At 44.8% G+C, this 235,272-nt stretch overlaps 1 protein-coding gene across 8 annotated transcripts; it reads right to left on the bottom strand.

Annotated features, from left to right (window-relative positions):
• Positions 1–27,126: 27,126 nt before the first annotated feature.
• MOB2 (MOB kinase activator 2) lies at positions 27,127–200,028 on the bottom strand. Of its 8 annotated transcripts, none has more exons than XM_075928198.1 (6): positions 199,725–200,028; positions 50,234–50,323; positions 39,762–39,922; positions 38,733–38,826; positions 29,993–30,117; positions 27,127–28,374 (listed from the first exon to the last, which is right to left on the bottom strand). In XM_075928198.1, the coding sequence occupies exons 1-6, from the start codon at positions 199,739–199,741 to the stop codon at positions 28,067–28,069; spliced, it is 795 nt and encodes a 264-aa protein (XP_075784313.1). In that variant the 5' UTR covers positions 199,742–200,028; the 3' UTR covers positions 27,127–28,066. The 8 variants fall into 8 exon arrangements, with proteins under 8 accessions (XP_075784313.1, XP_075784314.1, XP_075784317.1 ...); XM_075928199.1 differs by having other exon boundaries at positions 50,234–50,320; XM_075928202.1 differs by lacking the exon at positions 50,234–50,323 and having other exon boundaries at positions 199,725–200,025.
• Positions 200,029–235,272: the final 35,244 nt, after the last annotated feature.

Below are 235,272 nucleotides of genomic sequence, written 5' to 3'. Positions count from 1 at the left end.
CTGGGACCTGCTGTGGCTAGGGGGGCAGGCACAGACTTGGCAAGCAAAGCAGGAGTGTGGGGCTGAGCTGTTGAAGAGACTGGAGGTGCAGGGGGCAAAAATGGGATGTACGCTTGGCCTGTGACTGCACAGCCGAGGGTCTGGAGAGAGGGGCACCAACTCCCCACTGACCTGGTGAACCCAGCCCACTGGGGATGGGGCAGCAAACCGCTGGTCAGGTGGGATGAGCCCCTGAAACAACATTGGGAACAGGTCATGTGTTCAGGTGGCTGGTTCTTGCTCATCTGGTTCATGCTCGGGGTCTCACTCGCCTGCATGGGCTCAGGAAGAAAATTGCCCAAGGTCAGATGTCCAGTGACCGGAGGGATCACCTGCCTTTGTAGGTGGGTACAGGCCTCCGTCCAGGATTATCTGGGTTTATCTGAGGATTGTCATCCTCACAATATTTAGCAGGCAAATGACTAAGGGGCCCCTGGCACTGGTGTGCCTCAGTCCCTCCTAGTCTTTGCCTGTGGCACAAAATATTCTACTGTGGGCTGGAATACTTTGGCCTGATGGTGGCTGTTAGGTTCAGTGTGTGTATGCGGTGGGGGGAGGGGCTGGTGACCTGTGAGATACAGGACACAAGAGTAGATCCTTTCTCTATGGGTGTGTCTAGACTACCGAGTTTTGTCGACAAAACTATACCAGCGTCTACACTACCGTTGAGTTCTGTCGACATAACGTCGACAGAACTCAGCAGTTTTGTCGACGCTGGTATACCTCATTTTACGAGGCATAACGCCTTCTGTCGACAGAAGGTGTTATTGCCTGTAGGGTTGTGTCTAGACTACAGGGTTTTGTCGACAAAGCAGCTTGCTTTGTCGACAGAACTGAATGTGTCTAGACGCTCTATGTCGACAGAAGTTTTGTCGACAGATACTGTCGACAAAACTTCTGTCGACAAAAGCCTGTAGTCTAGACGTACCCTATGAGTCTGAGGGCATGAAAGGATGCAACGGGGAAAGGACCTTTTACATCACCCTGTATTTCCCAAGGTAACTATTGTGTCCGATAGCTAGAAAACCCCATAGAGCTGAAAACCAGTGATGTGTGTTAAACTAGGACTGACATGAGAAATCGGCAACAAATTAGTTTACAGCGAGTATGTCTTAAAAAAGACAAATGTCAGCACTCACCTCCAGAAGGTGCTGGGGAAGGTAAAAATAGTGAGGCATGTGTGTCTGTCTGCACAGCCCTTTTTGTGCTAAAGGTGCCAATTCTACAGGATTGTGTATCAGGCAGGAGCTACATGTGCAGGGACAAACAAACTAGTCTTATTGCTGACCCCATCTCACAGAACCCCTCCCTCACAAAACCGTCTTGGGGCACTCACAGTTGTTGCTTATTTGGAGAAGTGAGATGAGAAAAGTATTGAGCTAATTGGAGCTGTTCTGCTGTCGGCTCCAGTCCAGGGGGCAAACTTTTGCTTTCTCTCCCATAGATCCAACAGCCAAACCGGCATCTTTTCCATCTCGCCTACTGCTTTAATACAGATTTGGGTTCTTCATTGCAATGAAAAGGTGCCTGCATACCTGTCAAAGCAGCTGGAAGTGGGGAGTTGGAGACAGCACCATGTGACCTGCCCATCTTTGCAGACTAACAGAAAATATTCTGTAGGCTCACAGCGGTCCATGGACCATGGTTTGAGAACCACCGCCACTGAACAGTGATGGCCACAGTGGATGGGATGGAGAATTACGCCCATATTGGTAGCAAAAGATATTTCTCAGAATCGGAGAGGGTTAGGTTACTACAGCAGATACCCTCTCCTGAGGTTGCCTTGATAAATTTGTAGCATGTGGTATTTTCCAAGGAAGAGGTTCACATTGAGGGCACGTCTAAACTATGTTTTTGTCCCAAAAGAGGATATGCAAATTCCATGTTAATTTTCATATCTTCTTCTGATCTCACTTTCGAAAGAGGATCTTTCAAAAGTGAAAGTAGTCTGGATGTGGGTTTTTTGGGGGGAAAACGCTTTTCTCGAAAAAAAAACCCCACATAAACCTCCTTTTGTAAGGAAGAGCAGTTTTTCAGAAAAGGGGGGGGGCGCTGAAAAAACCGCATCCAGATTACTTTCACTTTTGAAAGACCCATCTTCGAAAGTGAGATCGGAAGAAGATATGCAAATTCCGCAAATTCTCTTTCGAAAATAAAACATAGTTTAGACATAGCCTGAGTCTCTGGACGTGGATCGCATCATGGTTGGGGGTGATGCTAACACTACAGCTGGTCCCCAAGTTACGAATGGTCCATTTACGACCATTCGCATTTATGACCAAACCTCCCATTAAGCGGTCGTAAAGGCGGTCCCAGAGTTAGGAACGCGACCCGCGCTTACGAACAGCGCAGTTGCACTGTAATTCAATGGGGTCCGACTTACGAACATTGAGAGTTACGGCCAAGTGTTCAGTCCATAACGCATCGTAACTTGGGGACTGGCTGTAGTAAGATAGTCAAGCTTAGAGGGCAGGGCAAGACAGAGACACTGTTTAGCAGGAGGCACTTTCAGAGGGTCCAAGCAACCTCAGTGGCGGAAGGTGTTTTTAGAATGTCGTGTTAAAGTCAATAGCAGGTGCAGTTTCCTAGGATGTCATGTTTGTGGCCTCAGCATTTCTTCTGGGGAAGTCTTTTGGGTGAACGTCTAGTGCAGATGGTGGAGCGTGTGGCCGCCTGCTTCAGACAACATTCCCTGTGCAGGTGACATTGTACAGCATCTCCTGGGATTAGGGGCCATCCCGAGGTCATCACGCTTGGTGTTTACGATGAAATCAGATTCCTCTGTTCATACAAAAATATAAACTCAGGAAATGTCATAATTGTACTATAAGGCTGTGTCTAGACTGGCCAGTTTTTCCAGAAAATCAGCCGCTTTTCCGGAAAAACTTGCCAGCTGTCTACACTGGCTGCTTGAATTGCCACAAAAGCACTGACTTCCTACTGTAAGAAATCAGTGCTTCTTGCGGAAATACTATTCTGCTCCCGTTCAGGCAAAAGTCCCTTTTGCGCAAAGCTTTTGCACAAAGGGGCCAGTGTAGACAGCTCAGATTTGTTTTTGCGGAAAAGCGTCCGTGCCAATCTAGACGCTCTGTTCCGAAAATGCTTTTAATGGAAAACTTTTCCGTTAAAAGCATTTCCGGAAAATCATGCCAATCTAGACGTAGCCTAGAAGTCTTGGCAAATCATTTAAACTGTCAGTGCCCAAGGTGGGGTGGTGTGTGTAGGAAAAGACCCAAAACGAGGGTCCCAAAACAATCATTCATGCAGAGAACTTGAAATGTGGACTTGTATCTCTTCGCATTAAGGATGCTTTCTATAACGTCAGTTCATGGGTCTGCCTTTCTGATATAAATTATTTGCATCTCTAAAAGTGACAGATGCCGCCAGATTGGCCCGGATTGCAGGTAACTCTTACCATGACGGTCAGTTGAGAGATTTCGATCACATACTGTTAAAAAAAGTTTCATTTCTCTCCTCTCTCTCCCCACAACAGCTGTTTGGAAGTTCTTCCAAGTGGTTTCTTTATCCTCCCAATACGGGTTTATACATAATTACATGCCAAAGTGCTACATTAAAAGAAAATTAAAATTGTCAAGTCAAGCACTCTACATTTAGGATATGTCTGAAAGTGCAATCTTACTCAGCCTCCTGGTGGTCATGCATGTATTTAATTACGTAAGCATAAGTAATTTATTTCGATAGCACCCCTACCTCATTCAGCACACAGTATGGATGGTGCTCATTAAAAGAGTGGCTATTTAATATTTCTTCTCATCCTCCTCATTTAGTCTGTGAGCCCCCCGCATATTGTTTACTGCACACTATTCAAACCCTGCTCAGTAAAGAGTCACTTCAAAATGAAACCCAGTAACTGTTAAAATCCTAGTGGTTACATAGTTACACACTGCGGGCTCTGCAGTGTAAAGCGTAAGTAAGTAAGTAAGTGAAGCCTCCCTCTGCAGTAGGGATGTTAGATAGTGTTCAGAAAGCCTTAAAACATTAAGAGATTTATTTTCACAATACCCATATGAGGTGATATTATTGTGCCTGTTTTACACCTGGGGACCCGAAGCTCCGCTGTGTAGGCGTAGTCTAAGAGATAGAATAAGCCATGTGCATTCCACAAATGGGTTGTTTGAGCAACAGGCATGGTCTGGTATAACTATTTACTAGTCATTAGTACTCAAGAAGGAAGAATTTGGATGAAAAAGAATCAGCTGTAGCTCACTAGAATGCACATTGCTTCAGGTTTTGCAAGTGACCGTGGTAATTTCCTCCATAATCAGGATGACTGTAATGACATTGATCCAGTAAAATGGACTGCAATTATCTGTAACAGCCCAGACAATCAGAATGTGTCCATAGGCAAGGAATAGCAGCAACAAGTATTTGTAAGGCTGCCAGGCAGTGCTAATTCTGACTATTCATGTATTATGGACCGAATCCTACACCTCTGGACTCAAAGTAGTAATGGGATCAGAGCCAATAGGCCTTGGAGTGGATTCTGCAAACTGAGCAGAAAACCTGCCATCTATGGTGAGCAGGCAGGTTTGGGCCCAGCGTGTGTGTCAGCAACCCTGTACACCATTGCAGCCCAACACAATACAGGCAGTCCCCGGGTTACGTACAAGATAGGGACTATAGGTTTGTTCTTAAGTTGAATTTGTATGTAAGTCGGAACTGGTTCCAGATTCAGCCGCTGCTGCTGAAACTGACCAGGGGCTGACTACAGGAAGCTGGAGGCAGAATTGCTCTGCCCCCAGCTTCCTGGAATCAGCCACTGATCAGTTTCAACAGCGGCTGAATCTCGAGCCTGGGACAGAACAGCTGGGCTGCCAGGTAGGTCCCTGCAGGACCAACCCGGCAGCACCCCAGCTGCTCTACCCCAGGGTCCACAACAAAAGCCTGGTCTGCTGGGGGTGGGGGCGCACTAGCTGCGCCCCCCCCCCAGCAGACCAGGGACACAGGGAGCAAAGCCGCAGCGGCGGCAGGGTCCCGCGCCTCTGAGGCTTTGCTCTGGCAAAGCCTCAGAGGCGCGGGACCCCACCGCCGCTGCGGCTTTGCTCCCCATGTCCCTAGTCTGCTGGAGACGGTCCCCAGCAGACCAGGGACACCCGGAGCAAAGCCCGGGAGGCGGAGGGGTCCCGCGCCTCTGAGGCTTTGCTGTGGCAAAGCTGGGAGGCGCGGGACCCCTCCACATCTCCGGCTTTGCTCCAGGTGTCCCTGGTCTTCTGGAGACGGTCCCCAGCAGACCAGGGGCACCAGGAGCACCAGGAGCAGCTTTTCTCGCGCCGGAGGTCGAGGTGGCGGGACCGCTGCGCTCTGGGCGGTCCCACTGCCTGCGAGCTCCGGGGCGAGAAAGCCCCGTTCGTAAGTGCGGATCCGACATAAGTCGGATCCACGTAACTTGGGGACTGCCTGTATGTGCCTAGGAGCTCATAATGACAGGGAAGCAGATTTCACTTCCAAGGGCTTATTATAGAAACCATAAGTAACAACCACTTTGTTTAAAAATTGGAAAGTAACTCCCCCTCTGGCTGCACCCTTTAATCTTCCTAGTTCATTAAATAAAACCCTCAGCAGATGCGGTTCTAGTTTAATTCAGAGAACAAAACCCAGCAGCTGCACTGGCTGGGGACATTTGAGGCCATCCACGGAGGGGAAACTGGACCAAGGGTAAGTCCTTTTCTTCGGCCTAACGTGCACCTTATTGTGCGGGTTATTTTTAGCACCATGATCTTACTGAGTGCCCATTCCACAGAGGAGTGAGTGCCTGGCAGGCTTTGAACAGGGCTTGAGAAATGGGATTTCCTGTGCCACCAGCTCAGAGCAACTCTTGCCATTGTCAGGAGTTATTATCGTGCGCACCCAGCCAAAGCAGATAATGCGATTTCAAGGGCAGGGAAGACACGCGCTCTCGTCAGCTGAGAGAGAGGAACGTGTTTATTTGCAGACAGAACCATTGCATGTCAGCCACCTTTAGTCTAGAGCAGTGGTTCCCAACCTTTCCGAGCATACGGACCTCTTTTCAATCTATTCAGATTTCACAGACTTCCCACCTCCCTCGGGGAGGAAAAGAAAGAAAGAAAAAGAAAAGTAAGGAGCCTTAGGGTGTGTCTAGACTACTGAGTTTTGTCGACAAAAGTGAACTTTTGTCGACAAAACTATACCAGCGTCTACACTACCGCTGAGTTCTGTCGACATAACGTCGACAGAACTCAGCAGTTTTGTCGACGCTGGTAAACCTCATTTTACGAGGCATAACACCTTCTGTCAACAGAGTTCTGTCGACAGAAGGTGTTATTGCCTGTAGGGTTGCGTCTAGACTACGGGGTTCTGTCGACAAAGCAGCTTGCTTTGTCGACAGAACTCAATGTGTCTGGACGCTCTTTGTCGACAGAAGTTTTGTCGACAGATACTGTCGACAAAACTTCTGTCGACAAAACCCGGTAGTCTAGACGTACCCTTATTTTTAAATTTTCCATTGCCCCCCTGCAGTACTGTCATGGACCACCAGGGGTCTGCAGACCACAGGCTGGGAACCACTGGTGTAGGCCTCTTCCTCAGCAGTGAGAACTACTCATAAGTGCAGCTGCTGGGGAGTATAAAGGAAACGTGTCCTCCTACAACAATTTTTCACTCTCCTTTTTATAGCCCTTGCAGGCTGGCTGCAGGACTTGGGTGTGCTCATCCCTTGCAGTTTGCCCAGATGGCAGTAGCACTGCAGCACCAACAGAGAAATGAAAAGAGAGCAGGGCGATGTAGGGAAACACTGCAGGAGCAGGAAGTACTTTCATTTACTGAACCGAGCAGAAGAATCAACTGTGTAAATTTTGCCAGGGTGCCCTGTCCACTATCCACTTGTACGGCCATGCAGGAGGGATTCAGCTGTTGCCCAGCTGATTAACAGAGTGCCCACAACTAGGCTTTTTTGTTTCTATTGATGGTGCACATCTGCACCCGCCTCAGTGCACACAAAATTTATTCTGCACATGGATGGAAACAATTAGGGAGAACATTGCATTCTGCTATCCCGGCATTGGGCCAGGACCCCTGCTGTTATTCCAGCAAAGTGTTCCATAGCACTGGTTTTCAAACTTCTTTTCTCATGACCCAGTTGAAGAAAATTGTTGATGCTTGTGACCCAACATGCTTTGACCAGAGTGTGGGCTCTGGGGTGTGGCTGAGGTTGAGAGCTTCGCTTTGGGGTGTGGGTCAGGGCTGGGGCTTACCTCATACAGCTCCTAATCAATGGTGCAGCAGGGGTGCTAAGGCAGCTTCCTGCTTGTCCTGGCACCGCAGATCCTGCTGCACCCCAGAAGCAGCCAACAGCAGGTTCCCAACCAGTGCGAGTGCAGAGCTAGTGCTCAGGGCAGGGGCAGTGTACAGAGCTCTGTGTGCTCTTCCCCCCACCTCCTAGGAGCTGGGCCTGCTGCTGGCCACATCTGGGGCTCAACGCAGTCTATAATGCCAGGCCAGGCAGGAGGCTGCCTTAGCACCCCCACTGGTCACCCTGCAGCATCAAGACCCAGTGTCTGACAGTCCAAGAGCCCGTACTGGGTCATGACCGGCCGTTTGAAAACCACTGTCCTATAGGTGTCTGTCCCATTTTTTACACAAAGCACATAGCTTCTGTGGCAAAGGTTTTTGAACCATCGTTTTGATGACTGTAAAGCATCAGCAACATGCAACTCACGGATTTATTTGTAAAAATTCAGAAAGGTTTGGCAAATGGCATTGGGTAATGCACCAGCTTCAGAATTATACTGTACACAAACAGCCCGATTCAAACCTCACACAGATGTAACTTCCATTGACAGTTTGAATTATGGGAATGCTTAGCAGCCCCAACTCTGTCCAAATATGTGATAAACCATCCTTACCCCCCACAGAGCTCAGTCCCAATTTTGTAAAGGCATTTAGGCATTGCTGCACTCAGTGTCCCAATGCCCAATGGATTTAGGAGCCCATGCTATTTGTAAGTGGACCAAAATCAGAGGCACAGAGAAGTGGTGTGACTTGTCCAGTGTCACACAGCTGGTCAGTGCCACATCTGCAGTAGAACTTGTCCAGGACGGTGGAATGTTCTAGTCATTAGCCACACTGCCTCTGTCTGTAAAGTGCCCTTTGAGCACTTGGCAATCTGCTGATCAGAAGCACTGTATGAAAGCAAGGCATTGTTATTACTACTCCTGATTCTCACCTGTCCCACAGAAAGGGCAAGCAGGTCTAGGAAATCTCACATAATTTACTTTAAAACGTATCTGTTTTTGTCTTGAGGCCCCTGCGGTAGCTGGCGTGAGACACCTAGGCATGTGTGACTCTGGTGCTTTTATTCCCAATACGATGCTCAGATACCTCACTGGACATGGGCCTTGTCTCTCTAATGCTGGTGTGACTCAGAGGTAACTCTGGAGTCACACTGGTGTAAAACCAGTAGTGGAAGGAGACTCAAACCCCTTCCGTGCTGTTTGTAGCACAGTGTCTGGCTGGGCCGAGTTTTGCCCTGCCTTAATAGTTCCTTGCATGGCAGACTTCGAGAAAAGAAAAATACAGATGAGTTTTAAAATCTCCAAACCAGTCTCAGGAGTGACTCTTACGGGACCACAGTAGCACCCGACAGAGAGTGCAGTGGGGGCCTGTGGCCACCAGATAGCAGTAGAGTTCTATGTAAACGCAGATCAACCCCCTGTAGGCTTAGATTAACCCAATTGTGTCTAGACCTCTGAAACTGGCCCTTCCATGAAGTTTCCTTCACATTTAACCAGTTAACCAACCGGGGGGGGGGGGGGGGGGAACTCCACTCCCATTGTGGCCAGGCTGAAGCAACCCCTGCCCACCCCCGCCACCCCCACCCGCTGTAGACAGGGACTCCTCTGGATGCCCGGAAAACCTGTCCGCAGTGAGCCAGAAACAGCCCCCGAGGGGGAGCTGTTCCAGCCCCTACTGGTTAACCCAGGGGTGAGCAATAATTTTGTTGGAGGGAGGGAAGAGGCACATTTTACAAATGTTGGAAGGGCAGGGCCAGATGACTTTGGTGCTCCCTCACCCACAGACCCTGATTGGCCAGGGAGGAAGGAGCATGTGAAGTCTTTGACTTCTGCTCCTGTCCTGCCGAAGCCATCAGGGCACTGAGAGAACCACCAGCTGTTTTGAACAGCTGGCAGTGCCCTCTGGTGTTGCACTCCCCCAGTAGGGGGAGGAGACTTTGTGCGCTTCCCTGTCCATTGGTCTTGATTGGCCTGGGGGCATCAGGGCGGCTGCAGCCTAGATCCGGCCTGCAGATACCATCTTGCCCACCCCTGGGTGAACTGGTTCACTTTTCATATCCCTACTGTGTACCCTTCTGGTATGAAATAACATGGTGCGGGGGGTATATTTTATCATAGTCCTCTGTTTGAAGATCACATTCCTTGCAGCCTAGAAGGGCATGTGGGAAGGAGAAAAAATGATAAGTTCACTGTGACGCCTAAACATTATTTTGGGATGACAAATGTGCCTGAGGAGTCAACATCCTGTGGCAACAGCAGTTGTTTTGTCTCTTGCAGAGCGCTCATCTGGAACAAGGGTTGAGGCCGGTGTAAATTTAACATAAAAATGGAAACACATCATAATGAGTGTATTGTGTGTGTGGAAGGGGTGTGGGGGGTGTTAGTAAGTAGTTTTAAACAGGGCTTTGGTTGCCTAGGAGAAGAGCGGGGTAATGAGTAAGTAGTGGGGCTGAGATTTTTTTCAAGTGTGGGCCCACCTCTGCTCCCACTGAAGTCATTAAAAAAGACTCCTCAAGTCATCAGCGGAAGCTGAGGTAGGTCAGTACTGAACCCTCCTGAAAGTCCTATGGCAGGTGCAGGCCGCGTCACAAAGCCCAAACCAGCACCAAGCCCCAGCACGTCGTCTCCCTTACAAGGGTGCAAAAGGATGGGGGTGGAGTGAGGTGAGCTTAAAAGCAGTCAGCTCTCCCTATGCTAATGAGGCCCTTTGCGCCGCGCCGGCCTAGGTTCTGCTAGGGCAGGAGGAACATGATGTCAGAACTGCAGCTCTCTCATTAATGCAGAGTCAGGTTCACCTTACTCCCCCTGCCTATCTCGCCGCCTTTTTTACCTTGTGCTTCTTCATGCAGTGCTCAGCACGTGCACTGTGCAGCATTCAGCCATTGATCAGGGTCATCTTGGTACAAAAAGCTCTCCTGAGCCTTGGGGCAGGACATGCTTGGCTCAGGACACACCATGTCAAGAAGGAATCATGAAGAGCCTGCCTTATACCCATTGCCCAGCTAGTGAGGTAACCGAGCCCTTCAGACAGTGAAAACACAAACCGAGGTAATAAGTCTTCTGTTAGGTTCTCTGAATGAATTTCATTTCAGTGACACTTCTTAATATTTAGAAAAAGACAAATCCACTGAGTATAGATTAGAAGTCAGTGTAGCATAGGCCGTAGCAAACACACATTATAATATAAAGCAGAGGCCTTAACTCTAATTACTGGTGGAGCAGCGCTCCAGCAATTGATTTTCCAGGGTTTGATTTAGGGGGTCTAGTAAAGATCACCTCAGTCAAATGTAGAAGGTGCTTCCATCAACCAAGGTCCCTGCTGTCACAAAGAGTAAGGGAAGTTGACAGGAGAGTTTTTCTCCACCAAAAGACTTTTTCATATTGATCTCCTGAGGGACCATCCAGAATATCGATGCAAGGTACGTCGACTCCAGCTGTGCAATTCACGTAGCTGGAGTCGTGTATCTGACATCGGTTTTATAGGCCTGGCCAGCATGGAGATATTGAACTCAGTAGAATTATACTGATTGCAGCACCAGATCTGGCACTGAATGAGGAACAGTTCTGGTTTGGGTTTCTGTTACATTTATGCAATTATCTCAGTGAATTCTACCTCATGACACAGTTCCAGTGAAAAACTGTTCACTTTCTGCTTAACTGGCTGCTCCAAAATTCAGAGAGGATGAGAGGCTGTCTCTTTAAAAGAGATGCTGTAGCTCCAGCACAAGTGATTAGGTTTGATGCAGGAATTACTTTGTGCAGTTCTATGGCTTGTGCTATGCCAGCCCCACTCCTGGGCAGGCTGCGCTGCAGACTCTGCAGCCAGCTCCCGGGGAGCCAGCGTGTAACCATTGGCAGGGGAGGAGGGGTGGCCAGGCCCGCCATGGGCAACAACTGCTCTGACAGGCCCCATGGGGCTGGAGCAGCCCCCTGCTCAGGGCAGGCAGCCCCCACCAGTTAACCTTTTACATCCCTATCCCATACCCCCCAGCCTATTGCAATAGGTGTTCGTGATAGACTTGCAAACCATAGGCGATCAAGAGCTGGCTGGTCACATAACAGAGAAACAAGGTGGAGAATCAGCACTATGGGAAATATGAAACATTTTCCTATTGTTTCTTTTCCAGCTATGCTTTTGATGTGGGAGTGTTGCATAGTCACAAATGGGATGGGGACATGACTATAGCACAGAAGGGAGTGTTTTAAGTTGAATTTAGTAAGACTTATCGTTTAGAGGAAATATGGTAGACCAAACTTTAATCATTCTTTTTTAATGGAAATTCAAGGATGCAACACTCATAATTTTAGTCACAGGGGTTTCTTTGTTATCTTAAAAACCAGCAAAACTATCCCAATTATTAACACTGTCCTTTTGAAAAAGTGGAAAAGAGAGAAGAAAAAAATTGTCTTTTAAACAATGATTGCTTCTGTTCTCTCTCATGTACGCCTCTCTCATGGAGAGCTTAGAGATCAACCTTTTTAGAGTGTCTGTTTCTGGTGGAGATACTCTTCTCTTGGTAAATTGAGACCCATGCTATAATGCTGCAGACTTTAGTAGAGGGTCCTGTTTTAGCATATCAAACAGTTCTGTAGGTGGACCAAGGAATTGTGTTTAAGGCAAGGTGAGTCCTCTTTGACTTATGGATAACAGAAACAGTCTATAAATGAGCAGATGAGTGATTTTAAACTAACTTTTATGAAACTAAAGAGTATTTAAATTCAGTTACTTACAAGGAGCTCTCTTGAGACAGGCAACCTAATGAATATTAAAAACAGTCTTGTTTTTTGTTTCAGCTGCACCAGACTAACACGGCTGGCTACATTTCTACCACTATTCCACATGTAATGAATATTAAAAATTTAATATTCAATTGAAAGGCATTTTCTGTAGACCAAGGTTAGCATACGTCACCTCACTGGGAACACACAGCCTAGAACACAATTGTTATCCTCTCTGTAGTAGTTCTTCACAATTTTGCAGCCTGTTACTGCGTGTGTCTGTCCCCCCTCCATCTTTTCTCGAGATTAAACATTCCCAGATATTTTAACCTTTCTCCATAGGTCACATTTTCTAAACCTTTTGTGCTCTCTGCATTCTCTCCAGTTTGTCTGAGTCTTTCTTGAAGTGTGGTGGCCAGAATGGCCACAGAACTTCAGGCACAGCTGAAGTGGGACAAGTACCTCTCATGTAATACATATACCACCACCCCGAGTGATATGAGCCTTTTCTAAACAGAATCACTTTGTTGGCTCATTCAGTTTGTGGGCCACTATAACCCCTCCCTCCACTGCATTTCAGTGATCCTCCTCCTTAACCAGTTATTCCCCGTTTTGCAGTTGTGCATTTGATTTTTTTCATAAGGGAAGCACTTTGCACTTGTCTTTATTGAACTTCATCTTGTTGATTCCAGACCAGTCCTCCATCTTGAATTCTAATCCTGTCGTAAGAACATAAGAACGGTCATACTGGGTCAGAGAAACGTTCCCTCTAGCCCAGTGTCCTGTCTGCCAACAGTAGCCAATGCCAGATGCCCCAGAGGGAGGGAACACAACAGGGAATTCTCACGTGATCCCTCCCCCGTCATCCATTTCGAGACAGAGGCTAGGGATACCATTACTACCCATTAGCCATTGGTGGACCTAACCTCCATGAATCTAGCTCAAAGTCCTCCAAAGTGCTAGCAACTCCTCCTCGCTTCATCTCCTACAACAGATTTTATAAGCATACTCTCTACTTCATTGTCCAAGTCATTAAGGAAAGTATTGAATAGCATTAGGCTCAGGGAAGATCCTTTCAGTATCCCATTAGATCTGCCTTCCAGTTTGATAGCCAGCCATCGCTAATTGCGTTTGGAAGATTCCAGCATGTTTAGAAAAGGAATCAGAATTCTCTGTGTATGTTTAAAGCTGAAGTTTTGCTTTATGCTCACCCAGCTTTTTGTGGCCCTGACAAACAGGTGCTGCACATCCCAGCTTTCTGTGATCCTAGAAAAGTATAGCTTCACATTCCTTAACGAGGGGGAGGCATCTGGCTCTGAGCATGCATTCCAGTTGGGTGTTTGCCTTTTGAACCAAACGCTTCCCAAGATTACAATCTCCAGTAACTTTCCCCCACAATTTAAAACTGCTCCCAAACACTCTATCTACTATAAACAAAGATCACAACTAACATTTAAATCTTCAAAATATCACATACAATACCCTACATTGAATATTACAACAACATAGAAGCTCTAAAACTATATTCTAGCAGCTGCGGCTGGAGCTCGGAGTGATAAGTACAGATTTATAGGAGAGGAGGAGGGATTCTAGCTGATGTTTCTCATGCCTGTCAGTTATTAGTAGAAAGTAGTTTATTTAATTAGCTTAAATACGTCTCTTAATAAAACAATGAAAAGTAAAGCTATTTTTTCTCGTAAGCACCACGCATATGAAGGCACTTAAGTATTTCTTCCATTCTATTAAGGATGCAGGCAAGTTTTTAACAAACATGAATCAATAGCTTTATTAATGACAATTTGTGCATTAACATTGAGATTATTGCCTACATGCCCATGTGACAGTCTACATACAGCTACCAGCCGTCCTTACTGTAAGTCCAAGATACGTGCTGAAAAACTTGGACTTATAGCAAAACAACTTTAAGTGAGGAATTTTTTCCCCACAGCTGACTTCCAGTTGTGCATTTTTTTTGCACGACTTAAGAGCAGGGAATGGGAGGACTTCTAACACATCAGTTCCTACAAACATCATTGACTTTAGCATGGAACTGATGTATATTGGAGAGACATAGTGGGGATGCCCTGTATTCCATGTGCTGCTAAAGTCTGGGCACAGCTGGTCTGGAATGCCAACAAATTAAACTTAACTCCACTATAGCCATGTAACTTTAACGTAGCAGATTTCAGGTAGCCTTTGAGAATGGCACAGTAAGGTGCGTGATAGGCATCCAGCTCAAACACGAGAGGAAAGGATGCAAAACTTCCTAATTAATCACAGATGGAGAAAAGCAACCACTGTCCTGAGAATCCTGGAACAAACCATTTGCAAGGTCCCCTAGATTAACTGCTTTATTACATAAAAAGCACAACTGAGCTCACCCACTGTGTTAGTGCTGTACAGACACAAAGTAAGGACTGTCCTGGCCCTCAAGAGCTTACAGTCTAAAATTAAGACAGACAAGGACTGGGGGAAAGAGAGCGGTGTTAGTCTCTCTCTGCCTCAGTTCCCCACCACAAAAAATGAGGATAAGTGACTTGGCCAAGGTCACACAGGAGTTCTGTTGCAGAACAAGTTTGAATCCAGATTGTTGGAGTCCCTGTCCAGTGCCTGATTCAAATTCCAAGGCCAGAAGGACCATGGTGATGACATCTAACCCTGCACAAAGAACTTTCCCAGAACAATTCCTTTTGCATTTAGAAACATCTTAATCTCAAGAACAGGCTTTCTCCCTCCTGCATTGCAATTGTCCTACCAGTAGCTGTCTCGTTCCCAACCAAGTAGAGTAGCACATGCCGTGACCTCACACAAGAGACAAGTGGACAAACCCCCTTGAGACAGGTGGGCATAGACACTTTCATAGATTGACCTCCCCGCTCACTGCATTGCCTTAGAGCCCACACTGAATAAGCCAAATAAATACAATGAGATCCTGTGCCAAGAATCAGCTGTGATCTCTCTTCTCCCTTCTGTTATGCAGCATTTGAACAAGAAACAGTGTCACTGAAGCAAGCAAATAGGGAGGAAGTGCGAGTTCCTACCAGCTGCAAAGCAGCCTCCTTGTGGGACAAGTAACCAAATAAAAAAAAAACAAGCGGAGGCACTTAGAAAATGGGGTCAATTGTGTTGAAAAAACAACATGGGGAACAATCAAAATAAAAACTCCTGACAAACTACCCAAGCCATTTACCCCAGTAGCACCTGGATCAGAAATGAATATTAATCCAATAGTTACAGACAATTAAACAGTTATAATGGATTTTCTAATCTTCCGTCTCCAGCTGTAATTCAGCATCTGCCTTCATCGGGGAGATTATAATAAAGCAAATGAGGGTTGCTAATCCAATCAAAATCCTGTAACTAGCTGGAATGTTCCTTTCTTATTTTGAGCAGTAAGACCCATACAATTACCCTCATTCATATGGCCACAATCTTCTTATTAAATCCACGGAGTACTATGAAGGGACAATGAGAAGGGAGTTCGGATTCACACCAACCCATGAACGTACACAGTCTGAGGCTTGACTACACTACAGCTCAAGTCAACATTAGTCATGTCACTCCAGCCAAGTGTCCACTTATGGGAGGATTGATGCTCCGTCAATTGATCTTCTGGGGTTCGATTTAGTGGGTCTAGTAAAGACCTACTAAATTGAATGCTGAGGGTGCCCTCATCAACCATGGTACTCCTCACTATCACAAGGAGTAAGAGAAGTCAACGGGAGAGTTTCTCCTGTTGACCTCCCGCTTTTGGGGCTGTTCCAGGAAAAAAAAATTGACGCAAGGTATGTCAACTCCAGCTATGTAAGTGACATAGCTGGAGTTGCGCATCTTGCATTGATTCTTTCCACCCGTGTAGACCTGGCCCCAGTTAGCCACCCCCAAGTGACATAACTTATGCTGACTTAAGCGCTAGTGTAAGTAGAGTTATAAGTAGAGCTTCTCCTACCAACATAGCTATTGCTGCTTGCAGAGGCTGGAATAATTAAGAGAAAAGGAGGGTGGTCTCCTGTCCCTTCTGAACAACTATACCTGGGGTGGGCAAAATCCAGGCTGCGGGCCAAATTTGTCTCATTAGACCACTGGATCCAGCCCTGCCTGCCCCACCCCTGCATACTGCTCAGAAAAGCACTGAACGCTGCAAGCCTGGGGAAAGGGATGAGTGGCTTTGCACACTGCCCCTGCCTCCAACACAATCTCGCAGGTCCTGTTGGCCACTTTCCGGCCAATGGGAGCTGCCTGTTTAAAGGACACAAAGTTCCCCTCCCCTTCCAGATCTGCAGCATTCAAAGCAGCCCACATGGACCCAAAACTGCTTTGAGCAGCATGCAGGGGACATGCAAGGCAGGGTGCCTGGCTGATGAACCTCCTAGGCAGGACTGCTGGCTGGGTGCCATCCAAGTAAGCATTTCCCAGTCAGAACCTGATGCTGGAACACTAGCCCCACCCTCCCTCCCCAACCCTCTACCCCTCCTCCTGCATCCCAACCCCCTTCCAGACCCTGCACCCTGATCCCCATGGTCATAACCCCCCAGACCTTGCAATCCAATCCCTTACCCCTTGGTAACAACCCAGGTCCCTCACCCCCTCCTGTACCCCTCCTCCAGGTCAGAATTCCCTCCTGCACCAATACCCTGTCACAGACCCTGCGTCCCCTTCTGCACCCCAGTCTCCTGCCCCAAGTCACATCCCCCTCCTTTCCCCAAACTCCCTCCCAGACCCCACAGCCCCTTCTGTAACCCAGTCCCTTACACCCAACCTCCATCATAGACTCCACACCTCCTCCATTAATATCATGGAAGAGCGCTGCCCTGGACCACTTACCAAATTCTTGTAACGGACCCCCATCAGAAATTATTGTCCATCCCTGGTATAGAGGCTCTTATGAAAACTTCCCTGAAAATTTCAATTCTTTGAATAAGAATGTCCACAGATGTATTAGAATGGGTACTTCAGCCAGTTTTCAGGCAGAACTAGACTTGGCAGGCACCGGCATCTGGGGAATTCGTTGCCCCTGCCATCTCTCCTTCTGCAGTCAGTTCCCTTCTGGTTGGAGGCAGCTTCCACATCCAGAGAATTCAAATTTACTTTCCCAACATTCCAATTGTGAAATATACGTTGAGAAAAAGCACGTCAATCTCTCACATCGTAGACCTTGGCAAATTCCATCTAACAACAACAAACTCAAATCCTTGGAAGCCAATTTCCATCTCTCTTCTAGCTGATCCTGTTATCTCCAGGAAATTTTCAGATAAACAAGGGAGGGAAAACCATATGGGAGTTTATCAGGCCAAAATCGACAAATCCATTATAATCAGCTTTTCATAGCTCTGTACCTGTGGGGGGGAAATCAGGATCATTCTTTAAATAGGGGCACCAAAATGTGAGGCGTAGTCTTTATCCACCATCTTCTCCTGAGCACTAAAGCACAAAGATTTCTACCCAAAACATAAATAAAATAGCATGGGCTAAGGATAAGGTGACATGTAGAACTAGCAAATTTACCTGGTGTTGCTCAGGTCTATAACTCATTTAAGCTTTTTTAAACTTCAAGGTTTAGAAATGAACCATATGTACCATTATTCTTGAACCGACAGTGATTACAAAACTTTTTCTGCATTTCTCTTTTCTGTCTACTCTATGTATGTACAGGCAGTCCCCGAGTTACGCGGATCCGACTTATGTTGGATCCGCACTTACGAACGGGGCTTTCTCGCCCCGGAGCTCGCAGGCAGCGGGACCGCCCAGAGCGCAGCGGTCCCGCCACTTCGACCTTTAGGGTGAGAAAAGCTGCTCCGGGTGCCCCTGGTCTGCTGGGGACTGTCTCCAGCAGACCAGGGACACCTGGAGCAAAGCCGGGGAGGCGGAGGGAAGGCCGGGGAGGCAAAGCCTCAGAGGCGCGGCACCCCGCTGCCACTGCCGCTTTGCTCCCGGTGCCTCTGGTCTGCTGGGGACCATCTCCAGCAGACCAGGGACACCCGGAGCAAAGCCGCAGCGGCGGCGGGGTGCCGCGCCTCTGAGGCTTTGCCAGAGCAAAGCCTCAGAGGCACGGCACCCCGCCGCCGCTGCGGCTTTGCTCCCCGTGTCCCTGGTCTGCTGGGGGGGGGGGAGGTGCAGCTAGTGCGCCCCCACCCCCAGCAGACCAGGCTTTTGTTGTGGACCCTGGGGTAGAGCAGCTGGGGTGCTGCCGGGTTGGTCCTGCAGGGACCTACCTGGCAGCCCAGCTGTTCTGTCCCAGGCTCGAGATTCAGCCGCTGTTGAAACTGATCAGTGGCTGATTCCAGGAAGCTGGGGGCAGAGCAATTCTGCCTCCAGCTTCCTGTAGTCAGCCCCTGGTCAGTTTCAGCAGCAGCGACTGAATCTGGAGCCAGTTCCGACTTACATACAAATTCAACTTAAGAACAAACCTATAGTCCCTATCTTGTACGTAACCCGGGTACTGCCTGTATGTATTTTGAGGTTTTTTTTTTAATCTGCTTTCAACTATTTTAGAGTGTTTGTCTGTTTGATCTAGAACTCCTCCTAATCAGTAAGAGCTAGAACCACTGAACCAGTCCCATTCCAGGCACATCCCATTTTCCTGGTACAACCAAATCCTGACCTTGTTTTAAGTTAGGATAAGAGGAAGCTGTATACAGATTTGGTGACCCTAGCTCTTACTGTTTCAGAGGAATTCTTTATCAAAGACAGACAAGCGCTCGCAAATATATAAACATGCGTTCGGTGAATGCATGCTTTGATGGCCATGTAGCAGCCAAACAGAACTAAGAACAGGAGACATGAGTTCTCTGCCTTGAGTTGTCCATGCTCCAAAGGACTGGACTTTGAGGCTTAACCGCAGAAGAATTTTTCTTGACTTAGGGAATGACTGCAATGCCAGTTGTGAGGACTACCCATCTCAATTCAAAGTACAGTACTGGATATCATCCAAGATGACTCCCAGCTTCATAAACTCATCTGGAGATCAAGGGTTACCAGAAGGTCTGCTGTAATGCGAGGGGAGGAGGATAGAATAACCCATCCTGCTGAAGTTCCATTTAGGTCCTGTCGTAAGGAGCAGAATGAGGTTCCAGGTGCTTTTGTGGATGGAATAAGATTTGTAGCCCTATGTAAGCCTGGAATGTTGGCCTTTGTATAAAACTTCGTCCAATATGTGGATAACAGTAGACTATAGAGACATGGCCTTTTTGCTTGGATGCCTATATTCAGGTGCCCCAAGGGAACTTAATGCCACATTTCAACTTACTCAACATCATCAATAAAGTATGGACTTTGCACTGGGGAGCAGACTATGTTCTTTTTAGGGTCCACAACAGCGACAGTCACTTCATCCTACTATCCATTTTAAACTTGTGTGGTCCCAGATGGATGATTGGTTTTGGAGTCACAGCCCTGCCCTGTGTGCTAGAAGGTCAAATGCTAAGCAAAGCAGCCTTCACAGCTGCTGCAGTCAGGAAGTCCTAAGGAGTAGCATACAAAACCTCTTGTTCGGATATTGTACATCGTGCAGTGGGAAAGGTGGAAAGAGAAATCTCTACTTCGGGAGAGGTCCTAGCACAGGGTGAGGCTACAGCGCACGTTGTTGCTGGGTCCAGAGGCAGAGAGGTCAATCACCAGCCTGTCAAATTAACTTAGCGTATCAGGGTATTTCTGGGTGCCAGGTACACTCTTTAATCCAATGTAAGTAGCTGATGGAGGGTTTCATTCATGTCGTGGCATTTCTGTGGGCTGTTTGCTACTGGAAACAGGCCCAGCCCTGGTGAGCAAGGCAAATGCCTTGGGCCCTGAGCTTTCCAGGCCCCGTGCTGCTGAATATTCACCAACCGCTGGCCAGGCCCGGGGCCCCACTCCCAGAGTCCTGCCTTGGGCCCTGCAAACCTTTTGGCTGGGCCTGACTGGGAAGGAGACAAAGCTGTTCCTGGGGGTCTTACCCAGCTAGGTATTCTCTGCGGACAATGTAGACACATTTGCTCCTGAATTGAAAGCTGTTGGGTCCTTTCTCGAGCTAACTCCAGCTTGAAGTGGCTGGGAGTCATGCAGGTAGCTGTGAGGACTGGAGAGCAGCCGCTGCTCTTGCCTCGGCACCCTGCCTGCATTTGTTTGCAGAGACCCATTTGGGACTTTTACTTCAGGGACTAAACTCACCTTGCCATGTGATCTCTGTTTACAGTGTCCTGTGAGGATTGAAAGTGGACACAGACAACTCAGGAATAGCCTCACTTTCCATTACATCACTAATATAATTGAGTCTGGATCGGCCTAAGCCTGTGATCTGAGGGAGCGAACCCCCATGAGAAACAGTTTTATAACCCATGATCATTTTCAGAAAGACCTTCGGCCATGGGACACTTGGGTTGAGCGTGCCCATGCTTGCATTCTCCCCACCCTCGTAAGTAATGCTTGTGGTAGTCTGGGGAGGTACATAGGGTGTAGACTGCCAGGGGACTGTGTCTCTGTTTTCCTATAATGCCCTGAAAGAGAGGGTCTGAGGCAGGTGGGGGAACCTTGTTTTGGTCAAGGGTCACACAAGCAAAACAACCATCAACCCCAACACACCACCTCACTTCTTACCTGCTCCCAAGTGAAGCCAAAACAGAACCCTCACTTACCTTTAACTCTGCACCCCCTGTGCTCCAGTCCCACAGGGGAAACCAAAGCTTGGGGCTTCCAGTCCAAGGTACAGCGACTTGCCATGGGCTGGATCCGATTAAGCCAGGGGCCAGATCCAGCCTATGGGACATGGGTTCCCCACCCCGCTCTCAGGTGATGGCTGTCTGGACTTGCCTGCCTGTAAAGGGCTCGTCTAGTAAGGTAGCCTCTCTTCCAGGTGAAAACAGAGTCCCTGAGCACCACAGAGCTGTGGTAACGTCACCAAGTTGTGTTAGGATTGGTGCACAAAGAGAAACCTTCTGGCTTTAGAGATGGAAGGTGGTCATGGTGGGAAGAGAGTTAGGAAGAAATAGGGATGTAAAAGGTTAACTTATCTGGTAAGCAAGCCAATAAAGCTAGTGCTTATCGGGTAACTGGTTAACCAGAGGGACAGGCCCTGGGGGAAATAACACCCCCCCGCCTGCGGTGCAGTGGGATACCAGCTGGTCATCTGGAGCAGCCCTCTGTCCACAGCCGAGAGGGGATGGACCCAGGTCTGCCTGAGCAGCCCTTTCCATAGAAGGCTGGGCTGCATGAGCCCTCCTGCCTGCAATGGGCTGGCCAGACCCCGGCCAGGGGCTCCTGCCTGGAGCAGCCCCTGCTGCCCTCCATGGTTAAACAATTAAAATTATATTATTTAACCAATCAACTTAAATAGGTATTTAAATGGTTATACTATCACAGCCCTAGGAAACAGTTAACCAATAAGTCTGAGCATATTGGTTACTGTTAATGGTTATATGCAGGCTCCCAGCCCTGGTCCCAGGGAGCTGGCTGCCACCCCACACTGCTGGCTTTGTATCAGAGCCCTCAGCGTGGGGCAGAAGCCAGTTCCCTGGGAGTGGGGCTAGGAGCTGGCTTAAAAGCCAGTTTCCAGTGCGCACTGGCTCCTGAGTAGCTGGCTGCTGCCCCATGCTGCTGCCTCTGGATAAGAGGCAGCAACACGGGGCAGTAGCTGGCCCTTCTGGGCAAGGCTGTGGGTGGAAGCCAGTGAGTGTCAGGAGCCCCTTTACAAGGCTGCTTCTAACGAGCAGTAGCACCTGGGGAACCAGCTACCACCAGCAGGCTCTGCAGTATAAATTTTATAGCAGGAATTGGCAATGATTTTTGATGGTGGAAGGGAGCACTCCAAAATGTTTGTCCATGGTCAAGGGCTACACACTCTTCTGTGTCATTAATGGAGATGCAGGGTCTGCAATGGAGGTTGGGTGCAGAAGGGGAGCTTAGGGTAAGGGACTGGGGTATAGGAGGGGCTTGTGGGGTCTGGGAGGAAGTTTGGGGAAAGGAGGGGGCTGTGACTTGGGGCAGGAGACTGGGGTGTTGAAGGGGGTGCAGGGGCTGGGAGGGAATATGGCTGCAGGAAAGGATTCTGACCTGGAGGAGGGGCACAGGAGGGTTGTGGGGACCAGGGCTGTGACCAAGGGGTAAGGGATTGGATTGCAAGGTCTGGGGAGATTGGGACCTGTGGCAGGAGTGCAGGGAATTGGGATGCAGGAGGAGGGGCAGAGGGTTTCAGCGTCAGGCTCTGGCTGGGAGGTGCTTACTTGGGTGGCTCCCAGCCAGCAGTCCTGCTTAGCAGGTTCCTCAGCCAGAGTCCCTGCCTTCCATGTCCCTGCATGCTGCTCAAAGCAGCTGTGTGTCCATGTGGGCTGCTCTGTACACTGTGAGCCTGAAAGGGGAGGGGCACCATGTGTGCTGCCAGTTCTGCAAACAGGCAGCTCCCATTGGCCAGAAACAGGCCAAAGGGAACTGCAAGATTGTGCTGGAGGTAAGGGCAGTGTGCAAAGCTGCTCCCTCCCGCCCCCACACTTTGCAGCAATCAGAGCTTCTCTGATTAGTGTGCCCGGCTGGATCCAGTAGCTCGGTGGGCCAGATTTGGCCCATGGACCAGATTCTGCCTGCCCCCACTTTATACCGCAGAGCCTGCGCCACGGTTACGTGGTTAAACTAGCCACTGTTTAACACCCCTAGAAAGAAATGGGGAGGGAGGAAAAGCCGCCCCATTCTCTGTTCTTTCATAGCTGGACTGCTCCCCGTCTTAGCTCACCCTGGCCAGGTGGAATGGAGCATGGCTTCTGCAACGGAAGCTGAGGGTATTAACCTGCATACCCAGGAACAGTGACTCCCTGCAGCAGGGAAGCACAGCTCCCCACGTTCCCTGCCACTTAGGTGCAGTAGAAAATTCTTTTCTTCCTTCTTCACAGTGAGCAGAAAGAGTGTCTTGTGCTCTAGCGTGGCTTGTCTGGCTGCAGATCTGCCAAGTGTGGTTTCACAGTCCTTTGCCTGGTGGGGTTAAAAACCTGTGTGTGGCGTGGTGGTGGGAAGAGGACATAGAATTTGTTTTAATGTATATATTATTCAATCCCCCTAACTCGAGTTTGGGCCCACCTGCCTTCTTTCCTAAGGAGTCCCGTTTTTCAGGTGTGCGCATTAGGGATGTGACAGTGTAAACGTGTACATGGTTCATCGATGAGCCTGGGCTCATCGGTTAATGTGCACGGTTACAAGCAGCACCCCCCTCAATCCCTCCTGCTGCTGCCTAGGATACAGCGGCAGCAGCATGGTGGGCAGGGGCAAGTAGGAGCAAGCTTTTAGATCAGCTCTCCATGAACACCGGCTCCTGGGTAACTGCCTGCCCCACCCCCTGTGCCACTGCCTCTGTATGTGTGGGAGCTGGCTTAAAAGCTGGCTACCCGCATGCACCAGCTCTCAGGGAGCCACCTCCTCTCATTCCACATGTAAATATGTAACCATGGACATTTTCAGCCAAGTTTACCTGAATATATGCACTAACATCCCTAGCGTGCATGCCGAGCGGAATCAGTACCTAGCCCTGGCGTGGGTGTTTTCTCCAGCCATGCGGTACTCTATGAAGTTGAGGAGGGGAGCTGGACACCAAATACTGATTTTATTCATTGTTAGCTCCTCTTTGGGAGCATCTCCCTGAAGAATGGTCTAAAAAGTATTTCAAATCATAGAAACAGAATTGGAAGAGACCTCAGGAGGTCTTAGAGTGCAACCCCCTGCTAACAGCAGGACCAACCCCTGACTAGCCATTATCCTGTCCTCAAAGAGCCTAATCTCCCCTCCCCCTCTGTGCATGGGCTTCTCAATGATTTACTGGCTGGAGTCATCAGGGTCTACTTACAATCCCTCTGCCTTCTCTTGTGCATGGAATCCACTTGGGCTGTTGAGGTCCCAGCCCTGGCATCTCACTAGGGATCAGCTGGAAGCACAAAAGAGGTGACAGCAGGCACAGAGTGAGCTGTTTGAGAAAGCTCCTTATGAGCTCACTGCTACCTCTGGCCATGGCCTTAGGCTAGAACTTCCATCTGACACGGAAATGGTCTGCACATGCCTAGGGACAGTTTTTCCTGTCTTGTCTGGCTACTTTCCTGGGAAGAGCAGCCTGATCCCGGAGCTGGTTGGGCTCCCCTCAGAGAGACAGGTCTGTCTTTTGACTCTGGCTTTTCTTCTTTAGCTCTCTCCCTGAAGCAGCACATGCCCCAGAAAAGGGCAGCTGGAACTGAGGACAAAGTCATCAAAAGGCAGAGACCAAAATATTGCTAGGGAGAACTTTGAAAGTCTCCTCCGTAAACCACTACAGGCAGGAGGTGTGGCTGACTTGCTGGGGAGATAGATAAAATGAACAGGCACTTCAGAAGTGAGATGCTTACCGGCAGTGCCTGACTGGTCTGATTCGGCCCCAACCTACAGCTGAAAGGGCATGTCTCAGTCCAAAAGGGCTGTGGGCCTTAGCACACAGAAGAGTTTTGTTTAATTATGCTTTAAGGTGGTAAAGAATTGACTTACCACAGAAGGTGCTTTTAAATTAAGGTAAACGTCTGCATGAGCTTGCACTGGTGTCTTACAAGCACTGTAGGGTAAGAGAAATTCAGTCCCATGCGAGATGCAGATAAATACAAGCAGAATGGTTAAAGTCCAGTACCCATGAAGTCAACAGAAACTTTGCCCTGCCTTTCATGAATGCAGAACTGGGCTCTAGCACCAACATATTCAAAACCCACTAGGCTGTAGGGTGCCCAACTCAACACTTTCATGGGCTCCGATTGTCAGAAGCTGGATGTGCATGTTCTAAAAACCAGTCCCTTATAAGGAGTGTCTCATGTTGAACTCTCAAAAATGGCAGCACCCAAAATTACGATTTACTTATGGGAAGTTGGCCCTAGCTATCTTGCCTAGAGGTTACGGTGCAGCCAGGATGAAAATTCATGAATTCTTAGCTCTCACTTACGTACTTAGTACTGCTCCTCTCCTTCCAGAGACAGCAACTGAAGAATGTGTTACATTTAACACTGTTTAGTCACCTGTTTCAATGGGAAGAATTTTTTGGGGGGCGGGTTTAAGTGGGGCTAGGTGACATCAGAGGCATATGCATAGATACTTAGTGACTTTACAAAAGTTAGGCTATGTTAGGAATTTATTTATTTAGTAGCTTTGTGTCCTACTAAACCAGCGTACAGGCTGGAAGTAACTGTCCAATGCTAATATGATTCATAGCAGAGGTCTCCCCTTGACTTACCATAGGCAGGGTACTGTGCAATGAAATTTCCATCAGGGAAGAGGTTTCCCCTTTAAATTAAGAACAGTCACAAGTCTTCTGTCTCTGAACTTGAGCAGGCATTGTGGGAAATATAGCAGTGGTATTTCTGAATATAGAGCTGTCCAGTATACTGGATGATAAAAACTTTATGCTCAAGGAAATAAGATAGCACAAATAGATCAGCCCCCCCAGAGTTAACTTACCTTCACTTCAAAGTCTCAAAATGGCCACTGCTTTGACAAGGCACCCAATCAGAGCCTGAATGTCCCTTGAGGTAAGCAATTATTGGACAAATATCTGCTCTGGTGTTGTACAATAGGGTCCAAATAAGAGAGTATATACAAAACAACAGCTTACTACAGCCTTGTTAGGGTACAGACTTGTGTACATCTTAAGCGGACATCTTCCCTGCACTGATCAATAAGGTCTCAAGTCTTCTGCCACAGTGCCAGCAAGAAATAAGCCAAGCAACAGGTGAGAAATCATGTATGTAATTAGAAAGAAACAATGTGCAAACTGGGGATGAAAGTGCAAAGGTGCATGGAAAGCTTACACAACGGTGTGCATCTCTTTCCCCCGTCCTCCTTGTTACGTCTGACATTATAAGTGGTTAGGGATGTTAGCGTACAGTCATATAAACCATTAACCAATAAGGCGGGGCTTATCAGTTCATCCTAATGACTACACGCACTCCCCCCACCTTGCTGCCTCTGTTTTAGAGGCAGCAGGGAGTGAGAGGGTGGGAGCCAGTTTTCATGGGCAGCCAGCTTTTAAGCCAGCTCCCCACAAGTATTGGCTCCCACAGAGCTCTCTGCCTCCCACCCTTGCTTCCTTCCCACACAGGCAGCAGGGAGGGGGAAGGGAAGGCAGGAGTTTTGCAGTGCCACCTCAGCCCCTGTCCACAGGGAGCTCAGGCCCCTTGTGGACAGAGGCTGCTGCTGCCACCATGTACTGCTGCCTCTGATACAGAGGCAGCAGAGCAGGATGGTAGGGGGTTCCCTGGTAGTGAGGCCAGGAGTGCACTGGCTGCTGCCTCCGCCCCGGGGACTATCAAATACTTGTGTAACCAATAAGATTTGGTGCAGTTAAACGATTATTCAGTTCAACGATAGCTAACATCCCTATAAGCTGTTCCACACAAGAACTGCACAAACCTGTTTGTATAGGGCCTAGCAACCTGTGGTAGGGACGTAAAAAGTCCACTAACTAGGTAACCATGTAATCACTGAAAATCTCAGTGGTTACACCGATACCTGCAGCAAAAACTCCCTTTGAGCAGGGCCCCCAACCCCTGCTGGCACTACATCTGGGGAGGAGGCTTTGCTGCCACAGCAAAGCCCCTTCCAAGGTTGCGGAGCTGGCAAGAGCTGTCAGCCCCGCTCCTGGAGAGGCAGCTTCACTGCATGCTCTGTAGCTGGCTCCCCAGGAGCGAGGCCTGCAGCTCCTGCCAGCTCTGCTTCCAGGGAGCCAACATGTAACCTCTGGCTGGAGGATTGGGGTGGGGCTGGGCCCTCCATGGATTGGCCGGCCAGAGCAACTCCTGCAGTTAACCAGAACCAGTGAGCATTACTCCTTTAGGAGGGTGCTTACCAGTTAGCTGGTTAACCTTTCACATCCCTAGCCTGCGGCCCCCTCTGTATGCACTTATTTCTATTACGAGAGCAATGCATAATGTGAACAAAATGCAGTTTATGGTTTGGAAAATAAAAACAGGTTCTTTAAAAAAAAAAAAAAAAAAAGTTGGTTGACATCCTTTCAAACTCAGACGACCGAGAGTCACCCAGGCTAACCATTCTCCCTGTGATCACCCGGTAAACAACCTCTGCACCCTTGAAGGAAACCTGTCGTGAGGGGTGTCGCTCCAGACAAAGATAAGACTCGTGCTGGATAGAAATTATTTTATTATTATTGAACAGATGAACTAAAAATAAGCCAACAATATAATTTTATGCCAACAGCCATCTCTCTATCACAGCCAGTGACTGACTCTGTGCACCCTTCACCCCCCGGCCCCGTTTTCCACGGAAAGGAAATAAATGGTGGTGGCTTTTACACGCAGATTTCAGACCCTCGGGAATCTCACTGCGATTATTCTCAGATGGGTGCTGGGAGGGAAAGGGCAGAGAAACGAGTACGTATGTTTTGTCGGAGCAACAAGCAGAAAGGCTTATGGATCCCCTGGAAGGTTCATAGACAGATGAAGAACCACATCCTCTACATTTGCAGCAAGCCTCTACTGATACTGCACTCAAGCCAGGCCTCTCATCTTCCTGTTCCAAGCCAGCGAAGGGCAAGATGTAATTGACTGGGGACTCTATGTGAAATTGGGAGGGGAGTCTATGTAAAAACCAACCAAAAAAATAATCAAACCCCAAAACAATCTGCATTTAAGCCACTTCAAAGTAAAAGTCACTTTTTATAACATAATATATATATTTTAAAATGGCAATACCACCATCCTAGAAAGACAGAAGGGCTTGCACTCAACACAACCCCAAAAAACAAAACAAAACAAAAAAACCAGCAGCCCAACTCGAAAACATGGTTCTTCTCTAAAAACAGCACTTGTCAGCCATCTGACGGGGAAAAGAAAGAAGGAGCAGGAGGAAAACAATAAAATAGGATTGGTGCAACTTCCCACCAGATGGTGCATTAACAAAAGCTCCGTACAGTCCCATACACGTCCTGCGGTGGCAGCATAATTTCTTAAACTTTCAGCTGTGTGTGTCTGTATACATATATACATATGCACATATACATACACACACTCAGAATATAGAATATTGTTTTTTTTGTTAATGTTAGTTTTGCTCCATAGGAAGGCTCATCTCTCCTTCACATGGTTCTGTGCTCCTGCGCTGCTGTTGCCACTCCCATTACTACTGCTCCCACTGCCGCTGCTGCTACAGAGGATCTCTGTGAGGTCATCCATGATGGTGGTTTCTTTAGGGTCCACCAGGTTGAACTCCCTGATGAATAGGATGAAGTGTATGTAGAGTGTATTCAAGTGTCCATGCAGCTCCAGTGCCAAAGTCTCCTTAAAGTGTGAGGAGTAGATGTGGGCCAGCACATGGAAAAGGTACTTGCAAATCTTCTTCACTAAGGACTCAAAGGAGTTGGGGAATTCTTTGCCTGTGAAGAGGAGAGAAGGGAAACCTCAGACACACCTCAAATCCATTCTTTCAGCCTAAGGAAAGCATTTGTCCCCGCCAAAATGCAGACAGGTGCAACTTCTTTTTAGGACAGGATCTTAGAAGCAGTAATGGAGATGCAGGATTTAACTGGGTGGAGATCCATCAGTCAAAAGTGCCATTCCTGATTCCTCTTCCAAATTAAAAAGGGCTGCCAACTCTTGCAAGTTTATCAAGAAGCGACTAACCCCCCACATTCATTACTTTGAGGGTCTGAAACCTGGCAGACAACTCCTTATCTGCCTTCCCACCCTCCTGCTTCGCTCCACCTCCCCAATTTTTCAGTCCACACATCCGGGCACAGATATGGCAGCGAGAACACCCATGCTGGGGAGCTGAAAAAAGTTCCATACCTGTCACCAAATATCACAAGTCTAAGCCCAGGTGTGTGCACAGTACATAGAGCATCCTCTAGAGAGCTGTGCATTGCACGTTTTAGTGTGCAGTACATAACCTAAAGGCATGGATTTAGACTCACGATATTAGGATTCCTTAGTCTAGGTTGCTGGACAAAAGGATTTTTAATGGCCTGATGCCACCCTGCAGTAGGGTATGCCCTGCTACAAAACATGTCTCAACAAACTCAACTTCGGTTGCATACTGCCCCATGGATATGCACCCGAGTGCCATGGCCAAACTTATGTACATAGCCCAAAATGGAAAAATCTTTTCCCTTTAACAGACTTCTCTGTTATTAATAGCATCAAACCAAGATTTGCCTGCTCAGGTTGCTATAGTCCTCGGCTGGCTCTGCTCAGCCTGTTGGACTCCATGATGCACATGCAGAACTAGAAGTGTGCACACACACCAAGCACAATACAGGGCACAACTGCTATTTGATGGCACAAATATTGGGATGATTTTTTATTTCCACCCCAGCTCCTAACATGAACCCAGTATTTAGGTGCAGCCCAGACCAGATGTCTGGCTTTCATTATTATGAAAGCTGTCAGATGACATTAGGTGGCTTTAGATCAAATGCAAAATTTCAGCCCAGAAAGAAAAAATGAGCAAATTCCGAGTAATCAACTCAGAATAAGGATGTAAAGAAGCGGGTAACTGACTAATCGTATAGTCGATACAAATTGTATCAAGTACACGACTAGTTGCTAAGGGGCCCCGCTGTGGCTCTGCAGTTTAAATGTAGTAGCAGCCTGGCTCCTTACTATATTTAAACTGCAGAGCCGCAGCAGGAGTAGGTCCAAGACCCGGTATGAGCCACCAGGTTCCGGACTACTGCACCTCTGCTTCCCCTGCCTCCTCCCCCGCACTGCAGAGACGGTGCTTGGGGGGGTAGGGAGTGTGAACAGGCTTTTAATCCAGACCCTGGAAGCACTGGCTCCTGCTAATAGAGGCAGAAAGGCGGAGGGGGGAGAGGAGTAAGTTGTCGAGTAGTGACTTGACTATTCGCTTACATCCCTAATTCAGAAGAGACAGCATGGACACAGTGCACTTCACCACTAGGGCCCCATTTTTAACTTCTGGATGATGGAACAGTCCAACCCTAGCCCCTTTCACCGATGTAGACCGGGCGACCTTCCCCCCAGGAGTAAACATACCGTATTTGGTAGGAAAGACGTCCTCATCTGTCACTAGCTTCTGCACTGAACTCATGACAAAGTCGACATACTGGGGAGCTGTGCACTTTATCTTCTTTCCCCGCTCATCATACCAGTAGTACTGTCTGTGGAAAGAATTGCCAGTGTTGCGTGTTACATGGAAGACCCTCAGTTCAATTTACAGCACACAAGTACAGGTCACACAAGCACAGGCTTGGGGCCAAGCAGCTGGAAGTTCTAACTGAACTGTAAGCACAGCAGCAGCAGCAGCAATCTGTTTTTTCCTTTAAAAAGGACGCTTATCGGATACATCTTGATCACAAACTTACTCCAAGACCCAGTGCCTGGCATGAGACAAAACACATTTTTTCCAGCTGTTTTGGCTTTTAAGTGAGCCAATAACACTACGGAAGTACAGGCCATGGATTCCTATTAGCCACTCCTTCCACGATATTTTCCTAGATAGGAAATCTTGACGCTGTCTCCCTTGTGAAAACAGAACAGCAGCATTTACCATTCAGAGTCTCACTCAGTGCTATCAGCGATACCAGCAACACGGACAACTAGCGAAGGCAAGTTTTCTCTAAGTCAAGCACAGAATGAAGATCTGCCTCACTCAAGTGGTCCCCCACCACCACCAAACAGGAAAAATCTACAGACAAGGGCTAGCAATAGTGGTGGGAAGCAGCACGGTTAAAACAGGCTCTCAGTTCTGCTCCCAACCTTGACAGTGACACATTCGGAGGCCTTGAGTACATCACTTACCCTCCATGTTCAGAAAAGGACTGTAGTGCAGGCAGCTCAAGATCCCAGGCTAAGGGGGCCCCTGGGCGGGGGGGGGGGGGGGGGAAATCTTTGGGCTGCCAAAAGTCCAGATCTTTTTGCTTTAGGCAGCCTGGAGTCCTTTTTGCAGGGGCTTCCTTCACTTGGGGCCCTGGGCTGCATGCACTACAGCCCCTGTGTGTTATCGGGCCCTATATGGGGTGGGTGGTGGGGGCGGGGGAAGCAGCTGAACACTTTGGGAATGGAGGCTGTTCATAACTCGGAACAAAACGTCATTGATCTTTCAAAAGTTTAACACTACACAGAGTTAATATAGCTTTGAAATTTTATTATGCAGAAGAAAAATGCTACTTCCCTTTTTTTGGTACAGATTGAACCTCTCTAGTCCTGCAAAATCCGTGGCCCAGCATGATTTTAGTTAGCCAGATGTCCACTTATCATGGGTGTGACCAAGTTTATCCACAGTCCAATAACATTTGTTTATTCAGTGGCCAGTCCTGGCTCTCAGTGTTCTGTGCTGTTATTTAGCTCTAGTTTACCCCTAAATATCTTCCAAGAGCCCAGTAAGCAGTGGAAGTGTTGGCAATGCTGCTAGACAAGATTGACCTCCCCGGTCTGGCAAATTCTCTGGTCTGGCACCAGACTAGAGAGGTTCAACTTGTAATTTACATTTAACACAGCGTATCCTGTATTAGCTTCATCTGTATGTCTGCTACTGCCAGTTTCAAATGAGGCGTGTGGTTGACAGATCAGTTTGTAACTGAGGTACCAGCTCCCTCCCACCAACAGAATGAGTAGAACCATTGTAGTGTAGGGCTGGCAGAGACCTCGAAGGATTGTGTAGTTCAGTTCCCTGCACCAGGCAGGATAAAATATACCTAGACCACCCCAGACAGGTGTTTGTCTAACTTTTTCTTAACCTGAAGAGACAGGGATTCCACAAGCTCCCTTGGAAGCCCATTCCAGTGTTAACTCCCCTCATAACTAGTGAAGATCTTACCTAAAACTCTCTCCTATGGTAGATTAAGCCCATTCTTTCCTGTACTGTCCTTTGGGGACAAAGAGGACAATTGATCACCAATCTCTGTGGCAACCAGGGATGTTAGATTGTAAGTGATTAACCATTTCACCGAGTGGTTTTCAAACTACGGGTTGGGACCCCGTACTGGGTGGCAGAATGTCAGGTCCGGGTTGCCGCAGGGTGACTAGTGGTGGGGGGGTGGGGTGTAAGGCAGCTACCTGCCTGTCTTGGCACTGCGGATTGCGCTGTGTCACAGAAGTGGCCTGTAGTAGGCCTGGCTCCTAGATTTGAGGGCGGGAGAGAAGCAGAGAGAGCACACAGGGCTCTGTGCACTACCCCTGCCCTGAGCACTAGCTCCACACTCCCACTGGCCAGGAACCTGCTGCTGGCTGCTTCTGAGGTGCAGCACTGTCTGCAGTGCCAGGAGAGGCAGGAAACTGCCTTAGCACTCCCACTGCACCGCTGGCCAGGAGCCACTCAAAGTTAAGTCCCTTCTGCCCCAGCCCTGATATCCCAAAAGCCAGAACCCAAAATGCTCATCCTCAGTCCCAACAGGAGCCCACACTCTAGTCAAACTACGTTGGGTCGTGGGCACCAACAATTTCCTTCAACTGGGTTATGAGAAAAAAAAGAGTTTGAAAACCTCTGGTTTAGCTGGTAATCTGATGCTCATCGGTTACACTCAGCCTGCACCTGGGGAAGTAACTTCCCTGCAGCAGGGCCGACAGAGGCTGGCGTTCCTGCTCCCAGGGTGGCTTTGCTGCAGGCTCTCCAAGATAAAGATAAGCTTTGAACTGCAGAGCCTGCAGCGTTTGTAACCACTAAGATATTTAGTGGACACGCAGTTACTGTATTAAACATTTTTTAGCATCCCTACTAGCAACCCCTAACATATTGGGGAAACAATACCATCTCCCCAGTTTTCTCAAGACTAAACACTGCTGTTTTTTTTTTTAAACCTTTCCTGATAGGTCACATTTTCTAACCCCTTTATCGCTGTTTGCTGCTCTCCTTGGCACTCCTTCCAATTTGTTCATATCTTCAGGAGAGTGTTGCCTAGAACTGGACACCGCACTGCAGCTGAGACCTCACCGTGCAGAGGACAATTACCTCCTGGGTCTCACATACAATGCAGCTGTTAATACACCCCAGGAATGATATCGGCCTTTCTTGCAACTGCCTCACATTGATGACTTGTATTTAATTTGTGATCCACTAACCCTGGTCAGCAATACTACCACCTAATCAGTTGTGCCCCATTTTTGTAGTTGTGCAATTGGGGGTTACAATTATAATCATTAAAAGGTGAAGTGTTTATTACTGATTTATATTATGGCAATACCTAAGGCTCCAACCAAAATCAGGGATCCACCATTCTAAGTGCTTGGGTATGTCTCTTCAGATACATGTATAAGAACTACACCCTAAACAAAGGGATGATAGAGGAAGTACAGTGAAAGCTTTGCTATCCCACACTCGAGGGGTATGGTAGGAGAGAGGGGTAGATAATGTGCCAGATAAAGCAGCCCTTGCTGGCTCCACTCTGGGGGAAGAGGAAGCTTTCACCTCAGAAGCAGAGACAGCAGCTGATCCAGCATTCTTTCAAATTCAAGCTTTTGTTAATCAGCTGGGGGCAACTCCAGGTAACAGAGTTTTCTGGTTAACACTGCGCCAGATGATAAAGCTTTTACTGTATCTTCATTTTTACAAATGGGAAACATAGAAATTAAGCATTTTGACCAAGGTCACATTGAGAAACTCGGATTCATATTCCTTAGTCATTCTCTAGGTTTGTTCTATTAAGTGAGTTTGTTTTCACTGTCCTCAATGCTTTTCTAGAAACACTAATGATGCTGTTCATGTCCCCAATGCTAAACAGAAGAAGAAAACCTCAAGAGATTCTCTTAGTGGCTATTGTGTTCTGCTCTGCAATTAGGGTGGCCAGCTTTGGTTGGATGATTTCTGGAGATTTCATCACATGACAGTCTTTAAATAAAGACTCGTCTTTAATTCCTGGAAACTCCAGGATAATCCTGGAGGGTTGGCAGCCCTTTCTGCAATACTTCCCCTTCAACCTTCACTACTCCTGTTTTCCACAACAGAACTGCAGTTTCAACGTAAGCTCACAGTGTCATTCAGCGATCAGAGAAGAGAAAACTAGAAAAAAAACGGTAGGATTTTCGTGAATTCGCAAGAAGTTCTCAAGACTTGTGCAGATAGCTTTTTAGTTTATTGAGCTTATTCACTGTATGGTGCTAAAGTAATCATATCTTGTTCCGAATCCCCTAAAGCAGCATTCATTATTGACACGTTCAAACAGAAAAGCAGCAGTAACAAGTCTCTGCAAAGCCATACTAGGTGTCTAAGGCCCACATTTTATGTGCCCTCAATCTTGTACTCTAGAAGGACCTGTATTCCCCACCACCACTTTTATTCCCTGAAAAACTGCCAGCACACTTCTCTTCAACAATGGGTTGGATCCTCAGCTTCACTGAGCACAAGTCACCGGCTAGAGAGCAAATCAGCTCCTGGCTCAAGTTACGGCAGCCACAAGGTCGGTGCTAACTTATGCTGGTTTGCAGTTCCAGCAATTGTGGGCCAGCGGAACACATTGTGCTTTAGCTTCACTTTTCTGCCTGGGAAGACCCACGTGCCAAAACGGAGGAGTGGCTGTGGAGAGCTGGCAATGCCAGCTTTACAGCAGCAGAGGGTTTGCCTATTCTGCAGAAATCCTCCACAGCCATGGAGAGCAACTCCAAGTACTCTTCACAGCACAAAGGATTCTGAGGGATCAGGCCTGATTTTAAAATCAGAGTTTGAACCCTCCAGAGGGGAATAATGTTGAAGTGTGAAGATTCTCTTGATGCTGCTCTGATTTGTGTAGGACGTGGACAGGGTTAAAGAGACTGTATGTATCGTGGGGACCAGGTGAGGAGGACACACAAACCTTTGGGGTCATGCTACAGATTTCACTTGGTAAGTGAGTGATCAAGGTTTGTTTGTGCTTTCAAAAGCAGCTGTGCAATTCTTCACCACCACAGCCACAGAGAGACTAAAATTCAAAGGAGGAATTCCAAAGAGTGAGTTAGTCACAAAGAACCCAGCTCAGGCAGGGAGAGAGCAAAGTCCTGCTTTGGACAGTGCACAGAAAGAGCCCATCTGACAAAAAGGACGCAGGGAAAGCGCTTGAAGCCAATGTAAAAATTTACTTGGAAGCCTAAGTCCTGTTCTCAAAAGTCAGTGAAAGTTATGGTCCTAAGTCAATTCTGAAAAGGGAACTGAGGCTTGTAAGTCACTTGCACACATCTGAAACATCCACCTAGTGGGTCAAAATTTGGCTGCCCCTGTGCATATACACCTGATTGAATTCAGTACCAGACTATGATAAGGTCTGTCCTATTCCAAATTCTGTTCCCTTCTAAAGCCAGGGAGAGATGATTTTGTAGGGCATATATGACAGAACCTTCTGACAGGGTACACTGGGGCAAAGCCCTGTGGCCCCTCTTACACGCATGCACCCTTTGATCTGGCAATGAGAGATTGGACAGAGGGCGAGACTTGAGCCTGGATGGAAGGGGAGTTGAGTCACAGCAAGGTGATATGCACCATGGGAGTAAGTGATGGAAAGTGGGCAGAAGACAAGAAAAGGAGGGTACTAAAGACAGAAGTCTAAGGAGCACTCACAGTGGCAGGGAGGAAGAAGAAAAGACAGGTAATGCCAAAGGAGTAATCAAAAAGGAAAGGGAGAACCAGCAAAGACAGGCAGCCCTGAAACCCAAGGAAGAAGGTCTGAAGAAGAGAAAGGAAGCCGATGCTATCACATACGATAGAGGATAATGGTTATGAAGCAGGAGACACAAATAAATGGTCAGGGCCATTAATGACTTATGATGGCAATTCCAGTAGAGTAGACGAGGCAAAAAAGTCAGGTGTGTGTGTCAGAGAGAGAGAGAGAGAGAGAGAGGGAGAATATGAATGAATGAATGCTGGGAGAAAAAAAAAAAAATCAAAACCCCAAACCTAAGCAGATCACTAAGAGGGCTTGTTAAAAAAGAGAGACTTTAAGAAGAGAAGGGAATATCATGATTATCTAGTCTGCACATCGCATGCCATAGAAACTCACCCACCCAGTCCCACAACAGGCCTGTAACCTCTGGCTGAGTTACTCGTATCCTTAAATTTTGATTTAAAGATTTCAAGTTACAGAAAATCTACTACGAGTTACTTCATGTCAAGGCTTCTTTAGGATAAAGGAAATAGCAGCATGCCTGAATGCAAACGGAAAACAGCCTGAGGCGAGAGAGTACCTGGGATTTCATGTGGACAGAACTAGGAGATTTAAACTAGCAGGCAGAATGCAAGGAAACAAAGGATAGAATTGTTAAAACAGCCTAAATGATTGTAGATGAATTCCCACTGGAAGTCAATTGGGTTTAGGCCTTGCCTACATGGGGAAATTGACCAGTATAGCTCTAGTAAAATCAGCTATTCCAGAATAGCTGCCTGTTTGGACACTAGTCCAGCATAAAGGTGGCTTTTAGGCACTTAGACACTTAGGGACCTTTTAAAAATTTGTCCAAAGTCAGCAGCAGGACCAATTTACATAGTCAGGGACAGTTTTGTTGCAGAGAGAGAATTTTTTTTTTTAAATGAAAACTTAGAATTTGCAGGAATACAGTATAATTATGGAACACTCCTAAAAATCAAGGTAATGGTTCAGTTCAGATATTACACAAGGATGTGGTTCCTTTGGAGCCCAGGGACACCGTCTATACTAAAATTCCCACAAAACATAAGCAGTAAGCACCCTGCCCCACCCATAGAGTTCCCTCTTAGCCAGAAGTCAGGAAACTTTCAGTCAGGGGCCGCACACAAGTGAGAAGCAAAAAATCCCCAAACCAACCCTCACTGTCATGGCTCCCACTGAGAAGACACTCTCCACGTTCCCCTGGAACACCAGAGACTGGGGGGGCAGCCTAGTAGATTTTGTGTGCTTCAGCCCTGTGGTGGGGCCATAAGGGGGGCTATAGTGCCAGTACAGTCTCACAGATGCTGGGGGGAACCCTGAGCCACAGAGGCCAAATCTGAATCCAGACAAGCCAGGGACCGCATCTGTTTCCTGGGTCTGAGGTTCCCACCCCTGCCCTAAGCTATGCAGCTACTCCCCCCTGTCTGTTTCCCTCAGCAATGAAGGAGAAGTGAGAACATCAGGCATGCTAATATCAGTCCTTAGCCCTGCAATAATCAACTATAGCACCCTACCAATAACTTCCTCTTGATCTGCATTCACTTCCTTTTGCCACTTTCTATCAGCTGTGGAGTGCTTTCTGGCTAGTAGCTTTGAGGGACCAGATGCAGTAGATCTCTCTCTTCATCAGTTTGGAATCTCATCTATCAATACTCAGAAGTTACAGGCTCCACTGACATGCCGCTTCCCTCACTGAGAGTGTGCTATCAAGCTTTTAGTGCTAAAAAAATCCATTAAAAGTCAGTCAGAGGTGTGACAGGGATGGAGGGTTTTTAAATTTTCTCCTCTCATTTCTTCTCACAGCTCATACACAAGCAACTCCCTCTCCCACTTTGGGGGGGGGGAGGGGAAAAAGGGGAGGGGGTAAGTTGCAGCTTAGGGAGAAATCATTTCAAACGCACTGCATCAGACTAACACATCCACACCAAAATTTGTATGCCCTATTTCTTCATTTGTGTCATAGTGGCTTTAGCTACTACACTCCCTCTGCCATCAAGCAGAGCTCTTGAGACCTGCTCCTCTGATGGCCAGGACCACTGCAAGAATAAAGAGACTAGAAGAGTAGTTCTCAACTGGGGGCCTGGGGGACCTCCTGCACCTGTTTCAGGGGATCTGCCAAAATAACTCAGCAAGCAGGGCTGGCATTAGACTCACCAGGGTCCAAGTCAAATGCAGAAGCCAGAAGGACTCTGCTAGAGCTCTCAGATTCTGTCTAGGGAGGCTAGATAGTGATTAATCGAATAGTTGTATAACCGCATCCAATATTAGTGGTTACACGACTATTTGATAGTCCCTCCCTGCTCCCCACTCTTCTCCAGATAAGAGGCCAGCCTGGCCGGGGCTCAGTGTGGCTGATTTTGCCCGGCAGTAGTGCGGGGCTGAGGCAGTGGAGCAGGAGACGTTTCCCCCTTCCCACCCAGGTAACATGGCAGTCTGGTTGGGGCTCCACACTCCCAACCCCCAGTGGGGGCAGCCTTGCTCTGGGGAGTGTGGGGGTGGGGTGGGGACAAGTGGGTGTTGGGTGTAGTCACGGGGCAAGAGGGTGTTAGCATGGGCTGTAGGGGTCAGATGTTAAAGGGTCAAAAGTCATGGGGCATAGTGGTGGAGGTCCAAGGGTGTTAGGCACTGGGGAACAAAAGGCTGGGCTGGGGCTAAGTGTACCGGCAACATTTTATTTGCATATTCATTATCTGAATAATATATATGTGAATAAAATGTTGCCGGTATGCCAAAAGTTTGTGAATGAGTTTGCTGGTTCGCGATATAAAAAAGGTCATATGGCTTCGGGGGGAAAGGGTGCAATGAGGTTAGGAAGTGGTGAAGCAGGGATAGGACTCATCAGAGTGGGGCAGGGACTGAAACAGCTAGAATGGGGAGGGAGTCCCTGCTTCCTGGACTCCCATCAGCTTTCCCATTTTGTAGAGTTTTGCTTTCCACTCCTCTTCTACAAAGCCACAAAGTTGCTTTCCCAAGAGGTCATCTCTCCTTTCCTGAATCAGCAGGGTTCTCCCCCCCACCCTCGCCGTTCCTAGGAAGAGTTTGAATTTATTGTGTCCTGAGCAGATCATAAGGAAACCCTCCCTTAGTTCCCTATCTAGCCCCCTCAAAAACCCACACATCCATCCCCACCAATTCTAGAGGCTCTTTGGAGCAGGCTAAGCAGTGAGCACATGATGGCTGTCACTTACGTATTGCACACTGCCATGGTCTGACACGACTCTCCTGTACAAAATTCTGAGATTGTACTATACTGTAAATTGATATGGTGGAAGAAGGTCGTTGCTGGAAAGAAAAAAAAAGAAAAGAAAAGAAAAATTCAATTTCAAGATGTAAATCATGTAATAGAACACAGACAGGTAATTCACAAATGAACAGGTAAAGTGGCCTAAATGTATGTAGGTCTATGAATGCAGAGAACTATTACATACTCATTATAAAGGTCTTAATACAGGTTGAACCTCTAAAATCCAGGACTCCCTGGTCCGGCAACATCTGTGGTCTGGCAGGACCATGGAAACTGCTGGACGAGAAAGCCCTGGCTGGCCAGGTTCAGGGGCTGGGTCGGTAGCAGGGAGGCATAGCCCTGGCCAGAGTGGAGGCAGCATGGGCGCCTGGTATTCTAGGCAGGGGAAGGCTCTGCCTTCCCAACGGCTAGGCATGGCCCCACGTATACTCCGCCCCCAGATCGCCTGCTGTAGGCATACTAGGAGCAGAGTGTTACTGCCCCAAAGCGCCCACCCTCCCAAGTGCTCTGGGCTAGGAAAGCTGGGGTGCGTGTGCATACTCGCCCTCTCTGTTCCCCTCCCTGTGGGGGGAGGGGCAGCACTGCCCTGCCTCCTCCTCTCTGTGGCAGTGGTGGGAGCGGGGTGAGCTCCCAGCAGGCATCTATTTTGAAATAACGTCAAAATACAATCAAGCTGGAGAACTTTTTACTCCGACTCCTGTAACCATCACTGTATGAGGAATAAGGGAAGTCGGAGTAAGAGTGCTCTATTTCAAAACAAGTGCTGTGTAGACGCTCCCAATTTTGAAATAAACTATTTGGAAATAAGCTACGCAACTGACAGAGGTCAATTTGCATAGCTTATGTCGAGTTAAGGCCTGCTGTGTAGATGTACCCTTAGTGTTGAAACCAGTAAAAAAAAAAAAGGAACATGTAAACAAATGCCCTTTTGGGATGTGGGCATCAGGCTGTTAGCTGTGTTCATACTACTTACTATTGCTGGCTAGCCACTCGTTGAGGTCTATTTCTCGTGGCAACATCACTAGCTCCTTGAATTCAAAGTCAGTAATTCTCAACTTTGTGTATTCTGGCTCTAGATAGAGTTTCTTCTCTTCTGGTGCTGGCTTTTTACCATTTGGTTTTCCCTTGGATTTCCTGCAATGGATCAGAAAAAGAAAGAAATGTTACCATTATTTCTGGTAACAAGCCACAGAACACTGATAGGGTCTGGTTTATTCAAACTCCGCCCCCACCCCCCCATGTGAACAGCCTGTGTTCTCTTTTGTAGCGCATAGTCTAATTTATTTTAATATTAGCAAACAGAGAATGAGTCTATGCTGTCTGTATGCTCCAGGAAAGCCTTCTCCCAGCACTAGCAAAGAAAAGATATGCCACCCTACAGCAACTAAAACACCAAGCAAACAACTTTAAGTGTTTTGCTTTTTTCCTCCAATTTCCTTATTAAGGCACAATAATAAAGCTCACCTAATTAAAAAACCCCACATATCTAGTGACTATGTGTTTTTATATCATTATAAAACCTTTTGGATGCTTCATGAATTTCATGATGTTTTAATTTATACATCTTTTGCACTATTTATCTTGAGCACCAAGAGCTAGTCTACACTATTAGGGGAGATTGATCCAAATTATGCAATTTCAGCTATGTGATTAGCATACCTGAAGTTGACATACTTGAATCTACTTACTGCAGTGTCTTCACTGAGGTGCGTTGACAGATCCTTGCCCATTGACTCCTACTCACTGAGGTGGAGTACCGGAGTCAATGTGGAGAGTGATCAGCAATTGATTTATCACATCTTTATTACACTTGATAAATCACTCCTCACTGGACTGATTACTGCCCGTTATCTGGCCAGTAGCGTAGACAAACCTATAGGTTGGTTGGGGCCTCCAGAAGCTACCACAAGGCAAACTACTACAGTCTTTGCTGTATATAAACTTGTGAGGGGGCATGGGCAGGGGATAAGATGCTAGGTGCAAGCAATAAAAAGATTCAGAGGAAAGGAAGGAATGGCACAAGAAAATGCTTTGCAAGCTTCTCTCCAACCCTGCTCTATCAGTGTATTGCAGCTCTTTCCTCAGTTGCAAATCTCCTTTCTACTCCAGTTCTGCGCCTCTCCTGAGTGGGGACTACCAGGTGTTCTGAACTGAGCATTTACTATGCAGGCAAATATGCACTAAAGCATGTTTTAACTGGCTGGAATGGCCTAAGAAAGTAAACTAAAAAACCAGCTATACAAAGGCTGGCAGATTTATTATACTACTTCTCACGTCACTCATCTCCTGCCTTCCTGTAATTCCAGGAATCATGGGCAAAATATGGCCCATGAGCCAGATCTGGCCTGCCAAGCCACCTCATCATCTTTTCTACCCATTACAACACCTTGTGGCTTTATGGAGAGACAGAAAGACTAAAGGACTTGCCCAAAAGCATGCAGGAAATCTAGGGCAGAGCAGGGATTTTCACTCAGGTCTATGGTTAGCCCCCTAACTCCTCTCCTTCCACTCCAGTTGAACAGTGCTGGCCTTCCATAGGCTGTAGCTTCAGGCAGACTCCCCTGCTTGCCCCTCAGCCTGCTCAGAAAAGCAGCTGCCAGGCCATTTCTCTTTCAAAACTGTGATCCTTGAGGGGAAGGCTTCAGATATTGCTCCTGCCCCCAGTACAATCCCATTGGCCGGTTTCTGTCCAGAAACTGGCCAATGGGAGCTGCCTGTTTGAACAGGTAGCACACAAAGCACCACATCACCCTCCTTTCCCACTCAGTTATTCACACAAGCACATGTCTCTGCAACCTATGCAGGCACAGGGCAGGCAGGCAGGCTAGCTGGTTGTGTTGCTGGCTGGTAAGTCTCCTGGCCAGAGCCTGCCTCTGGCACCCCAGCCCCTCCCTTCCCCAACCCTCTGCCCCTCCATTCAACATACCCAAACTCTCTGCCCCCTTTTTGCACCCACACCCAACACCCCATCCTCTGCCCCAGATCACACTCCCCTTCTACCCTAGGTCACAAACCAACTCCCTGCATCCCAGTCCCTGCCCTAGGTCACAACTGCCTCATTCACCAAAACTCCTTTCCAGTCCCCAGTCTCCCTCCCGCACCCCTTTTCCCTAAGCTCCCTTCTGCAGCCAACCTCCATCCCAGACTCTGCAGCTCCTTCATTAATATCATGGAAGAGTGCGGCCTCGACCACTTTCCAGAATCTTGGAGTGTGCCCACGTCAAAATTTATTGCCCATCCCTGTGTTATTCAGAACACCGAATTCAAACTAAATAGAAAAAAAAAATCTACAAGCTTTCTCTATTGAATCTAACAAACAGAACCTGGCCTAAAAACTAATTCTTTAGACTGGGACATTTTGGGTCAACTCGGATATATTTTCTCTGTTGAAATCCTATGTTTTACAGTGGAAAGAGGTACAACACTGGAGGCCTGCAAAGTCAGAACCACACCATTCTAGGTTTGATAAGATAAATGTAACTATTGCCTTCATCTCTTCAGTTGCCGTGAAGCTAAAAATATGTCAAGCTACAGGCAAGAAAAAGGTTCAGGAAAGATGTATTTGCAGCTTTAAGAAACAAAGCTATATATACACACTCACACACAAGATATACTTGGATGCTTTGTCTCTAGTTCTACTTGAATTGTCACAGAACTTGAAGTGTTCATCTTTGATTAATTATAGTAACACCCCAAAAGTCTTTCAGGAGTCACTGTTTTTAATCAAAGTATCTTGACTGTAAACAAATGAAGCAGCCTGTTTGACCTCTTTCTTTTGCAGGAATGCCATACTCAGTCTTGGAACCAGTTTATGCTGGCAGTAGACAGCATAAATCCAGGTGAAACTATATACTTAGCCCCTAGCTAACCCAAAGCACGGAAGGCCACAAATGCTTCATTCCAAGCAGAGACCTACATCACGCTACCGCTGCTCAAAACAACCTGGGCAGGTTCTGAGAGGCACCTTTACACCAGTCCAGGGTCTCAGTGGAAATTACCGTAGATGCAAAATAAAAGCTTGTTTGGGGATAGGTAGGGCATTTAGACAACAGATGTGGTGTTTTCAAAACTGAAACCAGTTTAAAACTGGAGCAAAAGGAAGACGGATGGATTCAATGTCCTCTTCCCTCTGACAGTGGCATGGAGGGTGGGGGGGTGTCACAAGGGAAAGAGATGTGCAGAGGTTGGAGACAGCTTCTCAGTGAGTACATGATTTGTTCCTCCCTCATTCCCATCCAAAATAATACTATTTAAATACAGAGCAATTTACTTTTACTGAGTCTGTAAGTTTCAAAACTTTCTCCACACAAACGGCTATGCACCATCTTAAAATGCTTACCTCTGCATACAAATAGCAGTTTTATGCTGCTAATAGGGTTGCCAGACAGTTGAACCAAAAATACCAAACATCACTCTTGAGTAACCACACAAATGTTGATACTACATTTCAAATAAACTGGTCAAGCTGAGGCCCATACATTAATTTAATGTTGACAAATATAGTTATCTGCAAACACAGATTTAAAAGCGGTCACCTCCTTTCCTCCCCAATCCTTCCATCAAGTTTAGAATAATAATAGAGATGTAGCCGTGTTAGTCTGGTCTTGCTGAAACAAAGGACAGGACTATGCAGTACTTTAAAGACTAACAAGATGGTTTATTAGGTGATGAGCTTTCCTGGGCCAGACCCACTTCCTCAGATCAAATTGTGGAAGAAAATTGGCATGACCATATATACCATAGGGATACAATGAAAAAAAGTGAACACATAAAATTGACAAATCAGATAGCTTCCCCAATTATCACCCCTAATATCATTATCTCATAGACACTAATCTCCCTCCCTCCCTCCCCACGTTCTAAAATCTGATTTGTCAATTTTGTGTGTGTTCACTTTTTTTCATTGTATCTCTTTGGTATATACGGTCATGCCAATTTTCTTCCACAATTTGATCTGAGGAAGTGGGTCTGGCCCACAAAAGCTCATCACCTACTAAACCATCTTGTTAGTCTTTAAAGTACTGCATAGTCCTGTCTTTTGTTTCAGCAAGTTTAGAGTTACTTCAGCCAGGAGGCTGCTTCTAGGAAAACACCCACTACGAAACATATCCAAATGCTCTTGATGAAATATTTGTCATGGTTTTTATAAATTATAAAAAGCACATGTCCAGAAGCCCTTTCCATGTCCTTGATTTAATATAAAAAGCCACATAAATAAGAAAAATGATTTATACAGTCTTAAGATATCCCAGAGCATATTCTCAGGTGAAGACACTGATAGAGGTGTCTATCCAGAAGTATGAGCAGCAGTAGCTCTTGGGGCTTTCAAAATTAGAAGCTAATTAAAATGAAAGGATGATTACCAGGGCATTGGAGTGCCATAGTAAAGTTCAAGGAACATCAGACTCCAGCATCTACCTGGGTAATCGCTAAAGAGCTTGATCCAATGTCTCAAAGTCCCTTAAAAAGATTGACCATATCAAAAAGCAGCACTCACAGTATTGTGCTGCAGTGTCAACACTAAGTAAATTAAATCTGGAGTCAAATTCTGTATCTATACCCTTCTACACAAAGAGCAGAGAGAACTCTGCTAATTACGCTTTTCTGCAGTCTAAATGTATCAAACCTTAGCTGTACCTGCAGAGTCTGCACATGCATTTGTTTTTTTTATGGTTAGCTGCTTGATAGGTATTTAGGTACAGTGAAGGAGGCTTGCTGAAAATTTGTCCCATCAGTGCTTAAATGTCAGTAGAAAAGGTCCTTCTTGGGTAGTCCAAGCATTTTTCTCTTCATCGTCTGTTGTGATGAGAGATCAGCTTGCATTTCCCCTGCTCTCTCTGAGGAAACATAGCTCAGTTGTGTTTGTTCACAGGTAAAGCAAGACTGCAAACTAATTGCGCACACTTTTCTCAGTAAAGGTTGTATCAGAAAAGAGCTCTGTTGAAGAAAATGCCCACAGGCACAAATCATACTGGGAAGGAGCACACAGGAGAGGGGGAGGCAGAAAGAGAGAGGGTGACAGGAGGGAGGTCACTATGTAAAATGTTTTAGAAGGAGGTTAAGCAGACTAGCTTGAGCCAGACAAGATGCTCATTACAGCCATGCTTCTTCTCATAGGGTTTCCATACTCTCTGCTTTGTATTCATCTGAGAAAACATTTTAATTGTAGGCCTGCCCAGTATGTCTCTTGAAAAACAGGAGATAGAGGACAACCACAACGAGTGGTAAGTCATCTGGGTCACTGATTTTACTAAATCTCTTTAAGAAAAATAAAATGTGGCTTGTTAAAGGAAGTAAAAAAGGCTTTTCCCCAGGCATCTGTCATATCTGTTAATCAGCATCTAAAACCCCATCTCTCTCTTCCACTTCTTTCATATCCTTAACCAGAAGCCAAATAACTTCTTTGGCCTAAATACCACTTTGGAGCTTTGCATGGACAAAGCATTGAACAACTGCTTAGCCTCAACACCATGTTAAGTAAGCATTATCCCTATTTTACAGGTGGAAACTGGCTTGTCTATGTTAAAAAGTTGCATCAATTTAACTCAGATTTTAAAACTGATCTAGTGAAACTAGTACAACCACCCTACCACCCCACCCAACATAGATGCAGTTTAACCTCGTTTAAATCAATTTAACTTGCACCAGAAACTTATTGTGTTAAACTGATGTTATTTAAATAGGATGACGTGCATCTTCAATTGGGGTTTTCACAAATTTAAGTCCCATAAACTGGGCCTAAATGGCTTCCCAATCAAATTCAGCAGTTTACACTGAGGTCTAGAAGTTGAGGATCATGCTATTCCATTGTTCCAACATGTAACCTGCAGACGTCCTTCTAGGAATGTTTTATCCAGCAAACTGATTGTACCTATTGCTAGGATGCTGTAGACCACAATTCACAGAATATATCTAACACTTGGATGTACTTAATAAAGGCAAACTCTGCTCCATTGCTCCCAATTCACCTTAATTAGTTTTGCAGACACCAATGGCCAGGATAAACATCTTTTTTAACACCCAGATTTTTATTTACAACTCATTTCATTTTGTTAAAATAAATAAATTACTAAATTCCTCGTTTAAGATTTCATTGTAACTTATTTTAATCACAAACATCATACCCCATACCCGTAGTAAATTAATGGCTCTAGTCTGTCTAGCCTAACTACCAAATCTTGCTTCTTGGAAGTTCTGGATCTTCCATTTCTGATTTTGACGTGAACAAACACAAGCTGGATAGGGTTGTTTTTGTTTTGTGCTTACGTGGTAGTGGCCCTGGGCCAAGCATGGCAGAGGAGTTAGTTAAGACATTATCTCAAGACAGAGGACAGCATACAAGAAAGGACGGAGGCAGCACAGAAAGGAACAATGGAGTAGACTGGAAAGAAAAAAAGGGAAGGCATTATTCTCCCCCACCCCCCACACACCCCTACCTTCCTATATTCCTCTACATTTTTGCCATAGAAAAACTGTCATGGCTTCTGAATATAAAAAAAGACCCTTTCTGGGAATATTTTGAAGAAATTTTTAAAGGAAAATGTGTTAAGTGTAAGCAACGTAAGAAGATGCACAGCCTGGCTGTAAGACTTAAACATCATAAGGAAAACTGCTTATTGGGAGAAAATAAATATGGCTGAAAATGTGGATATGGCTGAAGAACGTGGATCAACTTTGCAATGCATCACTCTTCAAGACTTTCTCTTAGTCTTTTAGTATAAGTGTGATTTGACAAGGTAATTCCCAAGCTGTTTGTTATGTTGGATATTACTAGAAATTTTTTTATCTTAGCTAATCCTTATGATTTGTTTAATCAGTTAGCTAGGTTTAAAAATCTATCACCCAAGTATACAGTACAGAAAGCTGCAGTAAGAGAAATACAGAGTTGCCAGTTGCCACTGAGTGTATTCTCTTATTTTATACCACATAATAATACATGCTCTTTATTTTGGAACTTCATGGCCACAGACCATAATGGTGATGCCATAAAATAAAATAGAGAATAGATTTATCATAACTCGGCTATTAAAGGGAACCCCATTCTATACTTGCTTTCTGTGGGGCTTACTCCAAATTAAGTGCACTCTAAGCACAGTCTGTCTTAGCTTTCTTTGGTAACTTGGAATCAGATGAAAGTGGGGCTGTGGAAAATGAGAGATAGTTGTAGAAGTTTTAAAGGACACTAAACATTTAGTGTTCTGAGGACTTGTCTGATAAAGTTAATAATTTGAAAATTTACAAAAAAAAGAGTTTAATGACAATCGTCTGCCAGCAACTGAGAAGACTGCTGCAATTGCAAGTGTGCAACATTTATATAATATTTAATATTTAGTTTAATAAAATAGTGTTACTGTATGTGTATGATTTAGTTCTTACCTTTCCTAATGTACTGCTTCTGCAGCATCTGCAGCTTGACACAGGTAATGAGAATTATGTACTATTTCCTAATTAATAACATCAAATTATTTAAAAAAATTACCCAAAGTATATCCTCTTAGATGTTGTAAAAAGCTGTCCTGTGGAGTAAGTTAACATATTGCAGTGATCAGATTTACACCATTGTTTAAAGAAATATGTAACGTGTCCGTGGGAAACCTGATTTTAAATCAATGTTTTTTTATTGAGGATTTAAATCTGGGATTTAAATCAATCAACCCTACCAATATCTGAGGTGTTTTTACTAGCATCATTCATCACTAGCCTTGAAAAATCTAAGGTGATAGTGATAACAGAAAGGAGCAGAAAGGAACAGTGAAAAGGAGCAGAGAACTGCAGGCAAGGCTCAACTCCCTCGGCTCCCCAGAATGTAATCCAATGTCAAAATTCCAAGCCAAGAATCCAAAGAGTTTGACACTTCAGTGGAAATTGACACAGCAACTGTGATAGACATTTTATGCCAGGTTTCCTGTCTCTCCATTAGCCAAGCCTCAAAATTCATAACTCATTCCAAACCCCAGGAAAAGGAGATTATGGATTAAGAATCTGGAGTTGAGACCAATGAAATACTGATTTGTTGCTAGTAATTTAAAAAGGCATTTTAAAATGGCTAAATCATGATAAATCCCCTGGTTCAGAAAAATCCCTCATCCGGGACCAATCAGGTCTGGAGGGTGCTGGACCAGGAAGGTCCAACCTATAGTACAAAATACTAATGTCTGAAATGTGCACATTTTCAAAATGTTAACGGTTTCAAAAACTATTAAAGAAATGTACATGTGGATTGAAATGCTGAGTTTTAAACTGAAACAGTTTAAGTGATTTACAAACTCAGCAACCCAGAAATGCTGTAATTCGTTACACACCTGCACACATTTACTGCCATACTACTATACATCTTGACATCATAATCCAAGACACTGCCAAAACATGTCTGGATTTTAGGTTTAAGATTAAAAAAAAAGGAATTAATACTCATCTAGATTTTTTAAAATATCAACTGATAAAATTATTGCATGAAACATTCTTATCAGATGCTACCTTTTCAGTAGTCACCAAAGACACAAGCTAACCTCTTAAAACATGAGCTAATGTGGAGTTATACAGGCACTGCGCCAATATTTTAAGCATGTCTTTCAGGTCTTGATTTCCTTGATATTTTGCAGGGATGAGAGCTCAAAAAGGATGCAATTCAAAAAGTTTATTATCTTACATATTTTAATTTCAGTTCCTCTTGCCACCTCCCTTGTGTAATAAATCAAATGAGAGGTAGGTGAAAGGCAAAAAGTAAGCATAAGCAACTTAAAAGATGCAAAAGATTTTTCTTCATGTGTTCTCTTCACAGAAGACAATACCAAAGATTCCAGCCATCCAGGAAAATGTCCATGGCTTTATGGTGAAATGTAAGTTAACCATTAACAGATTTCTTTACTACCATTATCCCTTCCCCCATAATCAGCATAATCTATAGGAGGGATTAATTTTTAAAAATGGAAAACTGCAGCATCCTCTACTGGAAACCACATTGACCAATTAATTTCAGCATAGAGTTAGTCTGCCTAAGTGTCAGAGATTTGAATCTATTCAGAGAAGGAAACAGTTTATGACCTAACATTTAGATTCTACACAAGGAACTCCCATCAAGAACAATAAAGCAGCAAACATTGATGTTTTTACAGGAGAGAGGGCCGCTAGTCCGCTCTCAGCTCTTCCTCTCCTGTACCCTCCTCTTCCCGCCAAACCACAGTCCCCATTTACTCCTTTTTTCCCCTCCTCCTCCCTCCACTTAAAAACAACGCTTCTTGCTTTAGTTAAACATCAAGGCAGCAAGAAAAAATTCTGGCACTTCAGAACAGGTCCTTATCATCAAAGGCTTAAAACAACAATAATTTATTTCTATGGTAGACATGGCAACGTAAATACTGGGTTGCATTTGAAGATGCAAGTATACCCACTAACTCTGACCTCTCCGACAACAGTCTGAGACACTTCTCATGTTTCCTCTCCCTACACAACTATTAACTATCCATAATGAAAACGTACAATATTGCTTCTCCCTTCCTTTTCTTTCCGCAGGATAGCAGATGAGAGCATGGACATTCGCTACGGTACTATTGTGGTTTCATGATCTGCCAGAATGCCAAAGTGGCAGCCACAACCTCCCTTTGCTTTGGACTCTGCTATATTGTATAGCAGAGCTTTAGACCTCTCCCAGTTACTAATATTTGGCCTTGCATTTCAGGTATAGACTTTAGAAGGATACATTTTTTCACCAGCAGCAGTCTGTATTACCCAAGTCAGTGCCTCTCTATCAGGAAAGATGCCATCTGGTGCTAAACCCAACATATCAACAGAAGTTTGAAAATGTGCGCACATTTTCAGGAGTGGAAAGGAAAAAAAGTATCAATATAGAAGGGCTGTATAAAGTATCATTACAAAGGAAGCCCCACTTCCATTACTCTTGTTCATAGACTGTTGTGGCCAGATTATTTCCAAAGGGCATGGGGAAGGGAAAGAGACAGTCTTTTTGCATCTATTATATTTCCCACCCTTTCTAGCCCTCTGACAGACCCCAAAACCTCAAAGTTTCATTCTTCTCTTCTCCCATCCTGAGTCATTTCCAGAACCCAGTCACTGAATAGCTCTAAGGGGGCTGTTCAAAATAAAATGTCTTTGGCAGCATCCCTGGCCTTGCTTTTTCATTTTTGTTCTGTTTTTAAAAGTTACTAATAGTTTATTTAAGAGGAGGAGGAAGGAAGAATGTTCCCTGCATGCCAGGGAAACTTTTTCTCTCTCATATTCTCATAGCGGCTCTTTACCTTAAAAGGCAATCTTTGCTTAGTCTCCGGATGCTGTGCTGTAAACAGCGGGTGCCAAGGCATGGCAAGCATGTTAAGGATGACAAGTGCCATAACATTATTTCATAATGCTGCTTTTAAAAAAAGCAACCCTTACATTCTATAGACAGATGTTGAGTTTGAGGCCAAATTAAGCTTCAGCTGGCCTCACCTGGGAAGCAAGAGGAACAGGGTGCAGCTGGTACAAAATGAATATATTGGTACAGCAGAACTTCCCAGTCCTGTCTGCTCTTTCCTCCTGCTTTTAACAAAACAAAAATAAAAACAAAAAACAGAGAAGGAGGTAAGAGGACATGTACTTACTACATTGCTGGAATATAGTGGTTACATTCATGGCAAGCCACATATAACTGCCTATCAGAACAGTTGTCTATTGGCAGAAGAGACTCAATTATAAGTCTTTCCTATTGCCCAGGTTCTGGAACTAATCTTCCTTCCAGGTAATTCCAGCTTTCCCCTTTGGTTTACCCCTGGGAAGAATGACTACAGAAGCAAGTCTGAGCTAGCAGGAAGCTCAGTTAATTCTAGAAAAATACACAGAAAACATTCTTGTGGTAAAAGATGTACTGAACTAGAGCTCTCTTTTTAATTCCTGAGGGCCTAGTATCCGCCAGCACCCCTCCTCCCAAAACTAGAGAATGCACCTTTTAGTTATTGTTGATTACTCTTTTTGACTGTATAATCAACATGTCATTCCTTCGTGTTCCCCCTTTAATCAACTCTTTTGATGGAGTGGGGGAGAGGGAGTTGTGTGCATGGGTGAGGAAAGGAAGGTCACCGGGGAGAACAAAATATTTTTGAGCCTATGTTTCCAGGAGGCAGTGCTGAAATACAGATGCGGCCACTTTCAACTGGGGGATGTTAAAAAGCAGGTAATTGGGTAAACCTGTAGCTGCTGAAAAATGCACCTGCAGTGCGGGGCAGCAACTGGCTCCCTGGGAGCTGGTTTGTGCTGGGAGCTGGCTTTTAAACTGGCTACTGGCATGCACCAGCTGCCAGTGCACACCTGCACCCCTGCTCCCAGGGAGTTGGCTACCATCTCTGTGCTGCTGCCTCCAATACAGAGGCAGCAGCACAGGGTGGCAGACCACTCCCTAGGCGCCTGTGTGCAATTGTGAATGTTAACAGATAAGCCCCATTAACTGTCTATAGGGTTAAACTTTCACACTGATACTTTGAACAACTCAAAAAAATGCAGGAAACCACCCAAACAAACAAAAGCATTCTGCATGGCCCCAATGACAGTTCTGCTTTAGTAATTTTAAATGCTCCTTTCCAACGTCTATCCACAAACTATAGTTAGCCTCCTCAATGAGCCAGTAAGCCTTCATATGTTGGAACCATAAGCATAAACATGGAGGGTTCAGGTTTCTTATCCTGAAGGAGATTTTGCAGTGCAATCTGTTTAACTAAAACCCAGATAACCTACTACAATAAAACCTTAAACTAATTCAAAATGCAGGACAATGTAGCACTTTAAAGACTAACAAGATGGTTTATTAGATGATGAGCTTTCGTGGGCCAGACCCACTTCCTCAGATCAAATAGTGGAAGAAAATAGTCACAACCATATATACCAAAGGATACAATTAAAAAAATGAACACATATGAAAAGGACAAATCACATTTCAGAACAGGAGGAGGATGCGGGGGGGGGGGGGGGGAGGAGGGAAGGAAGGAAGGTAAGTGTCTGTGAATTGATATTAGGGTGGGGAGAGTGGGATGTCTGTGAGTTAATGGTTAAACTAATTCAAGCATTGGGGAAGTAAGAGGGCTATTGCTCTTCCAAATACTTGGACATTCTCAAGAGGTCTCCGCACAGACCAGAGATTACCTGTTTGTGTATAAGGTAAATTCAATAGTTCAAATGGAATAGTGTTATAAATACTTATCAGAATTAGCTTCCCTAAAGAAGAATTAAAAAGGATAAAAAAATCCAAAATAGTGTCAGTTCCTGACCACCACAAAACCCCCACAAGAATGTCTTTTCCCAAACTTCAGTTGAATGCAGCTTGCCAGAAATGCAAGATTTGTGTTTCTTCTCACTCTGGATAATTTTTTAAAAGCTTCTATTGAGTAAAATATTTTTCTTTAAAACATACAGAACTAAGTCAGCTGAAGTGTAACAGTGTCAGGATACTTGGCCTTTCCATGCAGAAGAGCTCAGCCCATTAGTTTGAGCAGCATCATAACTACAAAAGGGGTTTAAAGCCTCTTGCATCACCTCCTGTGTACCCTGCTGAACCCATCTGAAAGGGCACAAGGTTTAGTGAAGTCCTGACCACATGAGCTATATTTATGATTTGTACTGTGCATGTGTCGCGTGACTTGAACCTTACCCTCCCCGCTTCACCTGCCCTACACTAGAATGACAGCCTACTATGGGGCTATCACTTTGCATCAGTAGTGTAGTATCAAGTAGGCACAGTGGAGAATTTTGTCCTAGGTACCTCTTCACAGCAACTTCTCAACAGCATCACTGTCTTTACCTCTCAAAATCCCATCAGTTTAGAACACAAATGCTGGGAAACTCCTAAGTGCCTGCAACTTGTCAACAGGACACTAATCAAAGTAGTGCATCTCCGTAAGAAATCTACTGGACATGTACCCCTGCCTAACACATTCAAGCCATTTAAAAAACAAGAAGATAAGAATTTTACTGTATTAGTTTCCCATGTAGAAGAATGGCTCAGTAATATCAAATACAGACCTGCTGCTTTTTAGTCTCCAAAATGTGAACTAAAATTTCCCCAGCTTGCAACTAGACAGAAGAGTTTGCCTGGTAAAGAAAGATCTTGTAGGTAGAGTTTCTTGGGGGTGGGGAGGGGAGAGATAAAGGGAGGCAGGGGTCACCTTGCATCTAGTAATGTTCTATAATGGGGTATGTAACAGGAGTACTGACCACTTACAAGTCTACTTGAACAAAATGTCAGTGAATGTATCTTCACTGGCAATTTTTGCTCCAGTGTAGTTACATAGGTGCACAGCCCTAATGTAGATGTGCTGCACTTGTGTGAGCCAATGACTGGTACCCATGCACCTTTACCACAGGTTAACCAGTGAAAAACTACACAAACAGCTCCGTCCCTTAAGTTACTCTGTGGGAGAAATGAGAAAAATTGGACAAAAAATAATTATCTTTGGAGGCACCACAGAAAAACTTCACTGCAAGAAGAAGAGAGACTCACTGCTGAGAGAATATGCACTGTGTTATGGAAACAAAATATGAGCATACTTTTATTATGTATAGTGTCTTTCATAGCTACTCCAAAATGCTTTACAAAGTTAATACAATTACCAAGTTAAATGAGACTAGGAGAGAAGAGAGGTTCAGGCAATGGTAAAGAGAGGTTTTCAACGGACAGCGTGAATGACAGATGCACAAACTGGTTGGGTTACAGACTGCAGATAGGAAGCATCCCACAACTGGAGTACTTGAACTTTCAAAGCAGAGACTAGCTTGGGCAAAAGACCTATATGAAGACTGTGGGCTAGGAAAGAGATGTTTCAGCTCCCCCCCGCTCCCCCCCAAAGCTTGTGGTAATGAAATCTCTTTAGATTGCAGCAATCCTTTAACATTGATGGAGAATTGTGTAATTTTACAAGAATCTGTTACCTGTGTACATTTATTCAGCCATATCTGATGACTAACACAGTTTTGTTGTTTTTCCACCCCCTATTGTCTTGCAGAGCCAACATATATGGCAGAATGAGAAGGATTTATTTTAGTTCATGTATCACTTGAATTCTAATTACAAGACCAAATTCTGCTTTGTTACTCATGTGTAGCCCTATTTTCTTTCAAGGCAGAATTTGAAGACAATTGCGATGCATGGGTGTAACCCCGGAGAGACTGTGGCATGTAGAACGTATTGCTACAGACACGGTGCACACCAGAAAGGATTCAATTTGACTCCCAGAACCCCAGATGACTTTACAGGGCTGGCAGTTAGCAAAGCTACTTTTTCCACTTGTACACTGAGCAAATTTCATCAGGAAATCTTTGAGACATCGTAAATGTGGAATTTCACATTGCCATTCCGACAGAGTTGAGTAGAACCATGCTTTTAATAGCAGGGAATAATTTCACCATGGCAACCTAGATTTAGCAGTGAGACTTTTTTGCTCTATAACTCAAGACAAATGCCCTCTGCAAACAGCTATCAGGGTTTAGACCAGTTTGTCTTTGTGATGCAGCTGTTTTTCTTTGGAATTTTCTGTTACCTTGTTCCCCCTACAAGCAATGATCATACATCACAAATTTTGAACATTATACTAGCCTGCAAAAAAAAAAAAAAAAAAAAAAAAAAAAATCAATCTATTGCAAGTCAAAAACATTAGTGATGCAGACAAAGCCAGCAACAGTCATTTCTACTTACCAACAACTTGGTTGGTGGATGCGTGTGTGCATAATTCTATATACTTGTAATTGGATTTTAAAAACAGTTTCCCAATTTAAAAAGTCTGTAAATCTACTTTCACAAAGATAATTTAGTACTTGTGCCTTACTCATGAGGAAGGACGATACAGCTCCTGTGATACTGTCCAAAGGAGTTAATGTTAACATTCATTTCAAGGAGCTGAGCAATTCCAAAATATTGCCTCCCTTCTCCCCTCCTCTCTCCCCCCCCCCCCCCCCCCAGCAGTGCAACATAAGCTCTCAGCTGAGCTCAGTCATAGTTTTTGTTTCTCTCTGGGGCTCTCCAGAGAGGAGGAACAGTAAAGGGCTGTCTTTAGCCCTTCTGGCAGCACTGGGCAAGTTCCCATCTATTCAGGTATGAAACGTCTTGAAATAAAGGGGTTTGGTCACCTATCACATTTGGACTGTAAGAACCCTTTACACACAAAGGGTATTTTGTATCTGAAGAAGTTGCTACAGAGCTTAAACCACAGTTAGTACACATTAAGTAACAAGATACTCTTAAATTGTAGCAGTCTCAGTTAAGGAAAATAGGCAAAGTAAAATTCTGCCACTAGCTTTGCTGGATTACAGATGAAAAAACGTTACCCAGGCTCTCAGAATTACAGAAGCCTGGGCCACTTTGAGTTTAGAGGGCCTAGCCCCAGATGTATCTAACTTCTTATCCACAGGGTCACACTAAAGGCAAAAGAATATATGAAAATGAACTAGAGACATTTATTTATTAACAATTAAGTCATTATACCAAAAGCATGTATAATAAAAATGTAATTTTAATTGTGAGTTTCCACTGCACGCAAAACTCTTTATTTTAGAAATGCTTTTAATTGAAGAAAAAACTAATTATGTGCAACATCACTGTTAATGTTAAGTATTGAGCCAATTCAAACGCTCTTGTCTCACTGCAGAATGATACGGTAAAACTCTGATGGTCCGGCATGTGATGGTCCGGCATTCGCGATGGTCTGGCACCATCAGGAACCTGGAAGTGCTCCGGGCAGCCGGACCATTGGAGTGCTCTGCCCCCAGCTTCCCCAATTCAGCCGCTGCTAAAACTGACCAGCGGCTGAATCAGGGAAGCCGGGGGCAGAGCAGCTGGGGTGCTGCAAGGTAGGTCCCATAGTGTTGTCCCTCGGGGCTGTGGAACAAACCCGGCAGCACCCCAGCTGTCCCCGATTCAGCCACTGCTGAAACTGACCAGCAGCTGACTCCAGGAAGCCCGGGGCAGAGCTGTGCTGCCCCTGGCTTCCTGGAGTCAGCCGCTGGTCAGTTTCAGCAGCGGCTGAACCAGGACGCCTGGGACAGAGCAGCTAGGGGGCTGCTGAGTTGGTCCCACAGCGCCGAGGAGTGGCGCTACTGGACCAACCCGGCAGCACCCGAGCTACTCTACCCCAGGTGTCCCCAAGTCAGCCACTGCTGATACTGATCAGCGGCTGACTCCAGGAAGCCGGAGGCAGAGCTGCTTTGCCCCGGCTTCCTGGAATCAGCCCCTGATCAGTTTCAGCAGCAGCTGACTTGGGGACACCTGGGACAGAGCAGCTGGGGTGCTGCTGGGTTGGTTTCGCAGTGCCAAGGGTCGGCGCTACCGGACCAACCCGGCAGCACTCCAGCTGCTCTGTTGCAGGCGTCCCTGATTCAGCTACTGCTGAAACTGACCAGCAGCGGATGAATCAGGGATGCCTGGGGCAGAGCGGAACTATCGGAAGGGGGGGGCTATGAGGGGCCTGAGGTGGCATCTCCCCCACCCCACACCAGACCCTTCATAGCCCCCTCCCTTCCGATAGTCCAGCATATCTGATAATCTGGCACCCCCGGGTCCTAAAGGTGCCAGATTATCGTTCGTTTACTGTAGTTCTTTACTTGTTTTAACATGTTAAAGGTGCATTCACCTGAAGCCACTGATGTAGGGAGACTGACAAAAATACGTAATGGAATTGTGATATTAGGAAATACAATCGACTGCCCGAGATCAAATATTTCTTGAAGCAGTTCCTTTGGCTTGTAGTCAGATTTAAAGTTGGTGGAATGTATGTGTTTCAGGAAGACGATCTCAGAGATCTTTGAATTTCATTGTTGAAACTGTTTAGCCGCTGAATATGGAACCTCATCACTTAGTTTTCTGAACTCCTAAAGGAATTAAAAAAAAAAAAAAAGTACAAATTGGTTGCAGTGACTCTAATTGATATGTAAGACCAGATTTGACCAATACCCTGTGCTTCTGATTTGGACTCAAAGGATTGTGTCCCATTGACCATGAATCTTTTGAATATCTTTAAGAAGTCATTCAATGTTATCCCACTCAGCATGTAACTAAAGCACACAAAGCTACATTCTAAGACTAATTTCAAGCAGCCTTAGCCACATGGACGACATGAAAATTCATTCAAATTTGCAGGTATATTTTTGAATTGACTTAAGCTCAGTGCAAGCCTGTGCTGTGAGTATAAGCGATTCAAGCTCACTTAAAGTCTCTCTCAGAGTCCAAATGCTGTGCAACTGGTTTAACTCCTTCAATTCCTGCTGACCATCTCATTGATGACATGCCGTGAAGGGAAACAGGTAGATGCTGCTTCAGAATTTGCCACTTTTGAGGACTGCTACTGAAGAGGTGGATTGTTCCAAAGTATTTGATTGCTTCCTTGCATGATTCAGCGTAAGCAACGCCTATGAGACTTAGTGTGTGGTGGCCACAACTGGAGAAAATACAGTTTGGATTTTGCTCAAGAAGGATTGCTTGTACTCCATTGTATTTTCCAGCCATACTGGATCCATTGTCATAAGATTGGCCAATGCAGACTTGAAAATTTAATTTGAAACCTTTCAGAATTTCTAATATACGAGCAGTGATTTCTTTTCCATTTTTTTCATGAAATTAACACAATGAATCATTCTTCAATTTGAACTTCCTGCAATTTTAACATATCGAACAACCAAGGTCATCTGTTCTTTATGAAAAAAGTTTGGAGTTGCATCAAGAGTTGAAAAGTATGCCACATGTCTTATCTCTTCAAGAATTGTTTGCACAAATGTCCCACAGCTCAATAAATGTGTTTTGTATTCTGGTAGACAGATAATGGACTTGCATGCATTTTCTGCTCTCTTGTGATTCACAAACATGCCTAACATGGCCTGATAAAAGTGGGTTATATTTGCTAAGAAGCTCAAGTATACCAAGAAAGTTTCCATTTGGTTCCAGTCAACGTATTGGTGACCCTACAAAGCCAATCCCTGTTCAGAAAGAAAAAGAATGACGTTCAATATGCGCTCAAGTTTTTTCCAGTTATCAGTTTCTGAGTTTATTTTACTTTGGAGTAAGTTTTCAATTGAACTGTCAGCTAGTACTGCTCTACTAGCTGATTTCCACGTAACAGTTATCTTTATGCAATACTGAAGTTTCATGTGCAGGTATTCAGTCTTTCAACTTCCTCCAACCTCTACTGATGCTCCAACTGGATGGATCAGACAGTACTGATGCATTTGAAATATTACTGTTAAAAATGAAACAGAGTACATAATACAGACCCTGCTTTTCCATGCTCCAGCAGAACCAGTCTTTTGTGTAGATCTCTCCATTTGGAAGAGTTTCTGTGAGAAGGCGAGTGGGAAAAGCATGATTTTCAACATCTTTTGGTATATTACTTGGAATCTCAAAACAATTAACTTTGATAAACTGCACTTGAGCAACATTGTTCTTAATCAAGAAGTCCAATATCAGGTTCTGATGGCACTCTGTTGTTTTCACCCTCTTACTTGCACCACGTTCAAATCTTTACTTCATTTTTATAAAGGGGTTCTTTTAAAACACAGTAAGATACAAATTAATTCACTAAAGGCTATTGATTATAAAGAATGTTAATTGCATATACTTCACAATGAATGTTATATAATAACTGTTTGGGGGTGTTATTTAGTACAGCCCCTACAGCCTTGAAATTTCATCTGCTAACATGTTCCCATTATTAAATTCCTCTAATAACTGGTGCGTTAATATGAACACAAATTATTGACAGATTAAAGTTTATTAAACAAGTAGAATTAAAAGTTTATGACCACAAAAAAGCCTTTAAAGATTAATCTAAAACTCGATGAAGAGGTAACTTACAGCTGAGCCTGACATGGTTATTGTATATGAAGACAAGAAAAAACAGGAACATGAAAGTCTCCTATGCAGAGATAAACATCTAATTTAAAAGTTATTCATCTTCAGAGCAAGGAAAAATCACTTTACGGTAACAGAATTAATTGCAACTTTAAAAATCTCTAAACTATGCAAAGACTGTAAACAGCATTTCATAACACAGAATCACTAATCACAGAAGTGTCTCCAGTTATGAAATCTTGGATGTGACCAAAAAATTGGGGAAGGACTCATGTCCCACAATGATTTAAATCACTTTTTTGCAGGTATATATAGCTTCTTTTGTTGCATCTCTGATAATTGGAAGGTGTATAATAAATGGAAATGACATCGTAGAAAAATGTCAAAATTTGAGGCCTCTGCTTCCTGAGGCATGGGCCAAATGGACCGTCTATCCCCCGCTTAATCCCAATAGGGCCTGACCTTACCTACAGAATCAGGGTTAAAAACAAAAGATATCCAAATATATGAACAGAGGATATTTTTCTTCACCCAGCGCACAGTCAACCTCTGGAACTCCTTGCCAGAGGATGTGGTGAAGACTAGGACTTTAACAGAGTTCAAAAAGAGCTAGATAGATTCATGGAGGTTAGGTCCATCAATGGCTATTAGCCAGGATGGGTAGGAATGGTATCCTTAGCCTCTGTTTGTCTGGAAATGGCTGACAAGAGAGGGATCAGGTGAGGATTATCTGTTGTGTTCTCTCTCTCTGGGGCATCTGGTATTGGCCACTGTCAGCAGACAGGATACTGGGCTAGATAGACCTTTGGTCTGACACAGTATGGCCATTCTTATGAATGGTTGATAACTTTCTAATAGAACTGTTATAACACTGTAGCACTCCATACTTCAAAGTAGCACCTGAGATCCCAATATTCACCACTACCATATGATTATGTTTTGTACAATGTATGTCATATAAGGTATAATTTAAAAGTCTTGACCTGCTGCACATTAATATCCTGTTGAATTGACTATACTATCATTGTATCTGAACTATTGCTGTGTGTCACAGGTTTTCAAACTCTGGGTTGTGGTTTGTAAGGGCAAGAAGCCACTAGCTGCTTTGTTTACCAGTGCCTCCACAGGTACTTGGATACAACTTCTTGTAATTCCTATTGGCTGGGAACAGCAAACCGCAGTCAGCAGGAGCTGCAATTACTTATACAATTTTTTTTTAAATTGTATCCTTTGGTATATATGGTTGTGACTACTTTCTTCCACTATTTGATCTGAGGAAGTGGGTCTGGCCCACGAAAGCTCATCATCTAATAAACCATCTTGTTAGTCTTTAAAGTGCTACATTGTCCTGCATTTTGCTTCAACTACCCCAGACTAACACGGCTACATTTCTATCACTTATACCCACAGAGACACAAGTCAACTAAGCATCTCACAGCCAGCTAGCGGTCTGCCCCTTACAAACCCCGACCCAGAGTTTGAAAACCTGTTATATGTGTTATGTTAGTCTTTAAAGTGCGACATAGTTTTTCCTTTTGTTTTAGCAAGATCAGACTAACTCGGCTACCTCTCTATTACCCCTCTGAGACTTTTTAAAATATGCTGTGAGATTGGGAAATGCCAATAGTCAGCCTTTCAGTTGCAAGAAAGGAACAACTGTCACTGGTGTTGATAGCCCAAACAGGTGTTAATGGCCCATCCAGTAGAATCCTCTCCTCCAGAGGCTTCTTAGGAAATGGCACTTAGGCAATGGGGACAGTCTGAACTCCAAGTCAGGGCAAAGATTTTTCTGGCATCTACAAGAAAATATAAACAAGGGACAAAGTAACAGGGTCACTTGGCCTCTTCCCTCTCCCCCTGAAAATCGTCAAAGATTATCTGGAAGACAAAAGACTTTGAATTGTTCCCGACTGGAAGGGAGTACACAGTGAGAGAAATGGTATTGAGAACTGTGAGCTGCCGATAACATCTATTACAGTGACAGACTATTTGATTTAAATCTAGCTTGGTCTGCAGAATTTAAGCTGCCAATTTATTTTTATATCATAAGTAATCAATTCTGATCTCTATGCCTGCTACTTATACTCACTTAAAAATCTTTCTATAATTAATTTTATTTTATATTTAAATTAAAACGTTTTTTGGTTGAAGTGTTTGGAGAATACTAGCTCAGATTACAAAGGCTGGTGTATGTCTACTTTCCTTTAAAGAAGTGGCAAACTAACTAAAAAGCTTGCACTATCCAAGGGAGTCTTAAGGCATGTAAGATGGTGTATTTCTAGGGTACAAGGCTAGGGGCTAGAGTGATGGGTTGGGGCAGCTTCTTTCTGTATGATTTATGAGAGGCTCTGGGAGCATTCATGCAATTTAACTGGGTGTGGGGCTCCACAAGCTGATGGCTGAGAGATCACAATGGCTGGAAGAGTTTGCTGCTTACTGGAATAGTTGTGACTGAGGACCCAGGCTGGAGAGTTATGGAGGCACAGTGACAGTGGTTCCAAGGGGAATCCTGCAGATCCAGTCACAACACTCACCAACTGATATGTAAATTGGGTAAGGAGGGATTTATTTAAATGGAGAGAGGGTAGGGATTTATTATCCCAAATTAGAAGTGATCCCTAGAGTACTGTGTAAAGTTACAAACTATAGGAGAATTAAAAGAATAATTAAGAGCAATTTATAGCTATTTCTCAAACTGTTAGCAATAAAAAAATTAGCTTCCCAAGGTTAAAGGTATCTCAAAGAGCTCACTCATTTAATCAAATGTCAAGAACATGATTGTATTAAAAAGACACACAGATAAGACAAGCTACCTTAAGAATCCGATTAAAAAAAAATCAACCAATCAAAATCAGGCATCCAACTCTTCATCTAATTTATGTGTTCAATAATGACTGCACATGCGACAGGGTAGTTATGTATGCATCTACTGTTCCTTTGTTTTGTCATTAGACAGTCTGCATATACAAATACTGCAGCTTGTGCATATGCTGGCTGAAATTGAGGTAAGTAGTTAGGCACTATTATACAGCTAGCTTTTCTGAAAGCCATAGTTCAAAAATAGGGCTAATTAACCAACTAATATGTTGTGAACATACATTTCCCTTACCTGCCCCATGTGTATAGTCCTCTTTAGAATCAAAGATCATCTAAAACCTATTTGCTGACATTTATAAAACCACTCTTCATCATGCAAACAGGGCCATCCAAAAGCACAGTGCCTCCAACTGGCCTGGGGGCAGGGGAGCGGCAGGACCTCCGTGGGCTTGATCCACCCACTTGGCGAGCGGGATCCAGACCGCAGAGGCGCTTTTGCCCACTCTGGTCCAGAGTTTGGGATGGGGCTCATGTCTAGGGCAAAGGTTTCAGGAGCAGGTGAGAGAAAGCGAGCTCTGGTTGGGACGCAGACTGGGTTGGGGGTGAGGGCTTTGGGATACAGGCTACCCTGGGCAGAGAGGACTACCTGCAGCCCTTTCTTACCACAGCAGCTCAGCATTAGGTGAGAGGCACCTCTCCATAGGTGCAGCAGGTCCAGGCCATGGGAGGAGCACCACTCCACAGCTGGTCCACGCTAGGCTGGGTGTGGGTTGGGAGAGAGGTGCCTTTCTCTGAGCTGTGTGAGGTCTGTTCTGCAGCAGGTCTGCTGTGGCCTTCATCCTGTGTGAGTTGTAATAGGTAACTGCATGGTTGTGCAGCTTGGAGGGAACTTAAACTGGGTCCTTCAATGTTGATAATTGAAAAGTACATTCTGATGCAGTGACACAAAATGATGGGGTCTAAATTTGCTGATACCACTCAAAGATCTTGGCGTCATTGTGGATAGTTCTCTGAAAACAGCCACTCAATGTGCAGCAGCAATCAAAAGAGAGAATAGAATGTTGGGAATCATTAAGAAAGGGATGAATAGTAAGAAAAATTATATTGTCTCTATATAAATCGATGGTACACCGACATCTTGAATAGTGCATGCAGATGTGGTCTCGCCATCTCAAAAAAGATATACAGGCAGTCCCCGGGTTACGTACAAGATAGGGACTGTAGGTTTGTTCTTAAGTTGAATCTTTATGTAAGTCGGAACTGGCGTCCAGATCCAGCCGCTGCTGAAACTGACCAGAGGCTGACTACAGGAAGCCCAGGGCAGAGTTGCTCTGCCCCTGGGTTCCTGGAATCAGCCGCTGATCAGTTTCAACAGGCTGAATCTGGACACCAGTTCCGACTTGGTTCTTAAGTTGAATCTGTATGTAAGTCGGAACTGGTGTCCAGATTCAGCCTGTTGAAACTGATCAGCGGCTGATTCCAGGAACCCAGGGGCAGAGCAACTCTGCCTCGGGCTTCCTGTAGTCCGCACTGGTCAGTTTCAGCAGCGGCTGACTTGGGGAAGCCTGGGGCAGAGCAGCTGGGGTGCTGCTGGGTTGCTCCAGTAGCGCCGCTCCTTGGCGCTACTGGACCAACCCAACAGCACCCCAGCTGCTCTGCCCCAGGCGTCCTCATTCAACTGCTGCTGAAACTGACCAGCAGCGGCTGAATCAGGACGCCTGGGGCAGAGCAGCTGGGGTGCTGCCGGGTTGGTCCAGTAGTGCCCAGAGCGGCGTTGCGGGACCAACTGGCAGCACCCCAGCTGCTCTACCACAGGTGTCCGGAGAAAAGCCTGGTCTGCTGGGGGGAGGGGTGTACTAGCTCCCCCCCCCCCCCCCAGCAGACCAGGGAGACGCTGCCCGGGTCCTCTGCGGCTTTGCTCCCCGTCTCCCTGGTCTGCTGGTCTCCAGCAGACCAGGGAGACGCGGAGCAAAGCCGCGGAGCACGCGAGCAGCGGGACAGCCCAGATGTGCCGCGGCTGTCCCGCTGCCGGCGTCCTCAGAGGCTTTGCTCCCCATCTCCCTGGTCTGCTGGTCTCCAGCAGACCAGGGAGACGCGGAGCACTCCCCGTTCACAACTGCGGATCCGACATAAGTCAGATCAGCGTAACTCGGGGACTGCCTGTACTGGAATTGGAAAAAGTTCAGAAAAGGGCAGCCAAAATAATTAGGATTGTGGAACACCTTCCATATGAGGAGAGATTACTAAGACTGGGACATTTCCACTTGGAAAAGAGATGAATGGGGAGGGAGAGGGAGGATGTGAGATATTGATAAAACCATGACTGATGTGTGGAAAGTAAATACCGTTCCTTTATTTACTCCTCCTTATAAACATGAGAATTGGAGTCACCAAATGGCATTAATAGGTAGCAGGTTCTATACAAACAGAACGAAGTAGTTATTCACACAACACACAACCAGTGGAACTCCTTGCCAGAGGATGTTGTGAAGGCCTTGACTAACAGGGTTCAAAAAAGAACTAGAACTAGATCAATTCACAGAGTATAGATCCATCAATGGCTATTAATCAGGCATGGTGTCAGTGTGGACTCACTTAAATCACCAAACAAATTTATTGTTTTAAATCAAGTAATAAAATAGCTAAGAGTGTTCTTCGAGTGCAGTTAATTTTGGAGTAAGCCCCAGTGAACTCACATGCACTTCTGTTTTTTGAGAAAGCAGGTATAGAAAGGGGTTCTCTTGTATAGCTTAGTTATGGTAAAGTAACAAGGGAATAGACTTATAGTATCGCCATTCTGGTCTGTTGCCATGACATTCCAAAACAAGGGGTACATATTATGTAATATAAAATAAGAAAATACACTCAGAGGCCAACTGGCAACTCTGTATTTCTCTTACTGCGGCTTTCCGTACTGTATACCTGAGTAGTAACCTAGCTAACGAAACAAGCCATAACGATTAGCTAAGCTAAACTTTTTCTCTAGCAATATTCAACACAGTAAACAGCTTGGGAATTTACTTGGTCAAATCACACTTATCCTAAAAGGCATAGAGAGTGAGAGACACTTGAAGAATGATGCATTGCGAAGCAAATTTTTTAAGTAACCAACCAGTTGACCCACTTAGCCACATCTACATCTTCATCTACATTATTTTCTCCCAATGAGCAGTTTTCCTTATGATGTTTGATTGTTGTAAGTTGGCCCTGCATCTCCTCCTTGCACAACGGACACTTGACACATTTTCTTTTTATCCGGGGGGGGGGAGGGGGGGGAAATCTTCAAAATATTTCCAGATGGCTTCTTGATGCAAGAAAGACCCTCTGACAGTTTTTCTGTGGCAAAAGTGTACGCGAATATAGGAAGCTGTGCTTGCTGAATAATGTCTTCCCTTTTTCTTACCAGTTCGCTCCACTGTTCCCTTCTCTGCTGCCTCAGTACTTTTCTATATACTGTACTGTGTCTATTTTGGGGTATATCTACACTGCACGCTTATTTCAAAATAAGCAATTCTGGAGGAAATAGTCCGAAATAGCTTACTTCAAAATAGCATGTCTACACTACAGGGAAACCTCAAAATTAGTCAGAGGCAGGCTTCCCTAATGTGGACATGCTACCTCGATATGGAGCCCCAGGAGGCCCTGGGAAGAAGCTATTTTGAAATAGCAGCAGGGAAGCATTCACACTACTGCTATTCCAAAATAGCTATTTCGGAATGGGTGTTATTCCTCATGGAATGAGGTTTACAGAAGTTGGAATAAGCTGTCCATTATTTTGAATTTATTTCAACATAATGGAATTGTTCTGTAGGCACTCATTGTTATTTTGGAATAATGGCCACTATTGCAAAATAGTGCTGCTGTATAGACGTACCCTTTAAGACAATGTCTTAACTAACTCCTCTGCCATGCTTGCTCAAAGTACACCACAGAAGCACAGAACAAAAAACATCCTAACCAGCCGGAGTCTTTCTTTACTCTCGCTCTTTTTTAAATCTGCTGAGAAACAGAAATTGGAAGACCAGAACTTACAAGAAGCAAGAGCTGGTAGTGAGGCTGGACAAACTAAAGCTATTAATTCATTTTTATGAGACTAAGTATATGTGTAGCATGTTTGTGATGAGATTTGACTGCAAATCATTTTTAAAATGAGAAATTTAGTATTTCATTGATTTAAAAAAATCATAATCTGATTTAAATAAAATCCAATTATTATTTTTTTAAATAATCAATTTTAACCCCCCTCCCCCCCCCCCGGGTGGCATCCCTAGCCTCTGTATGGCAGAAGCTATAAATGGATGACAGGGGATGCATCACTTGATGATTAACTGTTCTGTTTATTCCCTCTGGGGCACCTGGAATTGGTCATTGTCCGTAGACAGGATTCTGGGCTAGATGGACCTTTGGTCTGAGTCAGTATGGCCATTCTTATGTTTTGAGTCAATCTAGAGAACTAGCTACCCTCTCCCCTAAAATAATGGTCTCATCCACAGTGTGCAGAAGCCTGCACTACTTCTGCCTAACCATATCCATTCTGGGATACATGGAACATCATTACAGACTCCAGGATTAATCTAAAATTGCTCATTTTTGCTAGTACTTGATTCACACACCAAATTAAGAAAGAGACAGAGTCCCTTATAAACTACTTCCTCCTCAAGCAATGGCAAATAAAATAAATCTTGCCTACTCTGTAATGTCAGAGAAGGTTCAGTCCCACATCACTTCTCTCTTTGCAATGATGTACTCAGGAAGCCAATAGTGATTTTCATTAAAATGCAATCATGTTTCACTTTGAAAGGTAAGACGTTGAACTACAACTGCAGACAATACGTCATGCACTGCTCTTTAAACTCTTTTAGCACAAAAAAAGTTAGGAAAAAACTAGACAAAAACCTAGACAGTCCTAACTGCTTTTAGCTTACATGTCTCTGGCCCCAATCTACATTTAACCATACTAGGGAACACAATTAAAACACATTTATAGTTAACATTGTAGTCGAGCCCAAATAGTTAAAATAGTGTTTTAACCCAGGCTAGTGTTTTAACCCAGGCTAGAATTTTTTTTAAAGACCCTGTTTGGCCCTGTCTGCACTGCACACTTCAAACCTCATTAAAAACCAGTTAGAACAGCTTTTAAATAAAGCTTGTTAACATGATTAAAAGGCCAACACAGATAACATTTTGCTTCCCCCAGCACTTAACCTGAAAACTAACTGAGCAAACTGAAAAGGTGGGGAAAGGAGAGGAAGCAAAGAGATCATTCAACTATAAGAAAGCAGTGCAGTAGGAGATCATAGTATGGATACCATCAAAAACAGACTGCAATGTCAGCTGTAAATTTTTTTGTTTGCTTTTTAAACTCCTTAACACCATTTGGGAGAGAGAAAGCTAAAGGAGTGTGAGTTTTTTCCCCCCTAAATTCTACAATATTTTTTACTGTGCTTCACACTATCAGAATCTGAAACTAAAAGACAAATCAATTTATGAAAAAATGCAGTCATTTATCAAGCATCAAGGCAAGTTATGGTGATTTGATGATACCCCAGACAGACATTTATAATTTTCTTTTTCTGTTTGCAAGTGGCCTTACAAAACGGACCACAAAGAAAGGGGCAGCACTAGCAAAAAAGAAGAGTCTGAAGTAAACTATTTTTACAAAGTCTCCGGGAGGTGAACCATGTAGGTAGATATAAAGTATAACAGAGGTCATTAGATGACATAATTCAGGACAGACCCAATTTACGTAATAATATATCTGTGACAAGGCTACTGCCCAGGATGACTAGATTTCAGCAAAGACTTAAAAGGAAATGCAGAGGCATGGGAAGAGATACTACATGATAAATGAAGTAAGTCATCTGTGAACATTGTCTGTACAAGATCTACGCTGTCAGAGGAAAAGCAGACATACCACAGACCAGGTTCTGAATCACATTTGGGTGTCTATTCACATGCAAAGATATTTACACTGGCAGAAAAAACTGTCTTAAAATTATTAAGAAACACCTCTGAGCAAGAATTAAGAGTTCAGATAGTCCAAGTCAATGACTAACGGGAGCAGAATAAAAAAAGTGTGCTGGATAGATTACTGCTACTTTTTCTCATCTTTTAATTATTCAAGGTGACTAAAAGCAGGTGTTGATGAACAGGCTATACTAACTTCCTGCTTTCTTGTGCACGTAGTTTTACAAATATTTGAAGAGTATATACATATATGATATGATATGGGTAAGAAGAGTTCAGTGTGCTTACAATGTTTCTGCATAATTATTTTTGCCTTTCCCTTCCCTACTCACCCAGCCCTAATATCTTCATCTTATCTAGAAGAGAAGAAACGGTACACAATTATATCTGTTTATTTTTTTCCAACAATGGCATAAAAATACATGTCTAAATTTCATCTATATTTGGGGGAAAAAGTAAAATTAACGTATTTCAAAAAGGTTGTTGCTATGTAGAGATAAGTTATGGTATTCTTAATGTGCAGTGTCTTCAGCAAAAATTACCAAGCTTTGCACTGGGGCTAGTAAGTTTTGGGTAAAGTCTGCAGGCTCTAAATGTAGACAGGATGAAAATGAGGCACTATGCACAGCTCTCCAAAGACAAGGCCCTCATAGGAATATTAAAACATAACAGTAGGTCTCATTTAAAAAAATGCAAGTAGTCTGACATTTGCAACTTTTGTTGCACTTATGTTTCTTTCCTGGCTTCACTGGGTTTTCCCGTTTTCTTTCCAATAAGGGATTAATATTCGTATTTTCTTGTATTATTTGTTGTTTCTTCTTTTTCCTCTATTCAACCATTTGACATCCCATTCTCTCTTCACCTACTTTGCTATCTAACACATTTTCCCCCTCTGTCCCAAAAATCTCTCCTATTACTCTTTAAAAAAAATTACACATTAATCTTTCTCTGCTCATCACACGCTCATGTTTTGGAGACATTACCTGACACCTCACAACAAAGAGGAATTAAATTTATATTACTGCCTAAGAGAAGGTAAAAACAGAGTGGGGAGGGGGCACTGCAGTGCAGAGAAAAACTTAATTGTAAAACATGACATCAAACAAGCAAGCATTTTGTTGTGGTTGAAGCATAATGCAGGCTCTAAGTAGCACTAGAAAAACTATCCCTTGTAATTCTCAACCTGCGCAGCTCCTTAAAAGGTAGGAATGGCATAGTCAGGGGCTGGTAACATATAGCCCGCAAGATGATTTTCAGTGGCACGCGCAAATGCAATGAACACAACAGCGAGTTCGTGCTAGTGATCCAGCATTGCGCCCCCAGCAAGATTGGAGCCAGTGCCAGCTTTCTCTGTGTGGGGGGGGGGGGGGAGGAGGAAGTGGAGGGGGAGATACGTTGAAGCCCTGAGGCTCCACACTGGATCCTGCTTGCAGGGAAGTGCTACTCCTCCCCTCCCCTCCCCATAGCAACATGCATGCTGCCTTATCCACCCTGCCTTCCGCTGTGCTCCAGAGAGGCGGGACATAGGAGCTGTGTGGCTTCCCCCTGCCTGGTAACCCAGGGCAGCTGGTGGAAAGAGCCCCTCTCAGGAGAGTGGCATGGCCCAGGGCAGGAGAGTATGCTGGGGCACGCCACTTCTGAAAGGAGCCCCCTTTTCATCAAAGCTTCCAACAGTGGAGTTGCAGCAGTGTGAAATGTAAGGCTCTCATTTTGCCAGAGAAAAACCTTTAAAGGTCAGCAAACTGTTGACACACTCAATACCGACATGCACAAAATTCAAATTCTCCACCCAGCTAAGTTCAGTCTCTTTGATGCTCACCGTAAGTAGTTTCAAGGCTCAATCTACACACGAAAAGTTACCTGTCACCGATCATGGGTGTCTTTCATAAGTTCACATCAACTTTGGCATCGATCACAATGAACAGACCTTGGCACTGTTTAAGAAATTCACATTTATAACCATGCTGAATACATTCCGTCCTACATTTGCAGTCTGCCAAGTACCAAACCAATGACATCAATCATCAAGAAGAAATATTTCTACAACCAAGCCTATGTCTCTCTTTCACCAAGAGCATCATTGGTCTCATGTTGCTATGAAGTGCTAGTACAGGAGACCCCAGCGATTACAGAATTGCTATTTGTGGTTCCACATATTTGCGGGGTCCTGGCCTAGGGGTGGGGAAGCAGTAATGAGTTCCCTGTGGCTCTCTTCCCCCTCCCCCCCATTCCCTACCCCAAGCAGTGAGTTCAGGAGCCACAGGGAGTTTACTGTGAGGACTGGGAGCTGTGGCTCCCAGTATTCACAGATTTTGCCATTTGCAGTGGATATGTTCCTGCATCCACCACAAATGGTGAGGATTTCCTGTACACAATTTTTGTAACAAACCTGCACATTTCACTCCTTATTAATTTTTTATTTCGTAGTAATGATATGGTAAGTAGAAGACTTACTCGACATTGCCTGGGTCCTTCAGGGAAGGCACTGGCAGTGTGAAGGCTGCAACAGTTAGGGCAAGGCCTTTGGGATGTGGGGGGGGGGGGGGCAGCTGAGCAGGAGAGTGGGGGCATGGGTGTGGTACAAGAGTGAAGGTTGGAGGTCACATCCGGTGGGCCTTCTGTCTCCTATCCCCTTTCTGCCCACCAGGGTGTGGGTGGGTTTGTCTCTCCCTCTCCTCCTCCTCCACTCTTTTGGTGGTGCTGCTGCTTTGAGTGGCCGCTCAGCAGTATAGCTCTCCTTTGTGCTCACTGCCCCCAGTGGCCACTCTCAGTATCACATCTCTCTCCTCTCTGGGCCTTTCTCTTTCCATGTTATGGGAAAATAGTCCAATTTCCTGCACTTTCAATTTTCCTGGAACAACCAAACCCTGATATTGCCTTATGTTAGGAAAAGAGGTAGCTACATGCCAAATTTGGTAATCCTAGCTCTTAACCTTCTTAAACAGATTCACAGACAGATGCATATTTTAAAAATACATAGACAAGTAAATAAAAAAATCCATGGTCTATTCAAAAGCCTCTCAGTGCTTGGCCTGTGGTCCGCCTATTGACTATCTCTACCTTAGACCAATCTCAAACTCATGTTCTTATATATTACCCATTATTCTGGAATCTGAACTCTTAATAGGGGGACAAATGTATTGTCACTCTTATGAGGTAGGGAAATATTATTCAATTTCACATAATGAAGCAGAGTGAGATTAAGTGACTCATAGGAGGTCACATGAGGAGTCTGCAGCAGATCCAGGAAGTGAGCCCAAATCTGAGCCTCAGTCCAAAATCCAAAATAGGCTGACCTGGACTGCTCTCTGGCAGGGACTGAGGCAAGTTCAATTTTTTTTCCCCTTTTTGCATACAGAAGTTGATGACCCAGAACAGACATGCAAAAAACCCCAAAACAAAACAAAAGCCACAATAGTGACACACAAGAAAAATAATTTATGGGAAGTATTAAGCAGGTGAAAGTTGCATTATGACATCAAATATAGTAATTTATCCATATGTTATGAACAAACACTTAACCAATCAAGTAGCCTTGGCAAGATAAAATCCACCTCATTTCTACATCATTCAGGCCCAAATATTACATATACAAGGGCAGCTTTTTCCTTCTTTCACATTAGAATTCTGGTATATAATTTGGAAAAAAAGACAAGCCATGGACGGCACAAGTAGCTCAAAATTATTACACTGTGGCTACCAAAAATAAAATTATGCAGAAATATAATAAACATTCTCAAAATAGGAAAAAATAATCAGCAAGACAAAGTTCATTATGACTGGTCAAAATGATTCAGCTCCCAAACAAAAATGTACACGTTTCACTGTTCGTCCTGGGATGTTACCTATATTTAAAGCCAGCTATTACAGACCCTGAACAATGGCTCTGGCAATACTTTCCTTCAGAGGCACCAATCTAGCCATATCTGGGAGTACGGCCAATAAAACAGCTACTAAAACTTCAAAAAGATTCACAACACAAACAGCCAGCCACTGGCTAAAGTGTTTTAAGATAGGACTTACTGCATACCACCACACTGAATTACAGACTCTAAAAAAAAAAAAAAAAAAAAACTTTCAAACAAAGAACAGAACCTGAAAAAGTTCCGTAAACTAAACTTGTTGAAGAGGTGGGAAAGGAACTTTCTATTCCTCAAAACCCTACCCTTAGAAAGTATCAATGAGACAAAAAGCATGAAAAGGGGAATGCCAGAGCAAGCAAAATAGAAAGCGGGAAGGGGGAAACACCTATTCTTTAACATAAACAATTAAAAATGCATCCCATCTAACTTAAGCACAGTTTTTAGCAGAGGTGAAAGTCAGATCTTTAGTCCAGCTTTTCCCATATTTACTTAGTTGTCACAACATTCAATGAACATCTTCACAGCACAGATTGTGGTGTGAAAGGACCCATAAGTCAAGGAAGGAAGACGTGGGATAATGTTTCTGTTGACAAACATTTTTAACAATTCGCCATCAATAAGAGGAAACAGCCGCAAGCACAGGCTTGCCAAATACAGTTAACTGCATACAACAATGCCCCTCTTTGGGGTTGTGTGCTGATTCTTCACAATTTAGAAATATTTGGGCTCATGTTCACTGAAATAAAAGCTACATTTCTCCCCCCAGCATCAAACCTGTTACTCCAAATATTTTTTAAATTTACAGACAAAAAAGCCACGTGCATGATGTAGTTTCTTAAATTTCTTACTCATGTAACATTACCAATGGAAAGAAAAAAAAAACCCCAAGTAGCCATGCACCAATCATTCCCATGAAACTCTGCACTCTTGGATGCCTTTAAATTCTTTCACCACAGCATTACATCGGACAGTTTTAAACACTGATAGATTCAAGACACCTAATAGTCATATAAATGTGGATTTTCTATCAAATTTTAGAGGCAAATCACAGCTTTTGATTCATATTCCTTAAAAATGTTGCATAAGACCAATAGTTACTTCGCCAGTTGTCCGCCTCACAACATTGTTTAAAGTGCCCCCTCACAATGTACCTTCACTTTACAACATAATCTTTACAGTCTTCCCCACTACACACTTATTCGTGTATGAAATCAAACGAAAAAGTATGCCCCGCAGTAAAAAGTCTTCCCATTTTACTGTGCATCCCAACTCTGTCTTGCACCTTTTCCATAATTTCTAAAATGACAACTTGATTGTTACCTTAACACTTTACCCACCGCCTGCAGAACCATTTTGCAGCTTAATCCAGTTTTGGGATTCTGGGAGAGTACAGGTCTGTCTCCAGAGAGGTTACAATGATCCCCAACCATGATAGAGAGAGAAAATGAGGGATGAGAGAGAAAAACTGAGGGGAATGGCTAGTATAGCCTCACCTCTCAGTCTCTCTCCCTGTAAAAACTAGTCCAACCAGATTCACAGAGTATACACAGCTTACTTCACCCAATCCTCCCTCCCTCCCTCTTTTCCTCAGCCAATTAGCAAGCAGCACGAGAAAAGAGGGGAAAAAAGCTCAGCTGGAAAAGACAAACAGCTGCTTTTTTTTCTTGTTAATACATATTCTGAGTTAGAGCCAAGTCCTGAGGAGCCAGGGCTAATAAGGGAGTATCTGAATTGGCCTTTTCAAACAGGCGCCAGCCATGCAGCAAGACAAGAGTAGCAGTGTGGGGGATAAGCAAGACTTTTTCAGCCAAACTCTTTGCAGTACTGTGTTGGGAGATATATTTCATTAACTAATCCCTGTAGAGGAAAGGAAGCAGCACTTTTACACCCAACTTTATATTTTATCACTTCTTCCCAGTGCAAAAGGCTAGACAAAGATGCATTGGGGTACACAGCAAAACCCATGTCTAACAATATCAGCTTATGAAGTCCTCCACCCCAGCCTGCAAGACACTACACAATCATTTTTAATTAGTTCAACAAGCTGAAAAACCCAGGGAGGGGGAGAAAAATCTATATAAAGAAAAGAGAAATTGTTCCAAATACAACATAAGAAAACTTCGTCTACAAATAGTTAGTGTTAGGTATTTTTAAGTGGAGCAGGAAGAAGCTAAGGTGGATGTGAAGGAGTTGGAACAGCCCAAGAATATCCACAGCAAAGACACAATTACCTAATAACCAAAGTCCTGATAGTGAAATCCCTAAAGATAGGTGCTACCCCCAGAGTCAGGATAAAGTCTAAAACCAGGAGCATTAAGTCAAATCTGCCTCTTCACAGGCAGTCAATAGTAAACAAGACCAAGTAGGCGTTATAGGATCATAGTTGTTCAAGACAGTAACCAAGCATACTATTGTTTGCAGCTTGTGCAAAGTCTAACGAAGTAACATGTTGAAAGCCCTGCAAGATGTGGGAATAATTATGCTTCATTATCACTAAGGTATTGTGGTATCATGCTGCTCTTTAGACCTAAGCATGACATAAGGGCACGGCCAATTTAAATGATAAAAGTGTCCAGGCCAGTCACACTAAATATAGTTTAACATGATAAACTTAAAAAAAAATCCCTTAAGAGGCAGAAAGAGTATGCAAAGGAAGGGAAAATGGGGGGGGGGGGGGGAGGGGGGAGGTGATTTCACAACTATAATCTTTACAGCAATCTTTATGATTTAGATATTGGCATAGAGAGTACACTCAGTTTAGAAAAGAGGAGACTGAGGGGGGATATGATAGAGGTATATAAAATCATGAGTGGTGTGGAGAGGGCCGATAAAGAAAAGTTATTTATTAGTTCCCTAAATAGAAGAACTAGAGGATATCAAATGAAATTAATGGGTAGCAGGTTTAAAACTAATAAAAGAAAGTTCTTCACACAGCGTGTAGTCAACCTGTGGAACTCCTTGCCAGAGGAAGCTGTGAAGGCTAGGACTATAATAGTGTTTAAAGAGAAGCTAGATAATTTCATGGAGGTTAGGTCCATAAAAGGCTATTAGCCAGGGGATAAAATGGTGTCCTTGGCCTCTGTTTGTCAGAGGCTGGAGAGGGATGGCACGAGACAAATCGCTTGATCATTGTCTTCGGTCTACCTTCTCTGGGGCACCTGGTGTTGGCAACTGTAGGCAGACAGGATACTGGGCTAGATGGACCTTTGGTCTGACCCAGTACAGCCGTTCTTATGTATTAAGTTTGCAGATGATACCAAGCTGGGAGGGGTTGCAACTGCTTTAGAGGACAGGGTCATAATTCAAAATGATCTGGACAAACTGGAGAAATGGTTTCACACATACAGAATGGGACGCGATTGTCCAGGCAGGAGTACTGCAGAAAGGGATCGAGGGATGTGTCTAGACTACATGGCTCCATTGACGGAGCCATGTAAAGTAGTTTACCCGACACAGTCAATTAAGCGGGGATTTACATTATCCCCGCTTCATTAAAATAAAAGTGGCCGCCGCGCTGTTCCGACAATCAGCTGATCCGGCACAGCAGTCTATACGCGGATCGGTCGACAAGTGAAGCCTTTGTCAACCGCTCCCTCATGCCTCGTGAAACATTGACTATGTCGGGTAAACTACTTTACATGGCTCCGTTGACAGAGCCATGTAGTCTAGACACAGCCTAGGGGTCATAGTGGACCACAAGCTAAATAGGAGTCAACAGTGTGACGCTGTTGAAAAAAAAACAAACAAACCACCAAACATGATTCTGGGATGCATTAACAGGAGTGTTGTGACCAAGACACACGAGGTCATTCTTCTGCTCTACTCTCCACTGATTAGGCCTCAACTGGAGTATTGTGTCCAGTTCTGGGCACCACATTTAAAGAAAGATGTGGAGAAACTGGAGAAGGTCCAGAGAAGAGCAACAATAATGATTAAAGTCAAGAGAACATGAGCTATGAGGGAAGACTGAAAAAATTGGGCTTTAGTTTAGAAAAGAGAAGACTGAGAGGGGACATAATAGAGGTTTTCAAGTATCTAAAAGAGTGTTACAAGGAGGAGGGAGAAAAATTGTTCTCCTTGGTCTCTGAAGATAAGACTAGAAGCAATGGGCTTAAACTGCAGCAAGGGAGATTTAGGGTGGACACTAGGAAAACCTTCCTAACTGTCAGGGTGGTTAAACACTGGAATAAATTGCTTAGGGAGGTTGTAGAATCTCTCACTCGAGATATTTAAGAGCACGTTAGCTAGACATTATGAGGGATTGTCTAGATGGTACTTGGTTCTGCTGTGAGAGAAGGGGACTGGACTCTATGACCTCTCGAGGTCCCTTCCAGTTCTAGTGTTCTAGGATTCTAAGCCTAGTCTTCTCAGGTTGAGGACAAGTATGCCAATAGTTTAACTGGCATTATATTCTGGCAAGACAGAGAACGATTTAACAGGGATCCAAGGGAAAAAATACATTGTGAAAAAAATTAGCTTATTGAATTTAGAAAAAAAATCTTGCCAAGAGTTTTCATTTGTATACATGCACACACTTTGATAAGTCCTCTAAGATTTGCTATCTATCTGTGCCCTTAAAGGCAAATAACCAGTTATCTTACTTTTAACAATCGAGAGTGTGATTCAAAACTGTCCCACATAACAGTAACCTACTGGTGGACAATTTTTGATGGGGGAGGGGGCACTCCAAGAATTTGCTAAGTAGTCTAGGGCTGCACTCTTCCATGATATTAACTGGAGGAGGTGCTTGATGTAGAAGGGAGCTTGGGGTAGGGGATTGGGTGCAGTAGATAGCGTGAGGTCTGTGAGGGAGTCAGGGCCAACACTTTGGCACCTGAGGCAGGGAGCTCAAATGACACCTCCATGCCCCCTTGCTTGGGCCAAAACTTTGAAAGGTCTCAATTCTGCCTCATTCCTGTTCTATTCCTCTCATGACACTCCATCTCTGTGCATCTAGAGAAGAGAGAATACATATGCACCAGCAACAGACAATTTTCTATACTCTGGGTCCTAGCAGCACTCCCCCCCCCCCCCCCCCCACACACACACATTCTGGCACCTGAGGCAGCTGCCTCAGTTCATCTCATGGAAAGGCCAGCCCTGGAGGGAGTTTAGATGAAGGAGGTTGTGATCTAGGGCAGCGGCAGATATAGGGCAGGGTGAGTGGGGCGGCTGCTCTGGGCCCAGTGCTGCAATAGGTCCCGCGCAGGGCTGCCAAAGTTGGTACGTTCGTACAAAATTGGTACTATTTACTTTCTGTTGTATGTTTGGTACGACGCCCGATATTTTTGGTACGTTTTAGGAATTTTGTGTTATTATAAATTTTTGCTCAGAAGCCTCTAAGTTATAATTTTATGTTCCATGCTCATTTTTAAAACGTTAAAATTTCTTACATCTGATACATGTTCATTAATATCTCTTCGGTTTATTATGCAAATGAAGACTAGGGAGAGGAGACTGTGTATTGTGTAATGTGATGCAATCATGTGATGTATTCCTCCCCGCTTCACATGGCCGCGTCACTGGCTCTGCCGCCCTGGCGTCAGTTTGAGTTGCAGTGACACAGTTAGCGCTGTGTTCCGGTTACTTGGCGTTGTTTGCTTACTTTTACAAGTTCTCTGTGAACATTTTGTGTTTTCACGTTTTTTGTGAACCCATTATGAGTGAAGAGAAAAATATGGATATTCGTTCAGATAGTGATGAAAATGATAAGGATAACACTCCTAAGAAAAAGAAACAAAAGTGTACACCTTATGAGAGAAAATTGCCGTCGAAACTGTTGACACATGAAAAATTTTCTGGCTGGCTAGTAGTTAGTAAATACAGCTCAGGTAAAGATTTCTGCAAATTATGCAATTGCGAAACTGCTGGTAGTTTAAGTCAAATTGAAAGAAATGAAAACACAGAAAAGCATCAAAAAAACCTAAAATCTACAAAACAAACTTCAAAAGTAACTGACTTTATGAAACCTGGTCCATCCTCTATTCACTCAGCACAGATAGCAGCTGCTGAGCTTAAACTGTGTGGATTTATTGTAGAACACAATTTACCTATAGCCCTTTTGGATCATTTGCCTGGCCTCGTTGCAAATGTTTGTCCAGATTCAAAAATAGCAAAGGATATCAAGTGTGCTAGAACCAAAGGAACATACATTTTTTCTAATGTGATCGGTGAATATGACTTCAGTAACCTAGTATCTAAGTTGAAGGTGACAAAATTTTCTCTTATTATTGATGAAACAACAGACATTTCTACTATCAAACAACTTGTTCTAGTAGCTAGACATTATGATACTGAAGTTCAGAAAACAGTGGACAAATGTCTAACACTTTTAGAAATTAAAGACACAACTGCTCTTGGAATTTATAATTGCGTAGAGGCTTTTTTTTAACAGTAAAGAAATCCTCTTTGACAACCTAATAGGATTTGCCAGCAATAATGCTAGTGTTATGATGGGAAGCAAAGGAGGAGTCCAGCATCTCTTAAAACAGAAAAATCCTCATATCTTCATACAACCTTGTGTTTGCCATTCATTGCACTCATGTGCTTCTAAAGCCTGAACTGCACTGCCACATTATTTCTGGCTAACTCTTTTAAATATTTTTTCATATTTGAGCAATAGTCCTAAGCGCCTAAATGAATATAAAGAATTTCAAACATTTACAAATACCAATCCTCAAAAAATTCTCCATATTAGCTGCACAAGATGGCTTTCCCTTGAGCAAGTGGTGAAAAGAATTTTGGAACAATGGCCTGCAATTGTATTGTTCTTTACATCTGCTGCATTAGAAGATGGCATTCCTATGGCTTCAAGAATTCTAGAGGGATTACAAAATCCCATTACAAAAATGTATTATGCTTTCTTAGCTCACATTTTGCCTGACATCAATAGGCTCAATTTGGAGTATCAAGCAGAAACATTTAGAATTCATAAGTTAAGGAATTCTATTAATACTAGTGTTAAAGGGATTCTCAGTCATTTCATCAAGCGAGAAATTTTGAAACCTAATGATGTAAGTAAAATCAATATTAATGATCCTTCAACACCTCAGAATAGATGACATTTATTGTGGTGCCACTGTAGAAAGCATTTACCTGGATAATTCAACAAAAATTTCCCAGAAAGAATTGCAAGAATTTCGAGTAAAAATTTTAAATTTCTATGTTTGCCTTACAAAGCAGATGTTTCAGCGCTTTTTATCTTGTGAATTGTTTGCAAAATTGGAGTTGCTTGAGGCGTTGGACCTAGCTAATGTTATTGAGGGAAGGCCTAAATCAATTATCCCACTAGATATGAAATTTTCTAACCTAGTCGATGAAGAACATTATGAACAAATAAATAAAGAATGGAGGGAGCTGACAATGCAAGATCAACCTCCTAATGCTGAAAAAATGCCTGAAAAATTTTGGTTTAACATATCTCAAGAAAAATGCGGTGATGAATATCGCTTCTCTCTGTTGTCAAAATGTATGATCAATCTTCTTTCATTGCCTCACTCTTCAGCAGCTGCTGAAAGAGTTTTCTCCTTACTCAACAACATTAAAGTTAAAAATTGCTCATCTCTAAAAATGTCCACCTTAAATGCATTAATTTAAGACATCTTTACTTCAAGTCATTAACTGCATGATGTGGAATCCACCAAAAGAGCTTTGTGATAGAATGCAACAAAAAAGAGGTATAGTAATGAAGCAGTTGACGAAAAAGTTCTTTTAACAAAATATAAGGTAAGTTGAATGTATTTCCTCCATTTTGATGTTTTAGTAAGATGTAATGTAAGTTAAATGTATTTTTTCCTGTTTAAGATGTTTTATAGGATTTATATATTGATGTTTAAAATTTGGTAGGTTTGTGTGTGTTTTGGTACCTTTTCATGAAAAGTTTGGTACTATTACAAAATAAATTTTGGCAGCCCTGGTCCTGTGCCGAGCCCAAACGGCCACTTGCTCCCATGCAGCAGCCCTGCTGAGCGGCGCAGAACTTAGCCGAGCGTCACAGCGGGAGGCAAAGAGGGGTGGAGCGGAGATGTACATGGCCAGGAGACACGAAGCGACGGGCGTAACAGAGGCTCCAGGTCCCGCCCCCGGCCATGTACATCACTGCTCCTCCCCCCTTCACCCTCCGCCGTGGCGCTCTGCTGATTTCTGTGCCGCTCAGCTGGGGCTCCGTTTGGGCTCTGCGAGTAAGAGGCAGGAGGAGACGGAGAAGAGAAAGAGAGAGAGGCAGGCAGGAGGGGAAGAAGACAAATACAAATGAAAATTTTTAATTATTAATGCAGAATTTTGTTTAAGAATGACTGACAATGCAATTAAAATAAAAATTAAGTTTCTATCCAATTTACCCAATTCACATTTAATATGGAAACAGTCTTCAATTTGCGCATTTGACGCCTTTTTTCTATTTTTTCCTCCAAACGGGGCCCCTTGAAATTGTGCTGCCCTGGGCCCCGCAAAAATCTCATCCACCCCAATCTAGGGCATGGGATTAGGGTGGAGGAGAGGTTATATGGTCTGGGAAGGAGCTGTGATGAGGGACAAAGGAGTTCTGATCAGGAGGCGGTTCGGAGGGTTTGGGTTGTGACCAGGGGCATGGGTATAGGAGGGGGTTCAGAGAGACTGACCCGAGGCAAGGAGTAGAGGTACATGAGGGGGTGGGATGCTAGGTGCAGGCTCAAATCAGAAAGTATTTAGCCTAGTGGTATTCAGGCAGGCTCCCTGCCTGCAGCTCACGGAGGCCAGCTGCTGAGGCCATGTGCATCTCTGCACTGCACACCCTGTGAGAGAGGAAGAGGAGTTTTGTATGCTCTAAGGACTGAGTTGGGGGTGGGGGCAGTATATGGAGGCCCCTCCCTTTGGGGTGTGTGACGCAGAGATGCACATGGACTCATCACTGGTCATTTTGAGTAATGTGTGGGGTTGCAGCAGGCAGGGAACCTGAACTGGTGGCGCAGAATATCATGGCAGGCCGGATCTGAAGATTTGGTGGGCTGGATCTGATTTTGCCTGCCCCCGTACTAAGGTATCATCTTATGGTGAAATCACTAAAAAGGAAGAGGGTCAAAATGGCTTCAAATATTCAAGTGCACATAATCTAAAAAATTCTGAGTAAAGACTGTGACCCTGAAAAGCACAATCAACTTCTAAACAAGGCTAGAACATTGGGAGGTAATAGTCTAGTCAATTAACCGATTAGCAAAAGCTTATAGGTTAATGCTATAGACTACATGCATTTCCTACCTCCCCACACGAGTACAATTTTTAGCAGGCTGACCAGCAGCCTCTCTCAGTCCTGGCTTGTGCTGGGTCCGGGACCTATGTCTACTGTGACTCTGCATTTAAAGCATATTAAGAGCCAGCCAGGCCTGGCTCAGTTCCAGCTTGCACTGGGTCTGGGAGCTCAGAAGCCTCATTTTCCCCCCAGATGGGGTCAGCAGCCACCCTGTGTTGCTGCCTCCGTATCAGAGGCAGCAGTGTGGGGCGACATGTCGGCAGCTGGTTTTCAAACTGGGACCCCTCGCGGACCAGCTCCCGCCTGGCACCCCACGCTGCTGCCTCTGATAAAGACGCAGCAGCGCAGGGCGGCAGGGGTCTCCCCGGGACTGGGGCCAGAGCGCACTGGCTGCCAGCCCCACCCTTGGGGACTACAGAATAGTCGACTAACTGATCAGAATTCATGAGGTGAATTGACTATTCAATAAACTAATATTTAACATCTCTACTAGAACACAGACTGAAACCTCTCCAGGGTATCGAAGAATACTCATAGAATACTAGGACTGGAAGGGACCTCGAGAGGTCATAGGAGTACAGTCCCCTGCCCTCATGGCAGGACCAAATACTGTCTAGACCATCCCTGAGAGACATTTATCATGTCCAGACATGGGAATTCCACAACCTCCCTGAACAATTTATTCCAGTGTTTGACTACCCTGACATTTAGGAACTTTTTCCTAATGTCCAACCTAAACCTCCCTTGCTGCAGTTTAAGTCCATTGCTTCTTGTTCTATCCTCAGAGGCCAGGATGAACAAGTTTTCTCCCTCCTTCTTATGACACCCTTTTAGATACCTGAAAACTGCTATCATGTCCCCCCTCAATCTTCTCTTTTTCCAAACTGAACAAACCCAATTCTTTCAGCCTGTCTTCATAGGTCATGTTCTTTAGACCTTTAATCATTCTTGTTGCTCTTCTCTGGACCCTCTCCAATTTCTCCACATCTTTATTGAAATGCGGTGCCCAGTGTCACGAGAATCACAGGTCCGATAATGAATACCCAAGGGGGGGGGGGGGGGGGGGAGGACAGAACCAGGTAGACAGTTTTATCAAATAAAAAATATTTATTTATGACAGTGGTGAATTTATAGTATTTATTCTAAGATTTTTAATAGACCGTGTTAATAATGAATTTACAGTATTTATTATATTTATTCTATGGTTTCTAGTAAAACATGTCAGAGTTATAGGGATGGGAATGGCAAGGGGAATAGTCTCTAATCTTAAAATATCCAGCTACAGTAATAAAATAACAGTGATAACTATAAACTCTTATGTACTACCCACAAACAACTACAACATTAAGCTTATACAACAAGAAAAAAATCAAATCATACATACCAACTTACACAGCACACGGAACATTTCACAGATATCGGTTCGGTTGCGAAGGCCTTGGTTACGCCCGAGAGTCGGGGGAGGTGGCTGGTCGGTTGATCAGGCCGGCAGCACTTTGAAGTATACGAGAAGGCACACGCACGGTGGTACGTGTTGCGAAGACCTCCTAGAGCGAACTGTGCCATGGGTATTTATCCCCAAATCTGCACATCGCTTTCCTGCGCTTGCATATTACCATATATGGCCCAATGGTCACCAAGTGGGGGGTCTGTGTCCCAGGGGTTGGGCAGAAACTGTGCAGGTTTCATGCGACCAGGTAAGACCCGCAGTTCTCACGCCAAGATGATGGGTGGGAGAGTCTGAGGCTATTTTCCCCTTTTCACACCTTTCCTTTTTCTAAAGGCAATGGTATGCAGGAAGGGTGCAGCCGGTTTCTCTCAAGGAGTACTGCAGAACAAGAGCAGCCTGGCCAAACTTTTTTACTGGGGGGGGGGGGGGGGGGGGCAGTTTCTTTTCTCTAACACCCAGAACTGGATATAATACTCCAACTGAAGCCTAACGAGAGCAGAGTAGAGTGGAAGAATGACTTCTCGTGTCTTCCTCACAACACACCTGTTAATGCATCCCAGAATCATGTTTGCTTTTTTTGCAACAGCATCACACTGCTGACTCATATTCAGCTTGTGGTCCACTATAACCTCTAGATCTCTTTCTGCCATACTCCTTCCTAGACAGTCGCTTCCCATTCTGTATGTGTGAAACGGATTGCTTCTTCCTAAGTGGAGCACTTTACATTTGTATTTATTAAACTTCATCCTGTTTACCTTAGACTATTTCTCCAATTTGTCCAGATCATTTTGAATTATGACCCTATCCTCCAGAGCAGTCGCAACCCACAAGTGGCAATCTGAGACAGGATAACTCCTCTGAAGCTGTAAGAGCTGGTTTTCTAAGCAGTCTTACTACTGCATGCACCTGTAGGAGTATTATGTCCAGTTCTGGGCACCTTGCCTTGGCCAAGCACAGCACTGACAATGCCACTGATAATGGCCATGCATGCACCACTTTAAGGAATCAGAATGGATAAGAGTATGACTAGTTAATGTGCATCAGGAGACTGTGGACAACTAATTGCACCAGCCAGCCATTGGCTCAATCAGAAAGCCCAGGGAGAAAGAATACAGTTCTGCTTTTATGCAGCACCTTCTAGCCATACATCTAAAAAGGGTTTGTAATGCATTAGCTTTAGCATCAACATCCATATTAAGTAGAGGAATATTAGAGCAGGAGGTATTTTTATCCTTGTTCTTCCAAGTGAACAGCTGAGACAGAGGACAAGTGACTTCTCTAATGTCACATAGGTAGTCTGTGAAATAGATGGAAACAAAATTCATCTCTTCAACTTCTAGTCCTGTGCCATAACCACAAAATCCTCCTCTCTTGAAATAGTATGATACTGCCTAAACTTTCCCCCATAATAGAACAAGCTTGCATTCTTTAAGTCAAATCACACTAATGGAGTGAGGTAGACTAACCACAGAAGGAACTAACAGGAGCAAGGGAAACCCCCACACTTTATTCACCAAATAAAATCCACACTGACAGTTAGCCCTTGCAAAACAGTAAGCTTTTAAAAAAATTTGCAGTGCACTGACAAAACGTTAAGGAAAAACCTTGTTTTCTCTGGGAACCTTCAAGAAGAATTCATGGATCAAAACAAAGATAAATATGAAACGCTGTGACACCACCATCATGGTTTTAATGAAAAAACTGGCCTCTCCTTGCCTCATTAATAAGCTGAAAGATTCACACTGTGATAGAAGACCTCAACCTCCTCACACAGAGCACTGAATTTGGGAATTTGTGATCTCTCTTAAGAAAGATGTCAAACAAGAGACGAAGATGTGAACAATCTGAAAAGATATGATCTTTTCACTTTGACACACACAATCTGTAATCCATTTGTACATGGTTAACCTCTATACCACACTTCTTTCAGTGTTCTTTTTGAAACAGTGCCTCCCGCCCCTGAGCAACCTTCCTTTCCTTTACTTCTCCAGCTTTCGGTTTTCTACTTGGCAAGCTGCATCTCTTCTTTGGGGCGGCAGTACTGTACCATTGTACATAATACCTTTTTAGTTAAGGATGCTGTGCCTCAGCTCTTATTTAAAATACCTTAAAATCATTCAACTGAAAATAAACCGTTTAGGAAGCACATCTCAGCCACCTGGGTTTCATTATGCATGGTGGCAGAGTGTAACCGGCTAACTCATAAATAGATGCTTATTAGGTAATGTTATTGGTTAACTGCAGAGATGTGATTTTATAAACTTCAGCAACACACTAGCAAAATATTTTAAAAGCAAATTTTAACACTTAGGTTCTGTTGTAGACTAATATGATATTGACATATATCCCTGGGGCTAGCAAATGCCTATTAAATGGCATCATTACCACCTGAACAGCTCTTTCACAGGTTCAAGGTTCTACTAGGTCTGGCAGACTTTCATTTTTAAGTTAACTAAACAGGGATAGGAAGAGGACTCCAGAGGAGCAGGGAGCAGTCGTGCAGCCAGTGGCTGGAGAGAAGCGGTACTTTTAAGGGGAAACCAATACTGCTCTCCAGCCACTAGCTAGATCAGGGGTTCCCAACCTTTTTCGGTCCCCATGTCCCCTTGGCTTTTAGTAAACCTTCCCGAACCCGCTATTCAATATGAAAGGAAATAAATTCTAGACTCTAGAATCCACAACTTTTTTCACTAACACTACTACTTTTGGAATATTTCAATTAGGATAATCTAGTTCTTTACCAAATATTCCCCGTACCCTCTTGACAAGCTTCTCATACCCCCTGGGGGTATGCGTACCCCAGGTTGGAAACCCCTGAGCTAGATGATCAGCCCCTGTGCTCCTCTGCAGTCGTTTGGTCCGCACTCACGCTGCTTGCCACCTCTTGGTGAGCGAGGGCCGGGTGCTGCAGGCAAGGGATGAGGCAAGTAGGGGACGGGACTGGCCGCAGAAGCCATCACAGAGCCCTTGTGGGGAGGGGTGGCACCAGGGGATGTCCAGAATTCCTCCTCAGAATCTCCAGCTACCTTTTCATCCTCCCCTAAACCTGCTTTTCCTTAAGCACCAACATTCAAGATTAAATTAAAAAAAAAATTCTATTTTTCATTGCAAATATACAGTATTTCAGCTACATTTTGTGGTAAATAGGCTTTTGTATGCCAGCCTGGGAAACTACCTACCATTTATAAACATTATTGCTATGGGAAAATGGATTTGGCCTTCCAAACAACCAACTTACAAAACAAACTTTTTAAACACAACCCATTTGTAAGATGGGAACTTCCTCAATATCCCTTACCTACAACTCAGGGATGAGGTTTTTTTGGGAAGGTGAAACGAGAGACTAAAAATTATCAGCTATCAACAGTCTGTGTGAGAGTGGCAGGGTGGTTATGTATGCTAAAAGTGTGTTTTGTTATGATAGCAGAATCAGACACCTGAGCATAAATTGCCCCAGTACATAAGATAAATTATTAAGGTTAATCTCACAAGTGATGACATAAGGTATCTAGCAGACAGTGGCAAAGACAGAGCACCCCTGACATCTGTTCCAAAATACATGCATACTTTGTGTACTGAAGGCACACTTTTCATATTAACTCCAGCTACTGCCAGACCAAAGACAAAGAGCTTTGTGGTTGATACCATGTACACTCAGACCTCACCCTGATGGGAATGTTGATCCATCAAGCCAAGGAGTGATATTTAGCCATCTAATGAATAATTCTTTGTGTATTTATAACCATTTTATAAGTAACTCTTTCTCAATTAGCTATTTATTTGCCTCTTTCACGGTTCCATAAAAGCAATGTGAGGCAGGTACCACAGGGAAGTATAGGAGTATCAAGAGGCTTGGAAAAGAGTAAGTCAAAACCAATCAGACACGCAAATAAAGTAAGAAACAAAAATAGAGGCCATTATTTTGATTAAAGTGAAACTCAGCATTTATATGAAAAGTGAGGCCTTGTAATGTCAGATTGCAAAGTTCTGTTTTAAATTAAATTGCAGTCGATTGTGTATCCCTGCCTGCCATATAATATTTCAATTCAGCTAGATAATTGCCCCTTTTGTTTGATTTTAATGTGCTTGTGCTATTACCTTGCCAAGTACCCTTTCTAATTACCTCAGAACGTGTCCCTAGCACTCTGGGACCACTTAGGAATTAGCAGCAACAATGTTTGCATCATTTAGTTTACCTTTGAGTTATATTTTCATTGGAAAGTAATTTCAGTCTTCATTCTGCGATCATCCCAACAGCAGCAAGAGAGGAAAAGGACTTTGTGTTTTACCCAAATCCAAAATCTCAGCTCCTGGTAGACACTGAGGGCTTGTCCACACAGAGCTGCAGCACACTGTACAGGCTTTATATGCAAAGTGATCCAACATGCTGTGCATTAAAAGTTCCCTAGTGTGCTTTAACACAGTTCTATTTTAAAGTGCACTATGGAACTTTTTGTTGGTACTAGCTGGGTGCAGTACCTGGGCGCGCTTAAAAAAACAAGCACACAAAAAAACACCACCATACACTTGTAGAACACATTGCCTTTCTGTGTAGACAACTTAGGGTCACCACCTTGCCTATTTTTAACTGATGTGGCCAGTTTTTGTGCTGTTTTGCCCATTACCCATCAGAGATGTGGCATGTTGCTTTTTCTTTTTGCTGCCTGTGCAGCAGCCTTGGTTCCTGGGAAAGTCCTAGTCTGGACCATGCCCAGGCCCTGTTCTGCATGCATGCCGTGTGCTTGGCCCTTGCCTGCTGTGGTCACAGCAGCTCTTCTCAGTGCTGGGGCTGAATGAGGGATCAGTCCCAGCACACAGGTACAGGTCTCACCAGCAACCAGAGTGGGATGGGGCCCACAGCCAGTGGCCCATTTTTCTGCGCCTTGGAGAGGACAACCCTAACATCGGCCTTAAGACTGAAATCAACCCAAAGGCCCAAAAGGTTAGTGTTGGGGTAGGGACCCTATAAGGAGAAAAGACTTCGGAAATGTACTTTCAACTCCAACCCTGCAACTCCAGGAAGGGAAAATACCTTCTTGACCACAAAGTGTGCTGAGAAAAAAGCCTCATAATTCAATTGATGCAAAGATTTTAGAATGTTAATCAAATTTAATAAATACTTCCAAAGCTAACATCGTATCTAAATCAATCAATCTTTTACTGTATTCTTAAAGCTTGGGGGCAATGGTTAAGAGTCAGTACTTGGAGCAGCAACTACGTTCCTTAGCTTCAGCTATTGCTTTGCTCTGCAATAGGCAGAGAGGAGGGATGTTAAATAGCAGTTAGTAAGCTAATCAAGCAGTCAACGCAACTTCCATTGACTACTTGATTAGTCGATAAGGGGGTTCACTGCAGCTCTGCTTTTTAAATGTACTAAGAGCCTGGTGGTTTTTACCACAATTAAAAAAACAGATGCGCAGCATCTGGGACCCAGCGTGAGCTCCCTCACTGTGCCTCTGCCTCCCTTACCTATCACCTGTGGAGACAGTGCTTTTAAGCCAGTTCCCAGCACCAGCTCCTGGCTCCCCACCTTAATTGCCTCTGATGCAGAGGTAGCAAAGGGGGGAGGGGGCAGAAGCAACTAAGCCTAGACTTATTGGGTAGTCGACTAGTCGCTTACACCCCTAGCAGAGAAGAGACTGGTACATCATGTCTTCATTAAATCTGAAACACTAGAAACAAATTTCTATTCTGTTGAGGGCAAGAGCAGCAAGTTGGAGTGTAGAAGTCAGAAGAAGCTCAACATGAACCTGCAAAAAAGTCACAAAATATTGTTCAAAAATTATTAAAATGTTTGCACTGCAGTCAAGACCCACAAAAGAGTTCAGCTTAATAAAGCCAGCTCGTCAGAAACAATGCGAGTGCTATTGCAAGTACTAAGCAAAAAATAAATCACGAGTATTTGATCAGAAAACTTCTAGCACATATGAAAGGCCTGTGCCTATATAACTTTGTGCTGAGATCACGTCAGATCTCAAGCTAAGTGGAGTTAGATTTGTATTTGGATTAAGGATGTTAAATTGCAATTAGCTAGCTAATTGAGTAGCGGGATGGAATTTCCATCTACTTGATTAGTCGATAAAGGGAGAGTGCTCGCTATCCCACCTGCTGCTCTGCAGTTTAAACATATCAAGAGCTGAGTGCGCAGGCAGCCCAGCTCCTACTACATTTAAACTGCAGAGCTGCAGTGGGGTTAGCTCCTAGGGGCGGCGCGAGCTGGGACTGATCAGTCCCGAATTGCACTGGCTCTAGGAATGCTGAAGCTCTACTTCCCTACCTCTCTCCCCCTCTTCCCAGCAATGGGCTCCTGTTTACTACCCCTTGCTGCCTCTGATGTGACTGGGGGAGAAGGGGCTGTGGGTGGGTGTGTCCAACCTGACTACACATTAAGCATAAGCTTATCCGGTAGTTGAGTACTCCCTTCCATCCCAAATTTGGATAGGAGACTTCTAAAAAACATGCAGGGTGTTTGAGAGTGGAGATAATGCATCACCAGATGGCACAAGCCTAAGAGTTGTTAAGGGCTGCTATGCTATTGGAGGACCAGTCTTCTGAATTAGAGTATGTCTCAATACAGTCAACAGAAGTTACCTATATCCTACAAATTCTAGTGAAAACCTTGCACTGGCTCAATGCCAAATCAAACATTAGTGCCTGGTAGGGATGTAATAGTGTAGTCAATTGCTTATAGGTTAATGCTAGAGAGGACACACATTCCCTCCACTCCCACCCCAGTAAATTTTTTAGCAGGCTGGCCAGCAGCCCTGCTTAGTCCTGGCTCACGCTGGGTCCCGTTGCAGCATTTAAAGTATATTAGGGAGTCAATCACGCAGCCCAATTCAGTTCTGGCTCATGCCAGGGCCGGGAGGTAGGCCTCCACCTCCCACTGGCAGCCACTCTGTGAGGGGAGCTGTTTTTTAAACCAGCTCCCACCTGGCAGGCAGCAGCATGGAGTGGCAGGGGCTCCTCAGGAGTGGAGCTAGAGCACACTGGCTGCTGGCCCCACCCCTGGAGACTATAGAATAGTTGAGTAACCAATAAGAATTCATGAGGTTAATTGACTACAGCTGCTCCCCGAGTTACGACCGTTCGCACTTATGAACGAAGCTCCCATGGAGCGGTCGTAAAGGCGGTCCCCGAGTTACGAATGCGACCCGTGCTTACGAACAGCGCGGTCGCGTGTAACTCAATGGGGTCAGAGTTACGAACAGTTCGTGTTACGGACCAAGTGTTGGCCCGGAACTTGTTCGTAACTCGGAGAGTGGCTGTATTCAATTAACTGATATTTAACATCCCTAGTACCTGGCTGGAAGGCAAAATTCTCTATAGACAAGATAAAAATGCATTTTTCTAAATTCTCTCCTCTTCGAAGAAAGACAGCCATGTTTTCTCCCTCAACAGAAAAGAAAATCCACAAGTAAGACTTAGTTTCTACTAAAAAAGTAGAAGTACACTGATGATCTAATACACATGTCCTTCTGAAAGCATTAATACAGGTCTAGCTTAATACTAGGAGAAGTCAAAGGAAGCAATCTTACTGAAAAAAATTATTTGCCTCAGTGCAGCATGGGTGAGTCGGTCCTTTCAGACAGTAAGAAATACGGTGCTGGGTTTATGTCATTCCTAACTAAAGATAGCCATGCAGTGTAGACCTATTTCAGAATAAGCTGTTCCGGAATAGTTATTCCAAAATTGCTTATTTTGAAATAGAACATCTACACTGCAAGGAAGCCTCAAAATTAGTCTGAGGCAGGCTTCCCTAATGTAGACATGCTATCTCGATTTAGAGCCGCAGGAGGAATAACTTAGAACGGCACTGGTGAGGGGCTATGCCGAAATAGCAGAAGTGAAGCATCTACACGTGCCTTATTTCGAAATAGATGTTATTCCTTGCAGAATGAGGTTCACAGAAGTCAGAATAAGCCGTCGGTTATTTCAAAATTATTTCAAAACAGATTTGCTGTGTAGACACTCACATAGTTATTTCAGAATAACTTTGCTGTGTAGACACACCTTAAGGGTGCTGGATCAATGTCTACAGCATGGATGCTGGAAGTCAATGAACAAAACTGCAAGCTCTGGATATAATGGAAATCACTTCAAATCAGAGGTGCTGCAGCACCCCTGCACCCTTAGCTCCAGCACATGTCCTAGCTACTGTTCTTTTTTCCATAACTTATTTTGTAGAAGGAAATTTCATCTCAGACTTAACTGTTTCTTTAATTTTCTTGCTGTAATTCTGAAGCTTAAATGGGTTGCTCAATGAGGTATTTTAATTCTGAAGAGCTAAAGTGAAATACTCCTTGCTCTTTTCCTTCCATCCCACAAACTCACAGGCCCCCTAACTTCATATAAAGAGGCTGAGCTTCTAAAACTTGGCAAAGAAATTCTCCCCAGAGTCGTTTAACATTCTGAACTACTTACTACACATACATTAAACCTCCTCCCTGTAAGGTGTACAACACAACTACTGTTTTCAATTTTACATAGATATGGCATAGCAAACGAAGCCAAATTGCAAGCTGCGTGAAATTCTAGGCTAAGGGTTAACAAGGTGTAATCAGCAAAGAGGGGGAGAGTCCCAGAGTCAGCAGTTCTCATTGGACAAACCTATCCCTGCTTTGGGTGGGAAAGGAGCGGAAGGAAATAAGGGCAGACTGCTTAAGCGAGCTTGGAGTTTTCCCAGACACAGAGCACCATTGAAGAAGCACAGGGAAAACAAGGATTCATAAACGTAACTGTTAATATGCTTGAGGAGAATTCTCTCTAGGCATGCTATATTAAATACATGTGGAAACACAGCTTACATTATGTAAGATTAAACAGTAGAAGCTATCAGTGCAACTCATAGCACCTAACAAATTTCTTAACAGTAGTCATTAAAAGCAAGGCCACAGAACTCTGAAGACACAGAATTAGCTTGGTTCATCCCAAACCTAGGACTTGTTTGCCTCCCTAACAATTAGGCTCGTTACAGGATTAGTTTAATCTAGAACAGGATGCTGAACCTTTGCCTATTTTCAAAACACCTAGAATTTCCAGCCTAAAGCCATGCTGAGAGGTGCACACCAGGCTCCTACGCTGTAAAATATATATAAGCACTCTAGTTAAGACCAAAAATTGTAGGCACTTCTGAAACCAGGCTTCCAGTTGCAGCTGGGCTTTGAACTGTTTTGCTTTTTATACTGAAGAAAACCAGTTTAGGGGAGAAAGGACTGCTTTTACAACCCCAATGTAAAACCTGTTTGGACAGTGGGCATGTAATGGCACGAGAGAGAGGCAGACACATAGCTGCAGAAAGAATTTAAGTACCTCATTCCAGTGACCTACTTACTGCGAAATGCAAGTCAGAAAGGACTGGGTAGAAATACAATCCCAAGTACAAATTCTGAAGTTTGTTACTTTGAGGGTTCTTACTGTATGACTAGGAAGTACTTTTGGTAACTTACAAATGTATTTTTAAGTGATAGGGAAGTTAAACTTTTGAAATAAAAAAATAATCTTTAAAATGAGTATTTACAGAAAATACAAAAACGCCATCTCTATGCCCTGTGTCATAATTGAGCGGAACATACAAAAGTAGTAATGACATGGCTCCCATAGCAATTGCAAGTTGGGTCCATGGTATGTTCTACTTTCTGCACTTGTAAACTTATCACATGCAGATTGTGTGCACACACAAACCCTTCGCCCACGTCATCATACGCGTAAGCCACCATTTCCCATCTTCTCACATGTCTGAAATCTTAATTACAAAAATGAATTTAGTTTTCACTTTGATGTTAAAGAGGCCGGTGTTGGTACACTGGACTGTACACAATTATCCATTTAATTCAAATCTTAAATGCTTGGAAATGGCACAACTCATTGTACAGCACTTTCTAGGGAACAAAACATTTTAACTCAATGTGCAAGCTAATACTCATATGTTCCAAGGAATATGGTACAATGGATTCAGATTAAAGAATGACTGGCCAGTATCCAGAGTATTCAAGTTTTGGATTATGCTGTACTTAGTACTTCATTCTCCAGACATTGATGGAGCACATGTACATGGACCACAGCAGTTTGGTGTATTAAGGAATTAAAACAGAATCCTATGCTCCAGGATGGGGCCAAAAATGAGGGGTTCAGAGTGCAGGAGACTATCGGCTGAGGCAGGAGGGTGCATGGGGGAGGGGGTGAAGGTCCAACTGAAGCTCAGGAGGAGGCTTTTAGGGTGGGGCTCAAAACAGGAGGTTGAAGTGAGGATGTGGGGTCTGGGTAGGAGTTACAGTAGGTTCATAGTTTAGGCCAGATGCCAACCCTGAACCCCTCCCAGCCCACCTAGGAGGGAGTTAGGATTTTGGGGGGCTCAAGGCTGGGACAAAGGTATGGGGAATTTACCTGGGGCAGCTCCCCCTTTGTCATGCATGGAGGGGAAGCAGGTGGCTCAGCACAGCCCACATTGCCCTGTGCTTGCCTGCAGCCATTGCCCATGTAGCTCCCATTGGTTCCAATTCCTAGCCAATGGGAGCTGTAGAGGGTGGAGCCTGCAAGTGAGGGCAGTACAGGGACAGAGCTTCCCCTAGTACAGTAATGCAGCTCCACACTAGTGAGGGGAGTGGCAGCATGCAAAGCCATCATCCCCAGAACCCTGGACTAAGGGGGCCTTGCAAAAAGATCTGGACTTTTGGTACATGTTTTTGCAGGGTCAGCCTCGTTACCCTGGAGACTTGGGGTGCAGCCCCTAAAGCATCTTTCTTAATAAGGCCCAGCCACAGTGAGGTATGGGCTAAAGCCTGAAAAAACAGAACTCATCAGCTCTTAACATGAACACTCTGTAGTATGGACAAAGGTTAGTGCCGCTCTTCACCAATATCTTCCCACAATTCCACCTGGGTATCCAGAAAACACAAACAGTTCTCCCATAACTCACTGAGAATTAATTCAAAGCAGTTCACCTTATCTCAGCAGGAGCACCACATGTAAGTACAGGCAGTCCCTGACTTACGCGGATCCAACTTACGTCGGATCCGCACTTACGAACGGGGCTCTCTCGCCCTGAAGGTCAAGGTAGCGGATTGCTACCTGCAAGCTCCGGGGCGAGAAAGCCCCGTTCGTAAGCTGCTCCGGTGCCCCTGGTCTGCTGGATACTGTCTCCAGCAGACCAGAGGCACCGGGCAGGTTCCCGCGCTTCTGAGGCTTTGCCAGAGCAAAGCCTCAGAAGCGCGCGAACCCGCCCGCTGCTGCGGCTTGAGTCCTGGTGCCTGTGGTCTGCTGGGGACCGTCCCCAGCAGACCACAGGCACCGGGACTCAAGCCGCAGCCGCGGGGGTCCCGCGCCTCTGAGACTTTGCCAGAGCAAAGCCTCAGAGGCGCGGCACCCCGCTGCCGCTGCGGCTCTGCTCCCCGTGTCCCTGGTCTGCTTGGCGGGGGGGGGGGGAGCGCGGCTAGTGTGCCCCCCCCCCCCCCCCCCAGCAGACCAGGCTTTTGTTTTGGACCCTGGAGCAGAGCAGCTGGGACGCTGCAGATTGACCAGCAGTGGCTGAATCAGGACGCCTGGGGCAGAGCAGCTGGGGTGCTGCTGGGTTGGTTCAGTAGCGCCGAGGAGCGGTGCTACTGGAGCAACCCAGCAGCACCCCAGCTGCTCTGCCCCAGGCGTCCCCAAGTCAGCCGCTGCTGAAACTGACCAGCGCTGACTACAGGAAGCCCGAGGCAGAGTTGCTCTGCCCCAGGCTTCCTGGAATCAGCGCTGATCAGTTTCAGCAGCAGCTGACTTGGGGAAGCTTGGGGTTCTTAAGTTGAATCTGTATGTAAGTCAGAACTGGCGGTCAGTTTCAGCAGCGGCTGGATCTAGACGCCAGTTCCGACTTACATAAAGATTCAACTTAAGAACAAACCTACAGTCCCTATCTTGTACGTAACCCGGGGACTGCCTGTATAGCACCAGCACGTTGCATTGCAGTGTGGCTCTCACTCAGATTATGTTAACTTGAGAGGAGTACTTTGAGTGTATACAGTATAAGAAATTAATTTTCCAGTGAAGCTATAGTGTTAGTCAAACACATTCAAAAGCCTCATGCCTACTTTAGTCTAATTTTTTGGTGAAGGAGATTTGGGGGAAATCACTAGAAGAGACAATGAATAGGTTGCTCCTGACAGGATTAGTAAAACTAGCAGTGGGTAGGTATAATGCATTCTGACCTGCACTATCCAACTACAGGCAGTCCCCGGGTTACATACAAGATAGGGACTGTAGGTTTGTTCTTAAGTTGAATTTGTATGTAAGTCGGAACTGGTACATATTGTAGGGGAAACTCTAGCCAAACATTTCTCCAGAGCTCAGTTTTATTCCCCCACACCTCACTTCCCTCAGTCCTTTATTCTCAAGCTGAGGTGTCTGCTGAGAAAAGCCGTTCCGCGTCTCCCTGGTCTGCTGGAGGGGGGCGCTAGCTTCGCGTCTCCTTGGTCTGCTGGGGGGAAGCAGCTAGTGTGGGGTTGCCTCACCCCGTTTGTAAGTAGGGATCCGATGTAAGTCGGATCCATGTAACCCGGGGACTGCCTGTATTCTAGTATTAAGTTTTTCTTGGGCAGAAAGGATGCAATTGTAAAGAACTACCAAATTGCATGGTGAAGCAAATAAGCTTACACTTGAAACAAAAGAGATACTAAAACTCACCCTAATTGTGAGTACAGGATGTGAACTGTGTACTGGAAAAATACATTAATTCAACCACAAAAAAATAGAAATGAAAGCTTCAGCAACCCACCCTTCTGAAAACACACACACACACACACACACACACACCACCCCCCCCCCCCCCATATTCTCCAAGAACTGCTGAACTCTGACTGGAGGATGAAACATGACTATACACTAAACCTTTATTTAACAGGTAAATCAAAGCTTGTTTATGTAATCTTCTACCTTCAAAGTATTGTATTACTAATACCCGAGTGCAAACTGAGGTTAACACTTCTTTGGTGCTTCGTTTATTGGCTCATTTCCATTAAGGTCAATCAACATGAGCTTGAAAGCCATTGTATCCTCATGTGACAGGAAATATGCCCTACTGTATACTGGCACATCTGCTTTGATACCACATCTCCTATTTTGTCAGACTATTTTCAAAGAAGCACAGCCCTGCCTCATACCCTCTAGGACCTTATGTCACTGGCCTTGCAGCCATGTAAGGAGCCCTCTGCAGCCCCAATGAAATGGTTGTGCTCACACTCAGCCAGGGGAGTGCAGCGGACCCTCAGGCAAGAGCCATTCAAAATTGGGGTGGCCCCTCCCATGCCCATGGGCTTGTCCTTCTTACCTCCTCCTTGTGGCCCTTGCTGGAGGTCTCTGCTCTGCTGAGCCAGGACCACAGCCTCCCCAATCCCCAAAAGGCTCAGGCCCCCTTCAGCATGGCTGTTAGAACTGTTCTAACCCTAACCCCTCCCCTTATCTTACTGCACCTGTAAACTTTAAGATAGCTAATAAAAATGATTAAAAATAAAAAACTCAACATTAATCACCAGAATTATAAAAATAAAAATCCAGTTGTGCTGAACCTATTACCAATGTAAAATTTCAATTAATTGGCTAATCGAATAGTCGATGCCATTTGCATTGACTATTCGATTAGTCAATAAGGGCACCTCCACCTCTGAAGTATGGCAACAGCCCCAGGGCTGTGCCACACTTCAAAGGCGAAAGTGCTGCAGAGAGCACGGGCTCAGTGGGGGATTCAAGCAGTCCCCCACTGGAACTGCGCTCCATGTGGCACTGATGCTTTGAAATGCCTCGTGTAGCCCAAGGCCAGCTGGGGACTCCCAGCTGACCCCAGGCTGCATACAGCATTTCAAAGCAGCAGCGACACACCAAGGGTAAGGTCTGGCCCTGGGCTCCACGCAGCGCTGCCGCTTCAAAGCACCCCTTCTCTTTCTCCCCCACCTTGCTGCCTCTTTCTGATAGAGGCAGTGGGGGGGAGGGGAGGGAAGAGAGCCACAAGTAGTCTAGCGTGTTGACTATCCAATAAGCGTATGCTTATTGGATAGTCAACTAGTCATTCACATCCCTAGAACCTACCTATATTTAAAGTATCAGAGGGGTAGCCAAGTTAGTCTGTAATAGGAAACACTTAACAACCAATAGTCTTGTAGCACCTTAGAGACTAACAAAACATGCAGATGGTATCATGAGCATTTGTGGGTACAACCCACTTCTAAAGTAGCCAGACAGTTCCCATTATAAAGATCTTCTTTTGAGCAGCTTATATTTTGCTAAATTTCAGCCACTGGGGTTGAAATTTCCCATGCTGAATGTATACCTCAAGGCTGAATATTTTAAGGAAAGTGTCAGCTGAAATGGTTGAACCTTTTCAGAGAATGAGGTTAGGGGGAAGATACATTATGCCCATGTTTGAAAACAACTCTGAAATCCCTTTTTTGGGGATTTCACAGCAGCCTCCCCTATCCCTCTCCAGCTGCCTCTGACAGAGGCAGTGGGGAGGACGGGGTATACAGCCGGTCCCTGAGTTGCGAACGGTCGACTTACGACCACTCGCAATTACGACCAAAAGTGTCGTAAATGGCGGACCCCAAGTTAAGAATGCGATCCGTGCTTGCGAACAGCGCAGTCGTGTGTAACTCAATGGGGTCCGACTTACGAACAAACCGAGTTATGACCAATTGCTTGGTCCGTAACTGGTTCGTAAGTCAGAGACAGGCTGTAGTCAACTACTTGCTAACACCCCTAATTAAACTACATCAAAAGTAACTATACCCATACAAAGTATGAAACTATCATTTTGATTTGTTAGTGTTTTACATCATAGTGCACAAAGTGCATGATGGTAGAGAATATGGGTGAGAAAGTTTAAAGTGGACTCAGCAGGTTGCTGCGCAGTAACTAAGCTTGCTAGGCTAGTTATATTTATTCATTTAAATATTTGTTTATTTAATGGTTGAATGGCAATAATGCCACAGCTAAGTTTTTCCACAGAATATACGTGTAGCGTGTACAAGTTGAAGCTCTCTAGTACGGCACTCTTGGATCACAATGGTTCTGAACCAGAGAATTTTCCAAATCACAGGAGGTCGATATCGTCTAGCAGCATTACCCAACTTTTTCACTGCTTATGGGTTCTTAGAAGACATTTAGGGGCAAATTAGAACTAAACACAGTCTGAGAGCCAGGACTGGTAGCTGTAAAAAAACATTATGGGGCTGCAGAAAACTTGGCCACAGTACATGGTAAGTGGACATCCACCTAACTCAAATCATGTTGGACAACTTGATGTTGCTGGACCAGAGAGTTCTGGACTAGAGAGGTTGAACCTGTACTGGGTTTGGGGATTAAAGTAAATTTGATTATGCTACAACAAAAAACAAAACAAAAGGAAGGAAGGCATAAGAGAAAAATGATTGATCAGTGAGGGAGATGGGAAGGGCTCAGAAAAAGGAAGCTTGAGGGTGACGCTTCCAACCTAAACATGCATTTCAATATCACTTTACAAGACGAGTAGTTTTGTGGCACCTTAAAGACTGAAGGATACTTGGGCTTGTGTGGGTCAAAATTACTTTGTCAGATGCATGGAATGGAAATCAGAGTTATCTATCTATCTATATTACATATAGCCATAAGCTAGATATAGGGTTATATATCCCTCTCTCTGATTTCCACTCCATGCATCAGACAAAGTAATTTTGATCCAAAAAAAGCTTATGCCCAAATATATCTGTTAGTCTTTAAAGGTGCCACAGGACTACTCGTCATTTTTACAGGGGACCTACTCAGACTTTACAAGACAGTTTTAGTTAAAGATATTATTCTTTGCTTGTTATTCAAATGGTTGTGTACAGTTACTATTGGAAACAGCCTCTGTGGTACACCCTAGAAGAAACTACATTTCAATGAAGAGCATGTGAGGTGTCCCTCTCCCTTTACCCCCTTCCCCCTCCCTCTCTCTCATTCATTCATTCCCCTAAAACAATCTTAGATGTATAGTGAGTGGTACGTGAAAAAGAAGGGCAATGTATTTTTGGAAGACATGCGGCAAAAGCCTGCCAGGTAAGGTTTTCCCAGTTTTGATGGGAAATTATTTTAGGTCTAACTGACAGTCTTCTGTTTCAACCTTATTTTTTTCAATTTATAAGGTTTTCAAAAAGTGCCTCTAGTAAGACTGATTATAATAATACTCATTTTAGCTAAATGCCAAAATATTCTAGTCTTCTACAGTTTGTGCATTCAACACAAGCTTATTTTAGCAGGAGCTGAAATGTATGTATAGCCATTGCCTTCTGTTTTCTTCTTTGTTTCTTGCTTTCTCAAAAGGAGGAAATGCATCCAGATTTTCCCCTCCCTTGTCTGGGAAACAGGAAATAGCAGTGAGATCTAAAAGTCTCTCCCACACAAACTTTGCAGGGAAAAGGTGGAGTTTGGGCACCATTAAGGTTTGTTGTTAAATGAAGGCTATTAATTATTTTAAGATAAGCAACAGGATGGCTGGATTTACTGATGTTTACCTCTTGCTCTGCTATAGTTCTTAAATTGTTTATATTTCACGTAATCCTATTTAATATTTAAAGCTCATTTAATCTGAAAAAAATATTTTTACTAGACTTTTCAGTGTTTCTCTCCATCACGCACCATCTAAAAGGGACAAAAAGCTGTCTAGTTTTTGAGTTGTAATCCACCTCACTGTCTAGCATGTCAAAATGTCATATGCCCAACAGAACGTCACAGGCCTAGTTTGGACCAACACCATATAGCACTGACACAGCAATCTGCATTTTTAAACCACTGTACAAACAATTAGCACTCCTTTGAGGAAAGTGACAAGACATTATCATCCCAATTTTGCAAATGAGTCCATGCTGTTTCAATTATAGGATTTAGTGCCAGAGAACACACCATATACCAAATGAACACTACATTTCTTTCTAGAGACTACTTCTGATCCAAAAAACAAAGACCTATCTTAAAGGATGGTGAACTTCAAAAATGCTATTAGAACAGTCTGTGATATGTTCTAAGGATAACAATAACTTAAGAGGATGGAGAGAGGCTGTTCTCAGGGGTGACAGATGGCAGAACAAGGAGCAATGGTCTTAAGTTACAGTAGGGGAGGTCGAAGTTAGATATTAGAAAAACTGGTGAAGCACTGGAATGGGTTACCTAGGGAAGTGGTGAAATCTCCATCCCAAGAGGCTTTTAAGTTCTGGCTTGACAAAGCTCTGATTGGGATGATTGAGTTAGGGTTGGTCCTGCTTTGGGCAGGGGATTGGACTACATGACCTCCTAAGGTCTCTTCCAACCCTAGAATTCTATGATTACTACAAGTAATATATTTTAAAAGTAATATTATCTCTTCTTTAAAGAACAGAGTTAACAGATGAGTCTTCTCAATGCCAACTTGCAGAAGATAAACCATGCCACAACAGGCCTGACACACTGTCATAATCTACATCTAAAAGGAAACATGTAATTATATGCAGGATGGTGACATGCTGCTCATTAATTATACTGTGTGATGTATACAGGGACAGTATATGAAGAATTATAGATGTGTGCAGGAAGTTGTTTCACAAGCGGAGCCGAAGCCCAAACTCGCATAAACAAAGGAATATTTCGCCTGTTTTTCTGTGTCAATGTAAACTGAGCCAGAAAATACCAGACACTAATACATATACATATAAAAGTGAACAAAGCAATCAAGCTAAACGGGGGGGAACTGCTACTGGATCATGATAGGGGATGGAGCCTGCATTCTCAGGAAGCTGTCCTGGCCCTTAAAACAGAGACATCATGTTTTGGGAAATATTGGGAAGTATAACCACAAAGAGGGTGCATCTATACTGCACCCATAGCTCAAAATAAGCTACACAATTTGAGCTATGCAAATTGCGTACCTTATTTTGAGTTAAGTTCAAAATAGCTTATTTTGAAATTTGGTGCTGTCTACATAGCACTTATTTTGAAATCAGTTGCTATTCTGAAATGTCCCTTCCTTCTCGTGCAGTGAGGTTTATAGGGATGTTAGAAGAGCAAGCCTGTTATACTGCAAAATAACAGGCATGCTCAAAAGACGCAGAATAGCTATTTCGGGATGTCCCCGCTATCCCGAAATAGCACTGCACTGTAGACATAGCCAGAGAAAAGCTAGGTGATAAAAGAGGAGCAGTGCCCTTCAAACTCATGAAAGTAGAGTCTCTTGTCCCAAAAACCAGGCATATCTGGAACTGACTAGAGATAAGAACACTGCTTAGACAAAGATCGTAACTTATTAAAATTTAAGTTTAAACCACCATCTCAGTGTTGTGCACTAAAGGGCAAGGTCCTCAGCTAAACTAAAAGGCTGATGTGTGCTCTGTCTCTTTGGAGGCAGCAAACTGAACTTCAGAGGAGGATTGAGAAGTATAAGAGAAATCATTAAGAGATTTGCATCTGTATTTTCCTTTTTTGCCTTTCCTAGAAGAGCCTCGATAGTCAGATCACAACAAACCTCAATCTTGTAATATAGCAGGAGGCAAAGACACTGCAACTTACATTTATGCTAAATGTAGACATCGGGTCTAGTGTGAGAAGAGGTGAAGCAAGTTATTGTATTGTTTCATTAAATACCCAAATCCTTGAAAACATTAAAGCATATCATTTGAAGAGAAGTAAGAAATTGCCCTAGAAGTAAGAAATTGCTCACATTCTTAGTATTCATGGTCACTGGCGAAGGAGAGAAGATAGTAATCTAGTAATGTTAATTTGCTGCCCCTGTTTTCCTTAGGTAATTTATTTAAGGACTTTGGTGATTCTGGTGTACACCAATATGTACATTTCTGGGTTTTAATGGGTACTCTTCCACCTTTGGATATGCCTTACCCTGCTATAAGCCTTTCCCACAATGCTCTCCACTGTGCAGAATGTGGTGTGATCCCTACAGCTGTAGATGCCAAGACTTGAACTTGGTGATAATTTCTCTCTCCCATCCTATCCTGAGCCAACCTTGAAATGCTAAGTGCCTATTTAAAAATAAAACCCCAGCCCTAATCAGAGCGTTTTAACTGGTTTAGATTCTGTATTAAATGTAGATGACCACTTTCTAGAGGTTGCACTATTAACATACAAAAGAGTGAAAGATTTCCAGGCCCAACAAGTACTTGTAGGGGGGAGCAGCAGCAGTGTGATAAAAGGGACAGCACATAACACACACTTGAGGATTCCTGAAGTATCAGGTGCTGCTGCTGTGAGCCCAATTTCTACTTCTGGAAACTTTTTAAATTAAGTCTATATTAGAATTATTAGTAGGCTGTGTACAGTTCATAATAGTGGAAAAATAATCCATGGAGAATATGATCACAGATTTATAATACTCCCAAATGATGGGGGTGGGACCTGCGGAGGGTGACAAAAGCCCCAAGAGATTCAGAGGTCTATTAAGGATGCACATCTTTCACTTGTGTCCTGATCTTTTTGCTTTTGAGAAGACTGTACAGTTTGCCTTTAAAACAAGTTTTCCATTTAAGTCAAAAACCTTGGCATTGTTTCAGCAAAGTCTAGCACTAAGGGATTACCATTCCAGACTTATGTTAGTTACAGTAGCAGTCTGTATTACATGCTCTGCTGATCTGAGTAACTGGCTTATCAAAAGGGTGTCAGAAAACATTTGATCATTCAAAAATGTACAGTTCAAATCATGAAGGCCCAATTTCAAGTCCACATTGTCAAGCAGTTTTGTTAATACCATATTACAATTTGCAGAGCAAATCCTAGTGAAATCTCACCTTAGGGCGTGAAGATTATCGGTCACATTACAACCACATCTGCTCTACTCCCACTGACAGACTAGAAACTTCAAGATCTCTACTAAGCATTTGTAAATCAATTGCCCACCGGGGGAAATAAAAAAAACAAATCGAAAGAGCCAGACTAATGCCCAGAAACTATCTACTTCAAGTTAGGCCCAAGAAAACCAACAACAGAACACCCCTAGTCATCATCTATAGCCCCCAACACATTATCAATAACCTACAGCCTATACTGGAACAGGATACTACACTGAGAGGCTCTGGGGGACAGACCCATCGTCTCCTATAGACAACCACCTAACCTCAAGAAGATTCTTACCAACAACCACAGAATATATACCACATAAATACCAACCCTGGAACTTTCCCTTGCAACAACCCCATTGCCAACTTTGTCCACATATTTACTCTGGTGACACTATCACTGGACCTAACCATGTCAATTATATGATCAGGTACACATATTCCTGTTCATCCAGAATTATAATTTATGCCATCATGTGCCAACAGTGTCCTTCTGCTATGTATATTGGACAGACTTCTCAGACACTTTGCCAAAGAATTAATGCCCACAAGTCAGACATCTGACATCTTCACAAGGAAAAACCAGTTACTTTTCATTTCAACCTACCTGGACATAATCTTAATGACCTTACTACATGCATCCTGCTTCAAAGAGACTTTAACACCAGATTTCAGAGGGAAACTTCAGAACTCTCTTTCAGGATTCAACTTGACACTTTACAAATGGGGCTTAACAAAGATGCTAATTACCTTACCCATTACAAAGATAGCTTCCCCACTTACCACCCCAGATTAGCCATTCATTGACTTCTAAATAGCTATTCCCTCCCTCCCCCTCGCTCACCCCACCTTCTGTACTAAATCTGATTTGTCAGTTCAATAATGTGTTCACTTTTTTCATGGTATTCCTTTGCACCTTCGCTTAGGTCTTTTTGCTGTTAAACTAATTTTGAAAGAAAGTCTTCAAAAAGGTTTCCTCAGTGGGAAACCTGTACACACACCATGTTCATTGTTGCCCATAGTTCTGACCTAAGTAAGCAAGGTCTTGAAGAAATTAATTGCAACAGGAGTCAGTTAATCACCAGTTACCGGTAACCATTCCCTCTTTTTTACCCCATCTACAAAAGTCAGTGCATTACCTGTAAATTTTTTATTGTAACTAAAGGCTATTGTTTGTGAAAGCTCAACTCTTAGCCCTTTGCAATCATTAGCAAGCAAGGGAGGCTGGGAAGAAAAAACCCTAAAAGGGAAAAAAAACAAACAAACATACTATTAGTTGTTGGGCTAACTAGATTGGAAACAAGACATCACAGCAGAGAATGTCATTTCCAGAGAAACAGCAACAGACTCTCAATGCACTTACTCTTGAGAATGATTTCTAGATAGTTAAAATGTTCTTCAGGGAGAAAAAAAGTTTAGATCAAACAAACTCAACAAGACACAAGACAAGTAAAGAAGTGACAACATGGCTGTATACCATACAATGGAATCATACATAAGTAGAGTCATTGATTTGTTGAGCTGTTTGTGCCTCATACTGGCTTGTGTACACTTCTGAAAGCAGCCACCAACGATCAGAGACCACCAGCCACACATTAAAAGGCACAAACAAGCATTTCCAAACAAAAGAATCAAAGTCTTGTAGAATATAGCACTGGAGAGGGAAACACACCGCTTTAGTGTCTCAGCATTTGAAATTTACAATAAAGCCTGTTGACACAGCAGGCTGAATAAAGAGATTTTTCCAAGAGAGAAAAATGAATGTTAATTGTCAACTAAAGGTACTAATTGACTGGTTAAAAGCAAACACTTCATTTTCAAGGCTTCATCTTGCCAGCTCTCTCAATGCAGCATCACTCTTCATTTTTTTCCTCTTTCCATCAGCTCGTACAAACCAACCATCATAAACTTAGCAGCAACAAGTCAAACTCGGGAACTACTGAAAAGAAAACAGTTGTAACTAAATTAACTGATCCCTTTAGTGCAATTCTCCAATTACACAAGACAGATTAGAAATTCAGCACTTCTGCAACAGAGAGCAAGTACACAAGCTCTTGCACACCCACTACAGAATAATGGAAAGTTCCCTTCTGTAATAGGCTATTTCCCAGAAATGGGTGAGTGAACGGAAAAAGAGAAGCACTTCACCCTGTACCATGTATGTACTATATGATGTGCTGAAGTATTTTACTGAGTTTGGGAAGACCACCATACATACACTGCAGAAGCCCTAAAAGACTGCAGCATTTGTAACACTATCAATTTAGTTCACAACCACACTACAATCTTTTCTCTGATTAGTTATGTTGGTTAGGGATGTAATGAGACAGAATCTGTGACAAAACATAGCTGTGCCAGCAAAAGCCCTTAGCACAAACACAGCTTAAGCCAGCAAAACTACGTTTTTGCTGATACAGCTTTTTGCACTGCGGAGGGAAGGGAAGGTATGCCTAGAATATGCTATACCAGCAAAAGCACAGTTTTGCTGGCAAAACTGGAACCTCTTTGCTGGGACAGTATTGTAGAACTCTCTCAGTAAAGTCTTTCATGTGTAGAATAGTTAAAATGGTACTACCCCACAGTGTGGACTAGGGATATGATAAAATCAAACAGTTACATGTAGCTCCCCCATCCCCGCACTGCTGCATCTGATATAGAGGCAGCAGTGGGTGGGAGGGGGGCACAGGTAGGAACCGGTGTTTGCAGGGAGCCAGCTTTTGAGCAGGCTACTTGCAAGCACTGGCTCCTGGGGAGCCGCCTGCCCCTTCCTACATTTAAAAGGAAAAAGTGCAGGAAGAGGAAGACCTCAAGAGGGCTCTTCCTATATTTAAAAGGCAGAGGCACAGCAATTGGGACCCGGTGTAAGCAGGGACTGCTTCAGTCTGTCTCTCTTCCCCCCCCCCCCCCCCCCCCCGAGACAGTGCTAGGGGGACTGGCTTTTAAGCCAGCTCCCCCTAGCACCAGCTCCTGCTCCCTCCTCTTGCTGCCTTTGACAGAGGCAGCAAGAGTGGGGGAAAGCAACTAGTTGAGTCATGACTAGTTACTTACATCCCTATTTTGTATCACTGTGTATAAAAGTGAGCAGACCAGATTGCAAGGATTTTAGGACACCAGTGATTAAGTGAGCCCAGCACACCATTATTTTCAGAGTATATGCTTACTCTAGGTGGGTCAGGAGTTATTTTTCCCAGCATCCATGCTGGTCTTACATCCTGCTATAATTAAACCAGCAGAAGAATGATACACCTGGAGGAAGGAGAGGCAGGTGAGATTTCCCAAGTCTCGTGTACAAGAAAGCTGCTGACCAGCATGAGACGGTATCAGGGGAAAGAAGTACTGAAAAAACACAGAACTTGCAAACATTAAGTTAATGCAGTGGTGCATTTTTCATTGCCAATAAGTACAACAGTAAGCAAACAAAATGAGCCGAGTTAGGATAACCTCAAAACTTACAATTTGTAACAGGAAAATATGCAATGCAAAGAAATACGGGCAACATATTGCAGACCAGCATTTCAGTGGCAAAGCTGACATCACAGAAGTGATAAAATGATGCTGGCACCTATGGCTCAGCTTCATTATTAGCAGAATGAAGGCAATCATCCTCAAGACAGATTCTTTGAAAAATATACTGAACTAGATTTCATTGTTTTATAAAGATCTTCCTTGCTGTAGCCATAGCCCCATTTTTTTTTAAAACATACCACACACACAAATCGACAACTCCTCCTATATCAGTTCAGTGAAAACCCTAGCCATGTAGTATATGAAATCTTATGGTTATTCATGAGTGATTCCTGTTCACAGCTATGGCTCTGCCCTCAATTAACAACAAACAGCTATCATTCTGCCCTTAATTAACAACAAAGTGCAGTAGAATAGGAGAGAAGTCTGGAGGGAGCAAGTGTGATTGTTTAATTACATTATGTTTAATACAATTCAAATTTCTTATTTCAGGCACTTCAAATAATTCTTCCATGAATTTAGCTACTGCCTCCTGAATGGATGGATTAACTAGAGCAACAGAAAACCCCTGTAGCAGCTGTACTGAACACCAAGGTTCTATTCTACTTCACCTCCACAGGTTTAGACATCTTAGGATGGTTTGTATGAAATACCTGAAGAGGTATTAAGAAACCTTTGACCTTTAATAAGAGGCAGCAAAGGACAGAGTAAATGGGACAAGCTGTATTTTAACTTCTGTTAGCTGGCTGATTTGAGCCAGCACCTAACCATCCTGTAGCATGAGACAAGTTGATTCACACCTGGGTTTGAAGTTTCAGCACAAAAAGATACCAAGTCAAGACAACGGTACCTAGATTTCTAGAATGATACAAGCTCACACAGTAGCAAAAAGATATAATACTTAATACAGTGTCCCTACCTAAAGTAATATCTCTATTGCTCATGCCTCAGACCAATTCAGAGACATTAAACAAATAACATCAAGGCATGGAAAATCTAGTTCAGCTGCTGGAGAAGAGGGAATAGGGTTCTGATGAAACAACAACATAGGTCTTTCGATGTTTGTTAAGATTCATTAACTAGAACTTTAACATACTGCACTAACATCAACTTATTCATTCATAATTTTAAAAAAATGCTAAAATGAAAAGAACTATTATGTTAGGCACAAGAAAAATCCTGCCTTGTAACTTGAAGACAGAAATGGGTTGAATAAGTATCTGTTTACCGTCTTGTTACCAAATAAGTAGCTCTGGAACTTGGTTAACCAATCATATCACAATTCTATCCTAAGCAACTGTAGTAGAGTTTAATACAATTTATTATTTACCTCTGACAAACAAGTTGGCATATGTGAATACATGCCTGGGGAATCAGTAATACAACTAAACGTGCAGAAAACTATTTGCCAATTGGCATGCTGTATTTTATTAAATGTGATGCATTTTTGAAGTTTATAATTATACATGGAATGATTTGTGGGTATTTTTGATTAAAACAGAATGTATGTGACTTGGCATAATGATCAAATCTGAACACTAAACTCCACTGAAGTCAGTATCTGCTCACTAAATTCAGAAACTGTTGCAAATTATGCTAATTTAGAAAAATATAATAGTCAGTTCAAAATATTTAGGGGCACAGTGTATACAAGAAACGACAAACAAAAACTGTGTTTTTGTTTTAAGGTTAATGTTTCAAAGTTTGAATCCCACTTTCAGTAAATAATATACATAATTTATTTAACCCACAGCTATTAAGCTATTTATTAGGAAAGTTAAGTATCTATTTAAGCAGCTAGATTCAAAGAGGTCAACTGACTTTACATCAAAAGTTAATTCACGTTACATCAGTTATACTGACAGCCAAACTAATATTTTATTCATTCAGTTTAACGTCATCCTGGGTACTCCACTCATTCAGGATATTTTGAATGGGGTTATTAAACTGCAGATTGCATGTGCGTGGGGGGGGTGCAGTTCTCGCTGAATGTACTGAGTACTTTTGGATACTCTCATCTAGCTGTTAAAATCCCCCTTTCAACCTTCTGTGCACCAACTTGAAAACAGATACCTCAGTAGTCATTTGACAGGAGTAGCCTCAATCAATTTTTTAAAGTGATTTTTCAGAAAGTCCTCATTTACCATATCAAATTCCAGCATGTTGACCTTTACAGCTTGCCTTCCAAAGCAGCCTAAACCACAGGTCTGTCAATGCAACTGACAAACAGAAAAATGGCCTTCCAAATTAAAGTGTGCAGACATCAGGAGCAAATCTTTCTGCTAACATGCTAGAAGAACACAAAAACAATATTTCCTTTAAAGCCGTGTTTTCTTTACATGGTGTTATTTCCCAAGAGGAGCTCTGTGCAGCCAGAAAGCGAGTCTCTCTCATTAACAGAAGTTGGTCTGAGATTTTAACCGAGAGAACATTGCATCTTAATATCCCTTGTTTTTATGAGAGAATTGTTTTGTGTGAAATAACAAAACAGACTTTTTAAAAACAGATTTGGCAGGATGACTCTAGGAGTTTGAACGGTCCAAAGCTCTTATTTTGCTCATTAGCAAACAACAATTGTTTGCTACAAAACAAAGGTTAAACAAAGAGGAAAAAAATTAAACTTCATCCTTCTCCCAGAGAGACTTCCTAAAGCTTTGTATGTTCAACTGGGCCGGTTTCTTCAACCAATCACTCCCCCTCTTTGCTTCTAGATGAGCACACTTTAAAAAATAATTTAAAAAAAGGCTAACATAAAACACCAAATATAATTTAACCATGCACTATGATAAATATTCTGACATACACCTTTGGTTTTTAAGACAAAACACTGATTTTTGTTGCAGTTTTACATGTCCTATCATTGGAAAAAAGGTTTTGAATTTTTGTGCAGATTCCATCTCAATGAGTGAAAGAAGTAAATATGCATGTAGTCTACTTCTTACCTGCTCAGTGTGTATGACCCATTCCTTTTAAGCCTCATGCTTGCGGGTAGGAATCTTAGGAAAAAATCCAGAATGATGGTTTGTCCTCTGTTTAGTCAGAACAGAGGCACCTGTTTGTTGGTAGAGCTCTCTTTTGTTAATCAAGGGTTCTCTTTCCTGTTTCTCTGAGTCATCAATTAGGAACAATGAGAAATAGCCAACAGAGCCAATTAGCAGGAAGCAGAGGAAGTCAGCCCAGGCAAACAAGAGCCTTGAAGTGTAAAATACCTCACCCTTCCCTGAAAACTCATAAAGCCTCCCTTTCAAAAGAGAAGCAGAAATTTGACAACTGGATAATAAGATTAAGGAGTTGTGTGATGTCCTACCAGACCCAGATTTCCAGGGAAAAATCTTGTGCAATAATCTAGTTTATTGATGGGGGTTTCTCTTCTTCGAGTTAGCCTGAAAATCTTCAGATATTTCCTCTTCCACTTATTTATCACTCAAATATTCACCACCGCTTCAAAAATACAAGGGAATTCAGCACAAAGCCAGAGTAATAGTATCCACATTCCTTTCAAGTCATTTAAAAAAAATATCAAGCTAAAGACAGCCATATGGAGGGTGACATATATAATTACAAAATAAACCTTTTAAAGATTTTGTAGGAAGCTAGTTTGAAACAAGCAGCTCTGTAGTCAAACTTGCTCACTGCAGAGAAAATTATCTTCCAGCAAACCAGTCCTGGGCAATCTGCCCTGAATACATCACAGGATCACACTGTGTCTGATTAGGCTGTTTTGCTTCCTTTCCCACTTAGCCCACCCTTCTGTGATATATACACAGCTGCCCAATGCGATTCCTGGAATAGTATTTATTATGTAAATTGAAAATACATTTCTCTAGGTATTTATTATTTTACCACCTGTGAACAAATCAAGATGTTGACAGGAATGACGAAAAGTTACACGCTTTCCCCACAAACACTGTAAGCTTGGGGAAAAAATTGTATTAAAGTGAAGAACAAACTACGGAACCCTTTTAATTTCTTCATTAAAAGCTACAAAACTGCACAACCTATGTTGGAATATTTATCCTCTTTGGGGATATTTTTGCCACTGATATATTTTTAATGTAATGACACTTTCAAGTGTATCTAAAAAATGACTTTAGATCTGCTGTACTAGTAACTAGCAAACTCTTCCAGCTACTTCTCCAGCAGTAAATAAATGACCAGTTTTCAAATTATTATTTTAACTGACACTAGTACAAAGAGCTCTGTGGAGCTCAAAAGCTTCTCTTTTGCCAAGAGAACTTGGTCCAGTAAAAGACATTAACCCTCTTCTCATCTCTCTCAGTATTACAAAAAAAATTGCATTTCATAATGCACTTAATGAGCATCACCAGAAAGGGTGTAAATGTGTGGGAGGGTGTGTATACGTGTGTGTGCCCAGACATAGGCGAGGACCTCACCACAGACACAAATAACCACATGCCTTAAAATGTGCAGGGGTACCACTATCTTGCCACGTAAGCCTGAAGTTAGTAGAACTCGAGTTCACAGACCCTGTGTTTGTTCACTTCAGGCTGAGCGTCTACATTCATTTGTAATCTCACATTAGGACTTGTTGAATCCTGTGTCCCAACCGGGGGCTCCAATATCTACAATTCATTATATAAGCCCAAGTACAACCACCTATGTCCCAGACTTCCTACTCCTACCAAAAATGTGGCTGCTCCTCTAGCCCTTGTGTGTGTTGCACTCCAGGAATGCTTGACAAAAATCAATCCATGGAATTATAGAATATTTTTGGCACAAGTCCAGTAAGACTGTATCTACACTGCAAAGCAATAAGACTAGAGCCCAGGGTCCTGGTTTGACTTCAGTTTGGACTCTCCACCCCCGTGGGTTAGCACAATGCACGTGCATACAGAAGAGGAGTTAGGCATGAGCCTGAGTTCAAACACTGTAGTGTAGACACACAGAGGAATGGGAAGACTATAACAAGCTCAATGGTGATTGCCATTTATACAAGAGGAAATTCCTTGTGCAATGTTAGTGCAAAACTTCCAATTAAAAACTCACACGCAAGTTATGGTGGCAAATAAGACATACATGGGCATTAGCTGTTTTAGTTTACAGATACTCTTTTCCTTTCTCTCATTGCCTCGACATACTAATTGTTCTGTTGTGCTCCATGTCGAAGTTGTTATGAGGTTCATTATTCAATAGCCACCTGTTTTAAATAATAAAAACTTGTGATGGTGATGAAAGTATGCTTGGAACTATGGTAAGAGAATGACAATAGTTTGCACTTAAAATTGGAATCAATTCTAAAAGATTTGAAAGCAAATGAAAAGTAATAGATGGAACCATTTTACTGTTAATAAGCATAAATTAGTTCCATCTCACTCTACTGCATTAGTCATAAAAAGGTACAGTAAATTTTTACAGTAGCGTATTAAATGCTGTATGCCAATATCTCAGTCACGCTGTGGCTGACAGCCGTATTCCCAACACCTGTAGAAGTGCATTTACTGAACTAAACTATTATTACATTTCAGTTATTTCACTGCAGGAAATTACCCAGTGCTTTTTTTGTGATGGTACTGCCCAGTACACAGTACCGGCACCTTCAGTCAGAGCTCAACAACTTTTCCCCTGGAGTACCAGCACTTTTTTTTTTAATAGACACAAAAAAAGCACTGAAATTACCTAACAATGGAAATAATCAGGTACTATAAACATCACGATCTAGTTAAAAGAGCAGTTATAAAAATTAAAAGGTCAGTGCTATGGGGTACAGATTTCACCTCAATCTCTCAGACACGATCAGTAAGCATCTTTTGAAACAAGGACAGTCGAGGGTAATAATGGATGCTGGAGTTTTTGAGGAATGCAATAGTCCCTCCACTTGTGCACTCAAAACCATGTTTCCGAAGGTGTTTAATGATGTCAGGCCCACTGGCAAGGGGGCAAAGAGGTAACTAACTGTCTGGCACCCGGCAATTCAAAAGGGCTCTGGGCTCTTGGTCATCACCGCTACTGAGGCAGTGGCAGCAGTGACTGGAGTCCCAGACCATTAAAATCACCACTGGAGCCCTGCACAGCATGCTCCAGAGCCCTAGGCAGTGCACTTCAGGCAGTACTGAGAGCAGACTGGGGAAAGCTAGCGCCAGACACACCCCTTCTGTCAGAGGCCCTGCCTCATCCTGAGGTACTAAGGCCCAGTCTTGCCCAGGGGCCCTGCAAGCTTGTCAGCCCCTCTGAAGGAGGTTGATCAGCATGATTTGTTTTCAGATTATTGGGGGTGGTGTGCAGGCTTTGGCATTTCATTTTCTGAAGACACTGAAGATCTATGAAGTCAGACACACTTCTGCTTAATTCTGGGAAGTTTAGTTGAGAATCTGAGGAAACGGGCCCTTAGCTCAAGTTTTAGAGATTTCTCCTTTTTAGCGGAGAGATTCTTATCAGTTTTAAGAACGTGTATTGTTCCTTAACAGCTGATTGTGAACAATATCCTTCACTGGTCCCTGGTCCAAATCCCTGAAGGGCGTGGGGGTGAGGGAGGTGATCGGAAGTATATTACCAGAGAGACTGAAAGGACATCCTAGCAGTGTGAATCTTGTTGGGCTCCCTAAGTAAAAGGGTGGCCACTTTCTGACCTACTGTGGGACCCTCCCCCCCTAGAAACTGGAAGTGGGAAGCAAGAAGATCTTCCTCCCAGGGAAGGGAATGTTAACTTTACTCCATGTCCTCTACTCCTGGGTCCACCGTGAGAGGGGACTGAATGCACAGGCTGATGAGCGAGCTGCAGCCACTGGAGACAAAGAGAATCACTTCCATTAGAAAAATCACAGGACCTGGCACTTTTCATGATTGCTAGGGACCTATAATAAATTATTAATTATTATTATTATTATTATTAATAGCTTGCAGAAAGAGGGATGTTTTGTGGTAGTCTGAACAATCTTAGCCTGGATCTGCTAGCTAGGAACAGGAATTTCTTTCTTTGGATTGCTACAAGGAAACTTTGTTGGCTTCCAAAATTCAGCGAATGGAGCTTTCACGTGGCCTGCATCTCAGCATAGGCCTCCGCCACACACTCTATGGCAGGCAATTTTGCTATGGTCTACTTAACTGTCTTGGCACAGACCTTTGCCCACACCCAAAGCTGAAAGCTGGTTTCCCGAAGTCTGCTGACTGCCAGCCATTTGAGGGGGAAGAAGAGTTAATGATGTCCTTCAGACCTGCCTCAAACCCACAGGGTATTTTTTCCCCCTTTTAGTTCTGCTTCACAGTTTTTCTCCTTGGATTGCTAAAGAAGAGACTGAGACAATTCAGTTAATCTTTCAAAAATGCTGTAAAAAGGAGTTTGAACTCCTATAAAGGAAGTTTGCTGTGTGGACCACTTGGAGGCAGAGAAAGTTAGGAAGTCCTTCCTAATGGTGCAGTCCTAAACCCAGGATCAGAACAAATATCTGGTCTTTCCCCAGCTATCATGATGGGAAACAAGCCACTGAGCAGAATGACATGGAGGGGATTGAGAAACAACTGAACACTGAAAATAGAATCCATCAGACATAACAAAAAGACTGAAAGAAGTTGAGTGTATAATAATTAGCACCAGCAGTAATAATAAATGGAGTTGGAGACAACATTAGTTCTGATGACAATTCAGGGCCATTGCAGAAGCCCATACTGTAAGTTGATAGGAGTCAGCTTAGCTAAAAAATATCCATTTTGGGGTGTTCTTTAATTCCTCTAGAAGAGATGCACATTATGGTAAGCCACCCACCAATTTTAGGAGCCTTTTGTTTTTACTAACTATCTCACTACTTTAAAAATATGTTTCTGTATTCAGCTGCAGCAACCAGCTGCCAGCCTTCCAAACTCTACTCCTGCTGCAACCTATCAATGCTCTTTTCCATTTCACATCCTCCCCTCCACTTGCCCGTGCTTTTTTGGGGATTACAGAAACACAAGGGTATGCATTCTTTAATATCATTATCTAAAGCTATTATAGCAGACCAGCATCTAAATATAAAATGCTCAGTCAGAACCAGAGCTCACCACAATGATGTTTAGATCCCCGAGTGCTATCAAGGTCCAATTATCTGAAAAAAACAATCCTAGTGGTCTGTATAAAATGGTTTTTTTAAAATTAGCAGGCTCCTCTAGTTCACAATTCGCACATAAAGGAAGTGTTGCTTCAGTTTTCAGACTGGAGTTTTCTTTCCCAGATTAGTGAAGAAATACCACCCTGTAGATAGACTCATAGACTTTAAGGTCAGAAGGGACCATTATGATCATCTAGTCTGACCCCCTGCACAGTGCAGGCCACAGAATCTCACCCACCCCTCCCAGAATAATCCTCTCACTTATATCTCAGATATTGAAGCCTTCAAATACTTTAAAGATCCCAAGATGCAGAGAATCCTCTAGCTGTGATCTGTACCCCATGCTACAGAGGAAGGCGAAAAGCCTCCAGGGCCTCTGCCAATCTACCCTGGAGGAAAATTCCTTCCTGACCCCAAATATGGCAATCAGCTAAACCCTGAGCATGTGGGCAAGACTCATCAGCCAGACACCCAGAAAGTTCTCTATAGTAACTCCTATCATCCCTCCATTGACCTATTCCCACTGATAATGAATGGTCAATTAGTTACCAAGATCATGTTATCTCATCAAACCATCCCCTTCATAAACCCATCTAGTTTAATCCTGAAACCAGATAGATCTTTTGCCCCCACTACTTCCCTTGGAAGACCGTTCCAGAACCTCACTCCTCTAATGGTTAGAAACCTTCGTCTAATCTCAAGTCTAAACTTCCTACTAGCCAGCTTATATCCATTTGTCTTGTTCCACATTGGTGGTATTAAGCTTAAATAATTCCTCTCCCTCCCTGGTATTTATCCCTCTAATATATTTTAAAAGTGCAATCATGTCCCCCCTCAGCCTTCTTTTGGTTAAGGTAAACAAGCCAAGCTCCTTGAGTCTCCTTTCGTAAGACAGGTTTTCCATTCCTCGGATCATCCTAGTGGCCCTTCTTTGTACCTGTTCCATGTTTAAGAAGGATGAATTCAAACTGGGAGACCAGAACTGCACACAGTATTCCAAATGGGGTCTCACCAATGCCTTGTATAATGGCACTAACACCTCCTTATCCCTACTGGAAATACCTCGCCTAATACATCCCAAGATCGTATTAGCCTTTTTCACAGCCATGTCACAATGGCGGCTCAGTCATTTTATAATCAACTAGGACTCCGAGGTCCCTCTCCTCCTCCATTACTTCCAACTGATGTGCCCCCATCTGGGGTCTGGACGGGTATAGAAGATAAAAGAAAAGTTTCCATGGTCCATCTATGGTCCGGCAGAACTATGGATATTGCTGGACCAGACAGCCCCAGCTGGCCAGGTTTAGGCTGGCAGTAGGGAGCACAGCCCCAAGCAGCAGTGAGACCAGTGTGGTGGGGAGCACAGCCCCAGCTAGGGCTGACAGTGGGGAGTGCAGCCCCATTCAGGAGCACACCTACGCCCGGGACAAAGACAGTAGGGCTGGTGCTCAGGAGCGCACCAGCCGGCAGGCGCCAGGAGCACAGCCTCAGCCAGGCAGGCACAGCCCAGCGTAGGCTGAAAGCAGTGGGGCCTGCACCTGGGAGCGCAGCCCCACGGAGGCCAGCACAAAGTGAAGTGAAGTCCCAGTCCAGCTGGAGACAGCAGGCTCTGGAGGCTGGGAGAGCAGCCAGACTGGTCCCCGCCCAGTGGTGAGGAGCACTGCTTGGGCAGGAGTGGGGCCAGTGGCAGGGAGCAGGACTGGAGGGGAGCCATGACCTCTCCTGGTCCAGCAAAAACCAGTTCAGGACCACTCAGGTCCCGGACCAGGGAAGTCCCACCTGTAGTTACATGCCCTATACAAAATAGGCCACACAGAGTAGTATCTTATTTATCCACACTACTTTTAAGGGACTATATACAATGGGTTTGCCTAGTTGAAAGTAAAGATGCCATCAATACTGAAAAGCTTACTACATGCAAGTGCTTCAGAATAAGCAAGGACACTGTCCAAAAATTATGTCCTCTCCAGGTCCCTTCCAGTCCTATGAGTCTATGGTAAAGGAAAGGAACTGAAAAAAAAGTGTGCACTCTGCCTGAAAATAGAAGAGGGTGGGTCCAGACAATACAGGACAAAAGCCAACATTTTTATAAGTTTGGGGAGGGGAGACACATAAAACATCTAGTTTCAGAGCTAAAGGCAAACAAAACTCGATTTAAGAGCTTAATTATCATTTGTCTTATAATTCTTAACGGGTATCCCATGCATAGGAAATAACTAGTTTTCAACATGGATCCAACAGTACAAAAACATTCTGCTTTGATCCCACGCTTTTTGCTGTATTCTGGCGATAGGTCTGAGAGTGAATGAATATAGGCAGGTCTCTTTTGGAGGGAATGTCATGACGAGTTCTAGTAATGCTAAATTTAATGTCAGAGCTAAAGCATACTTATCATTGCTTGGAATGAGGTTGACCTTCATTATAGCTTTATATCTAAAAGCACACAAATAAGCAAGGTGCACCTGAAGAGTTAGAAAACAGGTTTTACCCTGCTGAAAGGAGGCTACATAGAGTTAAGACAAGACCCTAATGAGAAACTCTCACATATTTGGGCTACACATGAAAAAAGTGTTTAAGAAGAATAGCGATATAATTGGCCATGTTAACAGTAGTTTTATACAAGTATCTAGAATAAGCAGCTGAAAATTAAATACATGAACACACCTATTAGATACTTCCCCTTCCCCCCCCCCATATCCCAACTAACAAAACAAGTTCATAGAATGTTATAAAAAGAAAAAAAAATGGAAGAATTGGTTTTTGTACTTTATTTTGTGCAAAACCAGCAAGCAGGTAATTTAGAGCAGGCACTGCCCCTTCAGACCAACAGGAAGCAACCGTCTGACAAGCCAAATTGCTCCACCCTAGTTTTCCCAGTTGGTATAAGAGTCTTTGCTGCAAAATTTAGCTAATGATACAATCCAGGAGGAGGGAAGTCTGGAAGAACTGCAGAGGCAGAGTGGGAGACAGATTTCTGAGAATGAGAGTTTAGCTAAAAAAAGCCAGACTGAGACTATTACTTATGACGCTCTACAGAATATAAACCCAGTGGAAAAAACACTAGCAAGTTTTGGATTACACATTATAACTCAACCTTTCTGATTATTGCATTAGCTAAGTACTCATTACTAAGTTGGTAAAATCCACCCAACTATACTTCAACAAAAAAAGTTTGCAACTAATATTATACAGCCAGTCCCCAAGTTACGAATGGGTTACGGACCAAACACTTGGCTATAACTCAAAATGTTCGTAAGTCGGACCCCACTGAGTTACATTGCGACCACGCTGTTCGTAAGCGCGGGTCACGTTCGTAACTCGGGACCGCCTTTACGACCGCTTAATGGGAGGTTTGGTCGTAAATCAACTGTTCATAACTTGGGGACCGGCTGTATATGCTTTGGGCAGGGGACTGGACTCGATGACCTCCTGAGGTCTCCTCTAGCCATAGGATTCTGTGATTTTTTTAAAAAAAAATCCTGAATATGCAGTAGAAACAGTATACAGATTCTCAACCCAGAAAGAAGATGTGTCTTCATGTGTGTCTAGGTGTTAGTTAAACACACACACACACACACACACACACACAGCAGTGACCCATTAGAGGGAAAGGGGGAGAAAGATTCTAATTTCAAGTGTCAGAGGCTGATCAAAATAAAGCTAAAATCTGAAAAAATTAGTCAAATGAATACAGATAATAAGTGTCTTTAATAATACATTTAATGCAATGCAGCATTTTAGCAGAACAATCTAGAACGGGGGATCCCAAACTGTGGATTGGCACCCCAAAGTAGGTCGCAATCCAATTTTAATGTAGTTATCAGGGCTGAGGTTAGATTTCCTGGGGCCCAGGGTAGAAGCTGAAGCCTGAGCCCCACCACCTAGCGCCAAAACCTAAGCCATTTAGCCAAAACAGACAGCTGGCTGTAGTGTTATTTGTGACTTTCCATACAGCTTTTCAAAAATCAGACGTGAAAATCTAAAATCAAGTTTATAGAAACTAATCCCTTGCAATTGTGCTGGAGTGGGAGGGGGAGGAAGTGAGTGCAGGATTGTACTTCCTAGTTCTTTGAAGCACACTAATACACGATTCCTTTTCACGTCACTAGATCAAAAGTGTTATAGTTCTTCCCGGACCAGCTGTGTACAGTGCCCAGACAGACATCTTAAAAAACGAAAGTGTTTTAACAGCAGAAAAATCATTTAGTGAAGGACTTTTAAAAGACATCCTATACATATCTAACTTACCTAAAATTCTACAGTCATGGGATGATGGTCTAAGCATGACTAGCTTTTTCAGATTCCCCAGTGTGCACCTGTGTCAGGCTTGTTTCTCCAAACAGCTACACAACAACTATTTTTTCTTTCGACTGAGCAACTTGAAATTCAAGCGTTTGGTCTTATTAGTTGTCACGCTTTTACCCGGCTTCTCAAAAACTAGTCCAGGAAACTCTGGATGTCAAGCCAGGCTACTCCGAGCCAATGGCTCTGCCACTGTCTCTTAAACTTTCTGGAGTGTTTGATAAGAAGTAGATCTTTTACATTCCTGCTCATTTTTTCCTTATAGCCTGCTGTTCATATACTCGTTTAGTTTAATACAGTAAACAGATAAATAACCAAGTCAACAAACTGTATTCCTAAATTACAGCTCCATGTCCATCACAAAGGGCAATGTCCAACCCACTGAGAATAGATACAAAAATAACCCTGGCTAGACAAGCAGAATGTTTGTCTGTACCAATCCTGAATGCAAGACAAAAACCTTTCCACAGAAACACTCAACTGAGTGCAAACTTGGCAGACCCTGGTTCTTTCAAGTAAATACAGAAAAAGTATTTCAAGATGCTATAAATTTACCTTCCTCCAGAATTTTCTGACAATGTGCTTCTATTGCTCTAGAAATTCCCTGTCCTTGATCATGAAATAAAGCCTACAGTTTATTTAGCAGTAAGCCTAGGATCCAGAAAAAATAATGAAGACATTAAAACTAATAAAAAACATTAAATAGCCCAATACACAAATCAAAGCAATAGTTTATGTAAAAAACAAAGTTCACATCATAAATAAAGCTATAAGGGAATATAATGAATCAAGCTGGCCCTCAGCCTCTCTCCTGTTCCCGCAGCATTGCCAGTTGCTCTGAAAGACGATGGCCCATCACCAAAAAGGGCATTCTTTTGTTCTAGTGTGTCTGTCTGGGCACTGTACACAGCTGGTCTCCTTGTGCCTTGACCCCCTCCCCCCAAAAAAGTGTACCATTATGATCTGTTTCAGCAGCAGCTGAATCGGAGACCCCTGGGGCAGAGCAGCTGGGGTCCTGCCGGGTTGGTCCCGCAGCCCCGAGGGGCAGTGCTACGGGACCAACCGGGCAGTACCCCAGCTGCTCTGTCCCAGGCGTCCCCAAGAGCAGCTGGGGTGCTGCTGGGTTGGTGCTGTAGCGCCGCCCTTCGGCGCTGCGGGACCAACCTGGCAGCACCCCAGCTGTTCTATTGCAGGCATCCCCGATTCAGCTGCTGCTGAAAGTGACCAGCAGCAGCTGAATCAGGGACACCTGGGGCAGAGCCGGACTATCGTGGGGGGGGGGGCTATGAGGGGTCTGGGGTGGCATCCCCTCCCACCCCACTCCAGACCCCTCATAGCCCTCCCTTCTGATAGTCCGGCATATTTGATAATCCGGCACCCCCTGGGTCCTAAAGGTGCTGGATTATCGGAAGTTTACTGTACTATGCCCACATATACAAGACAGCCTTTCTGAAAGTTTGTGACCGCTGAGTGAGCAATATATGATGTGTTGATGACATAAGCAACAGCCTGAATCTCCCAAATGAGCAACACTAGCCTTTTTATAAAACTTACACTAACAGACCCATGACTGAGTTGGACTTAGGCCGCTATTATTTATATTTTCACAAGCACTGAAGTTTCCATTGCCAGATGAGGTTTTTGCAGACCTATCTAAAAACATAACCCAGATCATCCAGCCTTCAAGGAAAGGAAAAAAAATGCTTCACACAAGTCAGTCTAGGCCTCACACAAAGAAATAACATTAGAATACAGAATTCTACATTCTCAATTTACAGTTGGGGAAATTGAGGCAGGGAACAGCTATTGTTCAGCAGAAAAGGCAGAGGGAAAGGAGTTCCCATCTCTGCCAGACTCATTGAGTAGCCTCAGACAAGCCACACAGGCCTTATTTTTATTAAAGTGTAAGCACACTTTCTAGAGAAGAGAACATCTCAACCTTTATGACTTAGTTTCTCCAACTGTGAAATGGGATAATTATACTTCCCACTTCTGTGAAGCACTCTGATATCTATGGATGAAAAGGGACTGTACCAGTGCTAAATTTTTATTATTAGTGACTTGTGTAAAGCCACACAGCAAGTGAAAGACTCAAGAATAGATTTTAGAAGTGCTTCCAGCTCAATTTTCATTATTCTAAACCATGGTAACTTTCAATGAGCCTCTAAGGGCATGTCTACATAGCAGCGTTATTTTGAAAAACTGAGCATCTACACAGCAAGCCCATTATTTTGAAATAATTTCAGAATAACGGGCTTCTTATTCTGCATTCTGTAACCCTCATTTTACAAGGAAAAATGGCTATTTCGAAACAGTTATTTTGAAATAGGGTGTGTGTATAGACAGGGCAGCTGAAGTTGTTTCAAAGTAACTAGCCTCCAGAGCTTCCCAGAGATACCCTGGTAGCCACTCTGTCCACACTCATCAGAACTCTATAGTTCCAATTCCCCTATTGCCCTTAAAGCTACAACCACAGGGGAAAAGGCTTGTGGCATACAGCAGGCCCAGCGCCACACAGCTGAGCCCTAACATTACCACACATTATCAACCAACGAAGGTGATAATGATTCTTGATGCCTGTGTAGAATCTGGTGTTGATCATCTTCCTTTCCAAGTGCAAACTACTGGTTCTTATCAGTCTCTTTGAACTATTTAGTCTTTAAGGTGCTACTAGACTTTTTGCTATTTAAGTTATCACTGTTGTCATGACAGATCCCCTGCTCTCTCCGAGCCCCCACGGCTGTAAGGGGAACAGGCAACCACCTCCCAAACCCTTGCCTAGGCACTGAAAGAGGAAGGCGCCCTCAAGTACTGACACAGAGATCCTGGATCTCACTGAGATATGGAGGGAACACTCCAACATCCAGGATCTCTGCCTCAGACGGCGAAATGCCGATGTCTACAGCTGGATGGCTGACAGCCTGGTCCAGAGAGGGCATGGCCACACTCTCGACCAGGTTAGAATGAAAATAAAGGACCTGTGCCAGGCCTATGCAAAGGCCAGGGAAAGAAGTTCCCGATCGGGAATGGCACCCCAGAGCTGCCAGTTTTTCACCCAGCTTGATGGCATCCTGGGAGAGTCACCTCCCCTCCCCTCATCGTCAACTCCAGCCTGGATGTTCCTGTCATCAGCCACCTGGATGGTGTGGCTGTGGAGGAGGACGAGGAGGAGGTGGCCAGCACAGACACCATTCCCGCTAGCCAGGCGGTCAGCCTGTCCCTGGAGCCGGTGCCGCCCCCTCCCAGGATGTCACCCATGGCTTGGACACAGCTGGGGAAGGCCCATCAGGTGAGTGGCATTACTTCCCTGGACACACGTGGGAGGAGGCAGTGGGTGACACCGGGTTGTGCACTCCTCAGCCAGCCTTCTCAGCCTGGGGATCACACAGCAGCCTGTGCATGGGTGCACATGGAGCCCCAAACCGTAGTGCACAGCCACAACGAGGCAGCCATTCAGGAACCTTGCACTCCTGCTCACAGAGGTTCTGGAGAGGCCTGCCTGACTCCCCACCCTGTGGTGAGACACCTTCCCACTACAAGCCAGCCTTAAGGAGGATGAGGTCACAGACACACACACAGCAGTGCCGCACACAGGCATGCCTGCACTCTTCAGGCAGCATGTGCTCCCGGGCAAGCATGGTGAGGAAAAGGAACCAGTCCCCTTCCAGGGGAGCCTGCTGAAAGGGCGAGGGGGAAGAAATGGAGGGAACCACAGCACCTCCTCTCAAGCAGCATCTGCCAATCACATGCACTTTCCTGAATGCCCTCCCCCCGCTTTCCTCCAGAGGACTGGGGTACGAGTCCTCTCCCTGTGGGATGCTCTCTCCTGTTAGCTTACAACAGATACATTAGAACGCTTAAAGCCAGGCAGCTGCACGGCTATAAACGTAGTGTAGCCATGCCCTTAGGTCATGAAGTGTCATACCACAGGCTGGAGTTACCACAGTGATTGTTATATTCAGAAAGGCCTTGGGTGTTGCTGGGAAGGTTTAAACATAAAATCTTATATGCTTGGCTCAGCCCTGACTTTGCTTGCCCCCCCCCTCTCCCCTCCTTTTTGCTTTTATATTCTTTCAGCTCTCATTTCTAAAACATTTTATCTAAGCTTTCCAGTAACACAATGCGTGCCTTGTGTGACAGGCAGTGGGTCCAGCCATTCCCCAACACAGAAAATTCTTACCTGCCACCTTGTCACACAACTTTAGATTGAATTGTGTGTTTTTCCTCTGCCCTTCTCCATTTAGTTGGATCTTCTCTCAATGGAAGTTCTAAGCAGTCACTTGTCGACTTCTAGCCTACTTGGGCTAGGGGAAGGGCATAGCCTAATGCCTTTTTGTTACAAGTCTAACGTACAAAACCATTAGCTGCTGTGGGTGGACCATAGACCTGAATGAGGTAGGGAACTCAGCTCCAAGGTGACGGTATTACGTGGGCATGTGGCAAGGTCTCCCCCGATGCCTACAGAGCTGGAGTTAAGGGATGGGGAAACAGGGTACCCTAAATCTTTCTGTTGATTGATGGGGAAATAGCATATTGCCATGGCAGAAAGCAAAGCTATTGAGATTTAACTAACTTAGATCTCTTCATAATTTAGACAAGTCATGTTGGGTGTAAGCACCCTTCATTAAACTACTCAGATGAAAAGATTTTAAGGTGGCTCTTTGATGGCCTTTCTGTTACCGTTCAGGACCACTGCACCAGTATTCCTACTCTAGGCTCTACGCTTCTTGTTTATTAGGTCTCTTGGGTGGAAATACGCATCTCTCCCCCTTCTAACCAGTGTATTTCCAAGCTGCACAGTACCCTGGCTATACTAGGATATCTTCCAGCAATAGACAGATAGCCCAAGCAGTCCTGCTTCATGTCTCTACTTTGCAAAGGTAAACATTTTAATTGCCACAGTTACTTACCACGCAGCCCTTTATAAGCAAGCACATGTATATTTAAAGTGAAAGCATTACAGACAAAAACGTGTTAAGAACAATAAAAACCTATCCCCATGCTTATAAACTGACCAGAGATAACCCACGGCTCCAACAAGGGCTCTGGTTGGGGACTAATTCTTTAAATGTCGCACACGGGTGTTTTATGTGGTCACAAGTTTATCGCAGCTTCAGCTAAGAGCAAGCACCCAAGTCTTGTGGCACCTCAGCCAGACAAAGACCATCAAATCCTACCCTAAGCATTGAGACCCCCCGTTTGTTGGTTCCTGAAGAATGCAATAGTTTACGTGAACTTCTCCAGGTACTGAGAATGTTACAACCTCATCCTGCAACCTTTTAAGACTTCACTTGAAAGAGAATACTCTGAACTGTCATTCATGCTTAAATTCGACACTTTACACTCAAGTTTGAATAAAGACGCTAATTATCGTACCCATTACAAAGATAGCTTCCCCAAATATCACCTCTAATATCATTAGCTCACAGACATTTACCTCCCTCGCCCCATCCCCCTTCTGTTCTGAAATTTGATTTGTCCTTTTCATATGTGTTCATTTTTTTAATTGTATCCTTTGGTATATATGGTTGTGACTATTTTCTTCCACTATTTGATCTGAGGAAGTGGGTCTGGCCCACGAAAGCTCATCACCTATTAAACCATCTTGTTAGTCTTTAAAGTGCTACATAGTCCTGTTTTTTGTTTCAAGTAAGAGAAACACTGCCAGCAGAGAAAGTGATTTTCAAAGCTCTTTGCACATCATTAACCAACAGTTGGTATTCATGGTTGCAAGGCAGGTGAAATATTTCCTTCTTTACAGAAAGAAAAGTGATGCAGAGAATGAATTAAATTGCTTAGGATGGCATTAGTGAATACAGCGAAGTTAACAACTATAGGGTGCAGGGGAGGCCCTAGACAAGCTGCCAGCAACTGGCATCCTAGGCAAACCATGCAATCGACACCCGCACCTCCAAACCCCTCAATGATATTGCGCCACCATTTGGCACCCCATTTAACTTGGCACCCTAGGCGATTGCCTCGTTCACCTATATGGATGGGCCGCCCCTGATAGGGCGACTGTCCCCAGACCACACAGTCCTATAAACACTGTACCTTTGTCCCTCACTGTAGGTCTCCATCATACCTGAGAGAGTATGATCATTTACTGGAAGAATGACAAACTGGGGCAGCAAGAAATATCCTGCTTTGAGGATGTATAAACACAAATTTACTTATGTATGATAAAGCCTCATCTGTGTTAGCTAGAAAAAAAAAAATAGAGAAAACTAGAAAGTGTCTCACATTGCCTCCTTGCAGTCAGACATCTCATAAATACAAGCTAGTTTCTTTCAACATCCTCCAACCCTGAATAATCGTTGTCTGTAAACCTCAAGACTAAAAAAAGTTACGTGTGTGTGTGTGTGTGTGTGTGTGTGTGTGTATATATATATATATATATATATCCCTGCCCCAGATCCAGGAATGAAACAGTAAAAGTCTGTGACTCAAAAATGATGGGTTATAGGAAAAAGTCAGAGAACCTCAGGTGAGCTCTTTCAGATTCTGGGCAGGCACAAACCTCATATCAAATGTATGAGGGCAGGATTCAACGAAAGACATACAGCATTGGGTGTCCTAGGACTGCCCAATAGTGCTTCTCACTCAGCTGTCAGATAGCAACTCTGCAACATGCACCTCCTCAGTTTATTAAGATTCCCAATGTTTCTCCAGGCATTTAATTTTTGGCTTTCTGGCTTATAATGTATTACATCCAAAAGTTACAGTAAAAGAATATTAAGGTTACAAAGTAAAGCACTGACAAGTTAGGAAATGCTGGAACTGAGGTTTCATAGCACACACTCAGTAAGTTTCACAGTAATCTGTTGGTGGCAATAGTGTGCAGAGACGGGGGAGAGTACTGTAGTGATTGGCAACCCTGTGCTCCTCCCTTATTCAATAGCTTTTCTACAGTGTCTCACGACATCATACACACTCTTCCAGTCCCTCAAGCCCCGGCTCCCCCACCCTCACCCCCATCCCGCTTCTCAGCTCCCTCCTTCTCCAGGATCCTGCAACCCTTTCTTCCTCTTTTCTCCTCCCCTCCCATATTCGAAAGAGATGGTTTCTCCCTTTACTGTGGTGCCTGGATGCCCAAGACCGAGCGTGGAGAGCACAGGAAAGTTTTTTCTCCTTTGCAGTGCCCAATGCCACAGTGGCCCCGGCCAGTAAGAGAAGCAATTACAGGGAGAGACCTACTCTGCACCAGGCTGCAGCACACTCAGATTGTCTGAACTGGAGAATTCAGCTGCCAAATTCTAAACAAGTCGGGGCACATTCAAACAGTTTGCTATGGTTCATAGATTGGCAATATTTGAGTAGCTTTTAATGCAACAGCAAAAGGCACATCCCTAATAAATTCGGAGTCCCTGAACCAGTACTAGGGTGACCAAAAGTCTCCTTTTAAAGGGACAGTCCCATATTTAAGCCCTCCTGCAAATGTCCCAACTTCCTTAAAAACGTAGTCTCGTACTTTTATATTTTTCCATTACCATCAATACTGGTGGGTCCTGCTGCTGGCCTCATCCTTGCTCGCCAGCCACCCACCCATCACTGGTGAGTAGTGGGATCCTGTAAAATAAATCACATATGCCCCCACCCAATCCCCTTTATCAACCTCTTAAATTTCTTTAAGATAATCTTAGAGCTTTTCAAGAGGAAATTCCCCATTTTATGTTAAGTTCAGACCGGAATTGGCTCCAGAATAGATAACCAACTGTTACGTTCCTTGAATGACAATTTATGATCACATTGCCAAGACATGAACATCAAGCGTTTTCAGCCAACATGTTACACACAAATCCAGTGTATTGCATTTCACTCAGATAACGAATATCCCATCTTTCACTTGAAAATGTCCTAATCACTATTCAGCAAACTATTTCTATTACACTTTACTTTCTTCCTACTAACACTGTTATGCTAATAAGTTATTGAACATACTCCTCTACTCCAATAATGCGTTATGAACTGCCAGTCTGACTGGGCTCAAAGCATGAAGTTATAATTCCGCATTGCCAATGTCCTTGCCTAATTCTTTTAACTGCTCTGCCAGTCTCGCAAGCCATAAAATGGAGGCATTTTAATTAAGCAAAAACTGCCTACTGTGTAGGTTGGGGAAGGCAATATATGGCTCACAAGCTTAATCTGGCTGCTGCAGGCCACTCCACCACGACCCCCAAGCACAGAGCAGCCAACCACTTCAGAGCAGCTCCTGACTGCTTTAAATGGCTGGTTGCTCCCTATGGCTCTCTGCTCCAGGCACTGAGGGAAGGGGGATGCTTCATGCTCTGCTTCCACCTCCTAGCAAAATCAGCTTCTATTGGCTGCACCCCCCTCATCAGCGCCAAGAGCAGATCCACAGAGCTGGCCAATTTGAGCAGCTGGAGACTGTGATAGGCAGGAAGCCTGCCTCAGGGTCCTGCAGGGCTGCTGGTCAGGAGCCGCTTAGGTAAGTACCTCCTAGTTAGAGCCTGCCTCTGGCACCCCACACCTTCTCCCTGCCCCACATCATCACCCAAACTCTCCTCTCTCTCTTTTCCCCCAAGTCACAACTCCCACCCGGAGCCTCCCCTACTACACACTTCCCCTAAACTAGAATCCTGCACCCATACCTCCTCCTCCTGGACCTTGCCCCTCAAATCCCTACCCCAGGTCATAACCCCCTTCTTCACCCAAACACCCTCTCAGATCCTACAGCCTCTCCTGCACCCCAGTTCCCTACCTACCCCAACCTCCCTCTCAGACTCTGCACCTCTTCCATAGAAAAGTGTGGCCCATGACCACTTAATGACCACCATCAAAAATTACTGTCCACCCTTGCTGTAGATAATGTTTGAAAGGCAGTTTACAAACATAGAACTATATTTTTTGTATTACACACCTAAATTACTTTGAGATAACTCTGCATGGTTTTCAGACCAGTAAACAAGTCCAGTTTGAAGGTCACCTTCTCCTGCTCTCTCCCTGCTCACAGAACACTTGGCACAGTCCCAAAGTGATGGCAAATTCTCATCTCTGGGCAACCTCACTATTGCAGAGAATTCATCAAGGGAACGAAGCCACTCAAACAAAAGGCTGAACATAAAATCATGACGTTACACTAGAAACAGATGCATCTTTTTACACATACCATACATGACCATTACAACTTTCATCTGCAAAAATCCCACAGATCCACTGACACAGTAGCCTCAGACCGGAAAGCAGCAATCCAGTGGAAGCTGTGTTTGTGGGAAATGTCTGCTAGTGGAAAGACAGTAACCTTTAAACACTACACAGGGCAAAAGAGAATTCATTTTCAAATCCCTTTCATAAAAAAAATCCCTGGTGCTCGGTTACTGTCACAAAGGTGAGGACAGAACCATGAATAAGCATCTGGACCTTGGAAATCTTTTTGTTGTTGAAGCTTCTTGTAGTGACTACTAAGCTACATTGGCCTTTTCTGGTAGTTGAAGACATTTTTGACCAGTCCAGCTGTCAGAGCACCGCACTAAAGCACAACTGCATACATCACAATCTGAGAAAGGTTACAAAACTTCTTAAATCTACAAGATAGATGTGATGACCTGACAGTGTCACAGACCCACAGGGATTGGTGCTCTGGCCCCATCCTTGGAGCAGTCTCTGGGAGAACTCTGTCAGTGGGCCAGACCCCCTTGGGAATCTGATTCCTCCTCCACGGTAAGCCCCTCTGTTTCACCACCTACACGGGCTGAGCCTCAGAACCTCCAGCACCCCTACCCTGCTTCATGTCGTAAGCTCTGATCACGGAGTTCTACCGGGATAGTCACCAGTGACTTTTACATCCGTAGGGAGCAAATCAGCTCCTCAGGCATTCACAGTGATTCAGCCAGCAGGATGGCTTTATTAGTCAACTGGAACCCAGCATAGAAAGTCCTTGATTAGCATGGAAAAAGAAAGTTACAGCATGGTTCATTCTGGATAATCCAGAGCCCCAGCTAAGTGGTGTGACCCACTCTGCCCCTCCTGTCTCCACTCTGCCCCAATTCAGGTGTGCCCTGACTGCTTCCCCATAGATACTTAACTTCCACCATACCCCACCTGAATTCTTTGTCCTCCACCTGCGCAAACACTGCTTGGCTTCCTGCAAAGGGATGGACCATCAAATTGGATGAATCTTAACTCATTTCAGCTTTTACCTCCTAGAATATAAAACAATACACAAAACAAACATTTCCCAGATTATAGTAGAATCCCTTTAAGAGGGGATTGTTTGTGTGTAGCAAGGAAGAAATAGCCATTAGAATATTTCATTGAGAGTGGAAAGAGTTTTTAAAGGACTAAGTGAAAATTATGCTCCAGCGAGTTATACTTACTAACACACCCTCTAGACATTGTTCTCACAAGCAAAGAAGTATTGTTAAACCCACACTTACTATGCCTTAATATAATAGACATTTGTTCATTCGACTTACTATGGAGTAGGGAGAGGGAGACAGAGCAAGAAAAAAAAAAAGACGTTAGAACGTCTGCTGCATATGAAAACATCAGGCCACATTCCAGCATATCAGGCCTGATGCCTTTTCTAGACATAAATTCAGTGAAACTTATTTTTAAATGGCAGGAGCAAGGAAAAATTAGGGTAGCGAGAAAAATGATTTATGCTATGACGAGCATAAAAAATTCCCTCAAACTACTGGTTTGCTAGCAGCTAACAACGTAAGAGCTTTAAAAAGCTTGTTTGTTTTAGACAGATAAAGGAGGTTTTTCTATACAAGAAAACAACAACATTTAGAAGTATTTTGGTAACAAACAAGGTAGATAAAACAGTTCTGTGAATTAAAAACCTTAATGCACAAGCACTAAATGGATTATATTTAGGCCTGAAAAGAAAGGCTGTGTGCCTGCTGGTGCAACACAGTGATTTTCCTCATCAGCCTCTCCTCTCATCCTTGCTGCTATACTGACCTACAGTACAGTAATGCTAAGAAGCTACCCTTTGCCATCCTGCCACGTCTCAGACACTTCCTGTCTCCACTGGACACAGTGCATTTATTTTCAGCCCTCAAGATTCCTTTCTATACGTTCCAGGAATCCTTTAGCCATCCTCTGTCCAGATGGCAACCTTCAGCTTAGAAGGAACAAGGTCTTGGAGAGTCTTTTCTTGGCTGGCTTCTCCACAGCCTATTGGAACAGTTGGAGGCAGGCTGAGTATCACACAGACAAGGCTCTGTTGCACTGCAGAAGCCCTCTTAATTTCTCTCTAAACTTTCCTCAATACTCTCTTTGTCTTCCAGCAGTGTTATTTTAAACCTTCTAATGGCCTCTGCTTTCCAGGGACACACACTGTACAACAAACTCCCGACACAAAGCCCTGTAGACACCTGATCTGATTCTCTCGCAAAATCCAACAAGGGAGCAAAGGAGCTCAGATACCAGTGTGAGGCATCCAGAGCTTGAGCTTCTTCACAGCATAGTGAGCGGTTTCTCCCAAAACTCTGACCATTTGTTCAGTAGCATTCTTGATTCCAGATTTAGTGAAATGCCCTTGTTTCTGGTCTCCATCGGAGAAAAAAAATCCTCCTGGAAAAAACACTTCATGAACTATAGACTAAAATGTACTCACTGGAGTAATAGTATTCTGACCATCCTCTTCATCTTTAGCATGGGACAATTGCACCAAATAGCAACACCTTAACAGACCGACAAGATTTTTCACCATCCACGGCATCACGGAATGACTTTATGTAAGTTTCATTGCACCATTTCAAAAGGTGTGGCAGCAAAGGCGGGAGAAAACATGCTAGTACTTTATGTCTGACTGGGATGTCTTAAGAGATTAAAAACAATGCTACAGTGCTTGGGGCTGGGATTGTATTTTCCCTTGGAAGACAAGATACCAGCACATTTTTGGCACTATCTTCTAACATTACAATATTCTCTTCAGTTATTTTACAGCTGGAGTATTATGCTGAAGTTTGGTGTACAAGTTTCATGCACTTACTGTAGTATGTACAAAGTCACATACTATTTCAAGAACATCTTGGAGTACTAGTCATGACTACCATTTAGCCAGTATTCTAGTACCACTCATCAAGCAGGCATCTATGCACCTTGGCTGGTGCTTAATAATTCACTATTCAACAGCTAAATCACTCATCTCCCATTAATGAGCAGGCAAATTATCCCCAGCCAAGTCACGTGTTACTTGTGTCATTTTGGTCTTTATCATGAACAAACTATTCATCTACCTTGCAGCCCCAATACAACTGTATTACAATACTGCTTTTAAGAATGGCAGAGTTAGCAACTCTACCCAGGAAAGATCAGTCAAGTCACCAGCACCACTCTAAAAACCAGGCCAACTTGGACTTCCCGAATAAAAAGAGGAATGTCTAAATCATGGTTCCAGAAAGCCACTCATGTTTTAACTGGTAACATGTGGTAGAAAAGGAACGTTCCTATGGAGACACTCAAATCCGTACATTGTTAAATTCTAACCTCTCTAAGCCTATCCAAATGGTCTACCACAGTGGTGGGCAACCTGTGGCCTGTAGGCCCATTTTCTGTGTGTGGTGCATGAGACACTGTTTGTGCGACAACATTCAAATACTTTAGCAAACAGGGTTTCACGCATTTTCTTCGTTTGAATGTCAAACATTACATAGGGAATCATTATAAAAAATATGCCAACTTTAGAGTTGATGGAATCCTATTAATGCCAATGCAGTGCAGCTACTATTCAAGTGCAACAACAGCAGGAGACTACTGTTACATAAAATAATACACGAATGTCCATCAATATACTCTTTCCTTCCCACCTCCACCTCATATTTAGCTTTTTACTATGTCTTGTCCTTACTCAATATTTAGCTGTTAAAGTGCAATATCCCTTAAAAGCAGGTTTGACAGGTTCCATCCCCCAAGGGGCCTTACAGGGCTTGCAAGTGGGCAGAAAAACTCCAGTACTCAGCTCTCCAGTTCCAGCTCTGCCCTTGCTACTTTTTCGATGACCTCCTTCCTGCTGAGTGGACACAAGACCAGAAATGGAACTTGTTTCCTGCCAGCTCAGGAGATTCCCTGCATCTGCAACTGCAGAGAGCAGCAGAGAGAATAGCCAGAGTGGGCCAAGAAGTGCTCAAGCCAGCAAAGAGGAAACTGAGCTCCTGGTCCAAGGACAGAAAAGTCTGAGGGACATTCTTCAAGTGTATTTCTTTAAATGGTTATGCACATACCTGTAACAAAACAAGAGAGCTAGTAATTGTGAATAGAACAGTTAAATACAGGCATGTTTAATGTAGGAATTAGTTTGTGTTTCTCCCTTCAATCTGCTAAACAGAGTATGTTCAAACTACGAAAAACCTACCAAATATGCTATGCTATGTTTGCTTCAATTGTTTAAATTGGACAACTTTTGAAAGGTGTTGGATTGACAGCCTTGTAAAGCTGGACTTCTCTGCTTATTCACCCAATGGTTGCAGCCATAGTACAAACTTCCCGAGGATGTCTGGCTCATGTACTTAAACCCTAACTTGGAGGAACAATCTCCAAGATCCTCTCCTTGCAGACTCTTAACAGTACTATTCAAGGTCTCATCCTACTGAGGAAGACCATATTTACACTAACAAATTTACACCAGCACAGATTAAGCATATTAAAATGCGGTTAATTGACTAGTCAATATGCACTTCTGCATTCTTCCTTTGAAATGTATGAAAGAGAATTTCGAAGCCATGGAGTCTGGGGTCAGCAGGGGACTCCCCAGCTGATCCTGCTCGGAGAGGCACTTCCCCGGAATGTGTCCCAGGTTCCATGGAAGTGCCACACGGAGCCCAGAATCAGCTGAGGCGACCCCAACTGACCCCCGGCTCTGCTGCTGCCTCTTAGTATGTTTCAAAGTCTGAGTTTTAAAGGGGCAGCCGCCACACAGCTGACCTGCTGATCAGCTGTGCAGCAGCATGCCACCTTGGGGTTTCAAAGCGGTAGCATTGCACAGCTGGGCGGCGCTGCCACTTTGAAGTACCCCTTTCCCGCCTCTCAGAGACAGCAAGGGGGGGATGGGGGAAATCAACTAGTCGACTAGTCAAGACTATCCGATAAAGAAATGCTTATAGGATAGTCATCTAGTCTTTAACATCCCTAGCACAGATCTACCGATGCAGCGGTGACACTTATAAAGCTGCTTGTGTAGCCACTTGGAAGAGCTCTCCTGTGTACATAATAAAACTACCTCTACGAGTGGCAGTAGCTATGCTGGTGGGAGAAAGTCTCCTGCCAACACACTGCTACCCACACTAGCCCTTATATCGGTGTAACTTGTGTCTCTCTGCAGGGTGTTTTTCCTCCCTCACACCTCTGAGTGACAAAGTTATACAGACAAAAGCGGTAGTATAGACATGGCCTAAGCCTTCACTAGTAAACTGAATTTAGCTTGTGACCTGGAGGTTTTCTCCTTCTCCTCCACCCCTATCAATTCATATCAGCCTTTGCATAGTAGGTTTAGTTTTCAGCCATTAGGTGTCTGGGGAAAAATCCAACACCTATGTGAAAGCAAATGGTGGGAAGAGGTACCATTTAAAAAAAATTAATTGCATTAGACATTTGAGGAGGGAGAGAAAGAAGAATGGTGGTTCTGATATTAACACTCAGAACTACTCTTCCACCAGAGATAACAGTAACGAGAAAAGTCACTTTCGTTTAAAGGGATAGCACGGAACAAGTCGTCAGCAATGTTCCCACTAAAGGTGCGCGCCTGCACACAAAAAAATTCTTTCCCCGCCCATCTTCTCTGGAGAGCTGCGTGGCAGGGGCTGCTCTAGCAGGTGGAACTGGCTGAGACAGAGTGGTGAGGGAGCTGCTGGGTCAGGAGGCTGGGACCTGCCACTGCCATGTGGTGGGGCAGGGAGGCCTACTCTGGTGGCCAGGACTGCCACGTGGTGGGGGGCTGGGGCCTGTTCTGGGGCAGGGACCTGCCACATTAGAGGGCATCTACTCCAGTGGCTGGGAACCAACCTGATGCGCGGCAGGGCCCTGCCCAGCCAGGAATACGTGTGTTAATAAATTGGGTGCCATTGTGGCACACATCCAAACCAGCGCACGTGACCTCAATATTGGTGCATAAGCCAAAACTCACTCTGCTCATGCCTGGAAAAATCTTAGAGGGAATGCTATTCGTCAGCACCTTGACAGGGGTGGCCCATCAGCTTTGCTAAAACTAGGAAAACAGGACCCTGCACCTGTACTAAAATCCAGATGGTAACCAAGCAGTCTCGGTCTGCTCTCAAAGATATTTTCCTTTGAAATAAAGATCAGAATTGTAATAGCAACAGCAACACTGCACTGGTTCGAGATAGGGATGTGAAGGAGTAGTCGACTACCCTATAAGCAGGAGCTTATCGGGTAGCACTATCGACTACTCAATCACGGCCTCTTCCCCCCCACTCTTAAAGGGACAGAGAGGAGCAGGCGTGCAAAGACACTGGCTCGTTCTCAGATCTTCCACTGGTCTCAGGACAACCCTCATGCTGCCACTCTGCATTTTTAAAAGGGACACAGAAGCAACAGCTGTCCTCCCCCTCCTCTCCTTTCCCTCACATTACCATTCTGCATTTTTAAAGCGGCAGCCTATCCGCTAGTCTGTCTCAGCACAACCTGGCTGCCGCTGCAGTGTCCCTTTAAAAATGCAGGGTGACAGTGTGAGGGTTGTCGTCAGATCCAGTAGCCAGGAGTTGTGCTCTGACACAGCCTGAGCTGGCAGTCAGTGCTTAAAGCGCCCTTCCTTAACGACTAGTCAGGTAGTCGATGGAAATTCCATCAACTACTTGACTGGTAAATGAATCAATACTTAACATCCTTAGTTTAAGATAGATGGAGCAGGAATGCCAAGAGAAAGTTTGCATTGTATGTCTGGTTTACTCTTTTAGTTTCATGAAAGTCTAAAGGCATCAATAACACAAAGCAAAAAAAAAAAAAAGAGAGAGAAGCACCTGCAGTATGAGGCAGTAAATCAATAAGGCAGAAGAAGTGGGGAAAAAAATTAAAAGTTGCAGTGACAAACAGCTTTGTATGGACAGTGCCCACAATCCATGCCATGACCCCTTCCACTGTTATTTTAAACAAAATGCTATCACCTCTCTTGTGCCTGTAAATGCAATGGGATTATCACATTTATCTGCAGCTAGGAAACTATCCAGCTGCACTGCTGTTAAATTCTATTTTGAGAACAGGAAGTCTATGAAACGAACAGAAAGAAAATGAAGGAGCCCATCACTTACTAACTGAACAAACCATTTAAAGTCAATTCTCAAAAGGAGGTTGTGGCTGCAGGTATTGACTCGCATTGTATCAATCCCTCTGGAAAAAATCGGAAAGATCCTGTTTTACGGTTGCTATTTTGATGCTTTCATACCAAAATCTAAAGTAAATTAACTATCATCTGCTGGCTATTATGCCCCAAGAAAACCTATGCTCCTCGACAACTGCACTCTAGAACTCTCAAGGGAGCCATAACAGTTAGCCTGATCCCGACATTCTTGCCATATCTACTTGTCACTTATGAATGGGTCTGAACAACAACTATGCAATGCTTCATACAAATTCATTCCTTTTAAATATGTTCAGTTCCCTTACTTCCACCACTCATTCTCCTTCTACCCTTGAATTCCCCTACAGACACATATGCCATCTCTAGTCCCTTTATATTCACACGGGTATTAGATAGGACTCTTTGGCCATGTCTCCACTTGCCATGATGTTCTAGTGTTCAATTTAGCAGGTCTAGTTAAGAACCACTAAATCAAATGCTGAGGGCTGCTCTGGTCAGCACCAATACTTGGACTCCTTGCGAGGACTAAGAGATAGGGATGTGATAGTGCCAAAGTGCAGAAGCTTTCTACAGTGATGGATGGGTTTTTTTTGTCAGCATAAGTAAACCACCTCCCCAAGTGGTAGCTAGGTCAATGGAAGTATTCCTTTGTTGACCTTGCCAAATCTACAAGTGGGTTGGGTTAGCACTCGGGGAGCAAATTTGTTACAGCCTTGAATGATGTTGATAAATGCACAGTAATGCACACTAGAAACCATAATCCCAACGATACATATAAAATTATGGTATCTAAATGAACTGCAACCACTCAAGAAAAATCTCAGTCACTGTGCATAGCTCTCTAAGAAACACCCACTCAATGTGCAGCGGAAATCAAGCATACGAACAGAACACTGGGAATCATTAAGGACAGATAAGAAGAAAATATACTGCTTTTCCATTAACTCATGGTGCCCCCACATCTTGAATACTGCATACAGATGTGGTTGTCCTATCCCCAAAAAAAGATATATTGGAATTCAAAAAGATTCAGAAAAGGGAAAATATAATAAAGAGGTTTAGAACAGCTTCCATATGCGGAGAGAATAATAAGATGAGACTTTTCAGCTTCTTTACACAATTCACCACCTGTGGAAATCATTATCAGATGATGATGCCAAGACTATAACATGATTCAAACAAGAACTAGATAAGTTTATGGAGGATAGTGTCCATCAATGGCTAGTAGCCAAGATTGGCAGGGATGGTGTTCTTAATCTGTGTGTCAGAATCTGGAATGGGTAACAGGAGATGGATCACTGGATGATCACTGTTCTGTTAATTCCCTAAGACACCTGGCATTGACCAATGTCAGAAGACAGGACACTGGGCTAGGTGGACCTTGAGTCTGACCCATTATGGCCGTTCTTATTACATCACTATTGTTGATCAAAATTTGAAGCATAGCCCAGTCCTTGGATTACCCTAGCCAGTTAGTAAATGACAAGACAGATTCCAAAGGAAATGCTATTTAATTTTCTCTTTCACAAAGGACCTCACCAGTGGGTTACAAAAGACGTGAAGGAGTAGGTTTTGTAAGAGCTTTATGCAATATCAGAACATTTAAGAGATGTGAATTACTATTTCATACAGATGGCAACATTATTATAATGGCACCAGCACTTACTGACACAAGAAAAAAAGCTACTTTCAGGCAGGAAACTTAGATATGAAACACTAGTTAAGCATTCTGATTATTGTTTTTTCCCCTTCTTCTGTTACAGCATCACCATACTAGGGTTGCCATCCCTACCGATTTTGCCTGGAGTCTCTTGTAATAGGGTTCTCTCTCACAGAAGTGACTGCAGCCAATCCAGGAGATTTTCAACTACTAAAAGTCAGGTGGTGCAGCAGAGCTAAGGCAGGCTCCCTGTCTGCCCGGACCCTGTGCCAATCCTAGAAGTAGCCAGCATGTCCTTGTGGTCATCAGGCAAGGGGTAAGGAGTGGGTCTCTGCACACTGCCCTGCCACCAGCACTTATTCTACAGCTCCCATTGGTTAATGGGAACTACAGGGGTAATGCCTGTAGGCAGGGTCAGCACACAGAACCACCAGCCCCCCCTCTCCACATGGGGCTACAGGGGCATGCTAGCTGCTTCCAGGAGCAGCATGGGCCCAAGCCATGCAGGGAATCTGCTTTAGCCCTAAAGCAGTGCTGACTGGGAGACACACAAAGAAAAAGCCTCAGCAGAAACTTGCATCCCAAAGCTCCTTGCACACCCAATCACCAGGCCCACTTCTGAGTCCCCTCCCAGAGGGTATACTCCTTACCCCCTCCCACATCCCAATCTGCTACCCCATCCCTAAGCTCCCCCAGCACTCCAACTCCGTGCTTCAGCTCTGAGCCCCATGGCTGGCCATAGGGCTGGGCAATCCGGGCTCAGGCCCAGGACGCTGCAGGGGCACCGCAAATGGGGTCTGACCCCACCTCCCCTCAGCTCTTTTTTCCCTGCTGGCCAGCTTTTCTCTTCCCCCTCCCCTCAGCTTCCGTTTCCTTGCTAGCCAGCAGGCTTTTCTCTGCCCCTCCCATCCAGCCCCCTCCCCTCCAGTCACTTCTTCCATCCTGCCCCTCTAGCCAGTTGAGGGTCCCAGTTCCACCCAGCCTCAGCTACGACAGTGTCACTCTCTGACAGGAGCAAAAGTCTGCAGCATGTGAGTGAGCAGGTGGGGGCCGGGCAAGGCTGGGTTGAGGGGAAACTGAGCTCAGGGAACAGAGTCAGGCAGGGGACTGCAGGGAACTGTGTGTGTAGGGGGGAAGGGGAGGGGACCACGTTGGGGATGGCTGCCACAGGAGAGGGGCTGGCAAGGGAAGAGGGGGCATTGCCTGGCTCAGTGAGCTAGAAGTGAATGGGCTAAGGGCATCTGGGGAGCACTCTGATGCCCCTGGGGGTGCCTGGGAGTAAGGGGTTGGGTGATGGCAGGCAGGGAGTCCATGTGGTAGGCGCACTGGCAATGCAGGGCTGGAGCTGGGGGTGCAGGTAGGAGGGAAGTTCAGCGGTTGGGGTGAAGATGACAAAATGCTGGGGTAGGGACACAGTGTAGGAGTTAGGGGCAGGAGTTAATGGCAAAGGGGGCACAGGATGGGGGTACAGGGTAGGGGAGTCCATGGCAGCCAAGGAAAATGGGGGCACCCTGACCAGAGTAGAGGGGGCAGGGAGGCCAACACACAAGTTCACCCAGGGCACTGTTTTCCTTAAGGCCGGCCCTGCTGAGCCCTTTCCAGCTCCCTCCAGAGCTTGTGCCCTGCACCGCCCTCTGCACCCAGTGCACAGAGCCCACCCCCACACAAACTGAACCCCTAGCCCAGCCCAGTGAGTGAGGGTGAGCAACAGAGGGGAGGATGGAGTGAGGGAAGCAGGGCTTCAGGGAACGTGCAGGGCAAGGGGATACATAGGGTGTTTGGGTTCATGTGATTAGACAATTGGCAACCCTACGCCACACAGTTTTGAGCTAACTCCCTTCCCAGTTTTTGCCTGCATAGAGTATCAATACATGCCCATTCATGTCTGCAGTATCGCGTGAATATAAAAGAATCCTCTTACCAACCACGGCAGGATGAGCAGATGATGAATTCCATTCCAACAAATTTAACAGCAGGGATTTTCCAATATGATAGAGGCAGGGATTAAAAAAACCTCAGGCTAATATTTCAGACTGTACTGTGCTAAAGCCTCAGGGAAAGGTGCAGGAGCTTTTCAATCCTCAAGATCTGGTAAATGGAATAGGGCTTGAAAGATCACTTTTCCAGGTTTCAGCAAAACAGGACTTTAGCAGGAGTGGGGAACTGGGAGAAGGATTCTCTCTTCCCCAGTAAAAGATACCTGCCCTGATTTCTTCCATACAAGAGAGCTGCTCAAGAAAAATGAAGGTGCAGCTTCTCTCTCTTTTTTTCTTTCAGAGTAGCTGTTATCAGTAAGTTTCCTAATGGGCACTAAAATTACAAGCTCATATTTCAGGACAGTCTGTTCCAAGAAAGCACACTGCTTCCATCAGAAAAAATATTTAGCAAACTCCCCTCCACACCTCCTTGTCCTCTCCTTCCTAAAAAGCATTTGAGTCTCTCAAGAGTGGGCAAAGAAATAAACAGTTAGTTCCAATGCCCAAGGCTAAGGTGGCAATGCAGTGCCTAGAATAATAAGCACATTGTCTATTTTACACTTTTCCAAACCCTAAGGCTATGTCTGATACAGTAAATATTTTGAATTTCAATATTGTATCCTTTTGAGATTTTTCTAAACCCCATTCCTTTACATTTAGAAAGTGCTCAAGTAGTCACCCCAAACCCGCTTTTGCTTTTAGAGAATTGCCAGTCACCCCTCTCAGCTTGTTTTCAATTTAGGAAGATCTTTGGTTGAAGATCTATATGGTGCCACCTTGTGGAAGATACTAATGGCAAAGAAAAATCATTTAAAAAAAAGATTGCAGGCACAGCTTTCTTGCTAAACAGTCAGGAAAAATTCTTCATGCAATCTACCAGGTGCCCAAATGTCTGTCTGCTGTTTCAATGGCATATTCACTAGTGTCAACATTAGAACCTGCTCACCCATAGCTACAAATACATTATAGGCTCCTAGAGTCAATATTTGTGTTTACTCTAGCAGCAAGCAGCTGTGATTATGCTCATGCTTCCTGGACATAGCATGTAGCAAGTAGAGAGCTTCCAGAATGTTGCTGCACAGCATTAAGCAGATAACTACGGGGCTCACTATTCAGAGATGAAAGATGTGGGACCGAAGACAGACATTTCTAAACTGCTTCTGCGCATGGCTGAAAATATGGCAGCCCAAACTTTAAAGGGCTAAGAAGGGCAGGAAAATAGTCAAATAGACTTCATTAATTTTGTAACAAGACCAATCTTGATCTTACCTGAGCATTCTGGCAGCCTTCATAACCTCTCCCCAGGCCACTTATTAAGACAAAAATCTTAAAGTCCCATTTAAATGAAAACATGCACAAAGTTTATTCTGTTCTTGCTAGACTGTGTAAAACTCAACAGCCCCCCAACAAGCTTTCTTTCATACACTCCACTTCTAGCTAGAAATGACACCTGCGTTTCACACACATACAAAACCAACTAAATAAAAAAGCACAAGTCACTCCGCAGCTGTGACTGTCCTGTGGGACCGGACCCAGCTTCCTACTTTGGGTGTTACAACCTGGCACACAGAACCACAATACCATTCATTCAAATTTGGCCCAGCTATCTCTGTCATCATAACAGAGTGGCAAGCCAGACCAAATCACAGTAAAAACCCTGGAGCAGGGAGCCAGGCCCAGGCCCAGCCCCAGCCCCACTGGACAGAAGTCACTGGCTGCCTCAGGATGAACAGGGAGCAGGCTTGCTCAACACCCTCCCTCCCCCCAGCCTTCAACCCCACCACCAGCACCCCAAGCAACATAGATAAAATGTAAACTGGATTTCCAATAAGTAAAATGAAATTAGAAAATGAAAAGAATTACAGGGATTCTACTTAGAACTTTTTCCTCTCTCCCTATTTGAAAGATAGTTGGGCCAGTGCTGCCCTCTAGTGAACAAAGTATTAATGTAACAACTAAAGCAGTGACATCCACACCTTTCTCTATGTAGAAAAATTAAATGTGACTGGCACCTCCTCTTTTTGCTGTAATTCCATGTGTTTAGTAAGATTTAGCGGATAACATTCCCTGTGGGAATGTTGAAGTTTAGAGGGTAGAAAAGATACACACTTCCATACTGTAGTTTCAGACGAGTAGCTGTGTTAGTTATTTAAGTTTTTTCTGTTACAGACTAAGTCTTGCAGCACCTGAGAGACTAACAAAATTTGTAGATAGTATCATGAGCTTTCATGGGCAAAACCCACTTCTTCAGATGAACGTGGGCTGTGCCTACAAAACCTCATACCACCATCTACACATTTTGTTAGTCTGTAAAGTGCTGTAAGACTATTCGTAATTTTAAGTTTTTCCATATTGTAGTAACTGCATCAGAAGTTTTGTCTAGAACTTTATAGCATGCTGGGTGCCTAGATGCCTCAAAGATCAAAGACCCACAGTGGTAGGCATAAAAAGATGGTTCCTGTCCACCCTTTGTAATCTAAATATATGATGTGGGAACAGGTGGATACAGACAAAGGAAGCACAAAGAACAGGTGTACAAACAAACTAAAAAGGGCACATACAAGTCATCTAAGATCATGGTTACTAAGCCTTCAGCAGTTCTTTTGGACAGGAATAAATGAAATATCTAAAGGAACAATGTCATAAAGCAACACCATCAATTTGGTATTATTAATTTTGTTTTGAGATTAATGTAGTTTCAGATAATAAACCTGTGCATTCTCATTACTAACGGGTGGCAAACCACAAAACCATATCTGCCGATTTATCTATTTGAAATTTCTCTCTCCTCTTGTTGCTTTGTTAAAGATGATCCCAAACAGAGGAGCAGTCTATATGGGAAACACTGCCAGATGCACAAAGTGAACAAACTGACAAGCTCCCCCACTTCACATTCAGTTATAGTAATTCTGGCTGGTTAAAAGTGTTATTTTTTAAAACTGATATCAATTTAAATGCTATGAATTAAAGTTAATACAGTACCAAGATTAAGAGACCAAGTACTGTACACACACACACACACACACACACACACACACACACACACACAAACCCAAAAAAACCCAAGAAATTCCAATAGTTAAGACTGAATTGTCCAGGACCAAATGATCACAAATTGGGGGAGAAGCATTCCCCCTCCAACCCATATCAAAATCATAGTTCAAACAGAAGAATTAAAGAAAATGACAACCTTTGGAATTAGAGCTAGCAATGCAAATTTGCATTCCAAGAGGAATTTCCCCAAAATAAATTATGAATAACTAAAAGGACTTGGGATAGAAGTTGGGACTCAACCTTCTTGCACTAGAAGCTATTTGCAATGTTTATCCCAAGATATTTGATAAAGTGGATGAGAATATTTTATTGGCTCAATTTCAGTCAGTAAAAGAGACAAGTTTGAGCTACGCAGAGCAATTCTTTAGGTGCTATTTGAGATTTGTGCCAACAGCAACAGTTCTTTGTATGCACAGATCAGTTTATTATCCATTCTTAAAAAAAAATACATCTGCAAACATCTCTTAAGCACTGGATCAAAGGTCACTACCCAGGTTTGATCAACAACCTTCTTTTAAAAAATTATAAGCTATCCAAATACATGTTTTATAAAAAGGGTTTCACAATGAATTTAGAGCCTTCCTTCTGCCTTGGTAGTTATTAGGCACCACGGGGTGGGGGGAGGGGAGTAAACATTTCCCATGCTCGCTCTCTCACTAACTGAAAATACACTGCTCAAGTCTCACTCAATACAGGCAGTCCCCAGGTTGCATGGATCCGACTTACATCGGATCCCTACTTACAAATGGGATGAGGCAACCCTGCACTAGCTGCTTCCCCCCAGCAGACCAGGGAGATGCGAAGCTAGCGCCCCCCTCCCCAGCAGACCAGGGAGACGCGGAGCTGCTTTTCTCAGCAGACACCTCAGCTTGAGAATAAAGGACTGAGGGAAGTGAGGTGTGGGGGAATAAAACTGAGCTCTGGAGAAATGTTTGGCTAGAGTTTCCCCTACAATATGTACCAGTTCCGACTTACATACAAATTCAACTTAAGAACAAACCTACAGTCCCTATCTTGTACGTAACCCGGGGACTGCCTGTACTGTACTCTAAACATTCATATGAGTATCAATGAAAACTTGACTCCATGGTAAAAATAAAATTAATGCCACTTTCATTTCACAATATCAGGACTAGAGCTCTTATCTTCCCACTTACTTAACAAATCAATAAGATGATTCCACAATGGCTATAACTATTAAGCAGTAAAAAGTACTATGCTCCTAGAATACCAGAAACAATTGAAAATGCAACAACTTTATACACACACCTTACCAATGCAAATATAAACCTCCATTCTCCATGCTCACAGAAAACTTTCCATCATGTAAGCTCCCTGGGGCAACTAATCTCTTGAACAGAATGGAATTGAACTAATTTTTTTATAGGTTTTATAGGAAGTAATGAGATTGCATTAGAGAGGTTTCTTCATTAAAGTCCTTACCTCACTTTTAGGTACTTTACAGTATCTATTATCATGGCATCCTAGCAGTGAACTTTCTAAGATAAATCCTAATGTAACCCCTAATGTAACCTTGGGAAGTCACATAGTATGTCCCTGATTTTTATGAGCAAATAAAGCAAAGTCTATAAATATTAGGGATGTAAAATCCCAGTTAATCAATGAACCGGTTAACCAGTTAACAGATTAAGCAGGATCACGCATGCATGGGGGAGAGGGGCCTAGCAGCGGGAGCCAGCAGTCTCAAGGTGGACAGACCTTGTTCCCGCCCTGCCGCTCCTCCCCAACACGCAGGGAAACCAGCTACCCAGTTATCTGTTCATGTGCCTAATAAATATTCATAAAAAGTACTTTAAAGATATAAAGGCACTATGGAAGTGCTAAGCAAGAACCTCATTGGTATGTATTGATAAATCAAATAAGATCCAGTTACTTAATATTATCTTACATCCAAGTAGGAGACCTTGATTCAGTGTTATGCTACACTATCTTCCTATAAAAGAGACTCCCCTTAGCAAAAGAAAAACCCCTCAACCCACAGCACCCACACCTCACAGCAGAATTTACCTAAATGCACACAATTTTTCAAAAAGCTGAAAGTTATTCATTTTCTCTCACCCCAGAGATAGAGTTTTAACCACCACAGAAGTATCTTATAGTTGGGGGCTGTGACATGGTAGCCTGACTCCGAAGGGCAGTACTGCCTATTGGTCAGTGCTCCCTGTCACATAGCATGCCCCGGTAAAAGTTTGGGGTGCTCTGATACATAAAGCCTGAGGAGATACAAGAGGAGGAGAGGGGTCCCAGGAAGAAGCAGCATTTAAAAGCAATCCATTATTATATCTTTAAGGGCCTGGAACCTGGAGACTTTCAAAGAAGGTGGAGTTTCTAGAGCTGCCCTCTCACCTTGCCAAACGGGTATGGACCAAGAGAAGGAGATAGCATAAATGCTGCATCCTTCAGCAAACGGAACAGATGCCCATTAGGGATGTGAACAGGTAATCTGTTAGCCGGTAAGCACCACCCTTAAAGGTGATGTGTAACTTAACAGGGAGCAGCCCTGCTCACTACCTCACTCAGGGCCAGCCATAGGTGAAGGGCTGTTCCAGACCCACTGGGACCCCACATAAGCCAGCAGTGGGTGGGGAGGGCTGCTCCTGTCCAGTCAGCTGTAGCTCCCTCCCCTGCGTTAATTGGTTAACCAGTTAAAGCTACATTTAACTGGTGAAACAAACAGGATTTTCACCCTGATTGCCTACTGACACTGCAGGAAATCCTGTTTGGATTTTCAGAGGGCCCTGAGCAATGAAAGGAAAAAGCAGCAGAAGGTGGTTTGCCAAATGAATTCTCCCCACCTGAGTGTGGAAGGGCCAGTAGGGAAGAGGGGCCCTCTGGAGAAGAAGCTGCCTGAGACAACAGCTGCTCTCAAGTACAACTCCAGCTTCAAACCCTGTGATGGACCCTCCGCCCCCCGGCCCTCCCCGGTATGCTTTATGAAATGGACTTATGGACACAAATATACAAAACTCTAAGACGGTTGGGACAAATTGCCTCATGTAACCCATCAATGCTAAGGTCTCATTCTGCTTTATCTGGGTATGTATCATTATTGGTATTATTTTGGTGCATGCATGATTCTGTGGGTAAAGTTAGAGATATGGAGTGTGGAATGGTTTATAGTTTTGAATGTGCAAAGGAAAGCCATGAAGGGTATTTCCAATGCTGGGATGCCTCAATGTCTGGGCAAATCATATGTAAGTTCTCCTTAAGTCTTAGCAGTGGTTGGTCTTGCGAAGTCACATGACCTCCCTAACTGGTAGGGACTGGTAACCAACTGGTAACTTCTCCTGCAATGGTGGAAATCTTTAAAACAATAGGAAACAAGCAGGTCTTTGTCTTTGGCAGGCTGGCATGGCACAGCACACCCAAGAGGAATAAACCAAAGACCTCAGGGAGAGGGAGACCCTGGTTGGAAGGCTTAGCTGGAAAAGGAACCGTTTTAGGGTGAGTTTGTACTAAGTTTGTACTGAGGTTTTAGTGTCAGAGTTAGCTAAGCGTTTTCTGTTATTTTAAGTTTATAATCTACTTTGCTCTGCCTGATCACACTTATCACCACTTAAATCCTACTGCTTGTATTTAATAAAAATCACTTTTTTTTACTATGAAGCCCAGTTTAAATTGTTTCCTGGGAGAGCAACCAGAGCGTACATTCCCCCTTTCACTGTTAAAGGGGCTTACCTACCGAATTCATTTGGGAGTTCTGATCCCATTTGGGGAGTGGTATCCCGGGAAGCTGAGCCCAAAACTGCATTCTCCTTGGACCTGAATGGTTTAAGTGTCTGTACTGCTTCTCTGGGGCCAGTGATCTCAGCTCTGGGCCTTGGCTGGGGGAGACCAGGCAGCTGGTCCAGCAGGACACAGAGGTGAGAAGCCCTAGAGAGCAGGAAGGCAAGTATCAGTGGCCTTGTCAGCACTCCCAGGAAGCACCCCCAAAGAGTCTTCTTTTTAGGGATGTAAAATTTTGATATGACTAATCGAATACTCGATAAGGGTGCTTCTGCCTTGCAAGTGTAGCTACAGCCCAGGGGACTCAAGCAATCCCCCACTGGCTCCATGCTCCTGGCGGCATTTCAAAGTGGCAGTGCAATGCTGCCGCTTTTAAGTACCCACTCCTCTTCCCCCCTCTTGCTACCTCTTTCTGATAGAGGCAGCTGGGGGGGGGGGGGGGGAAGCGACTAGTGGACTAGCCTGTCAACTACCCAATAAGCATTTGGGAGGGGGGTGGAAGAGAAGGGGAACTGGTTTTTAAGCTGGCTCCCCTAGCACTGTCTGGGGAAGCAACTAGTCAAGTCATTAGTCATCGACTGTCTGATAAACATGTGCTTATTGGCAGGGGCGGCAGGTTTGTATAATTTTTGGTGGTGCCCCATTAGCCACACCCCTTAGCCCCTGTTAACCACAATCCCTGGCCCCCATTAACCACGTCCCTGACCCTCATTAACCAGGCCTCTGGAGGTAACGCGCTCGGGGCAAGATGGACACATGACCAGAAGTAAAAGGTGTCATGTCACCCCTCTCGAAGGACATTTCCCACCATCCTCCTACCAACAGGGATTAGTTTGGCCCCCACCAAACCCCCCTCATGCAACTACCCTGCAATTGAATTAAACCAATGTGTGACACATTAACTCAGGGGCAGAGAGGCTGGGGGAAGTGTTCCCTCTAAGACTATGTCTACACTTGCGGCTTCTTGCGCAAGTACAGCCGTTCTTGTGCAAGAACCCAGAGTATCCACACTGCCTGCCTGCTCTTGCGCAAGGAAATTTACAGTACGGCGTGGTAAGAGAAGGCGTCTTGCACAAGAGCTACACTCTTTAACAGGTGTAAGCTCTCAAGCAAGAGGGCAGTGTGGATGCTAGGCAGGGATTTCTTGCACAAGAAACCCCTATGGCTAAAATGGCCATTGGAGCTTTCTTGCGCAAGAGAGCGTCCAGAGTGCCACGGATGCTCTTGCGCAAAAGCACAGCTCGCACGTGGCAGTGTGGATGTGTTCTTGCGCAAGAAGCCGTCAGTGTAGACATAGCCTAAGACTTTCCTCCCATGAGCAGAATGAATTTTGTGTTGTGCACCAGTACTGAGTTCATGTGGCTTGTTTGGATGTGCCACTGTGGCACCCAAGTTATTAATAAATATCTTATAAACCTCTACCTTTCCCGTCTGCTGCCATGTCTCCTCCCTTTGCTCCATCAGCTCCCCTGGTGCCTGCTGCCCCCCAACTCCTCAGCCTGCTCTGCTGTCCTGACTCCTGCGACCTGCCCCCCTCCACCAGCCCTTCTCTCCCCCTGTGCCCACTCCTCCAGTCCCACTCTGATCATGTGAGCTACCCCTCCTTATTCCCTCTTCTAACACCTCTCTCTACACACCTGCCCCGCCTCTCACCTCTGGTGCTGGTCCCTCCCCTGCAGGTGTCTGCCCTTCTGCTTCACCCCCAGAATTTCCTGGCACCTGCACCTTCCCTTAGCCCTGCACCCTCCTAGTGCCTCCCCTTCTCTTACTGCTCCTGCCCCCTTTTTCCTGATGCCCACCCCCTCACCACTCTCTGCCCCATTCTCCTCATGCCCCTTTGTGCCCTCACACATTACTTGCTCCATCCTCACCTTTCTCATGCCCACCCCTTCTTTCAAGCCTTCTCCCAGCACCTCCTGCTCCCCTGTCTAGCCCCCAATGCCCTTACTCTCTCCTCTCCCCGTATCACCCTGTCTCCCCTCCCACTGACACTTCCCCTCCTGCCCTTTTCCTCATTGTTTGCACTTGGCCCCCTGGCATTTGTCTCTCCTCCACTCTGTTCCTTGGTGCCTTCCCCTTTCTTCCCCCTCCCCCTCCGCACAAGCCCCTTCCTCTCCTAACCCTTTCCCTATTTTCCCCTCCCCCTCTGCACAAGCCCCTTACCTTACCTTCTGCCTTCCACTTTGCGGGGCCAGAGTCTGCACTCAGGCCCCATAAGTCCCCGGACTCCGAACCTGGAGCTAGGCCGCGTGGTGCAACGCCGCGCCGAGCAGTTTTAAAGTTCCGGACCGTGACGTCACGTCACATCACACCTGGACATCTCCCCGCTCACCTGTAAACACCGCGCATGGCGGCAGCAGCCGGACTCAAAAGCTGCACAAGGCAGGGACGGGACCGGACCGGGGGGGGGGGACGTTGCGGGGGCCGGGGTGAGAGGACGCGCAAGAGAGCCGGCAGGTGGGGGCCAGAGCCTGCTCCAGGCAGGGCCGGGAAGAGACCCAGCTCCAAATATTGGTGGAGCTGGGCCCCTGGCTCTGAATACTGCTGGAGCATGGGCACCATGAGCCCATATACCTCGCCGCCCATGCTTATTGGATAGTTGACTAGTCATTTACATCCCTAGCTGGAACGCAGGCCCTTTAATATCATGTCCAGAGTCCCCAGCAGAGTGTTCCCTGTGTCTCTGGCAGCACTGAAGGGTAGGCTCTGAGAGATTAGCTCTAGACAAGACTCGCTCCTTCCAACAGACCAGAGCCAAGCAAAGTCTCTCATCGGCTCTGGTTCATAATATTCTGAAATATTAGCTACCTGAAATACTGAACCACCTTAGAGTGATGAAAAGTAGAACACTCCACTCTCAACTGCATAAAATGACGTTTACTGAACGACAGATCTGCTGGGAATGGTAGGGAGTACAAGGTTTGGGTTTGTTGAATGTGAGGTCTTTAAAGACGTAAGCACAACATTTTCCAAACAAAGCTAAGCAATGATATTTGGGAGTGTATTTGGCTTCTGCTAGCCAGGAGCTTGAAAAGCCTGAATCTCAGTTCAAGTCCTCAGTTCAAGATCCCCAGCTGACAATAAATAAATAAATAAATAAATAAATAAATAAATAAATAATATATATCTTGAAATTCAAAGTTAGAACATTTTGTGCACTTCAGCAAGCTTCCATAGCTTCAGGCTGATTCCATTCCTGAGAAATTATCCAAAACACTCCAAGCTCATCATACTGAGCTGATCCCATAGAAGCACTGGCAACTAGCTTGCTGCAGGGGGAGCGGTTTGCCTGTTCTCTCTCTCTCTCTCTCTCTCTCTCTGCTGCATTGTGGGCAATGAAGTCAGTTTCCTGGAAAGAACAGGTTGTGTGATGCTAGCTAGAGCGATAGCTCTATTTAGAATCAATTGCTTAGTTTCAGTCTTTGACAATGAACATACAAGAGTTCGTTGGAACAGAGCCTGTGGCTGGTTATAGAGAAAATAAGGGCTGATTCTCTCCAGTGCTATGCACCCTCAGCATCTACTGTGTCAAGGAGAGTCAGAAGTGCTCAGCACCAGATGGGACTGGTCCCTAAAACACTTCTACTGCTTTAGTATCCTCCCACTATTTTTGAGGTGTACTCACTCTTGGGCCCAAGGAAATTTCATTGCATGCAAGGCTTCTCAGAGGTAGGAATCCTTCCTTCTGACAAAGAATTGTATTTTGTGGCTTTGTGAGTTCATCATAAAAACCACACCCCAGAATGTTCAAGATAATTAGAACAGTTCACCTGCTGAACATTCTGACATCTGCTGCAGAAAGCATTTGGTTAGTTTGTATGGACACAAACAGACCTCTCAGTATCTTACTGTGAAAGATTTTAAAATATGCTAAAGAGCTGCAACTTTACCCATGTTAAAAAAATAAAACACATACACGGAACTTCAAAAAACAATTTTTTCCCCGCAACCCCTACCAGCCCTCTACACTTCCCCAAAACCAAAGAAAACAACCCTTCTCCCCAAAATACCACAACCTCGCCCAAGCAGAATTTTGGCCCTCAAACAGTTGAGGTACTAGAGACTCCTTTAAGTTCCCTGGGGAACTTCACAATTGCTATCGATTTTTATATGGAATGTGCCCAGGTATTAAGGTGATGGACAACATCATAAATACCTAAAATGCACAGAAAATGTAAGGGGATAGGTACATTCTGTACAAACCTAGACACTAACTTTTTTTTCCATTGTATCTGTTTCTTTAAAAAGAATATTGTCTCTAAGGAAAGAGTATTTTATCATCCAAACAAGCTTTTATCTTAAAAAAAAAAAAAAAAACCCTCATCCTCAGGCCTTATTTGCTAAGGAAAAATAGGATCCAAATTACTGATTCCAGCAAGCAGACCTATGTAAAGTTGAGCAGAACTTTCATCCCAGTACTAGAGAATCTCCCTTAAATATAAAACTTCACCTGGTGAAGCCACACAGAAGAGGACTTCATCTTCTCTGTTCAATCTACACAATACGGCATATATATGACATATGGTTTCAAAGTCACATTTTCACTGTAAGCCCACGTAAGTGTATCAGCACAGTAACTAGTCTGATTAAAACTGCATTTTATAATTGCATGAATTCCTTTTGTTCTCTCCTTAAATTAGTACCACCAGTCATGCCTGTATTACCATTTTGGACAAGTCTCAAAGGGGTAGTCACGTTAGTCTGTAGGGTGCCACAGGACTGCTCCTTGTTTTTACAGTTACAGACTAACAAATGGATTAGGTCATGAGCTTTGTGGGTAAAACATCTGATGAAGTGGGTTTTTACACATGAAGGCTCATGAGCTAATCCATTTGTTAATTTAAGGCCTGCTCTACACTAGGGATGTTAAGTAGCAGTTAACTGAATAGTTGAGTAACCTCGTGAATTTTTATTGGTTACTCGATTATTCTCTAGTCAAGTGGGGCTGCCAGTCAGGGCACCCCAGCCTCACTCCCAAGGAGCCCCCTGCCACCCCATGCTGCTGCATTTGTATTAGAGGCAGCAGCCTGGGGTGCCAGGTGGGAGATGGCCTGCAAGGGGAGCCAGTTTAAAAGCCAGCTCCCCTCACAGACCAGCTTCTTGTCACCCTGCGCTGCTGCCTCCGATACCTGTCCCGGGGATGGGTGAACTCCTGGATCCAGCACGAGTCAGAACTGATGGTTTTCTAAGGCTTTGTCTACAGTACACTATGCAGCTTTTTATTCGTGTCACTACAGCTACATTGCTACAAGTTGAGCAGTGTAACTGCTGTCTGTCGTCTCTTTTTTTACTGACAAATATTTCCACCTCTGACAGTCAGTGTTAGCTTTCTCAGCAGGAGAGCACGTCTGCCAAAGGAGTGCTGTTCACACAGGCGCTTGTCAGCAAAACTTTTGTTTTTCCTGTGAGGGTGTCATTTTTAACACCTCAGAACCACAAATGTTTTGTCATTCAGTTACCAGTGTAGACTGAGCCTGAGACTGCTAAATCCAGGCCTGAACCGGAGTAGCTGCTACTCCTTATTCTTGCTTCCACATCCTGCTAATCTCAGAACTAGTTCTATAAAAATTACTTTAAAAATTGCTATTTGTGTCTTCTGTCTGCCAGTCTTCCCATGCCTGAAGTGCTCATGTTGTATGTACTCAGCCATGAGCACGAATATATGGACACCAAGTCATGGACTACTGCATTAAGCAACCGAACTTTACTTTTTGGATCTTATGTCCCTTGTATGAGCTGGGAAACTGTCGCACAGCATTTTACAATATCCATGAAGTAATAACAGGCAAACATTTGGAGGCTGAATAGCGATATGAACCCTAATGTGAAAAGAGATATTTTTCTTTGCACAAGCAACAGATGTGAACATGACTGCAAATGTTCACTCAGTTTCAGGAGCTTACTGCTAGAAACAGCTCCTCAATCAAAATCAATACATGCGCCTCAGATAAGCTGTCCTATGCAGTTTGCACTTTGGCTCAGAGCACACAAAATCCTGTTTGTCACCTTCCCTATGACGGCTGGAGGAATGAATACTTCCTAAGGACATCGTTCCACTGAATTATCACCACTGACTGAAAACAACAGGAGGCACATTTATAGAACCAAAGCAACAAAATCCAACAGTGAAATCCAAATTTATAACAATGGGGTAGACAAATGAGACTGTTACCTGAGTGCATAACCACAGATAGAGCTCAGCTATTCAAAATCTATAAATAGCACAAAGCCAGTCTGGTCTCGCATACCATGAGATAGTGAAATAACACATGGCAGCCCCACACGAATGTTGTAGGGGGTGGGGGGGGGGGGGAGGTGATTGCTGTAAAAAGGTATTAAAATACCATTTTTAAACATTGCAAATGCTTAAACAGCTTTTAAAGAGATAGAAATCTGATAATTAGGAGTTTATTGCAGACAACATGGTTTTCCAACTTTTGTTCTCAACAATTTTACATGGATTCAGGACACAGATTTCCTTCTCTTGAAAAGGCTTACTTAGGAATTAATTCCTACCGCAGAATGTCGACAGATGATTGAGAGTGTGTGTATGTACACACTATGTTCCAAAATAAGGGACATGTATTATGTAAGATTAAATAAGAAAGTGATACTGAATGGCAACTCTAGATTTCTCTTACTGCGGCTTCCTGTACTGTATACTTCAGTGATAGATTCTAAACCTGGTTAGCTAATTAAACAAGCCATAAGGATTCGCTAAGCTAAACTCCGCCCCTCCCCCCAGCAACATCCAACACTGCAAATAGCTTGAACTTACTTGTCAAATCATACTTATACTAAACGAGATAGTAACTTAATTCACTTTGCAACACATTCTTCAAGACTAACCAGTTGATCCACTCTGCCATATCCACATCTTCATCTATATCATTTTCTCCCAACAAGCCTTCTGTTTCATTCTTGCAAGTAGGCCCAGCATCTTCTTGCACTGCTTACACTTGACATGTTTTCCTTTTTTACCCAGGGAATAATTTCTTCAAAATATTCCCAGATAGGGTCTCTTACTTTCATCATTTGTGTGTAGTTCAGTGGCAAAAGCAAGGGGGAAATATAGGAAGCTGTGTGTATGTACTGAAAAACATCCGCCCCTCTCCCGCTTTTTTTTTTCCCCTTCTCTTTTTTCAGTCCACTCACTCTTCCTTTCTATGCTGCCTGTCGGGCCTTTCCAATATATTGTCTGTCTTTAAAACAATGTCTTAACTAGCTCCGCTGCCATGGTTGCCCAAGGTCCACCACATAATAAGCACAGAACAGAAACAATCCTGTCCAGTTTGTGTCTGTCTTTGCACTAGGGATGTTACACAGAAGGTAATAGAATAGTTGACTAACCACACGAATTTTTAGTGGTGAGTTGACTATTCAATAGTTTCCAGTGCTGGGGCTGACAACCCATGTGCTCTGGCCCCACTTCTGGGGAGCCCCCTGCCAGCCCACATTGCTTCCTCTATCAGAAGCAGCAGCGCAGGGTGATAGGCGGGAGACAACCCAGGAGGGAAGCCAGTTTAAAAAACAGAGGCTGCTAGAGGAGGGGCGGGATGAGGGGAGGCGGTTCTGCTCCAAAGCAGCCTCTGTCCACGGCAGCCCAAGCTGGCTGCAGACAGAGGCTCTGACAGCAACCCCTGCTTGCGGGGAGTTCGGACTCCCTGTGAGCAGGGGCTGCTACCTTGAAGCAGCCTCTTCTGCGGCAGGCCCAGGCTCACCACGGACAGAGGCTGTGGGGAGTGCAGATCTCCTCCCCTCCTGCTCCCGCCCCCGGCAGGGGCTGCTGTCACAATACAGAAGCAGCAAGGGGGGATGGGAAATGTGAGTAGCCAACTAGATTATCCGATAAGCCTACTAGCAACTACTCGTTCACATCCCTACTTTGCACTTATTGGTCTACTGAAAAACAGAAATGGAAAGTCCAGAACTTTCAAGAAGCAACAGCTGGTAGTGAGGCTGGACAGACTAGAATCTAGAGCCATGACTTATATTTATGAAACTAAGTAAGAGACAGAGACAGAGACAGAGACAGAAGCATTTGTGTTGAGGTTTAATTGTAACTTATTTTTAAATGAAAAATGAAGTATTTTAATGATAATTTTTTAAAAATTAACACAAATCCAGTTTCACTTTTTTTTTCCTTTTAATCCACCCTGACACCAATCCAGACATTGGATTATAGCTCCTTCACCCTTGCAAGTGAAAATGGAACTAGGGATGTAATAGCGTTTTCAATTAACTGATAAGCAAAAGCTTATAGGTTAATGCTATAGACTACATCCATTTTCCTCCACCCTTCCCTCTGCCACTACATTTTTTAGCAGGCTGGCCAGCAGCCCGGTTCTGTCCTGGCTTGTGACAGGTTCAGAACCTACCCCTCCTGCAGCTGTGCATTTAAAGTGTTTTAGGATCCGGGCAGGTAGGCTGGGTCTGGGAGCTCAGACACCCTCCCCTCCCCCTCTTAGACAGCGGCTACTGCCACTCCACGCTTCTGCCTCTTTATCAGAGATAGCAGCAAGGCAAGGCAACAGGAAGCTGCAGGCCCCGCCCCTGGGGACCATAGAATAGTTGACTAACCGATAAGAATTCATGAGGTTACTTGATTATTCCATTAACCGATATTTAACATCCCTAGTGTATAGGCATTCTGTCTGGAGCCCAGGCTCTGAAACCCAGCGAAGAGGGAGAGAGTGTAACTGAACACATTTATACTGCTAAATGTTAGCCTGTGAACCTGTGACATTTGACCCACACGCAGACTTGTGCCACAGGTTCCTCTCCCCTTCCCTCCCTCCATATAGACGCACTCTGCAGCTGTGCGAGTGGAGTACCATGTGCACCCCCACACACATTCTTCATCCTCAGCGCTAAAATTTAAAAAAAAAAAAAAAAAAAAAAAAAAAAACCAATGGCGGTGGTGGGTTTTGTTCTACAGAGTGATAACACACAATAGTTATCTTGCTGTAAAATCTGAAATTGAGGCAAGATACTTCTAGAGTTCACTGAAAGACAGCTAAGCAAGATCAGCAATATTGCCTTTGTTGAACTTGTCTAGTGTATCTCACAGGAAAAAGTGCCTTGTCTCCACTATATTTTTACAGCAGGATAGTTAATTAATGTTCGTTATATGCAAGTAAAGACAAGCCCTTAGCATTCTAATTTGCATGATTCACAAGGGGTTATTCACAGCTACAACAGGTTTCACTTATGGAAGGAAAAGACTAGCCAGACTTCTAGCGGTAATATTTTTCTGCACAAGTTAAATAGGAGCATAAGTCATTGTGAAAGTGACTGTAGCAATCATCTTTCGTATTGAAACAAACAGCTCAAGTATACCATTGATCTTAGTGATCACCCCCAAAATATCAGGGTTAGACATTAAGACCCTAATCATTCAAATCAGCAATAAATTACAAGATAAAAAAGGCTTTGTGAATGAACCACATTGCAGGTTTGACCAACAGAAACACAGGTTTTTCAATCCACAGACTTACAACCAATTTACAAAAGGTACCCCTTTTTACAGATAGGGCAACAGAAAGAGATAAAGTGACTTGCCCAAGGTCACACAAGCTAAGGAATACACCTCTCCTTTCTCCTTGGCTGGTGCCTTATTCACTGGACCCAAGATCACATTTCAGCCAACTGGATCCTGCAAGCATAAGGTTCAGCTAGTTCAATCTGAATTTTTTTAAAAATGTAGACAAGGAACTATTCATAGATTTGTAAGCTATGCCTCACTTCAGTCCTTGGACACATTTACAGTAAATCACAAGTCAGAAATAACAGAGGGACAAGAGCACATGTTAGAAATTCTTCTTCCATATGAAGTTTCGGGATGACGTAACTCAGCAAATAGGGTGCAGCTTAAGAAGTTAAACTGCTTTTGATTACCAAGTTTTGTGGTGTCCCAGAACTAAATAAAGCCATGCTACTGACTGAAAGGAACCAGGTGTGGAGGGGGAAGGCATTAAGTTACTGCTGTTGATCAGGGAACTGCAGACACAAATGAGCTTCAACTATTAGATGGCTTTAAAAGTTGTGAAGAGTACAGGACACTGAATGAAGAGTCAACATGACTTCTATTAACAGTTGTGACAGCACTCTTATCACCAGCCAAAGGCCAGAGACTGTATCACAATTTCATTGGATTCAGTTTACAAATTCTGGTACCACAGTTATAACAAATGCCTCCTAGTAGATGTCCATAATCTGACTAAGGACAGCAATGAGCACAATTCAGCAACAATCAAAGCTATTTGTCTACAGATGCTTTAATGTGGTCCCACCTACACTTAGATCTTTCCCTTTTATTAATATTTTTAATCACTGTGGTGTTCAAAGACTCCAATGAGTGATTGGGGCCTTTATGTTAGATGCTTATGCAAACATACACCCTCATACCTTAAATACGTACACAAGTATTTAAATTCCCATTTGATGCTCTTCCCATAAGGGGGCAACAGATTCACAGATGCAGTTCTTATAGCAAGGGTGGGGAAGTTTTTTTTGGGTTGGGGCTACTGAGCCTCAGAAAAAGCAGTTGGGGGCCACACGAGAAAAGACAGACACCCCTCACTGACGTGGCCTTGACTGAGAAGGAGACACACACTCCCACGTTCCCCGTGCACATGAGAGCATGGGGGCCCAGCCTAGAAGATTTTGTGAGCACTAGCCCCACAGGAGGGAGGAGGGGGCTGGAGCACCAGCATGGGCTCTCCAATACTTGTGGGGAGGCTGAGCCGCAGGGCTGGATCCAGGCAAGCCAGGGGCTGCATCCAGCCCTGGGCCTAAGGTTCCCCACCTCTGCCTTATAGGGTGCTTTTAAGCAATAGTACATTATTGTTTAGGCCTCCCTAATCCCACCTTCGGAGACCAAAGCAAAGAGATAAGCAGCTGTAAGATACTGTATTGGTCTAGCAAGCCATCATAATTGTATAATTCTGACTTCTTGACTAACAGGACATCCTAAATGTGGCAGACAGACAAAACATGCTGCTTCACACTCAAGACATCCCCTGGCCATTCTCGGGACTTCTGATGCCCTATGCAGTCCGAGCACCTATACCTCCATCCCCTGTCAGGGAGAGGGCAGCAGCTCCGCAGGAATGGCTGTGTTCAAGGCAGTGGGGACAAGAGTTATGAGGGCAGAAACAGCAGGGAGGCTGGTGGGGGAACAGACAGAAGGGGGAACGGTACAGCTCACCAGAGCCTGTTGGGCTGGAAGGAGGAGGAAGGGTTAGGAGTTTGGGACCAGAATTGCAGGTAGGTGAAGTAGGGGGCCAGGGGATGGGAGGAGGTGAGGATTTGGGCCACCTGGGCCAAGAGGTGGAGCAGGGGTTGGGAGAGGTGGGGGATTGGGGCTGTTTGAGCAGGCACTGCTCTCAGCTGACACGAGGCGCAAACATAGGGCACTATGTACAATTGTGCCCCACACAACTGTGTATGCCTAAGAACGGCCCTGATAGATCCTCAGTCTAACAATTTCTACTGAAGGGGAGATTATCCAAATTGTTACACAGCCACAAGAACTAATGCAGGCAGTCCTCCACTTGCTTCCATTCACACGACCCTCCAGGGGTATGCTATTACTCTAGTGATAAGAGTAGTATCAGCAGCATCCTCTGTTCAGTGCTGCTGTTCTTGACTCATTTGAGGCAGTGCACTTCTGGATAGATGTAACAGATGCTAGGAATCTGGGTTACAACTACAGAACTGACATGGACTTCCTCTGTGGCCAGCAGGCAGGCTCAGGCTCTGGCTCTGGCTCTGGCTCTGGCTCTGGCTCTCTCTCCCCCCCCCCCCCCCCATTTGTTACAATGGGGTAACATTTACATTGCAAGGGTGTTGCGAGAAGTACTGTTTAGTTCTCGTAAAGCATTCTGAATCTATGAAGTGCTGTGTAAGTAACAACATGTGAAGGAATGCTTAAAAGGCAATAATACAAGCAATAGAGAAGAGAATAACAGAGTTTCCTGTTTGGTAAATGCCTCAGTTCCTTTACTGAAGTGTTATGCTTCTCATCAATTTAGATGCTATTAATATATTGTGAGAAAGGAATTTGGTTTTAAATAAAAAAAAAATCCCACACACCACCACTCATATTTTATAACTACGGCACTTAGTAGCAAAGTCTCCCCCTCAAAAAGAAGGAAAGGAAAAAAATCGCAGCCTTGAATCACTTCAGTTCTTTCATTCTTGCAGAGGAGGTAAGCCTAAACTTAAGTGAAGGCGCTTCTCATGAATGGTTAAGCAAAAAGAGTGTTTGCTTGTGGGCATGCAAACAACTTACTTGGACCTCGCTGGTCCCGCACTCTCCAGACCGGACTGGTCCCAAAAAAAGGGGGTTTGCCAGACCAGGGGAGGCGCCCCTCGTCTCCTTCCCCACTCCTGGCCTGAACTGCCACTGGGTTAGGGATCCAACTAAGGCACAGCTCTGCAGCTGCCTGACTCTGTAGCCAGGGCCAGAGCTCCGCAGCTGCCTGGCTCCACGGCTGAGGCTGGAGCTGTGCAGTGAAGGGCCAGAGCTCTGTGGCCTGGCTGCTATTGAGGCTGGAGCTCCCTGGCCACTGGAACCAGAACGGGGCTAGGGTAGAGCTCCATGGCCACCACTGGAGCCAAAGCTCCCCTCCATGCTGCCCATTCTCTCACTCCCCTTTCCCCCGACACTGGGCTCCCATCCGAATTGCTAGTGCCCCTTACAGCGCTCCTGCCCCAACACCAACCCTCCCTGTTCCTGGGCTTTGTGGCCCAGGAAGTCCCAGCTAAGGGAGGTACAACCTGTACAAGTTTCCTATGAACAACAAATGGCATTGTTTGTTATGTTCTTTGGGCTATTGTTATGATAAGGGGTTCCCAATAACAGACAAGATGCCAGTCAGTGAAAGCCTTTTCACTGATACAATGTTCAAAAATTAATTGTGGCCCAGGATTCTGTTAAAATTATCACTGGCTTACTGCCATTATAACAACAATTAAAAATCATTTTAACCTTTTATCAAAACGTACAGAAAATGGAAAACCTGTAGTACACTTGGAACTTAAGGAATGAAGGCAGGTCTTTTTTTAAAAATACACCAATTTCTCTTGTGCTTTTTTCTTCTAGGAAAGAAACCCCATTTCACTATATTTTTAGGTGGTTTTGAGTCTCCTTTCTGGAAGAAAAGGGAAAGTTAGTTCAGACACATCTTATTTGTTGAAGTCAGACCCTGTAGCCTTAAACACAAAACACAACTACCATAAAAAATATTATATATATAGTAATGCACATTCAGTCTCTGATGCTTACTCCTGCTTCCAACCTAGTTAGTAGGAAAATTACAGTCATGCATGTGGTCTCTCAGTCCACTCACAGAACCAGTGCTGGACTGCAAGACATTGCTTGCGGGGGTCATAAGAGCACAACATTGCTGCAAACATGAAGTTGTCTCAGCCACCTAACCCAGACAGAAGACAGATATAAAGGAGAAATAATGTGAAGAAGGAAAATGGGAGAGAATGTCAGGAGGAACCTCAGATTCACATTCAGTGGTAGTTCAAACTATAGCGGCAGCCAAGGAAGCTGGTGATGTCATCTGTTTCTCTCTGGCTAAGGCCAAAAGACTCTGGTGGCAGCAGCAGTTATAATAGGGAAGCCACACACTGCAAGATATCTTAACTTATATGATCCAATATTTGTGTGTCTTGTTTACTTCTATAAACAACTTCCCAAGATGAGCCAAGTTGGACCACTAACCTTTGACAATTTAGAATGTGTCTTTGCATGTATTTATTTCCACTTGGCTGCTACTTATTTCAAAGTACATAACTAAAGTCAAAGCGGAAGCAGCACTGACCACCTGACTTTAAAAATCCACTTCTCCGATTTTAGGGAAATGATTCATGTTGTATATTCTTGATATTCTGGAAGCCCAAATAGAGAGATCTGTAAACAAAAATTTCAGCTTACTTCTTTTAAACTATTTGTTCCTTAATCCTTCCATTTAGCTTACTTTAAAAACATTTGATGTGGCCACTGCAAGACGCGTTCAGGTCTAGCACTAGCCAGTTCATACTGTAACAGCAAATATGAGACAGTAAGAGTGCCTGGTTCATTTTACTTGAAGTATTGTTTCTCTTAAATTAGTAGCAATTCTTATGCAGAGGGGCACAGCCTTAAACTGAACAGTATATAAGCTGTTCATAGGACCCCTTTTAAATTACACCTATTTAAATTTACAAGATTCCCTTATAGAGGCTGACAACTGAATTTCTAATCACAAAAAATCTTTATTTGGGCTTCCAAAACAGTGAATTCGGGTTGTTATAAGACATCCTGGAGGTGAATGCCTGGCTGCGAGGATGGTGTCGCCAGGAGGGCTTTGGCTTCCTCGACCACAGGATGCTATTCCAGGAAGGGCTTCTAGGCAGAGATGGCGTTCACCTTTTGAGGAGGGGGAAGACCCTATTTGGACACAGACTGGCTAACCCAGTGAGGAAGGCTTTAAACTAAGTTCGACAGGGACAGGTGAGCAAAGCCCACGGGGGAAATGGGAGGGAGCGTGGGCTATAATGGCAGAGAGAAAGGAGGGTGAGGACAAAACTGGGAGGCAAGGTCAAATCAGTATCTTAGGTGCCTATATACAAATGCAAGAAGTATGGGTAATAAGCAGGAAGAACAGGAAGTGCTAATAAATAAAGTACAATTATGACACTGTTGGCATCACAGAAACTTGGTGGGATAATACACATGATTGTATGGAAGGGTACAGCTTGCTCAGGAAGGACAGACAGGGAAAAAAGGGAGGAGGTGTTGCCTTATATTAAAAATGAACACACTTGGAGTGAGGTGGAGGTGGGCATAGGAGATGGAGGTGTTGAGAGTCTCTGGGTTAGGCTAAAAGGGATTAAAAACAAGGGTGATGTCATGCTAGGAGTCTACTACAGGCCACCTACCCAGGTGGAAGAAGTGGATGAGGCTTTTTTTAAACAACTAAAAAAGTCATCCAAAGCCCAAGATTTGGTGGTGATGGGGGACTTCAACTATCCAGATATATGTTGGGAAAACAACACTGCGGGGCACAGACTATGCAATAAGTTCTTGGACTGCATTTGAGATAACTTTTTATTTCAGAAGGTTGAAAAAGCTACCGGGGAAAGCTGTTCTAGATTTGATCCTAACAAATAAGGAGCAACTGGTTGAGAATTTGAAAGTGGAAGGCAGGTTGGGTGAAAGTGATCATGAAATCATAGAGTTCACAATTCTAAGGAAGGGTAGAAGGGAGAACAGCAAAATAGAGACAATGGATTTTGGGAAGGTGGATTTTGGTAAGCTCAGAGAGCTGATAGGTCAGGTCCCATTGGAATCAAAACTCAGGGGTCTGTTTTGGGACCGGCTCTGTTCAATATCATCAACGATTTAGATATTGGCATAGAAAGTACGCTTATAAATTTTGTGAATGATACCAAGCTGGGAGGGGTTGCGACTGCTCTGGAGGATAGGGTCATAATTATCTGAGGTAAACAGGATGAAGTTTAATAAATACAAATGCAAAGTGCTCCACTTAGGAAGGAACAATCAGTTTCACACATACAGAATGGGAAGCAACTCTCTAGGAAGTAGTATGGCAGAAAGGGATCTAGAGATTATAGTGGACCACAAGCTGAATACGAGTCAGGAGTGTGATGCTGTGGCAAAAAAAGCAAACATGATTCTGGGATGCATTAACAGGTGTGCTGTGAGCAAGTCATGAGAAGTCATTCTTCCGCTCTACTCTGCGTGGTTAGGCCTCAGTTGGAGTATTGTGTCCAGTTCTGGGCACCCCATTTCAAGAAAGATGTGGAGAAATTGGAGAGGGTCCAGAAGAGAGCAACAAGAATGATTCAAGGTCTAGAGAACATGACCTATGAAGGAAGGCTGAAAGAACTGGGTTTGTTCAGCTTAGAAAAGAGAAGACAGGGGGGACATGATAGCCGTTTTCAGGTATCTAAAACGGTGTCATAAGGAGGAGGGAGAAAACTTGGTCATCCTGGCCTCTGAGGATAGAACAAGAAGCAATGGGCTTAAACTGCAGCAAGGGAGATTTAGGTTGGACATTAGGAAAAAGTTCCTAACTGGAATAAATTGCCCGGGGAGGTCGTGGAATCTCCATCTGTGGAGATATTTAAGAGCAGGTTAGATAAATGTCTAGCAAGGATGGTCTAGAGTAGACAGTATTTGGTCCTGCCATGAGGGCAGGGGACTAGACTCCATGACCTCTCGAGGTCCCTTCCAGTCCTAGTATTCTAGGATTCTATGACTCCCTTGGCTCATTCTCTCACATTCCACTGATCTTTCCCTTTAAAAATAAATGTTGTTCCCTATTTAAGCTGGGAAAAGATTACTGCTACATTAAATTTTTTTTTTTTTTTGGTGCAGAAATGTGCTTCACTCCTCCGGTCTGCTCTTTCTTCGAATACCACATTGAATTAATTCCTGTGACATTCTTCAAGGGCTAATCCCATCTTCTTAATGAAAGGGACCCTGGTCCTGATCCTACTCTTTCACAAGCTAAGTGAATAAAACTACTGACGTGCAGTGTGTGCTATAGTATTTCTAAAAAGTACTGACAGCACCTGAAAACTAAGTTGGTAAACGAGCATCAGATGCTTCATAGGCATCAGTAAGACAAGCTTCCACACACATTTTTAGGATAGTCATTCCTAGAAAGAATCCCACTCCTGAACAAAGGTCAGATGATTAGATCAGTCTTCCAGATCACTCTGTTCTTTCCCAAAGCTTCCCAATAAAAGCATCAAATATAGCATGAATTGGTGCAACTTTGCTATGTTAAATTTTGGTTTAATCTGTTCAGTGCTATTTCACTGCTGAAGGGCAATGTATTAGGGATGTGAAAGGTTAACCAGTAAACATCACGCCTCAGTCCGCGAGGAATCCAGGTCCATTGCAGGCAGGGGCTGATCCAGCAGAGGCTGATCCCAGCCTGGAGCTGGGAGCCAGTGGCAGCCCTAACCCTAATGGAGGACTGGGTCCTGGCAGTCTGGACCCCGCTTAGTCAACTGGTTAAATGTTAGGTCAACCTAATGTTTAACCACTGAACTTATTTACTGGGATTTTATATCCCTATGATGTATAAATTGACAATGTCTCTGATCATGTGGGTGGTGCATCGTTCTGATGATCTTTATGTCCCTGATGTCTCTTTGCAATATGATGATACAGGTGCCAGTGCTTTGATCTCAGATGCTTGCAATCTTGCCTGAAGATTGTGGATAGTAATGTGCCCTTGGTCAGCACACTTTGAGTCAAAAGAAACTGCTGCTGTTCATTTTTCTGACTCTACTGTTCTTTATTATACCTTTCCACTCCTCAGTCTTTTCCAGTTCAGCCATTAAAGTCTACTGGAAGTATGAGCTTTTTTCCATAGGGTATAGATTTGATTATCTCATCCAAATCAGAACAGAACAGTTTATTTCTTCTGTATTGTTCATGGTTGGAGCATAAGCAATTAAAAGAGCTGCAAACCTAAACTTTTCTAATGGGAAGCTGCAGAATCATTAAGCATTCCTTTTCACCCGCAGGTAAGTCTCTCAGCAGTTTCATGAGGCTGTTTTTAATAACAAAACCAATGCCATGAAATCTGTCTCTGCTGTTGTCCCTTTTGAATAGAAAAAAATGTGTAGCCACCTCTTCATTCCTCTATGAAGCCTTCAGCTACAAGTCTGGTTTCACTGACAGCAGCTAGGTCAATACTCTGAGTTCCCTTGCATACAATGCCATATGTCTCGAGGTGTTATTGCTGTACATTAAGGGCCATATGTTCCATGCTACCGGTGAAATCTTGTTTTTTTTTCCTTTTAGAACGACTGTATAATGATCCACTAGTTGCAGTTAACTATCTAGATTAAAGCTAGGCAGGCAACATTTAGGTACCTTTTCTAGTCACTTCTCTTACTAATATGCACAGGACCGTCCACGAAAAGGGCTGCTCAGTCATCGGATTACTGCCAAATATCTCTGCTGCAGGATTCAAGGCAGAGCAACCAGAATCCCAGTTTGTCACATGTAACTTCATGACTTTAGGTTCAACCTCTAGTCTGGCATTCTGGTCCAGCAACATCTGTGGTCTGGCAAGATTTTAGTTAGCTAGATGTCCACTTATGGGTGCGGCCAAGTTTCCCACAGTCCCATAGTTTGATTACAGCCACTAGACCTGGCTTTCAGTGTTCTGAGCGGATATGAAGCTCTAATTTACCCCAAATGTCTTCTAAGAGCCCAGTAAGTTGTAGAAATGGTGGCAATGCTGCTAAATAATATTGACCTCCAGTGGTTCAGCACCCGTCAGGTTCCAAGGGAGCCGAATTAGAGACATTCAACCTCTATTACTCCTAGTGTTCATCTATACCAGTCACTTCTTCACCACTATAGGACTCTTTCTTGATTATGCATGAAAGCCTGTGTGAGACACATTTTAAGTGAGAAGACTGCCTTCTCATGCAACAACCTGAGTCTCTTGGCTGCTGAACTTGAAGACCATTGGCATGAATAGTTTAATGCCAGGGGCCTTCATCAGCTGCACTGAACAACCGCTGAAGCCTTTTGCGATTGTCAAGCCTTAGGTATCCCACACTGGTGCTGTGCCTTTCCAGCTGTTTGTCCAAAGCAGGCCTACGGTATGTTTACACTTAGAGATAAGGGTGTGATTTCCAGTTTGGGCATGGACTCAGACTAGCTGCACACTAAAAATTGTAGTGTAGCCATGGGAGCATGCACAATGGCAAGCACTGATGGCAGGGACTAGCTACCCAATGCACATACACATAAGGTTCAAGCAGATTTGTATTTGGGTCAGCTAGCCCATTCCATCACTGCTGGTTGCTGGCCATACTACTATGGCTACTCTGTTTTTAGTACGCTAGCTAATGCTTGTGTGCCTACTTCAGCTGGGAATCACAGTCCGAGCTCCAAGCGTAGAGGAGCCTTAGCTTGCTGGGAATAGGCATTTACCTTTCAGAGTTATTCTACCTGGTTTAGAGAGGTAATGAAAACAGTATTGCAGTGTGCAGCCACACAAGAAGAGCTACTTGGAGCCAGAGGTAAGAGTGGACACAAAGTAAGTCCAACGAAAGAATTATTCACAGTACATCTACACTGCAATTAAAAGCGTGGAACTGGCCCCAGCCAGCTGAGTCAGTCTGGTTGGACTAGGGGACTGTTTAACTGCAAGTGTGGCCTTGCAGGCCCATGCTGCAGCCTGAGCCCCAAAGTCTACACTGTAAACAGACCCACAGCATCAACTCAAGCCAGTCAGCATGGGCCAACCGCAATGTTTACCTGAAGCGTAGGCATACCCTCAGGGTGAAACTATCCTTATTTTCAGAGATGCCACCTCTCCTGCTATACACCATATGCATGTGTAGATTAAAACAACCAACAAGAGAAGATAAGTCGATGCCACTCAACAGATGAAGGCAATTTCAAGGTCTCAGTAAGTTACTGACAAAGAATCATGGTTAGCAGTACCCAGCAGGCAAATAAGAGAAGAGAGAAAGATTCTGCCAAAAGAGCTTATCTAAATTAGCTTCAACATAAAAAAATTAGGTATGTCAAATGATTAAAAAAAAAAATCACAATTTATCACATTTAACCACCATTAGTTTATGGGAGATAGTATAGTGAGCTTCTTGTCACCTGAAAGTGACATTGTAAACAAACTTGTTTGTCTTAGCAACTGGCTGAAGAAGTGGGACAGAGTGATTTGTAATTTCCTAAATTTGACATTTGTTTTTACATAACTACACTGAAACAAAACAAAGAACTATATTTATAGGTTGCACTTTCACACACAAAAAAGATTCCATTACAGTACTTGTATGAGCTGAATTGAAAAATCTTTTTACAGTGCAAAATAAAAATGTGAGTACTGTACACTTTGTATTATGTTTTAATTGCAATCAATCCATTTGAAAATGTAGAAAAACCACCTAAGATATGGATACATTTAAATTGGCATTATATTAGGAATGTGATTAATCGCAATTGTCTTAAATTGTGTTAGTTTGTTTTGAGTTAATTGCAGTTCACTCAAGCAATTAAGTGGCAGCCCTAAAAATAAAGTAAATGATTTCATACTTCAAAAACAAAACCTGTAAGTTACACAGGTTGATTTCCTTAATCCAGGGTGGGCAGTAATTTTTAAAAGGGGTCACTTGACAAATTTCTGAAGTGGCCCAGGCTGCCCCAAAAGGGACATGGCCCCACCCACAGACACTAGGAGTGGGGGAGCATGTGAAGTCTTTGACACCCCCCCCCCTTAGAGAGAATCACCAGCTGTTTAAAACAGCTGGCAATTTCCTCTAGGTGCTGCAGTGGGAGGAGACATCACCCACTCTCCCCAACTCCAGGCCAATCAGGGCATAGGGGCGGGGGAGTGCACAAAGTCTCTCACTCCCTTCCCCTGCCCTGCCAGGGCACAGGGTGGCAAGAGAGAACTGCCAGCTGTTCTAAAACAACAGCCAGTGGTTCCCTCTGATGCCTCGCACCCCTAGCAGGGTGAGAAGATTTTGTGCGCTCCCCCCTCTCCAGGTCTCAATAAGCCTCGGGGCGGAGAAGCGCCAGCGTAACAACGGGCTGGATCAACCAGCTTGGCAGGCCGAATCCAGACTGTGGAGGCTCCTTTACCCATCCCTGACTTAATCCCTTCTCTCCAAAGAACATGAGCAATACAGGAGCTGGTTAGTTTATCACCCTGCAGCCTTTATGGACTTGCAGGTCTGTGCATGTACATGTAAGCATATTTCATGAAACAAACCAAAAAACCTTCTAACTGCTCTGTAACATTAATATGATAAACTGTTGTGTCTAGGCCAGGATGAATAGAAGGAAAGTAATCAAGTCAACCTATTAACTGAGATTCTGAGAGTCAGAGAGAGACAGAAGCAAAATTTCTTCAAGAACACTGGACAGAGTTTGAGGCTTAAAAGGTTTGCAGACTGCAGTTCAGCTTCAGTGAATCAGTCTTAAATTGAAGGATCTCTTTGCCATCACCAGATCACTCTTTCCAAAGCTGGATGAAAGTCATGTGTAGAGACCTGTGCAGATAATTTTGTAGCTGAAAAAGTGATCTGTGGATATCCACATCCATGGATATGGAGACCCAAAGATATAAAGTTTGCAGGGTTCTAGATACAAAATGTGTATCCGCTTCTGTATCCACAGCTCATTTTTGCAGACAGATGCATCCACATCTGACGATAAAGATACCTGCAGATATAAAGCAGACATCCATGAATTTGCAGTGCTCTACTTTTGTGATGCACAAATATTGCTCTTGCTAAGCATGAGTGACGGGTTGCTGCAAAGGACTCATTTAGATGTTAGTCCTTGCTGTGTCTTCCAGCCATTGATTTTCATCCTGTTGGTGTTGTGTGTCTTCCTTCTGCACTTGTGGTATCATTTCTTTAGGTCTGTGATGTGCTGCACCCTGCAGTAGCGTCTGTTTTTTTAGAGTACAGCAATGTAAGTTACCTTCTGAAAAAAGTTGGCTGCTTTATCCATTCCCGAGTTGAGCTATTTCTCAGCAACTCTCAAAGGGTATGTCTACACTAGCCCCGTAGCTCGAACTAGGGAGGCTAATGTAGGGATTCGAAGTTGCAAATCAAGACTGGGATTTAAATATCCTGTGCTTGATTTGCATCTTCCCGGCCGGTCACCTTTTTTTTTTTTGAAATTTACAAGTCCGGACTAACTGCCCGCATCTACACGCGGCAGGGACCCAGTAGTTCAAATTAAAGCCCCAGTTCGAACTACCTGTTATTCCTCCAGCAAGGAGGTTTAAATATCCCATGCTTGATTTGCAGGTGGAACAACAGGTAGTTCGAACTAGGGCTTTAATTTGAACTACCAGGTCCCTGCTGTGTGTAGACACGGGCAGTTAGTCCAGACTTGTAAATTTCAAAAAATGACAACCGGCCGGGAAGATGCAAATCAAGCGCGGGATATTTAAATCCCGGGCTTGATTTGCAACTTCGAATGTCTACATTAGCCTCCCTAGTTCGAACTAGGGGGCTAGTGTATACATACCCAAAGAGTCTTACAAAGCAGACTGCCCATTTTACCAAAAGGTGAAGTAACTGCCAAAGTTCACCCAAAAGGTCAGTGACCGAGCCAAAAATAGAACCCAAATCTCAAGTCTCTGTCTAGTGCTTTAATTGTTCTACCTGTTGTGTATTCCATCACTTCTTTTGCTCCATAAACCACAAATGTAATTACCAGGGTAAAACCACAGTTTAATAACTACACAAATGGTATTGCCTGGGGTCCACTATTTTAATATTACCTTCCTCTTCACCTCATTTAAAAATATTCACATTATTCACCACAATAGGGCTAGGGCAGCAGCCCTTGTTCTAACAAGCCATGCAGCTCTCTCCATCACTACTTCAGCGTCCCTTTGCCTGCCAAGTAAAGAGAAAGGGGAGATGAGCTGCAGCTATCATGTGTATTTGCTCATAAAAATGGGTGCCTTCTCACTAGCCAAGGTTTCCCTAACTGAACACTCCTAACAAGTGAAAGCTAAGACACTGTAAGCTCCTGGTCGACAGTTAAGTGTTACTCTACCTTCTGGTGGAACTTAAGGTGATGAAACAGAGAAAATACATTCTCAGTAAAAACAAACTAATTAGTGCATACGGCTGAATACTTCTGAGAGTATCCTTATGATTGCTACATGGCTCTTAAAAGCCCTTATTTTTACCACTTTTTTATTCTTAACTATATATAGGATACGATACTTTGATAAAGAGTCCTCACGTGGCCTGTATAGGTGTATACACGTAGAAACCTGTGACAAACTCAGACTTGCATAGTAATATTAGATTTAAATTTTTCTAGGCTGCAACCACTACATGGGAACACGTGAGTATGTCTGGCATTCCATTCTGCTCATTGTCTCTGTGCATGCTTGTGCACAAGTAGTACAGAGATGGTTTCAGAATGGGTATTCAGGAGGGTGGTTATGTCCAATATTTAACATGCCTTTTAAACTTTGTTTACTCCAAAGGATACCAAATTATTCCTCCTTCCCTGCTCCCAAGAAATGGGTCTCTATTCTTAAACAAAAACACCTGTGAGAGTGAAGGAAGAAACATTAGAATGCACCACTTGCATCAAGGGTTTTTTATTATAAACTGGTTAAATTTAAGGACTTAGTCATGGGAGGTGTCTGTGGACTTATTTTGAATAGGGATGTTAAATATTAACTAATAGACTAGTCAATGGGATTTCCATCTACTATTCGATTAGCCAATAAGAATTTCCACGTTCCACTTTAACTTATAAGATAGTCAACTAGTCAATTACAAACAGTCCCCGGGTTACGTACAAGATAGGGACTGTAGGTTTGTTCTTAAGTTGAATTTGTATGTAAGTCGGAACTGGTACATATTGTAGGGGAAACTCTAGCCAAACATTTCTCCAGAGCTCAGTTTTATTCTCACACACCTCACTTCCCTCAGTCCTTTATTCTCAAGCTGAGGTGTCTGCTGAGAAAAGCCGCTCCACGTCTCCCTGGTCTGCTGGGAGGGGGCGCTAGCTTCGCATCTCCCTGGTCTGCTGGGGGGAAGCAGCTAGTGCGGGGTTGCCTCACCCTGTTTGTAAGTAGGGATCCGATGTAAGTCGGATCCATGTAACCCGGGGACTGCCTGTAGTCGCTTACATCCCTAATTTTGAAGCACCCACTTCCTGTTATAAGGTATAGGTCCTCTCTCACAGTGTTAGTCATAAGAGGCTGACTGTGCTAGCTGGGTAATTAGAGAGTTAGGGCACTAATTTATATTTAGTATGTTACTTTAGAACACATGCAAACTCCAAGAGATCTTCCAAGATTCAGGGCTGCGCATGTACAGAAACGAGAGCTGATAAGGCACGTAAGCAAGGCTATTACAATGCAAAGTAAAACTGTCTTTAAAAATTCAGAGAGCCTAATTCTAAAGCCCACTGAAGTCAACGGAAAGGCGCCCTTTACCTTTGATGGCCTTTGGACTGGATGCCTGTATCTGAACACTGCTTCCCCTCACACACACTCTCCATGTGTGGAGAGATATTAATGGGTCATTTCACCTTAAACAGTCTCTTGAAATGTGGTTTCACGCTAAAATGAATCTGTTTTGCCTTACCTATGACACCCTAAGCACATTCCCTAGACCTGAACAAGAACCCGGTATAAGCTGAAAAGTTTCTCTTTCATCAACAGAAGTTGGTCCAATAAAAGATATTGCCTCACAAACCTCATCTGTCAAATACCTGAACACAAATGGAAGGAATCATTATTTTGCTATCAATTCTCTCTCAGTATTAGACTGAATGGAGGGTAAATACCCAAGTATTCCAGAAATTTTTCAAAAAGTGATTTTGCCCCCACCATTTCTATTCCATTTATTTACTTACATACAATAAAATACAATTGTTTAGTAACCCACTTGCATCCTATGCAATCAAACATCAATAGATCCTCCACGCACTTTTATAAATGGTGGTGGAAGACTTGTGTTAACTGTAATTGCCCAAATCTTTTAAACTCTGTTCTGTCCTTCCTCTCAGATTCTGGTTATCCCCACTCCACTCTCTTTCTGGTCAGTACTGCCAAAGAGTAATGCAGCATTCCTGGGTCAAAGCACTATGCAGGGAAAACTGGCAAAGCTCTGCAGCAATGTTCCTTGTCTACTCAGGCAGGCTGTCTCTCTATAGTCTGTTCAGTAAGGTTTGTCCATTTGGGAGAAACACTGAATAATGTATGATGTGCTGAAGTATAATGATAAACACTTTAATATTTAAATATTTCCCCCATCTTATTTTAATGGCTTTAGTGCTGATGACAGTTGTTGAATTTGTAGCTCTAAGAGCTGAAGTTCTCTATCCATAAAACAGAGACAGAATGGGTGACAAATGGATCTTTGCTCCACCATGCTGGCCCTATATCGTAGTCTGGACCTGGAGGAGCTGCTATGAAAACATAGTTCAGTCCCATAATCATTCATCCCCGGCCCTCCGCTGAGAATACAAAGAAAGGTTTCTGTTTTGGTGCTCAGCGTTATCTGTACCCCTTTCTGACAGGAAATGGACATCCTACCCAACCACCATTTGATGGTGGTAGCTTTAAGGTCACTTCCATCCTTGACTCCAGTGAACAAGGTGAAACGGTGTATATCAGATTACCAGTCTCTCAACCTTTCCAATTCTCCGAATTACTCTTTACTCTTCCCTTTTACCTGCCATCCTCTGCAGAGCTCCAACTTGAACTTGAATGACCATAGATATTCCCTCCATGTTTTATAGCTAGGCCATGTTGTTCCAAGCATCAGTCCGAAGGGAACTTGTTAAGTATTGCTGGACAACTGCTCTCTTTCCCTGCACACCAGCTCATGCTCAAGATTAGACTGTACTCCTGAACATGGCAATTTGTTGTGCACCTATTAGGCTTGGGAGACAGTATAGTCTGTTGAATTAGGTCACAAAGTGACCTGAAGAACTCTATGTAAGCTTGACAACCTATTACCTCACCTGCCTTGTCGCTCTAATTTCGTGGGACTGACATTGCTACAATGATACTATATACTAGTTTAAGGAGATATTCAGCACAGAAGCTTCTGGGAGCAGAAGAGATTTTCAGGACTCTGAATCTCTTATGTCCCTTTCAGTATTGGTTTTTATGTATTTTCATGGGAGTAAAAGGCAGAGATGAGGAATTGCCTGGCAAAAATCAAATGCTTTAAGGTAAAGTGCGGAGCTTGGAGGCTTTTTGTTTGTCCTCTTTGAAACAAAGTGACAACTGAAGTCAATTTCCTAAACTACTAAAATGGGTGACACACACTTGTCTTTAGTCGGTGGAAGTCTGAAAAAAAAAATATGAACGTTTAACTTCCCAACTCACAGCATCCAAGCTTGGTTCAAACCCAGTTGATTTTAAAAGAATCAATATAATGCTTCAGCTCTGCCATCTCACTACTGAGCCTCATCTCCCACATAAGCCCTCCACTCCCCAAGTGCCCTTCCATCTGGACCCACCCCCACCAAGTCCCCCCCATTGAAGCTAGCCCCCTAAGCCCTACCTCCTTGCGTGCAGACCCCCATCCCTGCATCCAGACCACCCATCTGAGCCCTGCCTGATGCACCTAGACACCCTCTCCACTTCTCCAGACACACACACCCCTCCCGTGCCAAGCCCTAACTATCTGCGCCTGAACATGCCCTACGGAGTCCTGTTGCCCCTGCATCTGGAACCCTGCAACCAGCCCCTGTGCATTCAGATGCCGTCTGGACTTGAATCCCCCTTGAGACACTTGTATCCAGAATGCCCCATGCAGAATCCTTTTACCCCACATCGGGATCCGGCAGGGCTCAGCCTGCCTGACTCCAAAGGGACAGAATGCTGAGGTGTTTCTGGAATGGGCCCAGGCCTCATGCAATGTCCCGCTTAAAATATTAAGCGGCCCATCACATTGCAACACAGGCAGTGGGTCACTAGAGTAGCCCATAGCCAGGGTGTTACCAGCACCAGTTAACTGAATACCCCAGTAAGCATGCTGGTAAGGCAATGCTTACTAGGTAGCCAGTTACCCCTTCACATCCTGTGACGGGGTACGGTCACAAACAGCCCCTCGGGGGTGCCTCCCGGGGTGCCGCCACAGCCACTTGCCTTCTGGATCTCTGGGGCTCCTCACTGCCTGGTCCTGCTGGGCGAGCTCCACTATCTCCCCCTCCAGCCAAGGTCCCAAGCTGAGGTCCCAGCCCCCACTGAGAAGCAGTACAGACACTGAACCTCTTCAGGTCCAAGTAGAGTGCAGTTAAGGGCCCAGCCTCCTAGGCTATCACTCCCCAGATAGGATCAAACCCCAAAGAATTAGGTAAGCCACCTTTAACAATGAAAGGGGGAATATGCACATTGGGTGCCCCCCCAGATAACAATTGCTTACACTGGATTTGACAGAAATAAAATGGTTTTATTAAGTTGAAGCAGTAGGATTTAAGTACAGGCAGTCCCCGACTTACGTGGATTCGCACTTACGTCCGATCCGCACTTACGAATGGGGCTTTCGCCCCGGAGCTCGCAGGCAGCGGTCCCGCCACCTCGACCTCCGGGGCGAGAAAAGCTGCTCCCGGTGCCCCTGGTCTGCTGGGGACCGTCTCCAGCAGACCAGGGGCACCAGGAGCAAAGCCGCAGCCACGGCGGGAGCCTCAGAAGCGCGGGACCCCGCCGTGGCTGCGGCTTTGCTCCTGGTGCCCCGGTCTGCTGGAGACGGTCCCCAGCAGACCAGGGGCACCGGGAGCAAAGCTGCAGCCGCGGCGGGTTCCCGCGCCTCTGAGGCTGTGCCCCCCTCCTCCCCAGCAGACCAGGCTTTTGTTGTGGACCCTGGGGCAGAGCAGCTGGGGTGCTGTCGGTTGGTCCCGCAGCGCCGCTCTGGGCACTACTGGACCAACCGGGCAGCACCCCAGCTGCTCTGCCCCAGGCGTCCTGATTCAGCCGCTGCTGGTCAGTTTCAGCAGCGGCTGAATCTGGACCCCTGGGGCCGAGCAGCTGGGGTGCTGCTGGGTTGGTCCAGTAGCGCCGCTCCTCGGCACTACTGGACCAACCCAGCAGCACCCCAGCTGCTCGGCCCCAGGGGTCCAGATTCAGCCGCTGCTGAAACTGACCAGTGCTGACTACAGGAAGCCCGAGGCAGAGTTGCTCTGCCCCGGGCTTCCTGGAATCAGCCGCTGATCAGTTTCAGCAGCAGCTGACTTGGGGACCCTTGGGGTTCTTAAGTTGAATCTGTATGTAAGTCAGAACTGGCGGTCAGTTTCAGCAGCGGCTGAATCTGGATGCCAGTTCCGACTTACATACAGATTCAACTTAAGAACAAACCTACAGTCCCTATCTTGTACGTAACCCGGGGACTGCCTGTAGTAATAAGTGAAAAGATGCAGAGCAAAGTAGGTTACAAATCAAAAGAAATAAACCACTTGGCTAATTCTATGCTGAAACCTCAGTACATACTTAAACTCACCCTAAAACCTCTTTTCCAGCTGCCCCTCCAAACCAGGGCTGTCCTCCACACCCTGGGGTCCCTGGCCCCTTCCTTCAGGTGCAGCCCAGCCAAAAGACCCAGGCCTCTCCTTTCCTATTCCTTTTGTTAAGGAGTTGAGGCCACTTCCTACCAACCACTGCTCATACTTAAGGACAAAAGATTGTTTAACAGTGGCCCATCTAGAAGTTGCACGTAACACCCTCCATGTCTTCCATTCACACATTTGAAACTCACAAAGTATTCCTCAGTCCATGTGTATAATTTTACACACAAATGATACATACAACAGAGTAAGATAAATAGAATCAGCAGATCATAACATGAAGATCAATGGGTTACATGAAATAATTTGCTCAAACCACCTTTGAGTTATGTATATACATGTCCATGAGTCCATTTCATAAAGCGGGGGGGAGGGTCCGTCACACATTCCTAGTCAGGAGAAAGTGCAGCTTTACCACCAAGCCAGTGTCCCCAGGATAGGGGCAACTACAGGGTCATCTTCCACCTCTGTGCACCCAGGAACCGGTTCTCCCCACTGTCATGCTGGAGCCTCCACAGTTAATTTATGACAAATAATTTAGCATTTTCAAATAGTGTGTGTAGAATTTTTATATTTGAGATACAGAGTTCCCACAGGAGTAAGCTCTGTGGAGGCTTCAGCCAAGCTAGAGATGCTTATGCCCCTTCCAGTTCTCATCACCACATCTATGACTAGGTTCCTCCATACCCATGACACTACACTGCCTGCCAACACCACACCTTCTCCCACAAACAATAGAAGCTGAAGATCCACTTTTATAAGAGCCAAGAAGTGGGGGGGTCTCAGTTCAACTTTGCATGCTACAGGCAAGGGAAGAATGGGTGTTAGGGAACACTTTCTTTGTTGCAACCCACTGCAACGGTGTTCAGGCCGACCATGCTCATCTGTTGTGAGGCCTTATGCATTAATTTAGGGATCACTGTTCCCTATCAGAAGATTCTGTCATTGTTTTGTTTTTAAAAGACTTTATAGATTGTGGGAAGACCATGACTAGGCAAGTTTGAAAGTGTGTGAAGTGTACCCTGGAAAGTGTTCTCCAGTTCCCTAACTTCACTTAGGCGTTTGTAGGCAGGGGGGGCATTTTACAAATTCTAAATGCATATAAAGATCGGTCATTTAAATCTGCTTTAGGGGCCAGGTTCTTATATTTTTAAAAGATTTACTTACCAAGACTGTTTGTGGCATCAGCCCATTAGGTCACTGCCAGTTTTCTTTTTAAAATCCACTTCACTTGACAAAAGTTTAGCTTCCCTTTTTAACTACCACAACCATATGCGACTCTAAACTTCACAGGCTGGATAGATATAAGATCGCCTTATCACGTCCTTCAATTAAAAGTAGAGTCTTGTGTTTTCTTAGTAGTGTCTGAATATAAAAAAAGATAGAGCAAAAGAGAAACTTTCCCTACTCATTATCTACAGACTTGATCAACACAGTCAGAGTTTACAAGCACAGTTCTGTGTGGAAGGCTTCAATTAAATCAACCCTGACAAGAACTTAATCTTGGAATGACTAATGCACTTCTTTTGCAAGCAGTCTTATTTTTAAAATGTACTACACCAAAAACTGATTTAGAGTTCTGGACTCTCAAAGTTATTGTTTATGTATATTTTGCTAGGGCTGGATCTGAAGTCATTAAAGGTACCCAAAGCCTAGGTTCATCCAAGCTGTGGATCTAACTCACCAAACCAGAAAAAACTCAGATACTCCAGAAGCACAGCAACTGGCTATACCTGGTACCTGATCAGCACTGGTATTTGCTGGGCTGGGGTGCTCACGTGATCATTATTACAAGTGGAGGCAAACTGTTTCTTTTAAGACGGGAGAAAAGTGACAGGCAGAAAAATGGTGGGTTTTTTTAAACCTATTCGGCCCTTTACTCCGATAATGGGTATGCTTCTCTATAGGGAGGCACTTAATGATAGAGCCCTTCCTTGATCAACATAAATAGCCAGGGGTTTGTTTATCCAGTGCATAAGCCCCAGTTCTCTTAGGCAATTAGATGGGGAAGTCAACAGACAAAATTGCAATACATTTTTTTAAAACATGAAATAGATTTGATTGACATTAGCCTTTTGCTCCCTATAATCAAGAGAACAGGACTGAGAGTGGCATTTTCTCCCTTGCCAACTATGGACTGATTCCAGGCCATCTGTGTGGATGCCAGACAGGACATTCTATCTTCCCGCATAGCATAGTGGTGCCAGCCACTTCACTGCAACAAATGGAGGGAAGAGTGAGGGAGGAAGGGGAAGGGCAGGCAGGGAGCCTCTCTTGTTTTCCTTGTTTGTTTGCTTTACTCTGGCAGCAAGCAGAGAGCTTTCCCCATGCCAAATTCACTCCCAGGGTGAAATGTTCCCAATTACACTGTGGTGGAGTGAAAAACAAAGTTTGTAATTAGAGCTGCAGGAGTTTGAGCCTCACTTCCCAGGCTCAAGTGAGACCGCCAAGTATGGTGCATCTCTGCAAAGAACTTAAACCTGAACGGATGAACTATTAAAGAAAAGGCATTTTATAATTGTAACAAACACTTCAATGTTTGAAGTTCACATACAAGATGTTCATAATAAGTGTTCAGTATCGGTTACAAGTCAGCCTTCTATAAGCCATTTCAGCATTTTCTAAACTTTTCCAAGTTTTATACCTGCATCACTTGCAAAAAAGCAGGAGAGCAAGTTCAGGGTTCTCTCGAATATGCATCATAAGCCCAGTTCCTATACTTTCACAGTGCACAGTGAGGTTATTTTACATAACCACTGCAAGACAAATACTTCTTCTTGTGGCATCCGCTTTTTGGAGCCCTAAAGAAAGAACCATCCATGTCTCACCCACAGCCCCAAATTGCTGAAGTCTTTCTTCTACCCTCTGGAGACAGTCAATATACAGGGAGGAAACTGTGAGAAGCATTACACTTTACTCACAATAAGAAAAGTAACTCATGCCCTGTATATCAATTCCACCTGCTGACAGACAAGGTAACATGGGTGTGGAATGGGATTCTATCTGGATATTGCAGAACACTGCCCATACACCAAGACAATCCCAGGTGCTGATTTTTGGGAGGGGGGGGGGGGAGAAACACATTTGTTACAATGCAAGCACCTCAACTCCTTTCACCATCCCACCAAAATTGAAAGACCAATTTATTCCACATGATGAGTAAACAGCACATGGAAAAAAAACTCCACATGTAAGAGAATCTGTTGGAGTTGAATAGTAGTGCAGTAATAGATTCTGTCAGGCTGCAGACCCCACCTTAAAAGATATAATCTCCTCCAAATATAATAATTCTTGGGAAGACTAAAGAATCACCAACAGTAAAGATTTCCATTCACAAACTTGGTTTCCTTAAGTCATACTATGATAAATTTAATTGGATTTATTGTCCTCCTTTATGTCCAAAGTTAGCTAGTCTATATCTGGAGAAAGGTGTAGTAAGGGAAGAAGGAGAATAAGAATGGCAACAGAAGCCAATGATTTACCCCCTACTCCCTCACAGCTCAAAAAATAAAATAAAATCCACATAAATATTTGAAAGATTTAAAATTGCAATTTGCCACACAAATGTTCCAAGTTTTTCCAGCAGAAACAGAGCACAAAAATGGCTGTTTAAATCAGCTGGCCTAAAATAAGCCATCCATCATTACATCTTCCTGCCTACGCAGAGGGATTTAGCAAGCATGTACTGCCATGATCTGACACAGGGTAATCCTATAAGCCATACATCCTCTCTCTCTTCTGGACAAGGACACAGTTGCTTTGACCCCTCCACCAAGGCCTTGTGTCCCTGACTTACTTTTCCTGAGCTGATGCAGCAAGTGTAATACTCTTCTCTAAACAGGGATGCAGTAAGTACAACATGGAGATACCCACATTCTGAATGTTAATTTGTGCCACGAGAAAAATCTTAATAGGAAGACTTACTTCTTTCCACTCTCCTTACCTCACTGGCCTAGTTCTCTTAAAAATTAGTAGGCTTCCCAGGCAAATCTCTCACCTATCTGACTGAACCTGGCTCTAGAACTATGGGCTCCATTGCTCTCCCTTTCCAACCATGGAACCCTTTACAGAACAAAAGCCAACCACTTCAGGATAAACCTATAGGGCTGCATCTCAGTACATTAGGGAGCTGTGCCCCGCAACCGTGTTTCACAATACACTTAGTCCTGCAACAAGTGCCTTTCATAACCTAGCGGCATAGGAATAAAGTTCAAGCCACAAAACCCAGAATGTTCAGATGTGGGGGAGAGAAAGTTCTCTGACTGAAGGCCATTTTGAATTTATTTGCACCCAGAAATTGCAGGCACCTTCTGTGAATGGATCTTACATACTGTACAATACGTTGCATCACATCTGGGAAAAGAGTGAATTAACAGTTTAAGTTTAAGAGCTTCAGAGGGGCAGTCTGAAGTGGGCTGTGCCCGTGAAAGCTCATGGTACCATCTACATGTTTTGTTAGTCTTTAAAGTGCTACCACACTATTTGTTGTTTAAGTTTCAGTTTAAGGTAAAGGGAAGGGTTTTTTTTTTTTTACAGCAGGGAGAGGGTTTGTTTTGTGAGTTAAGCCTCATATAGCCACATACAAGATGTCTGGGAATGTAGGGCAGTGGATACTATTAAATGCTGCACATCCCAGTTTCACTGTCTCATCATGTGTCCAGTAGATTACCACCATCTGCTGCGCAACAGAGAGATCTGTGGGGGAAACGGGTTCTTTAACATTGTTCTCTTCTTCATAACACTCTTAAGAGTACCTGATTATAGATTTCTCTGCACTTAAAGGAGCATAAAATCAACAGCTCCCCTCCTCCCCCAAAGAAAGTTTGTGCAATAGGCCTCCTTTTTATATCTGCCCAGTTACACTGCATCTGATCCTAGAGTCTGCTGTCTGGCACTTCCTACATTTCAAAGGCTGAAGCACCTCAGTGGGAACACAGTATCAGCTTAAGTCCCCACTCGCACCATTTCCCTGCTGTGATTCTGCCTCCCCTGCCGCTGCAGAGACTCTTGAGGGGAGGGGGGGGAGGGAGAGAGAGAAGACCGGCTTTTAAGCCAGCTCCCTCTAGCATGGATTCCTGCCTCCCCCCACTAACTCCCTCTTGCTGCCTCTGCTTATGCTTATCAGATAGCTGACTAGCCGCTTACATCCATAACTAGAAACAGGGATTTTTGTTGGATTGCTCTGTCACCATCTGACGCTAAGAAGAGGAGATAATGATACCAGAGAAGATGATCATGTTGGTCCCTTCTTGCTTTATTGTCTAGGGGTATGTCTACACTTACACCTCTTTCGAAAGGGATGCAAATGAAGACATTCAAAATTGCAAATGAAGCCAGAATTTAAATATGCCATGCTTCATTTGCATATTCATGTTATGGCACTATTTTGAAAGTGCTATTTCAAAATAACAGACGCTGTTAAGACGCGGTTATTTTGAGGGAAAAATCCTTCTCTCGAAATAACTGGTAAACCTCACTGGATGAGGAATAAGGGTTATTTTGAGAGAAGTGTTTTCTCTCGAAATAACCGCATCTTAACAGCATCAGTTATTTCAAAATAGAGCCATAATGCAAATATGCAAATAAAGCACAGGATATTTAAATCCCGGCTTCATTTGCCATTTCAAATGTCTTCATTTGCATCCCTCTCTTGAAAGATGTGCAAGTGTAGACTTATGTGCAAGTGTAGACATAAGGTTGACTTAAGATAATTACGTAGCTGAGATGTGTACCTTAAAAATCATGGTCCACACAGCAGGAGGTCAATAGGAACAGACACTCCCATTGGCTTTCCTTATGCCTCAGGAGAAGCAGAGCTACAAGCAATGATGGGGCACCCTCTCAGTTTTAATTTAGCAGGTCTTCACTAGACCTGCTAAATTGAACCTTGGAAGACTGACCCCAACAGCATCGATCTTTCACATAATGTAGACATAGCCTTGGAGTCTAATATTTAGGGCCCTAACAAATTCATGGTCATACATTTTAAAAACAGCAAGTTTCATGATTTCAGCTATTTAAATCTGAAGTTTCATAATGTTGTAATTGCAGGGGTACTGACAGGATTTGGGGGTGCTGCCTTCAGAATTGGGCAACAGCTGCCACTCTAGTTATCCAGCTCTGAATGCAGTGCAGAAATAAGGGTAGAAAAATAAGTAAAAAATTGCCCACCCATCCTATACTATAAATTGGCAATCTGCCTGCCATTCAGCCTGTTTTTAGTTGAGGCAGATCTTGCAAATTTCTATTTTCTGTGTATGTGGGAGGGAGATGGTGGTGGGCATTTCTGGGAAAACAGCAGTGAAACCGTTGTATTTAACATAAGCCCTGGCACAGTATATTACAATGCCCCCTAAAATAACATTGTGACACCCCCCCCCCCACCAGCCTCCCTTGTGTTAGGACCCCCAGTTTGAGAAATTCCAGTCTCCCTGGTGAAACTGGTGCCATATAGGGTAAATACACAGAAAAGACCGGATTTCACAGTCCTTAACAGGTTTTTTCCATGGTTGAGAATTTGGTAGGACTTTACTGATATTGCAGAGCTTGGGTGTCATACTTTATTCACTTTGCAAAAGAACAATTTGTTGCACACACTGAAAACAAAGTGCTAATCTAATTTCAGATAAAAAAGGACTGAAATGCCATGAACCGCTGCTCCAATCCAAAAATATTAATCAGCCTGGTGCTGCACATTTCTGGATACCGTGCCAGGGCTTATGTTAAATACAACGATTTCACTGTTATTTTCCCAGAAGTGCCCACCACCATCACCCTCCCTCCCACATACACAGAAAAATAGGGCTTTGCAAGATCTGCCTCCACTAAAAACAGGCTGGATGGCAGACAGATTGCTAATTCTAGTATAGGACAGAGGTGGGCAATAATTTTTTGCCAGGAGCCACTTCAGAAATTTTTTAAGTGGCCCTGGGCTGCACCAGAAGTGGCAGGGCCTCAAGAGGAAGGGGCGGAGCCAGATACTTCCCTGCTTTCCCACCCACAGACTATGACTGGTCTGGGCGTGGGGGAGCATCTTTGCCCCCCCCCCAGAAGGTCTCCCTAGGTGCCCATGCCCTTGACAGTGGGAGGAGACTGTGTGTGCCCCCCCTTCTGTCCCCAGGCCAATCAGGGCTTGGAGGCAGGGGACTGTGTGAAGTCTCTGCCTTGCCAGGACCACATGGCGCTTCTAAGTGCCACAGGCTTCTCACAGGGCGGGGACAAGGCGGAAGAAACTTCATGCTCTCCCCCCACCCCCAGGCCAATCAGGGCAGGGAGTGCGCAAAGCCTCTTCCCACCCTTCCAGGAGCATGTGCCACTTCTAAACACCACGTGCTCCAGGCAGGGCAGAGGAAACTTCATGTGCTTCCCCCTGCCCCCAGGCCCTAATTGGCCTGGGGGCGGGAGAACAGCGGGGCCTCCACAGGCTGGATCAACCCACGTGGCGAGCCACATCCGGCCTGCTGAGGCCCTTTTCCCACCCCAGGATAGGATATTGACCAAGTATGGCTCAACGTCAGAAATCTACTACAACCTCAGTTTTTTTCCTTAACATGAGCACTAACAGTCTGTAAAACCAGTGACAACACATTCCATCACAGAGATGGAGGTTTCTAGATTCAGAAGAGTATTTCATAGGGGAAGAGATAGACCTTAGGGATCTGCAAAGTATTTACTCATTTTCATCTGAGGATCAGCATTTTATTTCTGTTTGTGAAAGTTTGAGTATATTCCTGCTATACTTCACAGGACACAAAATGTGTAATAGGAACTAGGGATGTAATAGTGCAGTCTATTAACCAATTATCATTAACCTACAAGCTTTTGCTTGAGACTACATGCATTTCCCTTCCCCCACCCTGCCAGTAATTTATTTATTTAAAGCAAGCTGGCCAGCAGCCTCAGTCCTGGTTTGTGATGGGCGAGAGACCTACCCTCGCTTCGACTCTGCATTTATTAGGAGGTAGGCAGTCCAAGCACAGTTCCGGCTCACACCAGGTCCAGAAGCTGCTGCCATCCTATATCGGAGGCAGCAGCATGGGGGGGGGGGAGGAAGCTGGTTCTCAAGGGGAGCTGGTTTTTAAGCTGGTTCCCCTCATGAACCAGCTCCTGCCTGACATCCCACGCTGCTGCCTTTGATAGAGAGGCTGCAGCGCAAAGTGACAGGGGTCTCCTTGGGAGTGGGGCTGGAGTGCACTGACTGCCAGCCCTGTCCCTAGGGACTACAGAATAGCTGAGTAACCGAAAAGAATTCATGAGGTTACTCAACTATTAAATTAACTGGTATTTAACATTCCTAATAGGAACCTTGGACAAGCAAGGTTCTCCTTGCCAGAGGAGGCTGTGAAGGCCAGGACTATAACAGAGTTTAAAGAGACGCTAATAATTTCATGGAGGTTAGGTCCATAAAATGCTATTAAGCCATGGGTTAGAAATGGTGTCCCTGGCCTCTGTTTGTCAGAGGCTGGAGAAGGATGGCAGGAGACAAATCTGCTGGCCACTGTCGGCAGACAGGCTACTGGGCTAGATGGACCTTTGGTCTGACCCAGTACGGCCATTCTTATGTTCAAAAACTCAGAACATTATAAATTACCAGCACATGATGTAAGATTAGCATAAATTATTGTGGTACAGTCTGCAAAAGTGCACAAAAAAGTGTTGTTAAGGACGGACTGGTGTTGCCTTTTGGTGGTCAATTTTGCAGAAATATTTCAAAGTTTGGAATTTGTTTTAAGTGACACAGTGCTATTGTACCTGATACCAGGCAGTTACTGGAGCTGCCTTCTTTTGGGAGAAAATGTGCATACCTGGAGGTGCTTAGACTATTAGGAACATTTTGAAGAAATTCTTGCATCTATTGGCATCATCAAATATTACTTCTGGTGTAAAATTGTGGGCCCTTGTAACAAGAATAAGTCACCCTGAAGAGTGTTCTGCTTTGCCAATAGTGACATCAAAAATATATTCCCAATATATAGTCGGCCAATGTGAAAATTCCACATTTGTTCTCACTTCCTCCAAAAGTTTGAAATAGGCAGGGAGGATTCAGATATGGGTTGGTATTTCTCAATGGTGTTGGTCCCTGCAATATTGGAGGTCCCTTCCTTGAGCTCTGCAATACATACATCACCTGCCATTAGTATTGTGTATTATGTCTACAGCTGGCTGTTCGTGGAGCTTAATTTTGCCAAAGAATGGAAGTTCCTTCCCTAGCCCTATTGCAAGCCTCCCTATTAACAACATGTTTTGAGAACTCAGTGTTTATCACATTTTATTGCATAATTAAACCACTAAATCAGAACTGTAACATTCCTCTTTTACTGCAACAAAGGCAACTCTAAAAAAAATTAATTTATTAAGCAGCATAACCTCCCAAAGAGGTCTTTTATATTAAGCAACCAAATCAAAGAAACAACAGTATAAGCCTGGAAGATATCAAGCCTGGAAGATATCAAGTCTATTTGAAGCATGAGAAAAGTAGTTTGACTCCAGGTCTACACCATGGGGGGCTAGGTTGGTTTAAAGAACACAACTCCAGCTACGTAAATAACATAGCTGGAGTAGACATACCTTAAGCCAAGCTTGGAACTGTGTCCATGGCAGGTGGATGATGGAAGAAATATGCCCAACAACTTCCTTTACTCCTCCCAACAGCAAGGATTACAGTCGCCGATGGAGGTGCCCTTAGCGTCTTATTTAGCGGGTCTTTATCAGATCCACTAAATCGAACCCCAGAAGATAGATTGCCAGAGCGTCAATCTTCCAGTAGGTGGAGACATGGCCTCAGTGTTTTCTTCTAAGCCCCCCCAACAGGAATAAGTTTAAGAAACTAAACCATGGGAACTGGCAATTTAACTTAAGCTCCCCCATGTCCTACCCACTACTGCACTGAAACAAATTAAAACACTGATTTAACTTATTTAAATTAATAGCATTCAAGCACGTATGAGAAACATCTAAGTATATATAAGATAGTCTTTGTCCAAAAAGAGAACAATTTTAGATCAGACATTAAAAGTGTCAATGTTATAGGGAATCCATATACTCTGTACAATTAAGGCAATGTCAAAGGGCCAGCAATAAATGTAGTACTCAAATGGTTACTTTAGGTTTCTGGCTGTACAATGAGCCAGCAAAACATCTGAGTTCTTTGCTCCATTTACTTGTGATTCTGAAAGTCTATTTTATTTTTAGCGATATTATATAGGCAGCGCTTAGTACAAAAGAAAATACAATGGCTAAAGATCACATGTTAATATGATACTGCTGTTCAGTTTGTCAATGGTCTAGAAGATGAAACAATGTTATTTTAATGAATGGAATGACTCATCAGTAATTTAATACCAAGACAGATTTATTTTGGGAGGGGGTCACAATTTCCAATCAACACCTTCTGTACATTCCCAATATATATCGTCCATAAAAAACAAAGGTAACAAAATAAAAAGGACCAATAATGCTATAAAAATGTGTACTGCTAATGTGATGACTTGTTATAAGATGAAATTAAAAAAAAAGTTAGCTAGTTTTTCCTGTATAATGTCTGGTAGTCTGAACATCAAAGTTCTAACAGGTAAATACCATAAACATTCAAAATACAGGTTTTTAAAATTACTATTTAATTCTCAGATACCTGCGAGTGGCATTAAACTTGCTAAAGAGCAGAGAAATATATGACCAATGTGGGAGACCGATGAGTTTATAGAGATTCCATGTTGCTTTAGAATTGAGTTTGCAAGCAACAAAAAATATTTATAACTTTAATATCTGTTAATATATTAAACAATTTCCAATGAAACAAAAACTGACAATGGATGCTATACCATTAGAAATTGTCATTTCCAACAGGAGAGTCACCAGCAGCAGGCAGTTGAAACACTTAGTAACTAAAAGTTTTATTTTCATGTGTACACACACGCGCACACAACTGCAGCTAACTGGCACTTCACAGAGTTGCTCACCTCAGCCATCTACACATACAGAATACATAAATAGAGTTGTATGTAGGGCAAAATTTAAGTTTCCTGCCCTAGGCGCTTTCTCTGCACTTACCTGTGGTTATGTAGTTTCATAATGAAAGTGAATATTCACACCACTGTCAGATTGTTTTAGTCTTGCTGTGTATGCAGAGGCAATCCCCAAGATCACATGCTAATTGAAAAAAGCTTATGTATATTGAAAAAGTATTTCAAAACAAGCTAAAAAGCCCACACCAGCAACAGACAAGAGTATTTTCCTAAACTTGTAAGTAATACATTAATATGTGCATCTTTATCTCAGCATTGAACAAGTATGTTGGCTGCAAGAATAAGACCTCATCCAGCTACAGTTTGATAGCAAACAGGATGCGTGCAGGTAGTACTCTGCATACATGTTGTTACCTTCCCAAAGCTCCAGAATCTTTGTAGCAGAATTAAGTTAAGTAAAGAAAGAGCTTCAAGCCTGGAACGTAACATATTGACAACAGATAAAACATTAAGGCAAGAGAGTGACAAGATTATGCTTAAAAATAAAGCTAAAGCTATTGGCTTTGCCTTCTGGTTAGACAAGTAGCTCTGCAGGAAATATATAGGCTTGAAGCAGACTAACTTGTTGCCTATTGTGTCTGTTTTTAAATACAGAAGCAAACACACAGAATGCATAAATCAAGATCACTAGCTGGGAAAACACAAACCATGCTCAACACCACAACTACAAGGCTTTTGTTAATACCCCACTAACATTCCCACCAGAGTCCACAGCTTTCCTTTGCTCCTATTACAAGATATCTTAATTTTATAACACACACAAGGAAAGACCATAAAATTCTATTAGATCAGTGGCTCCCAACTGCCTGTCCACCGACCGATGCCGGACCATGGCACACTGCTGGTAAAAATGTGCATAATGAACATGCAAGTTTGCAAATAAAATGTCACCAGTCTGAATGGGGGACCAAAAAGTTTCTGAATGGGTTTACCGGGCTGCAGAAAAAAAAAAAAAAAAAAAAAAAAAAAGGTTGGAAACCACTGTATTACATATTCACTGGTGAAGGTTTCCCTCACAGGTATGACAATGAGAACTTAAATCACCCAAGGTTATTATGAGATTCTGACAACCACTCCAATATCTTCACACAGGAATTCATTGTAAATTTTTGCTGTAGCTCTCATCATTTTGGTTATTAACACAAGTATAGTTTAAAATACACCAGCAAAGACATCCATTTCAAATTGATTTATGGAATAGAGTTGATCTGCAAAACAGGTTTCAGTTTAATTTACATATTAGATTTGTACTCTGAAATGAACGAACAAGTAGGATTTAGACAACGTGTTTATCATATTCATTTGGGGATGGAGAGGGGTTGTGGGGAATAACCTCCAACCATCTTTAAAATAAGGATGTCCCTTCGTTCTAATTAAATATTTAGGTCCTTTGACCAGGTGTATTAAGCAGAGTCCTCCCCTTCATAGGATAGTTCAGGGCAGCTGCTCCAGGTCACATGCTTTGGGGGGGCCCCATAGTCCCACCACTTTGACCTCCTATGAACCCCCCCTCCCGAGTCCTGGGAGATTTCCTAGGGGGGCCTGGCATAGGATGACAGCAGAGATCGGCCTCCCCTACATTCACTACGTGAGACTGACTTGGCAGCCTGCTCCGCTACACCTTGCTTGATGCCAAGGTGAAGCATAACACAGGCTGGGAGATGGGCAGGGGGGCCAAGCGAAGCAGGCTGTCAGATTGCTCTGGCTCCCACTGCATAGTTGGAGTATGGGTGTGGGTGACCCCTGCTGCTGCCCCACATCAAGCCCCCTGGATCAACCATTCCGGTCTGGGGAAAGTTTCTCTCAGCATTAGGCACATAAGCTAAAAATCAAGATGAGAGGGTTTTCACCTCCTTTTGACAAGGTATATAGGCTATGTCTACACTATGCGCTTTGCCTCTTCCAACAATGCAAACGAAGCACAGATTAGCATTTTCTTTTGCTTCACTTGCATAACCTCTTCCAATCCGTTTTTGTGCAAGGGGTTTTTGCACAAAAACAAGCAGTGTGGACATTTTCTTTTTGTGCAAAAAAACCCCTTTTTGCACAAGATCCTTATACAGGCAGTCCCCAGGTTACGTACAAGATAGGAACAAACCTACAGTCCCTAAGTTGAATCTGTATGTAAGTCGGAACTGGCGTCCAGATTCAGCCGCTGCTGAAACTGATCAGTTTCAACAGCGGCTGAATCTGGATGCCAGTTCTGACTTACATACAGATTCAACTAAGAACCCCAGGCATCCCCAAATCAGCTGCTGCTGAAACTGATCAGCAGCTGATTCCAGGAAGCCCGGGGCAGAGCAACTCTGCCTCAGGCTTCCTGTAGTCAGCGCTGGTCAGTTTCAGCAGCGGCTAAATCAGGACGCCTGGGGCAGAGCAGCTGGGGTACTGCTGGGTTGCTCCAGTAGCACCGCACCTCGGCACTACTGGACCAACCCAGCAGCACCCCATCTGCTCTGCCCCAGGCGTCCTGATTCAGCCGCTGCTGAAACTGACCAGCAGCGGCTGAATCAGGACCAGAGCAGCTGGGGTGCTGCTGGGTTGGTCCAGTAGTGCCCAGAGCGGCGCTGCGGGACCAACTGGCAGCGCCCCAGCTGCTCTGCCACAGGCGTCCAGAGAAAAGCCTAGTCTGCTGCGTGGGGGGGGGGGGGGGGGTACTAGCTGCGCCCCCCCCCCCCCCCCCAGCAGACCAGGAAGACGCGGGCAGCGGACCGAGACGCAACGCAGTCCCGCCGCCTGGATCCTCCGCGGCTTTGCTCCCAGTCTCCCTGGTCTGCTGGAGACCAGCAGACCAGGGAGACGGGGAGCAAAGCCTCTGAGGACGCCGGCAGCGGGACAGCCGCGGGGCGCCTGGGCTGCCCGAGCCCCCACGCGGCTTTGCAAAGCCGTGGGGGGGCTCGGGCAGCGAGGCAACCCAGGCGCGCCTGGGCTGCCCCGCTGCCGGCTTCCCCGAGGCTTTGCAAAGCCGCGGGGGTGCTCGGGCAGCGGGGCAGCCCAGGCGCGCCTGGGCTGCCCCTCCGGGGCTTTGCTTCGCGTCTTCCTGGTCTGAAGACCACGGAGACGCGGAGCAGCTTTTCTCGCTCGGAGTACACGGGCGGTGGGACTGCGAGGTCCCACAGTCCGTGTACTCCGGGGCAGCCCCGTTCATAACTGCGGATCTGACATAAGTCAGATCCATGTAAGTCGGGGACTTCCTGTACCTCCCCACAGAGTAATGAACATAAATCAGAAGTTAGGAATTGTAGAAAATTGACGGAGGAAGACAAGGGACACAAGAATAAACTCATGGCCATTATTTAGGACAAAATGTAAGAATCTAAGTAAAGGAACAAAAATAATCCTGACAATAGTACTGCTCCATTACTAAATGGAAAAGAATTATCCCAATAATGCAGAGAAAGCAGAAATGTTTAATAAATATTTCTCTTCTGTATTTGGAGAGAAGATTGCTAATTTCTGTGTGTACTGATAACATTTTCCAGAAATTAGTTGTGTAGAATGTTAACACAGAAGGTACTAAAGTTAGACATTTAAAAAGAAAAATCAACTGGTCCAGACATTTTGCATCCAAGAGCTTAAGAAGGGATAGCGGAGAAGCTTGCTGGACCACTAATGTTGATTTTCTTTAAGTGTTGGAGCACCACAGAAGTTCCAGGAGACTGGGAAAAGCTAAAGTCATGCTAGTTTAAAAAAAAAAAAACAAACAAACCAAACAAACAAGGATGACTAGTGGAACAGCTGATATAGGATTTGCTTAATGGAGAATTAAAAAAAGAGAACAAAATGAATGCAAACCAACATGGGTTTATGGATCTGTATCTTAATATCTGACTCTCTCCTTTTTTGAGATTACATGTTTGGTTAAGAAAGGGAGTAGTGTTAATATAATCCAGACTTCTGTAAAGCATTTGATATCAGAGAACATTCTAATATCTTTCTTATTTTGAATTAGGGATGTAAAATCCTGCTTAATTGGTTAACTGGGTAAAAGTGTTCAGGCGATTGAAGGGTAGGAGCAGGGGTGTGGCAGGCGAGGAGCTGGAGCAGCTCCTATTGGTTAACCATTCACATCTCAATTTTTAAATGAGCAAGGGACACATTAAAATGGATAAACACAACTGGCCAACCAATAGCTCTCAATATGTAACTAAGTGAGGAATTTAAATACCACAGTGATTGATACAACAGTCTGAACAAATATCCCAATCTCCTGAAAATCCAACTGGATCTCGTCACTTGAGGAACGGAATGTATTTGAATTCTGTCCATTCTCTTCTGCCAGTATCATAACATGATTACAATAATTAACATATGCTCATTGACAGACACGGTCTCAAACTTAATGCAAGTTTGGGGACCAGAAAACATCAGAAGCACAGGTTTATCCTGGCATCTTTAGAGACTAACATGGATGGGCATGAAACATGACAATAGGAGTTGACCCATATCTCGAAAACAAGGATACTGTCAAAAGTTCAACTTCTCTGAAAAAGCATGGAAAGAGGGATATTTGGTTCTTAAGCCTCCAGTAAAGACCTCAAGGAAATGCAAATGCTTTCTCGTAAAAGTCAGACTTGGAACACCTACATGGAATTGCCACTTTTTAAAACTTCCAGATAATAAATTACTGAACTAGTGCACTTAATACCACTGTGAACATAGTAAAAATATTTCAGCTGGCAGTTAAGTTGGAGGAAAGGCTATTCTCCAACAGGAAGAAAGGATATTTCAGATAAATGTCTGGAACATAGGGCCAGACATACTGAAAAAGAGCAATGGTCCACCGAGCTCAATATCCTGTCTGACAGCAGCAATGATGGATTGATTCAGAAGGCAGCATAAACCTCTGTAGGGGAAAGTTTCTTCCTGGTTCTGGCTGATCAGCTTATGCCTTGACACATGAGGACTGAAAATGCTTGCCATTTTTATCCTAGCTAGTGCAAAGGCAGAGAACACTCTGGTTAATATGATCTAATCTTTACAGAATTAGAGTAAGCAAGTTGCTTTAGTGGTATTATACAACTTTCAGTTCCACAGATTTATTGTGTTACATACAATAAGTATTGTGTTTTATTGGTGTCGCATCCTTGCAGCCCTTTTATTTAATCAAAGTACACCATTGTTCTTGCATTATGGTAACAGTAAAAATCCAACATTCAGATAGGATTCTCCCTCTTTACCCCTTTCTTTTGATCTTGTTATTGTGCTACCACACCATGATGAAAAGCGAGTACTTAACTGAAACTTAAATTAATATAAATCTGTTTACTAGTAAGAGAAGCATAAGAAAAATAATTCTCTAGAATGATAATGCCGACTGTCCTATTTTATTGCCACTGATCTTCCTTCTGACACAGGAGCCACGTACCCAGCTTTACAGTTTCCATGAAGCATTGCTGCGCTGACTAGGATCTCTCCTGTATACACACTTGCCTTCAGCAGGCAGCTGCAGAAAAACTTCTCAAAACTTTCTGTACTGCTATTGAACGGTTAAAAGTCCAAACGACACACGTAACTGAAGTGAAGCAACTTAGAACTCCTGCAGAAGTGGCAGTCTCGACAATGGTGACACTTCCAGGACTAACTGCCCATGATGTGTGAACAACCTCTGGCAGGAAAATTTCAGTAGGACCAAGTTTGTTCTTTATTCACCAAGAAGAGCTCGTGTGGTTCACTGATTTAACAATCCTCAACAGTACTAAAAAATCAGTGTGTCACTGCCAAGGCATCACATGCCTTCATTTCAGAGATTGCTAAGGCAAGGGAAGCCGCCTTAGCTTTTTGTATTGCAGAATCAAGTGGGTGGAATACTACAACAAGGATGTTTAAAAACTGCATTCAGAAAACAAGTTTCAGTGACTCACCTTGTTAAATAGGCAAAAGAAATAGTGTGCTGCAGAAAAGGACACAGGGTAATACACTAGGGCTACGTCTACACCGGCAGGTTCTTGCGCAAGAACTCTTTTGCGGAAGAGTTCTTCTGCAAAAACTCTTCCAGAAGAGAGCCTCTACACTGGCATGTGCTTTTGCGCAAGAGCATCCATGCCAGTAGACACTCTCTTGCGCAAGAAAGCTCTGATGGCCATTTTAACAATAGGGCTTTCTTGCGGAAGAAATTCATGTTGCCTGTCTACACTGGCCTCTTGCGCAAGAACAGTTGCACAAAAGGGCTTATTCCTGAGCGGGAACATCAGAATCCTGGTTTTTGGCTAGTCAGAGTTCTTTCCAGTATCCTGCTAAGCTAAGGTATATGATTAGGTAAACAGTACAGGGAACCAGCACAGTATGGTTTGTTTAAATGTGTTGTTTGTACTATTCATTGTAGACCATTTAATATAACGCTTGACTTGCTTCAAGTATTTGCCATATAACCAGATGCTATTGAAATGGGCAAGTGGAAGTCATTAATAGTTACAGCCTTGAAATGAATCTGTCCAAGTGAAGGCTTGTGTCTGAAGAGTCAACTGGAAGATATTAACTTAAATTAACAAATACCTGTTTCCTCATACTCTGTCCTCCATAAAACTAAAACACTGCCAGCTGCTTTTAAAGAGTTTATTTCTGATACCCAGATAGAAGCCTGAATCTTCTTCAAAGTTATTTATCAGTTGATGGAAATATAGTCCATGCTTCAAAGGAACTGATGTGATCTGTTAATGCACTACTACTGAGGTCAGTAAAGTTCTAGGAATAGGGGGTAAACACATTGACAAGAGAGTGAAGACAGCAAGAACTTCATTTCAAGGTGTCTGAATTTAAGCAGAAATGTACCATTCTATTTGATAAAATGTATCCTGTTAGATATAACAAGGAAACACAGTGACAGTAAGTATTTTCAATATAGACTGAGGGGCACATTCATCTCAGATATACCGCTTGCAATGTTGTCAGTGCGGTTGCAGGGGTAAATTAGGAAAGTAACAGTGTTTCACAGGCATGCACATCCCTGTGCTGCTATGCCCTCCACAGAAAGCAAACAGGAAAGAAACTTAGAGAGCCAAGTATGGCTGCATACAAGCACTATTGAGAGTATTGGGTAGGAAAAAAGCAAAAACAGCTTCACACACAAAATACATTCTTTTCAGGAAACCTAAAATACACTTACATGCAGAGTAATGCAACTGCAGTGATAAGAGGAGGAAACAATTCATCAATAATGGAATCTAAACCCAGCATGCAAAATGATTAATATCTCAGAAAAAGCACCAAGCTTTTCCTGATATCCCTAGTATAGTAACTGCTGAATTGCCTGCATACCATTAAGCTGCATCCTAGCCCAAGAGCTAAGTACAATGGCTAATTATTTCCAACACTGCAAAGTTAGGGGGAAAACATCATGGTGACAGCTTTCCATCTGAACAATAAAAAAAGGCAGATGCCGAACTCAATGTGCAGTTCTGTGGTGAGAGCATCATCCATGAGGCTAACCCAAGGTAACTTGGCATTACACTGGACCAGTTTGCCCCTTGGACAACACCTGAAGAACACTACTGCAAGGTCAGGTCTCATGTTGTGCTTACCAGGAAACTGGCTTGACCATCATGGGTTTCAGTCCACAGAGACTACAAACTGGGGATGTTAAAAATCAGATTATCAACTAATCGAATAGTGGATGTAATTTCCATCCACTATTTGATTAGTCAATAAGAGTGCTTCTGCTTTGAAACATAGCAAGAGCCACCCAGCTGTTGCTACCTTTCAAAGGCAGAAGTGCCACATGGCGTTCTATCTTTGAAACGTACAAGAGCCCCAGCAGAAGCTCTTGGGCATTTCAAAGATTGAAACGCTGCATGGAGCCCAGGGCCAGCGAGGAGTCCCCTGCCCTGGGCTCCACGCAGCGTTTCAATCTTTGAAATGTACAAGAGCCCCAGTGGGAACTATTGTACATTTCAAAGTTGGAACGCTGCCGCTGTGCCCCGCCCCCTCTGTCAGAGCTGGAGGGAACCAACTTTTAAGCTGGGTCCCCCAAAGCAGCCCTTCTTCTCTCCCTCTCCCCCCCATCTTGCTGCCTCTTTCTGACAGAGGCAGCAAGGAGGGTGGGAGCAACTAGTCGATTAGTGTGTCAACTATCTGATAAGCAAACCACATCAACTGCTTTGGTCTATTCTGCAGCTAATTATTGTGTGCAGTGCAGTTTCCATAGCAGTCACACTAAACTCCTCGATACTCAACAATGCCATGTGCAGAGCATCAGGGACATTCAAATTGACTCCATTCAACTGGCTCCTAGTTCTATCACATCCAGCCTCCACAGGGTAGACGAGTTGCCCAGACATCTTGCTTTCTCAACCACGTTCATGCTCTTATCCCATGACAATGTAATTTACACATGAGCCTTTGCTGAGGGACTTTGTCAAAGGCTTTCTGAAAATCTAAGTATCCTATATCTACTGGATCCCCCTCGTCCACATGTTTGTTAAGTCTTTCAAAGAACTCTAACAGATTAGTATGACATGATTTCCCTTTACAGAAACCATGTTGACTTTTGCCAAACATCAGCATCAATGCTGAGATTCAATGGAGAGCCAGTCACATGGAGCATTTCAACTGCTCAAAACAAACAGCTTGTCACTGACCTTGCTGAGGAACTACCAAGTGTTGATTTATGTCTAAAAGACTGGTATAGATTGAATTGCCTCAGAACATCTCATGGGAGATGTTGACAAACCCTCTTTAAATGGAAAAGTGAGGCAGACACCTATATGCAACCGTGGTCACTGGCCACAAATAATGGAACACATCTTATCCAAGTTATTTTGCTTAGGGCCTGATAGACATTGCTGCAGGAGTGAGCTGATGAACACACTGGGTATCAAATGTAGATGTAAGTCTCCCCAAGCCATATGAAAGCAGCATCAGCACTACCATGAATTAGCGAATATAATTGGGTTATCCATGTTTGTACCAACCATGCCCCTCCCACACCCCATGGGGTATACACGTCTGCATCTTATGCAAGTTGATTTTTACTCATATTAAAAGATGACAAGACCAACATGATAAAAATCAGCCTTTTATGAAGGCGGCAGAAGTCTCTGTGGGTTATGTACGTCCGCGGGAAATCTAATTAAAAAAAGCCACACACACACGATAGAAAAACCGTGGGTAATACACAAGTGCGTGTTATACATAGATGCGGGCTTTGGGCATCAGCTTTGGTTCTCTTTCCCACCCCTCTTGCCCCTCCCCCCAGGCCGTTCAGGGAAGTGGGGTTTGAGCTTTGGCCTGCCCCACCAAGAGCAACAGGGTTTGGGTGCATACAGGCTTCAGTCCCCCTCCTGGGGTCAGGTAGTAATTTTTGTTGGCATAAGGAGGTCACTGCAATGATATTTGAGAATCCCTCGTTTAAAGGTATGTACAAAGTCCAGTGACATGCAAAAAGTGTATTTGGGCGCAAAGAGCATGGATTTAACATGTCCTTTCCTGGGGAAACGTTTCTAATAATGTTAAATGGATAGTCCCATATATTTGTTCAACTGAAGACAATCTTGTCATAAAAGATAGTTTGTGGTTTACTAAACGGATACAAACTTGCCTTGCTGTTTCACAATACAGTGAAAAACTAGTAGCTAAACATACCAAGAAACTTCTGTGTCCTAGGTTCTCCAGTTACTTTTCTACTGAATGCTGCAAAACAAGAATCTGGAAAACAGTAGTCTCACCTATAGGGTAAAAGTCTGTTTGTCCAGAGGACTGGATATTGGATATAGGTAATTAGCCTGAATTGAGCTGGGATGGGCAACCTGTGGCCCAAAGGCCACATACAGCCCATTTTCTATATGTAGCCTAAGATACATTTTGTTCAGTGCTGTCCACACGCAAGGTTGCCAGCTTCCACTGATTTCCATCCACATTGTTACCCCTGCCCCGCCCAATATTACTAAAGTGACATGCAGATAAAACAAGGGCACGCAACACTGATGAGAGAGCAATATGCTCCCTCTGCATTAAAACAAAGCACTGCTATAGCTCAGTCACCACCCCCTACAAATCCTAGGTACACAAGTGCAGATAGTAAAACTACCCTATCCCAGGAGACCCTCTTGATTTCAACAGTCTAGCAAGGGCCACTCATGCCACCAAATCACTAGACTAAGCTGCCCATTACTGGAATAGATGAATAAAGGCTAACACCATTTTACAGCAGTTTGCTTACTTGCCTATATTAGTTAAACTTAAAACAGAAGGTCTGGTAGCACTTCATAGACTAACAAAACACGTAGGTGGTGGTATGAGCTTTGGTGGGCACAAACTCCAGTCATCTGAAGAAATGGGCTGTGCCCATGAAAGCTCATATCACCACCACCATGTTTTGTTAGTCTATAAAGTGCTACCAGACCTTTTGTTGTTTTTTAAGTTTACCCTGTACAGACTAACCCAACTACCCCCTGAAGCTATATTAAGTTAGCCATTCAGTCCTTAGCAAACAGATATTTTCCATCCTTCTTAACTCCCTTAGTATCAAGTCTCTGTAGACTGACATCTCTCTCTTCAGTCCTGGATCAAACAAGACTTTTTGCACGAGTGTTACAACCTATTAAAATATTTTTAAAAGACATTTTTCTGATACAGATGAATGCTACCAAGACATAGTTGTGAGCTATCAAATATTGCCTTTTGGTGGCTGCAAGGATGAGTTCTGATGAAGCAAAATGAAAAGGAATAGGAACAGAGTTGCTTTAGTACTTGTTTTCAAGTGGTTCTTACTATAGGATAAAGCTAACTAACTTATAATTATTTTGGGGTGGGGGGGAGAATCACTAAAGTCTCCTCAGTACGAATGGGAAGTGAAGGAGGAACACATTACTCTTTGATAAGACTATGCAGGTTTGTGTTTTAGGAGACTATTTGCAACTCACTCCACTCTTCTGTGGATGGTCAAAAGAAAACAAGTGTTAAGGACAGCATTTGATTGCAGCAAATTGACTCAGGTTGCAAGGTCTTCCATGTTGTAAAAGATGACAGTACAAAGAAACATTAGTCAAGGGAACATTATAGCTTGCTGCAATTACACTATTTACACTCATTTTTCTCCCACCACCTAAGTCCTTCCATAAAGCAGTAGTTTGCGGTTAACAGGTAGTGTTGGCAAACTAGATTCTCTCTCTCTCTTTTTTTTTTTTAAGTCTGTGGAACGTAAAGCTGCTCTGCATAAGTCACTCTTGAGTTGGCATAGATGTTAACTGATCAGAATCCAAAATGTAAAGAGTAATTAAGTCTTGTTACAACAGCATTTTCAAAAAAGGTTTTGTCCTTTACAATTAAGAGTTTTAAATTCAAGTTAGGGATGTGAACAGGTAACTGATTATCTGGTAAGCCTCACCTCTACAGGTAACCAAATAACCAGCAGCCTTGCAGGGCTGCCAGCAGGCCAGGACCACTCCAGCCCAGCTGGGCTGTAACACCACCCCGCCTCTCCTCCCCAGCTGGGCTGTAGCACCGCCCCTCCTCTCCACAGGAGCCTGCTTATTTGGATAGATTTTGTCAAGCCCTGCCAATAAGCATATGCTTACTGGATAATCGACTGGTGATTCAGTTAGTCGCTTTCTCCCCAGCTTGCTGCCTCTCTCAGAGAGGGAGCAGGAGCTGGTGCTGGGGAGGAGCCAGCTTAAAAAACAGCTCTCCCCAGCACCATCTCCATGGGCAGAGTGGCACAGTAGGGAACTGGAAGCGCTTCTGCCTTCAAAAGGGCTCTTGTACATTTCAAAAGCAGAGAGCACAGGCCATTGGGGAATTGCTTGAGTTCCCTGCTGGCCAGTACTCCTATAGTGCTTCAGGGCTCTTGCCACATTTCAAAGGCAGAGGCACCCTTATCAATTCATCAAGTAGTCAATGCAAGTTGCATTGATTATTCGATTAGTTGATTAATCTAAATTTAAATATCCTTAAACAGGTTTTTGCACCCCTAATTCAAATTTAAAAGGCTTCAACTGAAGGAACATTGTTGGTCTTTGTTGCTACTTTTAAATTTAATGTTATAAATAATGCTAAAATCTTTATCAATTCATTCTACTTTCAAAATGAAATAGTAAGTGTATAGCTTAGATTCTTATCAGATCAATGAACACTACCCCCCAAACATCTGTAGTCTCCAATCAAAGCCATGGTACCCATTTTCTTTGTACAATGGGAATACTTTGAGCTTTCCTTCTTTTCATAAAAGATCCAAGATATTGCACAACTTATTGCTCTATTCTTTCCAGACCAACTCTGACTGTAACTAATAGTAATTACACATATATACCAAAGAGAACACACCCTTCAAACAGTAACATTGTTATGGAACCCTTCAGCAGAAAGATAAGGCATCTAAGCGGGAAAGGAAAGATTTAACATTTATTTGGATCTTAAACTGACATGCAATTCTATGTATCCCAATCGCTTAATTATGCAGCTTTTTTTCCTTAGAACATGAACAGTTTTAAGGCATTTGAGAGAACAACAATTTACCAAACAGATCACAGCAATGCTCTGGTGTGTGGCCAGCCCAGAGGATTGTTATTTGCCTAATCTTTGACAAATTCACTATTGTTTATAGGCTCCAGTTTCTATTTATGTATTAAGTGCTCTGTAGCAATCCGAGACACTAAGGCTGCTGCCCTCCATGGTATGACTAGAACTTCCCCTTCCCCCACTGCCTAACACAACAATCAACTGTACAGGACCTTTAAGGAATAAAGAGGTCTAAGTGCAATATAGCTGAGATGAGCCGGAATAGTGGGAAGCTAGAACATGATTAGCGGCAACTGCTGTCTAGTTTATATTTTAAACAAAGAAATCTCATTTGCCTTTGAAAGCTAGTTTCTATAGTGATACGAAGTTTAACATGTAGAGCATTTTCTGGTCCAAAGCATTCAAGAAAGAGAAGGGGGGGGGGGGGGGGAGAACTGACAACATGAGGGAAAAAAATGTTTGGCGTCCTAACACATTTAATTTAGTATTAAGAGTTTATTGAGAAGGAATAAAAATAGTACTCTTTCCATACCACTCTCATTGATACAGAAGGATATTAGCATACAGACTTGGTGAAGCGATATGCAGAAGTGAGAGGAAATTCATTCAAAAACCTGTGGAATTCCAAAGTGCAACATTTTGTTCTTGCCCCTTTTCTGCAGCTCCTCCCTTCCCTTGCAAGAGCTGGAAACAGTTGCAATTTTAGTTGAAGATAAGGCAAAGCCCTGCTGTAAAACTAAAACCCATTAAGTTTTCAGTAAACAGAGGAATGTTGTCACAAACACACAGAACACTGCTGGGGGAAGCAACAACTTGGACAGACAGAGGCCTGGTCTACACTAGAAAATTAGATCAGTAAAACTGTCTTGCTCTGAGGTGTTAAAAAAAATCCATGTCCTTAAACAATGTAGTTAAACCAACCTAACACCACTTGCGCATTTCTCCTCTCAACAAACCACTGCTGAGGAAGGTGAAGTACCTACATTGATTGGAGAACCCCTCCTGCTGGAGTAGGTAGTGTCTTCACTGAAGTGCTGCAGGTTGACAAACTGCAAGAAGCTGTTGTCTTCCCCCACCACCTCCCTTGCCCACATATCCACTGTTTTTTTTACTCATTATCAGCAACATACACAAAACTTCTACAAACTTTGAAACAATGTGTTAGAGTACAGTTAGTTCAAATTAGCACAATCAGCTTAGTTGCACTGACACTAACCTAGCTCGAGTTAGAGCAACAATCAAAACATGAGTTACACGCAGTCCAGTGATTCTATGGTACTAATCGAATCATTGTCTTCTGATGACATGGTGTATCCCCACTGCATTACTAGCTTATGCTTGAACTTTTGCAGCATTCTACTTCAGTCCCTGCACTGGTTAGCTATCTTGAGCTTAAAGCAGTTTACTTGAGCTATAGATTTGTATGTGGGAAAGGAATCAAGTTGGGGGTTATAACTTGATATTACTGTGCTGTGAAGACACACCCTATGACAATGCAAAAGACTGCTAGGTACACACTGTAAGGTTTTGTCATTAACATAAATATCAAGTAACAGCAAAGAACAAACATGCACAAGCCAGGATTTAGAATACAGTAGTCACAGAGATGTTCTCCTCTCCAATGTGAGTTCGCCCACCGTGGAAATATCACCTGTACAATGACAGCAGTAATACACAGCAAACTTCCAACAGCTATAAGATTAGGGATGAGAAAAATTTATAGTCTAATACTCTGAAAGTCTAGTATCAACTAGCCAAGAACCAAACTTTGTTATGTTGACACAGTTCGTACAAAATGGGCGCAAAATAACCATCTTAAGCCATCTAAGTCTTCTGTGTAAGTAGTGAGATAAACTGTAAAAAAAATTGAAGCTTCCTGCCACTGAGCTTGCCACAATGATACTCAAGTTTCTTTAGATTTGTTTATATAAAGTAAGTATGGTAGGCTTAGAAGTCACTAAAAGCACAATCGAAAGGAACCCAATAAGTATTTCCACCTAATCTGCAAGATGCCAGCTTTCCAATGGATACCACACAAAAAGGCCTGGCATGTTTCTAACACTATACTTCTATTATTTCATTTGTTCTAGGAAAGCCTAATGAACATGATCTCCCAGCAAATACTCAGGAGTCCATGCCCATTAGCTTATTAGTCATAATTATGGTCAGTACTACTTATAGAAGACTTGACAACTGGATCAAGAATTAGTCGTATCCATGCCGAAGAAATCTGTTTTCTTAATAAAAGGGCAGCACAGACAAATTCTGTCCATTTACCAATTATCCCGTTATTTCATCCTCAGAAAAGAAGAAGAAGAACTTGGTAGTTTTTCCAAGTAAATAACCAGCAACACAGCAGACTTGTCATCCCATTTTCTACAGCTGTCAATTTCTCAAGGATGCAGCATAGATAATAAAGTAGCATGCAAAGGATCAAACATTGTACAACCTCAACTAACTTAAGATCAAGCATCACGAAAGCACAAAACTTACTGTCCACCTGATTCTGCAACACAGTTATTCACAGTTCACCTGAGTAGAGGTCATCAGCAAAATTGCTGCACCAAGCAATTAAATCTCTTTCTCTGGGAGTCTGATAATATATCAGGTCATTCCCTTCTATTGAAGGTATGTCCCTCTTGCTAAGATTTTTTTAAACATAAAACTAGCAGCAAATCGCTTTCTACCTTCTGTCTCTGTGTAATTAGCACTATAAATCCCATGCTATCCAAGTCTCCTGGCACAGCACTCATTTGGTTTTAATCTCTGCTGAGGTGTCTTCCTCCACTCCCCACCAAGCCATTTAGATCAGATCTTGGCAAACTCTTAATTCAAAGCTGAAGTTCTGCTGCAGAAATAGCAGTCTCACTAGCTGACAGAAATCTGTTGAGACTTGCAATGCCTGCTTTTTTATATCCAAAACAGGAGAGAAATTAGTTGCTCTTATACAGTTTAATCTGCAGAACAGAGAAAGTTATTTTGCATCTCTCCTACCGTACAAGCCAGTAAAGCAACCTCCAAATAGTAATCAATAGACAAGGAACCCAAAAATAATCCCATTTTATGAGCTTGACACTATGTGGCCCTATACGCATATTCTAATACAGTATTTCTTCTCTTAATGTCACTGCTGGAGACCACACGTACTGTCTTTCAGCCCTGAACAATTGAGTTGTCATGTATTTCTCTGGTCCCTTAGCAGGAAGAGGAATCCTGTGCTATTTCATTGTTCCTTGTGCTTCCCAACCTCTGTGGCCCATATTTCTCACAGCACAACAAAGTTTGTTACCACCCCAGTATATGCTCCTTCGTTCACCCACTGTCACCTTTGAAGTGTAACCAACAGTCTCTATATTAAATGTTATTGCTACTATCAGAGAAAGGTTAAGTAAGAGGCTTTCACTCTGGTGTTTTGCACTGATTTCTGTGTTCTCCGCGTCCTCCTATGCACTTCCACCTAAGGCGCTGGGTTCCCATATCACCTAAAGTTAGCTCATGGCAATGTGTCCCTTCCCATTCACGGAGCCAGCTGCTTAAAGGCGCCCCATGACCCCAGGTAAGAGGGAAACATTGCCACTGCTAGTCTCGCCTGCATTCACAGATAGGAGAGAGATCCACCCGCCTCTCCACACGCACCTTGCCCCTAGCCCTTGTCCTTCCCAAGCCAGGTCCAGTTCAGGAGAAACCTGCACGGGACCCATCACTGGGGTGCTGACAAGAGAGCCCGTCTCCACTGGGCACAGCAAGAGGATCCCCAGCTCCGCACCCGGCTTCAGGGCTGCACGCTCCGGCGGCGCCCCCAGCCCCACTCACGAAGCCCTCCCCCCCCCCCCCCCGAGCCCCCCAGACCCAGGCCAGCAGCCCCGGCTGCACCCCCCGGCCCCAGCCTGCCCCCCCGCCGGGACTCACCCCATAAGCCAGTCCATGGCTCTCGCGGGTGCCGCCTGCTCCGCTGTTGCGCTGGGCGCGGGGCTGGGGAGGAGCCGGGGCGGGAGGCGGGCGGGCTCCTGCGTCCTGCCCAAGCTCACCACCCCCTCCGGCCGCGCATGGGGCGGCCGTGCCCCGTCCCCCACCCCCGGCGGCGGGGCTGGCGCTGGCGGCGGCTCCCCCCTTCCCCGCCCTCCTCTGCCCCCTGCGGGCGGCCCGGCCCCGCTCACGCTCCTGCCGCCAGGCTGCGCCGGGTGCCCTGAGCCTCAGCCACACTCCCGGGGAAGCCGGAAGTAAACACACAAGCCCCCGCCCCCCACCACGGCTAACCCGGACGTGACCCCGCCCGGCGCACTGTGGGAAATGTAGTCCGCGCCTGCGGCTGGGGACACGTGGAACCTCTGTTGTGCGGAACCTCTGCCCCCAGTCCGGCCAGCTGACTAGCATCTAGTCCATGGGTTCCCAAACTGGGGGGCGCGAGGCGACCCAGCCCCTTCTCCTCCGTCAATTTCTCCGCCCCCTAATTTTTGCTGCTATTTGTGTTTTTCGGTCCCGCTCGGTTACTTTTTTTTTTTTTTTTTTTTTTTTGCTTAAGTTTTGCTGCTATTTGGGGCGGGGGTTTCTCTAAAATCCGAAAGAGGGCGTGATGCCGAAAAGTTTGGGAACCACTTGTTCCATAGGGCTGCTGCGTAATCATGGCATGGGGCCAGCCAAACCATCCCTGCGAGGGGATTTTATTCCGGATCTGCCCTTTAGGGGATTAGTCCACCTAAGTGATGGGTTTTACATAGTTAATTATTTACCATCACTTATGGGTGTTTTAATTATTAATGATCATTATACGCTGTGAGTTGGTTATTGATTTTAGAAGGCAGAGTTGCCTGGCTGGTCAAACCTCATGCTGGGGGCTGCCAGAGTGCCTGAGTTCAGGTTAGTGGTGTCCCTGCTACCCCTAGGTACACTGCCTACAGAGCAGTAGCTCTCCACCTTTCCAAACGCCCATGTACATAAGTCTCATTTTCCTTATGTAGCGTAAGTTTTACCTTGCTTAAAATCTACTTACAAAAATCAAACAAGCAGACGCACACTATTACTGAGAAAGTGCTTATGTTATCATTTTTATGATTTTCCCATATACTTAGAAATAGGGTTGCCAGATGGTTTCAACAAAAATACCAGACACACTTAACATATCACAATCTACGTTACATCTTATTTAGAAAATACCAGACATTTATATTTTCTCATTTATATTTTCTCAATTTTTCCCAAACACAAAGGTCAAATACTGGACTGTCCAGTTCAAAACTGGACACCTGGTAATCCTAATTTATAAAACAACTCAATTGGTATATAACTATTGTACTTACATTTAACTGTATAATAGTGCAATACAAACAATATAATTTCATAAATTGTATGAAATTTTTGTACTAACTTTGCTAGTCCTTTCTATGTAGCTTATGTTAGTTGATATACCTCTGGGAAGAACGTTGCATACCCCAGGGGTACACATACCCCTGGTTGAGAACCACTGCTTGGAGTGTGTGAGATATCCCAGAGGCCTGAGGTACGTGTACTCAGAAAGAAAACTGATTGAGAGACTGATGAACCTGTTTATCTGTTTTCCATATTTCTTATAAACACAAAAGAAGTGTTTGCTCTAAATATTTATGCTTGGTTTCTGAAAAGTATATTGATTCTAGCCCAAATCATATGAATGTTTACACACGTGGTAATATTTAGTAAAGGACATAAGAGCTTGTATGATCAAGACCTGCATTAATAGACCCTGCATAGTGCTCAACTGTAAAAACAATGACGTGTTTGATGCACAAACCTCATAGGGAAAGGCTGCTTTTTTTTTAACATCTGTCATTTAGTGCAGGATGATCAATTTCAAAGACCAGAAAATTTGTCTTCAGAAATTGGGCCTGTGGTGCTCTGACACCAGGAATATTTCTGGCCCAGGGCTGGGCTCCACCAAAACTCATCTTCACCAGCCACTCCCTGCCTCCTGTGTCTCCTGCCTCCTATGCTGCCTCACTTGCTCTTCCCATTATCCCCTGTCCACATCTGCTGCCCCAGGTGATTTTAAAAGCCCCAGGGACCCCCACCTCCATCATTGGCAGTGCAACAGGATGAGAGCATCTTCCTGATACTCTAACCCCACTATGCTGCTGGTGGTAGTGACAGGGCTCCCAGGGCATTTTAAATCCCCTGGGGGTGGCAAATGGGGCTGGGGGACAGGTGAAGGGAGTGTGTGAGGGGTCAGGGGCGTGCATGGGGGCAGCAAGACCCAGAGACCCCCCACTGTCCCTGGATTCATTGCCAGAGAGGGTGCCCCTGGTAAGTGTGGCATCCCTCTACCTACTCCCCCCAAATCTCCCTGTGCACTCCACTCCCCCCAGAACCTGTACTCTTCCCCCACCCCCCTGTCCTGCCCCCAAACTCCCTCCCAGAATCCCAACCCCCTCCCCCAGGCCAGAGCCAGAACCCACACTCACAGCCTGCATCCCTCACCCTCCCTGCCCCCCCAAAGCCTGCACCCCAGAGCCCCACCTGAAGCCTAGCCCCTCACCCCTCCTGCACCCAAATTCCCTCTTGCACATGCCCCTCTCCTTCTCCCCAAATCCCTGCTCCAGCTCAGAGCCTGCACCCAGCACCCAAACTCCCTCTCAGAGTCCACACTCTTCCCGCACCCAAACTTCCTCTCGGGGCCCTGGGCAGGTGGTAGTTGTAGGAAACTTGAGTGGGGGAGGGATACGGGCTCTGGGTATTCTGAGCACCATCAATATTTATGCACATCTGCAGCCCCTAAATAGCAGTGCTTCCTTGTTTCATAACTGAGTTGTGAGAATAAAAACATTAAAGATTGTGAGGAACTTTCACATTATTTTAATGGGCTAGTCCAGTACCCTAAACAGAACTCCCAAAACTTTCTCCAAATTATTCATTTGTGGGGCTCGATTTCTATTCTCCAAACCCTTTAACACTCTTGGAAGGTCCCTTCAGCAAACCAGTGAATTTCCCTGGGTCAGCAGTAGCCATCCCCACAGAGTTACCAGGAAGACAGCAGGCTTGAAGTGAGCAGGATAAAGGGTAGTCAGCAAGCTAGTACTTTTCCTTATGAGCTGCATCTCATGCTCCAGAATCTAATCTTTCATTTAAAACATTGAAGTCTTTAGTCCCTCTGGGTGCAAAGAGAACCTTCCAAGTAAACCAGATGAAAGCAGATGCAATGATACTGCCCAAGTCTGCAGACAGCCTGGAACCACTGCTGGTAGGGATGCTTTGTTTTGTTCATAGAAACCAAGGTCATAATTTTGAACCCTAATGACCACTGTTCAAATGTCAACATTGTTGACTATTTAACTAACTGTGTACAAAAAGAAGGACAGTAGTTTCATGGACATTTGCATACTCTAGAGCTGTTCCATGCACTGATTTTACAGCAAATTTAACAGATTCCGGATCTCTTCCACTCACAGAGTCAGAGGAGATAATTGAGGCTAGGTCTCCAAGGGTAATAAATGCTCAGATGAAAGATGCAATGGAAGGTCATAGTGTTATCATAAAGTTAAAAAGAAGTTTCAAAGATAAGAGTGCCTGTCATGCTGGCAGTATGATTCCTCACTTCACTGAGGAAAGATGATGGAATTATTTTTACACCAAGGGCTATATTGGGCCATCAGTTTTTAAGCAGAATCCTCCATTTAAGTCAGTTGGGAATCCTATTGACATAAACGGGATCCTTTCCTTTGTCCATAATAAACCTCCTTTCTGGACATTGCTGCCATATTAGATAGCATGGTAGAGACGGAAAAGACCAAAGTTCAAAGTGTGTGCTCTATGTTGTCGGATAAAACGTTTTTCTTTATATCCTGAATGTCTTTCCTGTTTCTCATTTGTAAATAACTTGGCATGCAGTAGGAAACATTCCCCTTCTCTCTAGTGAAATCCCATATACCTAGTGTGAAGTGGGGTGGGGATTTTTTTTATTTTAAATTTTTATAATTTTGTAAAATACGAGATCAAATCATCTGTGGAAAAGAATTATTCTCTATGCACACTTGATCCAGTCATTATCTGCAAACATTGAAGAACAGATGTCCCTCATTTGAATGGTGTTTTCTTGTTTCTCTTTGTTACGGGTGTTTTGGCAGGGTGGTTAGGAATGAATTCTATCCAATTTCACTATGGAGTGCATTGTACCAGGAGTTGGGTGCTTAGTCATATGACACCCATTTTAATCCATAAATGACTCCTAATACAATGAGTTTGTCATGCCTGATTAGCTATTTCCTGCCTGTTTGCAGCAAAGAAAATATATGGCAATGGCAAAGGAAAATTACCAGTACAATATGAATTTAGAAATATTGACATCTATTTCATTAATCATGTATATCACACCAGGCAATATATCACAGCATTATTGTATATTTCATTTTAAAAATCTAAATATACATTACAAGTTCAAAGGTTCCTAAAAGCCAAAATAACTAAGAAACACTTTTCCTTTTCTTCATTCTATCTCATTGCATTGAGAACTCCAGAAATACACCTGCCAGATAAAATGTTTCACATTCCTATACCTGGTATGTCTTCCACTCACCAGCCCAGGAAAGGATCGGATGCCATAAGGGCGCCGTGCTCCCTCAATTATTACCCATAACCTCTTCTATTTGTAAGTCTTATTAAAACCCTAGCCCATTTTTTTCATGAAAGCTTCCTACATTGATCTTCTGGGCCATTATTTGTGTGGCAGCAGCAATCAAATGTGACAAACAGAAAAAAATAGTGAGATGGTCATATCTGAGGTAATGGGATCTCTACAGTGGCTCACACCTGAACTGTTACCCTTTGTCTCTATTTGGACCGGTTAGGCAAATCCTTCAATAGCAAGTCTGAGCAAAAGTCAATAGGAGGCCTGTGCATGCTGGGTTTGCAGAGTCCGGACGATTACCTCTTTGGCTTTGGATGTATTCAATAAAGTACCATGTTTACTGACAAGGGGATTGATTCATCATTATACTAAGATCCCTTTTCCCTAGGCTAGCTGGGACAAAGGGTCTGCTGTGCAAACATAAACCATGGTCCTAACACTGGCAACAAGTGAAGAACTGCTTCACTAATACTTCACCACCTCTGCAGTTGTTCTGGACACAGAGGACATCTTGGGATAGGCAGAGGAAGGAGAGGGCAGACTGGAGGGGGAGGGGAAAAGGGGCATGATCAGTCCAGAACTGTGGCATGGGGATTCTGCACATGTGCAAAGCCCCATAGGGCTCAGTAAAGCAGAAGTGAAAGTGCTGAACAGGGGAGCCACATCATCTCCCATAACTCCTGAAGAGAGGAGTTCATCACCCCACTGATTACAGCTCAGTGTTATCAGAGTTACCTTGAAATCAAACAGTCAATCTGAATAACATAATGTTTCTCCTGCTGTGCTTCTCACAAACCACATTCGTTCAAACAGACGGCTGATAAGAGAACAGATGTTTCTCACATAAGACCTCTCACCTGATCTTTGTATTGGCTTTTAATGAGCTTATACACATGCTGGATAAAAAACTTGAGTTGTAAAGGATAAATTGCCAGGAAGAAGTAATCCAGGTAGTAGGTTGCACGAGGCTGCGCCTGATCACTGCTTTTAATTCATGGCTGTGTATTTTATCATCATTACTGTACTTTTCGTGCCACAGTGGGTGCACTAACAGGTGAACAAACATTGATCTTGCATTGGCAGCTGCAAAAGAGTGGAACTGAACTTTGCCTCTGTACTTGTTTATTACATGAGGGAAGACATGCCTACCCCTCCTTGTATTTGGAACTTTCCAACCTGCCCCCTATCTGATAACTTGACTCAGGGGGTGCGCCTAGACTATATGGCTCTGTCGACGGAGCCATGTAAAGTAATTTACTCGACATAGTCGATGAAGCGGGGATTTAAATATTCCCGCTTCATTAAAATAAAAATGGCCGCCGCGCTGTGCTGACAATCAGCTGATCTACCCAGTCCAATATTCTGTCTTACAGCAGCAATGACAGATTGATTCAGAAGGCAGCATACAAGTGAGGGTGGGTCTCCAACACAACTTATAAATAAGGGCTGGTTCTTTTTCCCCTTCAAGAGGAAAGAGGAAGAAGACCAACCACAACCAGCTCCCTTCCACCTTGGTGGCTATATCTACATAGCAGCAGGGGGTCAGACTGGTTTGTATTTGAGTGGCAAGTCTGAGTGTCTGACTGTGCCATCAAGGCCACACTGCTGTTTTTAGTGTGCCAGGAGCAAGTGGCGCAATCGCACGTCTGTCTACCCATGCTAGGAAATATGCTCCGAGCTGCTGTGTAGACGTGTGTGTGTGTGTGTGTGTGTGTGTGTGCGCACGCACAGATGGGTGGAGACTCTGGGCACGTCTACACAGCTGGGCAAAAGTCGAATTAAGCTCTGCCAATTGCACAGCTGAAGTCGAAATAACTTAACTCGGCTTTTGGCGCTGTCTACACAGCAGGAAGTCTGAGTTAGACCACTCTTCCTCCGACTTCTCTTACTCCTCATGAAATGAGGGTTACAGGAGTTGGCGTAAGAAGTCCTCCAGCTTGACATTATTTTGAAATAAAGGTTTTCTGTGCAGATGCACGTTTTGTTATTTCAGAATAACCTCATTTATTCCAAAATAATGATTCTGCGTAGACTTAGCCACAGAGAGCAGCTGAAAGAAAGAAGGGGTGAGTGGCTAGCAAGGATTCCTTGAATCTCCCATTTTAAATTGTTTCCACATCAAAAGCGTCGGAGTATTTGTGCAAGAACCACTGATTTTGTACAGCACAAACTCAGTGTTCTTGCTCAAATACTCGCGGCCAGTATAGACAGGCGGCAAGATTTCCGTCCCGCTCCACTGTAATTGATGCTGCCAAAGATTAATCTGGCCCAGAGAAAAGTCCTAGCAGGTGATGCTGTCCATCTCCTGGCCAGTACAAGATTGTTGTACGTACTAATGAATAATTACTAGGGTTTTGTTCAAAGTAGCTTTGCACATCCCAAGTAATGAAACTTTCTATATTTCCATTGGCAGAGTATCCCACTGCCCAGGAGTAGAATTTCAGAAACATTCTTAGGGGATTGGGAGGAGGCGAAGTTCTGCCACCATATAGACCATTATATGTGATATACCCTGTAAAGACAGGGGTGGTGGAGGATACTGATCTATTGAAAGTCAGGGGTTGGATGGTAAACCAAGGTCCTTCCACTGCCTAATGTATCTCACTGTCAGGAAAGGGTTTTTTTGGGGGGGGAGGGTTGTCTTATACTTGATTTTCTTCTTAGTTTCATCCCACTACCACTAACTATACACTCAGGCTGCATCTAGACTGGCATGATTTTGTGCAACTAGTTTTAACTGAAAAGTTTTTCCGTTAAAAGTATTTGCGCAAGAGAGCATCTATACTGGCAGGTGCCTTTGCACAAAAGACTTGCTTTTGCACAAAAGCATCTGTGCCACTGTAGATGCTCTCTTGAGCAAGAAAGCTCCAATGGCCATTTTAGCCATCAGGCTTTCTTGCGCAAGAAATTAACGTGGCTGTCTACATTGGCCTCTTGCGCAAGAATACTTGCATAAGAGGGCTTATCCCTGAGCGGGAGCGTCTGAGTATTTGCGCAAGAACCACTGATTTTGTACAGTACAAAGTCAGTGTTCTTGTGCAAATACTCACGGCCAGTGTAGACAGGCGGCAAGATTTTGTGCAAAAGTGTCTGCTTTTGCGCAAAATCTTGCCAGTCTAGACGCACCCTCAGAGCCAGACCCTAAACTAGTGAAAATCAGCACAATTCCATTGTAACTAATGGAGCTACACCAATTAATGTCACCTGAAGCTCTGACCTTCAGATTTTGACATCCAGTAATGGAAGAAAATAAATATTTAGTAGAAGTGCTAACAATTTAATAGGTTTGGGGTCAAAAAGGATATTTTGCAAAGTTTTCTTGAATGTGGCAGTAGCTCTTTAAATCAGCACCATCCACATGTGGCTTCCCTGGGACAAAACACCTTTGTCTGTGTTTATTATTCCTGTTGTGATTAAAATTCCTGCATAGCTATTTTTAAAAGTGCATGTTGTTTGCAACATGGGACTATCTGCAACTCTAAATGTGATTGTTAATCATGTTGGGTATTGATAACATTATTTCTAACGGGAACATTTGAGGTTTTTTTTAAATAAATCATCATCATGTCTGATTGTAAACACTAGTTGCAGCCGGTGATGGTAAGTGTACCATAATTCCACAATAAACCTAGACTTTGGCCTAATTTTTTAAAAGCTCAGCATGCTGGGTGCTGGCCTTCTTTAAAAAACCTGGCTCTTATTTAGATGTCCCAATGGGAGCTGGGTCTTCTGAAAATCTGGTCCCCACAGAAGGTGCTGAACACCTGACAATCTGGCCCAGGGCTCCATAACTCCTCCTGATTGATGTGGGATTTGTCGGCGCTCAGACTTTCTGAAAGTCAGGCTAAGACTTTACTCAAAACCAGCAGCATCTTAAAGTAAACCTCTGGAGACAACAGAAGAAGCAAAAGAGTAATAAATGCTTCCTCTTTTGTAGGAGAACTTACTGCTAGTGATTAAAGCAAGGGACTGGTCATATGGACTTGTGGGTTCTATTTCTGTATCAACCACTGTGTGAGTAATAACCACCCTTTGCTTCTTCTTCCTTATCTGTCATCTTTCCCTACCTCACCTTGTGACTATTAATGCTTGTAAAGTGCTTTCAGATCCTCAGATCAAGGAGTGTGCAGTAATGGAATTATTTATGCACATCTCACCACCTGGGAAATGGTGTCCTCTGACAAGAAAACGAAGTGATATTTTAAGAAGGGAGAGATCAAGTGATTTGTAGGTAAACGACATTCAGTTTCAGGTGTGGGGGTTAAATGCTACCAACCTTAGTGCATTTTGGTCCCCATTAGCGAGGTCAGTTTGCCTACTTAGAGCTGCTTATACGGGACAGTCCTATAGAACTATTACAAGCGCAGGTGGTAAGAAGACATGTGCAATGACCAGATAGACTCCACCAAACTCAGACTTGGATATAGTCTGCCCAGCACTGGCCCACCTGAATGATATTTCACCAACCTCTTTATCCAGCCCTAGTGACGAGTCTCCTCCGCATTGGCTCCTGAAGAGTATCTGATAGCCCCCTTCTTATCCAAGAATGCGCTGAGGTCTGGGAGAGAAACAAGTCCTCTCCAAAGCCACGCCTCAATGTGACGGGCCAGCACAGAGCAATGCCCAGAGCTGTGATGCGTTTCAGTCAGGTTTTGCCACTCAGAACACCGACAAAGTCAGGCAAGGCTAGAACCAGAGTGGATTTTATTGGCGCTAAAGACGAGGGTCATGTTTAGGATCCAACTTCTTAGGCCTGGTCTACACTAGAAAAAAAGGTTGGCTTAACTTCGCCGGTCAGGGATGTGAAAAATTCATACCCCTGCACAGCACAGTTAAATCAGCTTAAGTCCCCCTGTAGACTGCTCTAGGTCAATAGAATTCTTCTGGCAACCAAGCTACTTCCCTCTGGGGAGCTAGAGTAACTAGGCTGACAGGTGAATTCCTCCTATCAGCATGGATAGTGTCTACACTACAGCAGTGCAGCTGGGCTACTGTAGCACTGTAAGCCTAGACAAACCTTTTGTCTTGCTGCTCTTGTCCAGCACTGGAATACATACAGTCAGCAAACGGGAAATGGTGTTAGAGCCTGAATCTGCAAGATGTTAAAGTCCCCCGATTGCCACTGATTTCAATGGGAATCAAATGGACCACTCAGCACTCCCAGGAGACTTTCAGCAGCTTGCCCTCACTTGTCTTCTCAGGAAAACAATCAGCTGCATGCTACACCCCATGGAGTTTCATAACTAGGGGATGTAATTCACAGGAAGCACTTGCTCCCCCTTTCCCCAGATTTGGATTTGCTACCTACCACTCCACCCTACAGCTACAGCTTCTATGATACAGCGTAACTCACTGTGGTTGACCCTACTTGATTATCAACTATTGTGTTATTTAACCTGTCACAGCATCCATCCAGGAAGAGGAAAGCACATGTTAAGAAAAAGTCTTTAATTTTCAATTAATACCAGGATATCCTCTCCTCAGTGAGGGTGGGATGTGAGCCACTATCAAGTGAAATGTTCTGCACATGAAGCAAAACCTAGGGCTTTCCATCTTCCTCTAAAACTGGGAAGGGAGACACTGGATTTTTCCCAGAAATTGTTTGCATTGTTTTATGACTGTAACATCCCTCTCCCACATGCCAGAAACTCCTCTGGGACTTGGCATCGAAGACACATCAGGCAGCAAAAGGAGCAGCTACCCTCTTTTTTAAGGTATGGAGTACTTTTGCCAAACTGAGCCCAGGAAACTTTTGCGAAGGCAAGAAGAGCGTTCGGCTATTTCCCTCCAATAGTTTGCCACTGCAAAACCCTGTAAGTCACTTCAGATTCTTGACATGTCTCTCATAAAGTTAGAGACAAGATCAGTGAAGTACTGGATCAAGTTCAATGGAAAATATCAAATTTAGCTGTCTGATAAAGTTGAAAGTCAGGTGACTGCTTTCCCTCTATCAGTGGTTCTCGAACTTTTTGGACAACCCCACTCAACACAGGCCTTTCTGCAGACTACCAGCCAAACACCCATGATGACAAAATGGATGCAGGAGGGATAAGAGTGCAGGGTCTGGCTGGCAGGTAGGATGCAGGAGCAGGCTGAGGGCGGGGGGGTCTGGGCAGGAGGTTGGGTGCAGGTGTGGGCTGAGGGTGTGGGTCTGGGCATGAGAAGGATGGGGGATGCTTACCTTGCTCTATGCTCCCAGGAACCATCCCACTGGCTGTGATTCCAGCCCACAAGGCTTGCCCCTCTCACCCGCTGTCAAGCGCCAGTGCAAGGCTCCCCACTGCAGGGGGAGGGAGTCCCACAGCCCACCTGCAAGATGGTCACAAACCACTAGTGGTCTGTGGACAACCCTTTGAGACCCACTGCCCTGTATTGATCCCAGCATCACAACCTACAGCATAGCACCCCCTTACGCCCTGTGCTTGGGATTGGAACTGCACTAAGCCAGAGGGCAAACACCCTTTACTGAGTCACCAGTACCACCTTCGGAAGCCAGAACGAATCTAGAGGGATGCATGCACCTACTGCATGGTGTTCTCCACACAGCACCCTTCCCAAACTCTGGCCACATGGATTGTTTTTTAGCTTGCTGTTGCTACAGGCTCAGTCCTGCCCCTCTGTGTAGGAACATGTGCAAGCTGCCTATCGTGCAAGATCTGGTCCTGTACCTGCAAGCCCAAATGGAGGGCTTGGATTGCCACGCTATATGGAGACATAGGTGATTCATGGGCCCCTGGACAGCATCTGGCCCAAGGGCTTGATGTACTGACAAGCTGTGTCCAGAGTTCCAAGAGACAGAGCTACAAGTACGCAGCTCCTCTGGCTGCCAGCACTTAGTCAATATGTCGAAGGACAATAAAAGGGCTTGCTCCAGCAAATTGCTGGGCACTTGAATTACCACTGAAGTCAATGGGCTCTAGGGATGTTAGAAATAGTTTATTTTAGTCATCATGTGATAGCAACAATTAGCGGTTACATGGTTATTCGATGCCCCTGCGGTCAGGGCCAGTAGCCAATGCACCCGCGCTGCTGGTTTAAAAATCAGCTCCCCGCACAGACGGACTCCCACCTGCTGCTGTGTGCTCCTGCCACTGATACAGAGGCAGCAGTGCAGGGCAGCAGCCCCTATCAGTGGGGGGCCTGAGTTTTAAATGCAGAGCACGTGGCGGGAGGGGGCTTGTTGTGGTTAACTGGGAATCTGGGCCCGTTAACCAACAGGCAATCGCTTATCGGTTAACTGTTAGCCGGCTAGCCGCTAACATCCTTAATGGGAATAGAGGGTGCCTCTACACAGCACCCTTTAGCTCAAAATAAGCTATGCATTTTGTGCTACGCAAATTGTGTAGCTTATTTCGAGTGTATTTTGAAATAGCTTATTTTGTAATTTGGCGCTGTCAAGAGAGCGCCAAATGTCAAAATAACTTGGTATTCCGAAATGTCTCTGAAACCTCGTGGAACAAGCAGGGCCGGATTAAGGGGGGGGGGGGCTAGCTGGGCAGCTGCCTGGGGTGCCAACCTCTGAGGGGTGCCTGATGGCAGCTGTAAGGGGCACTGCACACCTGGCCGTGCAGCACCCCTTAGAACTGCCATCAGGTGCCGCATGCCCAGGACTGGGGGCCGTGTGGCACCTGATGGCAGCTCTAAGGGGCGCCGCACAGCCCCCGGCCCTGGGTGCATGGCGCCTGGTGGCAGCTCTAAGGGGTGCAGCGTGCAGGAGGGCGGGGCCGCGCATGCGCTGTGCGCCCAGGGCAGAACCGCACATGCGTCACACGCCTGCTGCCCGGGGCGCAGGAATGGTTCGAGCCGGCCCTGGGAGCAAGGGTTACTGGGATGTCAGAATAAGCGGCCCGTTATTTTGAAATCTATTTCAAAATCATGGGTTGCTTCAATAGATGTGGAATGGCTCTTCTGGGATACTTCTGGTATCCTGAAATAGCTCTGCAGTGTAGCCGTACCCTGAATGAGCTCAGCACCTTTCAGGAGCGCCTCACAGGACTGGACCAACTGTCTTCCCCTGACAGTGTTAAAATATTCCCCCAGCTACACCCCATCCAAAACAAAGAAAGCCTAGGAGAACAGGAATCTGTCTAAAATGCTCTGCACAAACATGTTCGGGTATGTCTACACTAGAAAGTTAGTTCGAACTAACGGACGTTAGTTCGAACTAACTTTCCTATGCGCTACACTAGCGCTCCGCTAGTTCGAATTTGAATCGAACTAGCGGAGCGCTTAGTTCGAACTAGGTAAACCTCATTTTACGAGGACTAACGCCTAGTTCGAACTAGCTAGTTCGAACTAAGGGCTGTGTAGCCCTTTAGTTCGAACTAGTGGGAGGCTAGCCCTCCCCAGGTTTCCCTGGTGGCCACTCTGGCCAACACCAGGGAAACTCTATGCCCCCCTCCCGGCCCCGGACCCCTTAAAGGGGCACGGGCTGGCTACGGTGCCCGTGCCAGGTGCAAGCCTGCCAGCACCCAGCTAGCAGACCCTGCACCTGGCACGGCACAGAGCCACCCACCCGATGCCCCCCAGCCCACCCCCTCTTGCCGGGACCAGGCTGGCGGCTCCCGGGAGCTTGCCCTGGACCGCAAGAGGCGGGCACCTTCCTGGGCTAGTGCGGACATCGTGGACCTCGTCCACGATCTCCGCACTAGGCACAGGAAAGTGGCCGTCTAGGGCAGGAGAGCTGCCAGCCTGGCCACCCAGGACCAGGTGTGCATGAAAATCAAGGGGGTCCACTGAGACCCCCGACACTGAGCCCTGAGCTTACAATGGCCGTCCTGGGTCAGACCAAAGGTCCATCTAGCCCAGTAGCCTCTCTGCCAACAGCGGCCAACCCTAGGGACCCTGGAGGGGATGGACCGAAGACAATGACCAAGCCATTTGTCTCGTGCCATCCCTCTCCAGCCTTCCACAAACTTTGGGCAGGGACACCACTCCTACCCTCTGGCTAATAGGACTCCATGGACCCAACCTCCATGACTTGATCTCACTTCCCTTTAAACTCTGTTCTAGTTCTAGCCTTCACAGCCTCCTGCAGCAAGGAGTTCCACAGGTTAACTATTTGCTTTGTCAAGAACAACTTTCTCTTACTAGTTTCAAGCCTGCTACCCATTCCTTTCCTTTGGTGTCCTCTAGTCCTTCTTTATGGGAACTCATGAAGAACTTTTCTGAATGCACCCTCTCCACCCAACCCCTGCTTTTACAGACCTCTATCCTGTCCCCCCTCCGTCTCCTCTTTTCTAAGCTGAACAGTCCCAGTCTCTGTAGCCTCTCTTCATCTGGGACCTGTTCCCAACCCCTGATCATGTTAGTTGCCCTCCCCTCTCCCAGCCTTTCTCTTCCCCTCTCCCACCTCCTTTTCCCAGTCTCCCCCAGTTTTTTTCAATAAAGACAGAGTCAATGTTGGAAGAAACGTTATCTTTATTTTGTACATCAAGAAGAAGGGGGGCTAGGGAAGGGCAAGTGGAAGGAGGTGAGGGAGGAATGGGGTACGAGCCCCCGATGGGGAGGACTGGGCTGGCTCTGCGGGCTTCTGGGGGTGGAAGCTCTCCTGCAGCCCCCCAATTACTCCCTCTCCCCAGATGGCAGCCTGCGGCAAGTGCAGCCGGGCTGATGGCCGAGTGGTGTGATGTGCCCAGTGTGGGCACTCAGGGCACTCCAAGCCAGAACTTCTTTGCAAGCGGGGCACCCCTTAGAACTGTGTGTCCGGGGTGGGGGTCGGGACCCTTTAAGCGCAGCCCTCGGCTAGCCTGAGACAGTATCTCCATGCTCTAAGTCCTCCTTTTATGCCCTGCCGGCACTGCTTCCGGCCATCCTTAAGCCCTGTTCAGAGTCCACTCAATGTGGACTTACTAGTTCGAACTAGCAAAACGCTAGTTCGAACTAGTTTTTAGTTCTAGATGCGTTAGTTCGAACTAGCTTAGTTCGAATTAACTAATTCGAACTAAGTTAGTTCGAACTAGCGCTGTAGTGTAGACGTACCCTTCTTCTGTAAATACATCTCACATGAGCCAGTAGTCCGGAGAGTAAAGAGGGTGTCATCTCTGCAGATCGGATCAGGGAAAACAGTATTTCATTAGCAGGGGACAAGGTCTAAAGTAGAACAATTCTCTCTCCCTGTTTCCAACCCCTGACACCGTCTTAACTAAGGGCAGGTTTGAATCTACAGAGCCTCCCCTTTCAGTCTCAGCCTCCTTGCCTTGCAGGATGAAAGTCAGTAGCCTGTCTGCAATGCATGTGACACCACCTTTCTCAAAATAGCCCCCAGATGACAACTCAGCACCAAGTGTGGGGACAAGCACAGGTTTGTCTTTGGGCTTCGGAGAGACCACAGCGCATTGAGAAGAGAAGTTATTTTAAGGGCACACAAAAGATTATGCTGTGAAATTGAAGCAGGCTCACACTGAGCTTGGAAGTCATCCAGTCCTGCCCAGCAGCCATTTTCATAAACTCAATTTTATCTCTCTCCCTATTCCCTGCTCCACCCCTGGCAATCTTCTCATATTGCTAAATTTTATATATAGCAACTAATTATTTATTTAGGAAGTTTTAACAGGTTTAAAATCTTTAATGTAAATATCAGAGACAAAACAATCATTACCAGAGTGAGCTGCTACATTTTTACTTACCTCATGGACAGTAAAACGTAAAATCAACTCTGAAAATAAAATAACTTGTTATTGATTTGTACTGTGGTTGTGGCTCAAAGCCCCATTCACAGATCAAGGCTTCCACTGTGTGAGATGCTGCACAAATACAGAACAAATCAGAAGACAGTTCCTAGCCCAGCAGAGTATTATCAATACAAATGGACGAGAAGATTGGAACTTGTCGGGGAAAACGATGTTACAGTTGGTCTGAAAGCCTCACACAGTGTATCCAATGGCACGAATCTCTGTGTGTGGTCATTTCCAAATCGTGCCCCAATGCCAAGGAGAGGAAAAGAGCAAGAGGAGGCTGGGAAGTGTGGAACCTACTTCCAAATGGCTGGGAAAATTTGTACCATCCTGATGGCTGCTTCCCAGAGCTGTGTCGGTCTGAAGAGGCCATGCTCCCTCAAAGAGGAAAGCCTTGTCTTCACTCAGGCCGAGAATGACCTTGAGCAGGTCACACAGATTATGTAGCACTGGGAAGAAGGATCAAGGAATTTGAAGTGCAAGTGGTGTTCTCGTCCATCCTTCTGGTTGAAGGAAAAGGTCTAGGTTGCGATCGTCGAATTGAGGAAGTAAATGTGTGGTTGCGCAGGTGGTGTTGGAGAGAGGGCTTTGATTTCTTTGACCATGGGACTCTGTTCCGGGCACAAAGATTGTCAGGAAGAGATGGGATCCACCTAACCAAGAGAGGAAAGAGCATCTTCGAGGGCAGGCTTGCAAGCCTAGGTTCTTTGGGGGATGGTGACCAAAGCCCTGAGGAAAGTGAGGAAGTCAGACACCAGGAAGAAACACAAGAAGGAACGAGCAACAAAGGAGGACCCCTGATTCAGATGGAGAAGGCAGGGCGATCAACTGGTTATCTAAGGTGTTTGTATACCAATGCGAGAAGCCTGGGAAACAAACAGGAGAAATTAGAAGCCCTGGCCCAGTTAAAGAACTATGATTTGATTGGAATAATGGAGACTTGGTGGGATGACTCGCATGACTGGAGCACTGTCATGGAAGGGTATAAACTGTTCAGGAAGAACAGGTGTGGGGAAAAAGGAGGAGGAGTTGCAGTGTATGTAAGAGAGCAGTATGATTGCTCGGAGCTCCAGTACTTAGAGAGAGAAAAGACTGTTGAAAGTCTTTGGGTTAAATTCAGAGGTGGAAGCAACTGGGGTGATGTTGTGGTTGGTGTCTGCTATAGACTGCTGCATCAAGTGGATGAGGTAGACAAAGCTTTCTTTGGACAACTGAGAGAAGCTTCTAGATCACAGGCCCTGGTTCTCATGGGGGACTTTAATCACCTTGACATCTGTTGGGAGACCAATATAGCAGTACACAGACAATCCAGGAAGTTTTTGGAGAATGTTGGGGATAACTTCTTGGTACAAGTGCTGAAGGAACCGATCAGGGGCCATGCACAGCTTGACCTGCTGCTCACAAACAGGGAGAAACTAGTTGGGGAAGTAGAGGTGGGTGACAACCTGGGAAGTAGTGATCATAAGATGGTAGATTTCAGGCTCCTGACCAAAGGAAGAAAGGAGAGTAGCAAAATACACATCCTGGACTTCAGAAGAGCAGGCTTTGATTCCCTCAGAGAACTGATGGGCAGGATTCCCTGGGATGCTTACATGAAGGGGAAAGGGGTCCAGGAGAGCTAGCAGTATTTTAAAGAAGTCTTATTAAAGGCACAGGAAGAAACCATCCCAATGCACAGCAAGAAAAGCAAATATGGTAGGTGACCAGATTGGCTTGCCGGGGAAATCCTTGGTGAGCTTAAACACAAAAAGGAAGCTTACAAGAAGTGGAAACTTGGTCAGATGACTAGGGAGGAGTATAAATATGTTGCTCGTGAATGCAGGTGAGTTATCAGGAAGGTGAAAGCGCAATTGGAATTGCAGCTGGCAAGGGATGTGAAGGGTAACAAGAAAGGTTTCTACAGGCATGTTAGCAATAAGAGGGTGATCAGAGAAGGTGTGGGGCCCTTACTGGATGAGGGAGGTAACCTAGCGACAGATGATGTGGGAAAAGCTGAAGTACTCAATGCTTTCTTTGCCTCTGTCTTCACGGACAAGGTCAGCTCCCAGACTAATGCACTAGGCAACGCAGTACGGGAAGGAGGTGGACAGCCCTTGGTGGGGAAAGAACAAGTTAGGAACTATTTAGAAAAGCTAAACATACACAAATCCATGGGCCCAGATTTAATGCTTCCGAGGGTACTTTGGGAGTTGGCAAATGTCATTGCAGAGCCTTTGGAGATCGGGAGAGATCCGGGATGATTGGAAAAGGCAAATGTAGTACCCATCTTTTAAAAAGGGAAGAAGGATGATACAGGGAACTACAGACCAGTCAGCCTTACCTCAGTCCTTGGAAAAATCCTGGAGGGGATCCTCAACGAATCCATTTTGAAGAACTTGGAAGAGGGGAAAGTGATCAGGAATAGTCAACATAGATGCACGAAGGGCAAGTCATGCCTGACCAATCTGATTAGCTTCTGTGATGAGGTAACTGGCTCTGTGGATATAGGACGTCAGTGGATGTGATATATATCTTGACTTTAGCAAAGTTTTTGATACGGTCTCCCACAATATTCTTGTCAGCAAGTTAAGGGAGTATGGATTGGATAAATGGACTGTAAGATGGATAGAAAGCTGGCTAGACTGTCGGGCTCAACGGGTAGTGATCAACGGCTCGATGCCAGGTTGGCAGTCGATTTCTAGCAGAGTGCCCCAAGGATCAGTTCTTGGACCAGTTTTGTTCAACATCTTTATTAATGACCTGGATGAGGGGATGGATTGCACCCTCAGCAAGTTTGCAGATGACACTAAGCTAGGGGGAGAGGTAGATACACTGGAGGGCAAGGAGAGGGTCCAGAGTGACCTGGACAGATTAGAGGATTGGGCCAAAAGAAATCTGATAAGATTCAACAAGGACAAGTGCAGAGTCCTGCACTTGGGACAGAAGAATCCCAAGCATTGTTACAGGCTGGAGACCAACTAGCTAAGTAGCAGAAAAAGACCTGGGGATTCCAGTGGATGAGAAACTGGATATGAGTCAACAGTGTGCCCTTGTAGCCAAGAATGCTAATGCATATCAGGGTGCTTTAGGAGGAGCATTGCCAGCAGATCCAGAGAAGTGATTATTCCCCTTTATTCGGCTCTGGTGAGGCCACATTGGAATACTGTGTCCAGTTCTGGGCCCCCACTATAGAAAGGATGTGGACGCATTGGAGAGGGTCCAGCGGAGGGCAACCAAAATGATTAGGGGGCTGGAGCACATGACCTATGAGGAGAGGCTGAGGGATTTGGTCTGCAGAAGAGAAGAGTGAGGGGGGATTTGATAGCAGCCTTCAACTTCCTGAAGGGAGGTTCCAAAGAGGATGAAGAAAGGCTGTTCACAGTAGTGACAGATGGCAGAACAAAGAGCAATGGTCTCAAGTTATAGTGGGGGAGGTCTAGGTTGGATATTAGGAAAAACTATTTCACTAGGAGGGATGGGTTACCTAGGGAGGTGATGGAATCTCCATCCCTAGAAGTGTTTAAGTCTTGGCTTGACAAGATAATTTAGTTGGGATTGGTCCTGCCTTGGGCAGGGGCTGGACTTGATCACCTTTTGAGGTCTCTTCCAGCTCTATGATTCTATGAGGCATTTATTTGGTTGAGGTAAATACTAGTGTTTACCTCAGAGTTCCCCGTATTTTTTTACCTTGCCCCTCCTTTCCCTCGTCTACATCTTCCCTTCCCACAGTTGGGGCTGGGAGTGGGGAAGTGGCTCCAGGGGGAGAGGTCACTGGCAGGATTAAGCGGGAGGCAGCCTTGCCTCTTGGAACAAAGTATCTGTAGGGCAGATATAAAGCTACTCCCAATGAGAATAGCCTCCAGTTACACTAGGCAAAAAGAGCCCATTTTTCCAGTACTACGCTGCCTCTGCAAGAGCTCCAAGACAGGATGGAATGAGGGCAGATGATGGGTGGACAGAGGAAAGGGGGCAGATCTCTAGCTAGGGCATGCCTAGGATTCAGCTATTCTATGTCTGTGCAAAACCCAATAGGAGCCATTGCAGCCTGGGCACAAATGAGGCTTTAGTCTGCAGGGGGCTAAACATTGTCCTATAGCCTCTGAAGAGAGGAGGTGCAAGATGCATCTTCTCCTCCTTACTCTGGTTTAATTTGATGATCAGGGGAAGCCCGTCCATATAGGCAAACTAGGCAGTCGCCCCAAGTTAAATGGGGCACCAAATGGTGGCGCAATATCATTGAGGGGTTTGGAGGTGGGGGTGCTCATTACATGGTTCACCTAGGGCGCCCGTTGCTGGCAGCTAGTCTAGGGCCCCCCCTGTTGATGATGGATGCTGGAGCACAAGCAAGGGAGTAAACACACATCCACATTGCATCTCCAGATGCTTTAAATATGCCGTGTGCGTGTGCATGTGCATGTGTGTGCGTGTGTGTGTGTGTGTGTGTGTGTAAACCAATAAGGAAAGAAAAAAAGAAAAAAATACCCCTAAGAGAGTGCTACAAACAATACTGAAAATGAAAAACTAATGCCCAACTTTTTGTGTAGCACTATAAATATGTCATGAGTCAGCAATCCAAGCCAGTCTAACATCGGACGGCCAGAGCAAACAGGCCAGAAGATAGGGAAGGGAATTAAGAACAGTTGTTATTGTCATTTGTATAGGAATGGATGGTGTAGGAAACCAAGTCATAGACCAAAGCCCCACTAGGTGCTTTGGTGCTGTACAGTCTCAGTCCCAATCTAAGCTGTAACTGTTAGGGTACATCTACACAGCAGCGCTATTTCGGGATAACCTCTGTTATCCCGAAATAGTGTTCTGTGTATATTAACAGCATGCCCATTATTTCAAAATACATTACAAATACATTACAAATTAAGCAATGGCTTGAGCCCTGTATTAAAACAGTACAAAATAACTACACTAGCATTTCACTAAAAATCAAAATATTGAAATCTAAAATGTAAATCTAGCCAAGAAGCAGATTTTGATGGACCAATGTATTGCATCAGTAAATACTGTATCTGGGTCTGAAGGGATTCTGTTTGCTAGACAGAGAGAGAATTTAAAGGCAACTCACTGGCACCATCTGGTGGTCATATAAAAACAGCAACTGCACATTAAAAACCAAGCTCCCCGTCGCCCCCAGAATAGTTGGGAGTTGGGGTGAGAGAAGTGGCTTTGAATACCATTTTCATAGCCAGTTCACTGTTTTGTCCCAGGAGCTGAACCGGGAGGTGGGTGTGATGGAAGGGTGAGAGCACAGTGGAGAGTTGTGGTCAGAAGTCAGGAGGGTGCATGTGGGAGGGGTTTGGCAACTTGGGGAAGGCAAAGAGGGGTTCTTAGTTCTCTTGTGCTGCAGCACAGCAGCTAGAAGGGGCAGCTCTGAAGCAGGTTTACTGAAAATGGAAGGGAGGAAGGGAGGAAAACAGGCGCTGCCATGTGATGGGAGAACAACATCACAAAACTGGGCTGGTCAGGACCCTACTCAAGGGAGAGAAAGAGCAGCATGTGCAACTAAGGTGTCCAGCCAAGTAGCAGCCAGGGACACCTGGGGCCAGGTTCAGCTGACTTCAGCTGGCCTGTTGCTGTCAGTTCCACCAACTCAGCTGGCCCATGGCTCTTTCTGGCTGCCTCGCCAAAGCCTGCAGGAGTGTTTGCTGTGGAAGACTGCTTTTTAAACCAACAGGGACATTCATTATTTTCAGGGGCACACGATCACCCTAAGCTTGACGGAAGGGTGATCATCAGGCCTTCAGTATAGACCAGGGATAGGCCTGAGGGCTACATCTGCATATGGAAATGATATGGCAGGCTGAGGCGGGACGGATGGACTCTTGGAGTATGGCTCGAGGGATGTAGCATAAGGGATGTTACCAAGGTGGGGGAGGGAGGACTAATAAGGTGTGACACAGGGGAAGGGCTTAGTGGGGTGGTACCTGGGACTCCTAAGGGCCCTGCCAGTAGTGACACCAACGTGGCCGTATCAGGCACTGCCATGGGAAGAGGCACCCTAGCTGGGATGGGTGCAGCCCCTGGGCAGTTTCAAGGCTCTTGAGGGTGGAGCCATAGAACTGGGAGGGGATTGGGCATGCTGCTGTGTAGCGGGGGGCTGCTGATTCCAGAAACAGTTTGTAGTAGTTTGCCTACCCCAGTATAGACACAGTGGGACTGGCCTTTCACAGCAGCTGGGGCTGGGGGATCGGCAGTCCGAGTGCTCTGTGCTCTTGTGTGACTTCTTTTCAGGGGATGACAAATAAGAAAGAGTTTTATTCTGGAGCAAATTCACAGCATATTTCTACGCCTCTCCCTGTACATGTTTTACTCTGTTTATTCCACACAGAGTGTTAGCAACCTGCTGCCTCTTTGTAGTCTCTTTTGGCAATACATAGCTATAAGGCATTATACTGAGGGGTTAGCTTAAAAGTGATCATCACTTCTTACCATGATACCATGGGTTGAATCTGACAGAGGAGAAAAGCTTTTGCCCAGTGCCATTTATTCAGTCAAATGGAGGAGTCTGGTGAGACTACTTACATTAGAAGATTTACCCAGCTTTGCTCAGGTCCTCCAGCTGGGGGACAGACAGAGACAGACAGACACACAAATAGACAAGGTCTCTGAAATATATAGTAGATAGCTGTCTCTTTCTCCACCTCTGCCTCCTGCTGTCCCAGTGGGGTTATAGCTGTCCCAGTCCCCATCTCTGGTCCCTTGATGCCCCCAGTGGTCATTCTACAGTATAACTCCCTCCTGCCAGATCTCTCCCTTTCATTTCATAGAGAAACAATCAAATTCCAGGCACATCCCATTATCCTGGCACAACCAAACCCTGGCCTTGATTTTAAGTTAGCGTAAGAGGAAGCTACGTACCAAATGTGGTGGTCTTAGCTCTTACCATTTAGGAGGAGTTCTTGAACAAGTAGAATCACAGATGGATGGATGGACAGACAGGTGCACACTTCTAAAATATATAGTAAGATTACCTCACAGAAAAAACCCAGTGCAGTTTGGGTTAAGAAGGGCCCAAAAGGATATTCTGCTAGTTAAAAACAAGTGTGTGGTGTTCTCTAGATTGGGATATGAGAGGATAGGAATTGCCCTATTCTGGATCCGACCAGCGGTCCGTCTAGGCCAGTATCCTGTCTCCAACAGTGACCATTACCGTTTGCTTCAGAGGAAGACACAAGAAACCCTATAGTGGCTAGTTATGTGATTATCATTTGTATTGTGATTTTGCTCAGTGGTCCCCATCAGAGATCCCCACTGTGGTAGATGCTGTACACACACGTAGCAAAATAATGATCTCTGCCCCAAAGAGCTTACAGTTTTAACACTTAAAGGGAAATAATGAATGTTACCAATACCACCACTAAACGTGTGGTGTCTATGGAAGTTGCCCGTGTGTAAGCTACTATGACAAAGGAAACACTTAACAGCCTGAAACACTCCTGTTGCTTCCCAGAGGCAGTTTAGAATGCCTTACACATTTATTCGGTCTGAGTGCTCCTTAATTTGGCTGCTGTCAGCAGTGGATTAATTTCCTGGTTGGAGCTGGTAGATGCAGGGGAAAATGTGATCTGTCAGTTGTTGGCACCAAGTGTTTGTGCTAATATCTGCAGCCTTTAGTTATTCATTTATAAAGTCTGCCCAAGCGCTGAAAGTCTTTCAGAGCTTGTGGGGAGGAAAAAACTCATTGCATAAAACAAAGGACGGTAGCCCAGAGCTAAGAACACGCTGGAGATACAATCGACTTATGTCATCAACAAGGCAAATGTTTGAAAGTATGAACTCCATCTAGAAAGGTGGGGAAGGACCTGTCAGTAAGCCTGGGGATCAGCAGTTCAATTGCTAGCTATTCCTATGGGTTTCCTGTGTGTGATCCTGAACTAGTCACTCGCTGCCTATGTTCCCCATCTGCACTATGGAGATAAGAACACTTCCTCTTGCCAAACTTGTGTCTATTTAGAGGACAATCTCTTCAAGTCCAGGGCAGTGTTGTACATTTATACAGCACTTACCACAATAGGCCCCGACCTTGCCACTAAAGATCAGCAAATTTGGAGTCCATTGGGCCAAAAGGAGAAATTAATTCCAGAGGCGCACAGCCCTCGTCCAGTCAGTATCCCCAGGTGCTCACTCCGACTGTCTCAACCATCTCCCTCTGCTGAAGCTTTTCCTTCTGAGGACTAGGAGATCATCTCTCATTCTACTGGCCAGAGGGCACTGGGTGCAGGGAAAATGAAGTAACAGGATTTGTTCTTCTGGTCCTTCTGGGAGACAGTTTCCTTCTTGGCAGCCTGGATGTGGGCAGAATTGTTCTTTTCCTCTCCCTTCCCTGTCCACTGAGGAGTGTAGCATGTGGGGTTCAGCTGACCGTGTATACACTGATACTCACTAATGACCCAGTTGGCTTCCTAATTAGCAGTTTTCATGAGCAATGGATACATAAGCAAATACAGCCACGTATTTCATAACCCTTACAGTTAGAGAGAAGCCTTTGCCAGGATCTCAAAGCATAATTGTTATAATCAATGTTAAGTAATCACAGTGGCGTAAATGTGCTCTGTCTAATAGTCCTTTGACCTTGTATGGACGTTCGCCTCCCAGCTGAGCCGCTCCAAAGAGCATCAGATTAGAGCACTAATCTGTGAGCAGAGAAAAACACAATGAAGAGTTTTGTGGCCAGCTGCGATGGATTTGGGTACAACTCTGTTGAGCTCAAAGCTAGGGTTGGACTGCGCCACAAACCCAAGAACGGTGATACCACATCAGATCAATGACCCAGTGTCCTGCTTCCAACAGTGGCTGGATGCAAGAAACCCTGTGATGGACCAAAGAGCATCCTGTCCTTCTCCTCATCCTTGCAGGCTTCTTTTTAAATCAGTGGCCTGTGCGGGAAGAGCGGAGATGGGCATGTTCTACAGGAGTCAGAATTCCTGCTGACAGTGCCTAGGGCATGCATGCCATATTGGCAGCCTCCCCACCCCAAGAGAGGATGCAATATATGCTGCCCCCGCTCCTGGCTAGGGCAAGGTGAGTAACCCCAGCAGCCTTAACACCCATGTTAAAAAAGCTAGAGCAGAGGTGGGCAATCATTTTTGAGGGGGGGAAGCACTCCAAGAATTTGGTAAGTAATCCAGGGCTGCATTTTTCTATGATATTAACGGAGGAGGTGCAGGGTCTGGGATGGAGGTTGGGTGCAGAAGGGAGCTTCAGATAGGGGAGAGGGTACAGATGCTGGGAGATGGCTTGAGTGCAGGAGAGGAAGGGTGCCAAGGGTTTGCATTGTGACCTGGGTCAGGGAGCTGGGAGACAGGAGGGGGTGGGGTGCCAGGTGTGGCTTCTGGCCGGGAGGCATTTACCTTGGGCAGAACCCAATCTGCAGCTCAGGACCCTTGGACATATTCCCTGCCTGCTGTGCCCCCACACACCTCTCAAAGTGGCTGGCTACTGGAGCCAGCCTGTGCATCTCAGCACGGTACCGCCATGAGGGGAGGAGAGGTTCTGTGAGCTGCCTGCACCTGCAAGCACAGCCTAGGCAGCTCCCATTGGCTGGAGCTGCGAGGATTGTGCTTGGGGCAGGGCAGTACACAGAGACCCCCAAGAGGCATGTTGTACAGAGATGCACACACTGGCCCCAGCAGCCAGCCACTTTGAGCAGCATGTGAGGGCGCAGCAGGCAGGGAGCCTGCCTGAGGGTCCTCCTGGGATCCAGGACATTAGTGGCCCAGAGTATTGTGGTGGACTAGTTCCGGCCCATGAGCCACAGGTGTGCAGTAACCATGGTGCACCATTGCTGGTCCTCTCCTTCTCCTTGCACAGGGCTAGCCATGAGCTGGCCCTAATTGGCTGACATGGGGATCCTGAAGTGTCCCTAAAGTTCTTACGCCGGCTTTTCAATGCAGAACATTACTTCCATCATGGCTGACTCAGGAGGTAGGAAAATGGGCTTGTCTTTTACCTTCCCTTAGTGGCAGAACACGCTGCCAGGCAAACTAAACAGGCAATAATTGCCAAACGAAACTCCACCCTTTCACAGCACTTCCAGCTACTGCCCTTTTTAAGTGCTAGTCCCAAGGTCTCCTTGAGAGAATATTGCAGGAGGAGTGAGGGTGGTGGAAAGAAGTTTCCTGAAATTGAAGCCCTGAGGGGGAAGTCTAAGTGGAGGAGATCGATAGCCACACTTCCGAGAGCCTCCCAGACTCTCTAGATCAGCTCTAATACAGGGATGACCTCATTGCTAACAGTTCCAGTGGGTACTGGAGCCAAGGGCTCCGTACATGCACGGGAAGAACTTTGGTCTCCTCGCCTCATGTCTCTGTTTGTTCTGTCAGTGGCGCTGCCCTCCCGCAGCCTTGGGAGACAGGCAGCCAGAATGCCATGCAAGGAGGAGGCAGATGTCCTGCCCAAAGTGTGCTCTGTGAGCTCCCTGGGGCAGGGACTGTCTTCGTTACTCATCTGTGCGACATCCCAATGGTTGGGACTAGTCTCGCCAGGAAATAATGTCCCTCCTTTACTTAGGAGCAGAGCTGCATTGAACTCCGGGTTTCGACTTTACAGAAGTTCTTAAATAATGAATGTGGGTCTTCTATAGCAGTTTTCATCTACAGATCTCAAAGGGATTTTACAAACAAGGTAAGTATCACTAGGGGAAACTGAGGCACAGAGACACTGGGGTTTGCCCTGCATGGAGCAGGGCAGAATCCAGGCCTCAAGTCCTGGTCCCATACCTCAATCCCACTGGATTATATCCTTACACATGTTTTTCCCCTTCATAGGACTTCACACTTTCCTGTGTTTCACTTCGAGCACTGGGCTCAAGTGAACAGCACGGTCTCCAAAAGCTCAGTAGAACGGAAACGTTTGTCAACTGCCTTTTCTGCTAAAACCCTGCCACACCAGTTACCAACACAGATCCAGAATATAGGCTGTGTGGCTTAAAACTTGGACTCGGTTCAGTGGATGCAGCTCAAGAGAAAACTCAGAATAAGGCAAGTAAGATGTTTCAGAGCCAAACAACTCAAAGAAAAAACGTGCACTTGCATCGAACCGTCACTGGGTGTTGCTGTCTCACTTCTTTTAACAGGTCTGGTCTCCTTCAGAGGGACTGAAAGGGTTCTGCCTAAACACATTTCTGTGCAGGCATTTGACCTGCTAAGTGACCTTGGTCAAAGCCTTTGATCTTTCTCTGCTTCTGTTTCCCCTTTCCCTCTTAATCATTATTTGAAATATATAGCACCTAGGCAACCTGTTCATGGGCCAGGCATGTGTGTGATGATAGGGCTCACTTCCCATTTCTGTGTATGTTCTTTAAGACCATGCTTCAGGGTATCAGCTGGCCACCTGCAAGGGTCAGGAAGGGATCTTTTTTCTTGCTCCTCCCACTCCCCAGCATATTCTGGGTTTTTTAAAATCTCCTTTCCCTGAAGCCTCAAGGACAGCCATGGCTGGAGACAGGGCACTGGGCAGGTTGGGTCATAGCTGTGGACAGTCTCTCCGGTGATGGGCTGGCTGGTTCTTACTCATATGCTCAGTCAGGCTCTAACTGATCACTACATGTGCGGTGGGGAAGGAATTTTCCCGCAGGTCAGATTGGCAGTGACCTGGGTGGATTTGTTCCCCCCTGCAATGCACGGCTGAGGTTACTTGCCAGGATTAGCTGGTTCTTTCTCTCTCTTCATAATTGCCCTAACACTGTGGCAGCCTCAGCACTGGGGCACTTGGGTTCCTCCTCGTCTCTGCCTTTCACACACAGCATCCTGGTCTCCTGTGGTTGTAATACTTCAGTGTGATTCTGATTGTTGGGTTTAGCTGGGTGGTGTTGATGCCCTGTGATATACAGGGGTTTAGGAAGGTTATCACATTTGAAATGCAAAAAACTGGCCGGGGGGGCAAGTCCACTGCAACACCAAGAACAAGGCAATTTCACAACCCTTCAACACTCACTTATAGCACTTAAAGTGCTACATTGTCCTGCATTTTGCTTATACAGTGAACCCTCGCTACTTCGCGGTTCGACCATCGCGGATTCACGACTTCGCGGACTTTTTTCATTACATTATGTATATACGTGAATCCGCGATGGTCGAACCGCGAAGTAGCGAGGGTTCACTGTACTGTGAACATAAAATTGATCCTTACCAAAACTTTAAAAAGCCTCGGGGGAAGCCGGCGGGGGGGCATCCCAGGCGCGCCTGGGCTGCTCCCCCGCCGGAGCCCCTCCGCGGCTTTCAAAGCCTGGGATGCCCCCCGGCCGGCTTCCCCCGAGGCTTTGAAAGCCGCGGAGGGGCTCCGGCGGGGGAGCAGCCCAGGCGCGCCTGGGATGCCCCCCCGCCGGCTTCCCCCGAGGCTTTGAAAGCCGCGGAGGGGCTCCGGCGGGGGCGCAGCCCAGGCGCGCCTGGGATGCCCCCCGGCCGGCTTCCCCCGAGGCTTTGAAAGCCGCGGAGGGGCTCCGGCGGGGGAGCAGCCCAGGCGCGCCTGGGATGCCCCCCCGCCGGCTTCCCCCAAGGCTTTGAAAGCCGCGGAGGGGCTCCGGCGGGGGAGCAGCCCAGGCGCACCTGGGATGCCCCCCGGCCGGCTTCCCCCGAGGCTTTGAGGATCCTACTTCGCGGATTTTCATCTATCGCGGTCGGGTTTGGAACCTATCTACTGCGATAAACGAGGGTTCACTGTAGTACGGTATCTGGAGTGACTTTGTGGCCCCTTCTAGCCTGAAACTGCACAACTCTATGGATAAGATCCCATTGTGTTCGCTGCTGTACAAATCCAGGCCAAAAAGACAGACCCTGCCTGATCAAGTTCACAATCTAAATATCAGACAAGGGACAACAGACAGTTGAGGCACTACAAATGAACAATGAGACCATACTAGTCAGCACGCCCGACAGGGATGTCTGCACACCAACAGATTAGCTGTTATCACGTGTTTTGCAGGCCTCTCAGCAAAGAAGAGTTAAGGGAGGTTTTGAAAGGGGATAACGAGGCAGCTTTGCAGGTCTTCAAACAAGAAGTTTTGGATGCTTTCCCATGCTTCCCTGCACTCTTGGGTGGCAGCAAGGGAGAAAAACCAAAGGTGCTTGTTTGGAAAGTTATTAGTGAGGCAGTGGAAGCTGGTGTAGCAAACTGATCAGAGATGAACATCAACATCTCGACAGCAAGTGCAAGATACAAGGCATGGAGGGAAGTGACTCAGAAGTCCCTGAAAGCAGCTACATCTAGCTCATGCATGATGAGATAAAGAAAGAAGCGCGTGTCCACTGTAAACTCCTTGTACAGCATCAAGCTCAATGGGATCCGGATCTTGGTTGGAGTCTCTAGAAATGATGGCAATACAAATAATAATATGATCATTTACATCTTTGGAAATAGGTGTAAAATGCAACTATTCTCATTCAGTAACACTTTGTCACCCGCACACTCACTTTGCCCCAATGTAAGTCATTGTCCAAGATACAGGGCAGCAGAGAATCAGGCTCATTGAGTAAAATGGGACCACTGGTGGTAAAAGTACTGTTCAACAGCAGGGTGAAGATTGCACTCTTACCCATGAATCTTACTTTCCCTTTAAGGGTATGGGCGTATGTGAGTTGCCAGATAAATGTCTCACCAGCTTGATTTTCCAGTTACAGACTAACTTGGCTACCCCTCTGCAGCTTGATTATGTGAGGGGCCATCCGGAAGGAGGTGCAAGATGAGACAGTTTCTTGCCAAAGGCAAATATGACAGTAACAGGCAATAACCAGAAAAAACCTGCGGCCCACGAGGCTGACTCTCCTTTCACTTACAAGCGGAATTCCCCAGGGAGGCCAGATCTGCAGCCAGTATAATATGTGGATGGAGCTCCTTAGGCTTCTATTTTAATTATCTGATTCACATCAACTAAAAAAAAAAAAGAAATCATGTGAGCTTCCTCCTTGTCAGAAGTAGGAGGGCTGTTCTGTGTTCCCTCCATGCATCATCTGCTCCTCCCTAGTCACGTGTCTTCCTTCTGCCTACCAGCCTCCCCCCCTCTCTAAAATGCTAATCGCGGATTCACTTCCAGCTTTCCTTCAGCCCATGGTAAGTAATGTAGCAGCTGAGGACTTCCATGGGCTCAGCTATGCTGAGCCAACACTCTCAGTTCAAAGAGACTTTCCCCCTATCAATCAGGAATGGGAGATTTCTCATCAGCTACCCCCATATCCTTGCAGTAGAACTAATGGAGGAGCACTGGGAGCTTCATCCAAAGCCCACTGAAATGAGCAAAAAGGCTTCTGTTGATTGGCAAGGTTCCCTATGAGCTTGGACAGACACCCTAGAGAGATTCAAATACCACCCTGGTGATTATCTGAGCATCCACAGCTGGCAGTGTGTGCGTCTATTGGTGGTGCACATGCAGACATGCCTTGGTGCACATAAAATGTATTCCACACCGATATGGGAAAAAGCAGAGGAAACACTAGTCCTGTGTGTATTGGATTAAGCCCTTCAAGTTTGATTTACATAGTGGGACTTAGATCTATGTTTTGTCTCCTTTCCTTAAACATGAGTGCACACTACTCCTGGCAGGCAGTATTCTGCCTGGGGAGGGGTTTAGAGGTGCAGGGCATAATCACAGCTAGGTAGCCTGACTAAGGACAATGTTAGAAAAAAAAACACTGCTATGGTGACTGCAGCATGCTCCCCATGTCAGTCCCATCCTGCTGAGTCTGAGAATCTGCTTCAGGTTTTACCAGAGGCCAACCCCAGCAAAAGATCGTAGTAAGAGCCCACGGCCAGAGCTGGTCCAGATGGAAGGTCACCCCATCTGGCACTGTATTAAGAACCAAGAGAACAAACACCTAACCTGGAGATCGGTGAGTTGCCAAATTGGGCTGCAGGTGCAGCCCAGGAGAGAAGGGTTTGAACCTGGAGCCTGACTCCGCTGGAATGGGCATGGGGCACAGCCTGCGGAGGAGAAGGGCCTGGAGCTGGGTGCTAGGTTCTGACTCTGGGATAAGTGTGGAGTGGATTTTGGGAAGCTGTCTCCCTCTTCCTGTGTCCATGCCACTCTCCGCCCATCTGGCAAAGCTTTGGCTTCTCTTTGTGCACTTGGATCCATGGACTCACAGCTAACTCGGCACATCAAGCTCACAAAGACATTTTCTTGCTTGACTTGACTCCTTCTCACCTTACACTGGGGGCTCTTCCAAAGGAAGGGAAGGACATAGAGAACATATTCACTCCTTTAGGGAGAGCCGGATGTAGGAACATAGGACTCAAAGGGACTTCCTGGGTCATAGAGCCCAGTCCCTGGCTGTTGCTGGCAACCCTGTCAAATAAGCTCATGAATAAACTTAGCGGGCTTCATCTTGAAACCACTTAAGTTTCTTGCCTTAACGACACCTATTGGAAAGATGTTCCAGAACCAATAAGACATTATGACATTTAACTAGTCACAGAGCACACTATCTGAGGGGCAGTTTATGCACTCGCACAAACAGGACAGATTAATTCTGGTGCACGATCTCAGCTGGTGTAAATGTATGTAGCTAATTGGAGGTCTACAAAGCTACATAGCTGGATGGAGATGCCCGTATACACACACAAAGTCAGTGTGTGTGCCCATGCACACCTACGTGTCCCGTACCTTCATGATGCACCGTCTCCCTCTAGTGGCACCTAGACTAACTAGCGCTTGAGGAGTCTGCTACAGCCTTGGCTAAGAGACAGGTGGCTTTTAGGTCATGCAGCAGAGGGGCAAATACCGGCCCACGGGCCAGATTCAGTCCACTAGAGTTAGCTGCTGGCAGGTCCCCACTGTGATATTTACCTGCACGGCCACAGGTACCATGGCTGCAGAGTACTGTTCCTTGTCAATGGGGGCTGTGGGAAGCAGTGTCCTTGTCTGTGTTGCTTCCTGCCACTCTCATTGGCTGGGAATGGCGTTCTGCATCCAATGGGAGCTGCAATCACCTATGCCTGCGGCCATGCAGGTAAATATAGTGGCAGCGGCCCACTAGGAGGTGACCCCGGCAAACCAAGGCTGTCTCATAGCCCACTCCTGCAGCAGAGGCTCATATGCTAAGCTTCAGAGGCCTCAGGGTCGCTCCCAGCCACCAACAAGCAGGGTCTGTCAGTGTTACACTCTCGATTGCTGGCCATACACATGTTCACGTGGCGTGTGTGTGTGTCTACCGGTATATTCATGTTTGACACACCACTGCCCACATTTGTGTTTATGTAGGGGGGAGTATGCAGTCCCATGCATCTCTTTGCGCATGCTTGCCACCCATGCATATGTTTCCGGGAGGGTGCACGTGGTGCCATGCACTGTGCGTGCATGGATGTACATGCGGGTGCCTGTTTTCTTAGTGAAGTAATCCTCTGAATTGGAGTGACACGATGAGGTCATGTCAGCCCATTACATTCCCTGAGTAATGGATTCCAGGCTGTCCAGATAACTCTTGGTGTCTGGCTCAGTGTCCCTGTAACAGGCAGTGGGAGATGGGTTGTTAAAGCTATCTGCCTGACACCTACATTTTTCTGCCTTAAACTAATGGTCCCTCTATTTCCTCTCCTGACAGTGACCTGCTTCTCCACTCCCTCACCACCACTTGCTCACCATTCATATGTTTATGTAGGGGTTACATACATTCACATGCTTCTCCCCCACCCACTGCTGACATGCCATGCGGCACAGGCCCTTCTAAAGGCGCTGAATAACTGGTGATCTCATTCTCTGTGTGTGGGCACAGCAGTGAGCACCGGACCTGGGTGCGTACCTGCCCCCGCCAGCCTCCTGTGGCGTGAATACTTCCCTCTTGGGGCTGGAGTAGTGGAGTTGCTTCTTGTATCCCCCCTCAGCAGACAGGCAGCCCTGTGATGACCGGCCTCTGTGGAACCTCAGATCTCTGAATTAAATCCTGTTGGTTCCTTCCAACATTTTTCTCCTGCACACCATGAGCCTAACTCAGCTTGGCTGGACGTGGGAGCAGCGCATGGCAGAAGCAGGGTTTCTCTGAGGAGTTGCAGCCACCTCTTACACCAAGTCTCGGTTTGCTCCTCTGCATATAGACCAAGGTCACATGAAAGATCTCTGGGGCCCTGACTGTTGTTAGTTACTATATTCCTGCACTTGGAGCAGGAACGGGTGTGAGTGGGGCAGCAGGAGCATTTGCTTCCCGTATTTTGGGGCAATTTAGAGGCCTCGCCGGCCCCTGGTGCAAGTTAGAGCAGCCTCAGGGTTGCTCTAATGTACGCTCTGCTTCTCATGGCCCCTTATAGGCTCTGGGAAACAGGAAGCAGCCATAGTGCGGCGTGCTCCTGACCCGCCCCCTTTACAGGCGCTGGGAGCCGAGCCCTTATGCCAGACTGGAGTCCACTCTGCAGAGGGTATTCTCGGGGCCTATGTACATTCCCACTAAAGCCCCCACATGCCACCAAAGCTGTCATAGTAATCTGAGAACCTGGCCCTGTGAGAGCATAAACAGCAAAGAGAGGGGGAGTAGGAGAGGGCAGAATGAGCCAGAAGCGAAGTGTGAGGAGGAGGACAGAGAGAGGGTTAGAGTGAAGGAGACAAAGGAAGAGCAGGAGGAGAAAATGACTGACACAGATAAAGAGGGAGAGAGGAAATGACAGAGTGTGCGGGAGTCAGAGCTGTCTGCCCTGCTTTGCATTGGCTACACAGGGTTGTTTACATTGCACAGACCCATTCCACTGACCTCATCCATCTGTCTCTGCTGAAATGAGCCGGCAATGACTTCACTGCAGTCAGCAGCCAGAGGGCTAGGTGCTCATGGCACAGCTGATGGCACAGCAAAGCCATCAGCATCTCTGTGGTAGGTCCAGCCCCTTTTAGATTGCCTGGCTGGGTTGATTTAGTTGGGGTTGGTCCTGCCTTGGGCAGGGGGCTGGACTTGATGATCTCCTGAAGTCTTTTTCAGCTCTATGGTTCTATGAACATTGCAACAACAAAGCTGTGGGAAGAGCCAATCCACCTGGACCGCAGGCACAGTCTTTGATGACTGGGTCATTGTAGCTTGGGGAAGTTAGTGAAGGTAAGGAACAGAGGTCGACTAGTCAGAGATGTGTCTGAGCCACCAAGCACACACCAACACTGGGATCCCAGCTCCCTTAAGATCAGGGGCACTTGGATCTGAGGTTCTGGTTTAGGCCCATCTTTAGCACCGTTAACAGTCAGACAAAGAGTGTAGGCTACAGCTGAGGGGAGGCCAGCACTGTGCAACTGGAGAGGAAGGACAGGCCAGGAGTAAGGGGGCTAACCATAGACCTGAGTGAAAATCCCTCCTCTGCCCCAGACTTTCCTGCATGCTTTTGGACAAGTCATTTAGTCTTTCTGTCTCTCCATAAAGCCACAGGGTGTTGTAAGGGGTAGAAAAGATGATGAGGTTCTTTGCTACTACCGTACAGGGGGCTATGTAGGTGCCATGGGCACAAGTCCCATTCCTACCGCAGGCACCCCATCTCCCCCGATCTACCTGCGCTCATTGATCCAGAGCTGCAAGAGTTCAGCTGGTTACTTCTCCTTTGTTGAGTTCCATGTCACACTCCCATCCCTTACAACAGTGGCAGGCAATCTGCAGCCTGCCGGCCCCATGTGGCCATTGGGGTTCTGTGTGCAGCCTGTGCAACCCCGCTCTGTTTCCTCCCCCCATGCCTCTCTTGTGCTGGGGGCCTGGGGCTTACCTACTTCTTGCCCTCCCTCCCTGACCTTCTGGAGCTCTCTGACTCAGCTGATTCACGCTGGGTCCTTACACCTCCTGAGAGCTTGAAGGCCACGAATCAGCCAATTTTATTCTCTGGGAGGGAGGGGGAGAAATGGGAATGGGGCACAAATAAGCCAATTCATGGTGCTCCTGAAATTCTGGGAGAGAGGGAGAAGGGAAGGGGCCGGGTGCATTCTGGGGAGGAGGCAGGAAGAGGCTGGGGTGGGGGGTTCGAGGGAAGGGGTGGAGTGGAAGCAGGGCCTGCAGTGGAAGGGAGAGTGAGCAGCCCCTGGAAAAATGAGAAGTGACACACATAAAGCAAGGACTCACGTGGTGCAAGTTGATTGCACCCGACGTTGTGAGAGCCGTGTGCTCCCTCTGCTTCTGTATGTTACTTTCACCAGTTGTTTAAAGTGCACCACTAATGGATCACTTTGTGTTGAAAGGCACGATAGAGAAGGAGAGTCAAGTGCAAAGCATTTCATCTTCTTCTTGGGGGCATGCTTAGTGCACATGCCTGATTTCGATTGTGCAGCCCACTGAGATGAAGGATGGCCACTCACTTGTCTGCCCATCGCTGCCTTACAACTTGTCAGCCTTGTCCGCATGCAGGGCATCTCCTGCACAGCCTCATGCACAAGCTATAAATGTCCCCACCACCCTAACACTCGTGTGCAAGGCCTTCATGTCCCCACCACCCTAACACTCGTGTGCAAGGCCCTCATGTCCACTTTTAAATCCATCTTTAAAGTCCAACTCCTGCCAGCTGCCAAGCAGTCCAGGGAGACTCTTGTGGATTTGTATAGAAAAGTCCTTTTTGTTGTACCCTGATTGGTTTGACTCCATCTGTGGAATCTGTGAGCTCCTTGGGACATGGGGCTGGAAACAGAAGGCTCTCCCACAAACCAATAACAAGTACAACCATACCTCAGACCTCTCCAGGACCACGATCCCACAGAATTGGGTGTGATGCATGTGACAAGAGCTTAGGATAAAGAAGGCAACAAACTCGTTCTTAGTTCTGACTTCCCACTTAGACCCCAGAAGTTAAAGGTTAGCTTCCTGCTCACTGCAGCAGCACACAACCCAACAGGCTAAAGTGACTGTTGTAGGTGACACATGTTTGCTTGTAGGGCAATTAAGGAGCCTGTCTGAAAACATCCTGGTCAGACTTACTAGACTGCTCTAATAGTCGATGTGCCATTCAGTGGCTTTGTGAAAATAGAGTGCTGGGGATCTCAAATGGGATGTGTCTCAACAGCTTCCAGATCCAGTGTGCTCACTTGACAGGTTAAATAAATGCTTTTTCTAACTGACAGCCGTGGAAATGCAGCCAGTGAAATCAAGCTGGGCCTTTTCTTTCTCCTGCGTTAGTGCCAGTAATAAAGGTTCCAAGGGATGAATTCTTCCCTGAGCGACACCTGTGCAACCCCATTGTTTTCACATTCTGCCCTTTGCTGCACCTGTGCTGCTGGGGAGTTTGCACAGGTGTGACAGATTGCCCCTGTAATCAGAACTTGGTA

Source organism: Pelodiscus sinensis, chromosome 4, assembly GCF_049634645.1.
Source record: "Pelodiscus sinensis isolate JC-2024 chromosome 4, ASM4963464v1, whole genome shotgun sequence".
In the NCBI taxonomy this organism is placed as follows: domain Eukaryota; kingdom Metazoa; phylum Chordata; order Testudines; family Trionychidae; genus Pelodiscus; species Pelodiscus sinensis.
Note: the sequence above shows the minus strand (reverse complement) of the source record. Positions and strands in the feature narration are given on the sequence as shown.

Coding starts and splice junctions, on each gene's coding strand:
- MOB2 (XM_075928197.1), bottom strand. CDS start 82,040: ATGGCACAGTTCGCTCTAGGAGGTCTTCGCAACACGTACCACCGTGCG. Junction 38,827..39,761: donor CGAGTGGCTAGCCAGCAATA/GTAAGTAGTATG, acceptor TTTTCTTTCCAG/CAACGACCTTCTTCCACCAT. Junction 30,118..38,732: donor ACCATGGCAGTGTGCAATAC/GTAAGTGACAGC, acceptor TTCTTTCCACAG/ACAGTACTACTGGTATGATG.